This window comes from Scyliorhinus canicula, chromosome 10 (genome assembly GCF_902713615.1).
Source record: "Scyliorhinus canicula chromosome 10, sScyCan1.1, whole genome shotgun sequence".
NCBI lineage: Eukaryota > Metazoa > Chordata > Chondrichthyes > Carcharhiniformes > Scyliorhinidae > Scyliorhinus > Scyliorhinus canicula.
In genome coordinates, this window is record NC_052155.1 from 50,251,482 (window position 1) to 50,510,655 (window position 259,174).

The following is a 259,174-nucleotide window of genomic DNA, read 5'->3' on the forward strand; positions in this document are numbered from 1 at the left end:
CTTCCATCACGTAACCTCCAGTCCCCACTACCCGCAGTCAAACGGGAAGGCCGAGAAAGCGGTCCATATTGTAAAGCGGTTGCTGTGCAAAGCGGCAGACTCAGGCTCCGACTTCAACCTGGCGATGCTGGCATACAGGGCAACCCCACTGTCCACTGGGTTGTCTCCAGCACAGATGCTCTTGAATCGCACTCTGAGGACCACAGTTCCAGCCATCCATGTTCCAAACCTTGACCACCTCACGGTCTTACAGAAAATGCAGCAGTCATGGGCCCTACAGAAGGTCACATATGATGCTCATGCCACGGATCTACCCGAGCTGGCCCCAACTGATCATGTTCGTGTCCAGTTGCCTGAGGGCGGCTGGTCAGCCACAGCTGTTGTGATCAAACAAGTTGTCCGCATGGCTGATGGCTCCCTCCTATGGCGCAACAGACAGGCACTGCAAAGAGTTCCACACCCGCTACCTGACAGAAGTGCCACGCCGCCTACGATGCTTCCTCTGACGTACCCTGACACAAGACCACCGATCTACCAGCAATCCTGCCAGTCCCCGGGACCACCGCGATGGCAGCGATCCCGCCTATCCAAGTACAGGCAGCTCCTGATCCACCTCTGCGGCGATCGACAAGAATTCGTAGCCCACCGCAAAGACTGAATCTGTAGACTGAACTTTTGTACATTTTGTGACTTCATCGATTTAACCTCTGTAAATATTGTTTCGTTTGCCATGTATCTGCACTATCGACACCTTCCTATGTATATACGTTCATTTAGACACCTTTTGTATCTAGTCAGGCATTGAACATAAAAAATAGGAGCAGGAGAAGGCTACCTGGCCCCTTGAGCCTGCTCCATGATTTAATACGATCATGCCTGATCTTGCTAAAGTACATTTTCATGTCTTATCTCTGATAACCTCTAATCTGCATCTCACTTCCCCACAAAACCTATCATCATCTTCCTTTTTTTAACCAACGAAGCAACTCCACTTCCTGTTCCATCCTGGTATATATTTACGCACGTACACCTTAGTATTTATTTATCTAAAAAAAAAGGGGAGAGATGTCATAATATCCACTCATGTATATAATGAGGTGCAGACAGGCAGTGATTGACACACAGGATGACCAGTGAGCACACAACACAGTGCAGCCAATCACCAGACAGGACACTACCACTATAAAGCCAGAGGGCACTAGGTTTCCCGCTCTCTCTGGATCCAGCCACTGAGACAGTCAGAGTCCACGAGCTAGCAAGTGCAAACACCATGCAGTAGCTAGTAAATCTGGTCAGGCTACTAGGTCTCCAGTCAGTTCAGTATAATGTTTATCAGCTCTATCATTGAATAAAACAGTGTTGGATCTTCTCCAGTGTTAGACGTCTGTTTCTAGCTTCCCTGCATCGAATGCAGTCCACATCGAACCAACCTGCCCAACACATCAGTGTCCCACATATGCATATTGAGGGTTTGCATGGAGGAGCTGAACCCTCTCGACCAGGGCGTCAGACTTATGGCTCCTCACATGCTTCCTGAGGAGGACAGGCCCTGGTGTTGTCAGCCAGGACGGAAGCGAGACCCCGAAGATGGACTTCCTGGGGAAGACAAACAAACGTTCGTGAGGGGTCTTATTAGTGGCGGTGCAGAGAAACGACCGGATGGAGTGGAGCGCATCGGGAACGACCTCCTGCCAGCGAGAGACTGGGAGACTCCTAGACCATCGGGCAAGAAGAACGGCCTTCCAGACCGTCGCATTCTCCCTCTCCATCTGCCCGTTTCCCCGAGGGTTGTAGCTGATAGTCCTGCTGGAGGCGATGCCCTTACTAAACAGGAACTGACGCAGCTCATCGCTCATAAAAGAGGAGCCCCGATCACTGTAGATGAATGTGGGGAAACCGAACAAGGTGAAGATGCTGTGTAGGGCCTTGATGACAGCGGCCGAGGTCATGTCGGGGCATAGGATGGCAAAGGGAAAACGGGAGGACTCGTCAACGATGTTGTGGAAGTACATGTTACGGTCAGTGGAGGGGAGGGGCCCTTTGAAATCGATGCTGAGGTGTTCAAAGGGGCAGGAGGCCTTCACCAGGTAAGCCCTGTCTGGCCGATAGAAGTGCGGCTTGCACTCCGCGCAGACTTGGCAGTCCCTGGTTATGGTCCTTACCTCCTCAGTGGAGTAGGGCAGGTTGTGGGCCTTGATGAAATGGAGAAGCCAGGTGACCCCTGGATGTCAGAGGTCATTGTGGATGGCCCGAAGTCGGTCGTCTTGCGCGCTGGCGCACTTACCGTGGGACAGGGCATCTGGGGGCTCATTGAGCTTCCCCGGATGATACAAGTTATCGTAGTTATAGGTGGAGAGTTTGATCCTCCACCTCAAGATCTTGTCGTTCTTGATCTTGCCCCGCTGTGTGTTATTGAACATGAAGGCAACCGACCGTTGGTCAGTGAGGAGAGTGAATCACCTGCCGGCCAGGTAATGACTCCAATGTCGCACAGCTTCAACAATGGCTTGAGCTTCCTTCTCGACAGAGGAGTGTCGAATCTCGGAGGCATGGAGGGTACGGGAAAAGAAAGCCATGGGCCTTCCTGCCTGGTTGAGGGTAGCAGCCAGGACAAAGTCCTAGGCATCGCTCTCCACCTGGAACGGAATGGACTCGTCCACAGCGTGCATCGTGGCCTTGGCAATGTCTGCCTTGATGCGGTCGATGGCCAGGCGGGCCTCAGCCGTCAGGGGAAAAATGGTGGCTTTGATAAGTGGGCGGGCCTCGTCCGCATAATTGGGGACCCACTGGGCATAGTATGAAAAGAACCCCAGGCATCTCTTCATGGGCTTGGGGCAGTGGGGGAGGGGAAGTTGCAGGAGGGAGCGCATGCGATCGGGGTCGGGCCCTCGGACTCCGTTTTCCACAACATAGCTGAGGATGGCTAGTCGGGTTGTGCGGAAAACACATTTCTCCTTGTTATACGTCAAATTAAGGAGTTGGGCGGTGTGGAGGAATTTCTTCAGGTTAATGACGTTGTCCTGCTGATCATGGCCGCAGATGGTGACATTATCCAAATACAGGAACGTGGCCCGCAGCCCGTACTGGTCAAGCAGTCGGTCCATCGTTCGTTGGAAGACCGAGACCCCATTGGTGATGCCGAAGGGAACCTTGAGGAAGTGGTAGAGGCGGCCGTCTGCCTTGAAAGCAGTGTAATGGCAGTCCTCTGGGCGGATAGGGAGCTGATGGTACGCGGACTTCAAGTTTACCGTGGAGAAGACTCGGTAGTGTGCAATCTGGTTGACCATGTGGGGAAGAGGGTACACATCGAGTTACATGTACTGGTTGATCGTCTGTCTGTAGTCGACAACCATACGGTTCTTCTCCCCGGTCCTGACGATCACCACTTGGGCTCTCCAGGGTCTGTTACTGGCCTCAATGATCCCTTCCCTCAAGAGTCGCTGGACCTCCGATCTGATAAAGGCCTTATCCTGAGCACTGTATTGTCTGCTCCTGGTGGCGACGGGCTTACAGTCGGGGTGAGGTTCGCAAAGAGTGAGGGAGGGGCGACCTTAAGGGTTGCGAAGCTACAGACGGTGAGAGGGGGCAGGGGTCCACCAAACTTCAAGGTCAGGCTTTGGAGGTTACACTGGAAATCCAGTCCTAATAAGAGGGGAGCGCAGAGATGGGGGAGGACATAAAGTTTAAAGTTGGCGTACTCGACACCCTATATCACAAGATTTGTGACACAGTACCCCCGGATCTGCACGGAATGTGATCCAGAAGCAAGGGAGATTGTTTGGGACACAGGGAAAGTCCGGAGTGAGCAGCACCTTACCCTATCTGGATGGACAAAACTATTCATGCTCCCGGAGTCGAAGAGGCAGGACGTCTCATGTCCATTGACTCGGACAGCAATCATAGAGTTCTTGAGGTGATGGGGCCGGGACTGGTCGAGTGTAACAGAGCCGAGCTGCGGATGACTGGTCCGGACGGCGGTAGCGGGGTGGTCCCAAAATGGCGGTCTCCATGAGTTGCACGTGAAGGGCGTCGTCGAATATGGCAGCCAAGATGGCGGCCCCCATTGGTCGCACGTGGCGGGTGGCGTTAAGGATGGCGGACAAAATGGTGGCCCCCACGGACTGCACGAGGTGGGTGACGCGTCAGAAGGGGGCAGTACCGGCAGGCACAATGCCATATTGCGGGATCTGTGAGCTTCTGGTCGGGCCTGGTAGGCTTTCGATTTGGGAACTTTAGGTCGGGCCAAGCAGACATTGGCAAAATGCCCCTTCATACTGCACTCGTTGCTGGTCGCGTTCCGAGCTGGACAACGCTGCCTGGGGTGCTGACCCTGGCCACAGAAGTAGCAGAACGGCCCCCCAGAGTTGGCGGGCAGCCGCGCGGCATAGGCATGGGACACGCCCGGGTCGGGTGATGGCCGTGCGTCCAACGTCCACGAGGATGCCGCGTGGTCAGGCACGAAGTCATCCAAACTCTGGAATGCTACCTCTAGCGAGGTAGATAGCTGTACCGTGTCCTTGAGGTCGACGGCTACCCTTTCGAGCAGTCGTTGCCGGATATAACTGGACCGGACCCTGGCCACATAGGTGTCCCGGATCATGAGTTCCGTGTGTTGCATAGCTGTAACAGCCTGGCAGTTACAATTTCTGGTGAGTACCCTCCGGTCACGCAGGAATTCTGCCAGTGATTCACCAGGGCGCTGACGCCGCGTGGTAAGGAGATGTCGAGCGAACACCTCATTCACCGGCCTCACGAACTGTCCTTTCAACAGTGCAACCGCCTCTTCGTACGAGGCTGTGTCTCTGATTAATAGGAAAATTTTGTGGATCACCCGAGCTTGTGCGCCCCGGAGACGTCGTTGGTCGAGGAGTCGAGGTAGGCCTCGAAACAACTTAGCCAATGCTCAAAGATTGCAGTGGCTTCAGCTGCCTGTGGGTCGAGTTCAAGTCGGCCAGGCTTAAGAGCGGCGTCCATTGTGATATCTTGGCTTATTAAATTGATGGACCATCAATTCACACGAGTCGAGTTGTAGAAGAGAACAGTGGTTTTAATAAGCTAAGAAGTATGCCAGCCTGCTGCTGCTCCCGCACTGAGAGCTGGCCACAAGTCTGCCTCCGCCGAGAGGCAGAGCCACAGGTGGAGCCAACAGAAGCATCAACACAACAACAGTAACAGTGAATAAGAACAAGAGTGAACATATATACAGTGGTGGATAGCAGTAGGACGAATAACGGTGAATATATATATAGCAGCAGTACGTGGTTCACCACAAAAACCGGTGCCGCTCCCGATTTTGGCGTCAAAATGGATTCTCCGCCCCGCCGAACATGATTTTAGCGTTGGGGGGGGACTTCCGGTTGCGGCTATGACCAGCTAAGTCGCACGTTTGGCTGCTCCTGTTAGGAAGGTGTTTTTGGGCCGATTGGAGGGCCCCTAACGGCGCTGGAACGGCAATTCCCGGTGGGGGAAGGTTCCCAGAGGAGAACCCCGAAAAATTTATGGTCGTCACCCGAAGTGGGGCAGGAAAAAAAGCGGCAGCAGCTCCCCGAAAAAAGCGGGGGAAGAAATCCAAAATGGCGGCCGGCGGCGCACCCGAGGACTGGAGGAAATGGGCGGAGGAGCAGCAGGCCGTTCTCCTGCGCTTCTTCACGGAGCTGAAAGTGGAGCTGCTGGAGTCGATGAACGCGACAACCACCAGGCTGATGGGGGCACAGGCGACCCAAGAGGCGTCAATTCGGGAGCTGTAGCAGGAGATGACTGTGAGGGAGGAGGAGGCCACGGTCCTCGTGGGAAAGGTGGAGGTGCACGAGGCACTCCACCTGAGATGGCAAAACCGATTGGAGGAGATGGATACCCGCATGAGGCGGAAAAACCTGAGGATCCTGGGCCTGGCAGAAGGGCTGGAGGGGTCGGACCTCCAGGGGTATGTGGCAGAAATGCTGGGCTCACTGATGGGGGCAGGGGCCGTCCCTTCGCCCCTGGAATTGGAGGAGGCCTACAGAGTAATGGCCAGGAAGCCAAGAGCAAACGAACCCCCGAGGGCGGTGCTGGTTCGGTTCCAGCGATTCAGTGACCGGGAGAGGGTGCTGAGGTGGGCCAAGAGAGAGAGGAGCAGCAAATGGGAGAACTCGACGGTGAGGATCTTTCAGGACTGGAGTGCGGAGGTGGCAAAGTGGCGGGCCCGGTTCAACCGGACGAAGGCGGTGCTGCATGCCAAGAGAATTAGATTCGGGATGCTGCAGCCAGCGCGCTTGTGGGTGACCTATAAGGACCAGCACCACTATTTCGAGTCCCCGGAGGAGGCGTGGGCCTTTGTCCAGGAAGAAAAGCTGGACTCGAACTAGAACCAGGGGATACTTGGCGGTCGTTGCCGCTCTGGTACTTTAAGCTGGGCACGTGGCTTTTTTTTGGTTGGATTTTCACTTGGCCGTATTTTTGGACCCTTTTTGTTCTCTATACCAGTTTTTTCTCTCTTTTTCCTGTTATTTATAATGTTATGTTGGGAGGGCGGGGTGGGGGGGGAGTGCCGGGGGTATGTGTTTCTTGTGGGGTTTTTGGTTGTTTTGTATTTATCGGTGTGAGATCGGGGACGGGGGTGGAACTGAAGATGGAGGGGCGGGGAGGGGCAGGGCGAAAGCGCGGGCTTTCCTCTGGTTTCCCGCGCACGGGGCAGAGGAGGGAGGGGGGTGGGAGTAAGGGGCGTGGTCAGCAACGGCTCCCTTTCCCGCGCTGGAGCGGGGTCAAGGAGGGGTGGTAAGGGGGGGGGACGTCCCCCATGCCGGGAGGAGCCGGAGTGTGGCAGGGGCAGCCGGGTCAGCGTAAACCAGCTGACTTACGGAAGTACTATGGAGGGTGCGTCGCGGCTAGGAAGGGTCCTAGCCTGGGGGGGGAGGGGGGTGGGGGGGGGGAGGGGGAGGGGGGAAGGGGGGGGCCACCGGGTTGCTGCTGAAAAGGCCAGGGAGGAGAAGTTGAGGACTGGAGGGGTGGGGGGGGGGGGGGGGCGCCATCGCCATGGGGAGCGGGTCAGAAAGGGATGGCTGACTCGGGGCGAGCAGGTGACAGGATATGGCTAGTCGGCAGGGGAAAGGGGCGGGCTGCCCTTCGACCCGGCTGATCACTTGGAATGTGAGGGGGCTGAATGGGCCGGTCAAGAGAACGAGAGTAATCTCGCATTTGAAGGGACTGAAGGCGGATGTAGCAATGATACAAGAGACCCATTTGAAGGTGGCGGACCAGGTCCGCCTGAGAAGGGGGTGGGTGGGACAGGTGTTCCACTCAGGACTGGACGTAAAGAACCGAGGGGTGGCGATCCTGGTAGGGAAGAGGGTGTCGTTCGTGACGGCGGAGGTGGTGGCGGATAAAGAGGGTAGATATGTCATGGTGAAGGGTAGGCTGCAGGGGGAGAAAGTGGTGATGGTTAACGTGTATGCCCCGAACTGGGACGACGCTGGCTTCATGAGGCGCCTACTGGGCCTCATTCCGGACCTGGAGGCAGGGGGCCTGATCATGGGGGGGGGACTTCAACACAGTGCTGGACCCCGTGTTGGACAGATCGAGTTCAAGGACGAGTAGGAGGCCGGCAGCGGCAGAAGTGTTAAAGGGGTTTATGGAGCAGATGGGAGGGGTGGACCCCTGGAGGTTTGGGAGGCCGAGGGCGAGGGAGTATTCCTTTTTCTCCCATGTCCACAGAGTCTATTCTAGAATTGACTTTTTTGTATTGAGTAGGGGACTGATCCCGAAAGTACGGGAAGTGGAGTACTCGGCCATAGCGGTCTCAGACCACGCGCCACACTGGGTAGATTTTGAAATGGGGGAGGTGCGAGACCAGCGTCCGCTGTGGCGCCTGGATGTGGGGTTGCTGGCGGATGAGGAGGTGTATAAGAGGGTCCGGAAGAGCATTGAAAGATATCTGGACATTAATGACACGGGGGAGGTGCAGGTGGGGATGGTATGGGAGGCCCTGAAGGCGGTGATCCGGGGGGAGCTGATCTCCATACGGGCACATAGGGAAAGGAGGGAGAGACAGGAGAGGGAGAGGCTGGTGGGGGGAGCTTCTGGACGTGGATAGGAAATATGCGGAGGCACCAGAGGAGGGGCTGCTGGGGGAACGGCGTAGTTTGCAGGCTAAGTTTGACCTGTTGACCACCAGAAAGGCGGAGACACAGTGGAGAAGGGCGCAGGGCGCGATTTATGAGTATGGAGAGAAGGCGAGTAGGATGTTGGCGCATCAGCTCCGCAAGCGGGATGCGGCTAGAGAAATTGGGGGAGTGAGGGAGAGGGGTGGGAACATAGTGCAGAAGGGGCCAGAAGTAAATGGGGTTTTCAGAGACTTCTATAAGGAGCTGTATCGGTCAGAGCCGCCGACGAGGGGAGGGGGGATGGAGGGCTTCTTGAACAAACTGAGGTTCCCCAAGGTCCAAGAGGAGCTGGTAGAGGGGCTGGGGGCGCAGATAGGGTTAGAGGAGCTAGTCAAGGGGATTGGGCATATGCAGTCGGGGAAGGCGCCGGGGCCAGACGGGTTCCCGGTGGAATTTTACAAAAAATATGCGGATCTGGTGGGCCCTGTGCTGGTGCGAGCCTTCAACGAGGCATGGGAGGGGGGGGCTCTGCCCCCGACAATGTCGCAGGCACTGATCTCTCTGATCTTGAAGCGGGACAAGGACCCCGTGCAGTGTGGGTCATATAGGCCTATCTCGCTCCTGAATGTGGACGCCAAGCTGCTGGCAAAGATCCTGGCTACCAGGATAGAGGATTGTGTGCCAGGGGTGATACACGAGGACCAGACGGGTTTTGTGAAAGGGCGGCAGCTTAATACAAACGTGCGGAGACTGCTAAACGTCATCATGATGCCGGCAGTGGAGGGTGAGGCGGAGATAGTGGTGGCATTGGACGCGGAGAAAGCATTTGATAGGGTGGAGTGGAAGTACCTGTGGGAGACGCTGGAACGGTTTGGATTTGGGGAGGGATTTATTAAATGGGTGAAGCTGCTCTATTCGGCCCCGACGGCAAGTGTAGTGACGAATGGTAGGAGATCGGAGTATTTTGGGCTCCACCGGGGGACCAGACAGGGGTGCCCCTTGTCCCCCCTGCTCTTCGCACTGGCAATTGAACCGTTGGCGATGGCACTGAGGGGCTCAGGGGGGTGGAGAGGGCTGACAAGGGGCGGGGAGGAGCACCGGGTATCGCTATACGCGGACGACCTGCTGCTATACGTGGCAGACCCAGAAGGGGGAATGCCGGAGGTGATGGAACTGCTAGCAGAATTCGGGGACTTTTCGGGGTACAAGCTAAACTTGGGTAAGAGTGAGGTATTTGTGATACACCCAGGGGACCAGGAAGAGGGAATCGGGAGACTCCCGTTGAAGAGAGCAGGAAAGAGTTTTAGATATTTAGGGGTGCAGGTGGCGAGGAACTGGGCGACTCTCCACAAGTTGAACTTCTCTAGGCTGGTGGAGCAGATGGAGGAGGAATTTAAAAGGTGGGACATGGTGCCGCTGTCGCTGGCGGGCAGAGTGCAGTCCGTTAAAATGACGGTCCTCCCGAGGTTTTTGTTTTTATTTCAGTGCTTGCCCATCTTCCTCCCTAGGGCCAACTTCAAAAAGGTGACGAGCAGCATCATGAGCTACGTGTGGGCGCACGGCACTCCAAGGGTGAGGAGGGTCTTCTTGGAGCGGAGCAGGGAGAGTGGAGGGCTGGCATTACCCAACCTTTCGGGGTATTACTGGGCGGCTAATGTATCGATGGTGCGCAAGTGGATGATGGAAGGGGAGGGGGCAGCGTGGAAACGAATGGAGAGGGCGTCCTGTGGCAACATAAGCCTGGGGGCCCTAGTAACGGCGCCATGGCCGCTCCCTCCCACGAGGTACACCACGAGCCCGGTGGTGGCGGCCACCCTCAAGATCTGGGGGCAGTGGAGGCGACACAGGGGGGAAGTGGGAGGACTGATGGAGGCACCGTTAAGAGGGAACCATAGATTCATCCCGGGGAACATGGACGGGGGATTCCAGAGCTGGCACAGGGTGGGCATCAGGCAGCTGAAGGATCTGTTTGTAGATGGGAGGTTTGCGAGCCTGAGAGAGCTGGAGGAGAAATTCGGGCTCCCCCCGGGAAACGTGTTTAGACATTTGCAGGTGAAGGCATTTGCTAGACGCCAGGTGGAAGGGTTCCCCTTGCTCCCCAGCAGGGGGGCGAGCGATAGGGTGCTCTCGGGGGTCTGGGTCGGAGGGGGGAGGATATCGGACATATACAAAGTAATGCAGGAGGCTGAGGAGGCATCAGTAGAGGAGCTGAAAGCCAAGTGGGAGGGGGAGCTGGGAGAGCAGATAGAGGATGGGACATGGGCTGATGCCCTGGAGAGGGTTAATTCTTCCTCCTCGTGTGCGAGGCTTAGCCTCATTCAATTTAAGGTGCTACATAGAGCCCATATGACGGGGACAAGGATGAGTCGGTTCTTTGGGGGTGAGGACAGATGTGTCAGGTGTTCGGGAAGTCCAGCGAACCATGTCCATATGTTTTGGGCATGTCCGGCACTGGAGGAGTTCTGGAAGGGGGTGGCAAGGACGGTGTCGAGGGTGGTGGGATCCAGGGTCAAACCAGGATGGGGACTAGCGATTTTTGGGGTTGGGGTGGAGCCGGGGGTACAGGAGGCGAGAGAGGCCGGAATACTGGCCTTTGCGTCCCTAGTTGCGCGAAGAAGGATATTGATACAGTGGAAGGACGCGAGGCCTCCAAGCGTGGAAACTTGGATTAATGACATGGCAAGCTTTATCCAGTTGGAAAGGGTCAAATTCGCCCTGAGAGGGTCGGTACAAGGGTTCTTCAGGCGGTGGCAGCCTTTCCTCGACTTTTTGGCTCAAAGATAGGGTGCAGAGGTTGCAGCAGCAGCAACCCGGGGGGGGGGGGGGGGGGGGGGGGGGGTGGCAACAACGGGTGTGGTGGGTTATTTAAGGTTGTAATGCGGGCAAATTTGTTCGCAGTTCATGTTTGATGTTAATTGTTGCTTTGTTTGTTTTTGGGGGAAGGAGGGGGGGGAGGGACAGCGCGCGCGGGGGGGGTCGGGCGGGGGGGGGTTATTTGCTAAGAGGGAACATTTTGTAATAGTCTAGGGTTAGGTGGGGTAAATATTTTCATGTAAAAAATCTCTTCAATAAAAATTATTTAAAAAAAAAATTATTTTAGCGTTGGGGAGCAGAGAATTGGGATCTGTTTCAGTGGATGGATTTCCTCATCCATAGCTTTTATGTGATTTCACAATAAAACTTTACTGCACCAATTAGTTAATTTTTAACAGAACTTTTCAATAAACAAAATGCCAACATGGAGGTCTTGTGGTGCTGTGGGTAGCTCACCTGCCACTGAGCCAGAAGCTCTGGCTTTGAATCCCCCTCCAGGAATTGATGGCCAGGGGATGTGCATTCATAAGGCAGCCAAACAGTTTAAGTATCAATTTATAAATCCTTCCAAAAATGCCAGTGTGGGAAGATTCCTGATCAGTTATGAGGTTGAAAGAAATTGAAACATCTACCAGCACTAATCCATAGCTACAAGCCTGCATTTAAAAATGTATGTTTGCATGGCAACTTGGACCCTTTGCGGGCTTGACTGGAAGATGTAGCCCTGGCCATAAGCTTACTGAGAAATATGGCCAAATTATAAGGGACAGTGTAGCCTAATGGGAAATATGACCAAGTAACAAAGGTACTCAAGAAATCATAGAGGCTTTCTGGAGACTTTCTGGGAATGTAGTTTCTCCAACAGGGTGCATGACAGCACAAGGCCCCTGGCCTGAACGGAGATTGCTATCAGCTCAAAGAACCAGAAGAACAAGGTCTGGAGAAAAGGCAGAGGCAGAGGCAGGATGAGGGATAAACAAGTGCGAAGAATAGCAGGTCATAACACATTAGCAGTTTCCATAGTTTGACCAAACATTAGCTTTTGCTGGGATCTGTCTGAACAAATGGATCCTGTTTATTGGATCTGTGAAACACAACTTCAGCAACCAGCGGGTCTTAAAACTGGCATCATCGAACCTTCAAAAAGCTGGAAGAAATCGTATACAGAGGTTTCATCAGCGAAAATTCCAGGAACAACCATTGCGGAATATTACCCCGCGTCAAGGGCTCGGTGATGAATAAAACATCCTTGGAGAAGAGCGTGGCCAGCTGTTCTGCTTAGGATGACGTTTGAGTTTGATTCGTAAGTTGAGTAACAGTTATCACTTACTGAATTAAAGTCTGTGTGACACTTATCGAGATAAAGTCGGTGTGACAGTTTTATTCAGGATTAAGTATTGGTCTGTGTGGCAATGATTAACTGCATAAGAGCTTGTGTGACATATTTGATCCGAATAAAGTAAACTTGATTCAAGAATAGCTGTGTAAGTAGATTGTGTGACATGTCATTGTGACCCTTGCCCAAGATGGGCCACAAAGGCTGGTGTGGTGTGCCGACAGCACGGTTTGATTCTTGTTCCAATTCGGTGGATTCAGGACCAGCCTACGTGTCCTACCAATGCTGGAAGTGGTGACGCTATGAGTTAGACCTGCTTTTGGACAGAGAACTCAAGACGGAGAAAATACTAACAGGGATGACTTCATGAACTGCCTTATTATTAAAAAGAATTGGTTCCCACTCTAATGCTCAAACCAAATTTTCATTCGCATGGTAACACAATGGGCAGGATTCTCCAACCCCCGCCCCCTCCCGCCGGGTTGGAAAATCTCCGGGGGTGGCACGAATCCTCCCCCTTTGCCCCGATGCCAGTTGCTATATTCTCCAGCGCTGTTTTCCGGGCGGGAGCGGCATTCACACCACGCCGGTCAGGAGCCATTGGCAGTGACACTGCCCCACACCGCCCCACACTGCCCCGGCAATTCTCTGGCCCTTTTTGGCCAGTCCCACCGGCGTGGGTTACGCATGGTCCCACACGGTGGGGTCCTGGCAGGTAAGTCGGCGGGGGCAGTCCTCAGAGGGGGTCGTGGGGGGATCCGACCGGGGGGGGGGGGGGGGGGGAGCCCCGCGGTGACATGCCCTGCGATCGGGGCCCACCGATCTGCGGACGGACCTGTGCCGTGGGAGCACTCCTTCCTTCCGCGCCGGCCCCTGGAGGGCTCCGTAATGGCTGGCACGGAGAAAAGAACCCCCCACGCATGCGCCACAACGTGCCGGCAGTGCGCATGCGCGAGATCACGACGGCCCTTGAGCGCATGCGCAAACTCACGCAGTCCCTTCGGCGCCGGCTGGAGCAGCGCCAACCCCTCCGGCGTCCACCTAGAAGTCCACACTTTTGGGGGCTGTTGACGCCGGAGTGGTTGGCGCTGGTTCTCCCACCAGGGAGAAGGGAGAATTCCGCAGAATGTGTTTGGCATTTTCTAGGTCTTGAGTTCTTAACTAGGTTCTTATATTAATAAGTGAACATTTTTCTATGAAAAATGAATGGTATCCCTCCTGAAGATTATTTTTATTCTTTTGTGAGATGTGACTGTCCCTGGCTAGGCCAGTATTTGTTGTCCATCCTGTTCCAATTATCAACCTGCTGAACAACATCATGAACTTTCCTTCCATGGACAGCAAGTCCCAGCATGAGATTTAAACTTGAAGCATCTGTCCCAGAGATTGGGACACTACCACTGGAATTTATGAGTTTTGTTTTGCTTACCAGACATCCTAGATGATTGACGATCTGTTTAAACTGTTGATTGAGGGATTAAGCCATGTTCACGGTGGGGGTCATAGTCATCGAGTCATAGATGTTTACAGCATGGAACATCTTTGGCCCAGCTTGTCCATGCCGCCCAGTTTCAATCACTAAGCTAGTCCCACTTGCCCACATTTGGCCAATATCCCTCTATACCCGCCCTGCCCATGTAACTGCCCAACTTTATTAAAGGAAAAAAGTGTACCTGTCTCTACCTCTGCCTCTGGCAGCTCGTTCCAGATACTCACCACCCTCTGTGTGAAGAAATTTGGCCTCTGGTCTCCTTTGTATCTCTCCCCTCTCATCTTAAACCTATGCCCTCTTGTTCTAGACTCCTCTACCTTTGGAAAAGCTGTTGACTATCACGTGATGTGAGCACGGGAGCAGCTGCGTTTTGTATGCTGCGGTCTGCTTGTCTTTTAATCCGTCCTTTCATCTGATGCATTGTTGCCACAATTATAAAATATAATGTGCAACAATTTCTACATTCATCATACAAGGTCAATAGATTTTGGGAATTTATGAGATTTTTTTTCCTTACTTGACAAAAAAGGTGAGACCTTGAAGGCTGTCTGTGAGAAACTGTAAGAATGCCGATTTCTTTCTTCATGAGATAAGAAAGCTATAAACGCCTTGAGGTACACTGCTAAATAAAAAGACTATTACAGGATTATGTAAGATTATGTAAACTACAGAAACTATTTCTGGTTGATCAAGAAAAGCACAAACACCATGGGGTTGATGATTATTCAGGAGAGGGAGTGATTAATTGGACAAGAGTCAGGATAAAATAGGGCCTCAGATTCACGCAGTGGAGAAATTTAGAAAACAGAACAAGAACAAATGGGACAGGGAAAAGGGAGATGAAAGAGAGAAACAGAATAAGAATGCAAAGTTCAAAACTGCTCGGAGAGAGGTCATTGTCCACTCCCTTGCTATCATAATGCTGGAGGTTTATTGTCTGAGATAGACTGCAAATTACATCTTGGGTTTATTGCCATAGTTTACCTGAAAATGTAAAACAACTTAAATAAATAATTGGTTAAAAGCACATACTGGTGAAAACGTAAAGAATTCAGAGAGGATTAATCAGTACAGTTAATCCATAAATCAACAGAATACATTTTTTGTATGTTTTGTGAGGTGTGGTAGATGGAGAGAGATTGCAATTTGATTTGATTTGATTTTGATTTATTGTCACGTGCACCGAAGTACAGTGAAAAGTACTGTTCTGCGTACAGTCCAGACAGATCGTTCCATTCCTGAAAAACAGTGAACATACGTAGATACTCTATGTAAATACATAGACACGGATATCTGGTGAAGCATGTGGAGTATAGTGCTACAGAGTAGGGAGGATGGGTAGAGAGATCAGTTCAGTCCATAAGAGAATCATTCAGGAGTCTGATAACAGTGGGGAAGAAGCTGCTTTTGAATCTGTTAGTAAATTTGTTTGCTGACTTTATCTCATGAAAATAGTCTCTTAACTGAACCTTTTGCCAGGCTGTTCTCAGGTATGTTCCAGAAACATAGAAACATCAAAATAGGAGCAGGAGTAGGCCATTCGGCACATCAAGCCTGCACCACTGTTCAATGTTATCATAGCTGATCTCTATCTTACCACTATACTCCTGCTCTCTCTCCTTGCCCCTTGATGCAACTATTTACATATATCTACAACTTGTGGTCATCTTCCAGGATCGAACTGATGCAGAAACCTGCACTTGTTAAGGTGGTTCCCCATCCTGGTCCCTGGTTGGTCACCCAGGTCACACATTTTGATTTACTTTTGTAATATTTTCAGTAACTTGGCCTCCACAAACTTCTGTGGTAGAGAATTCTATGGGTTCAGCACATTCTGGGTGAAGAAATTTCTCCTCATCTCAGTCCTAAATGGCCTACCCTCAAACTGCTCCCTCTACATGATGCCTCCTCCTGCGCCCAATTCCAAACCAAAACTATGTTCACAGTGCAATACCACCCACCTCCCCCCCCCCCCCCCCCCCCCCCCCCCCCCCACTATCCTTTTCCAAAAAGACCCTATTGGTCCAGGGAACCTTACCCACCCACACAAACCCCAGTATCATCTTATTCACCCTACTGGGCATGAAAATCAGGAGATTTTGAAACACGGCCAAAATTTTCACCGGCGTGGTGGCACGGTGGTTAGCACTGCTGCCACACAGCTCCAGGGTCCCAGGTTCAATTCTGGCCTGGGTTGACTGTGTGGAGTTTGCACTTTCTCCTGTGTCTGCGTGGGTTTCCTCTGGGTGCTCCGGTTTCCTCCCACAAGTCCTGAAAGACGTGCTTGTTAGGTGAGTTGGACATTCTGAATTCTCCCTCAGTGTATCTGAAATGGCGCTGGAGTGTGATGACTAGCGGACTTCTTTGCAGTCTTAATGTAAGCCTACTTGTGACACTAATAACAATTATTACGATTGTAATGATATGTAGACTGACATGAAACTAAGGGGTTAATCAGAACTGTCTGTGCGGAGTCTGCACGTTCTCCCCGTGTTTGCGTGGGTTTCCTCCGGGTGCTCCGGTTTCCTCCCACAGTCCAAAGATGTGCAAGTTAGCTGGATTGGCCATGATAAATTGTCCTTAGTGACCAAAAAGGTTCGGCGGGGTTATTGGGTTATGGGGATCGAGTGGAAGTGAGGGCTTAAGTGGGTCGGTGCAGACTCGATGGGCCGAATGGCCTCCTCCTGCACTGTATTTTCTAAAAAAAAAGAACACCTGGCTGTGGCATGACTACTAGAGGGTACTACACAACTCATTATAAAACTAGACCCTCCCTCTCACTCCTGGCAGGGACTGTAGGATTAGCACCAGAATAGTTTAGATCTCAGGCTGGGTCTCCCTGTGTGGCCTAGATCCCAGTTGTACAGTTAGTCATTATCACTCAGTTACTAGTGTTAGATCAGCAGAGTGTCGAACTCATTTATCTAGTTGTTGTTACTGAATAAATCCTTTCAACTTACTTTAAGAACTGGAGTGTCTTTCAACGTCATCTCTGGTGGTCAGAAGCAACTTATGTTAATCAGACAGCACAGCATAACATGGTACCGGTAGCGGCTGCTGCATCTACCAAGGTAAACTCAGTAAGTTTAGGGAAGCAATCAAGACAGCTATTCGACAACAGAAGCATCCGCAACGACCCTGTCGAATCCAGGCACGATGGACAAACCACAAGCTCCTCATCACCTCAGGACCAACGGTAACCTTAGTGTTAACTGCCGCTTGTTTAAACAAAAATTCCAACTGTATGTAGAGGCGTCTGATTTAACAAACGCGGCCGTTTCTCGGAAAATAGCTCTCTTATTGACTACTGCTGCTGATCATGCATTAGAGATCTACAACTCGTTTAACTATAGAACATAGAACATAGAACAGTACAGCACAGAACAGGCCCTTCGGCCCTCAATGTTGTGCCGAGCCATGATCACCCTACTCAAACCCACGTATCCACCCTATACCCGTAACCCAACAACCCCCCCCCTTAACCTTACTTTTTTTTATTAGGACACTACGGGCAATTTAGCATGGCCAATCCACCTAACCCGCACATCTTTGGACTATGCAGATGGGCAGGACAAAACTAAGTCCAGGAAAATCAAATATTTGAGCACTTCATTTTTAAGAAAAGGATGCAAGGAACAGATGAATCCTTCAACAGTTTTTTCACGAACCTCAGACTGCTGGCCCAATCTTGTAACTTTGGTGCACTGGCTGACTCAATGATCAGAGACCAGATAGTGTTTGGAATCCACCCTGATCCTCTCAGACAGCAACTACTAAAGCTCAAACACATGACTTTAGAAATCGCCATAGAAACGTGCAGGGTGCATGAACACTAAAAAAATTGCCATCTACAGTATAAGAGCGCTGGACATGGTGAAAAAGCCTCCCTCGAAGTCGGGTGTGTCCAGGCCATCTCCCGATTGCCGCGCCGTCATGTTTCTGACGGCAGCCATCTTGCACACGCGCATTCGGGCCCTGCACATCCGCAGTACAAGAAAAAGTATGAAATGCCCGCGCACCGCTCCGCACAGGCACACCACGAGACAAGGTACGAAACGGGCGAAAACCGCACCGCGCATGCGAGAAGACGCACGGAACGTCATGATGGTGACGTGATGACATGCATAAATTGTGGAACCACCCACTTTAGAAAAAAATGTCCTGCAACCAGCAAACACTGCCTCACCTGTGGGAAACTTAATCATTATGCTGCTCAGTGCAGATCAGCACTTCAATTCAGAAATCAAAGACCACTCTTAAAGCAGAGTCCCATCAGAAGTGAGCAATTTCAAACGGGATGAGTCTGATCAAGGTAGTGCAACGGCTCCAGACGAGGAATACCTCAATAAACCATTCCAAGTGGGAATCATCACCAAGTTTGAAACCTCTGCACAGAACACTTCGAAAGTGAAGTCAATCCATGCCGTTGACGCTAAAGCTGAAGGAAACACAGTGTTAACCGTAAACAACTGCCCCATTATGTTCAAACTGGACACAGGTGCCTCCGCTAACCTGATCTCGAAGCTCGACGTTATGAAGATCAAGAACACTATGCAGATGGGCAGGACAAAACTAAGTCCAGGAAAATCAAATATTTGAGCACTACATTTTTAAGAAAAGGATGCAAGGAACAGATGAATCCTTCAACAGTTTTTTCACGAACTCAGACTGCTGGCCCAATCTTGTAACTTTGGTGCACTGGCTGACTCAATGATCAGAGACCAGATAGTGTTTGGAATCCACCCTGATCCTCTCAGAGAGCAACTACTAAAGCTCGGCACAACATTGAGGGCCGAAGGGCCTGTTCTGTGCTGTACTGTTCTATGTTCTATGTTCTAAGTGGATAGCACTGTAGCTTCACAGCACCAGAGTCCTAGGTTCGATTCCCCGCTGGGTCACTGTTTGCGCGGAGTCTGCATGTTCTCCCCGTGTCTCCGTGCGTTTCCTCCGGGTGCTCCGGTTTCCTCCCACAGTCCAAAGACTTGCAGGTTAGGTGGATTGGCCATGATAAATTGCCCTTAGTGACCAAAAAGGTTTGGAGGGGTTATTGGGTTACAGGGATAGGGTGGAAGTGAGGGCTTAAGTGGGTCGGTGCAGACTCGCTGTGCCGAATGGTCTACTTCTGCATTGTATGTTCTATGTCGATGTCTATGAAGAGGGGATTCAGACACATATATGAGCATGGCCTCAAGTTAAACAGATCCAAATGCAGCTTTGGAATGTCCATGCTCAAGTTCCTTTGTGACCAGATATCGGAACACGGTGTACACCCCGACACGGACAAGGTAAAGGCCATTGAAGCGATGAAGGTCCTCAAGGACAAGAAAGCGGTACTTCGCTTCTTGGAATGGTGAAGTTTTTAGGCAAATTTACCCCAAATTTGGCCACACACACCACGTATCTACGACAACTGATTAAGAAGTCCATCTCCTTCGAATGGAAGACAGAACATCAGAACTAGTGGTTGGAGTTAAAGGCAAAGCTCACCACTGCACCCGTTTTATCGTTCTATGACCCTGATCGTGAAACCTAGATTTTGACTGATGCCAGTCAGGATGGCATTGGAGCAGTGTTGCTACAGAAAGATGACACCTCGTCATGGGTCCCAATAGCATATGTATCACGTGCAATGACACCGACAGAGACGCGGTACGCTCAAATTGAAAAGGAGTGTCTAGGCCTTCTCATAGGCATTTTGAAATTTCATGATTACGTCTATGGCCTACCAACATTCACCATTGAAACAGACCACAGACCTCTGGTACACATCATACAGAAGCACCTCAATGACATGACTCCTCGGCTACAGAGAATTCTACTTAAACTTAGAAGGTATAACTTTAATCTTATATACACGCCTGGCAAGGCTCTCATCATTGCCGATGTGTTGTCTCACTCAGTCACTTCGCCAAGTGAACCACTAGTGATATCCGATAAATTGAAGCCCAGGTACAAATGTACGTAGACAACCTTCCTGCAACGGACAAAAAGATAATTCTCATCAGGGCAGAGACGGGTGCAGATCCCTTGCTGCAACAAGTAATTCACAACCTAAACCATGGGTGTCCGAAAGGGCAATGTCCACAATTCTACAACATCAAAGACAACCTGACAGTGATCAATGGTACACTGCTGAGAATGGACCAAATAGTGATTCCGCTGCACCTTAGGCCCATGGCACTTCGTCAGATCCACGAGGGCAACCTGGGCATAGAAAAATGCAGACGAAGGGCTCGACAAGCCGTCTACTGGCCTGGCATCAATCAGGACATCACGGACATGGTCTTGAGCTGTGATACTTGCCAGAAATTCCAACCAGCTCAGTGTAAGGAGATTTTGCAACTACACAACGTGGAAACCGCTCCGTGGTCCAAGGTAGGCAGTGACCTCTTCTACTCCAATGGTCGTGACTACATACTACTCATAGACTACTACTCGAACTTCCCTGAAGTACTGAAGCTGTCTGACCTGACCTCACAAACTGTGATCAAAGCGTGCAAAGAGACCTTCTCTCGTCATGGCATCACAAACACGGTCATGACTGACAATGGACCATGCTTTCACAGTCAAGGATGGACCGCATTTGCAAAGTGCTACAATTTCAAGCACGTCATCTCTAGTCCGCACTACCCACAGTCCAATGGCAAGGTGGAAAAGGGGTTGCACATAGTCCAATAGCTCATCAACATAGCCTTGGATTCTGCTTCCAACATTCATCTAGCAATACTCTCGTATCATGCTGCTCCCTTAGCATCTGGCATGTCAACGGCTCAACTGCTGATGAACAGGGACCTGCGAACAACGCTTACGGTCCTACAACTGCCTAATCCAGATCTCCTACTGGTGATACACAAGATGCGATGGCTTTGTAATGGTCAGAAGCATCACTATGACAAACATGCAACTGATCTGGATGCGCTATCTCCAGCAGACAACATCAGAATCAGAATATCTGATGGTGGCTGCTCTGCTCCATCTGTTGTTACTCAACAAGCTGCACCCAGATCCTACGTGATACAAGCGGCTGATGGTACCATCGTCCGCAGAAATCGAAGGGCACTTCAGAAAATACAGTCAACACTGATCGCCCCTTCACTGCCGTTTGTTGAGGCAATCCCTGAAGACATCATGACTGATGTTTCCACTGGTCGTGCGACACACATAACGATCAAGCCACCGACGTCTCCGCCGCCACCTCTCAGGAGGTCATCAAGGACGAGGCGGAAGCCTCAAAAACTGAACCTGTGAACATTTTCTCTTCTCTCTTTGCTCTGTATATAACAACATTTTACATATCACATCATTATATCTAGCTTTGTCACACAATTTCCCTAATACCACATCTGTAATGTAAAAAAAGGAGAGATGTAATGATATGTAGGCTGACATGAAACTAAGGGGTTAATCAGAACACCCAGCTGTGGCACGACCACTAGATGGCACTACCCAACTCATAAAACCAGACACCCACTAGACTCTCCCTCTCACTCCTGGCAGGGACTGTAGGATTAGCACCAGAATAGTTTAGAACTCAGGCTGGGTCTCCTCATGTGGCCTAGAGTCCAGTTGTACAGTTAGTCATTATCACTGAGTTAGTAGTTTAGATCAGCAGAGTGTCGAACTCATTTATCTAGTTGTTGTTACTGAATAAATCTTTTCAACTTACTTCAAGGACTGGAGTGTCTTTCAACGTCATCTCTGGTCAGTAGCATCTTATGTTAATCAAACAGCATAACATAACAACGATTAGACTCCCCCAGCCAGAGGGAACAAAATCCCTGCATCCAATCTGTTCAGCCCTGTCAGAATTGTATATGCTTCAATGCAATCCCCTCTCATTTTCTAAATTCCAGTGAATACAGTCCCAGTTGATCCAATCTCTCCTTTTATGGCAATTATGCTATTCCCGGAATCAGTCTGGTGAACCTTTGCTGCGCTCCCTCTATGGTAAGTACCTTTATATCTTTTCTTTTTATAGTTTTTCTTGAAGTGCACATAATGGAAAATTCAAGCCGGCCAATTGCCATCTCATCAATTTACTCTCCATCATCTGTAAAACAATAGAAGTTGTCATCGACTTACTAAGTGACACTTACTCAGTGATGTTCAATGGGCTTCACTTGAGCCCAGGGTGTCACCTTAAGAATGGGTGGAACTGGTGGAGAGAGAGAGAGAGAAAGCGAGAGAGTAGGGCAACTGCAAGAAGCAGGAGTAAGAGTTCGACACAGGTGATTCACAGTGTTGAGGAACCAAGGCCACGAATAGGGAAAACCAGATCCTCTGATAGTATCAAGAGAACCGGGAAGCTGAATGGGTGAACAGCCGCTGGAGATCTAGGCAGACCACCTGGACAGCAGCCCAGTGTTAAAGCCACAAGGAGGGGAAGCTCCACTCTGTGTCTGGGAGTCAGGGTGATCTGAGTCACGTGTTCATGGGAAATTAACAGTTGAAGATCCAGCAAGTGATCTCTACTACACGGCACATTGGAAATCTGGAGTTCAGCTCTCAATGTAACTTGGTGAATCTGGGGCTTCGGGCATGAATATCCATTGTAAAAAAATTTGCTCCTCTGAATTAAGCCCTCCTGTTAATGTTTATAAAGATGTGATGCCAGTGGAATAAAGAATCCCTGTTTTGTAATCTTCTTGCAGTCCGTATGCTTGAATCTCAGGGAGTGTTCAAGACACACAGTGCGGCAAAGACCTTTCAGCTCATCAAGCCTGCACCGACAATAACTACCCCTAACCTCACTCTAATCCCACTTACCAGCACTTTTGTTACATATCCTTGAATGTGGTGGTGTTTCATCCAAATGCTTTTTGAAGGTTGTGAAGTTTCCAGCCTCCACTACCTTCCCAGGCAGTGCATTCCAGATTTCCACCATCCTCTGAGTGAAAATCCTTTTCTCAAACCTCCTCCCTGCACCCTAAAATGATGTCACCTTGTGATTGACTCATCAACCCAGGGTAGCAGCTGTTTCTCATTTTCCCTGTCCAAACCCCTCATAATTATAAATACCTCAATCATATCCTCCGTCAGCCTTCTCTGCTCTAAAGAAAACAACCCATGCCTACCCAGCCTCTCCTCATAGCTCAGATGCTCCATCCCAGGCAATATCCTGGTGAATCTCCTCTGTACCCCCTCCTTCTTATAGTGAGGTGACCAGAACCGCACACAGTACTCTAGCTGTGGTCGAACCAACGTAACATCCTTGCTCTTATATTCTAAACCACGAATGATAAAGATGTGTCCCTTATGCCTTCTTAACTACTCTATTCACCTGCTCTGTTGCCTTCAGGGATCTGTGAACAACTACCCCAAGATCCATCTGTTCCTCTGAGAATCCTAGTGTCCTGCCATTCATTACGTACTCTCTTGTCCTGTTTCTTCTTCCAAAGTGCAGCATCTCGCACATATCAGGGTTAAATACCATTTGCCACTGCTCTGCCCATCTGACCCATGTTACATTAGCACAAAGCAGAAACCTGGAACAAAGAAAGATGATTGTGATTGTTGGAGGTCAATCATCTCAGCCCCAGGGCATTGCTACAAGGGTTCCTCAGGGTAATGTCCTACGCCAATCTTGAGTTGCTTCATCAATGAGCTTCTTTCCGTCATAAGGTAAGAAATTGTAGTGTTTGCTGTTGATTGCTTCATGTTCAGTTCCATTCACAGCTCCTCAGAAAATGAAGCCATGTGTGTCCATAGGCAGTAAAACCTGGACAACATTCAGCCTTGGGTTGATAAGCAGCACGTAACATTCATCCACACAAATGCCACACGATGTCATCTCCAACAAGAGAGAATCCAAGCATCTCACCTTGACATTCAGTGGTATTGCCATCACAGAATGCCTTTCAATCAATATTCATAGAATTAAGAACATTACAGTGCAGTACAGGCCCTTCGGCCCACGATGTTGCACCGTCCTGTGAAACCCTTCTAAAGTCCCTGTACACTATTCCCTTATCGGCCTATCCAATGACCATTTGAATGCCTTTAGTGTTGGCGAGTCCACTACTGTTGCAGGCAGGGCATTCCACGCCCTTACTACTCTCTGAGTAAAGAACCTACCTCTGACATCTGTCCTATATCTATCTCCCCTCAATTTAAAGCTATGTCCCCTCGTGCTGGACATCACCATCCGAGGAAAAAGGCTCTCGATGTCCACCCTATATAATCCTCTGATCATCTTGTATGCCTCAATTAAGTCCCCTCTTAACCTTCTTCTCTCTAACGAAAACAGCTTCAAGTCCTTCAGCCTTTCCTCAGATGATCTTCCTTCCATACCAGGCAACATTCTTGTAAATCTCCTCTGTACCCTTTCCAATGCTTCCACATCCTTCCTATAATGTGGCGACCAGAACTGTGGTGATCCTCGCCTGAGTCACCAGGGGGCAGCGCGGGGACACCCATAAAAGGAACGCCGAAGGCCCGCCTCCGCACTTGGAACCGGAGGGGTTGGAGTGGCAAGAGGTGCAAGAAGCTGGAGGGTGCTAGTCTGTTTGGGGCCTAGTTGCAGAACATTGAAGAGCAGCCTTTTATCAAGTGTAATCTGTAATTTATTGTGGGACACAATAAATCATCCTTAACCTAAAGACGACTTCGAGCATTCTTTCAAGAAGCATAACATGGTACAGGAGTGGATTCTCTGAACAGAGGGAACCAGCGCTACCAGCAAGACAAAGAAAGACAAAGACAGCAGACAAAGAAGAAGCACCAGCAACAGGCAGGCCACCAGACTTTGCAGCCTCTCAACTTCAGACGACTTTCTGCAACAATGGAACACACGGTACTTCCAGCGCCAATGAGAGCTACAGGTAATTTAAATTATAATTGGAAAATGTTCAAACAACAATTTGAAATGTACTTGATTGCTCAGGACTTACATACAGCCACCGATGGAAAGAAAATTGCACTTTTAATCACATCGTGTGGCCAGCAACTGGTAGACACATATAACTCGTTCACATATGCGGATACTGAAGACAAAACTAAGTTTCAAGTGATAATGGCAAAATTGGATGAACACTATAAGTCTCAATCCAATGAAATCATTGAAAGATTCACCCTCCGTCACAGACTCCAAAAACAAGGGGAGACTATCACCCACTTGGTCACAGAGTTACGCTTGCTGGCACAAGGCTGCAACTTTGGTGATTTAACAAACTCACTCATCAGAGATCAGCTAATCTATGGTCTTGCTGACAAAAAACTAAGAGACTCACTATTACTGCAAAACAATTTAACACTAAAAACTACCATAGAAAAATGCTTGTTACAGGAGCAGAAAATGCAGCAGGTACAGGAGCTATTTGAAAAACATTCCTTACAAAACATCCACCACGAGGACGATATAAAGATGGTGAATTCCCCTCACAGGTCGTCTCTTCCGTTTTCCAGGCCGTCTCTTCCGTTCTCTGGCCCGTCTGCGCATGCGCACCTTCCTGAAAGACGCGATCCCGGAAGTGATCGGTCCGCGCATGCGCACTACTCGCAATACCGGCCCTGGTCTGAAAACCGCAATGCGCATGCGCGAACGCAGCATACGCATGACGTCATGACGTGTCATTACTGCGGCTCCTCCCACTTAAAAGGGCAATGTCCTGCCCAAGGAAAAAGGTGCAGAAAGTGTTCAAAAATGAATCACTTTGCCTCCCAATGTCAATCCACAGCTAAATTTCACTCGTCCACTCAACGGCATGGCAACCTGAAAGTACGCACGGTTGATGTCACGAACACTCAGGCTCCCGGTGACAATTTTTCCGACCATGAAGAATTCAACTCCTGGGAGCACACATACAGCATTGGCATTATTAATGCCACAGCGGGACCACAGGAGCTGACGACACAACCTCGACACGTGCATGCCATCAACTCTGCAAGTGAATGGACTGCCACGGTGCACGTACAGGACTTCCCCATCACGTTCAAACTGGACACGGGAGCCTCAGCAAACTTGCTAACGAGCAAAGATCTCGCATCGGTCCCAGGGACGCACGAGGTGTTACCTGCAGCATGCAAGCTCACTGACTACAACGGCAACCCGATCATCTCCAAGGGATCCTGCCACCTACAAGTTGCCAACAAAACTGTCGTAACAGGCCTACGCTTTGAGATTGTGGAAGACAACAGGTCCTCGCTGCTCGGCGCTCAAGCCTGCAAGGATTTGCAGCTCATTCAGCGGATTTTCATGCACACGGCTGCATCATCACGCATTTACGAGGACATACAGCTGCTACTCACCGACTACCCCGACGTTTTCTCGGGCATGGGTACACTGCCCTACACGTACAGAATCTTGCTCAAAGAGACAGCCATACCGTTTGTTCATGCCCCACGGAGGGTCCCGGCTCCATTGCGGGACAAGCTAAAAGCCGAACTTCAGCGTCTCCAGACTCAAGGCGTCATCTCAAGAGTCACACAGCCGACCGACTGGGTCAGCTCGCTGGTGTGCGTCAAGAAGCCGTCTGGTGAACTTCGGATCTGTCTAGATCCCAAAGACCTGAATAAGAACATTCGCAGGGAACACTACCCAATCCCCAAGCGCGAGGAAATCACGAGCGAAATGGCAAACGCTCGCATCTTCACCAAGCTTGATGCCTCACAGGGTTTCTGGCAAATGCAGCTCAATGAGTCCAGCCGCCTGCTATGCACCTTCAACACGCCGTTTGGAAGGTACTGCTATAATCGGATGCCCTTCGGCATTATATCTGCATCCGAAATCTTCCACAGAATCATGGAGCAGATGGTAGAAGGCATCGAAGGCGTACGTGTCTATGTGGATGACATCATCATATGGTCGGCGACGGAGAAAGACCATATTGCGAGGGTGAAGCAAGTCTTCCAGGGGATACACCACTTTGGACTCAAGCTCAACCGGGCCAAGTGCACTTTCGCACAGTCCTCTCTGACATTCCTGGGCGACACAATCTCAGAGCACGGGGTGAAGCCGGACGCTGAGAAGATCGCTGCAATTCAGAGCATGCAGCGACCACAGGACAAGAAAGCGGTTCTAAGGTTCCTGGGATTCGTCAACTTCCTTGGCAAATTCATACCCAACCTGGCAGCACGGACAAAGGCGTTGAGGAACGTGACACGGAAGGACACGGAGTTTGCCTGGACCCAGGCTCACCAGGCTGAATGGGATGATCTAAGATACCAGCTGATGGCAGCTCCAACGCTTGCATTTTTTGACCCGGTGAAACCTACCAAGATCTCCACTGACGCCAGTCAACATGGGATTGGTGCTGTGCTACTGCAACAGGATGACCAGTTGGACTGGGTTCCAGTGGCTTACGCTTCACGGGCGATGACCGCCACAGAGTGCAGGTATGCACAGATAGAAAAGGAGTGCCTAGGGCTAATAACAGGAGTGACCAAATTCCACCACTATGTGTACGGTCTCCCCACTTTCATCGTGGAAACGGATCATAGGCCGCTGGTCAATATCATTGACAAGGACCTCAATGATATGACGCCGCGCCTACAGCGCATGATGATGAAGTTGCGCAGGTACGACTTCACGCTGGTCTACACCCCAGGCAAGGACCTTGTGATAGCTGACACGTTATCACGAGCCATGGACGCTGACAACCCGCCACTGGCGTCCATCAATGATGTGGAAGCTCATGCACAGTGGTGCAAGGAGACGCTCCCGGCAACGGATGAGAAGCTGCAGCAAATTCGTCAGGCGACACAGGAGGACGCCACCCTCCTTCAAGTCCTACACAACCTGCAGCATGGCTGGCCAAAGGGGCGGTGCCCACAGTTCCAGAATGTCAAGACTGAACTATCCGTGGTCGATGGCATTATACTGCGGAACGACAGGATCGTCATTCCAATGGCTCTCCGGGCGGACATCCTCCACAGGATTCACGAAGGGCACCTTGGTGCCGAAAAATGCAAAAGGAGAGCGCGCCAATCTGTTTACTGGCCAGGGATTAACGAGGACATCACCAACATGGTGCTCTCCTGTGACACGTGCCAAAGACATCGACCGGCACAATGCAAGGAGCCACTGCAGCAGCATGAGATGGCCACGTCACCATGGGACAAAGTGGGCATTGATTTGTTCCACTCCATGGGCCGCAACTATGTCCTGATCATTGACTACTTCTCCAACTTCCCGGAAGTCCTGCAACTCCCGGATCTCACAGCAGCAGCCGTCATCAAGGCCTGCAAAGAAACTCTCTCCAGGCATGGCATCCCACGGACGGTCATGTCCGACAATGGTCCTTGTTTTGCCAGCTGGGAGTGGACGGACTTCGCCAAGATTTACAATTTCCAGCACATAACGTCGAGTCCCCACTTTCCGCAATCGAATGGCAGGGTGGAGAAAGGTGTCCACATAGTCAAGCAACTCATCAGCAAGGCTGCGGACTCCAAATCTGACGTACACTTGGCCCTCCTATCGTACCGTTCGTCACCTTTGAGCTCGGGACTATCACCAGCTCAGATGCTTTTCAACAGGGATGTGCGGACAACTTTACCAGCGCTACACTTCACCAATCCTGATCACTCGCCTGTCCTGGATCAAATGCGTCAACAGCGCCAAGCGCAAAAGCAGCACTATGACAAGCAGGCCAAGGTACTGCCACCGTTGGCCATCGGCGACACAGTGAGGCTGCGAAACCCAGCTGGGGGTTGGTCCAAAATGGCGGTGGTCCTCCGCCTAACATCGCCATGGTCCTACGTCGTGCAGTCGGATGATGGAACAATGGTTCGACGAAATCGGCGAGACCTTCTGAAGGTCACACCTCGTCCACGGGTCCTTCCGACACTCGATCTGCAGGACACACTGGATCCACAGGACACGGTCATACATCTTCCTGACACCCCAGCAGCAGATGTCCGCACGGACACAAACGACCCTGGATCTCCAAGCCCACTCAGGAGGTCTACACGGATCAGACGTGCACCTGACCGTCTGAACCTGTGAACATGGACTGACAAATGCATCGCCCTGCCCTGTTCTGTGTATATACATATATAAACCTAACTCTTTACCTTTGTGTTTTACTACAGCTCTGCAACTACGAAAAAAAAAAAAAAAAAAGTGAAGAAGGGGGATGTGGTGATCCTCGCCTGAGTCACCAGGGGGCAGCGCGGGGACACCCATAAAAGGAACGCCGAAGGCCCGCCTCCGCACTTGGAACCGGAGGGGTTGGAGTGGCAAGAGGTGCAAGAAGCTGGAGGGTGCTAGTCTGTTTGGGGCCTAGTTGCAGAACATTGAAGAGCAGCCTTTTATCAAGTGTAATCTGTAATTTATTGTGGGACACAATAAATCATCCTTAACCTAAAGACGACTTCGAGCATTCTTTCAAGAAGCATAACAAGAACTGCACACAAAACTCCAAATGCGGCCGCACCAGAGTTTTGTACAATTGCAACATGACCTCATGGCTCCGAAACTCAATTCCTCTACCAATAAAAGCTAACACACCGTACGCCTTCTTAACAACCCTCTCAACCTGGGTGGCAACTTTCAGGGATCTATGGACATGGACACCGAGATCTCTCTGCTCGTCCACACTACCAAGAATCTTACCATTAGCCCAGTACTCTGCCTTCCTGTTATTCCTTCCAAAATGAATCACCTCACACTTTTCTGCATCAAACTCCATTTGCCACATGTCAGCCCAGCTCTGCAGCTTATCTATGTCCCTCTGTAACTTGTAATATCCTTCTGCACTGTCCACAACTCCACCGACTTTAGTGTCATCTGCAAATTTACTCACCCATCCTTCTATGCCCTCCTCCAGGTCATTTATAAAAATGACAAACAGCAACGGCCCCAAAACAGATCCTTGTGGCACACCACTAGTAACTGGACACCAGTCAGAGCATTTCCCATCAACCACCACTCTTTATCTTCTATCAGCTAGCCAATTTCTGATCCAAACTGCTAAATCACCCTGAATCCCATGCCTCTGTATTTTCTGCAATAGCCTACCGTGGGGAACCTTATCAAACGCTTTACTGAAATCCATATACACCACATTACACTCATCCACCTGTTTGGTCACCTTCTCGAAGAACTCAATGAGGTTTGTGAGGCACGACCTACCCTTCACAAAACCATGTTGACTATCTCTAATCAAATTATTCCTTTCCAGATGATTATACATCCTATCTCTTATAAACCTTTCCAAGACTTTTCCCACAACAGAAGTAAGGCTCACTGGTCTATAGTTACCGGGGTTGTCTCTACTCCCCTTCTTGAACAAGGGGACAACATTTACTATCCTCCAGTCCTCTGGCACTATTCCTGTAGACAAAGATGACTTAAAGATCAAAGCCAAAGGCTCAGCAATCTCCTCCCTAGCTTCCCAGAGAATCCTAGGATAAATCCCATCCAGCCCAGGGGACTTATCTATTTTCACACTTTCCAGAATCGCTAACACCTCCTCCTTATGAACCTCAAGCCCTTCTAGTCTAGTAGCCTGTATCTCAGTATTCTCCTCGACAACTTTGTCTTTTTCCTGTGTGAATACTGACGAAAAATACTCATTTAGCACCTCTCCTATCTCCTCGGACTCTACGCACAACTTCCCACTACTGTCCTTGACTGGCCCCACTCTTACCTTAGTCATTCTTTTATTCCTGACATACCTATAGAAAGCTTTAGGGTTATCCTTGAACCTACCTGCCAAAGACTTCTCATATCCTCGCTTGGCTCTTCTTAGCTCTCTCTTTAGAGCCTTCCTAGCTATCTTGTAACTCTCAAGCGACCCAACTGAACCATCACGTCTCATCTTCACAAAAGCCTCCTTCTTCCTCTTGACAAGTGTTTCAACTGCTTTAGTAACCCATGGTTCCCTCACTCGACCACTTCCTCCCTGCCTAAAAGGTACATACTTATCAAGGACATGCAGTAGCTGTTCCTTGAACATGCTCCACATTTCCATTGTGTCCGTCCCCTGCAGTTTTCCTCCCCAGGTGATGCATCCTAAGTCTTGCCTCATCCCATCATAATTGCCTTTCCCCCAACAATAACTCTTACCCTGCGGTTTATACCTATCCCTTTCCATCGCTAAAGTAAACGTAATCGAATTGTGGTCACTATCACCAAAATGCGCACCTACCTCCAAATCTTCTTTGTTACCATTGTTACCATTGACCAGAATCTTAATTGGATTCACGCATAAATACTGTAACTACAAGTGAAGGTCAGAGACTGGGAATTCTGCAGTGAGTAACTCATGTTCTGTCTCCTCAAAGTTTGTTTGCCATCCACAAGGCACACCTGCCTGGATGAATGAAGCTCTGACAACACTCAAGAAGCTCCACACCATCCAGGACAAAGCAGCCTGCTTGATCAGCATCCTAACCAGCGTCTGTGACTAAAATGTGTACCATCTGCAAAATGACTATGCGACAATTCACTGAGGCTCCTTCGACAGCATCTTCTAAACTCTCGACAGCTCCCACCTGGAAGGCCAAAGGCAGCAGATGCGTGGGAACACCGGCACCTACAAGTTCCCCTCCAAGTCACACACCATCCTGACCTGAAACTATATCATCAGCCTCTTGTTGTCTTTGGGTCAAAGTGCTGGAACTCCCTTCCTTCAACTTCCTTGATTCAGCATTGTGAATGTACCTACACCACACGGGTTGCAGCAGTTCAAGAAGATGGCTTGCCACCACCTTCTCAAGGCCAATTTGGAATGGACAATAAATGCTGGCCTAACCACTGGCTCCCACATCCTGCAAAATAATTTTTCAAAAGGTGGAAGCCAACCAACAATGCAATGCTACAATGGGCTCTGAGACTGAAGGAATTCATTGAACCTTCTTGACATTCAAGCCAGATTGGAGCCATGAGAGCTCAGATTGCTGCAATCAGGTGTCAGTACTAGTACTCAAAGGAGCATGCAGGACTTACAGCAGTCCAGAAATTTGTCCTCCAACAGAATACTGAGATTGCTAAAGTGCCATGCTGGGAGGACTGATAGAGATTTCATTTGTGCTCCCACCACTGCCACTCGGTCAGTACCCCTACTGATGCCACTCACCCAGCTAGCCCATCTGTTACCACCCATGCCAAAGCATGGCCCACAATGTTCAAACCTGCTCAGAGTGTGCTGTCATCTGCAGTCTCCCGCACTGAAAGTCAGCAATCTTGCCCAGCTATGCTGCAACCATTGGGATAGCGCAGCATTGAGATATTGGGAAAATACCTGCAGGACATGCACTAAGGAAATGCACATGGATGTACTGTTCAGTTTTGTGTGCATTATTTGAAGCGTTGCTGGGTAAATTGTTTTATTGAATGGTTTAATTCAGGGTTTTTACCAAGAGGATGCTGTGATGGTCCATATGAAAAGAACGGGAATTGTGGAGGAACGGTGATCGGGGAATGTTTTTAGGGTAACCAGAATATGATTAGCCACTCAGCATCAGCCCATCTGGAGTGATGCGGTTCTGGATACCGCTTTCCATTCCTCCTTTTCCTCTCCCTCCTCCCCCAGCCTCCAAGTTGCGCACTGAAGGCCTTTTGGAAAGGACTGTCCCCTCATGATATCCAAGTTGTCAACCATGCAACACACCACCATGCATTTGTAGAAACAGTCTGGCTAATATGAGGGAATACGACCTCACACTGTTTTGTTTTGTTTCGAAAGCAGATGGAGATATGCTTATTGCTATCTCTACATAATTTAAACTGGACAAAGACCTGAACTGGCTGAACGTATGTCTGCCATTAACCCCTGTGAGGGTCAGGAAACACGTACATTGTTATCCTTGAAGAGCCATGAATGACCCCTTGTCAGCTGCACAGACCACATTCTAAAAGCCCCACTTGCATTTCATTACCCAGATGGCGAACAAGAGTCTGCTAAAACAAAGGGCCCTGCAACCTTCCTTTCAATTCTTAACGGTTCTGACATTTAACCATCTCGGGACCCAGATGAGAAGAAACGTTCTTTGTCAAAGACAGTGTGAAGAGATGGGAGCCATGTGACATGGGCCTCTGGCTTGTAGAACTAGTTGGGCACCTGGCCCCATCTGCTCTGCTTTTGTTGGAAATTCTGTACCGTTACCTTGAAGACTGATTCATCTCTACATGCCTCTCTCATTGCTTGAAGTCAACGCCGCTGTAAAAAGTGAATTCTACACACCGGTTTTCAGTCCAGTTCCCTCCATGAAGGAATATTTCACTGGACTTTCATTCTGCACTCTCGCCCCATGTGAACTAATATTTATTTTCTTTGTTGTTTCTGTACTGTAGTGATGTTATAACCTGCCAGGTTATTATTGGCTGGGAAATAATGGCAATCCCACAATCCTTAGTATGAGCTCCCTGATGTACCATCAATTCGACTCAAGACACAATTAGGATCCGAACTGTGGCTTTAATCAGCTAGTTATTAGCCCGGTGGTCGACTACAGAGAAAGGCCGACCGCCGGGAACTCTGGGTACTTATACCCCGCCTCGGAAGCGGGGCCTACTTGCCTCTCGATCAATTGGAGAGCAGTCACATGACTAGTCCCAACCAATCGGACGAGAGGCACATGACCAGCCAGAGCCAATAGGAAGCCAGTGCTCTGCACCAATGGCGGTGCTCATATCCATACCACCACACTCCCCAATGAGGAGGGCGGAGAAATCATTAACAGAGTCACCTGCATAAATAGAGTTTGCCAGCACGGAACCAGCTAGAGGAGAAGCAGTGGTGGAGTATTGCTGTTGTATATATGTAATTGTAAATAAAGTTATTTCTTTTTCATTCTACAAACTCGTGCTGGATTATTTGTGGCCCTCACAAAACTCTCCTTCCATGTTTTGAGTGTGTGCAAATAAACAATCCTTTTGAGTTCATCCTATGTTAGGTTTGCTGTGGTTCTTTATAGAAAATCAGATTTGGATATATGCTTATAAAGACGGAAGTAAATTAGAATCATAGAATTTACACAGCAGAATTAGGCCATTCAGCCTATCAAGTCTGCACTGGGCCTTGGAAAGAGCACCCTACTTAAGCCCACACTTCCACCCTATCCTGTAACACGATCTAATCTTTCGGACACTAAGGGGCAATTTAGCATAGCCAATCCACCTAACCTGCACATCTTTGGACTGTGGGAGGAAACCGGAGCACCCAGAAGAAACCCACGCAGAGACGGGGAAAAAATGCAAAGTCCACACAGTCACCCGAGGCTGGAATTGAACTGGAACCCTGGAGCTGTGAGGCAGCAGAGTTAACCACTGTGCCACCATGCTGCACGGGGAATGTTTTTCATTTATTAAAACACCTTCCTGTTAGGGCAGCACGGTGGCGCAGTGGATTAACACTGCGGCCTCACGGCGCCGAGGTCCCAGGTTCAATCCCGGCTCTGGGTCACTGTCCATGTGGAGTTTGCACATTCTCCCTCCAATTTGCGTGGGTTTCACCCCCACAACCCAAAAATGTGCAAGCTAGGTGGATTGGCCACGCTAAATGCCCTTAATTGGAAAAAATGAATTGGGAACTATAAATTTAAAAAAAACACCTTCCTGTTTATGGGCAGGTGGTGAGGAGAGATCAGTGCTGTTTAAATTAATCTCCTCCTGTCTGTAACATTAGTATTGGAGGGCTACATGCAAATAGTTCAGGCAGGGGAACCATTTATGTGGAATCCCAAATGCTTTGCTCCAAGTGGTACCAGAGACAATTGAAGCATTTAAAATGAAAACCGCTAGATGTTTTGTTGCTGACGGTGTCTGGGGATATGGAGCTAAGGTGAGCAAATTGGGTTAAGTTACAGATCAAACATGGTTTAATTGAATGGTGAAGCAGTTTATGGGGAAAATGGCCTAAACCTGTTCCTCTGTTCCTGTGCTGGTTCTTTGCAAGAAAGCCCTCCTTATTCCTATTTCTATACCCTTTCTCCCTTTAACCCATTTTCTCAAATTCTTAGAAGAACTCTCCTCTTCATTCCATTTTCCTGCCCGTTTACTATTGACCCATTGTGCCATTGCTGGACTTCTAAGCTCTCCCTTTAGATCCATTCCATTGCCCTTTAACAATTTACTGACAATAGTTGTGCCAACTCTTTGAAATAACTCTGTTTAATCCCATTTCCCCACATTTTGTTCATCTTCCAAATACTTATCCAATTCCCTTTTAAACACTGTTAGTCTGATTCTGGTTCTGGTCAGATGCTCAATATTGTCCTAATTCTCTGTCCAGAAAAAATGTTCCTAATCTCCTCTTTTCATTCTTTGAACCTGGACACCAGTAGAGCATGAGAAATACATTTTGAGATTGAGGACTGGGATCAAGTGTGGGTTTCAGCAGGGAAACCTGACACCAAGGAGCATAGAGGTATCAAACAAGACCAAGAAGTTAAGCTTCCAGATAATATGAATAAATGTTTCTTTGAGAGTTGGGAAGAGAAGGAGTGCAACGTGGGCCTTACAGGAAGACCTCGTGGACGGGATTCTCCAACCCCCCGCCGGGTCGGAGAATCGCCGGGGGTCAGCACGAATCCCGCCCTCGCCGTCCTCCAAATTCTCCCGCTCCCCCCAAAAAAATTGCCCCGGCGTGAGTTGCGCCACCCGCCTCGGAGAATGGCGGGGACCGGCGCGACTCAATGGGCCCCAGGGCTCCACAAATTCTCAGGCCTGCGATGGCCCGAAGTCCCGCCCGTTCGTTGACAGTCCCGCCGGCGTAAATTAGGGTTGGTCCCTTACCGGCGGGACCTGGCGGCACGGGCGGGCTCCGGGATTCTTGGGGGGGCGCGGGGGGATCTGGACCAGGGAGGTGCCCCCACGCGGCCCACCGATCAGTGGGCGGGCCTGTGCCATGGGGGCACTCTATCCTTCCGCACCGGAGGCTGTGTTCCTGCGCAATTCCCAGTGCGGAAGCGAATCCCTCTGTGCATGTGCGGTGATGACGCCAGCACACGCTGGCGCTCCCGCGCATGGGCCGACTCATGCCGGCCGGCGGAGGCCCTTCGGTGCCGGTTGGCGTGGCGCCAAGACCCTTTCCCGCTGGACGGCGGGGCGCAAATCACTCTGGGGCGGGCCTAGCCCCTGAAGGTGCAGAGGATTCCGCACCTTTGGGGCGGCCCGACGCCGGCGTGGTTCACGCCACTCCATCCCGCGGGGATCCCCCGCCCCGCCGGGTAGCGCTGGATCCCGCCCAAGATCTCCTCAGCCGTGGACTGTTTCCACCACCGATCACAACTGCCACTAGATCCCTCACCTCCCCCATCTTCATTCCCCTATAAGCACTTAGTTGACTGCCAGGAGTCCGCTCCCTTGGGCCTTGAATGGCGGCTCCTGCTATTCAGAACCCTACTCCCCGAACTGACCAGCTTCTGACCCCTGCTGGAAACCCCTCAGGAGGTGGAAATGATACTCAGGAACTGCAAGAGTAATCCATCCTGGACATGCGTGCTGAGCGATCACCCTAGCCTCACAACAACCTCAAGCACCAAGTTAAAATCAAATTTACTCTTCTGCCCAGTTACAAAGAGGCATCATTCATCATTCCCAAGGATCCAGTTTGTATTTATGTTCCTTATTCACATATTTTAAAAATTGTCAGAATAATGGAATTAATCCCTAACAGGTATAATTAACTAGGTCAATTATTAATTCAAGCAAGTCAGCAAAACAGCTTAACGTACAGAAAAAAGAACATTTGATCTGCAGCAAAGTGTTGCTTATTAAGGTTGGAGGGCAGTTAAAAGGAAGGTTATTAGCCATAGATTCATAGATTCATAGAATTTACAGTGCAGAAGGAGGCCATTCGGCCCATCGAGTCTGCACCGGCCCTTGGAAAGAGCACTGTACTGAAGCCCACACCTCCACCCTATCCCCACACCTCCACCCTATCCCCAAAACCCCATCTAACCTTTTTTGGACACTAAGGGCAATTAAGCTTAGCCAATCCACCTAACCTGCACATCTGTGGACTGTGGGAGGAAACCGGAGAACCCGGAGGAAACCCACGCAGACACGGGGAGAACGTGAAGACTCCGCACAGACAGTGACCCAAGCTGGGACCCTGGAGCTGTGAAGCAACTGTGCTAACCACTGTGCTACCGTGCTGTCCACGTTAATAGACAGTATTTAATTTCTCACGGTCGAAGGGTCCTGATCAGAAACCGTATTCTGTGACAGAGGAGATTTAGTGTGTGAACCATCCGAAAATTCTCAAAAGACCCCCCAAGGGTCCGTGGATTGTTTGAGAATTACTGAGGTGTAGGTTCTCAGTGGAGTGAAGGGGATTGACTTTGCTATAGAGAGACAACAGTGCATTGAATGTTGGTTATTACAAGGAATATAACTATCACTTAAACATTTAAAAAGGAGATATTTAGATTCCTCCAACCACAAGACAGAGGGAAATAAGAAGCTAAATCCTAATCTATGGGATTTAGTGCTAGACTGAGCAGCTGGGCATGAACCTTTTCCTGCTCTGAAGGCCATGGCTTCCACAGGCATACTTGGAAATTTACACTGCTTCTCAGGATTGGGGCAAATATCGCTCGGCCGGCATTTCCTACCCATCCTTGTTGTGCTGAGAAGATGGTGGGATTTGTTTCGGCATCCACAATTTGCTGGATTACTTCAGAAGGCATTATTTGCCATTCACATGGAGAATGAAGGCGGGAAGCAATTACGAGTAATAGCTTCTTCCCTGATGGCTCATAGCAAACCAAGACAGTGTCAGCCACAAAGTATCAGGGGCGAGATTCTACCAAAACGGGAGAAATCGTAAAGCTGGCGTCAAACCCGGGCGGGTTTGACGCCAGCGCGCCCCTTCCCGACCGGGAACCGATTCTGGTCCCCGGTCGGGGCTAGCAGCCCGACGCCGTAGGCTCCGGCATGACGGGCTTAACGAATATCGTTAAGCCCGCTTGCCGGAGTTAGCGCCGGCTGACGCGTCATATGACGTCAGCCGCGCATGCGCGGATTGGAAGACTCCAACCCGCGCATGCGCGGATGACGTCATCGCGTATTTGTGCGAAACCCGCGCATGCGCGGGCCGGGTTGCCCCTCAGCCGCCCCGCGAATGGATACTGTGGGGCGGCGGAAGGAGAAAGAGTGCACGGGCATCAGTACTGCCGTGCCAATCGGTGCCATGGTTATGAAAAGCGAGTTTGTGACGCCGTTTTTACGAACGGCCAGACCAGGTGTGTTTGCCGTTCGTAAAAACGGCGTAAAGGGCTGGGACTTCGGCCCATCGAACAGCTGTGAATCGCTGCCGGCCGTAAAAAAACGGCGGCAGCGATTCGGGTCGGGAGTTGGGCGGGAGGTGGGGGAGAATAGCGGGAGGGCGGGAAAAATGTCGGGAAGGCCCTCCCGCTATTCTCCAACCCGTCGTGGGGGTCGGAGAATTTCGCCCTAGGTTTATTGAGTATGGTTTCATATCTTGCTATGTTGTGATTTGAATACATGACTTTTGTGTCAATATAACACAACCATATTTGAACTGTAGTTGTGGATACTGATGTAAATGCAGTGAATAATCTTTCTGGGGGACTGACTGATGTCACACTCCAGATTTCCATCCCCTGGTCTTCATTTTATAATACAAAGGATAGCAACCAAAATAGAACGCAAATTATCACTTCTTATTCAGTCACTAGATAAACAATCAACGAGTTTATTTCTTCCCACAATCACTAAAGATGCAAACGATAATCTGTATTTGTTAAAAAACATTAATAAATAATAATTTATCCTTTTTTACTCACAATTTTTAACAAAACAACATGAATATCACAAGCTCAAATGGAAACTATTAACATCCACAACATTAAGATGTTTTGAACGCATTCCAATTAGTTGCATGGATAATGAGTGGACATGAAGTCAGTTGAACCTTGATACCTAACAGTTGGAGATCAATGCCTAGCCAATGGAAAAAGTTGTGGCTTTCAGTGTTATCTCATTGTGCTCAGGGGATTCAACGTGCATTGGGATAATCATAGAATTTACAGTGCAGAAGGAGGCCATTCGGCCCATCGAGTCTGCACCGGCTCTTGTAAAGAGAAGCCTACCCAAGGTCAACACCTCCACCCTATCCCCACAACCCAGTAACCCCACCAACACTAAGGACAATTTTGGACACTAAGGGCAATTTATCATGGCCAATCCACCTAACCTGCACATCTTTGGACTGTGGGAGGAAACCGGAGCACCCGGAGGAAACCCACGCACACACGGGGAGGATGTGCAGACTCCACACAGACAGTGACCCAGCCGGGAATCGAACCTGGGACCCTGGAGCTGTGAAGCGATTGTGCTATCCACATGCTACCGTGCTGAGAAAGTTGCAGCCGCATTAACCTTACTTTTTAAAAATAGTATCTGTATGGCTTCTCTCCGGATTTCTGCTTTATGGACCTGCGCTGAATGATTGTTGGATTGTTTTAAATGTATTATTTCATGGGATGTGGGCGTCACAGGCAAGTGGCCAACATTTGTTGCCCATCCGAATTGTCCTTGAGTTAAGAGTCAACCACTTTGCTATGTGATTCTGCAGTCACATGTAGGCCAGCCGATTTCCCAGTGAACCAGATAGCTTTTTACGAAAATCGATGGTCATTATTACTGAGACCAGCTTTATATTTCACTTTTATTAATTTAATTTAAATTCCACCAGCTGCCATGGTGGGATTTGAACCTGTGACTCCATAGCATTAGCCTGGGCCTCTGGATTACCAGCCCAGTGACTACGCCACCATTCATTTCTTTATTCTGAATCATTATTTCTGAATCTTTTTTCCTACCCCTCCCCAAAATGAAAAAAGGTCCAAATTATTAACTTTCCAGCTATCAGTGCAAGATATCTGGGACATTGGCATTCCCCAGATTGGACCTTGCAGTTCTTTATGTACAGGTACAGCAACAAGAGCAATCTGTCACTTTTCATGATTCTGTTGAACCTATCTTCCAAAACCACTTTTCAGAGATCTGGTGGTCCCTCCAGCTGAAGCTATCTCCTCAGCAAAAACAAAACAGACATTGCCCGGATAAAGTTTGACATCATCAAATTCAAAGCTGAGTACTATTACCAACAAAGATGAAAGGAGGGCAATTGATTGCCCGTTCTTCCACATAAACTCAAGCAGTTGATGGTCCTCTAATATGGTCAACTGATGAGGGTGAGTGGGCCCTCAGAAGGTGAGATGTAGATGACAGAGTGAATTTACTTTGACCAATTCAGGCCATGCAGAAGCAATGAGTGTCACCAATGTTGTTTTGAGTCTATCCATTGAGTGTTGGCAATTGTGATAACATTGAGGAACAGTGCTTGACTAAAATCTAAGTAATTATTCAAAGATGCAGGCAACCCCTAGGGGCAAAACGGATTAACATGATGCAGTATCATGCCTTCCTGATTCTTTGTCCATATTTGAGATCTTTTCCGTTGACGTGGCCTGCTCTTGCCAGTGTAGTGAAACAAGTGGAGAATAGTCCATAGTTATTGTCTTATGATTGAGGAGTTCAGTTGTATGTATATCAGATGCTTCTTGTGCAAGTGCCCACCAGTCACATTACAGTCTCCCTCTCTTCCTCAACGACCAACGAGGGTTTGTGGGACCCGGTAGACCCCAAACTCCTGCCATGTTCATCGTCCTTGCCATTCTGCTCAGGGAGGGAGGAGGGGTGCGAGTTCTCAGAGACTGAACCATTCTTCACATAGCCTGGAAGGTTCCGATGCCCATTCAGCAATCCACTGCCTAGTCGGCTATTGAGGTGGAGGGCTTGTGGGGCTCGAGTGGTCAGATTGGTGCTGATACTGTTGTTGGTGTGTGACACCATTGGCCCATAGCTGTAGTTGGTGCTCCCGCTCCGGGCTTTGCGTTTGAAGTCAAGTGCCAAGGTCCACCGTGCCCATGCCTTCTTGATCTCACTCTGTACCTGAAGAAAAAGGCAGTGATACACAATGAAAAGGTGAAGGTACACACAGTCTATATCTTGGATAGTGCTTGAAAGGGGGAGTGCACAATAATAAGATCATAAGACCATAAGAAATAGGAACAGGACTGGGCAGTTCTGCCCCTCAAACATGCTCCACCATTCAATAGGATCATGGCTGATCCGACGACATTCCTCATGTCCACTTTTCCCCATAACCCTTGATTCCTTTACTAATCAAGAATCTACCTATCTCAGCCTTAAATATAAACAAAGACTCGGCCCCACAACTCTCTGTGGCAAGGATTTCAAAGACTCACAATCCTTTGAGAGAAGAAATTCCTTCTCATCTCAGTCTTAAATTGGCACCTCTTTATTCTGAGACTACAATCTTTATTATTGTCACAAGTAGGCTTACATTAACACTGCAATGAAGTTACTATGAAAAGCCCCCAGTCACCACACTTCTGGCGCCTGTTCGGATACACAGAGGGAGAATTCAGAATGTCCAAGTTACCTAACAGTACGTCTTTCGTCTTTCGGGAATTGTGGGAGGAAACCGGAGCACCCGGAGGAAACCTATGCAGACACGAGGAGAATGTGCAGACTCCACACAGACAGTGACCCAAGCCAGGAATCGAACCTGGGACACTGGTGCTGTGAAGCAACAGTGCTAACTACCGTGCTACTGTGCCGCCCATTGCGCTCTGGCCCTAGACTCTCCCATGAAGGGAAACATCCTCTCAGCATTTACCCTATCAATCCCTTTAAGAGTCCAATAGAATCCTTCTGAATTCCAATGAGTAGAGTCACAACCTGTTTAACCTTTGCTCATAAGACAGCCTTTCCAATGCCAGGGGTCATCCAAGTGAACCTTCTCTGTACCTCCTCCAATGAGATAATATCTTTCCTAAATAAGGGGACCCAAACTGCTCAAAGTACTCCAGATGTCTCACTATTACCTTATACAGTTGCAGCAAGACTCCCCTACTCTTATACTCCAACCCCCTAGAAATAAGGGCCAACATTCCATTAGCCTTTCTGATTACCTGCTGTACCTGTGTGCTAGCTTTCTGTGTTTTGTGTTTTGTGCACAAGTTCCCCCAAAACCTTTGTGTTGCAGCTTTCTGCAGTTTTTATCCATTTCAATAATACTCTGTTCTTTTGTTCTCTCTTCCAAAATGAACAACTTCACATTTTTCCACATTATACTCCATTTGCCAACTTTTTGCCCACTTAACTGATCAATACCTTGGAAGAGGATAGCAAATGTTGTCCCCTTGTTCAAGAAGGGGAGTAGAGACAACCCTGGTAATTATAGACCTGTGAGCCTTACTTTGGTTGTGGGTAAAATGTTGGAAAAGGTTATAAGAGATAGGGTTTATAATCATCTTGAAAAGAACAAGTTGATTAGCGATAGTCAACACGGTTTTGTGAAGGGTAGGTCATGCCTCACAAACCTTATTGAGTTTTTTGAGAAGGTGACCAAACAGGTGGATCAGGGTAAAGCGGTTGATGTGGTGTATATGGATTTCAGTAAGGCGTTTGATAAGGTTTCCCACGGTAGGCTATTGCAGAAAATAAGGAAGTATGGGATTGAAGGTGATTTAGCGGTTTGGATCAGTAATTGGCTAGCTGAAAAAAGACAGAGGGTGGTGGTTGATGGCAAATGTTCATCCTGGAGTTCAGTTACTAGTGGTGTACCGCAAGGATCTGGTTTGGGGCCACTGCTGTTTGTCATTTTTATAAATGACCTGGAAGAGGGTGTAGAAGGATGGGTTAGTAAATTTGCAGATGACACGAAGGTCGGTGGAGTTGTGGATAGTGCTGAAGGATGTTATAGGATACAGAGGGACATAGATAAGCTGCAGAGCTGGGCTGAGAGGTGGCAGATGGAGTTTAATGCGGAAAAGTGTGAGGTGGTTCACTTTGGAAGGGGTAACAGGAATGCAGAGTACTGGGCTAATGGCAAGATTCTTGGTAGTGTAGATGAACAGAGAGATCTCGGCATCCAGGTACATAAATCCCTGAAAGTTGCCACCCAGGTTAATAGGGCTGTTAAGAAGGCATATGGTGTGCTAGCCTTTATCAGCAGGGGGATTGAGTTTCGGAGCCACAATGTCATGCTGCAGCTGTACATAACTCTGGTGCGGCCGCACCTGGAGTACTGCGTGCAGTTCTGGTCACCACATTATAGGAAGGATGTGGAAGCTTTGGAAAGGGTTCAGAGGAGATTTACTAGGATGTTGCCTGGTATGGAGGGAAGGTCTTACGAGGAAAGGCTCAGGGACTTGAGGTTGTTTTCGTTAGAGAGGAGAAGGCTGAGAGGTGACTTAATAGAGACATATAAGATAGTCAGAGGGTTAGATAGGGTGGACAGTGAGAGTCTTTTTCCTCGGATGGTGATGACCAACACGAGGTGACATAGCTTTAAGTTGAGGGGTGATAGATATAGGACAGATGTCAGAGGCAGTTTCTTTACTCAGAGAGTAGTAGGGGTGTGGAACGCCCTGCCTGCAACAGTAGTAGACTCGCCAACTTTAAGGGCATTTAAGTGGTCACTGGATAGACATATGAATGAAAATGGAATAGTGTAGCAACATCGAGGGCCGAAGGGCCCGTACTGCGCTGTAGTGTTCTATGTTCTATGTTCTAATACCTCTTTGCAAACTATATGTATCCCTCTCACAATTTACCTTTCCACCTATTTTTGTGTCGGCTGCAAATTGTTCTACAGTACATTCACTTCCTTCCTCCAATATAAATAGTTGCAGTCCCTGCACTGATCCCTGTAGAACCTACTGATTACCGGTCACCAACCTGATAAAAGAACCCCTTATCACCACTCACTGTTTCTTGCCCATTAGCCAATACCCTGCCAATATGCTATCTCAAACACCATGGGCTCTTATCTTATGACTTAATCTTTTATAATGTACCTTGTCGAACACCTCCCGGAATGCCAAATAAAAACCATCTACTGGTTCCCCTCTATCCACTATTTTTGATACTTTCTCGAAAAACTCAAGAAATTATTCATACACGATTTCCCTTTCATGATTAGAATATGAATAATACTGGTGGCAGAATCCCTGCAAATTGGCCTACCGGCTTAATTCATTTACTAGGCTGGGTTTCCATCCTCAAAGCAGGTGTCGGATAAATTCTTGGCTTGGCCTATCCTTGGTTTGCCCCATGCCCCTCCCTCTCCATGCCAACCTATGCCCCTCTACCCACCCTTATGGTACATTCTTCAGAGAGTCGTGAACACAGCACAGTCCATCACATGAACCTGCCTCCCGTCCATTGGCTCTATCTACACCTCGCATTGCCTGGGGAAAGTGGACAGCATAATCATAGACCCCTCCCACCCGGCTTACTCACTCTTCCAACTTCTTCCACGTGGCAGGAGATACAAAAGTCTGAGAACACGCAGAACTGACTCAAAAACAGATTCTTCCCCGCTGTTACCAGACTACTAAATGACCCTCTTATGGACTGACCTGATCAATACCACACCCGTTCACCCGATGCCAGTGTCTATATATTTACATTCTGTTCCTTGTGTTGCCCTATTATGGATTTTCTTTTAATTATGTATTTTCTTTTTATTTTCTTTGAGCTGCTCGCAGAAAAATACTTTTCGCTGTACCTCGGTACATGTGACAATAAACAAATCCAATCCAATTATAGCCTCTTTTCCAACATATGGCCCTCTGTCTCTCACATGGCCCTTTATAGTCCCTATGCCAGGTTAGTGCCAACTCATGCCAACCTATGCACCCCACCCACCATCCTTTCTCCGGCACCTACTATGCCAGCTCACCCAGTATCCACCATGGGCAGATATCAGCACCCATTCTGAGATTAAATAAAATTCTTGGCCAGAAGTTTCTATCCACCCCAGATCGCCATAGATGCTGGTACAATGAGTAAATTTAAAAAGGACTTAGACAGATTTTTAATTGGGAATGGGTTGAATGGTCATGGAAAACAGGCAGGACAGTGGAGTTAACCCCAGGGTGAGATCAGCCATGATCGAATGGTGGAACAGACTTGATGGGCCAAATGGCCTAATTCTGCTCCTATATCTTATGAACTTAAAATGTTTCTATTTCACAGCGAGTGGCGCGGTAAATCTCGCCCCTTGTGTCTATTGATGAATTTAGTATTAAAAAAACACCAATTCACTATATTTAAATTCCTTTTGAACCTTTATGAAAACAAGGATTTGTATTCATAGTTCCACTTTGAAGAGCTATTAACTGCTTGGAGCTGCCAATCAAACTGTGAACTGACAGCCCACTGTGATAATGAGAGGTTATGAAATCAGTCTTGCAGCACTAATTCTATGGTGATAACCCTCAGGCTTATGTCACAGACAGAGGGAAGTAACAAACATTGATTCCTTTTAACACTACAGACAGTTGTTTTTATAATTTTTAAAGGAAAGGACTTTTGAATGTCTGACAGCTTGATAGTTCTCTTGGGAGATCCAATGAACATGACAATTCCAATGAGTATGCACATTTTTAATGCACATTCATGTGTACTTTTAAAAATCCAAAAGGGCACCTTACCTTTCCAAAAGGGCAATGTACCTCTCTAAAAGGGCTGCTGCCCCTTCTCAAATGAGTCCTAGAACAACATCCAAAGGGTGCATTACCTCTTCAAAAGAGTGTACTGCCTTCTCCAAAGAGCTCTGGCAGCTTTAGCCCTTCTTCTACCTAGTCTAAAGTGCGAACAGTGTACATTGGGTATCCTACTATCGAAAATCAGATATGATTGAGGATACTGCAATTTAACATGTACAATTGCCTCCAGGAATCATGGATGTGAATATTAGAACCTACCACAATTTCCTCCATTCAAAAATGGCAGAGGCCAGGTATGGAGGCCTGACTTCCAGATCCAGGCCTCCACTGCCATTTTTACCAAAGGGAGAGCCTCTTCATCTGCGCAAGAAATCCTAGCCATTATGATGAATGTTTAATAACCACTGATCTGACCTCAACTGAAGGATGGTTCTGTCCTGGGCACCACACTGTAAGAAAACTTTGAAGATTTTATAGAGGTTGCATAAAAGATTAACATGAATGGTTTCAGGGATGAGGGACTTCAGTTATGTGATTAGATTGGAGAAGTTGGAGTTCTACTCTTTGAGAAGAGAAGGTTGAGAGAAGATTTGATCAAGGTGTTCATGAGGGGGCTAGACAGAGTAGATAGTGAGAAACTGTTTCCATTGGTGGAAATGTCAAGAACTGGAGGACACAGATTTCCAAGGTGAATGGCAAAAGAAGCAGCGGCAACACAAGGAAAATGTTTTTTACACTACGCGTGGTTAGATTCTGGAATACACTGCCTGAGTGTGTGATGGAGGCAGATTCAATCATAGCCTTTAAACATGAATTAGATAAGTGCTAGAAGAGAGAAAGGTTGCAGAGATATGGGGAAATGGTGGGGTGTTGAGTTGCTCTTGGATAGATTCATCAAGGATATGACAGGTCAATTGGTTTCTTTTTGTATTGTAAGAAGTCTTACAACACCAGGTTAAAGTCCAACAGGTTTGTTTCAAACACGAGCTTTCGGAGCACGGCTCCTTCTTCAGGTGAATGGAAAGGCTTGTTCCAGAAATGTTTATATAGACACATGTTTATATATAAACATTTCTGGAACAAGCCTTTCCATTCACCTGAAGAAGGAGCCGTGCTCCGAAAGCTCGTGTTTGAAACAAACCTGTTAGACTTTAACCTGGTGTTGTAAGACTTCTTACTGTGCTCACCCCAGTCCAACGCCGGCATCTCCACATCTTTTTGTATTGTAACCATTCTATGATTCTGTTTACTGACAACGTACAGCTAATTTATTAACACTCATTTTGGACAATTATCCCATTGTAAAATTTCCATCATATTGTTACGACAAGGAGACTTAAGAAGATTGTATTCACTGGAACAAAAAGTACTTTCAAAAAGGACCTAATTGTGTTGTGTAATGTGTCTTATTGAATATTGGGTTGCTAATGGATTAATTCTCATCGTACAATAGTCTAATCAGGTAGTGCACGTCATCACAGGAAGTGATACAACATTGAATGATTAAATCCCTCGTATCGCCTTGTGGAAAATGTGAGTCAGAGGAGTAAGACATGCTCCAATAAAGCTCCTGGGCGGGATTCTCATTTGGCCTACGCCAAAATCGGGAAATGCGATTGGGCGGAGCATAGCCTCTGACGCCAAAATCACGGAAGGCGCCCGAAAATGGCGTAAATGCACCGCGCACCGCGTGACATTTAAACGCCGTTTGCGTATCATTAGCAGGCCTGACCCGGTATTCTCTGGGGCCTCCACGATTCTCCGCCTCCAATGGGCCGAGTTCCCGATGGCAGAGTTCACTTGTGGTTTTAAAAATTGTGAACCTGGCATGGTGGCTGCTGAGAGAGAGTGAGACGAGGTAGGACATGGAGAGGAGTGACTGCGGACTGCCGGCTCGGACACTGTCCGTGCTGGTTGGGATGGGGGGGGGGGCCTACCAGAGCTGGGGGAGGAGGGGGAATATTTTCCAGTGCTCCCCCGCCGTTAACGTCACCAGGTTTGTGACAGAAACCTCACTGACATGCAGATCTCCAACGACAGAGCAGACAAGGAAAATCACAGCACACACACACACACACACACACACACACTTACCTCTCCATTACAGAAACAGTAGATAACAGCCACAAAGCAACCCTGAAGATTCAAACAGACAATAGTTAGAGCTCTGCTATCAATTAACGGCAATTTCCTGGCTTTCTGCTATTTCAAACCCTCACTACATTCTCTACACACTGGGCTGGTACCAAGACACTTAACCAAGTCTTACAATAATCGATAGGAATGAATTCTTCCCTTTTACTCAAAATATGCCATTCATGTACAAGCGCTGACACCAAAATAACAAGAGCTAGACAGCACCAGATGGAAGAAAAGTTGAACCAAACAGAAGTTCCAACTGTGTAGCTTAGTTTGGAGATTCTTAAACATGGGGCTTGATTACAATGTATGTCAGATGTGATGTTATAACTGGACGGAAAGATCCCAAAATGGAACCTTGGCTCAAAAGACTTTGGTTAAGTTTTAAGTCCGCTAAATAGTTTAGCATGGAAAAATACTCCTTTACTCCCCCCCCCTAGTTTAATAAATACAGATTACACGGCATGCCTTAGGTTGCAATAGCCTCATTAACATAAAGTATCTTTAAGCACACAGATTCTCTATGGTCAAATACCCACACTCCACTCTAAACCCAAGGTCATGTCTGTGGATTTCTCCTCAGAATCACCCCGCCCCTTTCCCTTAGTTGTTAGCATTCTAAAAATCCAGACAAGGCTTTCAAAATTACACTTTTAAAGAAAGCTACCGCTCCATTTTTAACAGTGAATCCAGTCTAGTATTTTACAGCAACCCCTTTAGGATTTATTTGTTTTGATGGCTGTACAAATTGTTCACAATTGCTTTCACTTTCAATTCTCAGACTGTATTAAAATGGTGCCAAATGTTTCTTTTACCTCTGACATCTGCTGTCCCACTTTAAATCTAGTTACTTCAATTGTCTTTTTAACTCAGAACACTTTGTTTACTCTTCCTTGACTTCTTCTCGGTAACTCCAGTTACCTTAAACATTATTTCTGGTCTAATGCCCTGGATATCAGGATTCCATCTTGTTCATTAGGAAACTTGCATCTTTGCAACTCTCTTGTCCTGTCCAGCATCTCCGAGCAGAGTTGAGAGTTGTTCTCTCCCCAGTGTCCTGCCTCCAACTGCTCTGAATTTCTGATAAAACTGAGAACAAAGGAAAGCCCTTTTCTCTGGGGTTTCAGGATATCCTAAAAGGGGTATCCTGTAGCTAAGCACCGACATCTATTTACTCTTCACCGCGTAACCCTCTCTATGCACACGAGAATCACCGTTGGAATTGAAACCAACCTCACACATACAAACACCTTTCTCCAGCATGAATCTAACTTTTGGTTTTACCCATCCAGGAACAGAAACATTAAATTAAACCCAATTGAAATTATACCTTTTTTTAAAAAAAAAATTTTGTTGAAAAATGTTGTATTTATATAACAACGAACTGCAATAAAATACCAACAATAACAATAATGATAACAGTCATAAACATTCGCCCATCCCTAATGAACAATAAAACATATTAACAACAACTTAAGTTAACACAATATTAAGTTAAATAACCAGAGGGAAAAAAAAAGAAACAGTAAAGAACACCCTCAATCCCCTCCCATCCCACGCCATCCCCCCCCCCCCCCCCCCCCACCCCCTCCCCCCCCACCCCCCGGGTTGCTGCTGCTATTGACCAGGATATCTATCTTTGAGCCAGAAAGTCCAGAAAAGGCTGCCACCATTTATAGAACCCTTGTACTGATCCTCTCATGGCAAATTTGACCCTCTCCAATTTTATAAATCCCGCCATGTCACTGATCCAGGTCTCCACACTTGGGGGCCTCGCATCTTTCCACTGCATCAAGATCCTCCGCCGGGCTACTAGGGACGCAAAGGCCAGAACACCGGCCTCTTTCGCCTCCTGCACTCCCGGCTCCGCCGCAACTCCAAAAATCGCAAGTCCCCAACCTGGTTTGACCTTGGATCCAACCACCCTCGACACCGTCCCCGCCACCCCCTTCCAGAATTCTTCCAGTGCCGGGCATGCCCAGAACATATGGGCATGATTCGCTGGGCTCCCCGAACACCTGGTGCACCTGTCCTCACCCTCAAAGAACCTACTCATCCGAGTCACAGACATATGGGCCCGATGCAGCACCTTAAATTCGATGAGACTAAGCCTCGCACAGGAAGAGGAAGAGTTGACTCTCTCCAAGGCATCCGCCCAAGTCCCATCCTCAATCTGCTCCCCTAGTTCCCCCTCCCATTTAACTTTCAGCTCCTCCACTGACGACTCCTCCACCTCCTGCATTACCTTACAAATGTCAGACACCTTCCCCTCTCCGACCTACACCCCCGAAAGCACTCTGTCCATCGCCCCCCGCGAGGGCAGCAAAGGAAATTCCTCCACCTGCCGCCTAGCAAACGCCTTTACCTGCAAGTATCTGAACATGTTCCCTTGGGGGAGCCCAAATTTATCTTCCAGTTCCCCCAGGCCCGCAAACCTCCCGCCAATAAACAGGTCCCTCAATTTACTGATGCCCACCCTTTGCCACCCCCTAAATCCCCCATCAGTGTTCCCCGGGATGAACCAATGATTTCCACCTAATGGAGCCTCCATCGAGCCCCTTGTTTCCCCCCTATGCCGTCTCCACTGTCCCCAGATTCTTAGGGTCGCCGCCACGATATTGCTTAAAACTACATTTCTCCCCAACAGATGTGCAGTTGGTCAAAGGAAATAAAGAGTCAAGAATCTTTACTTGACTTAAATGATTTATTTTGTTCATTCACAGAATGTGGATGTCATTGGACAAGGTTGGCATATATTGTCCATCCCACATTGTTGTTCGAAGGTAGTGATTGGCCTTCATAAGCTAAATGGCTTATTGGATCAATTCAGAGGGCAGCTAAGAACCAATCACATTGGTGTGGGGCTGGAATCACATAAGGCCAGACTGGGTAAGGACAGCTAATTTCCTTCGCTAATGGTTTTTGCAATAATTCAACAGCAGCCTGGTCAGCTTTACTGATTCCAGATAATTATCCGCCACACCATAACTCCTGGTGTTGCCAATAAGATATGTTCTTCTGCAGAGGGAAAAAAGAATTACCTGTGAGGAATTAAAGAGCATTTCACAATGCATCTGGATCTGCCAGAGAGTCCCGGATACCTCGGTGTAAGGAATAGCCATGAAGACTATGTAGTGAACTCCAAACAGAGGAGTCAAGACCAGAGTTGACTTCAGTAGCTTTCTGACAACCAAACAAAATGGGCACATAATTAGACAGGAGATCAATCTTATCCCTTAATACATCTTAACGAGAGATAGCAAAAAGAGAGAGGTAGAGAGGAAAACGTTCAAATGATACTTGCGGGAGAAGAGGCAAGAAGGTAGTATGGTAGCACAATGGTAGAACACAGGTTCAATTCCGGCCTTGGATGACTGTGTCTATGGAGTTTATATGTTCTCCCCATGTCTGGTGGGTTTCCTCTGGGTGCTCCGGTTTCCTTTCACAATCCAAAAATGTGCAGATTAGAATGATTGGCCATGCTAAATTGCCCCTTCGTGTCCAATAATGTGCAGGTTAGGTGGAGCAATGGGGCTATGGCGGGGGAGTGAGCCTAGGTAGGTTGCTCTTTCAGAGGGCTGGATTAAGAAGTTAGAAAAAGAAAAAGAGAGTTCAGAGAATTGTACTAAATGTAAAATTTCAAAAGGGATGCAAGAACAGAAACGCGAGGTGTATGCACACAAATCTTAGCAGGTGGAAGGGCAAGTTGAGAACTGCTTTAAATGTGTGTGGGGTCCCTGGTTTTACAAACAAAGGCATGGAATGCAAAAGCAAGGTGTTAGGCTAAACCTTTATGAAACATTCATTAGACTCTAGCTGTATAATTGGTGGTAATTTTGAAATCCCACAGTAGGGGAGGGTCTAGTTGGTTAAAATCTGTCCACACCTCTCAGCAAACAACAAGGCCACTGTATTCCTTTCTGGACATCACACTTAGTACTCTGCAGAAGAGATTTACTGCGGAGGTATCAAGGATGAGGGACTTCAGTTATGTGAAGAGATTAGAGTGGAGTTGTTCACTGATGAGATACATTAGGAGATTTGACAGATATATTGATAGGCTGAAGCTTTTCAGTGGCATAAGGATTAGTAATCATAAAGATTTCGGATAATTAATAAAAAATAATCAGAGGAGGAGAATATCTTTAAGTTAGCAAGTTGTTGTGACCTAAAATACACTGACTGAAAGGGAAGTGAATTCAACAATCATTTCCAAAGGGACATTGATTTTGGATTGATTGGATAAATATTTAAAGGGGGAATATTTGCAGAGAGTGGGAAAAGTGCAGGGGAGTGGGGCTAATTGGATAGCACTTTCAAAGTGTACATACAAGTGTAATGGGGTGAATGACTCCTTCTGTGCTGTATTACTATATGACTCCATGAGAGGGAGATCTTTAATCCACATTTATCTTACCTGTGATTATAATAGTTAATACAGTTGCAGTTCAAGTTACCAAAGCAGATCACTGATGAGGACAGCGTAATGGGTTCAATAGGTATTCAGATACATTCTTATTTTTTATTCAATCTCTGAATGTATCACTGGCAATTACTGTCCCATCTCTAGCTGCTTTTGACAAGCTACTATGTCCTCAGTGTACTGTTAGTGGTTCAATACAACTGAGTAGTTTGCTGGAGCAGTTAACAGTCAACGACCTACGGGGCAGCACGGTGGCGTAGTGGGTTAGCCCAGGTTCGATCCTGGCTCTGGGTCACTGTCCATGTGGAGTTTGAACATTCTCCCCATGTTTCGCCTCCACAACCCAAAGATGTGCAGGCTAGGTGGATTGACCATTCTTAATTGGAAGAATGAATTGGGTACACTAAATTTATATTTAAAAAAAAGAGTCAACCACCTACTTAGGTATTTACCAATGTACCCTGGGCCTACTGAAGAAGCTAGAAGTAGTGGTATGTCTCGCAGAGAGCAGGCCTGGGATCCTTAACCCCTCCGTCCCACTGTCATTTCCATGTGATTGGTGGAAAAAGAGTAGGCAGAGGATGCAGGGACAAGATAAGTGAAATTCTAACCAATTGGCCTCACCACATAAACATGGGGGGGGGGGGGGGGGGGGGGGGCAGCATTAGAGTCAATGAAGCATCTCTTCCAGCTAGATTATATAATCTCAGGAGTTGGGCCTAACTTTCAAAGGCAAGGGGGCCAACCACTGTCAGAAGAGACTTTAAAATGGAGATTCTCTCTGACAGTTCAGGTGGAAGTACATTATTTGCTACTTCTTGAAAGGTCTCAGAATGGCAAAAGAGAATAAGGAAGCATACAAGGTTGCAGTTACAGACAATGGTGACTTTGAGGTGAAAGGGTGGGTGGAAGGATTATAAAAGAAGTGATGAGGGAGGAGTATGTGTGGTTGGGTGTCAGGATAAAACTGTCTCCTCAATGCCCCGTAAAATACTTTGAGATCAGGTAGGGCACAAGTTAGATACAGACTAAGGGCAGTATTTAATGAAAGTGAGAGGAATAGAACATGGGACATACACTGCAGAAGGAGGCCATTCAGCCCATCGAATCTGCACTGACCAATTTAAGCCCTCACTTCCACCCTATCCCTGTAACACAATAACCCTTCCGAACACTAAGGGCAATTTAGCATGTCCAATCCACCTAACCTGCACGTCTTTGGACTGTGGGAGGAAACTGGAGGAAACCCACGCAGACACGGGGAGAACGTGTAGACTCCGCACAGACAATGACCCAAGCCGGGAATCGAACCTGGGTCCCTGGTGCTGTGAAGCCATTGTGCTAACCACTATGCTACAGTACTGCCCTAAATCTTGCCTGTTGGGTGAAGAGCCAGCAAGAGCCTTATATTGCCTCTTTTTGGGAAAGCTTGCTGCAATTAATGCCAATAAAGTGCTTAACTGAGCACTGGTGGGCCATCCCCAGGATCAAATGTCCCGGGGCAGAAGCTGGCCATTGCTCGGCAGTGCCACTGGTGAAGCGGTGGCTGCTGCCGGTCCTACCAGACAAGGCCCAGACTGACCAAAGGACCCATGCCACAAGTAAGAGATGGTGGGCAACGAATTGCAGGCTGGAGGGTATGGGGGGGGGGGGGGGGGGGGGGGGGGGGGGGCAGTAAGGGCAAGGGTGGATCTCGGTCCTCCTCCTCTCCACCTCTTGATGCCAGGTCCCTCAATAAGGCACTGAGTACCTCCAAACAAGGGAACATTCCGGAAACCGACAAGCAAACCGAATAGATTTTGCTTTTCAGGTGTCCAGCATGGCGAGATCCCCACCCATTGCTGGTTGAATACCCGCAGCAGCGGGGTGAGGTTGAAGGGGCAGGAAGACAGTCCTCAAGCCTTCCTACAACTGACTGAATCGGGGCAGAGGCAAGGGCCTCAGGAGGTCCGTCCGCCATCCTCCCGCCCATTTAAATGTCCCTCGCCACCAAACACATCGTAGGTTCTTCATTAACTCCACCCTTAGTCTTCTTATAGATTCTTTTTTCAAACATTGAAATGCCAGTTGTGGTAGGTAGCAGAAGCAAGATAAAGTCCAAGAGCGATGATCTAACAAAGTTGCCTTCAGCTCAATTTCAGGACGACACATCCCCAACCATTTCTATACTGAACACCTTCTTGATCAGGCCTGATAGAAGGGCCTGCTTCATCTGAACCAATCACGTGGTCCACATCTTACCGGTACTGCTGACGAGTATCACACCTTCCGGCATTGGTCTCTCTCAGCTTTGTTGCCAAAACTCTGATAATGTTGATGAAAAGCATGAAGTTAACCTGGAAGAAAAAGAGAGATCCTGTTAAATGAATTGAGAAGGTTTTTGGATGTGATGGTACCTGACATGATGGAATCCACTTCAGCAGGGGGAAAAAGGATTTTTGTCTATTTTGCTATCTCACCAATATTGCTGCTAGAATGGGGAGTTGATAAATCAGCTTTAAATTCCCAGCACTGAGATCCCAGCACCTGGAGAAAGAGGAAGAGCATTAGTAGAAGTCTTCAGCTACATATTTAACAGTTAATTCCTGAACATATTTCTGTTATGCAACAAATAGACAACAGGCCAGAGAGAAAGGAAAGGACTTTCATTTATACAGCACCTTTCAAAATCTCAGGATGCCTGCATTGAATGGCTTAGACCATAAGACCATAAGACATAGGAGTGGAAGTAAGGCCATTCGGCCCATCGAGTCCACTCCGCCATTCAATCATGGCTGATGGGCATTTCAACTCCACCTCCCAGCATTCTCCCCATAGCCCTTAATTCCTCGCGACATCAAGAATTTATCTATCTCTGCCTTGAAGCCATTTAGCGTCCCGGCCTCCACTGCACTCTGCGGCAATGAATTCCACAGGCCCACCACTCTCTGGCTGAAGAAATGTCTCCGCATTTCTGTTTTGAATTTACCCCCTCTAATTCTAAGGCTGTGCCCACGGGTCCTCGACTCCTCGCCTAACGGAAACAGTTTCTTTGCGTCCATCCTTTCTAAGCCATGTATTATCTTGTAAGTTTCTATTAGATCTCCCCTTAACCTTCTGAACTCCAATGAATACAATCCCAGGAACGCCAGCCGTTCCTCATATGCTAGACCCGCCATTCCAGGGATCATCCGTGTGAATCTCCGCTGGACACGCTCCAGTGCCAGTATGTCCTTCCTGAGATGTGGGGCCCAAAACTGGACACAGTACTCCAAATGGGGCCTAACCAGAGCCTTATAAAGGCTCAGTAGCACATCGCTGCTTTTATATTCCAACCCTCTTGAGATAAATGACAACATAGCATTCGCTTTCTTAATCACGGATTCAACCTGCATGTTTACCTTTAGGGAATCCTCGACTAGCACTCCCAGATCCCTTTGTACTTTGGCATTATGAATTTTCTCACCGTTTAGAAAGTAGTCTATGCTTGGATTCTTTTTTCCAAAGTGCAAGACCTCACATTTTCTCACGTTGAAATGCATCAGCCATTTCCTGCACCACTCTCCCAAACTGTCTAGATCCTTCTGCAGCCTCCCCACTTCCTCAGCACTACCTGCCTGACCACCTAACTTCGTATCATCAGCAAACTTCGCTAGAATGCCCCCAGTCCCTTCATCCAGATCATTAATATATATGGTGAACAGCTGCGGCCCCAACACTGAACCCTGTGGGACACCGCTGGTCACCGGCTGCCATTCCGAAAAAGAACCTTTTATCCCAACTCTCTGCCTTCTGTCAGACAGCCAATCCTCAACCCATGCCAGTAGCTCACCTCGAACACCATGGGCCCTCACCTTACTCAGCAGCCTCCTGTGTGGCACCTTATCAAAGGCCTTTTGGAAATCCAGATAGACCACATCCACTGGGTTTCCCTGGTCTAACCTACTTGTCACCTCCTCAAAGAATTCTAACAGGTTCGTCAGGCACGACCTCCCCTTACTAAATCCATGTTGACTTGTTCTAATCCGACCCTGCTCTTCCAAGAAATTAGAAATCTCATCCTTAACGATCGATTCTAGAATTTTACCAACAACCGAGGTTAGGCTAATTGGCCTATAATTTTCCATCTTTTGTCTTGATCCTTTCTTGAACAAGGGGGTTACAACAGCGATCTTCCAATCGTCCGGGACTTTCCCTGACTCCAGTGATTTTTGAAAGATCTCAACCAACGCTTCCGCTATTTCTTCAGCCACCTCCCTCAGAACTCTAGGATGTAGCCCATCGGGGCCAGGAGATTTGTCAATTTTAAGACCTTTTAGCTTTTTTAGCACCATCTCTTTTGTAGTGGCAACCATACTCAACTCAGCCCCCTGACCCTTTATAATTTTTGGGATATTACTAACGTCTTCCACTGTGAAGACAGACGCAAAGTACTTATTAAGTTCTCCAGCCATTTCCTCATCTCCCATCACTAGCCTTCCAGAATCAGTTTGAATTGGCCCAATGTCTACTTTGGCCTGACGTTTGTTTCTTATGTATTGAAAGAAACTTTTACTATCATTTCTTATATTACTGGCTAGCCTGCCTTCATATTTGATCCTCTCCTTCCTTATTTGTCTCTTTGTTAACCTCTGTTTGTTTTTGTAGCCTTCCCAATCTTCTGATTTCCCGGTGCTTTTGGCCACTTTATAGGATCTCTCTTTTTCTTTGATACATTTCCTGACCTCCTTTGTCAGCCATGGCTGTCTAATCCCTCCCTGGATAATCTTTCTTTTCTTGGGGATGAACCTCTGTACAGTGTCCTCAATTATGCATCCAAACTCCTGCCATTTTTGCTCTACTGTCTTCCCTGCTAGGGTCTGCTTCCAGTTGATTTTCACCAGTTCCTCTCTCATGCCCTCGTAATTACCTTTATTTAACTGTAACACCATTACATCCGATTTTGCCTTCTCTCTTTCAAACTGCAGACTGAACTCAACCATATTATGATCGCTGCTTCCTAAGTGTTCCCTTACTTTAAGATCTTTAATAAAGTCTGGTTCATTACATAGCACTAGGTCCAGAATAGCCTGCTCCCTTGTGGGCTCCATGACAAGCTGTTCCAAAAAGCCATCTTGTAAGCATTCCATGAATTCCTTTTCTTTGGATCCACTGGCTACATTATTTACCCAATCCACCTGCATATTGAAGTCCCCCATGATCACTGTGACCTTGCCTTTCTGACATGCCTTTTCTATTTCCCGGTACATGTTGCGCCCCTGGTCCTGACCACTGTTAGGCGGTCTGTACATAACTCCCATTATGGTTTTTTTGCCTTTGTGGTTCCTCAATTCTACCCACACAGACTCCACATCATCCGACCCTATGTCGTTTAGTGCCATAGATTTAATTTTGTTCTTAACTAACAAGGCAACCCCACCCCCTCGGCCCACCTCCCTGTCTTTTCGATAGGTTGTATATCCTTGGATATACACAGGCTTCATTGAGACCTGTGATATTCTATGAATCTGCGATTCTTGTTAAATTACTGCCATAGCATTTCTAGTGTCAATCTAAACAAGCAAAGGGTTTTGGGGTCTAGAGCTATAAATCTGTAAAACTATTGCATACGTACAAGAAGTAAATCAAAATAATAATAAGGAATAGAATGTTCACTTCTATCACAAGGGTGGTCAAATGCAAAGTAGGGGGAGTTACGCTTCTGTCATACAGCGATTGGATTAACCTCAACTGCAATACTCTAGAATAATCTGGAATTTCAATTACTCTGCACTGCACCTCAGCAAGTTTATACTGGCTTTTGAGGGCACGCAACACAGATTCACCAGAATGATAGCAGGGCATAAAGGGTTAAAGGGATAGGCAAAAACTTCATTTGTATTCTCTTGAGTTTGAAAGGTGAGTAGTGTTCTAATCAAGGTTTATTGAATAATAAAAAGATTCAGTAGGTTAGATACAGAGGAAGCATTTTGTTTGGTGAGGGAATCCAGAACAAGTAAACACAACCTTAATACCAAAGCTGTTTTTCATACAAAGGATAATAGAGATCCGGAACATTCTCCCTCAAAAGGCTGAGGATGCCAGGTTTTCAAGACCGCGAAATAGATTTTTTGTTAGGTAAGGCAGATTGCGCTCAGGGCAGCAAAAAATTGGAGGGGGATCCGAAGGGGAGGTAGAGAGCACAGAGTCTCACTCTATGCGGATGATCTGCTCCTCTATATCTCGGACCCACAAAGCAGCATGGACGGAATCATCGCGCTCCTGAAAGAGTTTGGAGCCTTCTCGGGCTACAAACTCAACATGAGCAAAAGTGAGATCTTCCCATTACACCCGCAAGGGGGGGGGGGGGGGGGGGGGGGGGGCAGCACTAAAGGGGCTGCCGTTCAAACAAGCCCGACATAAATTCCGCTACCTGGGGATCCAAATAGCCCATGACTGGAAAGGGATCCACAAATGGAACCTCACCAGCCTGACGGAGGAAGTTAAAAAGGACCTGCAAAGATGGAACACACTCCCGCTCTCCCTCGCGGGGAGAGTTCAGACGATCAAAATGAACGTACTGCCCAGGTTCCTCTTCCTGTTTAGATCCATTCCGATCTACATCCCCAAGGCCTTTTTCAAAGCGCTGGACAAACTCATCATGGCGTTCGTATGGGGGGGTAAAAATGCTAGGATCCCAAAGAAGGTCTTACAAAAAACAAAAACCAGGGGAGGGTTAGCCCTCCCGAATCTACAATTCTACCACTGGGCAGCAACAGCCGAGCGAGTAAGGGGATGGATCCAGGAGCCAGAAGCTGAGTGGGTGCGTGCGGAGGAGGCCTCCTGCATGGGAACCTCCCTCCGGGCCCTCGCCACGGCAGCACTCCCATCCCCACCTAAAAAACACTCCAGCAGCCCAGTGGTGACAGCCACCCTCCAATCCTGGAACCAACTGCGGCAGCAACTTGGCCTGACCAAAATGTCGAACAGGGCTCCCATCTGCAACAACCATAGGTTCAAACCAGCACTGACCGACGCCACCTTCAAAAGGTGGAGGCAGGACGGGGGGACACTGACAGTCAGGGACCTATACACGGACGACAGGATCGCAACACTGGACGAACTGACAGAGAAATTTCAGCTAGCTGGGGGGAACGAGCTACGGTACCTGCAGCTCAAAAACTTCCTACGAAAGGAGACAAGGACGTACCCACAACCGCCACGACAGACACTACTGGAAGACCTACTGGACGCAAGTATCCTAGAGAAAGGGAACTGTAGTGACATGTATGACCGACTGGTAGATAGGGACGACACCGTACTGGACGCAACAAGGAGGAAATGGGAGGACGACCTGGGGATGGAGATCGGGTGGGGACTCTGGAGCGAAGCACTGCATAGGGTCAACTCCACCTCCACGTGCGCAAGGCTCAGCCTGACGCAACTAAAAGTGGTACATAGAGCCCACTTAACAAGAACCCGTATGAGTAGGTTCTTCCCGGAGGTGGAAGACAGATGTGAACGGTGCCAAAGAGGCCCGGCCAACCACGCGCACATGTTCTGGTCCTGCCCCAGACTCGTGGAGTACTGGACAGCCTTCTTCGAGGTAATGTCCAAAGTGGTGGGAGTGAGGGTGGAGCCATGCCCGATAGTGGCGGTCTTCGGGGTTTCAGAACAGCCAGATCTATTCCTGGGGAGGAGGGCGGATGCCCTTGCCTTTGCCTCCCTGATCGCCCGCCGTAGAATCCTGTTTGGCTGGCGGTCAGCAGCACCGCCCAGAGCTGCGGACTGGCTGTCCGACCTCTCGGAATCTCTCCAAATGGAGAAAATCAAATTTGCCATCCGAGGGTCGGACGACGGCTTCCACAGAACGTGGGAGCCATTCATGCAACTGTTCCGGGACCTATTTGTGGCCAATGTACAAGAGGAAGAATAGTCGGGGGAAGGTAGCGGGAGGGGGGGGGGGGGGGGCTACAGGTTCGTTACGGGGGTTCGATGGCTAGCTAAGGCCCAAAACCAAGCTAAATAAACATGTTGAGGGGGGGAGGGGGGGGGGGGGGGGGGCGCAGTTACTACTACGAAGATGCTTACCTGTAAATATGTATGTTAATTTTTGCGTGTTTGTTTTTGTTTGTTTTTTTTTTCTCTCTCCTAACAATTTGTAATTTGTTCAATATAAAATACGAAAACTGAATAAAAACATTTATAAAAAAAAAAAAGGTAAGGCAGATTACTGGAGTTGGCATACAGATTGGCCATGATCTAGTAGAGAAACAGGCTCCACAGGTTGAATAGTCTAAGTCTGATCCTCTGCTAACAGGGTGCCTCGTGGGGGAGCAAGAAATCAAGAAAGTGGACAGTTTATATCGAATAATGAGATCTGGAAACGAGGTGGAGTGGGCTGAATTTTTTGCTTTAGATTTTCAAATTTGCTTCTGCTCTCATTAAAAGGCTCCCAAATTTCCCAGAGAGGGTCTTGACCTGAGATATTAACTTGTACGTACTGTGTATCTGCCAGAGTTGCTCTCACGCTTGCCCATGCTGCCACGAACACAGCTGGAACACCTATGAAAAAGAGGCCAAAAAAAAATTCATTGACAATAGAAATTTAAATTTCTCTTAGCAGCACCTTTTCCTTCATTTTTGTTATTTCAGTGTCCGCATATGAGGAGGCCTTGTGGTGCAGTGGTAGGGCCTCTACCCCTGGACCAGAAGCTCCGGGTTCGAGTCCAGTGCCAGAATATGTTGGCCATGGAAGGAACGTTCAACGGGTTGATAATCAGCTTGGAAATCCTTCCACAATTTCCCTCACTATTCCTCAAACAGTAAACTAAACAGTATGTGGGTGTCAATATATGCCAACAACAAGCCTTGCCTTGCTGGTGGAATTCTCAACTCGGAAATTTATTGCTTCAACAAAGTCCCACTCCAGAGGCACACAACATGGTAGTTTAGTGCAGTATTGAAGAAATGCTGCACTGTTGGAGGTGCCATCTTTCAGATGTGATGCTATATACAACTTTTCATTCCTTACGATATTCCAAATCATTTCATAGTCAATTAGGTATTTTCAACTATCCTACATGTTGGAATGTAGGAAAAACAGCAATCAATATGTGCACAGCAAAGTCTCACAAATAACAAGTTTTAGTGCTGGTGGCTGGGGGAGGGGGGGCAGAATATATTGGCCTGGACGGAGAATTCCCTTGTAATTCTTCAGATAGAGTCACGAGATATTTTACATCACCAGAGAGAGAGAACAGGGCTTTTATTTAACGTCTCATCCCAAAGACAGTACCTCCAAGAGTGGAGCACTCGCTCAGTAATACTCTGGAGTGTCAGTCTGGATTGTGCCTTCAAGCGTCTGGAGTTGAGCTTCGACCAACAAGCTCCTGGCTCAGAGACGAGCATAGACCGATACCAGTGTTTTAAGGTGCCTTGAGAATGAGATTACACTCAACTGTGATGAACTTAAATATCCTGTCAACATCCGATACCAAAATCTCCAAGACTCTTTTGGTGGGAATGCCATTGCCTCTGTTGTCTTTGGCAAGAGGAGGAACATAGTTATTTAATTTATGTGTTCATATCAGGAAAGCTACACCATGGAAGCTTGCAGCTAAAAGGGAAGCAACATCCAGCAATGGCAAACAGCTCAGGATGGGGCAGGAGGGGGGCGTGAATAGGTGTGTTTAAATTTAGCAATCAGCTGCCTTTATGAGGACTTGATGATCCTAATAATGAGTGTGAGTCCGGGGCAGGTTGTTCGCAGGTCCACGTGAGGATGAGTGGAGGCCAGAAAGGTCAGCTCCACAGTGGGGCTCTTTTGTTGGGCGGGTTGTGTGAAAGCCTGAAAAGGAATCCCAATCTGCGGGTTGTTGGAAGCAGGGGGATGGCACAGGCACCAGGGCAGGTCCTGGTGCCTGTGCCATCCCCCTGCTTCCAACAAGGGAGGGTTGGGAGGCAGTCTTGGGCGTGGGGGGGGGGCATGAGTTTCAGAGGGGGATGTGGTTGGGGGGGGGGGGGGGGGCATGAGTTTCAGAGGGGGATGTGGTCTGGCCACATAAGGGGGCAAAGACATTTTCAATGAGAGGGCCACAAAGTCACAAAGAGATCTCACCCAACTTGAGGCTGGAATCCACAGTTGAAGGGCCTGTGCAATCTCAAGGGGCTCCCTTCAACCAAGGCTCCAACTTCCGCAACCCAATTTCAGACCTCTCCCGCCGAACCATATCCGATCTCCACCGCCCCATACTCTAATCTCTCCCCTCGACCCACATCAGATCTCCCCAACCTACACTCTAATCTCTCCTCTCAGTCCATCCCCCTATCTTCCCCTTGACCCACACTCTGATCTCTCCCCTTGGCCCATCCCCTGATCTTTCCCTTCACCCACACTCTGATCTCTCTCTTGACTGAAGCCTCTCCCTCCTTTTTCTATGCACCTTGGCTGTGGCCTTCAATTGCAGGTCTTCCTGCTTGATAACCTTCCAGCAGCTCAATCTGGCTGAGTAACAACCAGAGAGAGAGAAACTATATGCCAGCGAGATCCTGTCATTAAATTCATCATGACCTTCACGTTACCCACATTTAGAGGTTTACTGGATGTATTGGATGTGTTTATTGTCACGAGTACCAAGGTACAGTGAAAAGTATTTTTCTGCGAGCAGCTCAAACAGATCAATAAGTATATGAAGAAAAAATAAAATTAAAGAAAATACATAATGGAGCAACACAAGCTACACACTGTAGATACATAGACACCGGCATCGGGTGAAGCATACAGAGGTTCAGTGTTAATGAGGTCAGTCCATAAGAGGGTCGTTTAGGACTCTGGTAACAGCGGGGAAGAAGCTGTTTTTGAATCTGTTTATGCGTGTTCTCAGACTTTTGTATCCCCTGCCGAATGGAAGAAGTTGGAAGAGTGAGTAAGCCGGGTAGGAGGGGTCTTTGATTATGCTACCCGCTTTCCCTAGGCAGCGGGAAGTGCTGACCTCTCCCCAGAATCCTCATTTATATCAGGGCCATTATGTTCAATTCTGGACACTGCACATGAGAAAGGATATCAAGGCCATAGCTAGGGTGCAGAAGAGAGACTTCAATTATGTGAAGAGTCTGGAGATACTGGGGCTGTTCTCCTTAGAGCACAGAAGGGTTGAGGAGGTTCAACAGACATGTTCGAAATGATTAAAGGTTTTGATAGAATAGTTAAGGAGGATCTGTTTCCAGTGGCCAGCAGGGCAGTCAGTAACTACAGGTCACAGGTTTAAGATAATTAACAAAAGAATAAGAGCGGAGTTGAGGAGAATTTCCTTGATGCGACCAATTGATGTGCGCTGCCTGAAAGGGACCCTTTCAAATGTGAATTGGATAAATACTGTGGAATGTGGAAAATTTACACAGTGGGACTAATTTCATAGAGCTGGCACAAGCGCAATAGTTCAAGTGTCCTCCTTCTGTGCTACATGCTTCTGTGGCAAACCATGCAATTACTGAACTGTATGCCGCACAATAAAATACATCTTTAAACACTATGTTAACGAGAAAGCCTGACTTCCAAAACAGTGCCTCAAACTCATCATACATCTAAGGCTGTGAATGCCCCTGTGAGACTGTATCTAAGGGTAAGTGTGGGCTCAGAGGAAATGATTGACAATGTTGCTGGCATATTGGCACAGGGAGGGGTATAAAGAATCCCAGTCACTCTGTTGGGGGCAGTGAGTCATGCGGGGTGGGGTTCCAAATGTCCTCTAAAAATCCTGCTCGTTGAAAATACTTTGTTCTTTTCACAATTCCCCCTCTCCTTTCTATGATGAAGTAAACTATAATCCCCATACAGGGAGAAGCAATCTCTCTGTCATTCAACTCTGATAGATGACAGGGAGGATAGCACAGGCCAGCACATTTTTCTCAAGAGGGAAAATCCATCTAGAGATCTGCTCCTCCTCACAGCTTCTCATAAATGAGATGAACTGCAAATCGAGCCCCCTACCGTCTCCAGATAACCAAGTAGCTGTTGGCGTTCTATGAAACGAATGAAATGAAAATCGCTCATTGTCACGAGTAGGCTTCAATTAAGTTACTGTGAAAAGCCCCTAGTCGCCACATTCCCCGGACAGGCGCCGGAATGGGGCGAAGTTCCTCCAGGTCATAGGTCATGGAAGATCTGAAGAATCCGGGAAAAGTGGCATTAAAAAAATACGACAGAATCAGAACCTGGTTGGAAATTTGTTTAGTTTTCTGATGAACTTTAGGGGGTTTTTTGGCTATCGGACTTAGCTTGCTTGTTATAGAACTGTACTTTCTCCTTTGACAGGTAACTCCAGCACTCAGCCCTCTCCCACACACCCTCTTATCTGTATTCCTGTCCCAATGTTCACTTTGGGTTCATGGTTCATCGTTCAGTGTTGTATCATGTCCTTTGATGACTGCCCCTAATTTTAATTCCTGCCAACGGGCTGCATTTTCTGCTTAAACCCGCAATACCCCCAAATTAGCCACCATTATCAGATACTGTGAGAGAATTGTGGACAAGTAACAATTTTAACCCCAACCATTTCTGACTTGGCCTTTATCACACCATTGCCAATTTTAACCTATGAGTGAAAGATATGCCCACCTGAAGGAAGTGGGAGTGGGATTATGGACAGGGTACAATGGTTGGTGCATTAATCCACGCAAATTGAGATCCTATAATGTTCGAAGGACCCCAACGTGTCAAAAGCGCCAAAAATGTGTTCTTCTTGCTCCTGTCGAGGAACGCATCGATTTATAGAGTCATAAAGATTTTACAGCACAGATAGAGGCCCTTCGGCCCATGGTGTCTCTGCCGGCCATCATGCACCTATCTCTTCTAATCCCATTCTCCAACTCTTGGTTCTAGCCTTTTATGTTTAGGCATTCCAAATGGTTCTTGAATGTTGTGAGGGTTCCCACCTCTACCACCCTTTCAGGCAGTGAGTTCCAGATTCCCATCACCCTCTGGGTGAAAAGGTTTTTCCTGAAATCCCCCCTAACTCTCCTGCCCAGTACCTTCAGTCTATGCTCCCTGGTTGTTGACCCCTCAACAAAGGGGGAAGGTTTATTCCGATCGACCCAATCTATGTCCTTCAAAATTTTGTACAACTCAATCAGATCCCATTCTGTCTTCTCTGCTCCAAGGGAAACAGCCCCAGCCTAACCAGCCTCTCTTTTTAAAAAAATAATTTTTATTCAAATTTTCAACAAATTTTAACCAACAAAACAAAGAAAAACAGTAACCACCCCCCCCACCCCCCCCCCCCCCCCCCGCAATACAAAAGCAATAAATTAACAAAAATAATGAGCATGAAACCATGAAACCACACACCCATCCCCCATAGCGAACAAGTAACCCCCCCCCCCCCCGCCACCGCCCCGAGTTGCTGCTGAAGTTGACCACCCCCTAATGCCCCGCCAGGAAGTCTAGAAACGGCTGCCATCCCGGAAGAACCCTTGCACCGACCCCCTTAGGGCAAACTTGACCCTCTCCAGTTTAATGAACCCAGCCATGTCGTTGATCCAGGATTCCACGCTTGGGGGCTTCGCATCCTTCCACTGTAAAAGAATCCTTCACCGGGCTACCAGGGACGCAAAGGCCAGAATACCGGCCTCTTTCGCCTCCTGCACTCCCGGCTCCAATGCTACCCCGAAAATTGCGAGCCCCCAGCCCGGCTCCACCCTGGAGCCAACCACCTTTGACAAGGTCCCCGCAACACCCCTCCAAAAGCCCTCCAATGCAGGACACGCCCAGAACATGTGGGTGTGATTTGCTGGGCTCCCCGAACACCTGCCACACCTGTCCTCTCCCCCAAAGAACCGGCTCAGCCTTGTCCCAGTCATATGCGCCCTGTGCAGCACCTTTAGTTGGATTAAACTAAGCCGTGCGCAAGAGGAGGAGGAATTCACCCTCCCCAAAGCATCCGCCAACGTCCCCTCATCGATCTCCTCTCCCAGCTCCTCCTCCCACTTCGCTTTCAGCTCTTCCACCGAGGCCTCCTCCCCCTCCTGGATCACTTGTAGATTGCCGAGATCCTCCCCTCACCGACCCATGTCCCCGAAAGCACCCTGTCCTGAACCCCCCTTGGCGGCAACAGTTGAAACTCCACCACCTGCCGCCTAACAAACGCCCTAATCTGCATATACCTGAAGGTTCCCTGGGGGGAGGTCCCACCTCCCCTCCAATTCCTCTAAGGTTACAAACTTCCCATCGAGAAAGAGGTCCCCCATCCGCCTGATACCTGCCCTGTGCCAGCTCAAAATCCCTCCGTCCATACTCCCTGGTACAAACCGGTGGTTCCCCCGTATCGGGGACCAAACTGAAGTCTTCACCTCCCCCGTATGCCGCCTCCACTGCCCCCAGATTTTGAGGGTAGCCACCACTACCGGACCCGTAGAATACCTTGCTGGGGGGAGCGGCAACGGCGCCGTCACCAGCGCCTCTATGCTTGTGCCCACACAGAACGCCGCCTCCAACCTCTTCCATGCCGCCCCCTCCCCCTCCATCACCCACCTACGTATCATTGCCACGTTCGCAGCCCAGTAGTACCCACATAGGTTGGGCACGCCAACCCGCCCACTTCCCTACCCCGCTCCAGGAACACCCTCCTCACCCTCGGGGTCTTCTGCGCCCACACAAGCCCCATAATACTCCTACTGACTCTCCTGAAAAAAGCCTTCGGGATCATGATGGGTAGACACTTGATGTACCATCGATTGCACGCGAGGCGAGTGATTTACCAAAGTCTGGCTTTAATTAACTAGAACACAGCTCTGCGATCGTCTACAGTGGAAAGGGACGATCGTCAGGCGTTTGAGCATTTATACCTCGTTAATAGAGGCGTGGTTAGCTCAGCCTCTCGGCCAATCGGTCGAGAGGCACATGATCGACCAGGGCCAATGGTAAGCCGACGTTCTGGCCCAATGGCAGACGAGTATGCAGATCATATCATCACATTCAGTCCTTACGGAGAAGGAAGGCGGGGGGGGGGGGGGGGGGGGGGGGGGGGTTTGAACGAGACCCAGGGTGGGGGGGGGGGGGGGGGAGAACTGATGATAGTAGCCATCGGGAGAATAATTTTCTCTCCGTACCCTTATCGAATTTGGGGGCTTGCCACTGGCCCAGACATAACAATATTTACAAAAGAAAGTCCATGGGGCTTAGAACTCTAGAAGGATTCGATCAGTCTTTTGGTGGTCCTTGACGTCCTGGCCGAGCACCGTAGTGGAGGAGTTGTCGTCGGATCGGCTGATGGTCCTGCTGATGTCCTGGAGTCCGGGAGCGATAGACTTCGAGTAGTCTCCGTCACCTGAGCTGGCCGCGGAGACGCCATGGATGAGGGATGGGGAAGCTGAGTGGGTTGCTGGGGTGAAAAAGGGGAGGGGGTGTCTGTGGTGGGGGGGGCCGCACGCCGGCGGGTGCCAGGTCCCGGAGGGAGACCGTGTCCTGCCGACCGTCGGGGTACTCCACATACGCGTACTGCGGGTTAGCGTGGAGTAACTGGACATGCTCCACCAACGGGTCGGACTTGTGCACCCGCACATGCTTCCGGAGCAAGATGGGCCCGGGGGTCACCAGCCACGTCGGGAGAGGGGATCCGGAGGACGACGTCCTGGGGAAAACAAGAAGACGCTCATGAGGTGTCTGATTAGTTGCAGTACAGAGGAGTGAGCGGATAGAGTGCAGTGCATCGGGGAGCACCTCTTGCCATCGGGAAATAGGGAGATTTCTAGACCGGAGGGCCAGTAGTATGGTCTTCCAGATGGTACCATTCTCCCGCTCGACCTGTCCGTTACCCCGGGGGTTATAGCTGGTCGTCCTGCTAGAGGCGATGCCCCTGTCGAGCAGGAATTGACGCAGCTCGTCGCTCATAAATGAGGACCCCCGATCGCTGTGTATGTACGCGGGGTATCCGAACAGTGAGAAGATGGAGAGTAGGGCCTTAATGACTGTCGATGTGGTCATGTCAGGACAGGGAATGGCGAAGGGGAAGCGGGAGTGTTCGTCGATAACCGCCAGGAAGTAAATGTTGCGGTTGTTAGAGGGAAGGGGCCCCTTGAAGTCAATGCTAAGACGTTCGAAGGGGCGGGATGCTTTGATCAGGTGTGCGCGCTCGGGGCGGTAGAAGTGCGGTTTGCACTCGGCGCAGATGTGGCAGTCATGGGTTACTGACCTGACTTCCTCGATGGAGTAGGGCAGGTTGCGGGCCTTAATGAAGTGGTGTAGGCGGGTCACCCCTGGATGGCAGAGGTCTGCGTGGAGGGAGCGGAGGCGGTCTATCTGCGTGCTGGCGCAGGTACCGCGGGACAGGGCATCAGGAGGCTCATTGAGCTTCCCAGGACGATACAAGATATCATAGTTGTACGTGGACAACTCGATCCGCCACCGTAAAATCTTGTCATTTTTGATCTTGCCCCTTTGTGCATTATCAAACATGAAGGCTACTGACCGTTGGTCTGTGAGGAGGGTAAACCTCCTGCCGGCCAAATAGTGCCTCCAATGTCGCACGGCTTCGACTATGGCCTGGGCTTCCTTTTCCACAGAGGGGTGGCGGAGTTCGGAAGCCTGGAGAGTTCTGGAGAAGAAGGCAACGGGTCTGCCCGCTTGGTTCAGGGTGGCCGCCAGAGCTACTTCTGATGCGTCGCTCTCGACCTGGAAGGGGAGGGCCTCGTCGATGGCGCGCATCGTGGCCTTTGCGATGTCCGCTTTGATGCGGCTAAAGGCCTGGCAGGCCTCCATCGACGGCGGGAAGGTCGTGGTTTGCATGAGGGGACGGGCCTTGTCCGCGTAGTTGGGAACCCATTGAGCGTAGTATGCGAAAAACCCCAGGCAGCGTTTGAGGGATTTGGGGGTATTGGGGAGAGGGAGTTCCATCAGGGGGCGCATGCGCTCGGGGTCGGGGCCTATCACTCCGTTACGCACTACGTAGCCGAGGATGGCTAGGCGGTCGGTGCTGAACACGCATTTATCCTTATTGTACGTGAGGTTAAGGAGTTTTGCGGTTTGGAGGAATTTCTGGAGGTTGGCGTCATGGTCCTGCTAGTCGTGGCCGCAGATGGTGACATTATCAAGGTACGGGAAGGTAGCCTGTAATCCGTACTTGTCGACCATTCGGTCCATCTCCCGTTGGAAGACCGAGACCCCATTTGTGACACCAAACGGAACCCGAAGGAAGTGGTAGAGGCGCCCGTCAGCCTCGAACGCGGTGTACAGTCGGTCACTCGCGCGGATGGGGAGCTGGTGGTAAGCGGACTTAAGGTCCACAGTTGAGAAGACCTTGTATGTCGCGATCTCGTTTACCATGGTAGAAATACGGGGAAGAGGATACGCGTCCAGTTGCGTAAACCGATTGATGGTTTGGCTGTAATCGATGACCATCCGGTTTTTCTCCCCCGTCCGGACCACCAGCACTTGGGCTCGCCAGGGACTGTTGCTGGCCTCGATGACCCCTTCCGTCAGCAACCTCTGGACCTCGGACCTGATGAAGGATCGGTCCTGGGCGCTGTACCGTCTGCTCCGTGTGGCGACGGGTTTGCAATCGGGGGTGAGGTTAGCAAACAGGGAGGGAGGGTCCACTTTGAGGGACGCGAGGCTGCAGACAGTGAGGGGGGGGTATAGGGCCGCCGAATTGAAAGGTCAAGCTCTGCAGGTTGCACTGGAAGTCCAGTCCTAGGAGTGACGGTGCGCAAAGGTCAGGGAGAACAAGGAATTTATAATTTTTAAAAACCTTCCCTTGGACCGTGAGGTCCGCGATGCAGCACCCGGTGATGTGGACGGAGTGCGAACCTGAGGCTAAACCGATTTTGCGTGTTACGGGATGGACAGGGAGCGCGCAGCGTCTTACCGTGTCAGGGTGAATGAAGCTTTCCGTGCTCCCGGAGTCCAGCAGGCAGTCCGTCTCGTGGCCGTTGAGGTGGATCAGCGTAGTCGTTTTGGCGAGCATGCATGGATGAGACTGGTCGAGTTGAACGGCCGTGAGCCGTGGAGAAAATCCGTCATCGCCGTCCGAGTCGATGCTGGAGGGACCTTGCGTGGCAGATCTGGAAGTCGGTGGCCAGGATCCATATGTGAGGTGAATGGCCGCGAGCCGTGGAGAAAATCCGTCGTCGCTGTCCGATTCGATGCTGGAGGGACCTTGCGTGGCAGATCTGGAAGTCGGTGGCCAGGATCCACAGGTGAGGTCTGTTCCCCAAGATGGCGGCGCCTAGTATTCCGCACGTGGGTTCGGCACCCAAGATGGCGGCGCCCAGGAAGCCCTCGTGGCCGCTGGTGGCGGAGCTAGCGTTGCCGACGCTGTGAGCGGTGAGGCGCGCAGGCCGGCTCCAGGAGGCGAGCCGGGTGTAGCAGCTGTGGGGACGCGCAGGCCGGCTCCAGGAGGCGAGCCGGGTGTAGCAGCTGTGGGGACGCGCAGGCCGGCTCCAGGAGGTGAGTAACATGCATCAGCTGTGGGGATGCGGAAGCCGGCTCCAGGACGCCGGTTAGGTGCATCAGCTGTGGGGATGCGGAAGCCGGCTCCAGGACGCCGGTTAGGTGCATCAGCTGCGGGAGGAGGTAAGGCGCGCCGGCCGGGTGCGGGGGGCCGGGGACGGGGGGGGGGGGGCAGAGTCGCCCTGCGGGCAGGCAGGGACCGGGAGGGCCCGGAGCGGCGGGCCGGTCGGGCGCCGGGGCCCAGGGGCAGGGGGGAGAAACGTGCGCGGCGGGCAGGCAGAGGCCTGGAGGGGCCGGGGAGGTGCGCTTATTGGCCGGCGGGGCGTGAGTCGGGAGAGGCTGGAGGGGCCCTGGGGGAGAGAGAGAGGCACACAGGCCGTTTGCAGAGGCCTGGGGGAGGGGGGGGGGGGGAGAGTGCTGTGCAGCTTCCAGAAGCGCTGCAGCCAGCGTTTTGGCCTGGCAGACCATGGAGTAGTGGCCCTTCTTCCCGCAGCTCTTACAGAGGGCGGAGCGGGCTGGGCAGCGCGAGCGAGGGTGTTTAGCGTACCCACAAAAGTAGCAGCGGGGCCCCGCGGATTTATCGGGGCGCCCCGTGGCACAAGCCTGAGGGAGGCCGGGAGCGGCGGGTGGCTGGTGGGAAGCGTGCCAGGAGGCGGCCTGGCCAGGGTCATAGGTGCGAGCGCTTAGATCTGCGACCTCTAGGGAGGCGGAGAGGGTCAGCGTCTCCGTTAAACTGAGTTCGTCTCTTTCCAGCATCCGCTGGCGGATCATGGGAGACAGCATCCCAGGCACGTAAGCGTCTCTGATGAGTAGCTCCATGTGCTCTGTAGCGGACACCGCTACACAGGCGCAACCTCTCCCCAGGGCATAGAGGGCCCGGGCGTATTGGTCTAGAGACTCACCGGGGACCTGCTTTCTGGTGGCCAGCAGATGTCGAGCGAATACCCTGTTGATCGGTTTGATGAATTGTCCTTTTAGCTTTTTTATAGCGTCATCAAAATCCGTTTCCTCTTTGATTATGGCGTAAGCGTCAATACCCACGCTGGAGTGGAGGACGTGCAGCTTCTGTGCCCCGGTGGGGGGATGGTTGTAGATGCTAGGAACCCTTCAAGGCAAGTCAGCCAGAGTTGGAAAAGTTCTGCAGAGTTCGGAGTTTGCGGGCTGATGCAGAGGCATTCGGGCTTCATGCGGAACTCCATCTTCAAAGTCGTAGTTAATTAAATTGATGTACCATCGATTGCACGCGAGGCGAGTGATTTACCAAAGTCTGGCTTTAATTAACTAGAACACAGCTCTGCGATCGTCTATAGTGGAAAGAGACGATCGTCAGGCGTTTGAGCATTTATACCTCGTTAATAGAGGCGTGGTTAACTCAGCCTCTCGGCCAATCGGTCGAGAGGCACATGATCGACCAGGGCCAATGGTAAGCCGACGTTCTGGCCCAATGGCAGACAAGTATGCAGATCATATCATCACAACACTGGAATTGGAACAGAAACTTTGGGAGCACCGTCATTTTGACCAACTGGACCCTGCCCGCTAGGGAGAGTGTCAACACATCCCACCTCCTAAACTCCTCCTCCATCTGCTCCACCAGCTTTGTAAAGTTAAGCCTATGCAGGGCCCCCCAGCTCCTGGCTATCTAGACCCCCAGGTATCTGAAGCTCCTCTCTGTCCTTTTCAGCGGAAGCTCCCCTATCTCTCTCTCCTGGTCCCCCGAATGCATCACGGACAGCTCACTCTTCCCCACATTGAGCTTATACCCAGAGACGTCCCCGAACTCCCCAAGAATCCTCATCACCTCTGGCATCCTCCCTGCCGGGTCTGCAACGTACAACAATAAATCGTCTGCGTACAACGACAGCCGATGCTCCTCCCCCCCAGCACTATCCCCCTCCAGTTCCTCGATTCCCTCAGCGCCATGGCCAGGTGTTCGATCGCCAACACAAACAGCAGGGGAGACAGGGGGCACCCCTGCCTCGTTCTCTGGTACAAGCGAAAGTTCTCCGACCTCCTCCAATTCGTCACCACACTTGCCATCGGGGCATCATACAGCAGCCTCACCCACCTAATAAATCCTTCACCAAACCCGAACCTCTTCAAAACCTCCCAAAGGTATCTCCACTCCACCCTGTCAAAGGCTTTCTCCGCATCCATCAACGCCACTATCTCCGCGTCCCCGTCCACCGCCGGCATCATTATGACATTGAGAAGCCTCCGCACATTAACGTTCAACTGCCTCCCCTTCACAAAACCCGTTTGATCCTCGTGAATAACCTGCGGCACCACATCCTCCACCCTCCTGGCCAATATCTTGGCCAGCAGTTTTGCATCCACATTGAGGAACAAAATCGGCCTATATAATCCCCACTGAAGGGGGTCCTTATCCCGCTTCAGGATCAATGAGATTAACACCCTGGACATTGTCGGGGGCAAAGCCCCCCCCCCCCTGCCTTGCCTCATTCAAGGTCCTCACTAGCAGCGGGCCCAGCAGGTCAGAAAACTTCTTATAAAATTCAACCGGGAACCCATCGGGTCCCGGTGCCTGACCTGACTGCATGCTCCTCATCGCCTTAACCACCTCTTCCAGCTCAACTGGCGCCCCCAACCCCCCCCCCCCCCCCCCCCCACCTGCTCCTCCCCCACTCTCGGGAACTCCAGCTTGCCCAAAAAGCGGTCCATTCCTCCCTCCTCCACTGGGGGCACTGACCGCTATAACTCCTCATGGAAGGTCCTAAACACTCCGTTAATGCCCCTCGCACTCCGCACCAGACTCCCTCATCCATCCCTAACTCCCCCTAGCTCCCTCGCCACCTCCCGCTTCCGGAGCTGGTGCGCCAGCATCCGATTCGACTTCTCTCCGTATTCGTATACTGCCCCGTGCACCCTCCTCCATTGCGCCTCCGCTTTCCTGCTGGTCAATATATCAAACTCCGCTTGGAGACTATGACGCTTCCTCAATAGCCCTTCTTCTGGGACCTCAGCGTACCTCCTGTCCACCCTCACCATCTCTTCTACCAACCTCTCCCTTTTCTTGCCCCTCTCCGTATGTGCCCTGATGGAAATCAGCTGCCGACCAGAACTGCACACAGTACTCAAGTTGTGGCCTAATGAGCATTTTGTACAGCTCCATCCTAACCTCCCTCCTCTTATATTCTATGCTTCGGCTAATAATGCAGCGGTCTCCTGTGCCCCAGAACCTGCAAGATTCTCCCAATGTCCTTGAACCGACAACTTATCTCATTTTCAGTGAATTCTCTTCATAGATTTCATAGATTTCATAGATTTCATAGAATTTACAGTGCAGAAGGAGGCCATTCGGCCTATCGAGTCTGCACTGGCTCTTGGAAAGAGCACCCTACCCAAGGTCAACACCTCCACCCCATCCACATCCCCATAACCCAGCAACCCCACCCAACACTAAGGGCAATTTTGAACACTAAGGGCGATTTATCATGGCCAATCCACCTAACCTGCACATCTTTGGACTGTGGGAGGAAACCGGAGCACCCGGAGGAAACCCACGCACACACGGGGAGGATGTGCAGACTCCGCACAGACAGTGACCCAAGCCAGAATCCATAATGCTACCGTGCTCTTACACTCCAGACAGCAACTGCTGCCTACTCAAAAGATTAACTCTGTTTCTCTCTCCATAGATGCTGCCAGGACTGCTGAGTGTTTGCAGTATTTTCTGTTTTTATCGCAACTACTTCCTGCCTGTTTCAGACGAGCTGCTGAATGGCAAAATCAGGTGAGACACAGGATGTCCCAGGCCTCAAACCTGGACCGGATAGTAAGATTTGCACTAGTTACTCACCATCTTCCACTCCTTCCATCACACTCCTCACCCACCCAAGATCTGCTGCGGCTTAAAATCGACTCCAATGATTTAATATGTTACTTATTTCATTGTGGCCTTTGGATGGGATGGGAACTAACCTGTGTTGTTACATCCTATCGCTGATCAGTGAATGTATCTCGTGAGACCCCAAGCAAGCAGTGTACTGCAGAAATTCCAGCTCTACATTGACAACATTAAAGACATTTTTTATCCACCTTTGCTCGATACACCTTTGCTGCAGGGCATCTTGTAGATGGTACATTGTACTATGTGTCAAGTGATGGGTGAACTGAATGTTTGAGGTGTTATTTTTCCTGTCACAAATCTATGTCTTACATCTGGCAAAAAAGATATTCCAGATTTTTTTTTTAGGCAGGCCAGCGTTTCCAAACCAAATTCTGGAGAAACCAACACGGTGAGAGTTTCAATTTACCTATTGTTTCACTATGGGTCACACCTACTTCCCGAGAGAACTTAGCAGTTGGTTAGATCACAAGTCCATTCCCATCTTACAGCCACTGCTAATGACAGCTTCACTGGGAATGGATTAAGTAATATATTAAATCATTAGGATAGTACATACAAATATACCAACATATAAAATGGAAGCCAATCAGCCATGATTGAATGGCAGGGCAGACTCGATGGGCCGAGTGGCCTAATTCTGCTCTTACGTCTTATGGTCTAAGTAGGCCATTCGGCCCTTCGAGTCTGCTCCAGCATTCAATAAGGTCATGGCTGATCTGTTTGTGTTTCAAATTCAACATTCCCATCTACCCCAATGATCTATGATTCCCTTGCCTTACAAGAATTTATCTATCTCCTTCCTGCCTGGCTCTGACCAGCCAAAACCATTCAGCTAACCACAACAGAGAGAGAGAGAGAGAGAGAGAGAGAAAGAGAGAGGGACGGAGAGAGAAGGAGAAGATAGAGAGGGGAAGAGGGGGAGAGAGCATTGGCACATACAGATAGCCAGTGATTTTTAAAAATTATTTAATGGCATGTGGGCATCGCTCGCTTAGCTAGCATTTATTGCCCATCCCTAATTGCCTTTCAGAAGAGCTGCCTTCTTGAGCTACTGCAGTCCAAGCGGTGTAGGGACACCCAGAGTGCTGTTAGGGACTGAATTTAAGGATTTTGATCCAGTGACAGTGAAGGAGCAATGATATACTTCCAAGTCAGAATAGTTATGGCTAAGAGGGGAATTTGCAGGTTGTGATCTTTCCATGCATCTGCTGCCCTTGTTCTTCTAGGTTGTAGAGGTAGTGGGTTTGGAAGCTGCTGTCAAAGGCACCTTGGTGAGTTGCTGCAGGGTATCCTAAAGAAAGTACAGAAGGCTGTCGCTATGCATCAGTGGTGGATGAACTGAATGTTTGACGTGTTGGATGAGTGTAATCAAGTGGGCTGGCTTGTCCTGGATGGTGGCAAGTTTCTTGAGTGTTGTTAGAGCTGCACTCACAACGATGGAAATAGGGAAGGAGATGCAGAAACAGCTTAGCATAGAGAGAAGAAGAGGGAAAGGGACAGAGAGGGACCAACAAATAAACATAGAAATAGAAGGGCAAACAGCGAGAGAGAAAATATACATGTTTAAGATAGTTGGAAAGAAATGGATAGACAGAGAGCAAGAGATCAGGGGCGAAATTCTCCGACCCCCAGCAGGGTCGGAGAATCGCCCGGGGCCGCCGAAAATCCCGCCCCCGCCATGTCCAGAGTTCTCCCACCCGCAAAAATTCGGCCGCCGCCCGCCTCAGAGAATGGCAGGGGCTGGCGGGAGGCTACGGGTTTCTGTGCTGCCGTTATTCTCCGGCCCGCGATGGGCTGAAGTCCCGCCGCTGGGAGGCCTCTCCCGCCGCCGAGGTTTGAACCACCTCTGGTGGCGGCGGGATTGGCGGCGGGAGTGGGCCCCCGGGGTCCTGGGGGGGGCGCGGGGCGATCGGTCCCCAGGGGGTGCCCCCACGTTGGCCAGGCCCGCGATCGGGGCCCACCGATCGGCCGGCGGGCAAGTACCGTGGGGGCTCTCTTTCTCTTCCGCTGCCAACATGGCGAAAGGGAATCCCCCAGCGCGCATGCGCCGGTGGTGACGTCAGCGGCAGCTGCTGCTGACGTCACCACCGGCGCATGCACGAACCAGCGAAGGCCTTTCGGCCAGCCCCGGCGCAGGGCATCAAAGACTGTTGGTGCCGGTTTTGGCGCCAGTCGGCGTGGTGCCAACCGCTCCACCGCGGGCCTAGCCCACAAAGGTGCGGAGAATTCCGCACCTTTGGGGAGGCCCGACGCCGGAGTGGTTGGCACCACTCCGCTACGCCGGGACCCCCCGCCCCGCCGGGTAGGGGAGAATCCCGCTCTGGAGAGAGACACACAGAGAGCAGATTGAGGAAAAATTAGTTTGTTAAAAATCTTAGTCTTACCCCAGCCTATTAAGGTGAAGCCCCAGAGATACGTTTTATCAGAGAAAAAGGTCATGAAGATGAGGCTATGGAGATAGAGGCCTTCCACCAGAATCCAGTAGTAATTAGTAGCCAGGAAGTAAAGGAAAATGGTGACAGCCACCTTGCAGCCAATCTGAAAAAAAGTGAGAACAATATCAGCACTTCGATGACGGCTCGAAAACCTTGGCAGGTAGTTACAATGATCTGATAGGGTCAAAGCTTGGTGAAAATTGGATTCTCCGTCGACAGGATTCTCCATCGCACCAGCAGCATACCCACGCCCGTGGTTTTCCCAGCGGTGTGGGGTGGCCATAATGGGATGTCCCATTGGCAGGCGGCGGAAACGGAGAATCCCGCTGCTAGTGAGGGCATGCCACCCAGGAAGATGCAGCCGACGAATCGGAGAATCCCAAAACTTCAACACTGTGACGTCCTCTTTAGTTCACTCATGCTTTCCCCATGTAAACATTTCAAAACACTCCAAAATGTGAGAAGCAGTACTTAAAGGAATTTGTCCACAATCCCAATCTTTTTATCTTTGCATTCACCAACACCCAGCATTTGTTACCCACCCTTAGTCACGCTTGAGGACGGGGTGCTGAGCTGCCATCTTGAACTGCTGCACTCTCTTTGATGTAGGTGTACCCACAGTGCTGTTAGTGAGGGTGTTAGGCAGTCCTTAGGCTGGTGATATTGGTTCAACTCTGTAACGTGGGTTTAAAATGCGTCCAGTCTCCTGAGTTGAGAGTCTCCTCTATCTGTTGGAATGAGATTGGACTGTCTGACCACTCTGCCTCTCTTCAGAGTTCAAAACTCCCACTAATTATACTGGAAAATCTCACTCATAGAATCACAGAATTGTTACGATGCAAATGAGATTCTTAGTTTGTGAACATGGCTGACAAGGCTTCCTGGAAATGTTGGTGCCTCTGCTGCCCTCAATAGCAGTGAACTTCTAAATTTTTACAGCTATTGAGCTCTACATTTGCCTCTATTGGAATTGTAAGATTCAGGCCAATATCTCAGGTCACTCTCAGCTATTGGGCGGGATTCTGCCGTAATCGGTGGGGCGGGCAACTCCGGCGGGACGGAGTGGCATGAACCACTCCGGCGTCGGGCCGCCCCAAAGGTGCGGAATCCTCTGCACCTTCAGGGGCTAGGCCCGCCCCGGAGTGGTTTGCGTCCTGCCGGCCGGCGGGAAAGGGGCTTGGCGCCACGCCAACCGACGCCAAAGGGCCTCCGCCAGCCGGCACGAGTTGGCGCATGCGCAGGAGCGCCAGCGTGTGCTGGCATCATCCCCGCGCATGCGCAGAGGGCTTCGTTTCCGCACCGGCAATGCTACAGCCGCCGGTGCGGAACAATAGAGTGCCCCCACGGCACAGGCCCGCCAATGGATCAGTGGGTCCCGATCGCGGGCCAGGCCACCGTGGGGGCACCTCCCGGGGCCAGATTCCTCTGCGCCCCCCCCCCAAGAACCCCGGAGGCTGCCCGCGCCACCAGGTCCCGCCGGTAAGGGACCTACTCCAATTTACGCCGGCGGGACTGGCAAAAAACGGGCGGGACTTCAGCCCATCACAGGCCAGAGAATTCGGGCAGCCTCGGGGCCCATTGAGTCGTGCCGGTCCCCGCCATTCTCCGAGGTGGGCGGTGCGATTCACGCCGGGCCAATTTTTGGGGGGCCGGAGAATTTGGAGGACGGCGGGGGTGGGATTCACGCCGACCCCAGCGATTCTCCGACCCGGCGGGGGGTTGGAGAATCCCACCCATTGTTTTACACCCCTGATATCATTCTGGTGAGTCTACTGTGGCGCTAACAATTATACTCAAAGCCGAGAGACTAGTACAATAGAGGCTTTATTGCTGTGCGATGTTGTCCCTCCATCCGCAACTGTAGACTGAGGGTCTGAGCAGCTCTCATACATATTTATACACAAGCTCCCTGTGGGCGGAGCTAGCCGGCAGGGGCTGACCGGAGGAACCTGTATTACAGGTACAGGCATACATCCCCCTACTGCAGTACACATAACTACAGTGGTTATCTCACCACATTCACCCCCTGTAAAAAATGAGTCCGGCGGGGTGACATGTAACTCTAATACAAAGGATGCTATTTACAAGAGGGTCCAACAAGGAAAATCAAGAGTCCATCCGGTTAGCAGGTTGCAGGTTGAGCCGAATCGGTGGTCGGACGTTCCGCTGTGATCGGCGTAGCTGTGGCGGTGACGTCGGCACAGGCGGTGATGGCCCCGATGGTGCAGGTGCTGGCGGTGTTGGTGCTGGCTGCTGGCGGGATGACTCCGAGAGCAAGCCGAAATCTTCCGTGTCCTCCAGGGTGGGCAGGGGGATGAGGGATGGACCTGATGGGGACGAATAGGGGGGCGCTGGGGTTGGCGCAGGAAGGGGTGTGGGCATTGATCGGCACCTGAGGGAGCCAGGTCCCGGAGCGAGACTGTGTCCTGGCGGCCATCGGGGAACTCCACGTAGGCATACTGAGGGTTGGCGTGGAGAAGGCGTACTTTGTCCACCAGGGGTTCCGCCTTGTGGTGCCGAACATGCCTACGGAGAAGGACTGGGCACGGAGTCGTGAGCCAAGTCGGGAGCGACACTCCGGATGTGGACTTCCTAGGGAAGGCAAAAACACGTTCATGGGGTGTACTGTTAGTTGCGGTGCACAGTAGCGACCGAATGGAATGGAGCGCGTCAGGGAGGACCTGCTGCCAGCGAGCGGCTGGGAGGTTCCTGGACCGTAGGGCCAGCTGGACGGCCCTCCATACCGTCCCGTTCTCCCTCTCTACCTGCCCGTTTCCCCGGGGGTTGTAGCTGGTCGTCCTGCTGGAGGCGATACCCCTGCTGAGCAGGAACTGACGCAGGTCATCGCTCATGAATGAGGATCCCCTGTCACTGTGGATATAGTCGGGGAAACCGAACAGGGCGAAAATGGAATCCAGGGCCTTGATGACGGTGGCAGACGTCATATCTGGGCATGGGATGGCAAAGGGGAACCTAGAAAATTCATCGACCACACTAAGGATGTAGGTGTTGCGGTCGGTAGAGGGAAGGGGCCCTTTGAAGTCCACGCTGAGGCGTTCAAAGGGGCGGGATGCTTTCACCAGGCGCGCGCGATCTGGCCGGTAGAAGTGCGGCTTGCACTCCGCACAGATCTGGCAGTCTCTGGTGACTGTCCGTACTTCCTCGACGGAGTAGGGCAGATTGCGGGCTTTGATCAGATGGTACAAGCGGGTGACCCCCGGATGGCAAAGGCTGTCGTGCAAGGCACGGAGCTGGTTCACTTGTGCACTGGCACATGTACCTCGGGAGAGGGCGTCTGGGGACTCGTTGAGCTTGCCGGGGCGATACAAGATCTCGTAGTTAAAGGTGGAGAGCTCGATTCTCCACCGCAAGATTTTGTCATTCTTGATCTTGCCCCGCTGCGTGTTGTTGAACATGAAGGCTACCGACCGTTGGTCAGTGAGGAGAGTGAATCTCCTGCCGGCCAGGTAATGCCTCCAGTGCCGCACCGCTTCAACGATTGCCTGGGCTTCCTTTTCGACAGAGGAATGCCGAATTTCGGAGGCGTGGAGGGTGCGTGAAAAGAATGCCACGGGTCTGCCGGCCTGATTCAGCGTGGCGGCAAGGGCGACATCTGAAGCGTCGCTCTCTACTTGGAAAGGCAGAGTCTCGTCTACGGCGTGCATCCCCGCCCTGGCTATGTCAGATCGAATGCAGGCGAAGGCCTGTTGTGCCTTGGCCGAGAGGGGAAAATGTGTGGACTGGATAAGTGGCCGGGCCTTGTCTGCGTATTGCGGGACCCACTGGGTGTAATAAGAGAAAAACCCAAGGCAGCGTTTGAGGGCCTTGGGGCAGTGGGGAATTGGGAGCTCCATGAGGGGGCGCATGCGGTCGGGATCGGGCCCCAGTAGTCCGTTTTGGACTACGTAGCCAAGGATGGCTAAGCGGTCTGTGCGGAACACGCATTTCTCCTTGTTGTACGTGAGATTAAGGAGAGATGCGGTGTGGAGGAATTTATAAAGGTTGGCATCATGGTCCTGCTGGTCATGGCCGCAGATGGTGACATTGTCGAGGTACGGGAAGGTGGCCTGCAATCCGTACCGGTCAACCATTCGGTCCATTTCTCGCTGAAAGACCGAGACCCCATTCGTGACGCCGAAGGGAACCCTCAGAAATTGGTACAGACGACCGTCCGCCTCAAAGGCAGTGTAGGGACGGTCCGATTTACGGATGGGGAGCTGGTGGTAGGCGGATTTCAGGTCAATAGTAGAGAAGACCCGGTACTGTGCAATCTGATTGACCATATCAGAAATGCGGGGGAGGGGGTACGCGTCGAGCTGCGTGTACCCATTGATGGTCTGGCTGTAGTCCACGACCATCCTGTGCTTCTCCCCGGTCTTAACCACTACCACCTGGGCTCTCCAAGGGCTGTTGCTGGCCTCGATGATACCCTCCCGAAGCAGCCGCTGGACTTCGGACCTGATGAAGGCCTTGTCCTGGGTGCTGTACCGTCTGCTCCAGGTGGCGACGGGCTTGCAATCCACAGTCAGATTGGCAAAGAGGGAGGGGGGGCTCGACCTTGAGGGTCGCGAGGCCGCAAACGGTGAGGGGAGGTAGGGGTCCACCGAATTTGAGGGTGAGGCTCTGGAGATTGCAGTGGAAATCCAGGCCTAGTAGGAGTGAAGTGCAGAGGTCGGGGAGAATGTACAGACGGAAACGGTCGAATTCCACACCCTGTACAGTGAGTTTAACCAGGCAGAAACCCCGGATCGGGACAGAGTGGGAACCGGAGGCAAGGGAGATCTGCCGGTCGGCGGGATGGATCGCAAGGGAATAGCGCCTTACCGTGTCTGGGTGGACGAAGCTCTCGGTGCTCCCGGAGTCGATGAGGCAGGAGGTCACATGGCCGTTGACCAGCACCGATGTGGAAGAGGGTGCCAGGTTGCGAGGACGGGACTGGTCGAGCGTAACGGAGGCGAGCAGTGGTTGGTCGGCGGTTGAGTCAGATGAGTCCGACGAGGAGCGGTAGCGACCCGTGTCCCGTGATGGCGGCCCCTGGAGACGAGATGGCGGCATCCGCAGTACCTGTGGGTAAAATGGCGGCGTCCATGGAGCGCACGTTATGGGGTCGGAACAAAATGGCGGCGCCCATGGAACGCACATGGCTGTGGTGGATGAAGATGGCGGCGCCCATGGGGCGCACGTGGCGGGGGCGGCAAAAGATGGCGGCGCCCACTGATCGCACGTGGGGTCGGGGGAAGCGGACGGCGGGGCCCATGGAGGGAGCGGCTGAGGCGTGGGGACCGGCGGCGCGATAGCGGCGACCGTCCGGGACTGACACACCGCTGCAAAGTGGCCTTTCTTGCCACAAGCTTTGCAGGTCGCTGTGCGGGCCGGGCAGCGTTGGCGAGGGTGCTTCTGTTGGCCGCAGAAGTAACAGTGGGGACCCCCAGGGGGTGCGGTGCAGCGGGCAGCGCAGGCATAGTGCGCGGGGGCGGCTGCTGGGGGGGCCGTTTGCGGGGTCCACGAGGGGTGGGACGGATGGGCCTGGGGAGCCGTTTGCGGGGTCCACGAGGGGTAGGACGGGTGGGCCGAGTGGCTAGCGGAGTAAGTGTGCGCACTACGGGAGGCGGCCGTCATGGAGAGCGCCAGGGCCTTTGCGGCCGCGAGGTCGGGGGCGACCCCTTCCAGCAGTCGTTGCCGGATGGGGTCCGATGCAATGCCTGTAACGAAGGCATCGCGCATGAGTAAGTCCGAATGTTCCGCGGCTGTGAGGGCCCGGCAGTCGCAGTCTCGTACCAGAGGTATAAGGGCCCTCCAGAAGTCCTCAATCGACTCACCCGGCTGCTGGACGCGAGTAGAAAGTTGATGCCTCGCAAACAGGGTGTTCGTCGATGGTGAATAATTCTCCTTGAGCAGTTCCATAGCTGCGGTGTAGTCGGTCGCATCTCGAATGAGCGGAAAGACGCTGGAGCTAAGTCTGGAGTACAGGAGTTGCTTTTTCTGAGCCTCCGTCGGGGGAGGGTGTGCTGAAGAGATGTAGGCCTCGAAGACTGCGAGCCAGTGATCAAAGTCTTTTCTGGCGTGAGGCGAATGTGGATCCAGCTGCAGACGGTCAGGCTTGACTCTGATGTCCATGGTGACTGGGAAATCGTACAGCAATAAATTGTGGCACTAACAATTATACTCAAAGCCGAGAGACTAGTACAATAGAGGCTTTATTGCTGTGCGATGTTGTCCCTCCATCCGCAACTGTAGACTGAGGGTCTGAGCAGCTCTCATACATATTTATACACAAGCTCCCTGTGGGCGGAGCTAGCCGGCAGGGGCTGACCGGAGGAACCTGTATTACAGGTACAGGCATACATCCCCCTACTGCAGTACACATAACTACAGTGGTTATCTCACCACACCTACACAATGTAACTCGCTATAATTCTAATGTCGTTTTCTGTAACAGGATGCCCAATATTGCACACATTAATCCAACTGGGACCCAATGACTGTCTTTCAGAAATAGCCTGCAGACACTCAGGGCACAAAGTCCAGACAATGGCGTTATGGAAGTCAGAAGTGGTCCTCCATGGTCACCATCTCCATTCCCTTTACAGCAGCTCCCCAAGCTACCAGCATGGCCCTTGCAGTCCCCATGCTGGGAGAGGCAAACACCAGTACCCTGCATACATCAGAGTCTGCCAACTGGTACTGTCATAATGTCAAACCAGCTAATCTTATAGACTATTTATAAACTTGGGCCATTCAACGTATTTAAGAACATTGGGAGTAGGAGCAGGAATAGACCACACAGCCCATCAAACCTGCTCTGCCACATCATAGCAACTTGTCAGTCACCAAAGAACATGGATTCATCTTCAAGAGGAACTCAGCACTACAGTTATTTAAAGGCACAGACACCTAACCTGCAAGTAAAGTAACATAAACAATTGCTATTATTTCTCGGTAAATACTATGGAGTGTTTTTGGAGGTGTTTTAATGTATTTCTGCATTTGGCAAGGTGTATTGCTGCCAGGTGTTTTAAATGGGGTGGTATGTGGGTTTATTTACCCACACCCTCTTTTCTCAACAAACTGCAGCAAGATCTGTTTTAAGAAGGAGTATCTTAACTCCTTGAGTGCAATGTCTTTAAAGAACAGAAGTGGAACAGGCTTTTTAAATCAAAAGGAAGGATAAAAATGATTTCCCACAGCACCTGAAATGCAATTGAAAAATGAAAAATGAAAATCGCTTATTGTCACAAGTAGGCTTCAATGAAGTTACTGTGAAAAGCCCCTAGTCGCCACATTCCGGCGCCTGTCCGGGGAGGCTGGTACGGGAATTGCAACAAATAATCATGCCTCACACACAGTGGATACACTTACACAGGAAAAGGTGATTTCTAAAGATGGAACATGCACTTAAATTATTTAAAGAATAAAAGAAGCAGGTCAATTCTTTAAACAGTCCTTAAGATGGTGATTGGAATGTTGCAAGTATGATGGGTTCTCTCTTGGTTCCTTGAAGTCAGTGGTGGTTGGAAGTATCTGGATTTTTCAGTCAAAATTGTTGTTGAACTCTTGTAGTGAATAAATATAATCTTGCGAAAGAACAAATTAGCCAACTTTTCTGCCCGAGATGTCTTTTCAAGAGAGGGTCCAATTTTGTGCTGCATGAGAACTGGTGTCCCTCTGCTCTTCATGTCTTAGACTGACTCACTGGGCTGTCTTTTTGGATTGATAAGGTATTAGCTATCTTCCGTCAGTTGAAGACATGTGACAACAGTATTGCTGTATTCCATTGTCCACACAATGGGTGGAAGCTTTGGGAGTTGGGTCTGAGACTGATATCATTGCAATGTGTGCACAGTAAGAAGTCTTACAACACCAGGTTAAAGTCCAACATGTTTGTTTCAAACACTAGCTTTCCTCACCTGAAGAAGGAGCAGTGCTCTGAAAGCTAGGGTTTGAAACAAACATGTTGGACTTTAACCTGGTGTTGTTAGACTTCTTACTGTGCTCACCCCAGTCCAACGCCGGCATCTCCACATCATTGCAATGTGTGTGGGAGTAAACTGGAGTATCTGAATGTCAGATACGAACCCTGAGTGCCAGGGATTGCTGCTGGATGAGTGATAGGGGTGTGGTTCACTGGGCAGAGTGAAAGGTTGGTAGAGTGGTGAATAAGAGATGTCATGTGATGTTCAATAATGTTGACTGCCATGTCGTGTGAAATTATTAAACCTCTTTTGACACTGCTGCCATGTCCTCAATGCCAGATCCCTGCTCCATTCCCTTTGCAGAATGCTCCTCGAGGGTCTCCTGGTCCTCTACAAAAACATGGCCTCATTCAGCCTTCCTACACCACCACACAGGCCTCTAAACCTCATTATTGGAAACCTTCTGTCTTCACCAGTACTCCATCTGTGCCATTTATAACTGCACCAAATTTGTTTGCTGTACACTTCCATGACAATGGAAATGGGCAGGTTGAAAATCATTACAACCACTCCAAATCTGTGCCCATAATATCTAACCTTACATGTAATTAATGAACCTTGGATAAGGTACTGGCGAATAGTGATAGCTACTGGAGGGTAATGATAGTTGTGGAACCAGAGGGCAATAATGGCTGTGGAATAGGGGTGGGGGGGGGGGGGGGGGGGGTGGGGGGGGGGGGGGGGGGGGGGCTAATAATGGCTGTAGAAATTGAATCTAATGATGGTTGTGGAAACAGTGATGAATGATGATTATGGAACTATTGCCCCTCAATTCTCTCATCTCACAGGAGGGAAAAGTAGGGAGTGAGAATTAGTAAGAAATAACACAAACTTACAAAAAATGAAGATGAGTAGCATCAGAGTGTTTTGAATTTAACAAGTGCCTTACCAAATCAGTGGTCACTTACATACTGAAATTTGTCTTGAGACACAGGAGTGTCAGTTATGGATTTCAGATCCTCCAAGTCAATACCTTCCAGGTCTAAGAATGCTGTCTCTGAGTATAGCACTGCATCCTTCACAAAAATACTGATGGCTCGGAGCATGAAAGACACAAAGAGATGGATGTGGATGTAGTTCCTGGTACAGTGTAGGCGCCTGTGAAGGGATGGCAACACATGAATGAGAGTTAGTATGGGTAAATCCACTCAAAGGCAGCCATTTGCCTATTGTAACCCAGTGTTAAAACCCTGTCATTACTCATTCCTCAACACACTGCAGAATCAAATCAATACAGTCCAATCCCACACAGTCCAATCCCAATAAATAAGGTTCCTCATGCACAATAATGTGACCCTGTAGCACAAAATCTAAATAGAAGGACGGTTCAGTGAAGAACTGATTCTATCTTTTGTATGAGGCACCTGTCAGCCCTCTCCAGTGAATATAAAAGATCCCATGATGTGGTTTTGAAGAAGAACTGGCAATTAGGTGGAATATTTATTCCTCATGTTATTTGTGAGAATTTGCTTTGTGAAATTGGCGATTGAGTTTTCTACATTATAACAGAACAAATTAACCAATTGCAAAGTGTTTTGCCAAGTCTGGAGGTCATAGAAAGACATATTTTTATTTTTTACTCATTCATGCGACGTGGACATTGCTGGCTGGGCTAGCATGTGTTGCCTATCCCTGATTGCCCTGCTAGGCCATTTCAGAGGGCATTTAAGAGTCAACCACATTGCTGTGGGTCTGGAGTCATGTGTAGATGAGACCAGTAGATTCCAAAAGGACATTAGTGAGCCAAAAGGGTTTTTGCAACAATCAAAAATGTTTTTTAATTCTTGATTTTAATTGAACTCAAATTTCAACATCTGCTGTGGTGGTATTCAAACCCGGGTCCCGGAGCATTAACCTGGTCACTAGATTATTAGTCCAATGACTATACAACTACACCATTGCCTCCCCTACACAAGTATTTATTGTAACATCCTCTTGTCTCAAAATTAGGAAGTCGTGCCTTCATTATCCTATTCTGTGTAGAGGGGCTGGTTTAGCACAGTGGACTAAACAGCTGGCTTATAATGCAGAACAATGCCAGCAGCGCAGGTTCAATTCCCGTACCAGCCTCCCTGAACAGGTGCCGGAATGTGGCAACTAGGGGCTTTTCATAGTAACTTCATTGAAACCTACTTGTGACAATAAGCTATTATTATTATTCCAGGACACGAGCACCTGATATAGACTGATGCTTTATGAAGTATTGAAGGAATACGGAACTGTTAGTCAAGCCATCTTCACTAAACTTGTCCTGTCATTTGAATGTACAAGATTCCATGGCACTGTTCAAAGTGGAGCAAGGAATTGTGATGGCTAACACTAGTTTCCCAAAGGACATCATGAAACAAATCAAATCCAGATGAAGTAGCCATTCAACATAACTGAACATTTGGTTTAATACTAAAAAAACAATATCCCATTAAATGTCAATAAACAATTGCAGGAAGTCTTTTGGAATGCAGGGCTGTATGACAGAACACTTCCCACTCTATGTTTCATCTATGCCTTGCCACTAAAGCATTTTATTTTTGTGTGGCACAGTGGTTAGCACTGCTGCCTCACAATGCCAGGGACCCGGGTTCAATTCAAGCCTTGGGAGACTGTCTGTGTTGAGTTTGAATGTTCTCCCTGGGTGCTCCAGTTTCCTCCCACGGTCCAAAGATGTGCAGGTTAGGTGGATTGGCTGGGCTACAATTGCCTCTTAAGGATGAAAAAGTTAGGTTACGGGGATTAGCCTAGATGGGGTGCACATTCAGAGAGTTAGTGCAGACTCGATGGGCCAAATGGCCACCTTCTACACTGTAGGGATTATATGATTCTATCTAATTTACTGTTTCTGGGGCTTAAACTGTCATGTGCAATACTACTGCCAAGTTTGCCTTTGGAACTTCATGGCAGTCATTTAAACGTCAGCCAATGGTTGTAAAGTGCTCCGCAATATGATCACCATGTGATTTCCCTTTATCCAAATGCAAGTTCTTCCTTTCAAAGTAGGAATTATACCCTCACCCCCATCCCTTTACCAACCTTTTTCATACTCATGACGATGGCGCATCATAGCTCTGAAGAAGAGCCATATTGATTCAAAACAATAACTCTGTTTCTCTGTCCACCTGCTGTGTTTTTCAGGATTTTCTGTTTCTATTATGGCTGTACGCTTCCTCAACTCCCTACCCTACACCTTCATATTATCTACTGCACCCACTCACCCAACTACCTGTCAAAATCCACATCCCACCCACTCCCATTAGCTTTTTAAGCACTGAGGAGAGACAAAGAAAAACAAAAATGGCCCAGAATTTTAAAAGAGAAAATTCTGAAAATTCCTCTTTGAGCTTTCAGGTGATGAAAAGCAGGCCAGGAGATTACATTGCCCATTTGTAGATTATTTGTCAATCCATTCATTTCTTTTGCGATGTAACATCTGCTCCAGTCCAGCCAAGATTCAGCCCAGCATTCTATGAAAGGCATGAAGTTATTACGTTATTAAATGTAATTTGGTTTAGCACACGGCTAAAGAGCTAGCTTTTAAAGCAGGCCAGCAGCACGTTCAATTCCCGTACCAGCCTCGCTGGAATGTGGCGACTAGGGGCTTTTCACAGTAACTTAATTGAAGCCTACTTGTGACAATAAGCGATTTTCATTTTCATTTTCAGAATTTCCCCCTCGACAAGGTTTCCTCTAAGTCATCTCTTTATTCGAGCAGCTTCATAATTTTGAACACCTTTCCATAAGAAAACTTCAGAATGAAAACACAACGATGATAAATACTCCATTCTCCCCCGCAGTTACTCAAACCTCGATCGAGATCCAAATGCTCCTATTAATTAACATGAACCAGATGAAACTTTTTACCTGAAGTAACTCAGTATAATAACAGCCACAGTCAATGAGCCCAATGAAATGGAGTATCCCACCGTGTAGATGAGATACAGACGATCAAAGATGTCCTGCAAGAAAGTAAGGAGATGTCACAGGTTGTGGTTAACAGTAGCCACAAGACACAAGCATGTACAGAGCTGCCATTAACTCCATATCATGGCACAGTAATTGAACGAGTGATATTTCGCACTTTGAGTGGAATGTGTGTGAAGTATTTCAAATCTCTAGAATTCTCTCTGACTAACAGGAACACAGTATGAGAAATGGGGCTGTTGGTATTTTTGCAACTCAGAGAATTAATGTGCATGTTAGGAGTGTGGCGCCTAGGGGATTTTCACAGTAATTTCATTGCAGTGTAAATGTAAGCTTACTTGTGACACTAATAAAGACTATTATTATATTCAATTTCAAAGTTGGTAGATATCCCTTTCTCTGTATACAAATGGCTCCCTGATTTACAATCCCAGATTTCACCATATAGAGAGCAGAGTGTGGCCACTAATTTATTTTTTCATGGGATGTGTGCATCAGTGGAAAAGCCAGTGGGCGAGATTTGCTGTCCCGCCACACCCGTTTTCTGGTGTGGGGCGCCCCTGCCGGTAGCGGGATCCTCCATCCCAGCATCTGGCAAATGGTGTTTCCCATTGTGGGCGCCCCTATGCCATCGGGAGATCTGAAAGCATGAGTACACAGCCGGCAAAGCGAAGGATCCCGCCGATGGAGAATCCAACCCAGTGTTTTTTGCCCATCTCTAATTGACCTTGAACAGAGTGGCTACCTGCTTCTGCAGTTTCAATAGATATCATTTGTGACATTTCCCAAGGGCTTCTATTATGGCTGATCCCATTATGAATGCTTGGCTGAGTTTCAATTCCAGCCTGACTTGGGCATTTATCATCAATCTTTCATCATGGCTCGGTAAACAATCAAACACTCACTGCCGAATTATATTATCAAAGTGCCTTCATTACTTGGGCTGCAGCACCTCCAGGACAAATTCCACTGTCACCTTTTTGAGGGAAGCTAGGTAAGGATAGTGAATATCAAAACCTTGCCAGCAATGTCCATACCCCAAGAATACATTTTAAAAATGGAGAATAGGAGGGCTACATGGGAGTGTGATCAAGGGTGAATAAATAATATCAAATTATAAATAAGGATTTCTGGATATCCATAAAATGTGGACCTTGTGTAGCCCTATTATGGATTTTCTTTTTATTTTATTTTATTTTCATGTACTCAATGACTTATTTGAGCTGCTCGCATGAAAAATACTTTTCACTGTACCTTGGTGCACGTGACAATAAACAAATCCAACCAATCCAATCCAAATGTAAAAGTTTACTTAGAGGGAGTACGAGAGAGGATGAAGGAGAGAGACTAATTTTTGTGAGATGAAGGCATGATGCATCAATATTTATTAAGTAAATATTTAACATTGGTTTGTAAAAAGGGATGAGGGAAGTGAAAAAGTAGGAGTGCCGGAGGGGGAGCATGAAGAGTTTATGAAGGGGACTTTAGAAAGGAGCTGGTTGTGAAAGGAATGCAGAGTTCAGGGTAGATGTCACTCTGTCCTGCTAACCTGGACCCTAGGTTGCTAAGGGCAACAAGGAGATAGCAGAGGCTCTTATCATATTTCTTCAATTAGCCTTAAACATGTAATTTATTTAATGGGTGGGGGGGTGGCATCATTGACCATAACATTTGTTCAGGAGCGAGAGGAAGGATAAATTGGGTGGGGATAAGTCAAATTCTGTTTTGGGTAAACTATTAGAATCCATGATTTGATATAGAATTAGTGAGAAATTGAAATCAATGGGTTCATAGAATCATAGAACTTACAGTGCAGAAGACCATTCAGCCCATCAAGTCTGCACTGGCCCTTGGAAAGAGCACCCTACCCAAGCCTACACCTCCACCCTATCCCCATAACCCTGTACCCCCACCCCACCTTTTTGGACACTAAGGGCAATTTAACATGGCCAATCCACCTAACCTGCACATCTTTGGACTGCGGAAGGAAACCGGAGTGCCCGGGGGAAACCCACTCAGACCCAGGGAGAGCGTGCAGACTAAGCACAGACAGTGACCCAAGCCGGGAATCGAACCTGACACACTGGCACTGTGAAGTAACTGTGCTAACCACTGTGCTACCATGCTGCCCACAGGCAGGTTAATCAAGGACAGCTAGCACCTTAAAGCATCAAGTTGCATATTACGAATGTCACAGATTTTCTTTTTAAGAAGTGAACAAGTAAAGTGCTTGAAGTAGATGTAGGGTATGTGGATTTTCACAAAGCTTTCAAAAGGTCTCACAAGAGGTTTACGATATCAGAGAAAATGTAACGCAGTTAGAAAATTAGTTGATGCGCAGAAAACATTGAATTAGGGTAAGTGAGGAGGACTTTAAAATACCTCAGGGTGACAGACAACACAGTGAAAATATGGCAGGTGTAATTTGCTCTAGTTTAAGTGCAATGTTGCTCATTTTGGGAGAAGATTGTGTGACTATTTCCATCAGGGTGGAGAAAGATGAGATTTGAATGAGTCTAGCAAAGTGTCAGCAGAGGCATGAAAGGCCAAATGGCCTCCTTCTGTGCTGCAAGCAACTATGGTTCTGCATCACTTGCATGTGTGCATGTCTAAATAAAAAGTACCCATTGTTTGGAAAATTTGATTGGAAAAGGGTGGCTGTACAATATCTTTAAAATGCTGGTTGTGTTGGATGAACAGAGGTGGACAAGCTATTTACATGATCAAGATAAGAGGCTTGATGCAACTTTTATCCCCAACTGCCAACACTGTCATCTCCCCATGATGGCAACTAACTGGTTCTGCCTTGGTCTCAACAGCTATTCATTTCAGCTTATTTATAGCTGCTTTTCACCCAGTGCATAAAGTTCATCCAGTTGAAGATGAGATGAATGACTGAAGGTCAGGGCTGCATTGCAAATGTGGAGTCAGAGCCTGAAATGCTTCATTGCATGAAGCACTGTTAGAACATAGAACATAGAACACTACAGCGCAGTACGGGCCCTTCGGCCCTCGATGTTGCGCCGACCTGTGAAACCATCTGAAGCCTATCTGACCTACACTATTCCATTTTCAACCATATGTCTATCCAGTGACCCTTAAATGCCCTTAAAGTTGGCGAGTCTACTACTATTGCAGGCAGGGCGTTCCACACCCCTACTACTCTCTGAGTAAAGAAACTGCCTCTGACATCTGTCCTATATCTCTCACCCCTCAATTTAAAGCTATGTCCCCTCGTGTTGGTCATCACCATCCGAGGAAAAAGACTCTCACTGTCCACCCTATCTAACCCTCTGACTATCTTATATGTCTCTATTAAGTCACCTCTCAGCCTTCTCCTCTCTAACGAAAACAACCTCAATTCCCTGAGCCTTTCCTCGTAAGACCTTCCCTCCATACCAGGCAACATCCTAGTAAATCTCCTCTGAACCCTTTCCAAAGCTTCCACATCCTTCCTATAATGTGGTGACCAGAACTGCACGCAGTACTCCAGGTGTGGCCGCACCAGAGTTATGTACAGCTGCAGCATGACCTTGTGGTTCCGAAACTCAATCCCCCTGCTTATAAAGGCTAGCACACCATATGCCTTCTTAACAGCCCTATTAACCTGGGTGGCAACTTTCAGGGATTTATGTACCTGGATGCCGAGATCTCTCTGTTCATCTACACTACCAAGAATCTTGCCATTAGCCCAGTACTCTGCATTCCTGTTACTCCTTCCAAAGTGAACCACCTCACACTTTTCCGCATTAAACTCCATCTGCCACCTCTCAGCCCAGCTCTGCAGCTTATCTATGTTATCTATCTTATTCATTAAACCAAGGCTGAGGAGATGGTAAAGTCCCATTGTATTATTCAAAGAAGCACAGAATGTTCCCCGGTACACAAAAAAAAGCAGATAATCCAACTGTTTACCTCACTGCTTTCGCTGGTATAACTACAGCCACCACAGATGTTCCGAGAACCAAATAGTCATCATAAATGATCCAAGAAGCTATAGAAAGTGAATGATATTATAGTAAAAATGATTTCTGGGGTTACGTCACCTTTTCTGTGCTCTGGTTCATGTGCGCAAGGTACCTGGCACATTCTGTGTAATTTGCCCACGTTTGGTTGCTGCTTGGCACAAGCTCCCAGCTCCCATTCACGTTACACTGTCGATATGCATGGCCTGGCAACAGAACACAAAGCAAATTAATACTGAGCACTGTTATGCCCTTAATCCAGCCCACCGTCTGCTTGCTCATTAATGTAACCATAAAGGTAATTGTGGCAATTTATTTTGAAGGCCAATTGAATTCTTACAAATTATTTAAAAGTGATAGATGAAACATCTTCTGAGTGAACAATTGATGTTTATGCACCCAGAGATAGATTTGATTCTAAGCCTAATATATAATATTTTTCATATAACGGAGGTGGACAACTGGGGAGCAGAGGTAATAGATGACACCCTAATCAAAAGGAAGCATTTGAATGGGCTTTTGGGAAATGTTTCAATCCTGCTGGATTTAGGCTTCTCAGAGTTAAATGGCCCATCTCCAATTTCAAATCCCAGCATGCATCTGCGACCTGTCAGAAAATCCACAGTGGGCAAAGAATTCTGAACAACACGAATGCTAAATTTCCTGCCTGCAAATGAGGCTCCAGATTCACATCCAGAACAGGTGAGCGATAGTTCACCTTGTTCATATTGCCCAATTAAAGTTAAAATAGCCGTCGTGCTGTTTTCCTGTCAAGGAATATGTAAATATGTATGCACAGTGAATAAGTGTGTTACATCACTGTTCGGGACAGGTTGACAGCACAGTTAATAAAGCATATGCGACCCAGGGTTTTATACATAAAAGGCACGAAGAATTTGGTTTGGCCGCAACTGGGGTTTGTATGGATTTTAATTTTTTTCTTATAAATTTAGAGTACCCAATTATTTTTTTCCAATTAAGGAGCAATTTAGCGTGGCCAATCTGCCCAGCCTGCACACCTTTGGGTTGTGGCAGCGAAACCCACACTAACACGGGGATAATGTGCAAACTCCACACGGACAACGACCCAGAGCTGGGTTCGAACCTGGGACCTCGGCGCCGTGAGGCAGCAAGGCTAACCCACTGCGCCACCGTGCTCTCCTGGATGGACTTTAATGAGGTTCACTGGAATGGGCATGATGGCGGAGGGGCAGGAGTTACCACATCAGATTTCGAGTGCGAGGTAACTCTTCCCAATTAAGTTGGGGGCAGGATGGGACTAACATGGGAACCCCACCCGTCAGTGACATTTTCCAGAATGGGGGTTGTCTTCCCTCTGTAGCCGTCTCTCCCAGCATGTCAATATAAATGATCTGTCAGATGAAGGCAAAAGTCTTCCCTCTGTAGCCTTCACACCTTTGACGTTTCGCCCAGCATATCAGTATAATAATAATAATTTTAGAATAATAATTTTAGATTATTGATGATCTGTCAGATGAAGATAAAAGCCTTCTCTCTGTAGCCTTCCATACTTTGATGTGTCTCGCAGCATGTCAATTTCAGTGACCTATGAGATGATGGTAATAGTCTTCCTTTTGATGTGTTAGAGCCCTTTGAAGTGCTCACTTCACATTCAATTACATTCCCCTTTATCTTCTCCAAGCCTCTGGGCTTGATGAGAATCCTACAAACTGTGAACCGCATTGTTTATATTGAGTATCCCAGCCATTACCTTTTATAAGCCTCTTGATTGACACGTCCAGGCTACTTCAAAAGAGGAATTTGCTTTATTTGTTTTTATAGCTTTTCAAGGTCCATTACCTCTTAAGTGCTTCCCCCTTTTGAGCAGGTGTTGTTGCCAACTGCAGTTTTTTCCCAGCAGGTGTTACATGTTCTGAATTGTTTCCTAGGATGAAGGGGCGGAATTCGCTGGTTGGGAATGCCGAACTCCCATTCGGCGATTAGCCGGAGAATACTCGGTTATGGCCAAACTGGGACGGCGCTGCTTTCACAATGCTCCGCCCTCTCCAAAGCAGCGTACTCTCCGAGACGTATCGGCGGCCTCAGGCAATGTCCTGAGGCCCGCCCCCCGATGCTCCACCCCCGATCTTCCGAGTTCTCGCTGGCGTGGGACACGTGTGATATCACTCGTCGTGAACTTGGCGTAGCGACTGCGGACTCAGTCCAGAGTCGGGGGAGGGCTGATCCCGGGGGGGGGGACATGATTCAGGGCTGGGGGCACTGTGGGGGGGGGGTCAAGGGTGCTCAAACCAGCCAAAAGGGGGGGCCAGGTCTGTGAGCGGCCTCTGCCATGTAGTACGGTGCGGCCGCTGAAGTCCAGCACCGTGCGCATGCACGGCCATGGTCCCGGCAATTTGTGACAATAAGCAATTTTCATTTCAATTGTCAGGGGCTTATTGACAGCTAGAGCCGGGTGCTCTACACTGCCATCCTGCGGATCCCCAGCAAAACGGGGAATTGGTGGCCATTTTGCACCAGTTCTCTGGCACAAAAGGTCACCGCCGTTCCCACGCCGGCGTGTGGACATAGTCCTAGAATCGGAGAATCCAGCCCCAGGTATTGTTTCTAACTGCAATTTCATTATTCTGGGGTTTACTTTGATCTGATGTACTTCCTAAAAAGAGCAAGGACTCTGTTTGACAGTTTTGTTTTTATTCTGCAGGGGCTTCCTCTGATCTGAAGCCCTTCCAAGTGCTCTGAAGAGCAAGTGCTCTGTCTACCTGCTGTCCCCTGGCATCCTGGCAGGTTAGCATTGCTAAGAGATGGGGTTTGCAGGGACCTGATGGGGGTGGGCGGGGGAGGGGGGGTGCTGAAGGGACGGCCCTGAAGGGGTGTCTTTGACGGACCCATAACTGGGTGTCACTCACTAGCGGTGGGGTGGGAGGGGGTGGCTTGTTTGTGATTTGGGGAGTGGTCTTGCCAGTGATTGGAGGGCCATTGCCATCAATGGGAGGGGTTACTATCAACAGGTGGTGTGTGCAGTAGTGTTACACTGAGATTAGGGTGCTCTTTAAAGATGTTGCCCCGATCTCTGAGGATCCGGCCTTACTGTCTCCTTCGGGTTCCACAGCGCTAATCACCTCAGCTGCAAAACCATTTCTAACTGTGGATGGATTGTGATCTGGATCACATCGATCCACCCAACAGCAATCGCACCATGTTTCCCACTGGAGACCACGGGTGCGATTCAGTGTCATTGTTGCGCCCGGCACAGATCCGAATGTGTTGGGTGAATAGCAGGAGAGGGCAGCTAAGCACATCCTCCCTAATGTTCCTGGAGGAGGTCCGGGGTGCAGGGGCTCCTGACATGGCAGGGGGTGAGTGTGTAGAGCAAGGCTTGCCAGCACAACTGGCTCACTGGATGGCACTCTGAGAGAAGGTGGGTCAGTCATGGTAAGGGTGGGGCTGGCTTGGGGGATTTGAGGATCCCGAAATGGAAGCCCTAACTGATTGTCGGTCTCTCGCCTTCTCCAGTTCCCTCCAGATATAACAGACTTTGCTGGTGTTGATCCTGCGGAGGCTGTCTTCATGTTGCTTGTGACAGCCAAGACAGGCAGACGCAGTAAAATGCAGCAGCGACAACGCACACTGGAGGCAGTACCCCATGGACAAGGAGTCGCCGCACACCCTGAAGACAAGGCCACCCATGAAACTGAGGAGGGACCCAGATGGGGAGGCCAGCAACAGCTCAAGCTGTACAATTGTCATTCATCATTCAATGAGCTGACAGACACCATGTGTTGCGGAGACCGCGTCTCAGCCGAGAGACAATGCAACACCTGTGCCATGTCCTCGTAGACATGGCACCCTGAGGAGGAGGAGGACACCCACGCCCAGTGGCTATGAATGTCACCGCAGCCCTAAACCTTTCCCCACCCAGACATTTCAGGGCTCAAGCGGGGACTTGTATGGCAACGCACAGGCATCCGGCCAGAGGCATATCCGGAAGGTGATGGAAACTCTGTATGCCTGGGCATCTGACAACATCACCTTCACACTAGACCAAGCCCACCAATATGCCTGGACTGCAGGAATTGTGGCCGTCGCCGGGGTGCCCCAGGTCCAGGAGGCAATAGGTGGCTCGCATGTCACTCAGCAAGCACCAGGGCATCAAATAGTGCCCCATATTAACAGGAAGGGGTTCCATTCCCCTGAATGTTCAGATCATGTGTGACCACCACCTTCGGATCATACACGTATGTGCTTGCTAGCCTGGGACCGTACATGACAGCTACATCCTGGGACACTCGGAGATCCCATGTGTCTTCGAGGACCACCCCAGGGTCACGTGTTGGCTCATGGGACAAAAGGGATACTCACTGAGATCATGGCTTATGATGCCAGTGCAGAGGCCTGAGACCAAGGCAGAAACCTGTTGTCTTGAGGCCCACACTGCCACCCGTGCTGTCTGACATTGAGTGGTGCACGGGATGTTCTGGTGCCTTGATGCATAGGCGATGTCTTGCTGTACACCTCCCAGAGAGGCTCCCTCTCGTCTGAGGAAGAGGATGAGCAGGATGAGGCAGTCCAGGAGGGGCTGGAGAATGAACCCAAGGAGGAGCCAGAGGATGGAGGACAGGCGATGGCAAGGATGCGACCTGCCGGAAGGACCAAGAAGGTCCTCATCATCTTCCGATTCTCCTGGGACAGGGCTGTATCCATCAGCTCAACCCCACTCCCATTTCCCTCCTCCCCATATTTCTTTCCCTCCCCCACCATTCCCCATCCCTCCAGTCCCCCCTTGCCCTCAATGCCCCATCTCACACATTTCCCTTCCCCCCATTTCCCTTCACCCCCAAATTTCCGCCATTCCCTGCACCCCACCACAGCGCCCCCTCACTGACGACCCTGTTCCTCCCTCCAACGGGCTGTTCAACATCACTCCATGATGATGGACCTGTGTTGGCACTGTCAGCAGGTTACTGTACAATGCAGGAGGTTAATGATTACTCGCTGTGAGGAAAGCTCTGGTGCTTATCAGTTTTTGCTAAAGTCAGACTCCTGTCTTTCTGCTGACAGCGCGTTCACACCCATCACCTAAACGTGGTCTGCATTGGGGGCTTTTGATCTTGGACCACTGTGCCCAGCAGTTGGGGGATGGGATGAGCGGAGGGCATCAGAGGTTGCGGGTGCAGTCAGGCCCGTTGTGAAGATGAATATAGAAGGCATCGAGGAAGGTATAGACTTCCGAGACCACTTAAGTCACAAGGGAGTTTGGCAAGATTGGATGGTGTTTATTTTAATGCAAGGAGTCTGACGAACGAGGCAGATGAGTTCAGTGCACAAGTTCAAACATGGGGGTGTGATGTAATTGCTGTTAATGACACATGGTTGAGAGAGGGGCAGGAGTGGCAGCTAAATATTCCAGGATACAGGATCTTCAGGCAAGATAGGGAAAGATGTAAAAGAGAAGGTGGTTGGGGGGGGGGGGGTCACAACTTTGAACAGGAAATCAATTACAGCAGTAAGGAAGGATAACGTCTTAGAAGGCACTTCAACTGAAGCCATATGGAACAAGTATAAAAACCATAAAGGAGCAATCACATTGCCGGGAGTGTTCTGTAGGCCCCCAAGCAGTCCGAGAAAAAAATATATGTAGGCAAATTTCTGAGAAGGGTAGTAATAGTGAGGGAATTCAACTTCCCCAACATTAAATTCAGGGGCCTCACGGTAGCATGGTGGTTAGCATCAATGCTTCACAGCTCCAGGGTCCCAGGTTCGATTCCCGGCTGGGTCACTGTCTGTGTGGAGTCTGCACGTCCTCCCCGTGTGTGCGTGGGTTTCCCCCGGGTGCTCCGGTTTCCTCCCACAGTCCAAAGATGTGCGGGTTAGGTGGATTGGCCATGCTAAATTGCCCGTAGTGTAAGGTTAATGGGGGGATTGTTGGGTTACGGGTATACGGGTTGCGTGGGTTTAAGTAGGGTGATCATTGCTCGGCACAACATCGAGGGCCGAAGGGCCTGTTCTGTGCTGTACTGTTCTATGTTAACTAGGGTAGCCATAGTGTAAAAGGTTTAGAGGAAGCAGAGTTCTTAAAATGCATCCAGGAGAGGTTTTTAAGCCATTACGTAGAAGGTCCTACAGGAGCGGGGCGGTCCTGGATTTAATTATAGGTAACTAATCCGGGCAACTGTTTGAAGTATCAGTGGAGGAGCATTTTGCAGACAGTTATCATAAATCCATTAGATTTAAGATAGTTATGGAAAAGGACAGGATGGGCCTGACTGGGGGAAGGCTGATATTAATAAGATCAGATATGATTTGGCCAGAGTGGACTGAGAACAAACGGTTTTAGGTAAATCTGCGACAGAACAGTGGGATGTATTCAAGAAGGAAATAGGCGGCGGGATTCTCCGTTCCTGAGACTAACTGTTGACGCTGGGGCAGAATTCATGGACTTCCACGACAACAAAACTGAACCAATTCAGCGACTGTTAAGGGGCTAGCACCGGCGCCACGCGGAATGCAATCAATTCCAATGAGAAATGGTGTCGGATTTGCCAGATTTCCAATTAACACTCAGAAGGCCGACAAGCTGCAGCCGCATAGACACACTTCACTCCCCACACACACCATCCCAGCCAGCACGATGGCACTGGTGGCACTGGAACATGCCCATTCAGCTGATGAGTCGGCTGGGGCCAGAGGACACCTCACGGTGGTCTGGGAGGATACCCATGCAACCCGTGGCCCTATGTTCACAGTGGACATTCAGCGGCGTGTGCAGCTGCCGGAAAATACCGGGTTGGTGCCGCTAATGATATGCCAAAGGCGTTTACTGTACGTGCGATCTGAAATGCATCAAGCCACTGTTGAGGCGATGGAGAATTGTGATTTGCCATGAAATTGCCGTACCCTGCAATTTCGACGCGGAACTGATTCTCTGCCCAATCACGTATCCCGATTCTGGCGTCGACCAGCAGAGAATCCCGTCCAGCGACATTACAGGCCCAACATGTTCCAATCAAGAAAAAAGGTGGATTTTAGCAGCAAGAAGCTATGGCGTGAGTTTGGCGAATCGGATGACAAGACAGCCAGTGATGGCAAGAAGCTTGTGGGAGCTCATTTTCGGCACCTAGTGCCGTTGAATATGGCCAATCTCACCAACATGGCCATTGGGAAATAATGTGTTGGGTACTCTGGATCTGTGGAGACTGCGTTTACCTTAGCAGTAACATAGACAGGCTACCAACACTTGTAATAGTACAACTCTATTTTATTTAACTAAGAGCTGTTAAACATACTTGCACTGTGGGTCGACACTATGTTAGATTGACTGAAGATCTATGCCTAACCTGACCAGCCTATACTGCTAGCACATGGTGGATGTTTGTGCTACTGACTGCGAGCTCTGTCCGTCTCAGAGGCTGTATCCCGAATGAGCGGGAAAACTAGTGCCCTCTGGCTTTATAGTGACCCTTCCCTAACTGGTGATTGGCTGCTGTGTTGTGTGTGTTGATTGGTCTTGCAGTGTGTCAGTCAGTGTGTGTCTCTGCACCATCATATACTGATGTGTATATTATGACAGGAAACACCCCACCAAATGCGCCCAAAATTACACTTATAAATTTTACTGTTGAATTGAGCATTTTGGTTTACATAGCCAGCATTTGGGATGTGGAGTGCACTTACTGAGTTTGTGATCAAAGTAGATTCAGTCATGGCTTTCAAAAGGGGAATGATCAATTAACTCAACAGAGAAAATTGCACAACTACATGGAACAGGCGGGAGAGCAGTACTAAGTGAGCTGCTTTTGAAGAGAGCTGTCAAGAAGAGATCTAAACCCTTGCCACACAGCAGCTAATCAGACATGGAAAGAAGCTACCAGAATGTCAATTATTTATAATCAAAGAGGAAATGGCTTCCACCATTTAGCTCACTGGCAACTTAACAATCTAAAATCTCTCTTTTTAACTTGCAAGAATACACTACACTTTTAAAACTCAACAATTAAAATAATTGTTTACCTTGATCATATCCTTTCAGTGGAAAAATGGACAAAAGCTCCTGAACTTTGACGCAACCTCATGGCTCTAGCTTGAAATTTTGTGTTCTAGAATGCTGTGCTTTTAATCAGTGTGAAATGGCAACGATTGACTATACTCTCACCTTGATGGTTAAAATCGTATACATAATCTGGGCACTGCATCGGCACCAACTTCCCTGGTGCTTCTTCTGGCCAGCAAAGAATGCCATCCCATTGGGGAGCACAGTACCCTTCTGTAGAAGAAAGTATAAGATGTGGTTACTCTGATATTGGGCTTATTTACTGTACAAGAAACAAGGTATCAATCATAGAATTATGTAATTCCTACAGTGCAGAAGGAGGCCATTCAGCCCATTGAGTCTGAACCGACCCTCTGAAAGAGGACTCTAACCAGGCCCACTCCCCCGCCCTATTCCTGAAACCCCACCTTACGTGTGCACCTTTGGACACTAAGGTACAATTTAGCATGGCCAATCCAACTGAGCTGCTCATCTTTGGGCTGTGGGAGGAAACTGGAGCACCCGATGGAAACCCATGCAGAAATGGGGAGAAAGTGCAAATTCCGCACAGACAGACACCCAAGGCCGTAATTGAACCCAGGTCCCTGTCAATGCTAACCTCTGTGCCACCATGCCACCTGTAAGGAATTGGATAAACACGTTGTGTGTTCATTTACTAAGATTAGGCACATAAGAACAACTATAGAACAGTACAGCACAGAACAGGCCCTTCGGCCCTCGATGTTGTGCCGAGCAATGATCACCCCACTTAAACCCACGTAACCCGTATACCCGTATACCCGTAACCCAACAATCCCCCCATTAACCTTACACTACGGGCAATTTAGCATGGCCAATCCACCTAACCTGCACATCTTTGGACTGTGGGAGGAAACCGGAGCACCCGGAGGAAACCCACGCACACACGGGGAGGACGTGCAGACTCCACACAGACAGTGACCCAGCCGGGAATCGAACCTGGGACCCTGGAGCTGTGAAGCATTGATGCTAACCACCATGCTACCGTGAGGCCCTATAATCTTTATTGTCACAAATAAGCTTACATTAACACTGCAATGAAGTTACTGTGAAAATCCCCAAGTCGCCACGCTCCCGCGCCTGTTTGGACGGAGAATTCAGAATGTCCAATTCACCGAACAAGTACGTCTTTTGGGGCTTGTGGGAGGAAACCGGAGCACCCGGAGGAAACCCACGCAGACACAGGGAGGATGTGCAGACTCCGCGCAGACAGTGACCCAAACCGGGAATCGAACCTGGGACCCTGGTGATACAAAGCAACAGTGCTAACCACTGTGTTACCATGTTGTCCCATCACTGGCGCATCACTATGCATAGGTATAAAGCTTGAAGACAACATAGCTATGTGTATATGCTCTGATTAAAACAAAAGTGAAATTAAGATTGGATCACATCACAGATTTCCCTTCTAGTGATCTAATGCTGCTCTCCCTTGAAAGCAAATTACAATATTCCCCTTTATTTTTAAAGGTGATTCTCCCCTTTCCAAAGGAGTATACCTCTTTACAATACATGTCCATTTTAAGTTGCCATTACATAACTGCGTAGAACTGGTGAACTTATAAGTCTAAATCATAAAGATAATATGCTGATACATCCAGATTTGGATTTGAGTTTGGATTTGATTTATTGTCACATGCACCGTACATGAGGTACAGTGAAAAGTATTGTTGTGCGTACAGTGCAGATAATAATAAGAATCTTTTCTTGTCACAAGTATGAAGTTATTGTGAAAAGTCCCTAGTCGCCACATTCCGGTGCCTGTTCGGGTAAGCCTGTTCCATTCGTGGAAAAACATAGGACATACATAGGACACAATATAAATACATAGGCACAGGCTGCTACAGTGCCAAATGAGGCTACGGCAGGTGAGGACCTTGAGAGGATTGTCACCACTAAGGAGGTAGTGATGGGCAAGCTAATGGGGCTAAAGATAGACAAGTTTCCTGGCCCTGATGGAATGCATCCCAGAGTGCTAAAAGAAATGGCTAGGAAAATTGCAGATGCACTAATGATGATTTACCAAAATTCACTAGACTCTGGGGTGGTCCCGGTGGATTGGAAATTAGCAAACGTGACACCTCTGTTTAAAAAAGGAGGTAGGCAGAGAGCAGGAAATTATAGGCCAGTGAGCTTAACTTCGGTAGTAGGGAAGATGCTGGAATCTCTCATCAAGGAAGAAATAGCGAGGCATCTGGATAGAAATTGTCCCATTGGACAGACGCAGCATGGGTTCATAAAGGGCAGGTCGTGCCTAACTAATTTAGTGGAATTTTTTGAGGACATTACCAGTGCAGTAGATAACGGGGAGCCAATGGATGCGGTATATCTGGATTTCCAGAAAGCCTTTGATAAGGTGCCACACAAAAGGTTGCTGCATAAGATAAAGATGCATGGCATTAAGGGTAAAGTAGTAGCATGGATAGAGGATTGGTTAATTAATAGAAAGCAAAGAGTGGGGATTAATGGGTGTTTCTCTGGTTGGCAATCAGTAGCTAGTGGTGTCCCTCAGGGATCCGTGTTGGGCCCACAATTGTTCACAATTTACATAGATGATTTGGAGTTGGGGACCAAGGGCAATGTGTCCAAGTTTGCAGATGACACTAAGATGAGTGGTAAAGCGAAAAGTGCAGAGGATACTGGAAGTCTGCAGAGGGATTTGGGTAGGTTAAGTGAATGGGCTAGGGTCTGGCAGATGGAATGCAATGTTGACAAATGTGAGGTTATCTATTTTGGTAGGAATAACAGCAAACGGGATTATTATTTAAATGATAAAATATTAAAGCATGCCGCTGTGCAGAGAGACCTGGGTGTGCTAGTGCATGAGTCACAGAAAGTTGGTTTACAGGTGCAACAGGTGATTAAGAAGGCAAATGGAATGTTGTCCTTCATTGCTAGAGGAATGGAGTTTAAGACTAGGGAGGTTATGTTGCAATTGTATAAGGTGTTAGCGAGGCCACACCTGGAGTATTGTGTTCAGTTTTGGTCTCCTTATTTGAGAAAGGACGTACTGGCACTGGAGGGTGTGCAGAGGAGATTCACTAGGTTAATCCCAGAGCTGAAGGGGTTGGATTATGAGGAGAGGTTGAGTAGACTGGGACTGTACTCGTTGGAATTTAGAAGGATGAGGGGGGATCTTATAGAAACATTTAAAATTATGAAGGGAATAGATAGGATAGATGCGGGCAGGTTGTTTCCACTGGCGGGCGAAAGCAGAACTAAGGGACATAGCCTCAAAATAAGGGGAAGTAGATTTAGGACTGAGTTTAGGAGGAACTTCTTCACCCAAAGGGTTGTGAATCTATGGAATTCCTTGCCCAGTGAAGCAGTTGAGGCTCCTTCATTACATGTTTTTAAGGTAACGATAGATAGTTTTTTGAAGAATAAAGGGATTAAGGGTTATGGTGTTCGGGCCGGAAAGTGGAGCTCAGTCCACAAAAGATCAGCCATGATCTCATTGAATGGCGGAGCAGGCTCGAGGGGCTAGATGGCCTACTCCTGCTCCTAGTTCTTATGTTCTTAAGTACTATGCAGTAGAGAAGATGTGTGAAGAGATCAGTTCAGCCCATAAGTGAATCATTCAGGAGTCTGGTAACAACAGGGAAGCTAGTTTTTGAACCTGTTAGTGTGTGTTCTCAGACTTTTGTATCCCCTGCCCGATGGAAGGAGTTGGAAGAAAGAGTAACCTGGTGGGAAACATCTTTGATTATGCTGCCTGCTTTCCCACAGCAGTGGGCGGTGTAGACAGAGTCAATGGATGCGAGGCAATTTCATGTGGTGGACTGGGCTGTGTTCACAACTCTGTAGTTTCTTGCGGCCTTGGGCCAGCAGTTGCCATACCATGCTGAGATAAGATGCTTTCCATGGTGCATCTGTAAAAGTTGGTGAGAGTCAATGTGGACATGCCAAATTTCCTTAGTTTCCTGAGGAAGTATAGGCGCTGTTGTGCTTTCTTGATCATAATGTCAATGTGGGTGGACCAGGACAGATTGCTGGTTATGTGCACACCTAGGAATTTGAAACTGTCAACCATCTCCACCTCGTCACCTTGATGTAGACAGGGGTGTGTACAATACTTTACTTCCTGAAGTCAATGACCAGCTCTGTATTTTTGCTAACGTTGAGGGAGAGATTGTTGTCATTGCACCCCACCACTAAGCTCTCTATCTCCCTCATGTAGTCTGACTCATCATTATTCACCATCCGACCCAGTACGGATATTGTAATGGCATCTCTGTCTGGAGGTTTCTTTAATTGTTCACAGTGATCTGTGGGATTGTTATTATTGAATGGTGTTCCTAGTTGTCAAATAAACTGAAAATAGCACTTAGAGTGTGTACAACAGATGCTTTGGTGCATTGTGCAATTGCGGAATAATGAAGTACTTGGTACTCTAGTCAATGATGATGATGAAGTCAGCACCATGGACATGAAAGAGGTCGGTTTGATTTTGGACGTCTTCCCTCAGGAGAGGGACGATTCAGGCATTCTAGTTAAAGAGGAAGAGGGTGAAATATTAGATACATTAGCATTGAGAGAGACGAAGTACTGGAGGGGCTTGCATCCTTGAAGGTGGATAACTCACCAGGGCCAGTTAGATTGTATCCTAGGCTGTTGAAGGAAACCAGGGGGAAAAGTGGCTGCTCTAAGGATCATTCTTCAATCCTCACTACATACAGGTGAAGTACCAATGATGTTTATTGTACGTGCATTCTGGAATGCATTTACCCCGCTGTCGAGGCAACAGACAATTGCGATTTAGTGTGAAATCGGCACCAGCCACAATTCTGCCGTCTGAACTGATTCTCCACCCAATCACCTTTCCCGATTCTGCCATTGGCCAATGGAGCATCCTGCTCATCTTTGATGGCCCGGTTTAGACAGGGACTTAGCAGACACAGTTTATGGTCCAGGGTTTAGAGAACTCCAAAGTGTAGCATGGAGTTCAACTGACCCACAATCTTTAATAAATTGTGGTATGGGGAGCACACGGCCCACTCTACAGGTGTGGTACAGCAGAAATGGAAAAGTATTTTTTAAAGCAAAACAATGTTTACTCTATGAACTCAAGTTAACTTTTTAAAAACATACAGTGAACATCTTAGCCACTATCAATTAAAATACAACCCCCAAAGAATACAACACTAAGTAATCCTAAATAACTTGTCAAACAACACCCAGAAAAAACATCTTTTAACAGAAGCACATCAGGTTTACACTCACTATTGAAAACATTTTAAATTCTGAATTCACCAAATGATCAAGAGATAGTCTTTTCATGGCAGAGAGATCAACAGTACACCTGCTCTGTCTGGCTTCAGCTCCAACACTGAAAATGAAACTAAAACACACCCTGCAGCAAACAGGCTAAAACAAAAGTAAAAAGCTGACAGACAGCCCAGCTCCACCCACACTATGACATCACTGGTAAACACCCATTTCTTAAAGGTACATGTCTTAAACACCCATTTCTTAAAGGTACTCTCACATGACAACAGTGAGATGTGTAGAATATGTCAAGCTACAGAAAAGAAGCCACCGTCACTTCCTTTGTAACCGTGGAAATGGCCAGCTAGATTGTGCAGAGGCTGAAAATGGATTTTTCAGTATTTGAAGGACAAAACTATTCATTGTGAGGGGTTTCCAATGAATTGAACAGCAACTAGCAAAACTATTTTTAAAAATAATTTTAAAATTATTTTGTATAGTTTGTTTGCTCCTTATGGGTTCCCAGAGGAAATTGTGCCTGAAAGTGGATCTCACTCTTGTCCATAAGAGTTTGTAAAATTTAGCTGGCAAACCTCAAAATGTGATGTCCAACATTAGATTGGACAACATTGCTAAACAATCTTGCATGTGGTAAGAATTATTCTGACGACCAATTTCAGATTATCAGTCGGGTTCGCAGTGTGGGACATTTTGCATGCTGGAAGCTGCATATATTAATACACAGGACCTTCGTTTGCAGGCAGAAAGAATATGTACACGCATTACACCTACTTCAACTGAACAAAATAAGAGGCAGCCATTTCCTGGTTTATTCACCAGGGCAATGCCTTGAACAATCAGTCAACTTGCTTGGTTTGAATTTAAACTAAACCTGGCAGTTAACTGTATTCTCTGAGACAATGCCTCAGCCAATCAGAGTCTACTTGCTAACTAATCAGCACTCTCTTCTCATGAAGTATAAATTGCTGCTCCCTTTACATTTGGTATTCTGGCACATGTCCTGATGATTGCAAGACAAAATGTTTTGACATGCGTCTTTCTTCATCGATACTCAAGATGAACAGTGTAAAACATACTGGCCGAATTCTCCATTTGGAAGACCAAGGCCAGGATTCTCTGCTGCCAGTCCACTTCACTACCACTGCCAGCAAGAACAAAAGAATTTGGCACTCAGCGAAATCTCCATTCACTGCAGTGGGCCCGAAGAATCTCACCAGTGTGAAGGAACAGAGAATGGTTCCCTCATGCTGAGTCCCAGTCAGCCAGTCAGATGCTGAGCCTCTGGACAAGGTTTTCCGAGAGCTGATACAGATGCTAGGAAACAGTCATGAGGTTAAGGATGGGATGTCATGACATTCCATTGAGTGCTTAGTCTATTAGCAACGTCCCAAGGCCCACAGGAGATGATATCAACAATGCGTGGCACCGGGGCCAACGCTGCTAGAATGGCAACTGCAGGGGAAAGCGTGCTGCATGAGCTAAGTGTCTTGAGTGGTGGAGTCCAAGGCATGGCTTAGTCTGTGACGACCATGGCTGAGGGTCTTAACATCATGTCTCAGTCGCTAAGGGACATGTCCTAGATGCAGGTGGACATTGCCGAGGCACCATGGGTGGGTATGTTGCACAAAAGGGGAGGAGGAAGAATATAACTTTTCATTGCCCTTTATTTAAGTTAAACACAGTTGTTTCCAACCCACATTTCTCACCCTCAAACTGAATGTTAAATTCTATCGTGTTATGATCACCACTTCCTAGGGGATCTTTTGCTCTGACGTCATTTATGAAAGCTGCATTATTATCCATCGCCCAAGATAGCCTGCTCCCTGGTTGGATCCATCACATATTGTTCCAGGAAACTATCCCTAATGCACTGTATGAATTTGTTGTCTCAGCTACCCTTCCCAACTTCATGAACCCAAACATGAAGATTAAAGTCACTATAATGATCACACTATTCTTTTTACATGCTCCTATTATTTGTTGATTGATACCCTACAGTTGTGTGCCTACAGTTTGGGGGTCTGCACACTACTCCTGCCAATTTCTTCTTTCCCTTGCTGTTTTTTACCTCCACCCAATTGGACTCTACATCATCTGAATCTAGAGTGCCTCTCGCAGCTGTCCTTATCTCATCTCTTAATAACAGTGCTATCCCACCACCTTGTTCTTTCCTCCTGACCTTCCAAAACGTCAAATATCCCTGAATGTAGGGCGGCATGTGGCACAGTGGATAGCACTGGGACTGCGGCGCTGAGGACCCGGGTTCGAATACCGGCCCTGGGTCACTATCCGTGTGGAGTTTGCATATTCTCTCCGTGTTTGCGTGGGTTTCACCCCCACAACCCAAAGATGTGCAGGTTAGGTGGATTGGTCATGCTAAATTGGCCCTTAATTGGGAAAAAGAATAATTGGGAACTCTAAATTTATTTATTTTTTTATTCCTGAATGTTAAATTCCCAGTTTTGATCTCCTTGTAACCATGTCTCCATAATGGCTATGAGATCATATCCATTTCTGTTGCTTTACACGTCGGTTCATCGATCTTATTCCAAATGCTTTGTCCGTTAACATAAAAGCCTCTAGGCTTGCCTTTTTGCACTTTTAATTATACTAATTTTTTTCTGTGCTGTGACCCTATTTGCCTCTCACACTAGATTATTTTGTCTACTGTTTTTGCATTTTCCAGTTTATTCATTTATTACTGTCCTTGTTTCTCTTTCACTTGTCACCCTGCATGTAGAGGTCTTTTGGCAATAACTAATGTCACTGCGTCTGAGCCAAAAACTTTGGGTTCAAGTCCCACCATAGGACTGTCAGGAAAACAAAGTAGCTGTAAGGGATTTATGCATGTATAGATATATATTAGATATAAGGTATAATTTTAAGTGGGTCTAATTTAGTGTTTCTGTATAATGAAGGGTAAATCTAGACATAAGTTCATGCTGGAAAAAGGTATTTGTATGTTTGGGGGTTAGCTAAGTTCCAACTCTGCTTCTATTGTTCTTAGCCAGGTGATCGTGTGAAAAGTAAATAACATCTGGCAGAAGCAAAGAACAGTTGCTTAGCAACCCGGGGCACCTTTAACGTAAGACGGCTTAATGAGTGTAGTTTTAGCTGAATTCATTAGCAGTTGGAGAAAGGCAGTGGGAGAGGGGGCAGCTCTCAGCTCTACTAGAATCTGTTGGTTTAGAAGTCTAGAGACGGAATATCACACTCAGCTTTGCTAGAAGAAAAGCCATACCATGGAGTTATATGTTAAGAAAACAAGTGATGAGATCAAAAGAGCGTCTAGTGAATGTAACTGGAGAAATGAAGGTAAGTTTCCAAGAAATCTGGAGTGAATGGAACTAAGGGAACTGGGAGCCAGAAGAGGTTACTGTTCAGTAAAGGCACAGACAGTTGAAAAGGTATTGGATTGTGACGACCAGAAGGATAGCTGCAGCAGTGCTAAGGTTTTTGAGAAAAGGTCACAGTTTGTGAGACATAATTTTAAATTATTGTGGAAATCGGTGGCTGGACTTCAGAGTTTGAGTAAAAATCTTTAGGATTAAGGAATCCTGAAAGAAGAGGTGTAAAAACCTGGAAATGAGTCCTTGATGGAAGCGGCCGTGGGAACGCAATGGATAAAATAAAATTTGAAAGCGTGTCTTTTTGAAAGCAAAATTTGAAATCACTCATGTGGAAGCTGGAGCTCCGTAAGCCAAGGAAGATCACGGCATATAAATTATCTGGGGGGATTTTGAGGAAAAATTCATACAAATTCAGTCAGGTTCAGAACAGAGTGTATCTGACCACAGTTACTCTGTGTTTAAAGGGACTGCATGTTACTGAAAACACTATAGCTGGAGACATACTTTGTATCCCATGTTAACCTTAAAATCGGTGCATATTTGCGAAGCCAAGTGGGGCGAGTGAAGGAGTATTGAATCGTAATGAAAGTTTGCATGGTTAATATATTTTTGCTTGTTGTTAAAACTAATTAGTGGCCCTGTGACTCTGCTGCTCCACATTTTCCAAAATAAAAGTCGAAGTTGAGCCAGGGTTTCATTCTGTGATCTTCCCGTCCAGTTATAACACCAACTGGGATTGTAGCAGGACTTAATGCCAAGGAAGGTACATTCATAACGTGGCCAAATAGATTGACTATCAGCCAGCAAATCCGTCCAATACACAACAATGGCAGGTGGGAAGAATGGGGGAGATTCCTGGTCAGCATGAGGTAGAAAGAATATTGAAACCTCTACCATCACTATCCATACCTTCAGAATGCAAGATTCAGGTACCTGAGTGAACTGGGCGCACCTCATTGTGTGTTACTCGGTGTGATATTTGTGTACATATAGGGCTGGATTCTCCTGCCTCACCCATGAGGGGACCCATTGTGAGCAAGAACGGAAAATTTGGCTCTGCAAACAAAATTCCATTCACCTTCACTGGCGGCACCAGAAAATCCCAGTTACGAACGAGGGCGGAAAATTTCAGCCATAATATGTCAAAAGAATTGAAGCATGAACGAGTGAATGAAGCTCATGAGTTAAACAGGTGCAACCTTATCCTAGTACGACGCAGCAAACTGTGGGAGAGAGGGGCAAAAAAAAATCACCATTGTGACACAATTTAAAGACGATACAGATGTTACAAGGACTATAAGCTCCAACCGCAGTTCACCCAGCAACGTGTTGCCCATTTCAAATTTACTGCAAATGTTATTTTTCGGATTCTCCCAACTTGAAGAAAAACAATCTTGAATTACAAAGATTTTGGTAAACAAGAAAGTTATTTTTGGCTGCCCTGCTTCAGAGCTCCAGGTCTCTGTGATCCTGCTCTCTCAGTCAGACCCGGCGCATGCGCGTTTTGTGGAGATTTATTTGCTTTTTGAAAACAGTGCTGTGTTAAACTAGTGACACACTGTCACCCAGAAAAGGAAATAAAAGGATATTGTGGTATGTGGAGTTAACATATTCTTTAAGGCTAATTTTAGATGTGTGGATGAGAGCAGGCTGTGGTGGCATGGTACACAGAGCATACTTCTGTGCAGCAGAGAAACTTGAAACAAGGCTGGGTATGTTTGCAATAAAATTCGGTACACAACCTCTGACCACACTGCTAAAAACAACTGTCCCACAATTCCTTTGGACTATCACCCATACGTTCCAGCTATCACAGACAAGTTTTTTTAATCTATGAAGTATGTAGCAATTCTAAAAGATTTGTTTCCCTTAAGTTTGGTAAAATTATGTGCCCTCTCATGTGTGAGCTGGTACTTTTGGGGATTATAATGGTTCTCTATGTCCCCTACTAGGCCGCTCCATCCCACGTCTGGCTGGAATAGCAGTTAATTGGTCAGGAATACTGATCCAATATGAACATTCCCACATGTCAAGCGTCAATACTTCAATACTTCACATAAGTTTGGGCACGTGGTTTGGAGAAACTCCCTTGAAAAGCAATCAGGGACAATGTTACAATTAGGTGTTCAAGCCAGGATGTCTTAACCAAATAGCAGAGCTTTTAAAGTCATTCTAAATCTTTAAATATTGGTAATTTTTAAATCAATGTTACACTATAATGAGTCCAAAGCATATTCATACCTGGTAAAGTCCCTGGCACTGGTTAGCTTGCTATTGCTATCAGTGCCCATCAAAAGTCACTGAAGTTGCACATTCTGCCAAATAAACCTTTTTGCACTCAGTGCCATAACTCAGGTTGGCAGGCAGGAGGGAGAAGGCATCCTCCCAATTAGGCAACCATGGTTTTTAACCACCTGCCCATCCCCCTCCCTCCCACTCTCCGTTAGCACAAGCTAAAAGGAAAGATCACTCAGTGCCTCTTAGAAAAATAAATAATAATAAACTCTGGAATGTTTCACAGCAAGGCTTTACACATCACTGAAAGGTTGAGCTCCTTCAGCAAGCAAACAGCTCGGAGCCAATTTTATTATTTAATGACGAGTTCAATAGGCTGCCCTTGTCTCGCTGCCTCAGCTTCGTGGCTTCTTTCACACTCCTCCAATGATGTCAAAAAAGTGCTTGTTCCCAAATAAAACTGATTGCTCCAAATTCTTGCCCCTGCATTCCCAACACATACTCAGGGCTGGCTCTAAGGTAGCTCTGGCCCTCAACTCACTGCGTTTCAAGTTGGATGCTGGATGTTGAGTTTCATCAGATGAAGAAAAACCCAGCTGATATCTGGGCAGGCGAACGTCCAGTGGGTTGGCAACGCCCAAGCTATTGCTCAATTAGCAACTGAGCGGTATAAAGGACAGGTTATAACACCCTACTATTTATGTGGGTGCACATGCAACTGAGCACAAATTTCACACTTTCTGCCAACATTTAAACATCCTGTCACAGTGCACTAAGTTCATATGGTATTACAGCCAGATCTTTAGTTTCATCATTTACCGTGACAGCCATAGCTCAGTGAAAAGCATTCTTGCCTCTGAGTCAGAAAGTTCAGATCAAATTAATACAAATAAGTGTGAGTGTGTTATGCATTTTGGCAGCAGGGACAGGGACCTGCAATGCCAACTTAATGGCATGGTTCAAAACTGTGCACAGGATCCAAGGGACATCGAAGTGCATATGCATCAATCTTTGATGGTGGCAGAGCATATTGATAGAGTAGTTAGCAAAGTATACTATGGAGTAACGGGCTAACTTTAATAATACCTACTGAGCATGTGCATAGGGAACTATGGCATCCCTTCCACAAACATTCATGCCTTCCACCACCGACACATGGTTGCAGCTGTGTGTGCCATCTACAAGATGCACTGCAGGAACTCACCAAGGTTCCTTAGGCAGCACCTTCCAAACTCATGACCACTACCATCTAGAAGGACAAGAGCAGCAGATACCTGGGAACACCACCACCATCTGGAGATTTCCCTTCAAGTCATTCATCATCCTGACTTGGAATACATCGCCATTCCTTCACTGTCATTGGGTCAAAATCCAGGAACTCTCTCCCTCGCAGGACTGTGGGTGCACCTACACCACGGGAACTGCAGCAGTTCAAGAAGACACCCCACCTTCTCAACAGCAATCAGGGATGGGAAAATTAAAGCTGGCCTGATCAGCGATGCCCACATCTGGTGAATGAGTAAAACAAAATGCTGCACTGAAGCCACTCACTGAGATAAGATGCTTGAGAGTGCAGCTCCAGCTAGCTTGGTCTTACTTAACATTTATACATGTAAATAAATGTACTTCCAAAAAAAGACCAGTGTTTCCAGCAAGATCTTTTCCAGAGTCAGAAGCTAATCGAATAAAACCATGGTAATAGATGGTGGCAGCAGTGACTGCATCCAGAGAGACGGTAGAAAAGCCTCAAGTAAAGTCCAGCAACAATGCAGAGCAGCAGGTGAAGGATTTCAAGGCCAACCTAGTGACCACACCAGAGATGACAAAATAATGAAGACAGTCCAATGAAGACAGTACAAGAAAAGACAATGCCGAATATGTGTGAGAAATGGCTAGTGCTCTTCCCCTACCACAATCATTTGCCACATTTACCACATTTTGCCACCTTTACCACAACCTGCTCCAAGCAGGCAGAGCATAATTGGAAAAAACGTTTATCCAGTATTGCAATACCTCAGATCTTGCGAGTAAAAAGAGCAATGGTCAAGTTAGCAATTTTGGGAGCATAGCAGATGATGTGCTGGCCAGGCAGGGGTAAACAATGAGACTGCCTTCTATGAGAATGTCATTGGAGCCTTTGACATATACTTCCGTCTTTGTAAATTATTGTCATTGAGAGGCTGAAATTCAGTGTAGACAAAAACAGGGTGAAGGGGTTGACTCATCAATGAATTGTACAGTCTGCCTGAAAATTGTCAGCATGGATTTGTAGCGACAGCAGCAGTTTGTGTTTACACGGGCTTCAGTTCCCATCTTAGATTGTATGAGCAATATCCCTGATAAAACCTCTCATCATGCTTGTAAGAACCCAGAATATGGGCTCCTCCATGCCTTTTCTCTGCGTCAAACTCAAAGATATAACAAAACAGAACACTGCCTATAAGGATCGAGGCAAGAAAACCGAATTGCTCAACAAAAAAAAAATTGACAATCCGGTGGAGACGACATCAAGAGTGGAGGAGGGTTCTTAGGACTGGACTCATACACACATCAGGCGAAGCAAGCCACCAATGCTGAAGGTTTCACAAATGAATATTGACTACAACTGTTGATAAAGAAGAACTACAGTTCAAAAGCTTGCTTGCCATTGGATGGGTAGAGTCTAGCTTGCAGAGATCGCGTATGTGACAAGGCTAAACAGGCTATGGGAATGGGGATTCAGAAGTGTTCTGACCCTGTACAGGGCACTACTCAGGGAAAAAAAATCAAACCACTGTCAGACAAAAAATTTAAAAACTCTAAGCTGCATTGTGGATAAGGGGATGTCTTGTGCCATGCTTCCAAAAGAATTAGAGGGGAGAAGTTTGGTTCAAATATAGACCCTGATGTGTTGGGTAGGCTGGGTCGATGTGGACTGCACTTGATGCAGTGTAGCGAGAGACAGACCTCCAACACTTGGTAAGATGCAACACGATTTTATTTAACGTCTTAACTATTATACATGTTCAACTGTGGGTTGACACTATGCTGACTTGACTGGAGAACTATGCCTGACCAGACTTACTAGCTACCGCATGGTGTTTGCCCTGGCTAGCTCACGAACTCTGACTGTCTGGGTCCCGAGAGAACGGGAAACCTAGTGCCCTCTGGCTTTATAGTGGTCGTGTCCTGTCTGGTGATTGGCTGCTCTGTTCTTTGTGCTTACTTGTCATCCTGTGTGTCAATCACTGCCTGTCTGCCCTCCATTATATACATAGATGTATATTATGACAGACCCTAAGAGCCAGGATTCTGAATGCTGGGAAAAATGGGTGCCATGGGTGTATTTGATAAAGACTGTGAGTCTCGGAACTTGTATGAGGAAAGATTCCAATTATATCTCATAAAGAATCAAACACCAGCGAACATTAAGGTTGCAACATTTCTCAGTTTAGTAGGGCGTGAAACCTTTACGCTGCTGCAAAACCTGGTTCATCGAGCAAAACCGGAGGTAAGCCTCATATCTAAATAGAACATACATAGAACATACAGTGCAGAAGGAGGCCATTTGACCCATTGAGTCTGCACCGACCCCCTGAAGCCCTCACTTCCATCCTATCCCCGTAACCCAATCACCCCTCCTAACCCTTTTTTTGGACACTAAGAGCAATTTATCATGGCCAAGCCATCTAACCTGCACGTCTTTGGACTGCAGGAGGAAACCGGAGCACCCGGAGGAAACCCACGCAGACACGGGGTGAACATGCAGACTCCAGTGACCCAGCGGGGAATCGAACCTGGGACCCTGGCGCTGTGAAGCCATAGTGCTAACCACGTGTGCTGCAGTGCTGCCCAAATAATGAACATTTTAGAAGGGCATTTCTCATCTAGACTGTTGTTAATTTCAGAAAAGTTTCAGTTCCACCCCCGTGGTTCTAAGACGGTGAAAAGATTTTTCAATTTGTAGCGACTTTAAAAAGATTTGCAAAATACTGCGAATCTGGTGCAACACTTGATGACACTTTTCGTGATAGACGTGTTTGTGGACTCTGCAGTGAATCTATTCAGAGAAAGCAGCGCAGTGTAAGTGATTTAACTCTCAAAGTGATTTGGAAGTTGCCACTTCCATGGAGCCAGCAACAAAATAACTTTCACAAATAGCGGCTGAAGTGAAGATCCACAATTAGATAATACAAGGAACAAGGTGCAAGGAGACAACCTTGTCACCGATGTACACAGGATAGACACTCAGTGGGGGAACGCTGGAGTTAAAAGAATACATGCAAGAACTGTGGTACAAAGGGCCATATTGCAAAAACATGTAGGCTCAGAAAACCTCACCTACACCAAGAATGTGCAAGAAAAAAAACACATCCAAACAGACTAGTCATGTCTATAAATTAGTAGATGAAGTTCAAGACCACTCAGAAGTCAACATAGCCAAGCAATTGCAGGAGCTGAAACTAGGCCTGCCGTCAGTGCGGGACGATCAACAATGTTTCTGGACATTTCCAAAACTTGACAGGCACCAAATCAAGATGGAAATAGATACGGGCACAGCTGTATCATTAGCATCTGAGACAATTTATATATTTTTATTTAATTTTACAATTAAGGGGCAATTTAGCATAGCCAATCCGCATACGCTGCACATCTTTGGGTTGTGGGGCTGAGATCCATGTGAAAACTTTACACAGACAGTGACCTTGGGCCGGGATCCAACGCGGTCCTCAGCGCCGTGAAGCAGCAGTGCTAACAACTGCCCCACCGTGTTGCCCCTACCCGAGGCAATTTATATTCAAAAATTGAAGCATCAGTCTTTAAAACTGTCAAATTTGATCCTGAGGATGGACACAACAGAGGTTGTGCCATGAAAAGGATGCATTGTGGTGAAAGTAGAAGTAAGTGGGCAGACGGCAGAGTTGCCTCTTCATGTAGTCTGTTGAAATTTTCCTGCTTTATTTGGTAAAGCATGAGTGGCAAAGCTTAAACTCAACTAAGGAACAATAAATCAACTATTGGAGTCCAAGAACAATCTACAACACCTCCTAGAGAAGCATGAGATGATGTTTGAAGATTCACTAGGCTCCATGACCAGAGTCGAAGTACAATTAGGATGAGATTTATACTGTTGTTTGGGGGGGGGGGGGGGGGGTGACCAGAAGGTCGCGTGTCTAACCGGAAGGTGAGGTGCTGTTCCTCCAGTTTGCATTGGCTTCACTGGAACATTGCAGCAGGCCAAGGATGGACATGTGGACATGAGAACAGGATGATTAGTTAAAATGGCAAGTGACGGTAAGGTCTGGGTCCTGCTTGAGATGGACTGAAGGTGTTCTGCAAAGCGATCACTCAGTCTGTGTTTAGTCTCTCCAATGGAGAGTAGACCACATTGCGAGCAGTGAATACAATAGACAAGATTGAAGGAGGTGCACGTGAAGTGCTGTATCACCTGAAAAAAAGTGTTTAGGTCTTTGGATGGGGTGCAGATTGGAGGTAAAGCGGCAGATATTGCACCTTCTGTGACTTTATGGGAAGCTGCCGTGAGAAGAGGGTGAGGTGTTGGGGTGATGGAGGAGTGGACCAGGGTATCTCAGAGAGAATGGTCCCTGCAGAATGCTGGCAGGGGGAGTGAGGGGAACATGTGTTTGGTGCTGGCAACATGCTGGAGTTGGCAGAACTGGCAGAGGATGATTCTTTAAGCGGAGGCTGATGGGGTGAAAAGTGAGGACAAGAGGGACACTCCTGGTTCTTGGAGGGAAGGGGTGAGAGCAGAGATGTGGGAGATGGGTCACACACAATTGAGAGTCATGTGGACAGTCTATCCTCAGAAATTGAGATAGAAAGGTCCAGGAAAGGCAGGAAAATGTTGGAGATGAACCATGTGTAGGTGATAGAGCGGTGGAAATTAGAAGCAAAATTAATTAATCTTTCCAGATCCAGATGAAGCAGCACCAAAACAGTCACAATGTACTGATAAAAGAGTTATGGGAGGGTCCGGATTAGGACTGGAACAAGGAATGTTCCACATACCTCACAATGAGACAGGCATAACTGGGACACATCCGTGTACCCAAAACCATGCCTTTGGTTTGGAGGAAGTGCAACAAGTGAATGAAGAAATTGTTCAGGGAGAGAACAGGTTCAGCCAGATGGAGGAGAGTGGTGGTGGATGGGGATTGTTCCGGCTTCTGATCGAGGGAGAAACGGAGAGCCCTCAGACCATCCTGGTGGGGAATAGAGGTACAGAGGGTTTGGACATCCATGGTAAAGAAAAGGCGGTTAGGGTACTGAAAATTGTTGATATACTGTAGGGCATCAGAGGAATCATGGATATGGGTGGAAAGGGATTGGACAAGAGGAGAGAGCATGGAGTCAAGATAGGAAGATTGAGTTCAGAACTAGGAAGGCCAGTCCAAACAGGAGTAATTGAACCAGTTGTTATGAGTTATTAGGCAACACCAGTAGTTCCTGTACTGAAATGCAAAGGCTCAGTGAGGCGATATGGAAATGTATTTTATTTTATTTTTTCAATTTAGAGTACCCAATTATTTTTTTCCAATTAAGGGGCAATTTAGCATGGCCAATTCACCTACACTGCACATATTTGGGTTGTGGGGGTGAAACAAACACGGGGAGAATGTGCAAACTCCACATGGACAGTGACCCAGAGCCGGTATCGAACCTGTGACCTCGACACCATGAGACAGCAGTGCTAACCACTGTGCCACCATGCTGCCCTTATGTGGAGATTTTAAAACAACTATTAATCTAGTATTGTGTGCAGATCATCATCCACTGCCATTTTGCTGGACCATGTGGAGAACAGAAATTCAGTCAAATTAATTTGTCACAAGCGTACTTACAAATGAATGTAGATGCAAAATCACAGCCGCTACTCACTATCATGATGCACAAAGATCTGTTTCATTACAGAAGATACCCTTGTGGAATAATATCTGCTCCTGCACCTTTTCAGAAGTCCATAAATCAAGTTCTGAGTGTGCTAAATTTGGTGCATGTTATTAAGATGTCATTCTCATCATCAATTTGAGTGAACAGGAACCTTTGAAGAATTTGGAAGCCATTGTTAAATGTCTACAAAACCATAATCTCGGACTTGAAAAGGAAAGTGTGACCTTTTTCAAGACATCCATAATGTATCTGTGTCAGATCATCAATACAGATGGCTTACACAAAGGAGCCGAAGAAGATGACAGTAATCGTAGAAGCCCCACAGTTTAAGAATGTGACACAACTAAGATCATTTTTAGGATTAATAAATTGTTATGATAAATAAGTGCCAAATTTAGCAACATGATTGAACACTTTGTTATGTGTCGAATAAGTATAGAACTGGTCAGGATAATGCGAAAATGCAGACAATGAGGTAAACAAATGCCTTACAGAAGTCAGAGCTATTGGTTCACTACAATCCCAAGGTGAAGTTACAACTTGCTTACGATGCATCACCCTATGGAGCTGGTGCAGTTGTCACGCACACAATGCTTCCAGGAGAGGAACACCAATAGCATTTAGTTCACAAACTCTTACTGGCGCTGAAACAAATTGTGGTCAGCTAGAAAAAGTGGATTTGAGCATCATTTTTGGGGTAAGAAGGTTCCGCCACTACCTTTATGGATGTGATTGGAGGCACGGTAGCACAGTGGTTAGAACTGTTGCTTCAAAGCTCCAGAGTCCCAGGTTCAATTCCCAGTTTGACATAGAACATACAGTGCAGAAGGAGGCCATTTGACCCATCGAGTCTGCACCAACCCACATTAAGCCCTTACTTCCATCCTATCCACGCAACCCAATAACCCCTCCTAACCTTTTTGGACACGAAGGGCACTTTAGCATGGCCAATCCCCCTAACCTGAACATCTTTGGACTGTAGGAGGAAACCCATGCAGACACGGGGAGAATGTGCAAACTCCGCACAGACAGTGACCCAGCGGCGAATTGAACCTGGGACCCTGGCGCTTTGAAGCAACAGTTCTAACCACTGTGCTACCGTGCCTCCAATCACATCCATAAAGGTAGTGGCGGAACCTTCTTACCCCAAAAATGATGCTCAAATCCACTTTTTCTAGCTGACCACAACTTGTTTCAGCGCCAGTCTGTGTGGAATCTGCACGTTATCCCTGTGTCTGTATGGGTTTCCTCCGGGAGCTCCGGTTTCCTCCCACAAGTCCCGAAAGACATACTGTTAGGTAATTTGTACATTCTGAATTCTACCTCTGTGTACCCAAACAGATGCCGGAATGTGGCGACTATGGGCTTTTCACAGCAACTTAATTGCAGTATTAATGTGAGCCTACTTGTGACAATAAAGATTATTGTTATTATTTTACTCTTTTAACAGAACATCAACCCTTGATGACAAACTTTGGGCTGTATAGATGTATTCGTTCTTTAGCAGCCAGTAAGTTACAAAGATGGATTTTGATACTGTTGGCACACACATACAACATCCAATATCGTAAGTCAGAGCCACATGCAAATGCTGATGCTTTGTCAAGATTGCGGTTACAAATCAAACAAGAACCTGAAGAATATTTTGTCAGCATCCTGTATTTCTCACTGTGGTGAATGTGATTCACACCGGATTATAATCTGTATATACATGTGTCTATATTATAAGTGCAATTGCACTACCTGACCACCAGGGGGAGTAGCTCTGGGAATGCTCGAGAATTGTACTGGGCTTCTTCCTTGGTTCCGCCCAGGACTCCTCCCCCTGGAGCTGCTGTATAAAGATCAGTGCCATATGGTCAACCGGCCAGTTCACCGAAAGTTCAATGGCTAATAGGCTGGCTCTGTTGTGAGTATATTAAAACCACTATTCTAATCCTACAAGCACATGTCCGTAGAATTGTTGGTTCCAACACTCACTCGTGGATAATATACCTGCGACTTCATCACAAGTAAAGTATGGACATGCGCATCTAATGGCATGTCCACAAATCAGTTTACTCAGCAGATCACCAGTTCATTTTCCTTTCTAACTTGGATGTTGCAATAAGCTCTTAATTGGCAGGTTGCTTGGGATATCTATCTCACAAGCATTTTATTGACACTTTGTGAAAGTGTTAAGGTATTTTGCGAAGAGTGACAGGGTCTCAAATCATTACTGACTGTTAATGCTTCAACTCACTTTAATGGTTTGTGACAGCCAGTTTATTTTGATACATGACAATAGGTTCTTCAAAGTAAATAAACTGGATTTGTGGTGCGCATTGCTTCCTAATGATCGTGGATGCACAGGTGCCCTGCATACAACTTCACATGCATGGAATTGGTAATAAACATAGCCTATATAAATACATCTTTCACCCTTAGATTTTTTTAGCAGATGCATTTAAAACTGCCATGAGCCCCTTTTTACCCTGATCTTTTTCCATAGAATTGCTACAGTGCAGAAGGTGCCATTTGACCCAAAGAGTCTGCACCCTCCTTCTAAAAGAACACCCTACCAAGGTCCACTCTACAGCACTATCCACGCAGCCCCACATAACCTTTGGACACAAATGGGCAATTTAGCATAGCTAATCCACCTAACCTGCACATCTTTGGACTGTGGGAGGCAACCGGAGCACGCGGAGGAAACCCACGCAGACACGGGGAGAAAGTGCAAACTCTACACCGTAACCCAAGGCCGAAGTTGAACCTGGATTCCTAATGCTGTGAAGCAGCAGTGCCAACCACTGTGCCACCGTGGCATCTGCATGGCGGGCACCTGTGAAACACCTTCGAACATTTGACCATGTTGAAGGTGTTTTATAAATCAAGGCGTCATTGACAAAATTAAAGAAAGGACTCACCAGCAACTTTACCCATCTTGGACTTGACTTTCTGTTCGCACTTGCGTTTAGCATGAAGTAGCAAGTAAATCTGTTCGTCCCTGGTAATGACATCATCTGCATCAATCTGATGAGGGAAAATGGAAAACATCAAATTAGTTGGAAGAATGGGTCAGAGGAGGAGCACTGATGATTCAGAGACCATGGTTATCAATTTAAAATCAGCACTAAGAAACTACAGGCAGAAAGTTGAAAAATCTGCTTGCTCAAAGTCTGTTGAAAAATGGAAAGCTTTGCTGCAGAGACCGATGCATCTTTTCCAGGGAAATTGGATAAATAATAAGCAGAGAAGGATAGACAGCTATAGGGTGCCATTTAAAGCCACGTGGTGCCCGGCGTAGATCTGGGAGCATCAGTTAAATAGTGGGAGAGGCCAAAATTGGGATCCGCACCCGACACAAATTGGTTTGCGATCCAACCAGTCTGCTCCAGGTGGCGGATTCCAGATCCTGCCCAAACATGGTGAGACACCAATTGACACCAATTAAGGTTGATTCATTGATTCATTGATTGATATTTATTGTCACATGTACCGAAATACAGAGAAACGTATTTTTCTGCGGCCAAGGGAACGTACACAGTATGTACATAGTAGACAAAAGAATAATCGACGGAGTACATTGACAAATGATTGGTTGCAGTGTGGAACAAGGGCCAAACAAGAGCAGCACAGGGCATTGTGAATAGTGTTCTTACAGGGAACAGATCAGTCCAAGGGAGAGTCATTGAGGAGTCTAGTAGCTGTGGGGAAGAAGCTGTTCCTTTGTCTGGATGTGCGGGTCTTCAGACTTCTGTATCTTCTGCTTGATGGAAGGGTCTGGATGAAGGCAAAGACTGGGTGGGAGGGGTCTCTGATAATGCTGTCTGCCTTCCTTTTTTTTTAAAAATGTTTTTATTCTCCATTTTCACATTTTCCTTCAAGATTTACACCCCACCCACAGACAGTAAACGGAAACAAATCCAAAATCAATCCCCTTAATAAGAACGATCCCATCCTCCCACCACCCCAAACAATGGCCCACCTGTCAATATATGCATCCAATAAAACAAACCCTCCCACGGTGGAAACAAAAAACAAAGGAGAAAAAGAAAAAGGAGTCCGGAACCGGCCATGGTCACCATTAACCTTTAGAGTCCCCCCCCCCCCCCCTCCCCTACACTCAATGCCATCCAACCTCTGAAAGAGTACCGTACATGATACCCAAGAGTTGTAAACACCGCCCCCCCCCCCCCCCCCCCCCCCATCCAACTCCTCCCCTCCACTGCCTCTTGTAAAACTCCTCCCCCCAACCTCGGTTCCTTCCCCCCCAACTTTCCACCCCGGCTGGGCCCTTCGGATCCTGTTCTGCCAGGCTCTGGTGGCCGCAGCCCCTCCCCCCCATCTCACTCCCGTTCACTGGCCGGCTTAAACCGGCCAGCGTGGAGGCCCCCGGTCGGGTCCCTTTCCCCCTTGCCCGGCCCTGGGAAAGCCCTGAAATCCCCTTTTAGCTCACAAACCCCGCATATTTACCTCTGCCCCAAAGAGCCCTCATTTCAAGTGAAAGTCCCATCATTACATGAGTAGACCAGGACAGACTGTTGGTGATGGTGACCCCCAGAAACTTAAAGCTATCGACCATCTCCACTTCGGAGCCATTGATGTAGATGGGATGGTGTGTCGTACTACGCTTCCTGAAGTTGATGATCAGTTCCTTGGTCTTTCCAATATTTAGAGAGAGATTGTTTTCAGCACACCATGCAAACAAGAGATCTACCTCCCTTTTGTAGTCTGATACGTCGTTGTTTGAGGTACGTCCCACCACAGTCGTATCATCTGCAAAATTATAGATTGAATTGCAGTTGGATCTTGCCACACAGTTGTGTGTGTATAGGGAGTACAGTAGGGGACTGAGCACACATCCCTGTGGGGCACCGGTATTGAGGACTGTTGTGGAGGAGGTGCTGTTGATCCTAACAGATTGCGGTCTGTTGGTGAGGAAGTCAAGGATCCAGCTACACAGGGAGGGCTCAAGTCCAAGGTTAGAGAGTTTGGTTATTCGTCTTGTTGGGATAATGGTGTTGAAAATGGAGCTGTAGACCAATCTCCATCTGATTAAGGAGATGTAAATCCAACCTAACGGTCTCCAGGGGACGAACCGGCTCCCCAGTGAGAGATCACGTGGGCACCTTTTAGCACTGGTCCACATAAATGTGGACCGGGGGCAGCACAGTGGCACAGTGGGTTAGCTCTGCTGCCTCATGGCGCCGATGTCCCAGGTTCGATCCCGGCCCTGGTTCACTGTCCGTGTGGAGTTTGCACATTCTCCCCGTGTCTGCGTGGGTTTCGCCCCCACAACCCAAAGATGTGTAGGGTAGGTGGATTGGTCACGCTAAATTGCCCCTTCATTGGAAAAAAGTAATTGGGTACTCTAAATTTATTTATTTTTAAATAAATAAATAAATGTGGACCAGGTGTAATGGCACCAGCTTGGGTCTCCCAGGCCAGTTGGGGCCCCTGGCTCTCCCTCTGACACCTGGGCACCTTGGCATTACCACCCTGCCACTGTCAAAGTGCCAGGGTGGGTTGAAGGGGGGGGGGGGGGTGATGGGTGGGGTGTGAAGGGTGTGTATGAAGGGGCCTTCTAAAGATTGGGGGCTGAAGGGCCGGGGTCCTGAAAGCGGGGGGGCGAAAGGTGGCCCGGGAGGCCTAAAAAGGGGGCCCTCAGCGATTCCATAGCAGGTGCTGCAATTGTTGGGGTGTGGTGTGAGGTAATGCCCATTTTAATGGGGGACTGACATTGGCATTGGTGAGGGGTGTGGAAGACCCTCAAGTAAACTTAGAGGTCAGGGCACACTTTGTAAATGGCGGCCTGTTCTCTGAGGAGCTGTCCCCACTAGCGCATTAAGCTCCCCACTGCTGAAAATATTTCTGGGCACGATCTACTGGCAGCGTCCCGCCAGAATTGGAGTGGGACGCAGTCGGTAAATACCGGGAGAGGCCTTGCCCGGGATTCAAGGCTGGCAAGACCACTGCCAGGGTGGCAGTGCTGGGATGGGCCATGCCCATGAGAGGAAGGATGGAGGGGTATAAAGGTGAAGGATGAAGGGCAGGTATGAAGAGGCTTCCAGAGGTTGGGGATGGGGGGGGATGAAGGGTTGGGGTCCTGAATGGGGGGTGCCCGAAAGGGGGTGGGGAAAGCCTGAAATGGAGGGCCCTCAGCAACCCTATTGCAGGGTGCCATCACTACGGGGGTGTGGAGTAATGCCCATGTGTATGGGAGGTAACACTGCCTGTGGGTGGGGGGTATGGGGGACCCTTGAGCTCACTTAGAGAAGGGGGCAGCCTTTCATAATGCTGGTTTGATATCTGAGGAGCTGATCTGAGCAGTGAATTCAGCTCCCTCGTGATGAAACTAATTCTACGTGTGAGCTTGACCACCGGAGGGAAACACCCCAGGGCCAAAACAACTGACTAAGCATGGAATCTACCGGCCACGTTGCAGCCAAACTGGAATGCGATACAGTTGGTTGATGCCAGGAGAAGCCTCCTGTGGGCCTCCCAGCAGCAAGTACGCCTCGCGTGATCTTCCCGGACCTGGTGAGGTGGCACGATCAGGACCCCGTACACAACGGGCTTGACCCAGCCATCCTTGCCTAATTAGGTTTTTTGGGATCTACCGGCCTACCGGCACCCAACAGCCTCCCCAAAGTGTCCCCAGCTAGGTGCCACTCAGTACTGGCCCATACAAACGTGGGCCTGGCAGAACGGCACCCAGGGTTGTCCCCGGCCATCGGAAGCCCCTGGGTGGTCTTGGACAAGGCAGGATGGCCCCTTGGCCCTCCTGCTGGTACTTGGGTACCTTGGCACTGCCAAACTGGCACTTCCAAAAGGCCCAGGTGGCACTGCCAAGCTGGTAGGAGCACTGCCAAGGTGGCACTGCCAAGGTCTGATTGTGCCATGCCCATGAAATGCAGATGGAGGGGTGCAGGGCAGTTATGAAGGGGCCTCTTGAGGGTTAGGGGTGAAGGGTAGAGGTCCTGGAAGAGAGGCCTGTAAGACGGTGTGGCAGACCTGAAAGGGGGGGAGACCCAAGGGACCCCATAGCGGGGTGTCCTAACTTGCAAGGGGTGTTGGGAGTAATGCCCATACGTGTGCGCGGTGACAATGCCCATGGGTGGTGGTTTGGGACATACACAAGCTCACTTAGAGGCACCCTTTCAGAATGGCGGCTCAATCTCTGAGGAGCCAGTCTGACCACAAATTCAGCTCCCCAGTGATGGATCTACCAACCACCCTGCAGCTAAAGAGCAGTGTGCGTCAACGCAATGATGCTGGCAAATGACGGGAGATCCCGCTCCCGGGATCTACCCGGCTCATCACGCCTCGCGAGATATAACACGATCTTGCAAGACGCCAAGATGTGAAGCCGACCAATTGTGGGCAAGATCACTTTTTAGCAAATCTGCATATTAGAGTGAGACAGCTTGTTTCACTCTAATATGCAGTTCTCAGAGGTAACCAAGGCCTTGGGATCTATCCCCTTCGTTGTGGAGACCTTGGGCGGGATTTTCTTACCCCCCCCCCCCCCAATCGGGTCAGAGAACCGCCGGGAGGGGGGGGGCAGCCTAAATCCTGCCCCGCCGCTTCGACACTGGCTGCTGAATTCTCCAACGGCGGTTTTTGGGTGGAGGCGGGGATCACGCCGCGCTGGTCGGGGGCCGTTGACAGTGGCCCCCTCGGCAATTCTCCGGGCCCCGATGAGCCGAACAGCCGACAATTTTCGGCCAGTCCTGCCAGCGTGGATTAGACCAGGTCCATATCAGCAAGACTGGCTTTGAGGACAGCCTGCGGTGTCCTTGGGGGGGTGAGGGGGGATCTGGCCCTGGGGGGGGGGGCCCGACGGTGGCCTGGCCCGCAATCGGGGCCCACCAATCTGTGGGCGGGCCTGTGCCATGGGGGCACTCTTTCCCGCTGTGCCGGCCTCTTTAAAGCTCTTCTGTGGACAGCGTGGAGAAGACACCCCATGCGCAGGAACCACGCTAGTGTTTCTGCGCATGCGCCAGAACACGCTGGCGCTCCTGCGCATGCGCGAACTCTTCGCCACCAGTTGGCTCAGCGCCAACCACTCCAGTGCCGCCCTAACCCCCAAAGGTGCAGAGGATTCAGGCGGCCCAACACCGGAGTGGTTCACGCCACTCCTGGGCACCGGTACAGCCCGCCCCGCCTGTTCCCGGAGAATCCCGCCCCTTGTGTGTGCGCTGTTCAGTGCTGGCCTCCACAAACAAGGAGCATACGGAACGGCACTCATTGGGATCTCCCAGGGGAATGGAGGCCCACAGCTGCTTTCCCTCTGGTAAGGGTTGTACCCTGGCACTGTTGCTGCCAGCCTGGCTTTGCAAACCTGGCACCCTAGCAGTACCACCTAGGTACCAGTCTGGCACTGCCAAGGTTTGTATATGGTGGTGCCAGGCTGTCATATTTGGTGTGGTGGCGATCGGGCTTGGGGGTGCCTGTGAATGTGAGTTGGGGCTGTGGGGTGATTAGGGTGGTCACTCCCGGGGGTCGAGAGATTGGTCTGCCATTTAAAAATAGCGTCCCGATCCCTCCCTGCACTGAGGAGTTTCAGCAAGCCGGGCTCCTCAATGCAGGAAACAGGACTAAATGTGACCTCGGCCGCACATTCTCTGCTGGGGCCCTGTATATAACTGGAGTCACATTAGACAGCTGTGAGCGCCGGGAAACATGCGGCTAAATGCACTCGCTGTGAGACATTGTTCCCATTTAGTTTAATCACGCCCTAAGTTTTGGCTATACTGGTCCAAACTCCCCAAGGCCCAAACGAATGGCTACATGTGGTTCGATAGTGGTGGGGAACTCGCCGGCAAAGCCCGTCTGAAATGACACTTTCCGTTAAATCACACCTCTAATTGTGGGCAAAACCAGAAAGAAACTCCCCAAGGCCTAATTGTGGGTAAATACTAGCGTGAATCTCACCGAAAATGCCGAAGGGAAACACCTGGCTAAACCCGCCCAAAATGACACTTAGAAATGTTTGCGTTAAATAGCGCAGATAGAGAGAGTAGGAAAATAGGAATTCTCTAGCTAAGCGTCAGTACAAACGTGATAGACCAAATAGCTGCCATCTTTCTCTCTCCGAAATGCAATCAGGCCATTATAAAATAGACTGACTGGACTGGTCATCCTAATTTTCTCTGCCTTCCTGAAGACATTGGAGGTGTAGGTTGAGTCTGGTGAGGTCTGAGGGCCTGAAGTTGGTGGTCAGGGGCCAGGTCTGCAGGTGCCGTGTTTTCTCCTATGTACCCGTTTATGAGAGTTTTTTTTAATAAATTTAGAGTACCCAATTCATTTTTTCCAATTAAGGGGCAATTTAGCGTGTCCAATCCACCTAGCCTGCACATCTTTGGGTTGTGGGGGCGAAACCCACGCGAACACGGGGAGAATGTGCAAACTCCATACAGACAGTGACCCAGATCTGGTATCGAACCTGGGACCTCGGCGCCATGAGAAAGCGGTGCTAACCACTGCACCACCATGCTGCCCTGATTTATGAGAGTTGATGGGCAAACAAACCACAGGGTGCATTCTTTTCCTCGCCAAAAATTGATATGTGTGCATTTCTCCAGCAGGGGTCACTGAACAGCAACCAATTTCCCTTTCTATTTTGAAAGAGAGTTGGTATAGAGCTTCATCTTGTTCTTAGAGCATCATAGATTACTACACACCTAATCTCTGAAGTATTGGTAATCACGTGTACCAAGATTGGTGAAAGGGAGGTGGCACAGTGGTTAGTACTATTGCCTCACAGTACCAGGAACCTGAGTCCAATTCCAGCCTTGGGTGACTGTGCGGAGTTTGCACTTTTTCCCCATGTTTGCGTGGGTTTCCTCCGGGTGCTCCGGTTTCCTCTGACAGTTCAACGACATGCAGGTTAAGTGAATTGGTCACGCTAAATTGCCCCTCAGTATCCAAAGGTGTGCAGGTTGGGTGTGGTAACAGGGTCACATGGATAGGCCTATCAGTCCTCTTTCAGAGGGTCGGTGAAGACCCGATGGGCCGAATGGCCTCCTTCTGCAATGTAGAAATTCTTTGGTTCTATGGAGATAAAGAAGACCAATTAACCTAATTTTCCAGTGCTTTTGATTGAGGTCAAAATGTCAGCCAGGACACCAGGAGAATGTTTGCTCTTCCTCCGGTAGTGCCATGTGACCTTTAACCTCCCTTTTTTGTCTCAATGAAGGTCAACTCATTTTGATGTCCAATAAAGATATGGCCAACTGAGCAAAGTTGGTACCTCACAGCCTTGCAGGTCAATTAGACAACTTTTGCCACCTCATCACAGGCCAGTGACAGAGAAGCCGCTTCCAGGATGATGTCAGCCATGGTTCAATAGTGACACTCGTGATTCTGAGACAGAAGGTTGTGGGTTCAAGTCCCCATTCTGGAAAGTTGAAACTTGGCTGATGCTCCAGTGGAGTGCTGAGAGGGTGCTGCACTGTAGGTTACCATCTTTCAAATGGAAAGTTGAACTGAGAGTTTGCCTGCCTGCTCAGATAAATTCAAAAGCACGGCGAAGAAGGGAAGGATTGTTTAATCGAAAGGCAAGCTCTTTCATGAATCCTTTGCAAAACTAATATTAGACACGTCAGATCACTTCACATGATGGGAAATGTCGAGGTCCTGAAAAAGGTTTTCAGAAGGATTTAGTTTAAAATCCCAAAATACTGAGTGAGCTGGGTCTTTTTATTCAAGAAAAGCATAGCTGGCAGGCAGATTAGATTGAAGTATTTAAAAAAGTAAAGGGACCACACTGTGTACATGAGAACAGACCATCTGAATCTGGTAAGTTGAAGGAACAAGGGAATGTGTCCAAGTTGCATAAGCATGGAACTCGGTAGATAGAGGGAAGCTTTTCCTTTCTCCAAGGATCGTTGACCTTTGGAATTATTTGGTGGCTTGTGAAGTGACTGCACAAAAGAGAGCTAGATAAATTCCCAGAGAAAGCTGACCTTGTTATATATAACAGATCAGTGGGATGTTGGTTGATGTACCTCACTGTCACCTCCTGGTACTCATTTATTTATTTAAGTTTAGAGATGGATTTCCCAGAATGTTTTTTTTTCCCTTGAAATGGTCGAAGATTTTTCATTGATCTGTTTTGCTTGCTCCTCCCAGGTGATTTCCTGGCTGCTGGTGGGTGAAAGTGCTTTGAGGAATGTGTCGCTTGAATTGAAACATGGCTCAATGGGACTGATTGGGTAGACCGGTGTTTTTGTGCATTCACATGTAAGATTAGTGATTGGATGATCCACAATGATACCACCATTGCATTTGAAAAATGCTGCTTTACATCACCTATGTAAATCATGCCAGAAACATCAGGAAAAAAAAATAAGCAACATAACCTTAAATCCAGAGACGGACTGCTGAAAATTGAATGCAAAATGTTGAAAGGATTCCTTGTTTCAGAGTAGGATGAGCCACTGATGTAATGCTGAGGCACTGTTGCATTGTTAAGTATATTGTTTTTTGGAAGGCATGGGTAATAGCCTGAGGAGGCTTCTTGTATAACAAAGAGGTTTATTGGAAGCAACAATGAGGTCTGGGTGGACCACGTGATGCAGGCACAGAATAATTGCTTTTCCGCGGGCTCGGGCACTACTCGCTTGTAATCTGTCATGTTTCCTGATTAGCTGAGACTCATCTGCCTAATCCTTGAACTAGCAATTGATATTGTGTCCTTAGTAGCCTTTTGAATGAGTATTTGTAAGACTATGCCAAAAACTGGCAAGAAATCTGACGACAAAGGTACGCAGTATGAATTTAGTGGCGTAGAGCCGCCCTTTCAATATGGCTGCCTGATCCACGAGAGGCCTAACGACCGGACGAACGCGGAGGCAATGAAAATGATGACTGTTGGCATTGTCAGTGTTATTTATCAGAATTGTTCAATTGATCCGTTATTTAAATGAGAGGTGCCGTTTCCTTAAGTTACTGTTCCGAATTTATCCTGTCTTGCTTGTTTATATGTTTTCTATAACTCTTGTTCTATACCTGCTTTGCACTGATTAGTTTCTGTTACTTTGATGCATTTATTGTGAAAAATTTGAAAAACCTAATTAAAAAAATTAAAAGAAACAATGAAGCCTAACTATATACAGGCACAGAGATATCTCATACAGATCTTTACTCCGTGACTCCAGGGTCCACACTGCCTGGGCCCTGTTTGCAGGGTCCCATGCTTTTTCCCATAGGTTGGGGTTCGCACGCTCCCATGCGGTAGGCCCCAAATTGGTCACGTGGCCCACGAACGATCACCCCTTCCCACATCCCTCCTCTACTGAAGTCCCTCGACACATATATACAATGCAGCAGTTAGTCATGAAGGTCCCGCATTCACACATTGTCATCGCCCAAGGTGTGGTGATACTCAAGTTAAATCACCACCAGTCACTCTCCCCCTCAAATGCGAAAGCAGCCTATGGTCATCAGGGACTCTAGCGGCCTTACTTACCTTAAAATACAGATTATTTACAGTTAACTATGTACAATGAGGGCAGAAACACCATGGTATAGTACAGTACAGTACAATATAGTACAGTCCTTCAGAAAGTCAATCTGATAGGGGACTTCTTAGGCCTGGTTTTGTGACTGGTTCCTCCACTAGTGAGGTGGTGTCTTCGTCAACAGCAGGACATAGGTTCAAAGTCTCGACTGGTTCATTGGGGGTGCACCCTTCTCCGATCCCCTCAGAAGCAGTGGGAGGGACCTCCTCTGATCCCTCTGGTTCCCTTACTCCATCGAAGCCTGACGAGTCAGAATACAGAAGGGAGATAGAGAACCTAGTGGAGTGGTGCAGCAACAATAATCTGTCCCTCAATGCCAGCAAAACTAAAGAGCTGGTCATTGACTTCAAGAAGCAAAGTACTGTACACACCCCAGTCAGCATCAACAGGGCCGAGTGAAGATGGTTAACAGCTTCAAATTCCTAGGGGTACACATCACCAAAAATCTGTCCTGGTCCACCCACATCAACGCTACTACCAAGAAAGCACAACAGCGCCTATACTTCCTCAGGAAATTAAGGAAATTTAGCATGTCCACATTAACTCTTACCAGTTATTACAGATGCACCATAGAAAGCATCCTATCTGGCTGCATCATAGCCTGGTAAGGCAACTGTTCGGCCCAAGGCACAAGAAACTTCAGAGTCGTAAACACAGCCCAGTCCATCACACGAACCTGCCTCCCATCCATTGACTCCATCTACACCTCCCGCTGCCTGGGGAAAGCGGGCAGCATAATCAAAGACCCCTCCCACTCGGCTTACTCACTCTTCCAACTTCTTCCATCAGACATGAGATACAAAAGTCTGAGAACACGCACGAACAGACTCAAAAACAGCTTCTTCCCCGCTGTTACCAGACTCCTAAACAACCCTCTTATGGACTGATCTGATTAACACTACACCCCTGTATGCTTCACCTGATGCCGGTGTTTATGTAGTTACATTCTGTACCTTGTGTTGCTTTATTATGTATTTACTTTTCTTTTCTTTCGTGTACTTAATGATCTGTTGAGCTGCTCGCAGAAAAAATACTTTCAACTGTACCTCGGTACACGTGACAACAAACAAATCCAATCCAAGTGACGTTGGTATTGCCCACTGGAATCACCTGTTCAGTCGTTGGGGCTGCCTCAGCCCCTCAGCTCTTTATATGGTCTACGTGCATCCCACTCATCTTCTCTGTAAGCCCACCAGGTATCCATGATTCAGATGCATCATTCCATACAAAAACGTGGTCGCCAGTTTTAAATGAACTATTGCCTTTCATTTCATTATGATACTTCTTTTGGGAAGCTTATCTCACCTCCACCCTCCCTGCCAAATGCGAAGGGGACGACCCATTAATAGCTCTGTAGGTGTGACCCCAGTAGTGATGTGAGGGGTGGTCTTGTACAGGAGGAGGAAGGTAGCCAATTTGAGGGGCAATGGCCTATCTGTTATCTTTCTCATGGCAGATTTAAAAGTTTGGGCTTCTCATTCTGCCGAGCCATTTGAGACCAGGTGCTCAGGGCGATTCAGATGTGGTGGATGCCATTAGCCTCCATGAACGTTTTGGAACTCCTTCCCCATGAAAGCCATGCCATCATCAGAAACCAATACCTCTGGAATACCGTGAAGGGTGAAAATTTGCCTCAGGATTTCAATGGTGGCTGCTGAGGTGGTGGATCCCATCTCCGGTACATCCAACCACTTGGAGTGGGCATCTACCAATATCAGAAACATTCTTCCCAGGAAGGGACCAGTGAAATCAATGTGTAACCTTGTCCACCCGATGGCCAGGCCACTACATGGATACAGATGAGCGGCAAGCACCTAGATTTGCGAGCACTGACAGACGTCTCACTGATGATCTTGGTCAATACACAGCCACCATATGTAGCTCCTTGGAGTAGCCACACTACCACAACACATTAGGCTAAAATCTTATTCTGTCTGCTCTATGGCATATCATGTCACATCTTTCATTCATGTACATATATTTAGAACCTTCACATCTCCAAGACCAGCCTCCTTGCTCTACCCGTGGTGGAGATCATGGCGCAATAGGTCAGACCTACCTTTGAGCGAAGAAGAGGATCCCTTAGTATTTCACTCATCAATTATTTTGAAATGCAGGTATTACTGTTGTGGTGACAAGTATAGTCACCATTTTGTATGCATCAAGATGCCACAAACAGCAACCTTTTGATCTTGCAGTGCTGTAGATTGAGGGATTCCAGGACACCAGGAGAACCTTGATTATTCTTTGACTATGTGGGATTTTTAACGTCTGCCTGAATGAGCAAATGAGGCTTCAGCCTCTCATTTCATTTTGAATGAGGGCACCCCAGACAGTGCAGCACTCCCACAGCGCCGTACCAAAGTGTCAGCCAAGGATCCAGGATTGAGATTTGAAAGCATGACCTTCTGTCTTTGAGCAAAGATCAAAACTGGCACCCTGTCATCAATAACAATTGTCTCTTTTGCTGTTCATTGAGCGAGCAGGATCTTTTCCCTCTGTGTTTTCTTTCCAAACAACAGCACAATTGCCTGTCCGGTTAACTCCTAACTAAAAAAAATTCATAACTAATCAGTCGGAACAATTAATCAGAATGGCTAACCAAGGAATTGGTCACCGTTGCTGAGTTCTTAATCAAAAGAAAAAGTTGTGTTCATATAGCGCCTTTCACAGCCTCCAGATGTCACAAAGCAGTTTACCGGCACATTTGAAGGAATGACGTTCCTCTGTGACCTGGAAATGAGATTAGAATTAGGTGGTTGTTTTTGTCCGGCCAGGTGCGATCGGCCGAAGGACCATTTCTGTGCTGTAGACGTCTATGAGCATTAAAGTGATGATGGTTAAAAACATAGAAACAACATATAAAACAAAACATAAATGCTTTCATAGAATTATCCAGGACAGAATGATACCATTTGGTCCATCGTGTCTATGTTGACAGAACAATCCAATCATTCCCATTCCTTTGCTATTTATCCTTTTGCCTTTTTAAAAAGTATAATTTTTAGTGAATATCTTTCAACCTCCTATAATGATCCAGGAAACCCAAGAAGGAAGGTTCGCTTAAGTTTATTACAAACCTAAAGGTTAAAGCTGTTACTGCGGCTTGCAAAAATAGGGTCGCAGTTGAGGACTAACGAGCCTGACGATCTCTGTTTGGGCCCGTATTTAAAGGGCTCAGGAACAAGCCCCAGCTGTGTGAACCTTTGCCCACTAGCGGGAAAGCTTGTACATATTCTATGAGTCCCACAGGGGATCTGTCAGTGTATCCCCATAGGTATCATAAGGTTTATCACACTCTTGTCTGGACAATCCTGGCAGCCATGTTGAAGCTGTTGGTCTTGTTTTAATGATAGAAGTCACACAGGAACAGAGTTATGGAGGAAGGTTTCTCACTGAACCCATTTAGATTTTGTTTAAAACGGTGCTCGGAGGAAGTCTAATGTTCACCACCAAACTCGTTGAGTACCAATTTTCAGAGTCTCCTGAGTTAAATTAATCTTAAAAGGATTGGATGATGCAGTGGTTGACATATTGACCTTTCTCCTGTCCATTTGGATCTAGCTAAGGTTGGAATTACTTTTATCGTATTGTACGCAAGGTCTTAGCCAATGCCACCTTATGACAGACCGGAGGCCTCAATTTATCCTTTCATCGGAAAGAAGTCATCTTTGACAGCAGGGCAGCACGGTAGCATTGTGGATAGCACAATCGCTTCACAGCTCCAGGGTCCCAGGTTCAATTCTGGCTTGGGTCACTGTCTGTGCGGAGTCTGCACATTCTCCCCGTGTGTGCGTGGGTTTCCTCCGGGTGCTCCGGTTTCCTCCCACAGTCCAAAGATGTGCAGGTTAGGTGGATTGGCCATAATAAATTGCCCTTAGTGTCCAAAATTGCCCTTAGTGTTGGGTGGGGTTACTGAGTTATGGGGATAGGGTGGAGGTGTTGACCTTGGGTAGGGTGCTCTTTCCAAGAGCCGGTGCAGACTCGATGGGCCGAATGGCCTCCTTCTGCACTGTAAATTCTATGTAAATGACAGGGCAGTAACCTACTGAACTAAATTGCCAGAAGAGATGATGTGTTTACATCTCTGGAGCAGTATTTACAGGATCATAGAATGGTTACAACATGGAGAGAGGACATGGCCTTGTAAATGTTTATATTCGGATAATCATCCGATTCTCTTTTGAAAGCTACAATTGAAACTGCCTTGACCACACTCTCTAACAATGATGAGAATGACATCCTTCCAGCTCAGAGGCAAGAGTGCTACTATGGAAACAAGGCTGACACCATGGCAAAAACAGCAACCTAACTAGTGGAGTGAAAAAACTATGAGAATGGATGGAGCACTGCTTTTAGACTGTGTACTGGTTTCAATGGAGAGTAAAATAAGCATTACACCTGATCCCTTCAGGTTTCTGGTTATGTTAAACTGCTATTCAAAATCAGGGGAGGTCATGATCAACTTGGTCAGGCCCAAACTTAAAGTATGTGTTCATTTCTGGTCACTGAGACACAAGGGAGATAGTCAAGCATTAGAAACGGTGCAGAGAGAGAAGTTACAGACTGGTTGCCAGTCAGAAGTCTGAATTTTGAGATGAGGCGGGAAAGATTTAGGGATTTACTGTTTGGAAAACAGATCCTATTGCTATTTACAAGATAGTGAATGGAATAGAAAAGATAAATATGGATTATCACATTAAATTGATTTGTGATATTAGAATAAGCAAACCCAAGTTCAAACACATGAAGAGGGCACTCAGTGAAGCGTACCTCTGTCATGATGTGTTAACTCAACATTAATGCAATTATACAGTTCTTTCTTGAGGCTTTTCCCTGCCTGGTTGGTGCTCAATAATAAAATGTTTTTTTTAATTATTTTTATTAAGAGCTTCTATCTCACTGAGGAGGATTCAGGCCAATTCACATCCAATAGCCTGCTCTGAAAACCCTGCTCACATTTTTAAAGTGGTCATAAATTGCACTACAGCAGCTGAGACAATCCACAACATTCAAAAACAAACAATATTCCAAATCAAACAACCCAAGATATCTTAAACATTCACCCTATCTCCCAATATTAACAGTTCCTTTAAAATTATTCCAGAATTTAAATTCAGATCCATAGCATTGCCAAAAATTAATCAGTTCTTCCTTGGGCTGTATCCTATCTGTGCCTAGATGTCTTTGCATCTGTGCATAGTGTTTAAGATATTTGTTTACAGTCAAAAAGACTAAAAATGGTGCGAAAACATTACTTCTGCCCACTTTCAGTAATGGAGGTAATTTGTAAAAGCTAGACTAATGTCAAGCTATTCCTCTTCACGTGAAGGCAGGTTCTTCTCAATCAATGAATTGATTTGGGTCATGGCCTTCCTCATCTTGTGATAGTGGGCCCTTCCCCTGATGGTGAAATGCTATGCTGATGGTGAGATCTTCTCCTGATGATGATACTCTGGCCTGATGACGAGAACCTGTTCTGAGATTACCAGTCTCTCCCAATTAAGAAAATCTCTCTCTTGATAGTGACTGCTTCTCCTAAGAAGGAATCTCCCCTTGTTGGGTTGACTCGCTCTTTTTTTCATTCATTTTTGGGATGTGGGCATTACTGCCAAGGTTAGGATTTATTACACAACCCTAATTAGCCTCTAAAATGGGCTAATGAACCACATTCTTGAATCTCTGCAATTTATGTGGTATAGGTGCAGATATGGTGATGTTAGGGAGGGGGTACCAGTATTATCACCCAGTGACAATGCAGTAACAGGGGTATATTTACAAATCGGGAAAGTGTGTCACTTGTGGGGATAACAATTGAATCTGCCTCCACCACACCCTCAGCAGGTGCCAGTGTCGTAGCTGTACTGGAATAGCTGGATCAGGAGCGCAAGTCTTCAGCATGACAGCTGGGATGTTATCACGGCTCATAGCCTTTTCTGAATCCAGTGTGCTCAGCTATTCCTTGATATCACATCTAGTGAATCGAATTGTCTGAAGACCGGCATCTCTGACGGTGGGGACCTCAGGAGAAGGTTGGAGACAGATCATCTACTTGGCACTTCTGACTGAATATACTTCAGTATTTTACACTCATGCAGGGCTCCATCATCATTAAGATGTAAATGTTCATTGAGCCCCCCCCCCCCGGCCTCCTGCTAGTTGCTCAATTGTTTGTATCAATTTGTGACTGGATGAGACAGGACTGTAGGGTTTTGATCTAATCTTATGATTGTGGAATTTGTTCTCCCTGTTGGGTTTCCACTGTTCATATTGTCCGCTGTTGTAACTTCATCATGTGAGCCACTCATTAGGTATGTCTGGAACTGCTCTTGGCATGGTCTCCTACACTCCTCATTAAACCAGGGTTTGTCTTATGACTTAATGCAAATGGAGAGTAAGAGATATGCTGGGCTATGAGGTGGAATAGCTGTTAGACCTATTCAGAATCGAATCCATTTGACATGGTGGTAGAGCCACACAACACAAGGGAGAATTTCCTCAGTGTGAAGACAAATTTCATATCGATGAGGACTATGAGGTAATCGTTCACAGAATCTAAATAGTTCACAGAATTGCAGAATTGTTACGGTGCAGAAGGAGGCCATTTGGCCCATTGAGTTTGCATCGGCTCTCCAAACGAGCATGATGACTTAGTGCCATTCACCTGCCTTTTCCCTGTACCCCTACAAAAATGGAGTTGGAGCGAAATTTTACCACACAGTCGTGTTTGTGTATAGAGAGTATAGAAAGGGGATAAATACGCAGCCTTGCAGAGCCCAGGTATTAAGGACTATCATGGAGAAGGTGTTGTTGTTTATCGTTCCTGATCCAGTTGCAGAGGGAGGGGCCAAGTCCTAGGTTTTGGAGCTTTCATATGAGCTTGGCTGTGATTATGATGTTGGAGGCAGAGCTGCAGTCAATAAATAGGAGTCTGATGTAGGAGTCCTTGTTGTTAAGGTGGTCCAGGGATGAGTGTAGGATTGTCTCCTCACATTGATTCTCTTACACAACCAGAAGCCCAGTCTGGCTGCTCTGTCCTTCAGGATTTGGCCAACTCAGTTGGTAGTGGTTCAACTGAGTCACTCATGGGAGTGGATGTTGAAGTCCCCACCCAGAGTACATTCAGTGCCTCTTTCAAGTAATGTTCAACATAGAGGATCACTAGCATGTCAACTGAGGGAGAACATTTGGTGAGAACCAACAGGAAGCTTCATAGTGCCATAAAACTTCAGGAGTCTGGAGTCAATGCAGACGATTCCCAGGGCAACTCCTTCTCGACTTTATGCCACTTTGTCAACATCTTTTGTGAGTCTGTCCTGCTGGTGGGACAGGACCTACTCAGGCAAGATGATGAAGAGTCTGGGACATAGGTTGTAAGGTATGATTCAGTGAATATTACTCGATCAAACTGTTGCTTGACTAGTTCTGATAAAAGGTCACAGGTCACAGACTTGAAACGTCAACTCTATTTCTCTCTCCACAGGTGCTGCCAGACCTACTCAGCACTTCCAGCATTTTACAGCTCATCCAATTTTGGCATGACCCAAGATGTTAGCAAGGAGGATTTTGCAGTGCCAACTGGGCAGAGTGTGCCATTGTCTGGTGTCTTTCCACTTACTGCCCGCCCAAATCAATGTCAAGTGGCTGGTTCAATTTTATTCTAATTTGACTTGTGTGATACAACTGAACAGCTTGCTCGGCCATTTCAGAGGGAGGCTAAGATTCAACCACATTGCTGGGGGTCTGGAGACACTCTCGATTACTATCCAGTAGCATAATCACTGTGCTACCATACCTATTTTTGATTGTGGACCAGTTATACAGCTTCTTCCTCTCCCATTAGCATCAATCCACAATCGCCACTTTGGATGCTCTGTGAAGTTGTATCTAGTTGAAAAATCTCGGTGAAGGGTCATAAGTCCACATGACAGGCAATTGCATGAAGCCCAAACATCACACAGTGAATGCAGTCGCCTTACAGAAGAAGGTTAATGGAAGTTCATTCTTGTTACTTTGAAGGTGCCAACGGTTCTCTGAAGAGAGCAGTTGTTACCATGTGATGGTACACAGGCGATCTGTGAGTCTTCCAGGAAAAAGCGGGGCCTTCATTTCAAAGTATTGTCTTGGCTAACATCACTAAATTTCATTGAATTGAGAGATTGGACAGTGAAAGGGGTGAAAATCAGGTCACAGCAAAATGAAATTAGGCACATGTGCAAATAGCCTTTGTCAAAAACAATGATGTTATGTTCAAAAAGTCAGCTTTGTGATGTGTGCCCGGTCATATCTCTCAGAATATCTCACAACATTTTCAACTGCACTGAAATAAAGCGATTGCTGAATTTAGGTGGAGCCTGGTAGCCATTTTGCATGCAGCAAAATTTAAGGTTTTTACCAATATCCTCTTTAATCAAAAGGCAAGAGGTGTAACGGTGAGACTCACTCTTCGACTCGATGCTCTAACTGTGACACACTCTTCAATTAGTATGCTGCCCCCACCCCACTATCATACTCTAAGGACCAGGGCCTGGATTCTCTATTTCAGTGCTGACACCAGGACTGAATTGCGGGACTTCTATGATGACGATGGGGCTGCGAATGCCGGAACAATTCAGGATATGCAAATGGTCCAAGCCGTGCACCACATGGAATGAGTGCAGTTCCAACAGATTTGCTGCGGTCAGGATTGGCACTGGAGAACCCGACAAGCTGATATGAGCAGTCCACTCCCCACACACTCTCAGTCCAGCTAAGAAGATGCCATTCCGGAGAGTGGCCCCGAGATTTGTGGATGCAGAGCTGGAGACATTGCTGGATGCTGTGGAGGAGAAGTGGGACTCCCTGTACCCCGGGATGAGATGGAGGCTGCCGCTTGCCAATGTTAAACGAGCCTGGGCGCAGGTGGCAGAGGCTGTGAGCACCATGGACCCCACTACCAGGACCGGGCAGCAGTGCCGGAAGAAGCTGCATGACCTTCTCAGGGCGGCCAGGGTGAATTACCACCACAACCATACCCCTGGCAATACCGCTGTCCCACACACTCCTCAGTTGGGCACATCGGTGAAGAGAGCTCCTGGGACATTATCTGGTGCGCACCACACATATGCTCCGGTACAGTGGATGGGAGTAGGAATTCCCAGGAGAGTGGATGGTTGAAGGGCAGCCCGATCCCAGGCACCAGCTGCCGTCCAGATGCGTCCTACTCATCTGGAAAGGTCAGTCCCATCAATGTTGGAGGTGCAGGCGCAGAGCCGGGGACTATTGGTGGCATGGAGCACAGTGGTTATCACTGTTGCTTCACAGTGCCAGGGTCCCAGGTTCTATTCCCGGCTTGGGTCACTGTCTGTGCGGCGTCTGCATGTTCTCCCCGTGTGTGCATGAGTTTCCTCCGGGTGCTCCGCTTTCCTCCCACAGTGCAAAGATGTGCAGGTTAGGTGTGTTGGCCATGATAAATTGCCCGTAGTGTCCAAAAAGGTTAGGTGGGGTTACTGCGTTGCAGGATGGGGTGGAGATATGGGCTCAGGTGGGGTGCTCTTTCCAAGGGATGGGGCAGACTCGATGGGCCAAATGGTCTCCTTCTGCACTGTAAATTATATGATTCTATGACTATTTGAGGGGGTATCAGAAACCAACCAGAGTTGACAGATGCAGGTGGAGGAATCCAACCGCCTGCAGCAGCCAACCATGCATTCACCCAGGTCAACACTACACAAGTGATGTCCACGATGGAGGCCTTGGGTGCGACAGTATCGGCCATGGGTAGGATGTTCAAAGCCTTGTGTACAGTGTGTGGGCAGTGGCTAAGGCACAGGACAGCACGGTAGCATAGTGGTTAGCACAATTGCTTCACAGCTCCAGGATCCCAGGTTCGATTCCCGGCTTGGTCACTGTCTGTGCGGAGTCTGCACGTTCTCCCCGTGTGCGTGGGTTTCCTCCGGGTGCTTCGCTTTCCTCCCACAGTCCAAAGATGTGCAGGTTAGGTGGATTGGCTATGCTAAATTGCCCTTAGTCCAAAATTGCCCTTAGTGTTGGGTGGGGTTACTGGGTTATGGGGATAGAGTGGGGGTGTGGGCTTGGGTAGGGTGCTCTTTCCAAGAGCCAGTGCAGACTTGATGGGCCGAATGGCCTCCTTCTGCACTGTAAATTCTATGATTCTATGAGGACAGGGCAACCATGTCACAGGCAATCAACCGTGTACCAGGGCCTCATGGTCATTGCTGCGATGCTCCAGAGCGTGGCCCAGTCACAACAGGCCATGGCTGCTGGCGCAAGAGCATTAGCCTGGTACTGGCTGACCTGAACCAGACACAGAGATATCTGGCACAGTCACTGAGCTGAGTGGCATGGTCCCTGAGTGATGTGGCACAGTCCCAGAGAGACGTGGAGACCCTGGTCGAGATGAGAGTGGGACTCCAGGACTGGCAGTACCAGGTCACAGTGGAACCCCTACAGCTTTCTCCAGCTGTACCCCATCCCAAGGAGTAGCATCGGGACCATTGGGCACCCCGAGGGAGGAGGAGGTGATGGGGCCTGTGCCGGTGACCCCTGCAGGGGAGGTGCCAGAACACGGGAGCACCTCTGAATCCCCCACCTGTCCCTGCCGCATCCAATAGGCAGCGGGCATAACCCCGCCACCCGTGACACCCTGCCGGTCGCTCCAGAGAATGGCCGCCAAAAGGAACTCAGGTCACAGGGCCGGAATCGCAGCAAGCCGCCTCCACACCTGATGGACCGCCTGGGGAACCACCTAGACGGAGTGTAAGGGAATGTAAGGTAAGAAAGTTCGTCACCAGTAAAGTAGGCACGTATGATGCACATAAGATAGCATTAGGGGCTAGTGCACAGTTATTGTACATAGCCCTGTCATCAATAAACATCTGTTCACTGATGTTCTGGACTCCATCAGCCCTCTATCCTCAGGAACGGCTGGGCTGGGTGCAGAAGGTGTTCTGGTTGGGTGGGTGGGGGTGAATGGGGAGGGGATTGTGGGCAGGTGGGGGGGGGGCGTATGGTGGGCCTTCTCAGTGCATGACCCATCACCGTTCACCACCCCCTCCCCCAGAAGGACTGTGGGCCCGTGTGATGGGATGGCTAGCACGCATGCAGGAATCACTTGGAATGTGACACTGGGATGGAAGTCAGATGTTGTCAGACATTGAAGAGCACCAGAGCTCATTTGAAGAATAAAGGGATTAAGGGTTATGGTGTTCGGGCCGGAAAGTGGAGCTGAGTCATCAAAAGATCAGCCATGATCTCATTGAATGGCGGAGGAGGCTCGAGGGGCCAGATGTCCTACTCCAGCTCCTAGTTCTTATTACAGAGCGGGTCATCATCATCCTCCACCCCATGGGCACATGGGTACTGGTGCACATGTCATGCGACCTCCTGTGCCTGTTTGGGCGCCATGTCCTGCCCATTCTGGCCAACCTCTGCACCCCCTCATCAGAGGCATGGCGTTCTTCCACCCCGTCCTCCAGCATGTCACCCCTCTGCAATGTTGTGGAGAACACAGCAGGCCACCACAATGTGGGAGACACTCACAGAGCTATAGTGGAGGGCCCCACCAGAGCGGTCCAGGCACCTGGATCACATTTTGAGGGCCTTGATGTTCCGTTCGATGACGCCCCTGGTCGCTGCATGGCATCATTATAGCGGTTTTCCACATCGGCTTGCGGCCTCCTGATAGGCACATCAGCCATGACTGCAGCGGATAACCCCTGTCACACAAAAGCCAACCCCACACCCGTGGGTTCACCTTGAAGGTGTCCAGAACCGCCGAGTTCACTGTACGGTTATCAGATGCAGATGTACATCATGGTCACACACCAACTGTATATGAGGGAGTGGAATCCCTTACGCATTATGAAGTGTACTTCCTCATGTGCCGGTGCCTGCAGGGGGAAATGTGTCACACCTAACGCCCCTTTTGCCTGGAATATGCCAGAGATTGCGGCGAATCCCGCTGCCTGGGCAACCTGGTGGGTTTGGTCCATGCCAAAGGTAATGTATTGTGCCACCTGGGCATACAGGGCATCCGTCATGGAACACATGCACCTGTGCACGGACATCTGGGAGATCCCGGAGAGACCCTGCTCGGCGCCTGGAAGGACCCTGCGGCGAAAAAGATCAGGACGATTGTCACCTTGATGGGCACCGGGAGCGGATGTCCTCCCCATACCCCCACGGCTCCAGATACACCATGAACCAGCACAGATGTCGCATTGTCTCCCTGCTCAGCTGCAGTCGTCGGCGACATGCTCGGTCTGGCAGGTCCTCCTACGTATACACAAGGCCTGATGCCACACTTGCTCCCTCCTCCTCTGCCTGCTGGATGGCCGGTGCTCCATCCTCACCTGCTCCTCTGGGGTTGCCCTCTGTTCTGCAGGGTCCTCCCCAAGCAGCTCCTGCTCATGCAGCCTCAGTGCATCTGCCAGGACTGAGGGGCCAAGCAGATGCCAACCACACCTGGCTGTACACCGAAACCCATTGACTGCAGAAGGTAAATGACAGGTGTTAGCATGGTGAATACCCATGTGCCCATCCAGGACCAATGGGCTACACTGCAAACCATGGGCCTGCATGTCCCCCACTCCCCTCCCAATCTTGGCCTCACCCTCCCCGGCCATTCCCCAAGACACCATTCCCTGTGCACCTTGTCCAAGGCTCCGCTGGTGCCTGTCACCAAGGGGCCTCCTACCACACTGCCTGTCCCGGCCAGTGTCGCTCTCTGCGGCCCTTGTCCTGCACCCCACCCTGTGGGGGTCAACTGTGGGTGCCCTCCTTTGGTGGTCTGCCTTCTAACCTGCCAGCAGGGTGCCAGCTGGTTGTGGGGCGGGATGCCGCATGTCACCAACTGACACCATGCATGGTGGCATGCATGCAGGCAGGAACCACGGACTGGGATAGGAGAGAGGGGTAGGCACCCATTGGCAGCGCTGGCCCTAGGGTTGCTGGCGCCCCGGGCAAGCTGAACTTCAGCGCCCTTCCGGGGGGGGGGGGGGGGGGGGGGGGGCGAGGGGGGGGGTTGGGGCCGAGGCGGAGGGGGGTGGGGGCGGGGGCGGGGCCGGGGCCGGGGGGGGGGGGCGGACGGAGGGGGGGGGGCAGAGGGGGGGGGCAGAGGGGGACGCCCTGGGGGAGGGCGGCCACCGCGCATGCGCTGGTTGGCACCGGCCCAACTGCGCATGCGCGGGACCAGAGTCTCTGGCGCCCCCTAGCACCAGGTGCCCCGGGCGACTGCCCGAGTTGCCGGTACCTTGGGCCGGCCCTGACCATTGGGACCATAGCTGTAGTGTGCTGTGAGTCCTCTATGCAACACAAGGTTTACGCCTACCTGTAGAGGGCAGGGTGGATGGGAGCAGGGACGCAGTGAGCAGGCATGGCCTGGTGCCAGCCGGTGTTCCTGGGGGTTCAGCTGGCTGGTAGTGCCACTGGTGGGGCACCCACCTTGTGGGGGGGGGGGGGGGGCAGTGTGTCAGGGAGCGTGGCAGGGTCCAGGTGCACGCGACCGCTGTTTGGGGTGTGCTCTGCACCTCCATGCATCCCCTGCACTGGACCACGCATGTCCTATTGATATGGCAGCAACGGTCTGCAGTTTCTTGGGGTGTGGCCTGGGGTATCAGGGGAGGAGGCACCCATACAGCCGGTGGAGCTTTGCAGTCATGGGACACAGTGGGCTGTCAATGGGGTGCCCAGCCAGATGGCTGTCTTGCAGAGTGCGACATTGGCGGTCCATGCCCAGCCACCCCAGTCCTGGGGAGAAACCCCGACCACACGGCCCCTCTGCTGGTTCTCACCCCCCACCCTGCTACTCCCCCTGGCCCTGGCAAATGCCCCCCCCTCCCCCCTAGGGGCACAACTGGCAGTCCACGGTTATGCCTTTGAAAACTTTACTTACTCTTCTCACTCTCTCATTGGCCACGTGTGCCCGGTCCCCATTTTTAAATACCATAAGTGAAGGTCACTGTCGTCACTTCCGCCTCTAGGAGACGGAGTATCATGGGAGGCCAGAGACTACCGGGTCAGGCCTGTTAATGAGATGCTAACGGGCTCCTGCCTGTGCTGCTGTGGAACACATTCACGTGGCTTCTGAGGCGCCGGAGCGCAGCATTCCGCTGGACCCCTGGCGGCGACAGGATTTTCGGCTGATGAGTGATTCTCCGTCCGATGGTGGTTCGCGATTCCGGAGTCGGCCGACGGAGAATCCAGCCCCATGACTAAAATCACTGCCTCCCAGCATTATCCTGTCGTGAATTCTGTAATCAATAAATGCAAAGATGGAATAAATTGCAATTATACACCTGTGATCTTCTAAATCAGGGCTCTGGACGAAACAAGGTTAAGACTCCCAAACATCCCTGCCTCTTCCTCCCGAAATCTGGAGATCAGGAGAAAGAAACAAATTGCACAGACAGAAAATGGAACTTGCGATGTTTTCAAATTTAGTAGCCGATGCTAGTCACAGTTACGTGGGCTGGTGATCTCTGGACTTATGCCTCCTCTTCCAAGTGAAATACATACATATTTCAATCTGAATTTTTTGATACATTTGAGCTCAGAATTAATATTAATAAGAGGCAAAGAAGGAAGATCATTTCCATTGACAGAAAACCCATCTATGCCTATCTGATATGCTATTAACTTAACTACAGTCCAGCTCTTGGGGCTCTCCTGTCACCAACAATGTGTCAACGCTTTGTAAGTTTAATTTAGACAGATTTTTTGTCATATCTCAGCCTCACATCATCTTTGAAAAGTGGTTCTGTCTCCTGAGCTATAAATCAATTTTCACTTTGCCTTCAGCAGGCACTGTTCCCTAGTCAATTCCAAAGTTAAGGCTGATTGAACTGTTTTGCTTTAGTTTATCATCTTTTTTTGCTCATTTTTTTAATGGAGGTTGAGATGAGGGAGCAATTGCCTTCCTCTTCAATTCACTTTCAGCATGGATTAGACACAGAGGTAATCTCCTTCCACATCAAACACTCCTGGCTGAGGTACAGTGCGACCAGATTAACACTGAACCCTCAAAATTATTACACCAATCGAGCCTCAGAATTGGCATTCCCCAAATTCACCATTTTCCATCCTGCAGGCCTCTCTAAGTAAGAGGCTGACACTTAATTGTCAGTCAGTACAGTATTCAAACCGGGCTTGCATGACCGTTTCAGGACCACTTAGAACAGGGTTGAAGATAATCTAAATTACTCCACATAGAATCCTACAATCACCAGAGAGAGAGAGACCTTATTGTGCTGGGCTGGATATGAATACTGGCCGCAAGAAATACCTGAAAAATCCACAGCCTTCCCGTGTATTTCTGCCATTGCTTTGTCAGGAGCAAGCTGGAATCCCCAGGTACACCAGGAAACTGGAGAGCCAATCAAAACAGCCATGACTGTGACTCCATTTGGCTGCTTGGAATCTCAAACAAAGGTCTCTAGAGTTTCGAAACCATGTTCAACCTCCTTATACAAGTAGCCAATGGACATTATAATTTGGACAAAGATTTTCTGGCTCTTGCCGCTGTCGGGATCTCCTGGTTCCATTGTGGTCACACCCCTGAAGTGTTACTGCATGCATCCTTCAGATAATACTGCAGCCTCACTGTGCCAGTGATGGAGGAAGTGGTTGTTTAAGATAGTGGAGGAGGTGTTGGTCAAACAGACTGCTATGTTCTGATTAGTTTTGAGCTTTTTGACTATTGTTGAAGCTGCACTTATCTAGGCAATTGGATATTATTTTATCACATTCTTTCCTTGTGCAATATAGGTCATAGAGTTTACACAGTACAGAAAGAGGTGATTCGGCCCATCGTATCAGCACTGGTCATCGAGCATCTATCTATTCCAATCCCATCTTCTAGCACTTGGTCCATAGCCTTGTAGACGATATTGTTTCAAGTGTGCATCTAAATGATTCTTCAGTGTTGTGAGGGTTCCCGCCTCTATCACCCTTCCAGGCAGTGAGTTCCAGATTCCCACCACCCTCTGGGTGAAAACTCTTTTCCTTAAACTGCTTCAGAGAAGGGTCTTGAACATCAATAAAGGTAACTATGATGGTGTGAGGCATGAGTTGGCTATGATGGACTGGGAAGCATTACTAAAAGGAAGGACAGTGAACAGGCAATGACAGGCATTCAAAGAACGAATAGGGGAACTCCAAAAGTTGTTTATTCCTATTTGGCACAAGTGTGGAAAGTGAACTGTGGTCAAACCATGGCTTACAAGGGAAATAAGAGATACATTAGATTCAAAGAAGCATACAAATTAGCAAGAAAAAGCAATAGACCTGAGGATTCTGAGCAGTTTAAAATTCAGCAAAGGTGAACCAAGGGGTTGATTAAGAAGGTGAAAATACAATACAAAAGTGAGCTGGTGTGGAACTGTCTTTAAAAGTTTATATAGGTATGTAAAGAGAAACATAGGAACATAGCAATTAGGAGCAGAAGTAGGCAATTCAGCACGTCGAGCCTGCTCCGCCTTTCAATCAAGATCATGGCTGATCTCTTCCTGGTCTCAAATCCACCTCCACACCTGTTGCCCATATCCCTTTAACCCATTTGTTAAATCAAAAATGTATCAATTTCTTTCTTCAAAACATTTCATGAATCAAATTCCACCACACAATGGGGCAGCGGGTTCCACAGATTCACAACCCTCTGCAAGAAGAAGTTTCTCCTCATCTCAGTTCTAAATCTACTGCCTTTCAACTATATTCATGACCTCTCGTTCTGGATTTCTCCACAATGCGGAACATTTGGTCTCTGTTTACTTTATCAATCCCAATTAGTATTTTATACACCTCGATAAGATCTCTTCTCATCCTTCCAAACTCCAGCGACTATAAGCCCTACTGTTTAATCTCTCCTCGTATGTCAACCCCTTCATCCTCGGAATCAATCTGGTGAACCTCCTCTGAACTGCCTCTAATGCCACCACATCCTTCCTCAAATTGGCAGCATGGTAGCACAGTGGTTAGCACTGTTGCTTCACATCTCCAGAGTCCCAGGTTCGATTCCCAGCTTGGGCCACTTCTGTGCGGAGTCTGCACGTTCTCCCTGTGTGTGTGTGGGTTTCCTCCGGGTGTTCCGGTTTCCTCCCACAAGTCCCGAAAGATGTGCTGTTAGATGAATTGGACATTCTGAATTCTCCCTCTGTGTACCCGAACAGGCCCTGCAATGTGGCGATTAGGGGATTTTCACAGTAACTTCATTGCAGTGTTAATGTAAACCTATTTGTGACAATAAAGATTATAAAGGTTATAGATAAGGAGACCAAAACTGGACACCATGGGTGGCATTCTCCCACCTCCCACCGGGTCGGAGAATCCCGGGGGGTGGCAGGAATCCCACCCCGCCGCTATGACGTCGGCTGCCGAATTCTCTGGCACCGGTTTATGGGAGGGGATCGCGACGCGTCGGTTGGGGACTGCTGGCAGCTGCCCCTCGGCAATTCTCCGTGACCCGATGGGCCGAGCGTCCTCCCGTTTTCGACCAGTCCCGCCAGCGTGGATTAGATATGGTCCATAACGGCGGGACCTGGCTTGGAGGGCGGTTAGAGGGGTCCTTGGGGGGGGACACGGGCGGATCCAGCCCTAGGGTTGGCCTCACGGTGGCCTGGCCCGTGATTGGAGCCCACCAATCTGCGGGTGGGCCTGTGCCGTGGGAGCACTCTTTCCCTCTGCGCCGGCTTCTGTAAGGCTCCGCGATGGCCAGTGTGGAGAGGAAACCCCCTGCGCATGGGCAGGAACCACGCCAGCGGTTCTGCGCATGCGCCAAAACACACTGACGGTCCTGCGCATGCGCCAACTCACGGCAGCTGGCTCGGCCCTTTGGCGCCAGTTGGCGCGGCGCCAACCCCTCCGGCGCAGGCCTATCCCCGGAAGTGCGGAGTATTCCGCAACTTACAGGCGGCCCGACACCGGAGTACAAAGAACAAAGAACAAAGAAAATTACAGCACAGGAACAGGCCCTTTGGCCCTCCCAGCCTGCGCCAATCCAGATCCTTTATCTAAACCTGTCTCCAATTTTCCAAGGTCTACTTCCCTCTGTTCCCGCCCATTCATATACCTGTCCAGATGCTTCTTAAATGATGCTATCGTGCCCGCCTCTACCACCTTCGCTGGTAAAGTTTTCCAGGCACCCACCACCCTCTGCGTAAAAAACTTTCCACGCACATCTCCCTTAAACTTTCCACCTCTCACTTTGAAATCATGACCCCCTGTAACTGACACCCCCACTCTTGGGAAAAGCTTGTTGCTATCCACCCTGTCCATACCTCTCATAATTTTGTAGACCTCAATCAGGTCCCCCCTCAACCTCCGTCTTTCCAACAAAAACAATCCTAATCTACTCAACCTTTCTTCATAGCTATCACTCTCCATACCAGTCAACATCCTGGTGAACCTCCTCTGCACCCTCTCCAAGGCATCCACATCCTTCTGGTAATGTGGCGACCAGAACTGCACGCAGTATTCCAAATGTGGCCGAACCAAAGTCCTACACAACTGTAACATGACCTGCCAACTCTTGTACTCAATACCCCGTCCGATAAAGGCAAGCATGCTGTATGCCTTCTTGACCACTCTATCAACCTGCGTTGCCACCTTCAGGGTACAATTGACCTGAACTCCCAGATCTCTCTGCACATCAATTTACCCAAGACCCTTCCATTGACCATATAGTCCGCTCTTGAATTTGATCTTCCAAAATGCATCACCTCGCATTTGCCTGGATTGAACTCCATCTGCCATTTCTCTGCCCAACTCTCCAATCTATCTATATTTTGTTGTATTCTCTGACAGTCCTCCTCGCTATCTGCAACTCCACCAATCTTAGTATCATCTGCAAACTTGCTAATCAGACCACCTATACCTTCCTCCAGGTCATTTATGTAGATCATCCAAACAACAGTGGTCTGAGCACAGATCCCTGTGGAACACCACTAGTCACCCTTCTCCATTTTGAGACACTCCCTTCCACCACTACTCTCTGTCTCCTGTTGCCCAGCCAGTTCTTTATCCATCTAGCTAGTACACCCTGAATCCCATACGACCTCACTTTTTCCATCAACCTGCCATGGGAAACCTTATCAAACGCCTTACTAAAGTCCATGTATACAACATCTACAGCCCTTCCCTCATCAATTAACTTTGTCACTTCCTCAAAGAATTCTATTAGGTTTGTAAGACATGACCTTTCCTGCACAAAACCATGCTGCCTATCACTGATAAGTCTATTTTCTTCCAGATGTGAATAGATCCTATCCCTCAGTATCTTCTCCAACAGTTTTCCTACCACTGACGTCAAGTTCACAGGTCTATAATTCCCTGGATTATCCCTGCTACCCTTCTTAAACAAAGGGACAACATTAGCAATTATCCAGTCCTCCAGGACCTCACCCGTGCTCAAGGATGCTGCAAAGATATCTGTTAAGGCCCCAGCTATTTCGACCCTCGCTTCCCTCAGTAACCTGGGATAGATCCCATCCGGTCCTGGAGACTTGTCCACCTTAATGTCTTTTAGAATACGCAAAACTTCCCCCTTCCGTATGACAACTTGACCGAGAGTATTTAAACATCCATCCCTAACCTCAACATCCGTCTTGTCCCTCTCCTTTGTGAATACCGATGCAAAGTGCTCATTAAGAATCTCACCCATTTCCTCTGAGTCCACGCATAAATTTCCTCTTTTGTCTTTAAGTGGGCCAATCCTTTCTCTAGTTACCCTCTTGCTCCTTACATACGAATAAAATGCTTTGGGATTTTCCTTAACCCTGTTAACCAAAGATATTTCATGACCCCTTTTAGCCCTCTTTATTGCGCGTTTGAGATTCGTCCTACTTTCCCGATATTCCTCCAAAGCTTCATCAGTTTTGAGTTGCCTCGATCCTATGTATGCTTCCTTTTACATCTTAGCTAGTCTCACAATTTCACCCGTCATCCATGGTTCCCTAATCTTGCAATTTCTATCTTTCATTTTCACAGGAACATGTCTGTCCTGCACTCTAATCAACCTTTCCTTAAAAGACTTCCACATTTCAAATGTGGATTTACCCTTAAACAGCAGCTCCCAATCCACATTCCCTAGCTCCTGCCGAATTTTGTTACACTCTGCCTTTCCCCAATTTAGCACTCTTCCTTTCTGACCCCTCCTGTCCTTGTCCATGAGTATTCTAAAACTTACGGAATTGTGATCGCTATTCCCAAAGTAATCACCGACTGAAACATCAACCACCTGGCCGGGATCATTCCTCAATACCAGGTCCAGTATGGCCCCTTCCCGAGTTGGACTATTTACATACTGCTCTAAGAAACTCTCCTGGATGCTCCTTACAAACTCTGCTCCATCTACGCCTCCAACACTACACGAATCCCATTCAATGTTGGGGAAGTTAAAATCTCCCATCACAACCACCCTATTGCTCCTACATTTTTCTATAATCTGTCTGCATATTTGTACCTCTACTTCATGCTCGCTTTTGGGAGGCCTGTAGTAAAGTCCCAACAATGTTACTGCACCCTTCCTATTTCTCAGCTCCACCCATATTGCCTCAGTGCTCGAATCCTCCATCGTGCCCTCCTTAATCACAGCTGTGATATCATCTCTGATGAATAATGCAACTCCTCCACCCCTTCTACCTCCCTCTCTATCCCTCCTGAAGCATCTATACCCTGGGATATTCAGTTGCCAGTCCTGCCCTTCCCTCAACCAAGTCTCAGTAATACCAATAGCATCATATTCCCAGGTACTGATCCAAGCCCTAAATTCATCTGCATTACCTGCTACACTTCTCGCATTAAAACAAATGCACCTCAGACCATCTTTGCGTTCATCATCTCTTCCCTGTCTACTCTTCCCCTTAGTCACATTGAGTTTATTGTCTCGTACCTTACTGGCTTTAGTTGCTGCTTCATTACTGACCTCTAACTTCCTAATCTGGTTCCCATCCCCCTGCCACATTAGTTTAAAACCTCCCCAACAGTATTAGCAAAATCACCCCCTAGGACATTGGTTCCAGTCCTGCCCAGGTGTAGACCATCCGGTTTGTAATGGTCCCACCGCCCCAGAACTGGTTCCAATGTCTCAAAAATCTGAACCCCTCCCTCCTGCACCATCTCTCAAGCCACATATTCATTCTGACTATTCTTGAATTTCTACTCTGACTGTCCCGTGGCACTGGTAGCAATCCTGAGATTACTACCTTTGAGGTCCTACTTTTTAACTTATCTCCTAACTCCCTAAATTCTGATTGTAGGACCTCATCCCTTTTTTTACCTATATCGTTGGTGCCTATATGCACCACGACAACTGGCTGTTCACCCTCCCCCTTCAGTATGTCCTGCAGCCGATCGGAGACATCCCTGACCCGAGCACTCGGGAGGCAACATACCATTCGGGAGTCTCGTTTTCGACCACAGAAACGCCTGTCTACTCCCCTTACAATTGAATCCCCTATGACTATAGCCCTGCCAGTCTTTTTCCCGCCCTTCTGTGCAGCAGAGCTAGCCACGGTGCCATGAGCCTGGCTACTACTGCCTTCCCCTGGTGAGTCATCTCCCCCAACAGTATCCAAAACGGTATACCTGTTTTGGAGATAGATGGCCGCGTGGGACACCTGCACTGCCTTCCTGCTCTTTCTCTGCCTTTTGGTCACCCATTCCCTGTCTCCGTCACCAATCCTAATCTGCGGTGTGACCAACTCACTGAACGTGCTATCCACGACCTCCTCAGCATCGCGGATGCTCCAAAGTGAGTCCATCCGCAGCTCCAGAGCCGTCATGCGTTCTAACAGGAGCTGCAGCTGGACACACTTCCCGCACATGAAGAAGTCGGGGCATCGGCCGCGTCCCTGAACTCCCACATTGCGCACAAGGAGTAAAACACCGGTCTGGGATCTCCTGCCATTTTTACCCTTTACCTTAACTGATTATAAATATAGTATCAAATAATTAATAAGTGAAAGGAATAAAGATTTTACTTACCAATCACAATACTCACCAACACACAAAGAGTTAAATTGTCACTTGACAACAGCCCCTTCACAAACCACCTTCACATTAGTCTGACCGCACTGCACGTATGCAAATCTCCCCGGAACAGCCAATCAGTACCTCCGCTCTGCTGCCCTCTGCTGGATGTTCGCTTGCACTCGAACTCCTCGGGTCTCTTTCGCAGGTACACCTTCAAATTAGGCTGACCGCACTGCACGTATGCAAATCTCCCTGGAACAGCCAATCAGTACCTCCGCTCTGCTGCCCTCTGCTGGAGACCGTTCAAAGGTAGTTCACGACCGGTGCGGAGAAGAAACCCCTGCGCATGCGGTGGGATGACGCCAGCACATGCTGGTGCTCCTGCACATGCGCCAACTCTCGCCGGCCGGCAGAGGCCCTTCGGAGCCGGGTGGGTGGCGCCAAGCCCTTCTGCACCGGCTGGCGCGGCGCCAAACACTCCGGCGCCGGCCCAGCCCCTGAAGGTGCAGAGGATTCTGCACCTTCGGGGCAGCCCGACACCAGAGTGGTTCATGCCACTCCTCGGCATCGGAGGGGCCCGTCCCACCGGTTCGCGGAGAATCCCACCCGTGGTCTCACCAACACCCTATACAATTCCAACAACACTTCTTCCCTTTTATACTCCAGTTCTTTTGCAATAAACACTAACATTCCATTTGCCTTTTTAATTACATGCTACACCTGCATACCAAATTTCTGCTATTCATGAACAAGGACACCCAGGTCCCTCTGTCGAGGCGCATCTTGAATCTGCGCTCCATTTAGATGATAATTTGCCTTTCTATTTTTTCAGCCAAAATGGACTTCTCAACATTAAACTCCATCTGCTAAATTATGGCCCAATCTCCTAGCCTATCTATATCCGTCTGCAAAATCTTTATCTTCTCTTCACTGCCTGCTTTCCCAACTATTTCAATATCAGCCGCAAATTTTGCTATGTTACACTCTGTCCTTGCTTGCAGATCATTTACATAAATTGTAAACAGCTGAGGTCCGCGGACCCCTGCGACACTCCGCTAGTGAAAGTTTGCCAGCCAGAGAAGGACACATTTATCCCAAACCTCTGCTTCCTGTTAGTTTATCCCGATCCTCTGCATTCTATCAGTCAGAAACGGGAGAATACAAAATGGGGAAGAGAGAAATGGCTGAGGAACTAAATTCGTACTTTGTTACTGTCTTCACAAAGGAAGACATGAATAATGTACCAGAAGTTCTGAGAAATACACGTTTCAGTGAGGAGCTGAAGGAAATTAGTATTAGTAAAGAAATGGTTTTGGAGAAATTGATAAGATTTAAAGCGGACAAATCTCCATGGCCTAGATAATCTTCATCCCAGAGTACTTACGTAAGTGGCCCTAGAAATAGTAGATCCATTGGTGGTCATTTTCCAAAATGCTTTGGACTCTGGAATAGTTCCTGCAGATTGGAGGGTAGCTAGCAAAACCCTATAACCCCACTATTCAAAAAGTGAGGTAGAAAGAAAACAGGGAACTATAGGCGAGTGAGCCTAACTTCGGAAGTAGGGAAGTTGCTAGAGTCCATTATCAAGGATTTCATAGCACAACATTTGGAAAGCATTGATATAATGCAGGGGCTGGTTTAGCTCACTCAGCTAAATCGCTGGCTTTTAAAGCAGACCAAGCAGGCCAGCAGCACGGTTCGATTCCCGTACCAGCCTCCCCGGACAGGTGCCGGAATGTGGCGACTAGGGGCTTTTCACAGTATCTTCATTGAAGCCTCCGCTAGTGAATTTCATTTCATATAATCAGACAAAGTCAGCATGGATTTATGAAAGGATAATCATGCTTGGCAAACCTACTCAAAATCTTTGAAGATGTAACTAGTAGAGTTGAGCAGGGAGAACCAGTCGATGTGGTTTATTTAGACTTTCAGAAGACTTTCGACAAGGTCTTGCATAGCAGGTTAATATGTAAAGTTAAAGCACATGGGATTGTGGGTAGTGTTTCAAGATGTAGCTGGTTAGCAAACAGGAAGCAAAAAGTTGCAATAAATGGGTCTTTTTCTAATTGGCAGGCAGTGACTAGTGGGTACCGCAGGGGTCTGTACTCGGACCCCAACTGTTCATATTATATATTATATATTAATGACTTGGATGAGGGAGCTAAATGTATTATCTCCAAATGTGTAGATGATACGAAGTTGAGTGGGAGGGTGAGCTGTGAGAATGATTTGGAGCTGCTTCAGTGGAATTTGGACAGGCTGAGTGAGTGGGCACATGCATGGCAGATTCCGTATAATGTGGATAAATGTCACATTATCCACTTGGTAATAAAAATAGGACATCAAATTATTATTTCAATGGGTGTAAATTGAGAGAGGTGGATACTCAGTGAGACCTTGGTGTGCTCGGGCATCAGTCACTAAAAGTAAGCACGCAGGTACAGCAGGCAGTAAAGAAGGCAAATGTTATGTTGGCCTTCATAGCGAGAGGTTTTGAGTCTCACCATAGTGATGTTTTACTGCAATTGTATAGGGCATTGGTGAGGCCACACCTGGAGTATTGTGTGCATTTTTGGTGATCTTATCTGAGGAAGGATGTTCTTGCGATGGAGAGAGTGCAGCAAAGATTTACCAGGTTGATTCCTGCGATAGCGGGACTGTCATCAGAGGAGAGACTGAATCGGTTAGTATTATATTCATTGGAGTTGAGAAGAGTGCAAGGGAATCTCATCGAAATCTAAAAAATTCTAACAGGATTAGACAGGGTAGATTCAGAAAGAATGTTCCAGAGGGTGGGGAAGTCCAGAATTAGGGGTCATAGTTTGAGGGTAAGGGGTAAATCGTTTAGAACTGAGGTGAGGAGAAATTTTGTCACCCAGGAAGTGGTGTATCTGTGCAATTCACTGCCACAGAACGTAGTTGAGGTCAAAACATTGTGTAATTTCAAGAAGGAATTAGATATAACTCTTGGGGCTCAAGGGATCAAGGGATATGGGGGGCAAGGCGGGATCAGGGGACTGATCTTGATGATCAGTGGAGCAGGCTTGAAGGGCCGAATGGCCTTCTCCTACTTCTATTTTCCATGTTTCTATGCTAAATTTCTTGTTCCTTAATTTAAAATCTATGCCCCCTGGTTATTGACCTCTCAACAAAGTGAAACGTTTCTTCCTCTCTACATTATCTATATGCCTATTAATTTCGTACACTTCGATGAGGTGCCCCCTTCAGCCTTCTCTGCTCTATGGAAAACAATCCCAGCCTATGCAGCCTCTCTTCATAGCTGAAAAGCTCCAGCCCAGGCTACATCCTGGTGAATCTCCGCTGCACTCTTTCTAGCGCAATCACACTCTTCCTATAGTGCGGCGACCAGAACTGCACACATTACTCTAACTATGGCCTAAAGAGTATTTTATGCAGTTCCATAATTACCTCCCTGCTCTTATATTCCCTGACTGGGTGAATAAAGGCAAGTAAAGGCAAGTGGAGAGGATCTGAAAGTCAGGAGGTAAATCATTTGTTGCAGAATTCCCAACCTGTGTTGTAACGACATTATTTATATATCTGGTGCAGTTAAGATTCTGTCAATACTAACAGAGTGCTGATTGTGGTGGATTTGGTGATGGTAATGCCATTGAATGTAAGTCTTGTTGGAGGTAGTCATTGACTGGCACACGTTTGGCATAAATGCTATTTGCCCCTCATCATCCCATGCATGGGTGTATTCAGAGTCATTCTATATACTGGCAAGGACTGCTTCATTATCCAAGGAATTTTCTGAATTATTAGTCCATGTCTCGAGCACTGTAACCTCTACTTTATTACACTGACCTTACTTGGTTTGGAACGGAATGTCGCCTAGAAGCTCAGGCTTCAACAAAAAGAACTTCCCAACAAACTAAACAAACGTTAGGGCATGTTTCTTGGAAAAAGCATTTGTACCCCTTCCAGCTCAGAGATATGTTTTTTCAGTGATGATGCCCTTTTCCTGTTAGCCGCATGTAACCCTGGGATGTAATGGAGTTGGTCCCTCTGCGCCCACAGTTCCTGACTGAAAACCTTGTCATAATTATCCCTGTGGTGAGCCTCATGGAAGGGAAAAATTCACACAAGACAATTCTGCCAATGTTTCGGGAATTAACCTCATTCCTTTTTCATTAACAAATCCCCAAAATACCTTCACCACAGTTCAATTTAATCCAGCGATTCCAACCTGCCCCCCCCCCCCCCCCCCCCCCCCCAATGCCAACCACCACCACCTGGTCGTGACCAAGGTTTCTTCTTCACTCCCGTGATGTCATGAGCCTGCGTCCCCCCCCCCCTCCTCTGCTTGGGTAGATATGAAAGATCCCATAGGTGTTATTTGAAGAAGAGCAGGGTGTCCTAGCAAGTATTTATCCCTCAATCAACATCACACACTAAAAAAGGTTATCTGGTCATAATCAGATTGCTTTTTTGTGGGAGTTTGTTGAGCGCAAATTAACTGATGATTTCATACCTTGCAACTACACATCAAAAAGTAAAATTGGCTGTACAACAGTTCAGATGAGCAATGGTCGTGAAAAGCACTATAAAAATGCAAATCTATCCTTTATATTCCAATGATGAGTATTTTTAAAAGTTTCATTTATCTAGCATATTTCAAAGATGTCCCAAGTGCTGTCCAAACAATTAATTTCCTTTTTAAGAGGTTTAAAGTTAGTGTTGTGATGTAGGAACCATAATCATCAATTTGTATAGAGCAGTCAGTGTCCCACATACAGCAATGAGAATAAGTGACAAGATGCTCTGTTCGCCAGAGGTGTTGGTTAAGGGGTGAATATTGGCCAGGGCACAAGAGGAATTCTTCTGTTCTTCTTTGAATTGTGCTGTGGAATCTTTCATGTTCATCACAGCGCATAGACAGGGCCTTAGGTTAACACCTCATTTAAAAGACAGCACCATTGACAATACAGCACTCCCTCAGTAATGTCAGCCTGGATCAAGTGCTCAGGTTTCTGGAGTGAAATGTGAACCCTTCTGACTCAGAGGTAAGCATGCTGCCAATTGAGCTGAGGCAGACACTTTCAGGGGTTGGCATTTGAACCTTTTTGGAATATTTGATGAGTGGAGGTTTAAAAAAATGTGACCGAAGCCATATGTTCCAGGCCACACTGAAAATAATTTACCTATTGCCAAGGGATTAGAAAAGCAATAAATCTGAAATATTCTGGTGAAAATGTCAGGGGGATGTGTTAATTAAATATTTATAGCCTTCCTCTTCAGACCGGATCATGCTAACTCTGCTGGAGTAACGGAATTCTGGATAGATGAAATTGTACTTTGGTCAACTCTCAGATGAATGTATAGAACTGGATTCCACAGCATTGGCTGTGTTGTGTGATATAAAGTAAATACTTTGTACAGTTGATTTAGTGCCAAACTAGGCCTCTTCATCAATTGAAAGGAAAGGGATGTGAGCCAAAGCAAGGGTTTCAGATAAATAAATACAGCGTCTGTTTGAAGACTCGAGCACAAGTTTTATTGAAGACTGGATGTTTGTTGGGTGAAACTGTTTGACAGGGAAATGCCAAAAGGAGTAACTGAGATAAGGGTTAAACCAGAAACTTATGTAGCGCTCATTCTAACGTTGAGACGATTGGTATTGCACCACTTAAAGTTGCATACCCTCCAATTGTCCTGAAGTCTCCAGGAATTAAAACTTAATTTCTCAGGTACTGCAGGGAGCAATCTAGAAGGAAAAGAAAGAATTTGCATTTGCATAGCACCTTTCATAGGGCAGCATGGTAGCATAGTGGTTAGAACAGTTGCTTCATAGCTCCATGGTCCCAGGTTCAATTCCTGGCTTGGGTCACTGTCTGTGTGGAGTCTGCACTTCCGCCCCATGTCTGCGTGGGTTTCCTCTGGGTGCTCCGATTTCCTCCCACAGTCCAAAGATGTGCAGGTTAGGGAAATTGGCCATTTTAAAATGCCCAAAAAAGGTTAGGTGATGTTACTGGGTTACGGGGATAAAGGGGATAGGGTGGAGGCGAGGGCTTAAGTAGGGTGCTCTTTCCAAGGGCCAGTGCAGACTCGATGGGCTGAATGGCCTCCTTCTGCACTGTAAATTCTATGATTTTAAGATTCATAATCTCAGGCCACCCCAAAGTGCTTTATAATAAATTAAGTACTTTAAAGTGGCGTCCCTGTTATAATATACATTTAATTTGTGGACAGCAAGAACCCATAAACAACAATGAGATAACTGACAGTTTCAGTGGTGTTGGGTGAGGGACAAATATTGGCTAAGACACAAGGAGAATTCTCCTGCCCTTTTTGAAAAGTGTCATGGTATCTTTTGCATCCACCCTAAGGGGAAAATGGTGTCTTCATTTAACATCTGATCCGGAAGGCAGAACCTCCGACAATGCTCCCTCAGTAAACAACAATGTGGGATTTTTAAAAATGTACCAAATAATCTATGAACACCTTTTGTTTATTAGTGCGAAATAATATTGCTGGTGGGAGAAAATAGCTGACTGACAGTCAAGAATGATCGAATCAGGTAATTAAGAATCTGTTGGCCTTTCAATTGACAGCTGAAGATGATGTGCTGCGTGGATGGACATGTTGGGTGACCACTGGCAGGTGCGTCAGTTGGAGGCCAGAGGTCAAATGATGTAACCTCCAGGAATATGTCCAACCAGAGTTGGCAACTTGAGCCTCACATCTTGATCAGAACCTTGTGGGTCATAACCACATACGCCCCGAAATTGTGATTCCCAATATCACCTTATGTCATGGCAATGCTTTGGTCATGTGTTTGGTGGGTATTCCTGGGCTATTCAGGGCGCCACAGTGGCACAGTGGTTAGCACTGCTGTCTCACAGCTCCAAGGTCCCGGGTTCAATTCCGGCCTTGGGTGACTGTGGAGTCTGCATGGGTTTCCTCCGGGTGCTCCGGTTTCCTCCCACAGTCCCAAGATGTTCAGGTGAGGTGGACTGGCCATGCTAAATTACCCCTTAGTGTCTAAAAGGTTAGGTGGGATTATTGGATTACGGGGATAGGGTGGAGGCCTGAGCTCAAGTAGGATGCTCTTTCCAAGGGCTGATGCAGACTCGATGGACCGAATGGTCTTCTTGTGGCCATCTAAAATGGCCACCCGCAAAAGATAATGGGAATTGTGGTCAGGTTGGGACACAGATGATACACAGCCCCTGTGTATTTTGCAGAGGAAATCAGACCTACACAGAAACTCACACCTGTTAAAGGTCAATCACCGATTTCCCCAGGACAATGGGACACAGATTGAAACATAGCAGGAGTAACAGACTCGAGGGTACCTATTTACCTTATTTGGGAGTACTTACGTGCCTTGGACAATAACAACTAGGACCCGCCCAACTATCAAGGTACCCGCCCCTAATTGTCCAGAATCGTTTAGGGTGATCAAAATCCTATCGATCCATTGGATCCCGAGTTGGGACCGCCCAAAAGAGCGCGTAAGATCGGAGGATAAGAAGAACTGCGGGACCAACATTCTTTCTCTTTTGGCACCGGCCTCTGCCCCTACCAACTGCAGCACATCGACCAGCCAAGTTCAAGGACCCACGATCGCTACCTGAAGGACGAGCCGCAGCCTAGACGAACCTGACGACTTCCAGCCGCCACACGTGGAGATTCAGACAAAGGCCCTGTCTAACCTGCACAGAGCCGGTCACTTGAAAGTTAAGTAAAGGTCATTTTAGCTGTTAGGTATAGTTTAATATGTAGTCACATGTAGATTATTATACATAGAACCAAGCCTGTGTTTAATAATAAACAAGAATTGAAGTAATATAATGATTATGTGGTCATTTGTCCAATACACGGAATGTACTCACGTCTTGTGGTTCTTATTAATAAAGATTAATAAAGTGCAACATTCTGCACTGTAAATTCTATGACTCTATGGTTCTCTGATTCTGAGAATTCTGCCAAAGGCCCTTCCCACAGTAGGCCCAATGGGACTCATGCGTGCGAAGATCAATTACGAACTCCAAGATGGGCCTGTAGCAATACTTGAAATGCAAACATCAAAAATGGAATTTATTCCAGAAGGATCTCAGGACAAGATGGAGAATATAGTTTAAAATGGTAGTTTACTATCCACTGTCTAAGTGGCCTTTAGATCCCCCTCTCTGAGTGGAGGCTGGTGTTTTCATAAGCACATGCCGCTTTTTAATTCATTTTTAATTCATCTTTAATTCATTTTTAATTCATTTTATTATTAGTTCTCAGAGTTAAGGGCCTGAGTGAGACAAGGAGAAATTTGGAGATGCTACTGCATCCCCTCCTGCACCCTCTCCCCTCGCCCACTGTCAACGGATGTTAAAGAGCCCGAGGCACTATCCGATGAAGAGAGATATTTGAGATGTTTTCCTAAAGGCTTTTTTTTAAAGTAATTTTATTCGATTTTTCTATTTTTTGCAAATAATGCAACAGAAAAAATGTAAAACGTAAATCAGGCACAGTAAAGGACAAGAATTATTGCAATTATTTGACCAAACAAGACAGTTTAAATTTAGAACCAAACATTTAAGGAACAAGTGCCTCCAGTTTAAATACCAGATCAATTCAGTTAACAACGGATTACAAATCAAAGGAGAAATGAGGATAGGGCCATATAGATTCAAAAGGATACCAGTCCAGGGCACAAACTTTCCTGTATTGCGAGATCAAGATAGACAATATCATAGACCATACAATAAGGCACATAGAAAGCCTGTGGAGCTCATAAATTTAAGCTAAGGGTCCCAAACTTTACGGAATGTATCAAATTTACAACAGATCATAGATGTCAGGAATTCTAGACGAATACACTCTAAGTATTTCATGCCAGTTTTGAATTGCAGGTTAATTGTCACGAATCCATGAACAAAGGAGATTTTTACGAGCTGTAAAAGTTGGGATGTTGCACAACCTTTTTTCAGTAGTATCAGTAACCCTCGCATCTGGAAAAGCCAGAATTAGGCACAAATGATTAAACTCCAAGGGCGTAATTTTGTGCTCGCTCTCTCAGTCCGTGAGAAAATCGGTGCAGGTTCAAAATCCAGAGAAAATCAAAAAATGCAATTCTCTCTGGCGTGAATGAGATTTGCAAATTTCAGCCCCCCCCCCCCCCCCCCCCACAAACCCCTCCAGCGGAGTACTGCAAATCATGCTGTGGGAGCCCAGCAACTTAATTTTAATACATTCACATGTCATTAGCGAGCACTCTCTCCAGACCTTTCCCCCCTCACAGAATATTCATTGGCCACCAGCATGACGTGACGCCAGTGTCATTTACAAAAGCATAAATCTGGCGGCCTCACATTTGATGGGGATATCAGAGGTGAGTGCTCAGGCAGCCATAATTCACCAAGGTCTTCACTACTCGGGGTACAGTGGCGAGGAAGTGGGGGGCACAGATAAGTTCGATCCAAGGCCAGGGCTGGGTTTCAGCCACGCAATCTGGGGAGAGGGATCACTAGCAGGCCTTAATTTCCATTCATTTCAGGGTGCCCCCTGCTTTGATGAGGTCTGGCGTGGGGTGGTGAGGGAGGAGGACCTCCTTGTGAATCTACTCCTGTGCCCAGGCTCCCTCTTCTCAGCAGAGCACTAGTCCTGGACATGGGCTGCAACACATATGGGCGGCATGGTAGCATAGTGGTTAGCACTGTTGCTTCACAGCGCCAGGAACCCAGGTTCGATTCCCGGCTTGGGTCATTAACTGTGCGGAGTCTGCACGTTCTCCCTGTGTCTGCGAGGGTTTCCTCCGGGTGCTCCGGTTTCCTTCCACAAGTTCTGAAAGACTTGCTATTAGGTAAGTTGGACATTCTGAATTCTCTCTCTGTGTACCAGAACAGGCGTCAGAATGTGGCAACTAGGGGCTTTTCACAGTAATTTCATTGTCGTGTTAATGTAAGCCTACGTGTGACAATAATGAGTATTATTATTATTGTTATGATATGTCTCGGCTGCTCCAGGCAGTGGTCAACCGAGAAGGTCATCTGACCTGATTGTCTACCCCTCTACTGCGGCTACATTTGCGGTCGGGTGTCTCCGGAGAGGGAGCATGCAGTGGCCACGGGCATCATTGAGGCCTTCGGTGTATGCTGGGCCCCATAGGGACTGTGGTGCCTTACTGACCCTTTTAATCAAATTTTAGTTAGATGTTTCACATTTAATATGCACTCTGTTTTTGTTGAAGGCAGTATCCCTTCAAGGGGCTGCACCTTTTACTTTGTCCTTCAATTTATTTAATATAGTTTATTTAGTTTAATCAAAATAGTTAGAGTTCCAAGCATTGAACTCCAATGCTCATAAAATAGGTAACATCATACAGGATACATTGATGTGAACCCCAATGCAAAGCTTCATGGCGAAATCTATCATCACTCGCCCCGTTAGAAGTCATGACGGGAGGCATCTTTGAGGCACCTGTGAGGGTGCAGATGCAGGTCCTATGCATCCACTCAATAGCCATGTAACTTGTTGTAGGCAGCACGGTGGCACAGTGGTTAACACTGCTGCCTCACAGCACTGAGGACCCGTGTTCGATCCCAGCCCCGGGTCACTGTCTGTGTGGAGTTTGCACATTCTCCTCTTGTCTGTGTGGGTCTCACCCCCACAAACCAAAGATGTGCAGGGTAGGTAGATTGGCCACGCTAAATTTCCCCGACTTCTCCTTCATTGGAAAAATTGGAGCACCACCTTCCTACTCCTCACCACCTTCCCTGCCCAAACAAACAACGAGACCAGCCTCACCACCCCTTGAAAAAATGCCTTTGGCAAAAAGACCAGTAGACACTGGAACAAAAACAGAAAACGTGGTGTAGCCATCTGGGATGGCCACTTCCAGAACACAAAATGGACGCTCACAAAGAATGTAGGAAAATGTGGACAATGCTAGGCAGCAAGCAGGCACAGTGCCGGAATGTATATTTGGGAAACAGCTCCCAGATGGAATCAAAACCTTGGGCGCGATTCTCCACAAATGCGGCGAGTCGTGAAGGCTGCTGTGAAACTGGCCGTGTTTCACGGCAGCCTCCACGCCCCCTCCCGGGACCCGATTCTGCTCCCCGGTCGGGGCTAGCAGCGGGGCCCCGTGAACCTCGGCATCGCAGGCTTAGCAAACTTCGCTAAGCCCGTGCACCAAGGTTAATGGCGGCTGACGCAAATTATGACGTCAGCTGCGCATGCGTGGATTGGACGGCTCCAATCCGCGCATGCACGGATGACGTCATCACGCATATGCGTGAAACCCACGCATGCGCGGGCGTTATGCCCCTCAGCCGCCCCGCGGACTGATCCAGCGGGCCGGCTGAGGAACAAAGAGTGCGCGGGGTTCGGACCCGCTGCCCGCGATCGGTGCCCACCAATCGCGGGCCCATGTCACCCTTGGCACGGCCGTGGTGCGGCCGTGCCAATCAGTGGCATGGTTCTCCAGAACGGCACTTTGCGGCCGTTTTCACGAACTGTGATAGCAGGTGTGTTGGAGTTCCAAAAAACGGCCGTAAAGGCCTGGGAAATCGGCCCATCGGATAGGGGAGAATTGCTGCTCGCCGTAAAAAAACGGCGAGCACGATTCGTGTCGTGGGGGCGGCGTGGGGGGGGGGGGGGGGGGGGGGGGGGGGGTTGGGGGGGGGGGGGGGGGGGTGGGGGGGGGGGGACGATTAGCAGGAGGTCGGGAAAAATGGTCGGGAAGGGCCCTCTCCTGCTATTCTCCGACACACTGTCGTGGGGGGCGGGAGGAATCGCCCTCCTTGGGTCGATTAGCATATTGATGGGCCCAACTCCAGGAAACAAATGACTAAACACCTCAGATAGTTGATACTGTTGTAGACATCTCCGGCACCACAGCAAGACACACAAACAAAAGCAAGGCCCAACGCCACTGAGGACACACACCAGCCCTCAGGCACCCCACCCCTTTATTATACCAAGATCAATAACAATGATCGAGAAGCTGCCCCAATTAATTGGGACCAAGTTTAAGGCCTGCTCAAAAGCGCGCGAAGGCCCTCCAAGTATAAGAAGGAACCCCCACGAGAAATTTGCTCTCTTGGATTTGGCTCTCAGGCGGAGAGACCCATCCCCCAGCATCACCAGAAGCAAGTAAGTTCAAGGTCAACACTTGCTACCAGTCGGACAACCTTAGCTGTTCTCCTGTTACCTCTTCGAACCCAACAGCCTCAGATCCGAACAACGGCTATTGTTCCTTTGACTAAGTGGGCACCTGAAGTTAAGTATAGGCGTTAGCGTTAGAGATAGTTTAGTTTATAGTACTGTTGTGCATGAGTAGATCTTACTGTGTGTGTAAATAAATAGTATTGACTTTGAACTAACTAACTGGTGTATTGGCTCTTTGATCGATATTCGGTTTGAACCTTGTGGTGGTATCGAGAGATACCTGGCAACTCTGAAAGCAAACATAATTAGGATTAAGGAAGGAGACCATATTGACCGCCATATTTATAGCAAGTAAACAGAGCAACAGTGGAAAAATATTAATTTTGACTGCCTGTACACTTCCCCACCCAGCCAACAACAAAGGGAGATTTCCCCAGCTCCAAATCCTCTTTCCCCTTCTCTCCCAGGCTGGTGAAATTTAGCTTACAGAGCCGCACCAGTGCCGAGCTAAAGTGAGTTTGTCGTCACCCTAAATGGCAATCCCTCCAATTCCCACCCCTCCACCCGAAGGAGACAAAAACACCCCTCTTTCCCTAGATTCAATTTATACCCTGAAAATGCCCAAAATTTCCCTGGAAGAGCCCCATTACGTCCTCATCCGAAGAGTCCCGGGGTGCATGATGTACAGCGGTAAATCATCTTGTGTACAGAAACACCGAAGGCAGAGAGTGATGATAAAGGGGTCTTTTTCAGGATGGCAGCCGGTGACTAGTGGTGTACCTCAGGGGTCGGTGCTGGGACCACATCTTTTCACAATATACATTAATGATCTGGAGGAATTAATTAAAGGCACTATTGCTAAGTTTGCAGATGATACAAAGATCAGTAGAGGGGCAGGTAGTATTTAGGAAGCAGGTGTGCTTCAGAAGGACTTGGACAGGTGAGGAGAATGGGCAAAGAAATGGCAGGTAGAGTACAATGTGGAGGCATAGACTATTTTCTTAATGGGAAGATCCTTACGAAATCAGATTCCTTGTTCACGATTCTCTTAAGATTAACGTGCAGGTTCAGTCAGCAGTTAGGAAGGCAAATGCAATGTTAGCATTCATGTCACGAGGGCTAGAATACAAGACCAGAGATGTACTTCTGAGGCTATACTCTGGTCAGACCCCATTTGGAATATAGTGAGCAGTTTCGGACCCCATATCTAAGGAAAGATGTGCTGACCTTGGAAAGGGTCCAGAGCAGGTTCACAATAATGATCCCTGGAATGAAAAGCTTGTTGTGTGAGGAATGGTTGAGGATTCTGGGTCTGTGGTCGGGGTTTAGAAGGATGACGGGTATATTATTGAAACTTACAGGATACGGCATGGCCTGGATAGAGTGGACGTGGAGAGAATGTTTCCACTTGTAGGAAAAACTAGAAGCAGAGGACACAATCTCAGACTAAAGGGACGATCCTTTAAAACAGAAATGAGGAGGAATTTCTTCAGCCAGAGGGTGGTGAATCTGTGGAACTCTTCGCCGCAGAAGGCTGTGGAGGCCAAATCACTGAGTTTCTTTAAAAACAGAGATAGATAGGTTCTTGATTAGATAAGAGAATCAGGGGTTATGGGGAGAAGGCAGGAGAATGGGGATGAGGATACACATCAGCCATGATTGAATGGTGGGGAGCAGACTCGATGGGCCGAGTGGCCTAATTCTGCTTCTGTACCTTATGGTCTTATATGCTCCAACAGCCCCCCCCCCACCCTCACTATCCCCCCATAAGCTGGAACCCCTCAGTGCAATGGCCATGGACTCAATCATCAACGACGGACAAGAGGTGGGGCATGGGCACCCCTGCCTCGTTCCTGGAATAGCAGGAAGTACTCCAACTGCGACCCTCACGTCAACGTCGCACACAGACTTCTGATCATTATATGGCAATTTTCACAGCCAAGCCACAAACTGAGGCTAATCCCAAAAACCTTCTTCAGTACCGCAAACAGATTAACTCCACTCCACTCTGTCCAACGTCCGCCGTGCTACGTCTTAACTCCTCTCCGCCTTTGCCCGGAGAAAGTACCACATTCAACAGCGCGCGTCATGTTCAAACATCGCTGCCCGATCCCTTGAAGACCCCCATCTGACCTCCCCCCCCCCCCCCCCCCCCCCCCCCCCCCCCCACCCAGCACCTTGGGTAGACACCCCTTCAGCCTCACCACCAGTACTTTGAGCAGGCAACTTCTGTGGCAAGTCATTTATCACAGTACTTCACTGACCCCTCAATATTGGAATATGTGCTAGGCCACCAAACATAACTCCTGATGACCACGTCCGTTTTTGACACACCCAGGTGGGTACTATGTCATTGTGCCAAGAGCACAATTCCGTTGCTGGTACAGTGATGACTATTGTTGCTCTCCAAAGTGTGATGCCGTCTTCACAACTTAAAATTAGTCACAGCCATTGCCTGGGCCACCAGTAGAAGAGCAGTTTAGGATTTTTGTGGTACATTTAGGCACACCCCTCTTCCATCTCAGTTTACACCAAAGGCACCAAGATGTCTCCAATATGTTCCTTTCATAAATATGAGACCTGTCTGTACCTAAGCAGGATTTAGTCAACATCATAAAGACCCCAGTGTTATAAAAATAATACAAAAACATCACAACCCCAAAAGCTCTAAAGGGAAAATTGTCAACCAAGGCGAGGACCCGTGGGACCTGCCGTATGGCCATACTATTATTGCATCCTCCTAATACGAAAAGGGGAAGGCTTACTAGCACACAGCACAGCTGCCATGCATTAGGATAATAAGAGTCCCCAAAATATTGAAGGACCAAAAAAAGACAATCATTGGAATGCTCAAATATTAACATCTCCCTTTAACAGGATAAATGACAATAAAATCAGACAACAACACCATAATAGGGAGAGGGTCTGGACCGAAGTTTATGAGGCTTTGATAATATAAGTATTTGAGAATCCTGAATTGCAAATTATCAATCCAATTCTCTGCCCTTCATGGACTTGTTGAATGCCAAGGCAGTCGATAGATTATTGAAAGGCTTAACGGAGTCATTGGATATCTCAAGGGTCGCATGATAATGTATGGCATCATTCACTCCAGCTGCCTTGAGTTGCTTCGAACTTCATCGAAGTCTCTGTGCTTCAGCTGTGCCGTGCCGAAAAGTCCTGGAAAAAGGAAATCCTCTCTCACTGAGGGAGCCAGGCCTTTCCTCCCCTCACCACCTCCAGAACCCTCTAGTGCTCCTCAAAATTGTGGAAGAGAATGATTGTAGGCCTGGGACTTAGATTGTCCCTTGGCCTCAAAGACAGGATACGGTGCACCCTTTTCCAATTTGAAACGTCCAAGAAATGTGGCAGCCAGTTCTCAAAAAACTTAACAGGAGCCCTACCCTCCAGTTCTTCAGGCAGACCGACGATTCGTTCTCCGGCCTCGATTCTCCAAATCTTCCAGGATTTCTGAAGTGCCACATAGTTAGTTTTCCAAGGATTGAATATGAGCTTCAGCTGGAGAAGCAACATTTTCGAAATTCAGGAGTCATTCATCGAGTCTTTTACTGGTGTTCTGCAACTCAGAATCATGCGCACTCAAGCCCTGTGTCAGCACACCGAGTACCTGATGAATAACTCGGATAATGTTGGCAGTCATCCTTTTCAGCACCTCCAAGAGCACCTCAGCAAGTGTCAGGTTCAGAGACCTCCCAAGGATCAATTCGCCACATTGAACTGGCGACTCCACCCTCATTGAATCCGACTGCGGACTTTTATCACCAAATTTCTTCATGTTTTTCAGCATATTCTCATCAATACTAATCCAGAAGTCTTCTCGGGACAGAACATCAAACATTGGATCATGGATTAGGCAAAACCGTGTTGGACAATCAGGAGAAATGACAAATTATAAAGCGAGTGGCACCAGAACCTGCGGAAAAGCTGCTCGCACGCCTCACGTGGGCCCCCCCAAAGGCTGTTTAACGATGAATGAAAAGCAGATCAGAAGTGTAACTCGCTGTGGAATCATGTACGCAAAATTATGACAGTGTTTCAATTTACAACAAACATCCTTGAATTTTAAAGCACTTTATTTTTAATGCCTAGGATGTGGCCAGCACTGACATGGTCGGCAGCCTTTCTCGTCTTTCTAATTGCCCGTGAGAACATTGTATTAGATGTTCTTCTTGAAGCACTTTGATACAGCTGCTTGTCCTAACCGTCCATTCAGAGGCCAAAAAGGAAGCCTTATGGCACAGTGGTTGCATCCCCACCACTGGACCAGAAGCTCTGGGTTCAAATCCCAAAGCCTGGACTTGTTGGCCCAGGAAGGAGCATTGAACAGGCTGATAATCAGCCCGGGAATCCATCCAACGGTTTCCCCACTATTCCCAAAAGGATAAAGTCTAGGTGCGAAGATCCTCTTAAAAACAAGTTGGAAGCCAATTAAGGAATAAACCACATTGATGTGGGACTGGATCCAGTGTAGACCAGACTGGGTAAGGACAGCGGGTTTCCTTCCTAAGGTTTACATTTTGGTTCCAGGGATGAAAATCTTCAGTTATGAGGATAGATTGGAAAGGTTGGGACCGTTCTCCTTGGAGAGAAGAAGGCTAAAAGGTGATTTAATAGAGATGTTCAAAATTATGAGGGGGCTGGACAGAGTTGATAGGGAGAAACTGTTACTGCTCGTAAACAATTGTGTGATTCTGTAGGGTTGACACAGGCTTCAAGTATGCGTGGCCTATCTCATCTGCAAAAGCAAGAGTCTCACTCAGCTAGTTACTTTAAGCTGGTTTATTAACACTACATATGTGGTAGCATGGTCCATTTAAGGGGTGAGCCCTCGCGACAGGCTCAGGGGCTATCGTGTGGGAGCGCACAAACCCTGACCAATGAGCTATATGTTCTCTGTTGTAACCACAAAGAGAAAGAATCAGAGGTGGCATACGTTGAGTTTGTATAACATGGTGCAAGGCGTTTATTTACAAGATGCGGCTCAAACAGGGTGTAATGATGAACTCCACAAAAGCCTGCAAAATGCTCCAATTATGTAATTGCATGACACGTGATATTACACCAGTTAATGGTCTTATTCTGTCACATAACACTCATCCCACTTTACTCCTTTAGTGTCCCTGGCATTTTTACTTAATCAAACAGTAAACAGTAACATTAAGGGCCTCACGGTAGCATGGTGGTTAGCATCAATGCTTCACAGCTCCAGGGTCCCAGGTTCGATTCCCGGCTGGGTCACTGTCTGTGTGGAGTCTGCACGTCCTCCCTGTGTGTGCGTGGGTTTCCTCCGGGTGCTTCGGTTTCCTCCCACAGTCCAAAGATGTGCGGGTTAGGTGGATTGGCCATGCTAAATTGCCCGTAGTGTAAGGTTAATGGGGGGATTGTTGGGTTACGGGTATACGGGTTACGTGGGTTTAAGTAGGGTGATCATTGCTCGGCACAACATCGAGGGCCGAAGGGCCTGTTCTGTGCTGTACTGTTCTATGTAAACACTTTAACACAGATCCAACATGTTATGCCATAAGTAACATTGTTATGTTACGATACATATGTATATTAGTAAGACAGTCTCTTGGATGGATATCTGTCTCATTTTGGCATTCACCTGAGGAAGGAGCTGTGCTCCGAAAGCTAGTGATTCGAAACAAACCTGTTGGACTTTAACCTGGTGTTGTAAGACTTTTGGCAGAACACGGCTTTGAGGAACTTGGCTCTTAGGGGTACCAGGAGTGATTTCCTGTACACTGTTCCGTCTGGCAAAATCAGTTCAGGAACTGTCTCTGGTTGGGTGGTTGATTCTGTCGTAACAGATTCCGTAATTTCTGCAATTGTAGTCCTCAAGCCGTGCATGTCACTGTCCATACTCTGTGGTGTAAACATCTTGGTACGGCTTCTGTACTCTCACTAATTGCAGACAATAATTGGTCAGCATTTCAACGCCAAATTCATTCATCGTCAACTTGCACAGTATATGAAATCAGAACCGTTTTGGCCAGCACAATTGCTGGAGTCCATTTTCCGCATGAGGTGTAATTTGTCACAAGGACATGTTCCCCAAGGTCAAAGATCCCGCTTTGGAATGTTGTTCCCTTCGAGCCACTTGCATCTGATGTTGTTACCTATCTCCGAAGTTGAAGGGGGAGTCAAGAGGCTGAACTTTGTGCATCGTTTCCTTTTGAACATCAATATAGCCGGTGAGCTCCGTGTTGTGGAATACGCAGTGTTTCTGTACGTCATTAGAAAGCTATTGACACATTTAGGTGGAGAGCCTTCACTGCATGCTTGAGCGATTGTACAAAATGTTCAGCTAAGCCACTGGTAACTGGATGGTAGGGGACAGATTTGATATGATGGATGCCACATCCCTTTAAGTAGTCCTCAAATTTGGCTGATGTGAACTGAATAACATTATCACGCACAATTTGTTCAGGTCACCCAAACCTTGCAAATACCTCATCAACCCTTTCTGCGACCTGTTCCGTAGTTGTCGATTGTCGTAGTTGTGGGTGGCACGGTAGCACATTGGTTAGCACTGTTGCTTCACAGCACCAGGGTCACAGGTTCGATTCGTGGATTGTGTCACTTTCTCCCCATGCCTGTGTGGGTTTCCTCCGGGTGCTCCGGTTTCCTCCCACAAGTCTCGAAAGACGTGCTTGTTAGGTGAAGTGGACATTCTGAATTCTCCCTCAGTGTACCCGAATAGGCGCCGTAGTGTGGTGACATGGGGATTTTCACAGTAACTTTATTGTAATGTTAATGTAAGCCTACTTGTGACACTAATAAAGATTATTCTTATTATTATTTGATTATGGCAACCTCCGACCACTTCGAATGTGGGTCAACCATGATCATAAACATGTTTCCTTCGACAGGTCCCACATTGTTGATGTGGATTCGTTGCCATGGCCTTATAGGCCATTCCCATAGAGTCAAAGGTTGTAGTATAGATACACTTCTCAATGCAGCACAGGATTGCCAAAGCCTCACCTTCTCCTCTATTTGGGCATCCAACCTGAGCCACCAGAAGTAGCTACTTGCCAACACCTTCATTCTAGCTACACGGGGATGGCCCCCCTCATATTGCTGTTTCAGGATTCAACCTCATGGAGACGGCAGAATGTTTACTCCAATACCTCAAAACAATACTCAATTTTGTACTGTCAATTCAAGATGCCAGGTAAGACAGGGTTTAAGGTCTGGATTGGTCTAGATTCATAGCATCATAGAATCCTTACAGTGCAGAAGGAGGCCATTTGGCCCATCGAGCCCGCTCTCAAAGAGCATCTCACCTCAGCCCACTCCCCATAACCCAACCTAACCTGCACATTTTTGGACACAAAGGGCAATTTAGCATGGTCAATCCACCTAACCTGCACACCTTTGGGTTGTCGGTGGAAACCGGAGTACCCGGAGGAAACTCAGATAGACGCGGGGAGAATGTGCAAACTCCACATGGACACTCACCCAAGGCCAAAAATAAACCCTGTTCCCTGGTGCTGTGAGGCAGCAGTGCTAACCATTGTGCCACTGTGCCATCCCATTTGGAGCTGTTTCTCAGTGACACTGATTTCTTCTGGGTGATGGAATTCTGTTAGGATATTTAGATGAGTGCTTTCACAGATAGCCACCCAAGACCAGAATTGAACCCGGGGCTCTGGTGTTTTAAAGCAACAGTGCTAACCACTGTGCCACCGTGCTGCCCTGAGTGCCTTTTTGAATCATGTCCAACTCCTTCCCCATCACCGGATCCGTTTGGGTAAGCTTTAGCACCTGAGAAGGTGTTACCAGAAACGTTTCCACATGAGACAGATGGAATATGTTGAAGTGTCGATCAGATTTTTGCTTATCTTTTTGGTTGTGTTGACCTTACAGTGGCAGTGTAGACAAAGCTTTTGTGTTTGCAAGCTGTTCAAACCTATGATATTTGATGACGTAACCATGTGCCGACAAGGTTAACGCCCAACTTTGTACTCGAATAGCAGCGGAGGGCAACCAGCACCTCTACTGTATCATACCACCATGAGTGGTGCCTATTGTCATGTGAGAGTACCTTTAAGAAATGGGTGTTTATTGAATAGCTGCAGTGATGTCTGATTGTGGGTGGCAGACATACCTGTCTGTCTTTCACTTTCATTTTTGAGTAGGCAGCTACAGGGTATTTTTAGTTTTGTTTTGAGAGCTGGATAGCTGCAGGAAAAGCAAGCAGCTGTATAAGGATCTCTCTGCAATCTAAAGACTGGCTCCAGATCATTTGGATGATTTCAAAGTGACAACTGCTCTCAGTAGAGAATTTAAACCTGACCTCTTGTGTTAAAAAGGGTCTTTTGTCTTACGGATGTTGCAAGGAAAGATTAAGGGTTACTTATAGAAGATTGTATCTGTGGGGAAGATTTATGTTGATAGTGTTAAGATGTTTACTGTGGGTTTATAAAATGTTAACTGGTTTCATAAATAAACAGTGTTTTAATTTAAAAGTGCTATAACTCTGTTGCACCACACCTATAAAGTAGACTCGTGTGCTCCCCATAACCACAATCTATTAAAGGTTGTGGGTCAGGTGAACCCCATGATACACTTTGGGGTTCTCTAAACCCTGGCCCATACACAATTCAGGTCATGGTCTGGATCAATGGTTTTCACATCCAGGTGGAGCTCAATACAGGTGCCGAGGTCTTAGTAGTCACCCGGCGCACATACGACATTGTCTATTCGAGTTTGTTATTGCGAGACACAGACGCGAGGTTGGCGACATATGCGGGGCAGCCAATGGAATTTGCAGGTACCTCAGTGGTCCCTGCAGAGTACAGGGTGCAATCTGCCAACTTACCATTGATGGTAGTGCGAGCTTCGGGCCCCAACATGCTGGGGCGGGATTGGCTGAAGTGCCTCTGACTGGATTGGCAGAAGGTGTGCTACATGTATCCCAGTGCAGTGTTAATGTAAGCCTACTTGTGACAATAATAAAGATGATGATTATTATTATTATTATTATTATGGCCCCGATGCGGTGCTAGCGCAATTCCCAGGCATTTTTCAGGACAGATTGGGAACCAACCGAGGGTCCTCCGCCAAGACATTTGTGGACCTGAGGCCCAGCCGCGATATTTTCAGGCCAACCCCCATATCACCCATGTGTTAAAACCTAAGGTGGACAGGGAGTTGGACCACTTGTAATGATTGGGGATCATCCACTCTGTACAATTTGCGGATTGGGCTCTGCCGATTGTGCCAGTCATGAAGCCTGATGGGTCTGTATGTCAGTGCAGAGGCTATAAAATGTCAGTAAACCGGGTGTCCCGTTTGCACCATTGTCCGGTGCCCCGAATTGAAGACCTGTACGCTACACTCAGTTGCTGGTGTACTTTCATCAAGCTCATCATGCACCACGTTTATTAACAGTTAGTTTTTGACCCGGCCTCGTGGAAATACGTGACTATCAATACACAATGGGGTCTTTACGAGTATACGAAGTTGCCTTTTGGAGTCTCCTCTGCCTGTGACATTTTTCAGCCATTGATGGAGAACTGTCTCCGGGCCCTGCCCCAGGTCACAGTTTATCTCAATGACGCATTGATCACCGGGTCCACCGACCGAGACCACATGAAGAGCCTGGAGGACATACTACGTCGGTTCGAGGCCGCTGGGGTTCAGCTGCGAAGCAAAAAGTATGTCTTTCACGCCAAAGAGGTGAGCTACTTGATTTACAGAGTGGACCAACATGGCTTACACACGGTAGATGATAAAGTATGGCCTTCCGGAAGGCCCCCGTCCCAAAACCCAGAACTCCGCTCTTTCCTGGGCCTTATAAATTATTATGGGAAGTTTATCCCCAATTTGGTGACCATTCGAGCCCCATTATATCTGCTGCTGAAAAAGGGGAAGCGGTGGTTTGGGGATCCGTCGTTCCAGATGGCATTTAACAAGGTGAAACAGAGACTCTCGTCCTCGCATCTGTAAACTCATTTCCAACACATCCAAGCCTTTTGCTCCCGATCGGCGATGCTTCGTCTTGCTGCATCAAGGCTGTCTTGGCACATCGGATGGAGGACGGCACGGAATGACCTATTGTGTTTGCTTCCCGCACCTTAGTGCAACGGAATGGAACTATGAACAAATTGAAAAGGAAGGTGTGGCAGTGGTTTTGGCGGTAAAGCGTATCCACCAAAATGTGTACAGGCATACCTTTATGGTTCATGCGACCACAAGCCCCTCCTGGGTTTGTTTAAGGAGGATTATTAAATAACTCGTCGCATCTGCCCATATTCTGTGCTGGGCACTGCTCTGCGTGGTTCATGAATATGTGTTGGAGCATCAGGAGCTAAGATCACGCATGTGGACACCCTCAGCTGACTTCCGTACCCACCAGCATGATGACATCCGCACCCTCGGATGAGGTGATTGTGACGATACACTTTATGGATTCGCTGCCAGTCATGACAGCCCAGGTGAAGGCGTAGATTCAGACGGACTCACTGTTGGCCAGAGTCTTCAGCATTGTGTTTACATCTCGCCCTCCCGGATGATCTGAGTGCATTCACCACGAAGGTGACAGAGCTCAGTGTTGTGAATGGCACTCTGCTGTGGGGCTCCCGGGTGGTCGTGCCCAAAAGGGCCGGGGGCAAACCTGCAGGACCTCCATGGTGGACATTCGGGGGTCTCGCAGATGAATATGTTGAACCAGAGTTATGTATGGTGGCCCGGGATAAATACAGACATTGAAACATTGGTAAAGCAATGTTCACGGTGCCAGGAGTGCCAAAAACTTGCCTGCACAGCTTCACTCCACCCATGGGAGTAGCCAGTAGTTCCAACTCCACGTGGATTTCGTGGAACCTTTCTAGGGAGCCATGTACTTACTCATCATAGACACCCATTCAAAGTGGATGAAGGTCAACCGCATGTCCATGATGATGTCAAGGGCTACGATTGAGAAGCTCCGACAAACTTTCAGCACCCAAGGGCCTCCTGAGGTGTTAGTCCTAGACAGCGGTACAGCTCTCATGAAGGTGAATGGAGTCCTCCAATGGATTGGCCGAATGGGCGGTACAGAGAAGTTAGGAATGCGGAAGCAGGCCTTCAGTTGCTCTGATACCCAGCTGGCCCTTTTCCTCTTCTATTTCCACACCACATCTCACGCCACTATCAGGGTAGCACCATCGAAGATGCAAATTGGCCATCAGTTGCACACGTGGTTCAGCTTCGCCCTGCCAGACATTGGAAAGAAGGTCGATGACCAGCAGGAACACTCCAAAGCTCATCGGCCCATGAGGGAATTCTCCATGGGGGACACGGTCTACGTCAGAAATTCCGCTGACGGGGCATTGTGGATCCCAGGGATAGTGATGTGGTATCGAGCCAGGTCTCGTATTTGCTGAATGTACAGGCAAAGGAATCAAATAAGCACATGGACCACCTCTGCAGCCATGCCCTACAGGTCCTTGAGAGAAACCTAAGCCCCCCCCGTCCAGTGGTGGTCATTCCTCCAGTGCAGCCAGCATTGATACCCGGCGAGGCAAACAAACCCGTCAATCTTATGATGCAGGCTGCCGACTCATCGGACCCCGAATCAAACATGGAGACAAGGGTGGCTGCAATGGATCCAGAGGGGCCGCCAACCCCTGCAAAGTGGATCTACCCAAGCATGCGGCACAGAAACATCGCTCACTGGTCCATTACAACCCTCCAGGCCCAGCACTTTAGGCATTTGAGAAACAGCCCCGAGCGAAGAGGGCGAAGTATATTCTTTCACCAGCCGTCGAAATGGACAACATATGGGACTTGGTGGGTGGGGAGGGATGTTTTCACAGACAGTTTCACATAGAAGAGACTGAACTGAGAGCGAATTTTTAACCGGGTCTGGTATTCGTGAAGAAGAATGAGGAGAAACACAATTTCAGGAGGGAATTATTTAAATTTAACGATAACTATATTCAGAGTTTCACAGCGAATGAGTTAAATTCATGATAAAATTATTATTTTTTCTTTCAGCTGATCCAGGTCCTGCTCCCGGGACAGAGTAAAGGCGACCGGCCCTCAGAGTCCCCATTGCCTTACCTGAATGTGATCTCCCCAGATGAGAGGGTGGAGTCACATCCTAAAGCAAGAGTTCCATGGAACATAAATACCCCAAGCCCAAGTGTGGACCGGGCGTGGGAGACTCTTCGGGGATTAGGAGTTGTGTCTCGTAGGTTAAATAAATGTTGAGTTTTTCTAACAGTCATCGCTTCCGTGTGGTCGCTCGCCTGGAACTTTCTAGTCGCTCTTTGCCTGAAGGCATTAATTATATGCGAGACAACTGCTCCGACTCCATTGGGTGACACATCACAAGCAAGCTGCAGCTTTAGTTCTGGATTTTAACGGACCAATAACTCCGATTCCTGTAATTTGTTTTGACATTTTGTTAAGCATCCTCACAATCTTTCATCCAGACTAATTTAATAATCCTAGAAACAACCTGAACTGAGTCACGTTCTGCGGTTGTGGAGCATACTGGATCTCCGACATCTTCTTCGGATCTTTGTGAAGACCGCCTTGGTCAATGATGTGTCCAAGATAGTGAATAGAAGATTTTAAAAGTTGGTACTTCTGTTTCTTGACCCTGAGGTTACGTAGTTGCAGCCTTGTAAGAGTAGCTTCTAGGTTCTTCACAGGCTCTTCATCGTTCAAATCTGTGATCAAAGTGTAGCCCAGTTGGCATTGTACACCCGATAGCCTCCACAAGATCCTATCCATAGATCATGAAAGAGAGCCAGTGCTGATGTTATCCCAAATGAAAGCTTCCAATAACGAAACAGGCCCTTGTGTGTTACTGTGGTCAGGAACGGTTAAGACTCAACAGCTACATTCATTTGCACAAAGGCTTGGGAGAGATAGATTTTGCTAAATTCTTGGCCTCCTGAGAGATCTGCAGAAAGATCTTCGATAAGTGGTAACGGGTATTGATCAGCATATAAAACAGGGTTCATAATCGTTTTGAAATCCCTGCATATTCGTACTGAATCACCCTTCTTTAAGATAAGGATGATTGGGGTTGCCCAATCGCTGGTGGTAACAGGCTCAATCAATCCTGTCTTCAATAACCTCTCGAGTCCTTCTTCCACTTTAAGGTCGAATGGCTGGGGTAGAGTATGCATTTCAAACACTTTGGCAGGCTATCTGCCTTTACCTTGAGATTCATTTCAACCCCAGCCATGGATCCAATTGACTCCTCAAATACTTTTGCATACTTTCTCAGAAGTGGTTGAAAATCGTTTGTTGAATCCACAAGTGGGTTCACAACAGCCCAGTTTAGCTTAATCTTCCTTAACTAAGATCTCCCAAACAATGCTGGAAAGTTTCTTTAAGAGGCAACTTCACTTTCTGCTCATTAACTTCCACAGTCGCCTTGTTGAAGCCCTTCAGTGGCACAATATCCTCTGTATGCAGCCTCAAGATCACATCAGATGGTTCCAATGGCAGATCTTTCAATTTCCGATGGGACATCAATTCAGGTTTCAGTGATTTTGCAGCACCCATGTCCACTTCCACCTTAATAGTGTTCCCATGAAATTTTGGATCGACCCAAAATTGTTGCTGGTCTCCTTGTACTCCTAGAACGCTGAGCTTAAATTCCTTCAGCTGACTTGACACTTTGGTACTCAGTGAGTCAGGATCACCTAACTGGTAAACCCTCGCTGTATACTTTGCAATATTTTCCTTGATACATTTCTTTTGTGTTGATGAAGGTTAGCATGACCAACATGCCTTGGTAATGTGGCCAATTTTACCACAATTTTTGCATTTGTTCTTTCCCCAACAATCTCCAGCCGTATGTTCCACTTGGTTGCAGTGGTGACATGGTAGGTTCTTGGTGGACCTGCTTCTCACAGACCCCATTTTACGGACTTTAGCTCGAGCTCCAATCAGTGAAGCTTCTCTCAGAGCAAGTTCCATAGAAGTTGTGGTTTCTGTAGCAGATTTTAGGGTTAATGCACCTTCAGTCAACAATTTCCTTTGTATGGCTTCCTTTCTGAGGCCACAAACTAATTGGTCGCAAAGTGTTTCATCCAAAGTCTGGCCAAATTCTCAGTACTTTGATAGCTTTTGAGGTGAAGCAACAAATTATGAAATGTTTTTCCCTTCCTCCTTTGCACAAAAGTGAATGTGGAATCTTTCAGTTATTAATAGTGGATGCAGAGAGAACAATGTTCTTGCAAGGCAATAATTAACTCATCAGATGACTTGTCTCCAGGTTTAGCTGGGTGTACTATAGTAACATGAATGTTTTCCTCCCAACTCAGCTGAGAAAGGTCGCAGTGTGCAGGTCTGCTGGTGTCTGATTAGCTTTAAGGAAAGACTGGAATCCTCATAAGAGTCCCATGTCTCCTCCCCCTTGTTAAACATGTCCACAGTGCCTTTTCTTCCCACCATTTTTGGGTTGCAGCTCCCGCTCTGTTCTACTCAGTCTTCAGCCTGCCTTCCCTGCCATTTATTTCTTCTGTTTTAACAGACAAACTCGCAGCGCGCAAGCAGACTAGCTGTTTCCACTTGTAGGAAAAACTAGAACCAGGGGACACAATCTCAGGCTGAAGGGACGATCCTTTAAAACAAAGATGAGGAATTTCTTCAGCCAGAGGGTGGTGAATCTGTGGAACTCTTTGCCGCAGAAGGCTGTGGAGACCAAATCACTGAGTGGCTTTAAGGTGGAGATAGATAGGTTCTTGATTAATAAGGGGATCAGGGGTTATGTGGAGAAGGCAGGAGAATGGGGATGAGAAAAATATCAGCCATGATTGAATGGCGGAGCAGACTCGATGGGCTGAATGGCGTAATTCTGCTTATATGTCTTATGGTCTTATGTTTCAGTGCTCCACTATCGATTCCCGGGCAGGAGGTTGCAGAGTCGCAGCCGCGTAGGTTCCCACGGTCCATTTCAATGCCTCATAAGCGGTCTCCACAGCTCTACCCACTACAATGGTAACTGTACTGAAAACTTCAATCCTCTGTTTGAAGTAAGCCCCCAGAAACTCACAGTGGTCCGACAGTTAGTTTTCTTCTGAAAACCCTTTTGTCATGCACTAGCGGCTGTCACGATCGACTGGATGATTTGCCAGCTCCCCGATACAAACCGTATGGCGTCCGGTGTCCAACGTGAGGGTCGTTTTTACTTGTCACAATGACGATTTCACCTTGGAAGTCAACGATATTTTTCCCGATCTCACTCCCAATGGTGTATGGGCCTGGATCGCCGTCTATGATTCCTTCATCTGGCTCACAAAATCAATTTTGATTTTCTGATATATTTTTAACCACCCAGATCTCATCGCCTGTTTCTCTTTTCCTATGTTTTTTGTTGTAGTTGCAAAGAGAAAGGATCAGAGGTGGCACACATTGATAATGTTCAACATAGGACAAGGGCTTTATTTCTGAGATGCTGCTCAAACAGGGCACAATGGTGAACTCTACAAAAGCCCGTGAAACGCTCCAATTATGTAATTGTGTAACACGTGACATTACACCAGCCAATAGTGTTACTCTGATACATAACGATGGGGAAAAAACAGGGGGCCCTGGGAGCAGGGTCCAGGATAGAATAGGCCCTGGAGCCAGCGAGTGAAGACCTGTTTAGTGAATCTGTGCTTGTGTATAGTTTCCCTTTACTTATTACTGATAAACCCTGGAGGACTTCCGGTCAGCAAGCGGAGCGGTCGCACGGAGAGGGGCTCCCGCAAGGTAACGAAGTCGGGGCCCTTCTCTCCGTATCGGCAAAGAGCAGGGAAGGGAAGGAAAGGGAAGGAAAGGGAAGGAAAGGGACGCCCCCCCCCCCAACAAACCTGTCGGCGGAGAATCCTCGGCGGCGGCAGCAGGAGCGGGTTGGCGGCGGCGGCAGCGGCGGCAGCAGGAGCGGTTCGGCGGCAGCAGGAGTGGTGTGGCGGCAAGTCCACCCCCCCACCCCCCAACACAGGCCAGGAGCGGTGCGGCAGCGGCCAGGACCGAAGGGGGGCCCAGCCGGCGGCAGCAACCAGCAACCTAAACCCCCCCGCCCCCCCACCGGAAGAACGCGGGGTGCGAAGTGCGGCAGCAGGGACCGAGCAGCGGGGACCGGCCCAACCCCCCCCCCCCCCCCCTCCCCCCAAACCGGCAGCGACCACCACGAGGCAAGGACAAAGGGACTGGGCAAAAGCCTCTCTCTCTCTCTCTCTCCTGGGTGAGTGAGGAGAAAGGAAGGGGGGGGAGGAAAAGAAAGGACTTTTTTTTTAAAAAAACAAAAGAAAACTGTTAAAGAGAGAGGGGGGAGGGGTATATGTACTATTTTCTCTCTTTTTACACTCACTCCCATCAAAAGTAAGCCCACCTGAGAGGAGTTGCATAAAAGTGGGGGGGGGGGAGAAAATAATTAATAAATAAATAAATAAAATAAAGTGGTAAAGGGAAGAAGGGAAGAGGGGGGGGAAAAAAAGAAGAGAAATTTTTTTTTTTAAATAAATAAATAAAATTAAAATAGGGTGCGGAAAAGGGGGGCATTGGGCAGCACGGTAGCATGGTGGTTAGCATAAATGCTTCACAGCTCCAGGGTCCCAGGTTCGATTCCTGGCTGGGTCACTGTCTATGTGGAGTCTGCACGTCCTCCCCGTGTGTGCGTGGGTTTCCTCCGGGTACTCCGGTTTCCTCCCACAGTCCAAAGATGTGCAGGTTAGGTGGATTGGCCATGCTAAATTGCCCGTAGTGTCCTAAAAAGTAAAGTTAAGGGGGGGGGGTTGTTGGGTTACGGGTATAGGGTGGATACGTGGGTTTGAGTAGGGTGGTCATTGCTCAGCACAACATCGAGGGCTGAAGGGCCTGTTCTGTGCTGTACTGTTCTATTCTATAAAAACAAGGGGAGAAGAAAAGATGAAAGGGAAGGAGGAGAAAAAAACACCAGAAGGGAAACAAGGGAGAGGGGGCATCAGAAGCAGACGGGACAAAGGGCAAGCCAGCTCAGGTGAGCGAATCAGCACACGAAGCGGCGGGACGGATGTATCGCCGCATCAAAAAGAGCTGGACAGACAGGTGCCCTCTCCCCTGGGGCTAGAGGGGGGCGTGAATTGGAAGGCAGCCTTTGCCGAGGTGGTGAGGGAGCAGCTGCAGGAAATCAAGGCAGAGGTGAAAACAGATGCAGAGGCCGCAGCACAGGCAGCAGTGACCAGGGCCATGTCAGGGGTGCAGCAGGCTCTGACCAGATTGGAGGAGAAAGTGGATGCCCAAGGGGAGAAACTGGAAGCCCATGAGGCAACCATTAAAGAGCTGGAGAAAGCAGCGACCGACATGAGCGACCGGGTCACGGCCCTGGAGAGGGAAGTGGCGAGACTGGGCGCAACACAGGGGAGCCTGAAGGGCAGGGTAGATGACCAGGAAAACCGCTCGAGAAGGCAAAATGTTAGGATAGTGGGCCTGCCAGAGGGGACCGAGGGTAGAAACCCCACAGCATACGTGGCTGCGATGCTGGGCAACTTAGTGGGGAGGAACACCGGAAATGGACAGAGCACATCGATCGCTGTGCCCGAAGCCCAAGGCAGGGGAACAACCGAGAGCAGGCATAGCCAAACTGCACCGGTACCGGGATAGGGAGACAATCCTGTGCTGGGCCAAGGAAAATAGAGCCTGCAAATGGGAAGGGCACGCCATCCGAATCTATGAGGATCTTGGAGCTGACATAACTAAGAGACGGGCTGAGTTCAACAGAGCGAAAGCAGCACTCTACAGGAACAGAGTGCGTTTTGGAATGCTGTACCCAGCGAAACTCTGGGTCACATACCAAAACAAGAAATATTTATTTACAGCCCCTGCTGAGGCGAATAGGTTCGTCGAGGAGCACGGGCTGGAAAAATACCAGGGGGGGTAGGGACGAGGGGCGCCTGGCAAGGGGCAACGACACGCCGACGGGGGGGGTGGGGAGGGGCGAGGCAAAGCCAGCCCCCCCCCCCCCCCGGCAGGAACACCTAGAACAAAAAACAACCCACTGCCCAAGGGACCGCTCCAGGTGGGAGGCCAGGCCCCAGCACGAGGGAACAAGAGTATTGGAGAAGGGAGAGCAGGCGAGAGGGGTGCAGGGTAGGATGGGGGAAGAGCGGGCAGAAAACCGTAGAGGCCAGGCAGAGGAGAAGCGAGACAACAACCTCCGAGAGGGGAGCCACTGTACTAGCAGGAAAGCTAGCGACGGGGGCATGCAACAAAGCAGGGCCGCAGCGCACCCCCAACAGGGGGGAAGGCACCAGGCAGGGGAGGGGGGGGATCACCCATCAAAGACGGGAGAGCAAACGGGGACAGGAATAGGGGATAGAGGGGCAAAGGAGGGGTATACAGGGGAGGAGGGAAAAGGGAGAGACCGGGGGGATAGGGGGGGCACACAGGGAGCGAGAGACCAGGGAGGGGAAATGCAGGGACAAAGGGACAAAAGAGGCCAGAAAAGGAACAGGGCTACAAGTGCCACAACCAAGGGCTCGAAACAAGGAACCGCTGCAAGCACCCACCCAGTACGGTCTGTGGGTGAAGGGGGCCCCCAGAGTGCAGGGGACTACCCGCATGGCGGACACACAGTGGACGGCCATGGCGGGTGCCCCCAGGACAAGGGGAAACCCCGGAGCGCAGAGACCCGACCGCATGGGGAGAGCAGTGATAGCGGCCATCCTGGACGGCCCCCTAACAAAGGGAAACCCCGGAGGGCATGGGTGTGTCCACCAATAAATATGGTTAATCCCACAGGAACGAGGGGGCAGAAGCCCCCCACCAGGATAATCACCTGGAACGTAAGGGGACTTAACGGCCCAGTGAAGAGATCTAGAGTCCTCACCCACCTCAGAAACATAAGGGCCGACATAGTCTTCCTCCATGAGACGCACCTGAGGGAGCAGGACCAACTGCGGGTAAGGGCTGGGTGGGACAAACCTACCATTCCTGCTCTGGGACAAGGGCCGGGGGGTGGCGATCCTGATCGGCAAGAGGACAATGTTTAGGGCGACAAAGACGGTTACAGACCCAGGGGGGCGGTATGTCATGGTCAGCGGGACCCTGGATGGGGCGCCGGTAGTTCTAGTCAACGTGTACGCGCCCAACTGGGACGACACGAGTTTCATCAAAAAGACCATGGCAGAAATCCCGGACATAGCGACGCATCGACTAATCATGGGGGGGGGGGGACTTCAACTGTGTACAGGATCCAAAGACGGACAGAAACAAACCCCAAAACGGGGAAAACCTCAAGCATGGCAAGGGAACTCAGTCACTTTATGGAGCAGATGGGAACAGTGGACCCCTGGAGGTTCGCCCACCCGGGGGAGAAAGAATTCTCCTTCTTCTCCCCAGTACACAATGTGTACACCAGAATTGACTTCTTTGTGGTGGGGAAAACGGTGCTTTCAGGGATAGACAAAGTGGAATACTCCGCAATTGTGATATCAGACCACACTCCACACTACATGGATGTGCGGCTAGAGACGGCAAGGGCCCAGCGCCCCACATGGAGGTTGGACGGTGCCTTACTAGCTGACAAGGCCTTCAGCGAAAGGATAGCGTTGGCCATAGCAGAGTACACGGAGAACAACCAAAATGGGGAGGTCTCATCCTCCACGTTCTGGGAAGCGCTTAAGGCTGTACTTAGGGCCTCACGGTAGCATGGTGGTTAGCATCAATGCTTCACAGCTCCAGGGTCCCAGGTTCGATTCCCGGCTGGGTCACTGTCTGTGTGGAGTCTGCACGTCCTCCCCGTGTGTGCGTGGGTTTCCTCCGGGTGCTCCGGTTTCCTCCCACAGTCCAAAGATGTGCGGGTTAAGTGGATTGGCCATGCTAAATTGCCCGTAGTGTAAGGTTAATGGGTGGGATTGTTGGGTTACGGGTATACGGGTTACGTGGGTTTAAGTAGGGTGATCATTGCTCGGCACAACATCGAGGGCCGAAGGGCCTGTTCTGTGCTGTACTGTTCTATGTTCTATGTTCTAAGAGGGGAAATCATTGCCTTCAAAGCGCAAAGAGATAGGGAGGAAAGGGTGGCTAGGCAGAAGCTGGTCGACTCCATAGTGGAGGTAGACCGTAAATACTCCGAGGCCCCGACCGTAGAGCTCCTGGCGGAGAGGAAAGAACTACAAAGGAACTTTGACCTGCTCTCCACTAGGAAAGCAGTGCACCAACTCCGCCAGGCGCGCGGGACCTGTACAAACACGGAGACAAAGCCAGCCGCCTGTTGGCACACCAGCTGAGAAAGCAGGCAGCCACCAGAGAAATTGCGCAAATCAGGGGTACCAGAGGCACATTGTAAACAGAACCAGAGAGGATTAACAAAACCTTCAAGGCCTTCTACCAAGAGCTGTACACCTCAGAGCCCCCAACGGGGAAGGCTGGGATGAACCGGTTCCTTGATGGACTGGACATACCAGTCGTGGGAGAGGGCAGAAAACGGGACCTGGAAGCACCACTAGCACTGGGAGAGATCATGGACAGCATTAGCTCCATGCAGGCGGAGAAGGCGCCGGGACCGGACGGATTCCTGGCGGACTTCTACAAAAAATTCGCGACAGTGCTGGCCCCACACCTGAGGGAGATGTTCACAGACTCGCTAGCTAGGGGCACACTGCCATCCACGTTAGCACAGGCCTCAATCTCGCTGATACCTAAGAAAGACAAAGACCCAACGGAATGTGGGTCATACAGACCCATATCTCTGCTGAACGCAGACGCCAAAATACTGGCCAAAATCCTAGCCAAAAGGCTAGACGACTGTGTACCTGAGGTGGTCACAGAGGACCAGACGGGCTTCGTCAAAGGTAGTCAGCTTACCTCGAACATCAGGCGCCTGCTGAATGTGATAATGACCCCCTCCGGGGAGAGAACACAAGAGGTGATCATCTCCCTGGACGCAGAAAAGGCCTTCGACAGAGTCGAATGGAAATAACTCATAGAGGTACTGGAGCGGTTCGGGCTTGGAACAGGGTTCACCGCTTGGGTAAAGCTCCTATACAACGCTCCCATGGCGAGTGTACGGACCAACAATACCAACTCCCAATACTTCCAGCTGCACAGGGGCACCAGACAAGGATGCCCACTGTCCCCGCTGCTGTTCGCACTAGCAATCGAACCGCTAGCAATCGCGCTCAGGGCAGCAAAAAATTGGAGGGGGATCCGAAGGGGAGGCAGAGAGCACAGAGTCTCACTCTATGCAGATGATCAGCTCCTCTACATCTCGGACCCACAAAGCAGCATGGACGGAATCATCGCGCTCCTGAAAGAGTTTGGAGCCTTCTCGGGCTACAAACTCAATATGAGCAAAAGCGAGATCTTCCCAGTACACCCGCAAGGGGGGCGGGGGGGGGGGGGGGGGGGGGGGGGGGGGGGGCAGCACGAAAGGGGCTGCCGTTTCAAACAAGCCTGACACAAATTCCGCTACCTGGGGATCCAAATAGCCCATGACTGGAAAGGGATCCACAAATGGAACCTCACCAGCCTGACGGAGGAAGTAAAAAAGGACCTGCAAAGATGGAATACACTCCCACTCTCCCTCGCGGGGAGAGTCCAGACGATCAAAATGAACGTACTGCCCAGGTTCCTCTTCCTGTTTAGATCCATTCCGATCTACATCCCCAAGGCCTTTTTCAAAGTGCTGGACAAACTTATCATGGCGTTCGTTATGGTGGGGGGGGGTAAAAATGCTAGGATCCCAAAGAAGGTCCTACAAAAAACAAAATCCAGCGGAGGGCTAGCCCTCCCGGATCTACAATTCTACCACTGGGCGGCAACAGCCGAGCGAGTAAGGGATGGATCCAGGAGCCAGAAGCCGAGTGGGTGCGTGCGGAGGAGGCCTCCTGCATGGAGACCTCCCTCCGGGCCCTCGCCACGGCAGCACTCCCATCCCCACCCAAAAAACACTCCAGCAGCCCAGTGGTGACAGCCACCCTCCAATCCTGGAACCAACTGCGGCAGCAATTTGGCCTGACCAAAATGTCGGACAAGGCTCCCATCTGCAACAACCATAGGTTCACACCAGCACTGACTGACGCCACCTTCAAAAGGTGGAGGCAGGACGGGGGGACACTGACAGTCAGGGACCTATACACGGACGACAGGATCGCAACACTGGACGAACTGACAGAGAAATTTTGGCTAGCCGGGGGGAACGAGCTACGGTACCTGCAGCTCAAAAACTTCCTACGAAAGAAGACAAGGACGTACCCACAACCGCCACGACAGACACTACTGGAGGACCTGCTGGACGCAAGTATCCTAGAGAAAGGGAACTGTAGCGACATGTATGACCGACTGGTAGAAAGGGATGACACCGTTCTGGACGCAACAAGAATGAAATGGGAGGACGACCTGGGGATTGAGATAGGGTGGGGACTCTGGAGCGAAGCACTGCATAGGGTCAACTCCACCTCCACGTGCGCAAGGCTCAGCCTGACACAACTAAAAGTGGTACATAGAGCCCACTTAACAAGAAACCGTACGAGTAGGTTCTTCCCGGAGGTGGAGGACAGATGTGAACGGTGCCAAAGAGGCCCGGCCAACCACGTCCACATGTTCTGGTCTTGCCCCAGACTTGTGGAGTACTGGACAGCCTTCTTCGAGGCTATGTCCAAAGTGGTGGGGGTGAGGGTGGAGCCATGCCCGATAGTGGCGGTCTTCGGGGTTTCAGACCAGCCAGATCTATTCCTGGGGAGGAGGGCGCACGCCCTTGCCTTTGCCTCCCTGATCGCCCGCCGTAGAATCCTGTTTGGCTGGCGGTCAGCAGCACCGCCCAGAGCTGCAGACTGGCTGTCCGACCTCTCGGAATCTCTCCAAATGGAGAAAATCAAATTCGCCATCCGAGGGTCAGATGACGGCTTCCACAGAACATGGGAGCCATTCATGCAATTGTTCCGGGACCTGGTTGTGGCCAACGAACAAGAGGAAGAGTAGTGTGGTGGCCAAGAATCAGGGGAAAATGGACGGGACTCGGGGGAAGGTAGCCGGGGGGGGGGGGGGGCTACGGGTTCGTTATGGGGGTTTGATGGCTAGCTGAGGCCCAAAACCAAACTGTAAATAAATGCCTATAAACATGTGCCTCGGCCATATTGGGGAATGTAAAATATGTATGCCGGCTAAAGGGGGCGGCCACAGTGGTTATTATGAAGATGCTTACCTGTAAATATACATGTTAATTTTTGCGTGTTTTTTTTCTAATAATTTGTAATTTGTTGGATATAAAATATGAAAACTCAATAAAAAACATTTTTTAAAAAAAATTACTGATAAACCCTTGTTCAGTTATACTGGAAGTCTCCCTAGTGTTGCCTCGAATCACCACATTGGCAATGAGTGTAAACCGGATCAATCACAGATCCTCGTTAGTTCAGAATTTGAGGAGGGGATGGGAGAAGCCTCCAAAACAAACAGAGAAATCAGAAAGTCTTGATGGCACCATAAAATAGTGAGTGAAAAATGTCCACGATTGGGAAGGGTGACCCATTTGACCAGGAGGCTGAAGGCTGGAGCGAGTATATTGAGCACACTGTTACTCTTTTCCATCAAACAAAATGCAGAGGGGGCTAAATAGGTTATTCTCTGAATGGTTTGTGGGCCCCAGACCTACAACCTCATAAGGAATTTGGTTTCCTCCTTGGAGGCTCCCGAGACAAAGGCGTTCGATCAGTTGGAGACACTGGTCATTTCAACCCCAGGCCCTCATTCATACTACAGCCATATAGGTTTAATTCAGCAATTTCTGCCTTTATTGCCAAACTCTGCCAAATGGCCAAGCATTGTGAGTTCAGCACAGTGCTCAATGACATGCTGCATGATCGTTTAGTATGCGGTATTAATAACATGCGTGCAAAAGAAGTTTCTGGCTGATGCAAAGGTTGCCCTAGATACGGAGATCAAAATAGCTCAGGCAACCGAGTGCGCCGAGAGATGCTGCAGTGGATTTATTTGTTTTTGATGCAATAGGAAGGGCCATATCCAGAAATGTTGCCGCGCCAGACAGAATGTGCCAAATCAAAAAAAATTATGAATCCAGTGAACAAAGTGGAGGGGAATTCAGATGAAGAATCTGAAAAGTACAGATTAAACATGGCAAAATAGCCCCAATTGACATAGTCCTCACAATAAATGGAATACCACTAAAGAATGAGATTGACATTGGGCATCAGCCATGGTGTGGGTGAACAAACACTCAAATATCTTTGAGAGGGAGTTCAGTCTTTGAACCTAGGTAGCGCTAGATTCTGCGCGTTCTCCCCGTGTCTGCGTGGGTTTCCTCCGGGCGCTTCGGTTTCCTCCCACAAGTCCCGAAAGACATACTTGTTAGGTGAATTAGACATTCTGAATTCTCCCTCCGTGTAACCGAACAGGCACCGGAGTGTGGTAACTGGGGGATTTTCACAGTAACTTCATTGCAGTGTTAATGTAAGCCTACTTGTGACACTAATAAAGATTATTATTATATACGGGGGTAAACCCTGAAAATTCTGGTGACAACCACAACACCAGATCATATCAGCAACAGGATGCCCAGCTATCTATGATCATTGTCGAGGGAGATCAGCCAAGTCATTTGGGATAAGATTGGCTATGCCAAATCAAGTTGAACTGGTTGGAGATCTTCAAAGTCTCAGATAGTTTTCAAGGAAGTCTTATGCAAATATAAAGATGTATTCCAGAATAATTTACAGTAACCCTGATTCCACACCAAAGTTCTTCAGGATGCGATCCATCCCTTATGCCTCACGTCAAAACGTGGAAGCTGAACTTAAATGCCTGGAAGAATTGGTAATTATCAGATCCTTGCAGTTTTCTCAATTGGCAGCCCCCATTGTCTCTAATCAGACCGTTCAGTTACAATACGTAGGGATTACAAGTTTGTGAGTCCAAAAATGTGCAGGCTAGGTGGATTGGCCATGCTAAATTGCCCTTAGTGTCCAAAAAGGTTGGTGGGGTTGGGTTATTGGGATAGGGTGGGGGTGTGAGCTTAGGTAGGGTTAGTGTGCTCTTTCCAAGGGCCGGTGCAGACCCGATGGGACAAATAGCCTCCTTCTGCACTGTAAATTCTATGATAAAGCAGGCAGCCCAAGTGGACAAATACACAATTCCACGAGTTGAAGACCTTCATGTGAATTTGGTAGAGGGCCTCAAGTACACCAAACTCAACCTTAGCCATTTCTATTTGTATTTAGAACTGGATGAAGTTTCCCAAAGGTTTGTGTCAATTAACATATGTAAACGCCTGGTTCAATGCACCAGATTACCCTTTGACATCTACTCAGTCTGTACGACATTCCGACACACAATGGAGAATCTGCTCCAGGGCATCCCATAGGTTGCGTTTTACCTGGTTAACGTTCAAGTAACAGGAGCATCACGTGAAGCGCACCTAGCAAACCTAGAAGAGGTGCTGAGAAGATTTAAAGATGCGGAAATCCAACTGAAGCATGAGAAGTACACTTTTCAAACTAGTGAGGTCACTTACTTAGGGTTTAAAATTGACTCAAAAGGCCTGCACCTACTCAAAGACAAGGTGAGAGTCCTTTCTTGAGATGGTAAACTACTATGGTCATTTTATCCCGAACCTAGCAGCGACATTGGTGCCACTACACTTGCTCTGAAGACACCAGCATTTTCATTGGAAGGAAGCACAGGAGCAGGCCTTCTAGCATGTCAAGCAAGCCTTACAGTCATCAAATCTATTGGTTCACCTTGACCCAGGTAATCCAATCATCTTAACTTGTGATGCATCGCCACATGGAATAGGAGCAATCTTGCCCCATAAAATAGAAGATGGCTAAGTTTGCTTCCAGAACTCTTTCCGATGCCTAGTGGAAATACACACAGGTAGGTACAGGTTCATAGCTCCTTGAAGGTGGAGTCACAGGTGGACAGGGTGGTGAAGAAGGCATTCAGCATGCTAGGTTTCATTGGTCAGAATATTGAATACAGGAGTTGGGACATCTTGTTGAAGTTGTACAAGACATTGGTAAGACCACACATGGAATACTGTCTTCAGTTCTGGTCACCCTATTATAGGAAGGATATTGTTAAACTAGAACGAGTGCAGGAAAGATTTCCAAGGATGCTACTAGGACTTGATGGTCTGAGTTTTTTTTTATAAATTTAGATTACCCAATTATTTTTTCCAATTAAGGGGCAATTTACCGTGGCCAATCCACCTACTCTGCACATTTTTGGGTTGTGGGGGCGAAACCCACGCAGACACGGGGAGAATGTGCAAACTCCACATTCAACTCCAGTGACCCAGAGCCGGGATCGAACCTGGGACCTCAGCGCCGTGAGGCAGCTGTGCTAACCACTAGGCCACCGTGCTGCCCGATGGTCTGAGTTTTAAGGAGAGGCTGGATAGGCTGGGACTTTTTTCCCTGGAGTGTAGGAGGCTTAGGGGTGATCTTATAGAGGTCTATAAAATAAAGAGAAGCATAGATAAGGTAGATAGTCCACATCTTTTCCCAAAGGTAGAGGAGTCTGGAACTAGAGGGCATGGGTTTAAGGTGATAGAGGAGAGATACAATAGATCAGAGAGGAAATTTGTTCACACAGAGGGTGGTGAGCATCTGGAATGAGCTGCCAGAGGCAGTGGTAGAGGCGGGTACAATTTTTTCCTTAAAAAAAGTTACAAGGGCAGGGTGGCTATAGAGGGATATGAGCCGCATGCGGGCAAGTGGGAGTAGCTTAGTGACAGAAACTGGGCGGCATAGACATGCTGGGCCGAAGGGCCTGTTTCCATGCTATGTTTCATCTATGACTCTAGATCGAGAAGGCCTTGCCGTACCTCACAGCATCAAGACATTTCACCAGAATGACTATGGGCGAATCTTCACAATAATAACTGACCATCAGCTTCTGTTGGGGTTCTTCCGTGAAGACAAGCTGATACCACTGATGGCCTTTGCCAGGGTACACCGGTGAGCCTTGTTGCTGGTGACATACGATTACAGCATAGGCCAGGCATACAAATTTCAAACACTGATGCGCTGAATGGGCTCTTACTTCCAAAGAACCTGATGCCACCACCAGTGCCTCAAGGAATCACCCTGGCACTAAACTTTCTTAACACTTTGTCAGTATCATCGGGTCATAGAAAGAACTGGACGCATGGTCCAGTCCTGTCAAAAGTGAAGCGCCTGATCTTATCCGGGTGGCACCTTGAGGAATCTTGCCAATTAAGGTCTCACCTCACTCGCAAAGACAAACTTAGTTGTGAGATTGGAGTCATCCTCTGGGGTTCCCTAAGTGGTAAATTGCACAGTGCCCATCATGGCGACATGAAAGGCGGCACGGTAGCACAGTGCTTAGCACTGCTGCTTCACAGCGCCACAGACCCGGGTCCGATTCCGACCTTGGGTCACTGTCTGTGCAGAGTCTGCACATTCTCCCCGTGTCTGAATGGGTTTCCTCCGGGTTCCTCCCACAAGACCCGAATGAGTGCTTGTTAGGTGCATTGGACATTCAGTGTACCGGAACAGGCGCCGTAGTGTGGCGATTAGGGGATTTTCAGAGTAACTTCATTGCAGTGTTAATGTAAGCCGACTTGTAACAATAATAAAGATTATTATTGTTATTATTAAATTGAAAATACTAGCTAGGAGCTACATTTTGTGACCCAGCATAGATAGCATGTGCGCCAGTGTGACCCCTGCCAGAGACAGCAAACGATGCCACCCACAGCTAACCTTCACACATAGAAATGGCCTGGTCATAGCATCAAAGAGTCATACAGCACAGAAAAGGCCCTTCAGTCCATCAAGTCTACTGTGGGTAGCTAGTCAAAAACAACCACCTACCTATTCTAATCCCATTTCCCAGCAGCACTTGGCTGACGTCTGTGGATGAGAGGTCATGTGGGCTTTGCAGGCACTTTCTTGGCCAGAACGTCCTTCGTCTTGGTTGACACCCACTCAAAGTAGTTGGATGTCCAAGTGATGGGGATGATATCCTCGGCAGCCAAAACAGAGGCCCTGGGGCAAACTTTTTCTATCTCTGGGCTCCCCGAAGTAGTAGTGTCTGACGACGGCACTGTGTTCATTGAAGAAGAATTTCACCACTATATCAAAACAAATGGCATTTACCATAATAGAACAGCCCCTTTGACCTCGCCTCAAACAGTTTAGCGGAGGAAGCTGCACAGAAGTTCAAAGCTGCCATGAAGAAGCAGTCCAGCCGACCACTTGCCTTAGGTTGGCCAACTTTCTTCTACGATATAACACAACCCCACATGGCACCATGGGTGTCACACCAGCAGAATTACTCATGACCACCACCTCCAGACACGATTAAACTTAGTTTTCCTGAATTTGGCAGGGAGGGTGGAGGCACGACATGCCTTCCAGAAGAAACATCACATTTCACACAAAGGAGACAGGTCATTAAAGTGGGTGGCCTGGCCCAGGTAAGGAAGTTTGCCTCAGACCCACTTTGGCTCCCAGGCACAATTGTATCAAAGTCAGGCCCAGTCTTGTACCTGATGGATTTGAACGGCAGGATCATGCGGAAGTACATTGAACACATAAGGGACCACAACCTCAATCTCAGAACAGTTAGAGCCAGCAGTCAGTACCAGTGCTCCTGTGCTGGGGCCAAAACAGAGGGCATCTAAGAGTTCTGTGGAGGCCCCGTCAATGACTCAGAAGGGAGCCGTAGAAGGGAATGCCCTGCTGTCGTGGACAAATCTCAGAGACAATCTTCCATGAATGACAACATTGCTACCTCAGAGCTGGAGGTGTCAGTTGAGGAAATAAGGAGGTCTACGAGACTTAGAAAATCCCTCTACAGACTGACATTACGACGAACTGCCATGAACTCTCTCCCCTTGTGTTTCTCAACCTTTTATTGTATATAGTAACTGTACATAATTTGTTCTGTAAATATGTTATTGAGGGACTTAAGGGGGGAAGGTTGGGGTAGTGTGCCCCTTTAAGGTGCAAGGTCTCAGGATCCACAAGACCAGCTCAGGACCTACCCTGCGGGAGCAGGTGAACCCCAACCAATGGGGAAAAGCTCAAGGCCCTGGGGGCGGGATCCTGGACAGAATGGACCGTGGTGCCAGAGAGTGAAGATCTGTTTCGTGACTATGTGCATGTGTATAGTTCACCGTTACTTGTTACCAGTAAACCCCTGTTCAGTTATACTGGAAGTCTCCCTAGTATTGCCTCGAGTCCTCACAACATATAAAATAGGTTACCGAGCAGTTATGTCTCGCATGAGCACAGACTGTTCCATCCTCTCTCTCAAGTGTCTCGTACATGACTGCTGGTGTAACTTATACATTGTGGTTCACATCATTTATTCTCATAACTATTGTAATAAACCATTACTCCACCGTGCTCTGAAGGACATTAATTAATCAGTTGAATTTCATTGTCACTCCAACAGCTTCATGGTCACCTTTGCTGACACTTGCTTTTTATTTCCAGAAGGGTGGCACGCTGGCACAGTGGTTAGCACTGCTGCCTCACAGCGCCAGCAAACCATGTTTGATTCTGGCCTATTGTGACTGTCTGTATGGAGCTTGCACATTCTCCCTTTGTCTGTGTGGGTTTCCCCCAGGTGCTCCAGTTTCTTCCCACAATCCAAAGATGTGCTGGTTAGGTGGATCAGCCATGCTAAATTGTCCCTTAATATCAAAAACAGTTAGGTGAGGTTACAGGAATGGGGCAGGGGAGTGGGCCTGGATAGAGTGATCTTTCAGAGGGTTGGTGCAGACTTAATGGGCTGAATGGCCTACTTCTGCACTGTCAGGAATCTATGATTATTGATTTGAACATGCATCTCTGGACTACAAGCGCAGTAACATAAACATGATATTAATATGCACAGATTGTGAAGGGTTAAAAGACATGTTGAGATGCTGTATATCTTTAATCTCTGACAACGCTTTAGTCTGTTTGATACTGAGACTTTTTTTTCAAAATACCAACTGCGTTAATTCATCAAATTCACCTAGTATTTAGGAAAGTAGGAAAGGAGGAAACTGGGAACCTTGGTGTACTTAGCTTAAAATCAGGAGACGGTAAAATGCTAAAATATATCATTAGGGGCTTGGCAACATGGCACTTAGAGAATCATCATATGATTAGACACGTCAAAACACAGATTTAGGAAAGGGAAATCACGTTAGACAGATCGGTTAGAGTTTGTTAAGGGTGTAACAATCAGGATAGATAATGCAGAACCAGTGAATGTAGTGCATTGAGAATTTATAAAAGCATTCAATAAGGTGCCATACCAGAAGTTATTACACAAAATTAGGAGTCATGGAATTAGAGCTCTATATTAGCGTGGATTAAGGATTGGCTAAAGGACAGAAAACGAGAGCAGAAACAAAGGGGACATTTTCAGGTTGGCAGGCTGTAACTCGTGCGGGACCGCAAGGCTCAGTGCTTGAGTATTAGCTTTTTACAATTTATATTAATGACTTAGGTGAGTGGACTGATTGTAATGTATCCACATTTGCTGCCGATTTAAAATTTAGTTAGGAAAGTAAGCAGTGAGGTGGATGAAAAGAGGCTGCAGGGGAATACAGGCAAGTTGGGTGAATGAACACAATAGATGAAATACAATTTGGTGAAGTGTGAAATTACCCAATTAGGCAGGAAAAACAAAAAAAAATCCTCATTATATTTGGAATATTGAGGGATTGGAAATGGTTGAATTCAGAGGGACCTGGGTGTCCTTATAAATTGTTAACATGTAGGTACTGCAAGCAATTAGGAAGCCAAACTGCATGTTAGCTTTTGTTACAAAGTATTAGAGTGAAGACGTCTTACTACAATTATACAGGACATTGGTGGGCCCACATTTATAGAATCATAGAATTTACAGAACAGAAGGAGGCCATTCGGCCCATCAGGTCTGCTCCGGCTCATGGAAAGGGCACCCCATTTAAGCCCACACTTGTAACCTATCCCCATAACACAGTAATCCCACCTACCATTTTTGGACTCTAAGGGCAATTTAGCATGGCAAATCAAATATGGAGCACTGTGTGCACTTTTAATCTTTGTGCTTTTTTCAAGAAGCAGTTAGATACAGCACTTGGGGCTAAGTGGATCAAAGGATGTAGGGGAAAGCGGGATCAGGCTATTGAGTTGGATGATCAGCCATGATCACAATGAATGGTGGAGTAGGCTTGAAGGGCTGATTGGTCTCCTCCTGCTCATAAATGTTCTATGTTCCTTTGTTGCCTAAGGAATAATATACTTTCCCCAGAGGGAGTGCAGTAAAGATTCACTCAATTCACCGGTGGCACAGTGGTTAGCACTGCTGCCTCACAGCGCCAGGGACCCGGGTTCATTCTGACCTGGGGTGACTGTCTGTGTGGAGTTTGCACGTGCTCCCTGTGTCTGCGTGGATTTCCTCTGAGTGCTCCAGTTTCTTCCCACTGCCCAAAGATGTGCAGGTTAGGTAAGATGGGAGATGGCCATTCTAAATTGCCTCTTAGCAGGTTAGGTGGGATTACGGGGGGAGGGCGGGGGAGTGGGCCTGAGTTGAGTGATCTTTCAGAGGGTTAGTGCAGACTCGATGGACTGAATGTTCTCTTTCTACACTGTAGGAATTCTATTCCTGTGATGAATGATTTTCCTATGAGGAGAGATTGAATATACTAGGGTTGTATTCCCTGGAGTTGAGAAGAATGAAAAATGATCGAATTGAAACATTTATGTTCTTAAGGGCTTGACAGGGTAGGTGCTGAAAACATGTTTCCTATCTTGGGAATCGAGAACACAGGGTCGTAGACTCAGAAAAAGGGCTGGCAATTTAGCACTGGGATGAGGAAACATTTCTTCACTCAAAGGGGTTGTGAATCTTTCTAATTCTCTACCGCAGAGTGCTGTGGATGCTCAGTCTTTGAGTCGGATTAATTTAACAAAGGGTCCGCCGAACTTTAGGGTCAGGCTTCGGTGACTGCATTGGAAGTTGAGTCCAAGCACTAGGGGGGGCGCAGAGGTGAGGGAGGACATACAGTTTAAAATGGGCGTACTCAGCGCCCTGTATCGCGAGGTTTGCGACACAGTACCCCCGGATCTGTACTGAATGGGATCGCAGAGGCAAGGGAGATTGTCTGGGACATGGGGTAGATGTGGAGGGAGCAGCGCCTTACGGTGTCAGGATGGACGAAACTTCTGCGCTCCCGGAGTCGAAAAGACAGGGGATCTCGCTCCCATTGACCCGGATGGCCATCATCGAATTCTTAAGATGTCTTGGCCGCAACTGGTTGAGGGTGACTGCGCCGAGCTGCGGGTAGTCTGCATGGTCGGAGGTATCGGGGTCACAAGATGGCGGCCCCCACGAGTCGCACGTGTCGGGCTGAGTTGAAGATGTCGACCAAGGTGGCTGCCCCCATCAGTTGCATGTGTTGGTTGGTGTTGAAGGTGGTGGCCAATATGGCCGCCCCCATGGGTCGCACATGCCGGGCTGAGTTAAAGATGGCGGCCCCCACGAGCTGCATGGGGCGGATGACGCGTTTGAAGAGGGCGGTACCGGCAGACACGCAGCCACATTGTGGGGTCTGTGGGCCTGTGAGTCCGTGGATCGGGTCTGATAAGCTTTTGACTTTGGATCGAGCCAGACTCTGGCAAAAAGTCCCTTTTTGCTGCGGTCGCTGCATGGCGCGGTGCGGGCTGCGCAACTCTGCCGGGGGTGTTGGCCCTGACCGCAGAAGTAGCAAGACGGTCCCCCGGGCTGAACGGGCAGCTGCACGGCACAGGCCCGAGATGTAGTCAGGTCTGGTGAATGCCGTGTCTGTGGTGCCCTTGAGGTGTTCGCTGGGTCTGCCGGGAACGCGCTGAGGCTCTGGTAGGCCATCTCCAACGAGGTGGCTAGTTTTACCATGTCCTGTAGATCAGTGGCCCCATTTTCCAGCAGTCGCTGCCGGATGTAGTTAGACCGGACCCCAGCCACGTAGGTGTCCCGGATCATCAGCTTCATGTGCTCATTGGCCTTCACATCCCTATAGTTGCAGTTGCGGGCGAGTAGGGTCAGGTTCTCTAGATACTCATCCAGTGATTCCCCGGCGCGTTGACAGCGGGTAGTAAGGAGGTGCTGCGCAAACACTTCGTTCACGGGCTTCACGAACTGTCTCTCTAGAATCGCGACCGCCGCTTCGTTTGTGACTGCGTCCTCAATCATACCTGAGATTCGGTGGCTCACCCTGGCGTGGAGGAGGCGCAGCTTGAGGGCATCGGAGGGAGGCATTTCAGAGGAGTCGAGGTAGGCCGCAAAACAGCGGAATTAGTGGGAGAACATTTCCTTAGCTTCTGCTGCTCGTGCGTCGAGTTCCAGTTTATCAGGCTTCAGAGTGGCTTCCATCGTGATGCCTTTGGATAATAAATTGATGTACCATCAATTCACTACAAGACGATGAGAATGAGTGAACATGGGCTTTATTATCCAAGAACTTGCCTGCCTGTGACTGCTGTAACAATGAGCGTTGCCCACAGGCGGCAGGTCTATGTACTGCCCGGGGGGGGGAGCAGAGCCAGAGGCGGAGCCCACCAGGGTTCCAGTATAATACATGGAAGGAGATCATATTACCATTCCCTGGCCATAGGCCCAGTACTATACACACAACTTATATTATGGTGAATACATTCACCACAAAAATTAAGAAAAGTTTTGATAGTCAATACAACGAGAATGTTTCCTCTTGTGGGGAAGAACGTATATAAGATATTTAACAATAAAGTCAAGAAATCTCTCTCTCCAAAGAGTGGTGAGAATGTGGAACTCGCTACAACAGGAGGAAATTATATAGGTGCATTTAAGGCAAACCTAGACAAGCATACAAAGGAGAAGGGAATAGATGGTGACAGTGATAGATTTAAATGAGAAATGAGTGGAGCATAGTACCGGCATAGACTGGTTTGGTTCAATTACCTATTTCTTTCCTACGTATATCCTAACTAATCCTATGTATTCAAGACAGACGTCAATTGAATTTTGGATACTATGCAGATGAAAGGATGTGGGATAGTGTGGGAGGGTGGAGTTGAAGTTGATGATAAGCCATAATCTTATTGAATGACAAAGCATGCTCAAAGAGCCAAATGGTGGCATGGTGGCACGATGTTTATCACTGCTGCCTCACAGCACCAGGGACCCAGATTCAATTCCAGCCTTGGGTGACTGTCGTTGTGGAGTTTGCACGTTCTCCCTGTGTCTGCGTGGGTTTCCTCCGGGTGCTTGTTAGGTGGATTAGATATTCTGAGTTCTCCATCAGTGTACCCGAACAGGCACCGGAGTGTGGTGACTAGGGGATTTTCACAGTGACTTAATTGCAGTGTTAATGTAAGTCTACTTTTGACACTAATAACGATCATTATTATTAAAGTTTAAGTTATTTATAGTTAAAGACAAGGAGCAATTTTGAGTGAAAATACTTAATTGGAGGAGGGCCAATTATAAAGGGCTGAGAATGGATCTCATAGAATTTACAGTGCAGAAGGAAGCCATTTGGCCCATCGAGTCTGCACCGCTTCTTGGAACGAGCACCCTACCCAAGGTCAAAACCTCCACCCTATCCCCATAACCCAGTGACCCCACCCAACACTAAGGGCAATTTTGGACACTAAGGGCAATTTATCATGGCAAATCCACCTAACCTGCACATCTTTGGACCGTGGGAGGAAACCAGAGCACCCGGAGGAAACCCACGCAGACACGGGGAGGATGTGCAGACACCGCACAGACAGTGACCCAAGCCGGAATCGAACCTGGGACCCTGGAGCTGTGAAACAATTGTGCTCTCCACAATGCTACCGTGCTGCCCACGTGTAAATTAGAATCGAAGGTCGGCAGGCAAATTGCTGATGAGCAGGTGTTTCAGATACAAGGTACACAAGTGGGAAAGGTAGGCGCCCAAAGTCACAGCATCCTGGATGATGAAAGGGATAGAGAATAAGAAAAAGCAGAAAGAGGGGATATAAGATTGATGCCAGGTGGATAATACAAATGAGAACCAGCTGAATATAAAAAGGTTCAGAAGGAAAGTAAAGAAGAACATTAGAGAGGCAAAGACGGAGCATGAGAAGAGACAGGCAGTTATAATATAAAGGGTGTAATTGTAAAGGATATGCCGGAATAGGAAGGCTGAGGGATATGTGTGTAGAATCCATTGAAAGTGACAGGGCAGGTTGAGATGTTGGTTAAAAAGGCATTTGAAATCCTGGGCTTTGTTAATATAAGAATGCTGCAAAAGCAAGACGGTTATGATGGATATTTGTGAAACACTCAGTGACCCAAAACATCTGGGTTCCCTAGCGTCACATTTAGGAGGTATCCCTCTGATGCACTGGGAATCCTTAGAACATAGAACAGTACAGCACAGAACAGGCCCTTCAGCCCTCGATGTTGTGCCGAGCAATGATCACCCTACTCAAACCCACGTAACCCGTAGACCCATAACCCAACAATCACCCCATTAACCTTACACTACGGGCAATTTAGCATGGCCAATCCACCTAACCCGCACATCTTTGGACTGTGGGAGGAAACCGGAGCACCCGGAGGAAACCCACGCACACACGGGGAGGACGTGCAGACTCCGCACAGACAGTGACCCAGCCGGGAATCGAACCTGGGACCCTGGAGCTGTGAAGCATTGATGCTAACCACCATGCTACCGTGAGGCCCCTTCTTGCATGTTCCCACATGAAATGAATTGAAAATCGTGTATTGTCACAAGTAGGCTTCAAATGAAGTTACTGTGAAAAGCCCCTAGTCGCCACATTCTGGCGCCTGTTCAGGGAGGCTGGTACGGGAATTGAACCGTGCTGCTGGCCTGCCTTGGTCTGCTATCAAAGCCAGTGATTTAGCCCTGTGCTAAACCAGCCCCTCTCCCAGCAATTGCCCATAAATTACTGCCGCAACCACACACACAATGCCCCGGGGGTCTCACCACACCATCACCACTCCCGACTTCCTCCTGAGTGAGGGCGGCGATCAAGCCTGCAGCTAATCGTGCTCATTGGATTGCAAATTGACTGCAGGGCAGTTGGTTTTAGCGAGGTTGCATTCCCCATCGACTTTTCAGTAGCATCCGAAAAATTCAGACCATAGAATCTTAAAATTGTTACAGCACAAGAGGTAATTCAGTCCATTGTGTCTGCACTGACCCTCCAAAAGAGTAATTCATCTAATGTCACACACCTTGCCTTTTCCCCAGAACACTGCAAAGTTTGTCTTTTCAGATGATAACCCTTGCCTGATATCAGCCCAAGTAGCTAAAACTGCCAGGTTACCCACAATGCGGGGGCCTCCCCCTGCAACAGGTAAAATACCAGTGGTAGCGGGATGAGGCCCTAACATGGGCATTAATAGACATTTAGCCACCCAATACCTCCATCACCACCCCCCCCCCCCCCCCCCCCCCCTCCCCCGCCGCCATAAAGTTTCTTACAGACTGGCATCAAGTGGTTAGATGATGGGAAGGCTATCTAATGGAATTTACACGCTCCTTCAAATCCCCCAGTGGGGGAACATAAAATCTACACCAATATTTCAGCTGAGGCTGAACCAATATTTTAGACAGATTTAACAGCTTCCTTGCTTTCGTAATCTATGTTCCCATTGATAAACCCAGGGAGCCCTATGCTTTATTAACCATTCTCTCAACCCGTCCTGTCATCTTCAATAATTTATGCACATATACAGCCAGGGTCCCTCTGCTCCTGTAAACCCTTTAGAAGTTACAACCAATCCTAATGTGTGAACCTAGCTACATATTCTTGCACGCGTGCACACTTCGCACACACTTCGCACATGCTGCACTCACACACATGCATGTATACCCTCAACACGGCAACAAAATCACACACATACCTGCACATGTCATTAATCAGAAGATAATGTGTCAGATAATCTATTTTGTTCACTGTGGTTGAGTGATAAACATTGGCCAGGGCAACTGGGAGAACACCCTTCTTCTCTGAAGTATAATGTCATTGGGTCTTTTACATCAACCTGAGAGGGAAAATGGGAGCGTTGTTTGATGGTTCATCTGAGAAACAGGGCAGCACAGATGAATTACTCATTTATCTCATTGCTGTTGCCAGCTATGTGAAAACTGACTGCTGTGGTCACTGCAAGTCACTACAATTCAGAAATTACTCCAGTAGCTGTGAAGTTATTGAGGATGTCCTGAGACTGTGAGAAGTTTTAAAATACAAGATCTCTCTTTGTAGAATATTTCTTTTAAATGCCAATACATCCCTCTCCGATGGAACCTCAGGTTAATTCTAACCTAAACCAGCCGAAAGTAAAATTAAACAGTGTAAAATCGGAATCCATACCAATGCTGGAGAGAGGGTTTTGAAGGGCATAAAAGAGTGCACACCAAGTAGATCAAAAACAAATAAAGATTTATTGAGAAGAATTATTATGTAAACTACACAGCAGCTCCCTGCTGGATCTGTTTGTCGGTGCCAAAACTGGCCAACTTTATATCACAGATGATTGTTCAATAGTTGGAGTTCCCGCCTCCTTAACGGGGAGCTCATATTCTGTGAGGTTAATGGGGAGTCTGATCGTTGCTACCCCGTAAGTTCAGTTCTGGTTATGACAGAGTGGCTATGCCAAAAACATCATGGATTTCATTTACACTACATGAAAAAAATAAGTGACTCGCATTCAGACCAAAATAATAGATCCTTCGCTGTGTGTGTAGAGGCCCAACAGTTTCACACAGGTAACTCTTCACAGTACAGAAATACTTTCTGGGTGCCTTCCAAGAAGTACAGCTTAGTCTCTATAAATATTTCAATTGCAGCCACTGGTAAACAGAGCCTGCGGAGAAAATGTAGCAGATACACACAAGGGACCTACTGTGCCCAATTAGACCCGATCGCCCATCAGCCCCCTCCACTGACCTACACCAGCACTTCATGCCCCTGACACATTACACTTCAAATGTCAGACTTTACTTTTAAATCTCCCCCCAGTCTCGTTCCAGCCAATCACTGCCTGACGCCATCCCCACTTTACGGAAAGTGAGTGTTGCTGGCTGGACCAGCATTTATTGCCTGTCCCCAACTGCCCTCCTTTTCAGAGGGAATTTGGCAGTCAACCACATATTTGTGGAGCTGGAGGCACATGTGGGCCAAACCAGATAAGGACAGCAGATTTCCTTCCCTAAACGTCATGACCATCCCTGTATCAGACTCGAGGGATGGGAAGTGACATAGAGGAAAGACTTGGGGAGAACAGAAGAGAACGAAACAGGGAACTGGCCGTCAAGGAATTGTGGCTTGTCAATGGAAGATAGGCAATTTAGGAAATACTTTCGTTACCCAAAGACTCAACAATTCCAATGCTGTCCTGATTGGCCTCTCATCTCCTCCATAAACCTAAGCTCATTAAAGTGCTACTCCCCAGATCCTAACTTGCAACAAGTTCCATTCATCCATTGCCCATTAGCTCATTAATCTACACTGGCTCCAGGTGTCCAAAAGCCACAATTAAATAACATTTATCTTCATGTTCAAGTCCCTCAACGCCTTCACCTTTCCCTACCTCTGCAAAGTCCTGAGCCGCAATAATCCTCCAATGACTCTCTGTCCCTCAGCCATTCGTGGCTGTGCCTTCAGCTATCTGAGGGGAAGGGAGATGTAAGCTTTTTACATTGAAGGCTTTTAGACTATGGGAAGCTTAAACATAAATGGCTATTAAGGCATAAACTAGATTTCGCAAATCATTTCAAAGAGAATTGGTTAAGTATTTGAAAAAGAGGAATAACATTGGTTCTGGGGGAATTGGGTCACAGGGTTTAAAGCCCTCTTCCTGTATTGGATTTCCTATTACAACTCTCCATATTAAGTCTGAGCCCAGAGAGTGCTTTAGAAAACCTGGTACTGAGCTAAATTTAGGATCTGTACCCTGTTAGGAGTGTTCCAAACACAGCTGCTTGTGCGACCTCTCAGTTTGGTCAAGTGGGTCTATACCGACTGGTTTTGATGTGTGAAATCCAAGTACAGATTGGTTCATACTGAGGTTCCCTGTTCAGATTAGTCACTTTCACACAGAATCAGTTTCCAAACCAGAGTCCAAGGAAATAGGCATTAGGGTATGAGATTCTGACTGTAATTTCAAGATGATTATCAAATAGCTACATATGGGATTATTACTAGTTACAGATAGCATATTGGGGTGTTGCACCTATAACCAAATATAGACCATCAATAAGTTATTGTATTACTGTTGGTTATGAGAGGGAATTGAGTACTATAAGTAAATATTTCTGCCAGTGCGATTTCAGAAAGTTATTAGTTACCAGTGGAATCAAATTTCCTTTCAACCACTAGCTTCCCGCTTTATGAATCACTCCCCCACATACCGTTTCCCCTCTCCCCCCACCTTTACTTTCTACTATCACCCTTCTTCCCTTGTTTGAGGATGGACTCTGGCTTCTCAAAACTTCTCACACAACTGAAGCTGGTACAAATCCACAAGCAAAGATATGCAACTGCAGAGAAAACAGCCTTAACACTGTAAATGCAATGCCATTTCTTATCCACAGTAAGAAGTGTTACAACACCAGGTTAAAGTCCAACAGGTTTGTTTCAAATCACTAGCTTTCAGAGCGCAGCTCCTTCCTCAGGTCGAAACAAACCTGTTGGACTTAAACCTGATGTTGTAAGACTTCTTACTGTGCCCACTCCAGTTCAACGCTGGCATCGCCACATTATTTCTCATCCAGATCAGATACCACCAGGGAGGGTGCAGTGGAGATTAGAAGGATGTTGCCTGGGCTGGAATGTTTCAGCTATGAAGGGAGACTGGCTAGACTTGGATAGTTTTCCTCGAAGCAGAGAAGGCTGAGGGGATACATGATTAATGTGTGCAGAATTATGAGGGACACAGACAGAATAGATAAGAAGGAACTTTCCCCTTTTATAGAGGGGTCAATAACCGGGGGGGGGGGGGGGGGGGGGGGGGGGGGTGTGCATAGATTTAAGGGAAGGGGCAGGAGATTTCAAGGGGATTTGAAGAAACACTTTTTCACCCAGAGGGTGGTGGGAATCTGGAATTCAGTGCCTGAAAGGTGGCAGAGGCCGGAACCCTCACGACAGGCACCGGAATGTGGCGACTAGGGGCTTTTCACAGTAACTTCATTGAAGCCTACTCGTGACAATATGTAATTATTATTATTTCTATTAAGAAGCTTTTGGATGCCATTAATGCCATAGCATACCAGGCCAAAGACCAAGTGCTGGAAAGTGGGATTAGATTAGATAGGTGCTTGGGAGCTGGCACAGACCCAAAGAGCCTCTTTCTGTGCTGTAAAACTTTATGACTCTATGACATGTTATCAATCCCCCAGGAATATGTCCACCAGAATTAGCAATCTGTGTGCCCTTGATTTCAGCTGCCATGCAGTGTAGGTGGTGGAGAGAGGGAGAAAGGTGACAGGATGTAGAGACGTCACCAGATTGCAGATGGTTCCAAGTGAAAATCTTAGATTTTGGCCCCTTCAACCCTAGAAATGGACTTTAACAGCTTGAGATTCCCTTTGAACCAGTCTAATGAGTTTCAGAGATTTGCTGATTCCTCCCTGTCAATTGTTCCCATCCACTCATGCAGAATTTTCCAATCGCATTCACTCACGGTTGGGAACTGGAAATTTCTTGTGCATCAATATTACCACCAACTCAGATCAGTGGCGAGATTCTCCTGTTCGGGGACCAAGTCCCCACGCCGGTGGGAAAACCAGCGGAAACCCCTCCGGCGTCAACAACCCCCAACAATGTGGGATTCTCTGCACTTCCGGGGGCTAGGTGGACGGCGGAGGGGTTGGCACCGCGGCAGCAGGCGCCGAAGGGACTGCGCGAGTTAGCAAATGCGCCAAAGGACCGGCTTGATCTGGCATGTGCGCAGAACCGCCGGCGAATTTTGGTGCATGCGCAGGGGTTTGTCTTCTCCGCGCCGACCATGGTGGAGCCCTTCAGGGGCCGATGCGGAAGGATGGAGTGGCCCCACGGCACAGGCCCGCCCGCAGATCGGTGGGCCCTGATCGCGGGCCAGGCCACCGTTGGGGGCCTCCCCTCCGGGATCGGATCCCCCCCCGCGCCTCCGCCGAGGACCACTCCAGCCGACTTAGCTGCCAGGTCCCGCCATGTGGGACCATGTCTAATCCACACTGGCGGGACTGGTGAGAAACGGACGGCCGCTCGGCCCATCGGGGTCCGGAGAATTGCTGGTGGGGCCGCTGCCAATGGCCCCTGACCAGCATGGCGTAATCCCCGCCCCCATCCGAAAACCGGCGCCAGAGAATACAGCAGCCGGCGTCAGGGCGGCGGGGCGGGATTCACGCCGCCCCCCCCCCTGGGTCGGAGAATCCCACCCCTGAGCCCAGATTCAGGAATAATTTGTGTGAATGAACTCATTCTGTGCTAATATATATTAACACCTGGATTAACATCTGTTCTGAACCACTTAGAACTGGATTGCACCAATTTACAAAAATCAAGTCCAACAACTCACACCATCAAATTGCAAACATGTACAGTGCAGAATCTGCTAATTATTCATTAACAAGCTGTGCCATTATTTCCATTTGCGCCAAATTATAAGCTCCCCTTTGTCATTACACTGGTGTGTGACAGTTTGATTGTGTTCCGAACGGTTATAGACTTAATTCCAGAACAAACTGTAACAGAACCATATGTTAAACTATCCGATGTTTTGTTCATTTGAGTTGAGAGTGTATTTTATTTCTCTCAGTCACTTCCTAAGACTACTGATACAGGTTAATCTTTCCATATACATTTATCCAATCCATATTACGAAGTAAACTTGCTTGGTCTGAGTTCACGTGACAACAGCATGCATTTATATAACACCTTTCACAATTTTATCATGGTCAATCCACCTAAATTTCACACCTTTGGGCTGTGGGAGCAAACCGGAGCACCAGGAGGAAACCCACGCAGACACGGGGACAAAGTGCAAATTCCACACAATCACCCAGTGCTGGAATTGAACCCAGGTCCCTGGTGCTGTGAGGCAGCAATGCCAACCAATGTGCCACCCTAAAAATGAAGTGCAGACGTTTAGGAAATTCCAGAGCTTCGGAGCAAAAGGTTGAGGACACACCCACCAGGGTGGCATAGTGCTATTGCCACTGGACTAGTAATCCAGAGACCCAGGGTACTCTGGGGTTCCATGTTCAAATCCTGCTGCTGCTGATGGTAAAATCTTAATTCAATTAAAAAGAAATTGGGAATTAAAAGCCTAAAGATGACCATGAAACCATTGTTGATTGTTGTAAAAACCCATCTGGTTCACTATTATCCCTCAGGGAAGGAACTCGGCCGTCCTTACCTGGTCTGGCCTGCATGTGACTCCAGAACTGCAACAATGTGGTTGACTCTGAACTGTCCTTCAAGGGCAATTAGGGATGGACAATAAATGCTGGCACAGCCTGTGACACTCATGTCTCATGAAGGAATAAAAAAAACATGGCAGAGGAAGGGAGAGGGTACTTAGTACGTTGTTAGCCAGCAATGCTAGGGGCCTCCGTGATGGCTAAAATAAAAGCAGTGGGTGTTCAGGGCGGTTTCAGGGGTACGGATTTCTCAAGCATCAGGCCGAGAGAACTTCAGAAAGAAAATCCCAGCGAATTAAGCAGCTCCCAGCTCCTGGCGAACCACTTGAACAGTCAGTGGAGAGTTAAAAGGCATGTGAATTCCACAGGACATCTGGAGTTACAGAATTAAAAACCCATGGCACCAGGCTTCAAAGACGACTAACTTTGAGTTCTAAAAATATAACAGGGTTGAATCGAGAAGAAATTACAATGGGCCGTTTTTCTGAGTAATTAAACCAGCAAAGGGAAATCTGAACCAGAAACCAAAAAAGCCGACACACCACAATCATCGTCAGACAAATGCCATGGCCCTTAAAAATAATGTAAATTCCTTTCATTTCTGTCAGATTTGCTTCATCTTTGCATTGTCGGAGTTTGATTTCCCCCTCCCCTGAAGGTTCTCTCGTGGACCAAGAGTACATAACCGCAGCTCCCCCACGCAGCTTGCAGTCCCTCACCATCCTCAGTGTGTCCATTCCTCATGCTATCTCTCCTCCTTTCTTTGCCAGGGGTTTAACTCTGTGGCTTCCACCAATTCTTCAGCATCTCACAGCCTTCGGTCGACATCTGCACAATGAGTGAACTTATTCTACCACAACAGCATCACCCCCAATCTTGCTCTCTCCCATACATGTACACACAGGTCTGGATTTTTTATTCACAGGCTTTTTTTTCATCAATCATGCATGGTGGGCACCGTTGGCTAGGCCAGTACTTATTGCCCATCCCGCGTGGTCCTTGAGAAGGTGGTGGTGAGCTGCATTTTTGAATTGTTGCCGTCACTGAAGTGTAAAGTGCTGTTGGGGAGCGGGATTCCAAGATTTTGACCCAGTGACAGTGAAGGAAGGGCGATATATTTCCAAGTCGAATCACAGAATCACTACGGTGCAGAAGGAGGCCATTCAGCCCATCGAGTCTGCACCAACCCTGAACCCTACCTAGGGCCACACCCCCACTCTATCCCCATAAGCCAGTAAGCCCACCTATCCTTTTTGGACACTAAGGGGAAATTTAGCCCCTAGTCCAGTTCAGTTTCTGATCAGTGGTAACCCCCAGGATATTGATTGTGGGGGATTCAGCGATGGTAATGCCATTGAATGTCAAGGGGCGATGGTTAGATCCTCTCTTGTAGGAGATGGTCATTGCCTGGCACTTGTGTGGCATGAACCTAACATCCTACTTGTCAGCCCGAGCCTGGATATTGTCCAGGTCTTGCTGCATTTGTACATGGACGGCTTCATTATTTGAGTAGTCGTGAATGGTGCTGAACATTGTGCTGTCATCTGCAAACAATCCCACTTCTGACCTTATGACGGAAGGGAGGTCATTGGTGAAGCAGCTGAAGATGGTTGGGCCTAGGACACTACCCTGAGGAACTCCTGCAGTGATGTCCTGGAGCCCAAGCCTAGATTTTCTCCAGGTCGTGCTGCATTTGGACATCGACTGTTTTGTGGGATGATGGGGGAGCTCATAAAATGCCATGGGCACCTCATGTGCCAACATGTCAAACCTGCCCCACCAATCTGACTACTTAATTGCCACCCCACCACCATTGCAATTTATCTAGCTGCAGTACAGACCCGTGCCAATCATTCAGCTCGCCATCAGCTTTTGTTTCTTGGGGTGGTGGTGAGTAACTGGAGTAGCGTTCCCATGGGCCCATTGCAGGACATGCACCCTCCCCTTCTCCCCATTCTTTTCCCACCTAGTTCCCCTCCACCACCATAACCACTCACCCCACTTCCCACCACACCCCACTGGCCTGTCTACCACAGGCCCACCTTGACAATGCCTCCTAACCTGCCCCTGACAAAACCTTCACTCCCACTTTGAATCCAGCTCTGGCTGCCCTGGTTGGGGATTGATGCAGCGTTAGCAGTGGCCACTGCTCCCAGCAGCACTGCTGCCAGCCATTAGATTATCTGGCAGCTCTGAGGTGGGAAGGTAGGATTTCCGGAGCTGATGGAGGTCCCACCTTAAACTGTGCTGGACAAACTGCCAGATAGGCACATGCACACATAGACACACACATAGCACTGATCAATTATTGTTCCACCAGGGGATGCTTAGACCAATTGTTGGTTCAAGAAAGATTGACTAATTCTCTACGAACTAAGATTTGTAAACGGCAAACAACCCACTCGTGTGGCTCAGTTTCAGAGTGGACATTGAAATGGCCAATGGAGTATCACAAATCTAACATAGTAAAATGATGCAAGCCACTTCGCAGACAACTTACCAAAATAAAACTGAAATCAAGGGTAGCACGGGGTGGCACAGTGGTTAGCACTGCTGCCTCACGGTGCTAAGGACTCAGGTTTGAATCCAGCCTTGGGTGACCGTGTGGAGTTTGTACTTTCATCCTGTGGCTGCATGGGTTTCCTCCAGGTGCTGGGATTTCCTCCCACAGTCCAAAGATGTGCAGGTTAGGTGGGGTTATGGGGTTACAGGATTGGGCGGGGAAGTGGGCCTATGTTGGTTGTTCTTTCGGAGAGTCAACGCAGACTTGATGGGCCAAGTGGCCTCCTTCTGCATTGTAGGGATTCTATGAAGTTTAGCAAGTCAATTCCAGAGCTTTGAACCGAGACAGCAGAAGTTCACCAATGGCAGAGTGATTAAAGTCAGGAACGTGTACGAGTTGAGGATCAGGGAGGGCACATGTCTCAGCAGTTTGTGGAGCTTACAGAGATAAGGATGGGCAAGACCATGGAGGGATTCAGAAACAAAGATGTGAATCTTTAAATCAAAGGAGATAATGTAGCTCAGCGTGGACATGGATGATGGCTGAATGTCTGCTGGTGTAAGTTAGGATACAGGTAGAGAGTTTTGAATAAGCTTCAGCTTAAAGAGGGTAGTGTTTGGCCAGGAGTGTGTTGGAATCGTCAAGTAACAAGGATGGACAAGACAGTTTCAGAAAGGCTCTAACTCAATGAATTCTGACAGAAAATTAATTCCTGGGTGAGTGTTGCTGCCTGTGTGCGGTGTGAATTGATGAGGAATTTTGGTAGGGATCTCACTGCTTTAAAAGAAAAACAGAAAATGCTGGGAGTATTCAGAAGGATTGGCTGTGGAGAGAGAAACAGGGTTGACATTTCAGGTCAATGACTTTTTTGTCAGAACCGAGAGAAAGTTCATCAAGCGGAAACATTTGTTCTCACTACAGATGCTGCCAAACCTGCTGAGTATTTCCAGTGTTTTCTCTTTTATTTCAGATTTCTAACATTTGAAGTAGTTAGTGTTTATCTCACTGTTCTTTTTTCAGCAGTGTTGCGGGGTCTTCCATACTTCGAAGTGGTCAGTCAGCAGCTTAACTTCACACCTCATTAAAGAGGTGGCATTACCAACAATGCAGCATTCTCTCAGTATTGCACCAAACTATCAGTTCATAATGTGTACTAAATTCAAAATATAGCACAAGGCTTGGAGTTCCCTGGAATCAAATCCCAGTATGAGCCGGACGAAAGGTCAGCCAATATTTTATTTTGGTGTGGCAAATTCCTTTTGTAAGTTGGTGGTGACGAAGGAGTCCCTATTTCAAACACTAATCATGAGTCATGGCAAATTATTGTTTTTCAAACTAGACGTTGGTAAACAGTGGTGTTTCCAAGATAGGACCACTGATGTTTTTGTTATATATAAGTGCCTTGGATCTAGGAATACGGAGCAAATTTTCAAAATTTGCCAATTACATCAAACTTGACGACGTGGCTAACAGTGAGGATGATACAAATTGCCTGCAAAAGGACATGGATAGGTTAGCAGAATAGGCAGACAAGTGGCAGATGGTATTTAATGCAGAGAAGTGTGAAGTGATGCATTTTGGCAGAAGAGATTGGGAGAGGCAGCTTAATGGCGCAGGGAGAAACTTAATGGCACAATTCTAAAGATTGTGCAGGAACAGAGGGACCTAGGGGTTCATGTGCATCAATCTTTGATGGGTGGTTAACAAATCATATGAAATTTTGGGCTTTGTAAATAGAGGCACTGAGTACAAAAGAAAGGAAGTTATGCTGAACTTTTATAAAGTTTTGTGTATACCCAATTAAGTACTGAATCCAGTTCTGGTCACCACACTTTACGAAAGATATGAAGGTCCTTGAAAGAGTGCAAAGGAGATTTACCAGGATGATTCCAATGATGTTTTTTTTACTTACAGGATTAGAATTATAGGGTTATGGGAATCAATCGCGGGAGTGGTACTAACTGGATTGCTCCATATGGAGCCGGCATCGATTGATTTTCTGACTGCCGTATTTTTCAGTGCATAAGATGCGACTTTTTCTCCAAAGAAGAACAGCAATGTTTCTCTGATGTACAATAAACTGTGTTGAGAATGTTCATCATAGTCAGTGATTCATGGGCTAACGTCCGATTTGGCAGTTAGGGGAGTCAACTTTGTTACAAGTTTATGATTTTACTGAACCAGATTTCGAGTTGTTGAATAAGTTTGTTGTACGGTTTTTATTTTCCATTGATGAATATAATAATAAAAGAGATTTGAATTGAACCCGTTTTTCTGCTCTGGTTTGGCCTCGTACCGCCAGATACACCGTTTCGAGTTAAACATGAATTGAAACTTTAACCAATCCGAATTATACACCACATCGACTTATACACCTAAAACACGTGGTCATCTTTGTTTATAGCATTTTCTGATATGCCTGTTGGATGCTTCTAGAAGTTTCTGGTTTTTTTCAGGGTTGAGATATTGATTGTTTAAATAATTTCCTTTAAGTTAGACATAAGGCCAGATTTCGAACAATGTTCCTCACTCTGAACACTCACCGCACTGCATATCATTTCCCACAGCATCGACAATCTCAATAGCTTGTTTGCCACAGGTTTGCTGTTCAAGGGCTACCTATTTGGGTCAGCCATGGGCCAATCAGTAACTCTCACCTCCGATTCAACGCGCATCGCACTCCACACTGTTCTGAGGGAATGCTGCACTGTAGCAAGTGCTGTCTTCCAGATGACAGATTGAACCTAGACTCGCATCGACCCTCCTGAGTCAGAGTAACAAATTCTATTGCGCTATTCAAAGAAAAGTAGGGAAGTGCTCCTTCGTGCTCGGGTTTATATTTAATCCCAAACAACATCATTAAAATAGATTATCTGCGTTTTTTTTTTCAAAATCTCATTGCTGTTTGTGGGATCTGTCTGTGCACAAATTGGTTGCCGCGCTTCACACATTCAGATAGTGACAGGACTTAAAAAGCACCGTGTTGACTGCGAAGCAGCTTGGGGTCTTGACAGGCTTTTATATACATGGGTATTTGTTGATTTTCTCGTTATGAGAGACAGGGATGGGAAGATCCCACTTTAGCTGAGCTCGGGTGTGATTGCCTGGAGTGCCTCTGCGCTGGGAAGTGCAGGAGCGCAAAATCATGATCCCCCCCCCCCCCCCCCCCCCACAACACCACTGGTCAAACAGACTCAGTCTAGACTCTCAAATGAAGGATGGCCATGGAGGCAAAGTAATGGGTGGGGTTCGAGCTCCAGGGGAACTCACAGTCAGCCCCTGGAGAAGGGCATAAAGGGAGGAACGAGCTAAAAGAAAAGATTAATTGTTAAACCATTAATGCATTTCCCCTTTATTTATCAAAATATTAACGTTTACCAAGACGAATGTGTTCTTCTTGTCGGTTGGTCGATTAGATAAGGGACGTTTAGTCAAGTGCTCGAAAAGATGGATTTGATGGAGTACTTGGGGAAATTATTTTGACTGGCAAGCGTTCAGTAACCAGAACACACAGATGAAAGGTAATTGGCAAAAGAGCAAGATCTGGAATGCTTACAGAGCCGCACAGCTACACGGAAACACACACAGACACAACAACACTCATATAATATTTACATAGCTCCTGAGACATTGCATAAATCACTCGAGTTTATCCGACAAAATTTGATACTAAACCATATAAAGAGATGGGATAGGTAACTAAACGCTTGGGCAAAGGGGCAGAGGGGATTTCAGACCCCGGCGAGGTTTCAGAAGAGAATCCCAGAGCTCAGACAGCTGAAGACATGACTGCCAATGGCAGAGCCTTTAATATTGGGGATGTGCAGGAGACCAGAACTTGAGGATCTCGGAGGATTGCTGAGTCGGAGGAGGTGACACAGATCCAAATATACACACGCATATGTGGATCAAAGATGATGGAACCTGACATTAGGTTTCACTTGATGCGGGCGTGACTACAGGACTGGGTTCCTGACCTGGGGCTCTGCACTCAGGTCCTGCTCGTGAAACCGTGCATTGGCCATCTGATCTGAGGAAGGGCCATATTGGACTCTGAACGCTAACTTTGTTTTTCTCCCCACGGATGCTGTCAGACCCGTTGAGTTTTCCAGCATGTTCCTGTTTTTATTTAATATTTCCAGCTTCCACAGTATTTTGCTTTTAGTTTATAGTTCACGGGCATGTAAATATTGTACGGAGTGAATGATTATACAAATACACATGTATGTTTGTAAACAGTATAAGGAATGCATCTGTGTCTCTGTTATATAGATACACTGCATCAAAGCTTTGCAGTTTTGCCTCGGAGTATATGCTTACATAAATGTTGCATATGGCATATGTTCAAACATACGTTCTTTCTCATTTTATATCAATGCATATATGTGTATATTAAACAAATACAAATTCAGTTGGCAGCAAAGCCTATGGTACATACATATCACACTCATATATACGTGAAATACATAATTATATATATATAGAGAGAGAGAGATCGGCTGATTTTGGAAATAAGGGCGATCAATTTGTAAGATTATCCCTTGCTCATGTACACATTCATAAAATTGATCCTCTGGTATATATATCATCTATAATGCCAGAAGCTAAAATTAGAAATATCTCCGATCCGGGATAACCCAGAAAAATTAATCCGTACTGTGCACATGTCATGAAAACACCCTCTCTAAAGCTACACTCACCAGAGCGTAGACACAGCTGAGCACCGAGCAGTAAAACAGGACTCCCAGGCTGCTGGAGACGGTGCCGGCTCCCATGTCCCGATCCCGGGCGATGTCAGCCCACCTCCTCCTGCCTCTTGGTCCACTTTTCAAATTGCCTGCTTCAAACTATTTCCTCTCTTCCGTCACTTTCACCAGCATCGAATCCACGAGTCCATTCCAACGCCCCTCCCCGCCCCCCAGTCAAAAGCCCCGCCCACACAAGAAAACCAATCTAATTGAAACTCTCGCTAACTTTCCTTTCTTCAGTTGTTGAAGGATCAGAGTGTGGGCCAGCCAATGCTGATACTTGGGTTTCTGTGCATGCTGGTTACAGAGCAATAAAAAAAATCACATCCATATGACAGAATTTACTTGCTCTTTAAGCACCCACCCACCCACCCCTCCCCCCCGCCCCTCCGCTCAACTCTCTACTCCTTCCCTCCCTTGGATCTTCCCCACTGGCAAGAAACGAATTAAATCCAAGGCTCGCGGTTTCTGTGTTGTCGCATTGGGCGCCTTTCTGTCGTTTCCTCAGTTCAGTTCCAGGATTTCGGCGAAAGCAAATGAAACACCTCTCTTGTGTGTTTGTGTGTGTGTGTGTGTGAATATCGTGTCGATTTCACCGCGTGAATTTCGTGTCGATTTCAAATCAATTCTGCCCCTTTCGCGCCAGTTCATTTTCTCTTGTTTTTCCCTTTAAAGTGCTACAAATTGGAATGTTCCTTCAGCTTTGTTGCACACAGATTCAATCACACACAGATACATTTCGTTTCAACATTCCTCCTCCGCTCTTGCCACTTCAACTCCCCTTCTCAATCCGTTGGCTCAGCAAGGGGTAAGATCGTATTAAAATGATGTCGTGAAACCTCCTCAGCTCCCTCTCTCTCTCTGTGCTCACTCTGCGCGTTGGTAGGTATCAAAGATGAGGCGGTGAGAACGTGCAGAGAGCGAGCTGCCTGCCGTTTGAAAGCCTCCACCCAGCTTGTGATTGAGGTTGGGGGAGCGGAGGAGAAATATTTTAAAAATGTAATATAATGGCTCTCCAACTCAGTCCCTCCTCAAAAATGCAATGACCTCCAGTCTCTCGCCACGGGATGGTTTCCTGACTCCTGTTGAAAGCTGTTGAGCTACTTTTACTTGGCAAGCAATACCTAATCCCAAAATAAATAGCAGGAATGCAACAGGGTAGTTATATGAGGGACAAAATATTCTGGGAATTATTACAGAATGTTCCAGAATCTTATATTTTCGTTATGACCAATAGTATGATGGATTGAAAGTGGAAATGTGTATGGCACAGTACAGTTTGCCTCCCATTCTCTCCTGTGCAGATACAGTACACACTTTGCATCTCCCTGTGTTTCCTGTACAGAGACAGTACACAGGTTGTGTCTCCCTGTGTCTCATGTACTGATACAGCACACAAGTTGAGTCTCCCTGTACCTCGGTATGGATACAGTACACAGTTTGTCTCCCTATATCTCCTGTACAGAGACGCCTTTTGTCTCCCTGTGTCTCCTGTACAGACACAGTACACTGTTTGCATCTCCCTGTGTTTCCTGTACAGATACAGTACAGTTTGTGTCTCTCTATGTCTCCTGTACAGAAACAGTACACAGTTTGTGTCTCCCTGTGTTTCCTGTACAGATACAGTACAGTTTGTGTCTCCCTATGTCTCCTGTACAGATAAAGTATACAGTTTGTGTCTCCGTGTCTCCTGTACAGACGCAGTACAGAGTTTCTGTCTCCCTTGTCTCCTGTACAGATACAGTACACCACTTATGTCTCTCTGTTTTCAGATTCTCCGGCCCGCGATGGGCCGAGCGGCCGCCCGCTTTCAGCCTGTCCTGCCTGCGTAAATCAAGCCAGATCCGTACCGGCAGAACCTGGCTCTATAGGTGGACTGCAGAGTCCTCGGTAGGGACGCGGGGGGATCTGGCCCCAGGGGTGCCCCCACTGTGCCCTGGCCTGCGTTCGGGGCCCACCCATCCACGGGCGAGCCTGTGCCTTGGGGGCACTCTTTCCCTCCGAGCCGGCCATGGCAGAGGTTGACAGTAGAACCTCCCTGCGCATGCATTGGTTTGACGCCAGCACACGCTGGCGCTCCCGCGCATGTGCCAATTCGCGGCAGCCGTCGGAGGCCCTTCGGCGCCAGTTGGCATGGCGCCAAGACCTTCCGCCCAGCTGGTGCATAGCCAAACCTAGCCCTGAAGGTGTGGAGGATTCCGCACCTTTCGAGCGGCTCGACGCCAGAATGGTTCACGCTACTCCTCAGCGCTGGTACGGCCCACCCGCCGGGTAGGGGAGAATCCCGCCCCTTGTGTTTCCCAGTGTCTCCTGTACAGGTGCAGTACAGAGTTTCTGTCTCCCCTGTCTGCTGTACAGATACAGTACCCCGTTTGTCTCTCCTTGTGTTTCCTGTGCAGATACAGAATGCAGTTTGTGTCTGTGGTAGCCACCACTGATGTATATATTGTATATATAGAACATAGAACAGTACAGCACAGAACAGGCCCTTCGGCCCTCAATGTTGTGCCGAGCCATGATCACCCTACTCAAACCCACGTATCCACCCTATACCCGTAACCCAACAACCCCCCCCTCCTTAACCTTACTTTTATTAGGACACCACGGGCAATTTAGCATGGCCAATCCACCTAACCCGCACATCTTTGGACTGTGGGAGAAAACCGGAGCACCCGGAGGAAACCCACGCACACAGGGGGAGGACGTGCAGACTCCACACAGACAGTGACCCAGCCAGGAATCGAACCTGGGACCCTGGAGCTGTGAAGCATTTATGCTAACCACCATGCTACCCTGCTGCCCCCTGTTTTACGATAAGGCCCCTGTACTACAGGTACGGGGGTAGATCCCTGCCTGCTGGCTCCGCCCAGTAGGCGAAGTATAAATATGTGTGCTCCCCGTACAGCAGCCATTTCGTCAGCTGCTGTAGGAGACCACGCATCTCAGTGTAATAAAGGCTCAACTGCATTCTCCTCTTGTCTTATCGTAATTGATGGTGCATCAATTTATTACACAGAAATTTTTCAGAGATGGACCTCCGCATCAAGCCGGGTCGCCTGCAGCTGCATCCTCAAGCAGACAACGCCGAAAAGGACTTCGAACATTGGCTAGCCTGTTTTGAAGCGTACATCGGGCCTGCGCCAGATGCAATCCCAGAAGCTTCAGATTCTGTACACGCGTCTGAGCTCCAACGCCTTTCCCCTCGTCCAGGATGCACTGACCTATGCAGAGGTCAATATGCTACTGAAGGAAAACTATGCTCAGCGGACTAACAAAAACTACGCCAGGCATCTCTCCACACGGCGCCAACTTCCCGGAGAGTCTGTGGAAGATTTCTGTGTGCCCTGCTCGCCTAGGTAGAGACTGTGACTGCCAGGCCGTTTCGGCCACTGAACACTCGGATTTGCTGATGAGAGACGCATTCGTTACGGGCATAGGGTCTGACTACATCCGCCAGTGCCTCTTAGAATGAGCCATGTTCGACCTCGCGGCGACCAAAAACTAGTACTCTCGCATACGGTCGCCTCACGCAACATTCTGGCCTATGCCCACGCGGCCCACCCTCCGCCCCCCGTGCATCGTGGACCCCGCCGACGGTCACCCCATCATGGACCCCATCAGCGACCACCCCCAGCCAACCCCACGCCTGTGCCGCGCGGCAGCCAGCTAACTCCGGGGGACCCAAATGCTACTTCTGTGGGCAGTCAAAACACCCCCGACATCGCTGCCCGGCGCAGAGCGCCCTCTGCAAGGCCTGTGGCAAGAAGGGACATTTTGCTGCAGTGTGCCAGGCCCGCTCAATTGCCGCTATTGTCCCGGCACCCCCCACGTGCGGCCAGTGGGCGCCGCCATCTTCCCCTCCTCGGACCACGTGCGGCCCGTGGGCGCAACCATTGTGCTCTACTCATAACACGTGCAGCCCGTGGGTGCCGTCATCTTGCCTCTCTCAGAACCAATGGGCACCGCCATCTTGCCTTCTCCAGGACACAAGCGGCCCATGGGCGCCGCCATCTTACCCACATCAGTACCCCTGCCCGTCGTCACCACATCAGGCCACCCATCGGCTGCAACCGCCGACGACCAGCCGCGTCTCGCCTCGGTCACGATTGACCAGTCTCGACCACACAACCTCGTGACCGCTTCAACAAAGGTGAAGGTCAACAGGCACGAGATCTCCTCCTGCTGGACTCCGGGAGCACCGAAAGCTTCATCCACCCGGATAAGGTAAGGCGTTGCTCCCTCGCGGTACATCCTGCTAATCAGAGAATCTCCCTGGCCTCCGGATCCCACTCCGTGGCGATCCAGGGGTACTGCATTGCCACCCTCACCGTCCAGGGCATGGAGTTCAGCGGCTTCCGCCTCTGAGCCCTCCCCAACCTCTGCGCTGCCTTGCTACTCGGCCTGGACTTCCAGTGCAACCTCCAGAGCCTAACCCTGAAATTCGGCGGGCCTCTGCCACCCCTTACCGTTTGCAGCCTTGCGACCCTTAAGGTTGACCCACCTTCCCTTTTTGCAAACCTAACCCCGGATTGCAAACCCGTCGCCACCAGGAGCAGATGGTACAGCGCCCAGGACAGGACCTTCATCAGGTCTGAAGTCCAGCGGCTGCTTCGGGAAGGTATCATCGAAGCCAGCAACAGCCCCTGGAGAGCCCAAGTGGTAGTCATCAAAACTGGGTAGAAAAACAGGATGGTCGTTGACTACAGCCAGACCATCAATCGGTACACGCAGCTCGACGCGTACCCCCTCCCACGCATATCTGATATGGCCAATCAGATTGCACAGTACTGGGTCTTCTCGACAGTGGACCTGAAATCTGCCTACCACCAGCTCCCCATCCGTAAGGTGGACCGCCCATACATGGCGTTCGAAGCAGATGGGCTCCTTTACCACTTTCGTAGAGATCCCTTCGGCGTCACCAACGGGGTCTCGGTCTTCCAACGGGAGTTGACCATGACGGACTGCGGGCCACTTTCCTGCACATGGACAATGTCACCATCTGTGGCCATGACCAGCAGGACCATGACGCCAACCTTTCCAAATTTCTCCACACCGCCACTCTCCTCAACCTAACCTACAACAAGGAGAAGTGCGCGTTCAGCACGAACCGCTTAGCCATCCTCGGCTATGTGGTCCAGAACGGAGTTCTGGGGCCCGACCCCGATTGCATGCACCCCCTCATGGAACGGTGCTATGTCTTTTCGTCCGACGTCATTTCGTCCAACGACAATTCGTCCACGTCTTTTGGTCCAACGTCTTTTTGTCCGCTCGTCTTTTGGTCCAACGTCATTTTGTCCGGTGATTTTTTTCGTCAAAGAATTTTTGTGACTTTTTACGTGTTTTTGTCGGATGATTTTCTTGGTCAAATAATTTTTGTGACTTTTTGAGTGTTTTTGTCGAATGATTTTTTTTGTCAAAGAATGTTTGTGACTTTTTACGTGTTTTTGTCGGATGATTTTTTTTGTCAAAGACTTTTTTAGTAGCATAGTAATTTAGCATGACCAAACTTGCTTAGTAGCACTCCACTCCACTTTAACTTTTGTAAATAGAAATCTTCTCAAATGCACATAATATACAATAAAGGATCTTTATTACCAGCCTCTTTCCTTTAACGAGCCTCGTTAAAGGATAGTTATTATCGTTCTCTCCCCTTTAACGAGCCTCGTTAAAGGATAGATATTATCGGTCTCTTTCCTAATCCCGAATTCACCCATCCAGAAATGGCAAAGTTCAGGGAAGGGCTAATAATAGGCAAAAAGGCTCAAATTCTTCGGGGAGATCAGTCGACGTCATGTACGCGATACAAGAAAATAACTGAACGCCTCAAAAGATTGGTCGTTGAATATGTTCCTACAGCGAAAATTGATTTCTTGAGGCATGTTGCTCACAATTTACATCAATTTTAAGTAATTTCGGGAATTCATCCTTAGTAAACTTTTAGATCTTTTTAAATGCATTTTTAGATTTTTTAACTTTTTAACTGCATTTTTCAGCTTGCATTTTACTTGCATTTCATCAATTACTTGCATTTTAGCAATTAAATTCACTTGCTGTATTGTGCCTGCTTTCTATCAATTAAATGCTTTTATACGGAGTTGATTTGTAATTGGTTAATTGGACGAAGTGACGTTGGACCAAAAGACGGGCGGACAAAAAGACGTTGGACCAAAAGACGTGGACGAAGTGTCGTTGGACGAAATGACGTCGGACGAAAAGACGCGACACGCATGGAACTCCCCCTCCCCCACTGCCCTAAGGCCCTCAAACGATGCCTGGGGTTCATTTTGTATTACGCCCAGTGGGTCCCAAACTACGTGGACAAGTCCCGCCCACTCATTCAATCCACCATTTTTCCCCTGATGGCCGAGGCTCACCATGGCTTCAACCGTATCAAGGCCGACATCGCCAAGGCCGCGATGCACGCTGTCGACGAGACGCTCCCCTTCCACATCGGGAGCGATGCACCAGACGTCACTCTGGCCGCCACCCTCAACCAGGCAGGCAGGCCCGTGGCATTCTTTTCCCGCACCCTCTATGCCTCCGAAATTTGGCACTCCTTTGTCGAAAAGGAGGCCCAAGCCATCGTTGAAACTGTGCGGCATTGGAGGCATTACCTGGCCAGCAGGAGATTCACTCTCCTCACTGACCAATGGTCGGTTGCCTTCATGTTTAATAACACACAGCGGGGCAAGATCAAAAATGATAAAATCTTGAGGTGGAGGATCGAGCTCTCCACCTACAACTATGAGATTTTGTATCGCCCCAGTAAGCTCAATGAGCCCCCCAATGCTCTATCCCGAGGTACATGTGTCAGCGCACAAGTGGACCGACTCCTGACCCTGCACGACAACCTCTGTCACCCAGGGGTCACCCATTTTTACCATTTCATCAAGGCCCGCAATCTGCCCTACTCCATCGAGGAGGTCAGGGCTATCACCAGAGACTGCCAGGTCTGCGCGGAGTGTATACCGCACTTCTACCGGCCAGACGGTGTACGCCTGGTGAAGGCCTCCCCCCTTTTTGAATGCCTCAGCGCGGACTTCAAAGGGCCCCTCCCCTCCACCAACTGAAACACATACTTCCTCAGTATGGTCGATGAATAGTCCCAATTCCGCTTTGCCGTCCCATGCCCCGACATGACGTCTGCCACCGTCATCAAAGCCCTCAACACCATCTTTGCTCTGTTCGGCTTCCCCGCCTACGTCCACAGTGACCGGGGATCCTCATTCATGAGCAATGAGCTGCGCCAGTTCCTGCTCAACAGGGGCATTGCCTCGAGCAGGCCGACCAGCTACAACCCCAGGGGAAACGGACAGGTGGAGTGGGAGAATGGGGCGGTCTGGAGAGATGTCCAGCTGGCCCTAAGGTCCAGAAATCTCCAGGCTTCCCGCTGGCAGGAGGTCCTCCATGATGCACTTCATTCCATTCGGTCGCTCCTGTGCACAGTGACTAATGAAACTCTTCCATGAATGTCTCTTTGCCTTCCCCAGGATGTCCACCTCCGGGGTTTCGCTCCCAACGTGGCTGGCAGCTCCAGGAGCCGTTCCCCTCCGTAGACACGTGCGACTCCACAAGGCGGACCCGTTGGTTGAGAGGGTACAGCTACTCCACGCCAACCCGCAGTACGCTTACGTAGCGTACCCCGACGGCCGCCAAGACACAGTCTCCCTCAGGGGCCTGGCACCAACTAGTTCCACACACACACACGCCCCCCCCCTCTGCCCCGGCGCCACCCTCCCTTCCCCCGGCGCACCCCACCGCAGCCTCCGCTCCAGGACAATCCGTCCTCCCCTTTCTCCCAACCTTGGATGAAGAGGATTTCGACATGCTCCCGGAGTCACCGAAGACCAAGCCGCCGCCTGAGTCGCCACCAGCACTGCGGCATTCTCGACGGCAGATCAAGGCACTGGACCGCTTGAATTTGTAATATTCTCTGTGATTTTAAAACACAACTTTCTGTATATAGTTCTCCACCACCCCCGCTGGACTCATTTTTTTAACGGGGGTGAATGTGGTAGTCACCGCAGATGTATATACTGTATATATATGTGTTTTACGGTAAGGCCCCTGCACTTCAGGTACGGGGGTAGATCCCTGCCTGCTGGCACCGCCCAGTAGGTGGAGTATAAATATGTGTGCTCCCCGTACAGCAGCCATTTTGTCAGCTGCTGTTGGAGGCCACACATCTTAGTGTAATAAAGCATTGATTACATTCTGCTCTCGTCTTGTCGTAATTGATAGTGTATCAGTGTCTCCCTGTGTCTCCTGTACAGATACAGTACACAGTCTGTGTCTCCCTGTTTCTCCTCTCCAGTCACAGATCACAGTTTGTGTCTCCCTGTTTCGCCTATTCAAATGCAGTTCGCAGTTTGTGTTTCCCTGTTTCTCCTGTCTCGACACAGTACACCGTTTGTATCCCTCTGTCTCCTGCACAGATAAAATACTCAGTTTGTGTCTCCCTGTGTCTCCTATACAATACAGAGTTTGTGACTCCCTGTTTCTCCTGTACACAGTACATGGTCTGTGTCTCCTTGTGTCTCCTGTACTAATGCAGTGCACAATTTGTGCCTCCCTATGTCTCTTCTACAGATACAGTACAGGGTTTGCTTCTCCCTGTGTCTCCAGTACAGTTACAGTACACCGTTTTTGTCTCCCTGTATCTCTCGAACAATTACAGTATACGTTTTGTGTCTCCTGTACAGATACAGTACACAGTTTGTATCTCCCTGTGTCTCCTGTACAGATACAGTACACAGTTTGTATCTCCCTGTGTCTCCTGTACAGACACAGTACACAGTCTGTGCCTCCCTGTGTCTCCTGTGTGATTGCAGTACAAAGTTTGTGTCTCCTTGTGTCTCCTGTATAGATACAGTACATAGTTTGTGTCTCCCTGTGTCTCCTGTACAGTCCCAGTATGCAGTTTGTGACTCTCTGTGTCTCCTGTATGAATACAGTATACAGTTTGTATCTCCCTGTTTCTCCTGTAAAGACAGAGTACACCGCTTGTGTCACCCTGTGTCTCCTATACAGATACAGTACACAGTTTGTATCTCCCTGTGTTTCCTGTACAGACACAGTACACAGTCTGTGCCTCCCTGTGTCTCCCGTATGATTACAGTACACAGTTTGTGCCTTCCTATGTCTCCTGGACAGATACAGTTCTCAGTTTGTGTCTCCCTATTTCTCCTGCACAGACACAGTACACCGTTTGTATCTGCCTGTCTGGCCTGTGCAGATACTGTTCACAGTTTGTGTACTCCCTTGTCCCATGTACAGATACAGTACACAGTTTGTCTCTCCCTGTGTCTCCTGTACAGACACAGTACACCGTTTGTGTCTCCCTGTATCTCCTGTACAGACACAGTACACCGTTTGTGTCTCCCTGTATCTCCTGTACAGACACAGTACACAGTCTGTGTCTCCCTCCATCTCCTGTACAGACACAGTACACTGTTTGTGTCTCCCTGTTTCTCCTGTACAGACACAGTATGCTCGTTGTCTCTCCCTGTGTCTCCTGTACATATGCAGCACCGTTTGTGACTCCCTGTGTCTCCTGTACAGATACAGTTCACAGTTTGTGTCTCCCTGGTTCTCCTGTACAGATATAGATCTCAGTTTGTGTCTCCCTATTTCTCCTGCACAGCCAAAGTACACCATTTGTGTCTCCCTTATCCCATGTACATATACAGCACCGTTTGTGTCTCCCTGTTTCTCCGGTACAGACACAGTATGCTCGTTGTCTCTCCCTGTGTCTCCTGTACATATGCAGCACCGTTTGTGTCTCCATGTCTCCAGTACAAATACAGTACACCATTTACGTCTCCCTGTGTCTCCTGTATGTACAGATACAGTGCGCAGTTTGTTTCTCCCTCTGCCTCCTGTACAGGTACAGTACGCAGTTTGTGTCTCCCTCTGCCTCCTGTACAGATACAGTACCCCATTTGTTTCTTGCTGCATCTCCTGTACAGATACAGTACATTGTTTGTATCTCCCTGTGTCTCCCGTACATATACAGTACAGTTTGTGTCTCCCTGTGTCTCCAATACAGTCACAGTACACCATTTGTGACTCCCTGTGTCTCCTGTATGGATACAGTACACAGTTTGTCTCCCTGTGATCCTGTACAGATACAGTACACTGTTTGTGTCTCCCTGTTTCTCCTGCACAGAGTACACCGTTTGTGTCGCCATGTGTCTCCTATACAGATACAGTATACACTTTGTGTCTCCCTGTGTCTCCTGTACAGATAAATTATGCTATTTGTGTGTCCCTGTGTCTCGTGTACAGATATAGTACAAAGTCTGTGTCTCCCTGTGCCTCCTGCATGATTGCAGTACACAGTGTTATGGGCCAGGGTTCAGAGAACCCAAAGTGGCGCATGGAGTTCCCCTGACCCACAACTTTTAATAGATTGTGGTATGGGGAGCACACGGCCCACTCTACAGGTGTGGTACAGCAGAAATAGAAAAGTATTTTTTAAAAGCAAAACAATGTTTATTCTATAAACTCAAGTTAACCTTTTTAAAACATACAGTGAGCATCTTAGCAACCATCAATTCAAATACAACCCCCAAAGAATACAACACTAAGTAATCCTTAATAACTTCCCAAACAACTTCCAGATGACAGAAGAAATACCTTTCAACAGAAACACCTTAGGTTTACATTCACTGCTGAGAACATTTATAATTCTGAATTCACCAAATGATCAAGAGATAGTCTTTTAATGGCAGAGAAAACAGCAGTGCACCTGCTTGGTCTGGCTTCAGTTCCAACACTGAAAACAAAACTAAAATACACCCTGCAGCAAACAGCCTAAAACAAAAGTAAAAAGCTGACAGACAGCCCAGCATCACGCACACTCTGACATCACTGCAGTAGTAAACACCCATTTCCTAAAGGTACCTCACGACAGATATTTATATACACACCCATTTATAAACACCCATTTCTTTTTTTTAATATAAATTTAGAGTACCCAATTATTTTTTCCAATTAAGGGGCAATTTAACGTGGCCAATACACCTAACCTGCACATCTTTGGATTGTGGGGACACGGGGAGAATGTGCAAACTCCTCACAGACTCCTTCACAGAATCCCAGGGCCGGGATTCGAACCCAGGTCCTCAGCGCCGTAGGCAGCAATGCTAACCACTGTGCCACCGTGCTCCCCAGAAACACCCATTTCTTAAAGGTACTCTCACATGACACCTCCCCCAAAGAAAAAAAACAAACCATCAACTTCAAGATGGTTTCATTTTTCACTTTTTCACCATCCATTAAGAAATGAACACAGTAAATATACTTTTTTGTTTGAAAAAAAAAACAACACACGCAAGCAGGTACAATAATATAGTCAATTTTTCTTTCTTCCTCCAACTGAAATCCTACTTGACTGACAGTCTCTCTGAACAAAAAGGTCTCTGCACGATCCATCCATTTCTCTACGCCTCGGCATTTCTCTTTAAAGTCAGATACTTTAGTTCAATCTGATCACAGTGTCCCTTGTAATTCTCCAACACAGGAGCATTGGTTATCACAGCTTTCAGGCAGTCAAACTGTTCATTGTTGAAACTCCGCTGTCCACTAAAATCTTCGACGTTTCTTCAGCAAATCCATCAGTGGAGCAATCACGCTACAAAACTTTTGCACAAATGTTCAATCAAATCCACTCATGCCAAGAAATCGCGTCATTTTCCTTTGTCTCGAGCGTATTGGAAACTCCTCAATAACTGTTGGTTTCACATCCCGTGTGACCATTCGACCCTGTCTGATAGTATGGCCATGGAAAGTGACTTGAGCTTTTCCAAATTCACTTTTGGCTAGGTTTATCACCAGACCCACCTCCTGAAGTCGATCGAATAACTCCATCAGATGATTCAAAAGTTCTGTCCATGTCGGGTTGAAAATTACCAGATCGTCGATGGATACCGCACAATTGGGTAAACCTGAAACAAATTTGTTAGTTAACCGTTGAAATGTGGCTGGGGCATTTTTCATGCCAAATGGCATAACTTTGAATTGGTTCATACCATTTGGAGTCACAAAAGCTGAAATCTTCTTCACCCTTTCGGATAAAGGTACCTGCCACTAACTTTTAAGTAAATCCAGTTTGGAAATAAAAGCTTATTGTCCAACTTTCTCAATGCAATCTTCCAAATGTGGGATAGGATAAAAGTCCGTTCTTGTAACTGCATTAACCTTTCTGGTCCACACACAACCGTTGGGTACAGTCTGGTTTAGGTACTATCACTATGGGTGAGCTCCATTGGCTGCAACCCACTTCAATTATGCCATTTTTAAGCATACTCTCAATCTCTTTGTGAACCTGTGCCAATTTTAAAGGATTAAGTCTGTATGGATATTGTTTGTTTTTTTTTGTTTTTTAAAAAATTTTTTTTAGATTATCCAATTATTTTTTCCAATTAAGGGGGCAATTTAGCGCGGCCAATCCACCTACTCTGCACATTTTTGGGTTGTGGGGGTGAAACCCACGCAGACATGGGGAGAATGTGCAAACTCCACACGGACAGTGACCCAGAGCCGGGATCGAACCTGGGACCTCAGCGCCGTGAGGCAGCTGTGCTAACCACTAGGCCACCGTGCTGCCCTGTATGGATATTGTTTGATTGGAAAAGCATTTCCTACATTGACATAATGTATAGCCATCTTAGTACTTCCCATTTTATCTCTACAGACTTGCCCATGTGATATCAATAACTCTTTCAGGTCCGTTCGTTTTTCCTTTGGAAGGTAACTCAACAATTTATCCCAATTTTTAAGAACATCCTCGTTTTCCAATTTAATTTGAGGTGTGCCCTTTGTGTCTCCCTGTGTCTCCTGTACATATACAGTACCATTTATGTCTCCCTTTGTCTCCAGTATGGATACAGTAGACCGTTTGTCTCCCTGTGACTACTGTACAGATACAGTACATGAAAGGCACTTTCATTTCTCAATTACTTCTTAGCTGTTCTACCTTATCAAACAGTACAAAGATTTAAGAGCATGCATGAACAAGAAAATTATACCTCAGAGAATGTTCTGCCAATGTTCACAAAAGTCTCTTTTATATGCATGATAAAGTGTCTGCAATGATGTTCTCTCCCCTGGCTACATGAATTATTTTAAAATTAAATGGTTGCAACAATAGAGAACAACTCGGAATAACCTAGTGGTCAGACCTCAAAAGTTTTTCAGAAAGTTTAGGAGCTTATAGTCTATATATATAGAACATAGAACAGTACAGCACAGAACAGGCCCTTCGGCCCTCGATGTTGTGCCGAGCATTGTCCGAAACCAAGATCAAGCTATCCCACTCCCTGTCATTCTGGTGTGCTCCATGTGCCTATCCAATAACCGCTTGAAAGTTCCTAAAGTGTCCGACTCCACTGTCACAGCAGGCAGTCCTTTCCACACCCTAACCACTCTCTGAGTAAAGAACCTACCTCGGACATCTCTCCTATATCTCCCACCCTGAACCTTATAGTTATGTCCCCTTGTAACAGCTACATCCACCCGAGGAAATAGTCTCTGAACGTCCACTTTATCTATCCCCTCATCATCTTATAAACCTCTATTAAGTTGCCTCACATCCTCCTCCACTCCAAAGAGAAAAGCCCTAGCTCCCTCAACCTTTCCTCATAAGACCTATCCTGCAAACCAGGCAGCATCCTGGTAAATCTCCTTTGCACCCTTTCCAATGCTTCCACATCCTTCCTATAATGAGGTGATCAGAGCTGCACACAATACTCCAAATGTGGTCTCACCAGGGTCTTGTACAGTTGCAGCATAACCCCGCGGCTCTTAAACTCAAGCCCCCTGTTAATAAACGCTAACACACTATAGGCCTTCTTCACGGTTCTATCCACTTGAGTGGCAACCTTCAGAGATCTGTGGACATGAACCCCAAGATCTCTTTGCTCCTTCACATTCCTCAGAACCCTGCCGTTGACCCTGTAATTCGCATTCAAATTTTTTCTCCCAAAATGAATCACCCCGCACTTATCAGGGTTAAACTCCATCTGCCATTTGTCGGCCCAGCTCTGCATCCTATCAATGTCTCTTTGTAGCCTACAACAGCCCTCCACCTCATCCACTACTCCACCAATCTTGGTGTCATCAGAAATTTACTGACCCACCCTTCAACCCCCTCCTCCAAGTCATTGATAAAAATCACAAATAGCAGAGGACCCAGCACTGTTCTCTGTGGTACACCGCTGGTAACTGGTCTCCCGTCTGAAAATTTTCCATCCACCACCATCCTCTGTCTTCTATGTGATAGCCAGTTACTTATCCAATTGGCCAAATTTCCCTCTATCCCACCCCTCCTTACTTTCTTCATAAGCCGACCATGGGGAACCTTATCAAACACCTTACTAAAATCCATGTATACGACATCAACTGCTCTCCCTTCATTTACACACTTAGTTACCTCCTCAAAGAATTCAATCAAATTTGTGAGGCAAGACTTACCCTTTGCAAATCCGTGTTGACTATCCCGGATTAAGCTGCATCTTTCCAAATGGTCATTAATCCTATCCTTCAGGACCTTTTCCATTAACTTAATGACCACCGGCCTATAATTACCAGGGTCATTCCTATTCCCTTTCTTGAACAGAGGAACAACATTTGCCACTCTCCAGTCCTCTGGCACTATCCCTGTGGACAGTGAGGACCCAAAGATCAAAGCCAAAGGCTCTGTAATCTCATCCCTAGCCTCCCAAAGAATCCTTGGATATATCCCATCTGGCCCAGGGGACTTGTCGACCCTAAGGTTTTTCAAAATTGCTAATACATCCTTCCTCAGAACATCTACCTCCTCCAGCCTACCCGCTTGTATCACACTCTCATCCTCAAAAACATGGCCCCTCTCCTTGGTGAACACTGAAGGAAAGTATTCATTCAACGCCTCTCCTATTTCTTCTGACTCCATGCACAAGTTCCCACTACTGTCCTTGACCGGCCCTAGCCTCACCCTGGTTATTCTTTTATTTCTCACATAAGAGTAAAAAGCCTTGGGCTTTTATGATTGTCTCTGTGGTGTTACTGGCAATCTAAATCTCAAGTGTTGTCATGCCAATTCCAATTATAAAGTCTCTTTTTCAATGGTTCTGCATGATCTGGCAGGCTTAAAAGTAGAAAGATCTCCAGGGTCAGATGAAATGTATCCCAGGCTGTTGAGTGTGGTAAGCGTGGAAAGAATTCCTCTCTGGCCACAGGAGAGGTGCCGGAAGACTGGAGAATAGCCAATGTGGTACCATTGTTCAAGAAGGGAGGAAGGGATAAACCTGGAAACTACTGGCCAGTCAGTTTAACCTCAGTGGTGAGGAATCTATTGTAAAAAATTCTGAGAGGCAGAATTAATCTGCAATTAGAGAGGCAGGGATTAATCAAGAACAATCAGCATAGTTTTGTTACAAGGAAGACATGTCTGACCAACTCAATCAAATTTTTCAAAGAGGTGACCAAGTGTGTAGATAAGGGAAATGCATTTGAAGTAGTCTACTTGGACTTCAGGAAGGCTTTTGATAAGGTCCTACATGGGAGACAGATAGTGAAGGTAAGAGCCTGCGGGATCCAAGGTAATTTGGCAAATTGGATCCAAAATTGGCTGAGTGGCAGGAAGCAGAGGGTGATGGTCCAGGGTGTTTTTTTGACTGGACGTTTGTGTCCAGTGGGGTCCCGCAGGGATCAGTGTTGGGGTCCTTGCTGTTTGTGGTTTATATAAATGAGTTACATATGAGTGTTGGTGGGTTGATCAGTAAGTTTGCGGATAATATGAAAATTGGTGGGGTGGTAAATAGTGAGGAGAATAGCTGTAGATTACAGGAGGATATAGATTGGCTGGTCAGATGGGCTGATCAGTGGCAAATGGAATTCAATCCAGATAAGTGTGAGGTGATGCACTTAGGCAGGGCAAACATGGCAATGTAATACATGATAAACAGCAGGACCCTAGGAAGCACTGAGGATCAGAGGGACCTTGGCGTGCATGTACACCAGTCTCTTAAGATAGCAGAGTAGGTGAATCCAGTGATTAAGAATGCATATGGTGTACTTCCTTTATTAGCCGAGGCACAGAGTTTTAAGAGCAGGGAGATTATACTGGAACTGTATAAAATGTTGATCATACCACAGCTAGAGTATTGTGTGCATTTCTGGAATCCAAAGTATAGGAGGGATGTGATAGCACTGGAAAGGATGCAGAGGAGAGATTTACCAGGATGTTGCGTGAGCTGGAGAGTTTTAGTTATGAAGAGAGATTGGATTGTTTCCTTGAAGTAGAGGAGAACAAGGGGGGACATAATTGAGATGTATAAAATTATGTGGGGAATAAATAGAGTAGGCAGGAAGAAGAGTTTCCCCTTGGATTTAAGGTATGGGGCAGGAGATTTAGAGGGGATGTGAGAAAGAACCATTTTTACCCAGAGGGTGGTGGGAGTTTGGAGCTCGTTGCCTGAAAGTATGGTGGAGGCAGAGACCGTCATAATGTTTAAGACGTATTTAGATGTGCACATGCGATTCCAGGGCATACAAGGTTATGGGCCAAGTGCTGGAAAATGGGATTAGAATAGTTAGGTAATTGCTTTTGACCAGTGCAGATGCAATGGGTTGAAGGCCCTTTTCTGTATGAATCTATGACTAATATGGTGCCGACTTGATTTCTTTGAGAAATAGCCCATAGGTTTCTCAATGCCATGTACATCTTCCCATAGCAGCACGGCTCCCACAACTATGTCAATAACATCCACAGCCAGTTAAAACTGCTTGTTGTAGTTTGTTGCGTCTAATATTGGTTTTGTTGTTATCACAGTTAACAAAAGAGTAAGACACGGCTGGGTGGTCGATACTTTAAAGCTAAGAGTATAGTAGGTAAGACTGATGAGTTAGGGGTGTGGATTGACACATGGAATTGTGGCATTGTTGCCATCACAGAGACATGGTTAAGGGAAAGGTAGGACTTGCAATTTAATATTCCGGGTTTTGGGTTCTTTAGATGAGACAGAGGAGGGTGTAAAAAGGGAGGTGGTGCTGCACTATTAAATAAAGAGGCTGGTTTAGCACAGTGGACTAAACAGCTAGTTTGTAAAATAGGGGCTGGTTCAGCACAGTGGGCTAAACAGCTGGCTTGCAATGCAGAACAAGGCCAGCAGCGCGGGTTCAATTCCCGTACCAGCCTCCCCAAACAGGTGCCGGAATGTGGTGACTAGGGGCTTTTCACAGTAACTTAATTGAAGCCTACTTGTGACAATAAGCAATTATTATATTATTATTATTATGAATTACTGCAATGAGGAGAGATATCTTGGAAGGGTCTTCAAACAAGGCTTTATGGGTAGAATTTAGGAATACTAAAGGGGCAGCCACATTACTGGGTGTATTATAGGCCCCCAAAGAGTAAGTGGAAAAGAGAGGAGCAAATGCGTAGACAATTTACTGAGGTGTGTAAGAATAATAATCGGTAATTATACTAGGGGATTTCAACTTAGCCAACATAAATTAGGATAGTCATAGTGTAAAGGGTTTAGAGAGGACAAATTTCTTGAAATGTATTGAGGGAATTTTTTTGTATCAATATGTGGAAGGCCCAACAGAGATGGAGCAGTGCTTGATCTGGTTCTGGGGAATGAAGCCGGACAAGTGTTCAGTGTGGCAGTCGGGGAGCATTTTAGTGATAGAGACCACAACACGGTACGGTTCAAGTTTGTTATGGACAAGGAAAAGGATGACCTGCAAAACATGGTTTTAGATTGGGGCAAGGCAGATTTGACTAAAATGAGACAGGATCTGCCCAAAGTTGACTGGGAACAGCTTCTTGCGGGAAAATCTACAGCAGAGCAGTGGAGGGCACTCAAAAAGAAAATGGAGAGTGTACAGGTCCAACATGTTCTTTACAGGGGTAAATGTAGGAGTAAAAGGTTCAGGGAACCCTGGGTGTCTTGGACAATCCAGGGCTGGATTAGGAGGAAGAGAAATTCAACTGTGGCCTTAGAGGAATAAAGGAAGTGCAAGAGGAAACTTAAGAAAGCAATTAGAAGAGCAAAAAGAGAGCATGAAAAAGGGCTTGTGAATAAGATTGGGGAGAACGCTAAGATATTTTATAAATACATTAAGGGGAAGAAGCTAAGCAGGGAAATAGTAAGGACCACCAGAGACCAAGGGGATAATCTGTGTGAAGCCAAAGGACATTGCTTGGTGTTAAATTAATACTTCTCATCGGTCTTCACTCAGGAGAAGGAGGACACAGGTACAGAATTCAGGAGATGGGACTGTGAGGACCTTGAGCAGTTTGACATAAGAAGGGAAGAGCCATTGGAGGTTTTGACGGCTTAAAAATAGACAAATCCCCAGGCCCAGATAAATTGCATCCCAGACTGCTTGGGAGTCAAGGCAGGAAATTGCAGGGGCTCTTACACAAGTTTTAATTCCTCTCTGGCCAGGGGGGACGTGCAAATGGACTAGAGAACAGCTAATGTTGTTCCACTTTTCAAGAACGATGGTAGAGATAAACCAGGGAATTACAGACCCATGAGTCTCACGTCAGTGGTAGAGAAACTATTGGAGAAAATTCTGAAGGAGAGAATTATTTTCCACTTGGAAAGACAGGGGTTGGTTAGGGATAGTCAGCATGGCTTTGTCAGAGGGAGGTCTTGCCTAACAAATTTGATAGATTCTTTTGAAAAAGTGACCAAATGTGTGGATGAAGGAAGTGCAGTTGATGTAGTTTATATGGAATTTAGCAAAGCCTTTGATAAAATCCCACACTGGAGACTGACTGAGCAGGTTGAAGCACACGGAATGCAAGGAAACTTGTCGAGATGGATTCCCAACTGGTTTAATAATAGGACACAAAGGGTGGTGGCAGAAGGCTGTTTGAGTAACAGCGGCATATCACAGCAATCAGTGCTGGGTCCCTTATTATTTGTTATACAAATAAATTATATAGACAAAAACATGGGGTTTCGATAAGTAAGTATGCAGATGACACCAAGATTAGTAGGGTAGTTACCAGTGAAGAAGAGGGTCATGGATTACAGGAAGATATAGATGGGTTGGTCGGACGAGTAGGGCAGTGGCAAATGGTATTTAATCCTGAAAAGTATGAATTGATGGACTTTGGAAGACAAGGGAGAATGTAATGAATGACAGGACACTAGGAAGCTCAGAGAAATAGATGGATCTTGGGGTACTTGTTCACAGATCCCTGAAGGCAACAGAACAGCTGAATAGGATAGTTAAGAAGACAAATGGGATACTTGCCTTTATCAGTTGTGGTATAGAATATAAGAGCAAGAAGGTTATGTTGGAGAACGTTGGTTAGGCCATAGCTGGTATACTATGTGCAGTTCTGGTCACCTCACTATAGGAAGGAGGTGATTGCACTGGAGGGGGTAGAGAGGAGATTCACCAGGATGTTGCCTGAGATGGAGCATCTGAGCTATAAGGAGAGACTGGATAGGCTTGGATTGTTTTATTTTGAGCAGAGAAGGCTGAATGAGGATATGATTGAGGTGTATAGGATTATGAGGAGTTTGGACAGGGTAAATAGGAAGTAGCTGTTCCCCTTGGTTGAGGAGTCAATCACAAGGGAGCACAGTTTTAGGGTGGGAGGTAGGAGATTAGAGGGGATTTGAGAAAAGGATTTTCACTCAGAGGGTGGTGGGACTCTGGAATGCACTGTCTGGGAAGGTAGTGGAGGCTGGAAACTTCACAAGCTTTAAAAAGCATTTGGATGAGCTCTTGAAACACCACCACATTCAACGATATGGGACAAGTAGATCTGGAAAATTAGATGTGATTGCTGAGTTATGGGGATAGGTTGGGAGTGTGGGCCTGGGTAGAGTGCTCTTTCAAAGGGTCAGTGCAGACTCGATGTGCCGAATGGTCCCCTTCTGCACTGTAGGGATTCTATGAAGTGGATTAGCTCAAGATTAGGATCAGTGCAGACTCTGATGGGCCAAAGGGTCTTTTCTGCACTCCACAACTCTACAACCCTATCACTCCTGGAATGAGGTATCCCTTCCTCACAGTCTTACAAAATTAAAAGAAATATTGGAGTTTCTGTCCAGTATCAGCCATTGTTGGGATCTGGCCCAGAGTCATAATACAGTTAGAACATAGAACATAGAACAGAGAACATTACAGCGCAGTACGGTCCCTTCGGCCCTCGATGTTGCGCTGACCTGTGAAACCATCTGAAGCCTATCTGACCTACACTATTCCATTTTCATCCATATGTCTATCCAGTGACCACTTAAATGCCCTTAAATTTGGCGAGTCTACTACTGTTGCAGGCAGGGCGTTCCACACCCCTACTACTCTCATTATCCAAATTAATTGTAGGAAAGTCACTGTCTGAATTTAACTTTTCATCTTCCTGTTTTATTCTCATCAAGACCTTCTGATTGTTCTCCTCTCCTCTATCCCAATACCTCTTAAGGATGTTAATATGACATATTCAGTGCAATTTCCATCTGTCTGGAGTGTGTAATTTACCTCAACAACTTTCTTTTGATAGGATGCGGCCCAGTATACCTGGCTGTTAGAAGTTCGCTTGACATCGGTGATAACACACGCACTTTTCCCCCGCTACAAAACTATGGCAGGGATTCTCCGAGCTCGTGCCGGGTTGGAGAACCGCCGGGGGTGCGTGAAAATCCCACTACGCCGTTCCGACGCCGGGCCGCCGACTCTCCGGTAACCATAGAATCGGCGCCAATCACACCCGCGCAGTCGCAGCGGCGCTGGTCCGGGGCCGTTGAAAGTGGCCCCCGCCGTGATTCTCCGCGCTCGACGGGTCTAGGGGCCGCCGAGTCCCACCTGCGCGGTTTACATATGGTCCCACCTGGCAGGACATTGGCGTTCTGGCTGCGGGGGCCTTCCTGGTGGGGGAGCAGGGGGATCCGACTCCGGAAGGGGGCCTTCACGGTGGCCAGGCCCGCGATCAGTGGCTACCGATAGGCGGGTGTGCTCATTCCGGGGGGGGGGGGGGGCTATGTTTCTCCGCGCCGGGCCACTGTAGGGCTCTGCCATGTTGCGCGGGTGTGGGCGTGGATACGGCCGGCGCGCGCATGCACGGACCCGCGCCGGTCGTGCAGGGCCGGCTTTCGGTGCTGGAGCAGCGCACAGCACTCTGGCGCTGTTCTAGCCCCCGATGAAGAGGAGAAGTACTGGGCCTGGAGGCCCGGTGACTCCGGCGTCGCTCGCGCCGGGTTTGACTCCGGCGTCACCTGTCCGTGATATTGCAGAATCCCGGCCAATGAATCTGGCTTTTCCTATCAGCCATTGCTTTCATTCCCTGCTGTGCTTTCCTTAAATGTTTACTGGCCACCTCACAAGTCCCCCTGAAATTCGAGATATAGTCCAAAAGTGTAGTCTCTGATGTAAAACTTAATTATTCTTGGGCATTAAATTTGTCTCTTGATCGGATTGCATCTCTTTCGGTAAGCCATATTTCGCAAATAGCTTGGTTAATTCCTCTACTCACCTAGCTGTAAAAGCTCTTAATGATATGGCTTCAGGAAATCTAGTGGATATATCCATAGTTTTCTTTTTAAATTTAGAGGACCCAATTAATTTTTTCCAATTAAGGGGTAGTTTAGAGTGGCCAATTCACCTACCCTGCACATCTTTGGGTTGTGGGGGCAAAACCCACGCAAACACGGGGAGAATGTGCAAACTCCACATGGGCAGTGACCCAAAGCCAGGTTCGAACCTGGGACCTCGGTGCCGTGAGGCAGCAATGCTAACCACTGTGCCACCGTCCTGCCCCAATATATTCATAGTTAACGTGTATCGATTTCCCCTGGTGTTCTTGGCAACGGTGTTTACACAGTCGATTAAAACTCTTGTAAAAGGTACTTCAAAAGTTGGAATAGGGATCAAAGTTCTGGCTTGTTTTCAGCTTGTGGTTTCCCTATTACTTGACAAGTGTAACAAGTTTGACAGAAATTATCTGCATCTTTATGTCTGGGCCAGTAAAACTGTTTTTGGCTCTTTGCTTGGGTTTTCCTTATACCTAGAAGTCTCCCTAATGGAATTCAAGAGCTATTCTTAGAATCTCTTTCTGATAGCAGCAGCAGGGCAGCAGGGTAGCATGGTGGTTAGCATAAATGCTTCACAGCTCCAGGGTCCCAGGTTCGATTCCCGGCTGGGTCACTGTCTGTGTGGAGTCTGCACGTCCTCCCCCTGTGTGCGTGGGTTTCCTCCGGGTGCTCCGGTTTCCTCCCACAGTCCAAAGATGTGCGGGTTCGGTGGATTGGCCATGCTAAATTGCCCGTAGTATCCTAAAAAATAAGGTTAAGGGGGGGGTTGTTGGGTTACGGGTATAGGGTGGATACGTGGGTTTGAGTAGGGTGATCATGGCTCGGCACAACATGAAGGGCCTGTACTGTTCTATGATACTCAGGCTGTAATACAATTTGGTGTATTTCTGCCCATTTGTCCTCTGCACTAACAAACAGTGGGTGCCATTTTCTCATTAATATTTGGTCCTGGACAATAACATTCAGGAGTATACTGAGCTTTCGATGCTGAGTAAGCAATCTGACAGATTTGTTTTAATTTGGAATCAGCCTGTTGGAGTTCCATCAGTCTCTTTGAATTAAACACATCCGTCTCTTTCCCTTTGGCTGTTTCCTCTTCATTCAGCTGGCGAAAGATCGTATCAGATAACCTGATCTCACTTGTCTCATCCTGTGCTCATAACTCCTCCCTCTCTTATCTTATCATATGAACCTGTGATCTTATCAATATCCAATCACGCAACAACCCCCAGGTGGCCTGTTTGCAATTTATCTGTGTCTGGGATTTAAAGAATACTTACAGTGCAGAAGGAGGCCATTCGGCCCATCGGATCTACACCGAGCCTCTGAAAGAACATCCTCCCCTGCTCCCCCTCCCCAACCCCGCAACCTCACCTAACCTTTGGACACTAAGGGGCAATTTAGCATTTTCAATCCACCTAACCTGCTCAACTTTGGAGTGTGGGAGGAAACCAACACAGACACAAGGAGAACGTACAAACAGACAGTCATTCAAGGTTGGAATCAAACCCGAATCCCTGGCACTGTGAGGTAGCAGTACTAACCACTGTGCCGCCATGTGTCCCAGTTTATTGAGATGAAAACACCTAACTTTCCTCATGTCTCTCACTGCTCACCACTATATATTTTATTTGGAATTGTCAACCATCCTCTCTCTGCCTTGACTGTCCTTTCTTCCATTTTCCCACTTTCTATCTTTCTCTGATTTGAAAGAGTGTCGGTAGAAAGGCTTTGTTCTATGAACTAACTCATAACTCGTCAGCAAGTTCCACTGCATGTCTTGCAATTTTAGCTTTGTCCCTCCACGTGAGTCCTTGGGCGGAAATCTCCGACCCCCCCGCCGGGTCGGAGAATCGCCGGGGGTCGGCGTGAACCCCGCTCCCACCGGCTGCCGAATTCTCCGGCCCCCCAAAAATCCCGCTGACATGAATCGCACTGCCTTCCTCGGAGAATGGCAAGGACCGGCGTGACGCTATGTGCCCCGGGGCCGCCCAAATTCTCCGGCCCATGATGGGCCGAGCGGCCGCCCATTTTAGGCCAGTCCCGCCGGCGTAGATTAGAGCTGGTACTTACCGGCGGGACCTGGCTCTGCGGGCGGCATCCGGGGTCCTTGGGGGAGTGCGGGGGGATCTGGCCCCACGGTGGCCTGGCCCGCGGTCGGGGCCCACCGATCTGCCGGCGGGCCTTTGCCGCGCGGGCACTCTATTACTCAGCACCAGCTGCTGTACCGGTCCGCCATTGCCGGTGCGGAGACGAACCCCTCTGCACATGCGCTGGGATGACGCCAGCACACCCTGGCGCTCCCAGGCATGCGCCAACTCGCGCCGGCCGACGGAGGCCCTTCGGCGCGGGTTGGCATGGCGCCAAGGGCGCAGCGCAAACCACTCCGCGCCAGCCTAGCCCATGAAGGTGCGGAGGATTCCGCACCTTTGGGTCAGCCAATGCCAGAGTGGTCCACGCCACTCTTTCGCGCCGTTGTTGCCCGCCCAGCCGATTTCTGCAGAATCCCGCCCCATATCATTATAGGTAATGAGTCTTTCTATTCTTCCAACAGAATTACTTCTCCAAGGGCTTCATACATTTCTACTATATTTAATGCTCTCACCCACCTATCAGAATTGCTTCATACAACCCTTACAAAATCAATATAAGTCTGTCCAGACTGTTTTCTTACATTTCGCAATTTCTGTCAATAAGCCTCTAGTACTAACTCATAAGCACTCAGTATAGCTCTCTTCCCAGATCCTTTCTCTGACAATGACACATAGAGTTCACTAGCCCTACCCACAAGTTTACTTTGTAAGGGCAATGCCCAAAGATCTTGTGACCATTTCATCTGTTAAACCATTTTTCAAAAGCGTTAATACCTCGCAATCCCTTTCATCAAATTTTGGAAGGGCCTGTACAAATCCAAATATAATGACTCATAAGGAAGCCATAATTAATGAAGGTGAATTTATTTGCATATTTACAATACTCTGTTTAAGACAGGGGCCTGTTCTGTGCTGTACTGTTCTATGTTCTATGTTCTATCTCACTCCCAGTGCAATCCTAACTGGGAGGATTTGTTATGTCAGGCCTGAGTTGGGCCTGCTTTTATACTTTGCTCATAACGAGCTCCAGGTGGTTGGCCTCCGTCCCTTATCCATGTTGCCAATTTAATGGAATACTATAATAATGTTGCTCTTTAGAGTCACCCATATGATACTGAGGCTCTTTTTATGATATGATGTTATGTCCCAACAGCGTCGCCAATACAGTGGGTGTTCCTATTTCTCTTACTGAACCACAAGGCTTTCCCGTATATCGGTCAAATGACCACACAACCAGTTAGTCAGTTCAAGTTCAAAGATGGTTTATTTACACACAAGGGTTACTTCGACATGCAAGCACAATATACTACACGTTAAACTACACAAATCAACTATAATAACCTATACGTAACTTCAGGCAACCGGCACTGTGCAAGTGGATAAGGCCTTTATCTTGATCATGTGGCTGGTTTGAAGAAATTGCTCTGTCTGTGCTGGGCTCATCCGTCAGGTAGCGATCGTTGGTCTTGAACTTGGCTGTCTGGTTGTTACGCTGCAGTTGGGCTGGCACAGGCCGGATTCAAAAGAGGCAGAACACATGGCTGTTATCCCTTTTTATCCCTCTAGGGTTTCACGCCCTTTGGGGCGGTCCTTAATCTTGGACCCAATAATTCGACAGGCTTCGATCACTGCCTTTGATTTTGGCCAATAAAGGGGCTGGGCAGGTCCTTAGTGGTCATTGACCTTGGCAGTTGGGCTTCCTGATTAAGGGGAGTGGCGACAATCAGTCTGTGGCTGTACCTGTTTCTTGATTGGAGTCCTATTGTTCTGGGGAACGGGCCATTAAAATGCAAACGAGCGGGGGTTTCGATTAGGTCTAGCTACCTGCGTTTCAGATACACATTGGTTCTGTATCTGTCTCAGTCCTGGGTTGGCCATAATTCCCATGGTCCTTTGCAGGTGGCCACATCCCGTTCTCTTGAACCTGAAAGTGAAGCGTGGTGGATCACAGTATTGATCCCTTATCATCCTAGGTGTGCCGGTTCTACTCTATCCTATCCTATGTTTTGGGATTTTGGGATTGGCATTTACATAATTCTATTAACACATCACAAATTACTAATTTCTAACGGGTCACTACAAAACATTTCACTATTAAACATTTAACTCATCCGCACAATTGAATCTCAAACTAACACTACCTAAACTACTCTTACTAAACTAAACTACTCGGTAAATATCAAAAAGAACGCATGTACAGTACAAAAATTTTAAAACAGCAGCATTACATTTCTACTTAATCTAGCAAAGTTTACAGAGGTACATGGTTATAATTCTTACAGCAGGTAATTCAGTTTCGTTGAATGCCGAAAAAGGGACTCGAACTGTATAAATCCGGGACCGGGAGAGTTTTGCTCGTCATTTACGGAGTCTAAGTGTCTGAATGACACTGCAGATTATTGCAATTACTAGAAGGGCCTCTACTGTGTATGAAAGGGGGTACCAATTGGCAATGTTTTTGCACCAAGTGGGGGTGTCTGTGTCTATCTCTATGTATGGTGCAGTATCTGGGCTCGGGGTGTCATGTTGTGTGGTAGTATTCGGGCCTGGTGTGGTGTACATTAAAATAGTCAGTTGCGCGTGCAGCTGTAGGAGTCCAGCAAAGATCAAAACGCATGTCAGCAGTCCTTGCTTCATCTTGTCTTCTTCCATGTTCCGTGTGATCCTGGGGGTGCAAGCATAAAATCTGTTATTATCTTCGGTTAATATCTCGTTTTACATGTCTTTCTCTCCTTAATCCAATTTCCCATTAGGATCGTCACCATGAGTGACGCCCTCATTTTTTTTTTGAAATAACATTTTGTGAGACAAGAAATACAAATTTTAAGTACAGAGATTCTCGCAGCGTGTGGTCGATGCGGGGAGTGGGTGGACAATTTCTCCGTCCAGTCTTTTCTTTACTGCAACCATTGATGGTTGAGGCTCATCTTAACCAGTCGAATTTTAGGGCAGCCAGTTTTATAAAGTATATTTGTTCCAGGGTCCAAAGGTAGTTCGCGTGTAGCAGCATATGTGGCAACCAAGTGTGTCATATGTGTAAATAGCAGGTGGGAAACGACCAGAGAGTCGCAGAAGGTAAAGGGATGAGTGTACAGACTGTGGCAAAGGGCATTCTTTAAACCACAAATAAAGAGCAAAGAAGGGAAAACTAAAACCTCTAAAATCAGTTTGAGAGTGTCACCTGCCTTTTGGGCATGGGCTAGATCCTCAATATTGGTCTGGGAAACCTGGACTGAGTGTATGGGTTCGCTTTCGGGGGGCTGCCAAAAGTAACCATGGTGTGATCCTACCTTGGCTGGGGCATCTGCCTTTATATTACTGGGTGGGGATGAGCGATGATGGCTTCTCACTTTAATTATACCGTACGTGCGGTCTGATGCTGTCCTAAGAATATGCTTGAACAATGAGGCAGAGGGCAGGGGTTTTCCATCGGCTGAAATGAACCATCTAGATTCCCACAGGGGTAGCAATTCTGTTAAGCTGTTGCATACGTATAGACTGTCTGAATGTATGTCTGCGGGGGTTGGGAAATAATCTGGGTGTTGCACTACATATGCTATGGCTGTGAGTTCTGCTGCTGGTGATCCTAGGTGGGCAGGCAATTTTAAAGCGATTTCTTCTAATGCACGTCCCTACACGTCTTCTACATAAATTCCTCAACCAGTTATTCTCTTTCCATTTTCTATCGTGGAGGAACCCGCCGGCGTGAATTACTCACCTCACGTATGGAGGGACCTGGCAGGTAAGTGTGCTGGGGAGGTCCTGCGGAGGGGGCCGGGGGATCCGACCCCGGGGAAGGCCCCCCACGATGGCCTAGCCCACGATCGGGGCCTACCGATCCTGTGGGTGGGCTGTTTCCATGGGGCCTTCTTTCCTCCTCACTGGGCCCTGTAGGCCTCTGCCATATTGCCCGGGGGCTGGCGCGGAGAAGAAAACCCCCTCGCCTACGAGGAAATACACCAGCTGGTCTGCGCATGCGCAGAAATACACCGGCCGCTCCGCGCATGCACAAGATCACGCCGGCCGTTCCACACATGTGCAAACTCGCACTGGCCCTTCGGCGCCAGCTGGAGTGGCGCTAACCACCCCGGCATCAAACTAGCCCCTGGAAATTTGTAGAATTCCTCACTTTCGGGGGCTGTTGACGCCGGAGTGGCTGGTGCCAGTTTTCCCGCCGGTATGGGGACTTAGTCCCCAGAAGGGAGAATCCCCCCCCTGATATCTGCTTCTACATCCCGAGTTTAAACATCTGTACTGCTCGTTCGGCCAATACATTGGATGACAGGTGGTAAGGTGTGGTTCGAACGTGGCAGAATCCATTTTGTTCTAGAAAATTGTCGAACTCTGAACTTGTAAAGACAGTGCTATTGTCAGATATCAGAGGGAGACAGCTGAGGGCGTCCACATGCAAACTCTTCATCCCTGGGTGAGGCCATTGTTGAATGCAGGCAGACGCCACTGAGGGAATCAACCTGTCGATCTTGAATGCTAAAGGATTGCAGGAGCCGCTCAGTGGCGGCTCGTGATGTCGCCGAAGTTGTTCGGTGAACATCCATCTGTTTGGAATGTGCATCCATGATGATTAGATACATTACCCCTTGAAAAAGAGGCGGGACCATGGCCACGCAACCATTCCCATGGGTTAGGTGGAGCTGACAGAGGGAGCCTTTGGTGTTCCTGGCACTGTGCGCATTGCTGTGCTAACTTCTCGATATCAGCATCTATTTTGGGCCACCACACATAGCTTCAGGTCAACATTATCATTTAGAGACTCCGGGGTGTTCGCTATGGAGGTCTTGTAAGATTGCCCACTGGCCGTGCTGGGGAATGACCACTCAGGGGCCCCACAGTAGGATGCCATCCAACATGCTGAGCTAGGCCATCCTTGTGGTAAAAGCACGTAGATCCTCTGGGAAGAAGCAATGCTGTGCCCCTTACAACATGATGTGAGAGAGCTTGGCGAATATTGGATCCGTCTGTGTACATGCCTTTACTTGGTCCATCATCACAGGCAAAGAGTCCATAAAGTGGAGGACAGCGATCACTTCGTCTGACGCTGTCAGCACACTGGTGAGCAGAGGGAGGTGGCTGAGGGCGTCCATGTGCAGAATCTTTGTCCCTGGATGGGTGATGTTCCAAAGCATACTCATACGCTGCCGAGAGCAGAGCCCATTGTTGAATGCGGACAGACGCCACTGAGGGAATCGCCCTGTCGTCCTTGAATAACCCTAATAGGGGTTTATAGTCCGTATAAGCTGTGAATGTATGACGAAAGGCATACTGATAGAACCGTTTCACTCTGAAAACTAGCGGCAAACCTTCTTTCTCTATTTGGGCATAATTTCGCTCTGCCGCCAAAGTGCATGAAGAGAACACAACTCTGTATGTCGTCTATCCGGTATGCCAGAACGGCCCTGATATCATACCATGAGGCTTCTCATAATAGCAATAAAAGTTTTGGCGTATCGAAGTGCGTCAGCAGATGCAACGATGATAGTCGGTGTTATACTTCGTCGAAAGGTGCCTGCTGTGACGGGACCCAAATACAATGTTGGCCCTTCTTGAACAAATGGTGCAGCGGGGCCAACATTGTTGCCAAGTTTGGGATGAACTTGCCGTAATCATTTACAAGACCCAAGAAAGAATGGGATTCTGTTTGATCCTTTGGCACGGGCTCTTGTCAGATTTATCGTCCACTGGGTGTAACCCATGTTTAGTCCACCCTGCAGCCTAAGTAGATGACCTCTTTCACGTAAAATTAGCAGTTTTCACACTGTAGGTGGACCCTGATGGCCATGAATCAATACAGTACATCCTCCAGGTTTTTCATGTGTTCCTGGTCGGAAACTGGTGATCAATACATTATCCAGGTAAACAGCTACCTGTGGTAATCCTCGGAGGATATTCTCCATCACTCATTGGAATATGCAATACTGAAGAAACTCCAAATAGCAGCTTGGTGTACTCATACAAACCCCTGTGTGTGTTGATGGTTACATATTTCCAGGACTAGTTGAAGATAAGCATGGCTTATATTGAGCTTGGTGAAGGTAAGCCCTTCGCTGAGCCTTGTGTATAGATCCTCAATCTTAAGTAACGGATAACGAATCCAAATGGGATGCTCTATTGATTGGCGTCTTATAATCTCCCCAAAGGCAGACGGAACAGTCAGGCTTCATTGCCGGCACGACCAGCGCAGCCCAAATGGTGAATTTCACTGGGTGGAAGATTCCCAACTGTTCCAGGCTGTCCAATTTTGCATCAACCTTTGGTTTCAGCGCACTGGGCAGAGGGTGGACCCGGAAATACTGTTGTTGGCCCTCTGGGTCCACTGAGATCCTGGCGGAGGCCCCTCGGATGATACCGCGTTCTTCCTGGAAAACCCCCGGGAAATGTGCCAATATTGCGTCAGGGTACATACGGCACACTTGCTGCCAATCCAGCCGGAGGCGTTTCAGCTAATCATGTCCCAGTAAATGTGGGCCCAAGTCTTTCATTACCACCAATGGTAGGTTTGTCAACTTCCTATGGGGACTTCGAGGTGCCCACAATCTACAATGGTACCCCCGAGTATGTCGCCAGCCGAGCATCAGTGTCTCGCAAACCCAAAGCGCGTATGTCTGAGCGGATCTGGTCATAAGTGTGGCAGCTGATCACTGAAACTGCGGCTCCAGTGTCAAGCTCCATTTGTATTGGGAAACCATTGATCCAGATTGTCACTTGGGTGGGTGCCACCATGCCACTGAGATGCAGTAAAGGTAGTGAGCCCCCTCCAGCTGGTCATCTACAAAATATGTCCGCCCTCTGGGATTCTAAGAGTCAATGTGAACGTGTAAAATTTCCTTAGATTCCTGAGAAAGTATAGGTGCTATTGTGCTATCTTGGTCAGAGCAGCGATGTTGGTGAATCAGGACAGATTGTTGGTGATGTGCACACCAGGGAATTTGAAGCTGTCAACCATCTCCAACTCAGCACCATTGATGCAGACAGGGGTGTGTGCGATACTTCGCTTTCTGAAGTCAATGGCCAGCTCTTTTGTTTTGCTGACATTGAGGAAGATTGTTGTTGTTACACCACTCCACTAGGTTCTCTATCTCCCTCCTGTATTCTGACTCATCGTTGTTTGAGATTCAACCCACTATGGTCGTGTCATACCAAACGTGTAGATGGAGCTGGAGCCAAACTTTGGCACACGGTCATGTGTGTATGGGGAGTATAGTAGGGGGCTAAGTACACAGCCTTGTGGGGTCCCGATATTGAGGACTATGGTGGAGGAGGTGTCATTGTCTATCCTTACTGATTGTGGTCTATAGGTCAGAAAGTCAAGGATCCAGTTGAAGAGGGAGGAACCAAGTCCTAGGTTTTGGAGTTTTGATATGAGCTTGGCTAGGATTGTAGTGTTGAAGGCGGAGCTGTAGTCAATGAATAGGAGTCTGATGTCTGATGTAGGAGTCCTTGTTGTCGCGATGCTCCAGGGATGAATATAGGGCCAGAGAGATGGCGTCTGCTGTGGACCGGTTGTAGTAGTATGTGAATTGCAGTGGATCTGAGCATTCTGGGAATATGAAGTTCATGTGCCTTATGACTAATCTCTCGAATCATTTCTTGATGATATATTTCAAGGCCACAGGACAATAAGGGTAGCAGGGTAGCATGGTGGTTAGCATAAATGCTTCACAGCTCCAGGGTCCCAGGTTCGATTCCCGGCTGGGTCACTGTCTGTGTGGAGTCTGCACGTCCTCCCCCTGTGTGCGTGGGTTTCCTCCGGGTGCTCCGGTTTCCTCCCACAGTCCAAAAATGTGCGGGTTAGGTGGATTGGTCATGCTAAATTGCCCGTAGTGTCCTAATAAAAGTAAGGTTAAGGGGGGGGGGTTGTTGGGTTACGGGTATAGGGTGGATACGTGGGTTTGAGAGGGGTGATCATGGCTCGGCACAACATTGAGGGCCGAAGGGCCTGTTCTGTGCTGTACTGTTCTATGTTCTAATCATTGTGGCACGTTGCCTCGTTCTTCTTTGGCACTGGCATGATGGTAGTCTTCTTGAAGCAGATGGGGACCTCAGAACAGAATAGGGAAAGGTTGAAGATGTCTGTGAACAGAACCGGCAGTTGGTCCGCGCAGGATCTGAGTGCATGACCAGGTGCCCCGTCAGGACCCATCGCTTTCCAAGGGTTCACTTTCAAGATGGCTGATCTGACTTTGGAAGCTGTGACAGTAGAAATGGGTGTGTCCGAGGCTGCTGGGGCAATTGACAAAGTTTTGATGGTTTCCTGCTCGAACCGAGAACAGAATGCATTGAAAGAATATCCACCAGACTCAGTCCAGAGAATTTCTAAGCGAAGGGTCGCAGGGACATCGGAAAGTTTTCCTTTTCACCGCTGCTTAGTAATATAAAGCGAAGCTTCCCCAACACACAAATCTGCCTGAGCCTTGAATATATTCAATGACTCAGCCTCAACTGTTCTTTGGGGGAAGTGAATTTCACGGATTAGTGGCCCTCTGGGAGAAGAAAATTCTCCTCAGCCCAGTATTAAATGAGAGATTCCTGATTTTTAAACTGTGTTCCCTATTTCCAGATACCCCCACAAGGGGAAACATCCTCTCAGCATCCAAATATCAGCAAGACATCAAAGGTTTCCTTGCCATTTTCTCAGGAGAGCGGCTGAAAACTTCAGAAGGCAGAATCCTGGCAGTAAGTGTCTTTCCAACCAGTGGAAAAAGTTCCTCTCTATTGGCTCTATAAATTCCTTTCAAGAGTCTGAAGATCTCAAATAAATCACCCTTTAAACTCCTCTATTCCACTGAATATAAGCCTACTTCATGTAACCTCCCCTCATAATTTTACCCTTGGATTGGTCATTTATCTTAATGCTGTTTGTGTGGCTGCTTCATTGGGATAATATAGAAGGAGATTTGCTCTGCATCTGACCCATGTTGTATTTGTCCTAGAAGTATTTAATGTTTGACAGAGCCATGATTTTCGCTCCCAGGTCGGGTGTGCTTAGAAGGGAGAATTCCCGTCTCTGAAAACGCAACCTTTATAAATGGCAGGCCGCAGTTTCAATTTTCGTTCCAGGTGCATAGGCCGGATTGGAGGTTTAGTTGCCACCTCCAGAACGAGTGCGGAAGGGGCTGGGTGCAGAGCCAGGCTGGGTGGAAGGCCTGCCTCTGTGCACTGGAATATTGTTACATTCAATAAAAAAATGATTAAAACAAAAAACATTCACTCCAACTCTCAACCTTCACACCCCCCCCACACAGACACACACATTCCCCATGCCCTACTCATGCCAACAGATACCACCCCTATCCACCCCCATAGACTCCCATGTCTCCTATGCCAACATATGCCCCTCTAGCCAATCCCATGGCTCCTCAAAACCCCTATAGGGTAGTTTATCTAGTCCAAAGAGCACCTTACAGCTCCCACAAGTTGGCTTACTTCTCCCAAAGAGTGTCTTTTCTATCCAAAAGAGAGTCTTACCTCTCCCAAAGGGTGTCTTACCTCTCCCAAAGGTGACCCGGGATGATATCCAAAGGAGTACCTTACTTCTCTAAAGGTTATCAAAATGAATCCGCCATGTTCAGATAGCCACTTACCTGGTCTAATCTGCCCATTCTTTGTTTTGCACACCTGGCCGACCAAAATTTCACTTCAGTGGAGGCAGCTGAGATTTTAATGGCCAACCGCCACTGAAAACATACAGCCATAAACTCCAGCCTGACTCCAGTCTTAGCGCCACAAAAATAAAAAATACCATGTTCAGGGAAGGGTCTTAGGATCTTTGGCCATGTCTGTTATTTATACCTCGTTAGAAAGCTTCAAGGCTTGGCTGAAATCTGGGCCTAGGTGCCAGAAATGAAAAGTTTATCCATATCCCAAATCTGACATCTCTTATATTGAAGGGTAAAAAAAGTTGTCTTTTAAATGAACAAAATCCCTTGGGCTGATTTCTCCCATCCGAGTCAGCAAGCTATCTTCAGGTCATAAACCTCGATGTTTTCTTAACAGTCCTGTGGCCTAATTATACGTCAGGTGGCCAAGTGACAGGCTGCCTCCACATTCACCATCTAATTAGGGACAGCAGGCATCGCACAAACCAGGAGAGTCAATCGGGTTGGCCAAAAAGAGAGTCGGCCAACAGCCCCAATGGGAAAGAGAAGCACTCTCATGGAAATGGAGACGCAGAGGATGCTACAATATGAAAGCACTCATCTAAATATCCTAACAGAATCCTTTGACTAACACCCAGAAGAAATCAGTGTCAATGAGAAACAGCTCCAAATGGGGTGGCACGGTGGCATAGCAGTTAGCACTGCTACCTCACAGTGCCAGGGACCTGGGTTCAATTCTGGCCTTGGGTGAACGGCCGTGTGGAGTTTGCACATTCTCCCCATGTCTGCGTGTGCTTCCTCCGGGTGCTCCGGTTTCCTCCCACAGTCCAAAGATCTGCAGGTTGAGTGGATTGGCCATGATAAATTGTCCCTTAGAGTCCAAAGATTAGGTGGGGTTACTGGGTCACGGGGATAGGGCGGGTGAGTGGGTCGAGGAAGGGTGGTTTTTCCAAGGGTCGGTGCATACATGATGAGCCAAATGGCCTCATTCTGCACTGTAGGGATTCTATGTCTAATGTCTGTGGATATGCTGCCTACAGCCTTTGGGCTCATGAGTCTGAAAGACGTTCTCAGCTTCGGCTGTGAGGCATTCTGTTTCACTTTAAACTAAAAGGCTCATTTTAAAACTGTCAGGCAAAGTTCTGCATTCATAACAAAGCCTACAAAAATAGAATTGAGCTAACAGGTGTGGAACACCCTGGAGCTTATTTTGGTCGGAAGTGAAAATGGTCCAGAGCTGCTTTGAATTACTTTGCAATAAATGTTTTACTAACATTACATCTGGTAGGAATTTAAATGGTTGCACAATTTTGTCAGTCTCCATAGACCTATTTTCATGCATCTACCATTTTGAATCTCTAATAATGTAACTTCCAAAGTTGCAAAACGTTATAACCACAATGTGCTTTCCATTCTTTATATGTCAACTTCATCGAGACACTTTCTCATTATCTCCCTCAATCCATTCCTGCTGCTGAAACTATTCAAATTGTGTCTACATCTTGTTTATAATGTGCACATCAACCTCATCTCGGGTCCCTCAGTTCAACACCCCAGGGTCACTCTGACCTTCTTCTCACTCCCAATTTTCTGGTTTATAACAATTGCCCTTTGCTACAGGGAATAAGTTGCCTGGTTAATTTTATTCCTTTTGAAATTCTATTACTTCCAGGTTCATGTTCGTAACATTAAAAAAAAATGATTGTCTAGTTTAATTATAGAATGCAAGGAAACAAGGGTTGGAATTTTGCCAGCCCTGTGGAGGTGGCTTTGGGTATTGGAGCATTGGGCCAGGCCTGTAATGTGTCCCCTTTTCCAGGCACGTTTCCTGGAAGAAGGCAGTTGGCAGCAATGGCTCCCGGTCAACAGCTGTTGTGTCACAGGCCCTCTGTTGTGTCAGGAGCCTAGTACCACATAGAAGTCAGATCTGAGAAACAGAGAGAGCGTGGATCGACTTTCAAACGAGACTTCAAATTGCAACCTGGCATGGCTGGGAATAACGGGGGACTTGATCTTATAATGCTTTTAACATCTGCCAGATGTGCAGCGTACAGCGTAAAGAGTTGTAAGACGTATCTCGATTGGATTAATTAGTTAATGCGAATGATCCTTTTCTTTAGTTCGATGTATCAGTTGCCTGTTGAGTCATGTTTGATTTATGTTGATTTTCGTTTGTTTGTTACAGGAAACTATTTAAAATCTGAAATCTTCAATGGGGCGGACATTTCCGCACAGCCCGTGTTTTACTGCGATGGAGGGGACACCCATTGGCTGGCAGTGGGATCTTCTGGTCCCCAATATTGTCAATGGGGTTTCCTATTGAATGCAGCCCTCACCACCATGAAAGCCGCAGTCGGGATCCACCATTGGTTGGACAGAAAGATCCCGCCAGCGTGAACAGCCATAAAGCCCCGGCCCTTGTCCTTTGGTTATTTTCTTCCTTGTTTGGAAAATACATCTCTTTTTAAAAGTTACAGGGGCCGGATTCTCCAAACATGGGGCTCTGTCCCCACACCAGTGTAAAAACGCTGGTGTTTCACTCTGGACTTTCCTTCAGGAAGTCCTGAGTGATTCTCCTACCTGCAGGGGGCTGGCTGGGCCCCGGAGTGCTCCTCGTAGCTCTGGCTGTGGATACGGGGCCCTGCACTTCCGGTCGGGAGTCCACGCATGCGCACAGTGCCGACCTGCAGTGGCTGCCCCATGCGACATGGCGGACACGCACTGCGGAACGTGATAGAAGACATAGGCCCGCCTGAGATCGCGGGCGCACGTGCATCGGGGCCGCCCGATCGCTTGCCTGGCCATCCATGAGGCCCACCCCGGTGAATGATCCCCCCGCCCCCCCCACCAGGGCAGCCACGGACCGAGTCCGCAGACGCCACCCGAGGGTCCCGACGGCCGATAGGTGGTTAGAACCACGCCATCGGGAACTCGGCCAGTTACCCTCGGTGAATCACGGGGGGTGGGGCCTCTGTCAATGGCCCCCTACCCACGGCGAGTAGACCACGCGTGATTGGCTCCGGAGAATCGTTTCAGCGCCGCCAGCCATGATTCCCGCGCGAACGTCCATTCTCCGCCCCCCCCCCCCCCCCAGCAAATGCGATTTCGGCTCAGAGGATCCAGCCCACAGTGCCTTCAGGATGCACCCATGTTTTGTGGTGATGCAAGCCATTTCACCAAAATCACACTTAGATGTAGGCTGGCAGAATCAAAGTCTAGAGCTGACAGAGTGAATGGAGACTCTGTGAGGGTCACATAAATATGCAAGGTCCTCGAGTCAGTCCCCGTAATCAGCACCAACCAATGCAGATGAACTCCACTCTCGTTCTATTGTAATCTATTTCTACATCCCTGGTCTGTATGATGTTGTTCTATCATTGTCAACGAAGCTTCTGGAACGAGGTGAAAATCTGTGGAACAAGTTATTTTTATTTAGCGGACAGATTATTTGCATTTTTTTTGCTGTGTTATCTCAGGCAGGTAAAGCGGGGTGTAACTCCGGCTTTCCCACCATATATTTTGACACTGAGGCAAAAAAATCAAGGAGGCAGGTCCCACGATGTTACGCTTGTGGGGTGGGCTCTGACTGAACCCTCCCTGCCAGCAAACCCAGCTCTTGAGAGAGGGAACCCCCTCCCACCCCTCCCCAACCAGGGAACCCCCAGCATCTCCCCCACAGACACCTCAGCACTTGCCCGTCATTGCATGGCAGGAACCCTGTTACATCACAGGCGGGTTGCGGGCACAATGGAGCAGATAAATCCCGTTGGCGTGGGGGCCTTTTTGGTGCTCCCCCTTGATTCTCCGCACCCCCACCATTCCCACCTGCTGAAAATGGGGGTGGAAATTCTGTCCCCCCCCCTCTCCCCAAGCCCCTTTAATTTAATGAATCATTCCAAGGTGCTTCACAGGAACATCATAAAACAGAGCATGATACCAAGCCACATAAGATTATATTAAGTCAGATGACCAAAATACAAGGTCAGGTGACCAAAGTTTGCTCAAAAGAAGTAGGTTTTAGAAAGTGGAAGAAAGTGAGGAAGAGAGGTGTAGGGAGGGAATTCCAGGTGTCTGGAAGTACGGCCACCAATAGTGCAGCAAATTAGATTGGGAAAAGGGCAGCACGGTGGCGCAGTGGTTAGCATTGCTGCCTCACTGCACCGAGGTCCCAGGTTCGATCCCGGCTCTGGGTCACTGTCCGTGCGGAGTTTGCACATTCTACCCGTGTTTGCGTGGGTTCCGCCCCCACAACCCCAAAAAAAAAGATGTGCAGGCTAGGTGGATTGGCCGTGCACAATTGTTCCTTAATTGGAAAAAATGAATTGGGTACTCTAAAGTTTTAATTTAAAAAAATAAAAAATTTGATTGGGAATGCACAAGAGGCCAGAGTTAGAGGAGCACAGACCCCTCAGAGGGTTGTGGGACTGGAGGCAATTACAGAGATAGGGAGGGGCGAGCCCATGGAGGAATTTGAAAACAAAGGGTGAGAATTTTAGAATCAAGACATTGTTTGGATGGAAGCCAAAGTAGGTCAGAGAGCAGAAGGGAACGGAAAATGCTGCAAGCTTAGCCACGAGCAGCATTGTTTGAATGACCTCAAGTTTATGGAGGGTAGAATGTGGTACCCCAGCCAGGAGTGTGTTGGACTCGTTGAGTCTGGAGTCTAATATCTGGTTGAGTGAGCTTTATATCTGGCTTGCAATAACCACGGTCACTTGTATAAATATTTGTCCTGACCTTTAATTAGATGGAACTATGCAGTGTCAGCCATGGCTCAGTGGTAGCATTCCCCTCTCTGAGTCACACTGTCAGGACTATAGCCCATATTCCAGTCTGACGGGTCAGTGCAATACTGAGGGAGGGCTGCACTGTCGTAGCCCATTGTACACTGTCTGTGGATGAGATGTTAAGATGAGCCCCTGTCTGACCTCTCAGATGAATGTAGTGTCCCAAGGCACCTTTTGAATAAGGCTAGGGGAATTGTCCCATTGTCCTGGCCAACATTTATCACTCAACCGATACTATCGCTGAAGGTGTGCATGCAGATGCAGCAGGCGGTAAAGAAGGCAAATGTTAAGTTGGCCTTCACATGGAGAGGATTCAAGTACAGGAGCAGGGATGTCTTGCTGCAATGATACAGGGCCTTGCTGAGGCCACACCTGGAACAGTGTGTGCAGTTTTGGTCTCCTTATCTGAGGAAGAATGTTCTTGCTATAGAGGAAGTGCAGAGTAGGTTTACCAGAACAATTCCTGGGATGTCAGAACTGACATATGAGGAGAGATTGAGTTGTATAGGATTGTATTCGCTCGAGATCAGAAGAATGATGCGGGATCTCATGGAAACTTGCAAGAAGGATGTTCCCGAAGGTGGGACTGTCCAGAGACAGGGGTCACAGTCTGATGATATGGGGTAGACCATTTAGGACTGAGATGAGGAGAAATTATTTCACCTAGAGAGTGGTCAACCTATGGAATTCACTATCACAGGAAGTAGTTGAGGCCAAAACATCACGGGCACAATCTACCCGAATGGGGACAGGGTCTTGTAGCGTGTGATTAGCCAGATGTTTCCCAGCACTCGGATGCCGAGAAACCCTCCCACTATTTAATGCCCATTCAAGTAGATCGGGAGCCTCACTTTGCTATGCTCACCTGAGCTCCTCAATGCAGTGAGAGATCGGGGCACCATTTATAAATGACGTCCCAATACTTCGAGCCCCAATGCGACCCCCGAACCCCAACTCACTATAAGGAGGTACCCCCCCCCCACCCCCACCCCCACCAAACCTACATAGGGTACACTCCAGCCCAATCACCACCGCACAATAAATGCCAACTTGGCACCTTGGCAGTGCCAGGTTAGCATCCAGATGCCCTGCCAGGGTGCCATGTTGGCCTGCCTGGTTGCTAGACTGGCAGTGCCAGGGTACCACTCCGCCCAGAGGGCAAGCATTTGGGTGCTTCCAATCCCCTGGGAGACCCCCCTCAAGTGCCGTGCCATTCCGTCTTGTCCCCGTTGTGTAGACCAGTACTTAATGGCGCTCACCTGAAGTGTCCAAGCTGAGGGAGTTATATCCCCGCCTTGGTTAGATCTCAGGAATATATATTAGAGTTAGACTAGCCGTCTCACTCTAATATGCAGATTTGCCAAATCGTGATCCTTCCCACAATGGCTGCGATTCACATCGCAACATTTTGTGAGATCACGCTAGATCACACGAGGCACGGCAAGAACCTGGGACAAAGGCAATGAAAGGATATGGGGGAAAGGCAGTATTAGGCTTTAGAAGAGAATGTCCAATTATTTATTTCATTGGTATTAGTGAGGCCTGAAGGTGGACAAATACTGCATTAACCTATATTCTAACACTGATTACACTTCAAATAAAGCATTAAATTGGCTTTGAAGTGCTTTATGACATTTTAAGGTTGTGAGAAGTGCTACTTAAATGCAAGTGCTTTCCTTCTTTCTACCTTTCGTTCTATCTTTCTGTTAATTTCTTTTCATACTTCACTCTTTGTAAGTATATTCAGGAGAAAGAGTGGAAGCAACTGAATATTCTCCCAAACTCCAAAAAAGAAGCCAAACTTTAATTGGGAAGCCACAATAAATTTATTTGGAATCTGTACCAGAGAAAATGCTTGGGAATCTTGTCAGAGATGTTATCAATGTTTGTCCAAAGGGTGCAGAGGCCATAAGGAGTACTTGGCATAGATTTAGAAACAATTTGTCATGCGTCACGAATCTAATGGAATTCTTTGAGGAGGTAATTAAGTTAGTGGGGGAGAGATATTTAGTCGATGTTATGTATGTGGATTTGCAGAAGGCACTCGATGGAGTTTTGCATCTTTTAAAGATGAACCATACTCCACATGACACTCAACAAGTCCAACCACCGCAATGCAACAGGCAACAAAGCAAAAAGGCTGTTGAACCAGGCAACCAGGACACGAGTACAGGTTCTGCCGTAATGCGCAGTGACCTGATCATTGGAAGGGAACTTTGTGGAAGTATATTCACCAAGACATACTTTGGATTTTCAGGCTGTAGTCAATGCAGAGTCATAGGCCGGAATGCTGAGGGCAGACTGAAGAAATTTCAGCCTTAAAATGAGGCATCTAAGAGATGACCTTTTTGCCCTGGATGTGTGTAAGCTACAGAAAAGGATGGGGTAAATTTTTAACTTCGCAGCTTGGTCAGTAATCAAGTGGAATAGATCTCCCACCATTTATAGACGCCAATTCGCATTCCAAGTATTTTACAACACCCAAGAACCTTGTTCCCACCCAGGACAAAGCAGTTTGCCTGAGCAGCGATTCATCCATCAACGTAAACAACCACTCCTTCCACAATTGGTGAACATAGCAGACATTTGTTCTATCTATAGAAAAATGGGTCAATAGAATCATTGTTCATGTATACCATGATGTAACAGCAACATCAGCAGTCATGTGCTCGAGACTCTGTACGGCAGATGGGACCGTTTGTGACCAAGAGAGATGTGTCGACCAAGTCGTGTACAACGTGTAACTAAACCAATTTGAAGTAACTACCTGAGTCAGATGCCAGCTACTCAAGATAAGATAGGCCATGAAACCAGCAAACAAAAGGTTAAATACAGGATTCACTGCATGGAGCCACCAAGGTTTCTTCAATGACACTGCCAAAAACTACGATCTCCATCATTTAGAAAGGGCAGCAGTGCATGGCAATATCTCACTTCCAGTGTCTCCTCCAAGTCACACACATTCCCAACATGGAAATAAATTACTGTTCCTTCGTGGTCACTGGGTCAAAGTTCTGGAACTACCCCTCCCAAAAATAATATGGGATGGCATTGGTTCAAAAAATATGCCTACCACCACCTTGGCAGCACGGTAGCATTGTGGATAGCACAATCGCTCCACAGCTCCAGGGTCCCAGGTTCGATTCCGGCTTGGGTCGCTGTCTGTGTGGAGTCTGCACATCCACCCCGTGTGTGCGTGGGTTTCCTCCGGGTGCTCCAGTTTCCTCCCATAGTCCAAAGATGTGCAGGTTAGGTGGATTGGCCATGATAAATTGCCCTTAGTGTCCAAAATTGCCCTTAGTGTTGGGTGGGTACTGGGTTATGGGGATAGGGTGGAGGTGTTGACCATGGGTAGGATGCTCTTTCCAAGAGCCGGTGCAGACTCGATGGGCCGAATGGCCTCCTTCTGCACTGTAAATTCTATGTAATTCTATGTAATATGTTCACATTGTAACTTTGATCTATTTTCTACGAAGCTGAATTACTTCCTAACCTTCCCAGGGAGAACTAGAGACAGACAATAAAAAGAGATGGCAGACCAGTTGAACAATTACTTTGGATCTGTCTTCACTAAGGAGGACACAAAAAATCTTCCGGACAGCACGGTAGCATTGTGGATAGCACAATCGCTTCACAGCTCCAGGGTCCCAGGTTCGATTCCGGCTTGGGTCACTGTCTGTGCGGAGTCTGCACATCCTCCCCGTGTGTGCGTGGGTTTCCTCCGGGTACTCCGGTTTCCTCCCACAGTCCAAAGATGTGCAGGTTAGGTGGATTGGCCATGCTAAAATTGCCCTTAGTGTCCAAAGATTGCCCTTAGTGTTGGGTGGGGTTACTGGGTTATGGGGATAGGGTGGAGGTGTTGACCTTGGGTAGGACGCTCTTTCCAATAGCCGGTACAGACTCGATGGGCCGAATGGCCCCCTTCTGCACTGTAAATTCTATGTAAATATTAGGGGGGCAGAGGATCAAGATGAAAGAGCAGCTGAAGGAAATCCTTATTAGTCAGGAAATTGTATTGGGGAAATTGATGGAATTAAATCCTGATAAGTCCCCAGGGCCTGATGCTCTGCATCCCAGAGTACTGAAGGAAGTGGCCCAAGAAATAGTGGATGCATTGGTGATCATTTTCCAGCAGTCTACAGATTCTGGAAGAGTTCCAATGGATTGGAGGGTGGCTAATGTAACCCCACTTTTTAAACAATGAAGGAGAGAGAAAACAGGGAATTATAGACCAGTTAGCCTGACATCGGTGGTGGGGGAAATGCTGGTCAATTATTAAGGATGAAATAACTGAGCATTTGGAAAGCAGGGACAGGATCGGTCCAAGTCAGTATGGATTCACTAAAGGTAAATAATACTTGACAAATCTTATGGAATGTTTTGAGGATGTGACCAGTAGAGTGGTCAAGGATGAACCAGTGGATGTTGTGCACCTGGACTTTCAAAAGGCTTTTGAAAAGGCCCCACACAAGCGATAAATGAGCAAAATTAAAGCGCATGGTATTGTGGGTAGTGTATTGACATGGATAGAGAACTGGTTGGCAGACGGGAAGCTGAGTGTCAGAATAAAGAGTGGCAGGCAATGACTAGTAGGGTACTGCAGGGTTCAGTGCTGGGGCCCCAGCTGTTCACAATATACATTAATGTATATTGAAGGAGCTGGTTTAAACAGTGGGCTAAACAGCTGAGTTGTAATGCAGAACAATGCCAGCAGCGCGGGTTCAATTCCCGTACCGGCCTCCCCGAACAGGCACCAAAATGTTGCGACTAGGGGCTTTTCACAGTAACTTCAATGAAGCCTACTTGTGACAATAAGCGATTATTATTATTATTATTATTATTATTAATGATTTGTACGAACGAATTGCATGCAACATCTCCAAATTTGCAGACAACACTTAGCTGGGTGGCAGTGTGTGCTGTGAGGAGGATGCAAAGAGGCTGTAGGGTGACATGGACATGCTGGCTGAGTGGGCAAATACTTGGCAAATGCAATATAATGTGAGTAAATGTGAGGTTTTCCACAGGTGGCAAAAACAGGAAGGCAGGTTATTATCTGAATTGTGGCAGTTTAGGAAAAGGGGAAGAGCAACAAGACCTGGGTGTCATGGTGGAACAGTCGCTGAAGGTTAGCATGCAGGTAGAGCAGGTGGTGAGGAAAGCTAATGGCATGCTGGCTTTCATAACCAGAGGATTTGGGGCCTTGGTGAAGCCACACCTTGAGTATTGTGTGCAGTTTTGGTCACCTAGTTTGAGGAAGGACATCCTTACTATTGAGGGTGTCCAGCGAAGGTTCATCAGACTAATTCCCGGGATGGCAGGACGGACATATGAAGAAAGACTGGATCGCTGGGCTTGTACTCACAGGAGTTTAGAAGACTGAGAGGGGATCTCATGAAAACATATAAAATCCTGATGGGATTGGACAGACTAGATGCGAGAAGAAATATTCCAGATGTTGAGAACATCCAGAACTAGGGGGTCACAGCCTAAGAATAAGGGGTAAGACTGAGATGTGGAAGAACTTCTTCTCTCAGAGAGTTGTGAAATTGTGGAATTCTCTACCACAGAAAGCTGTTGGGGCCAGCTTGTTGGATATATTCAAGAGGGAGTTAGACGTGGCCTTTGGGGCTAAAGGGATCAAGGGGTATGGAGAGAAAGCAGGTGTGGGATACTGAATTTGCATGATCAGCCAGGATCATATTGAATGGTGGTACAGGCTCAAAGGGCTGAATGGACTACTCCTGCCCCTATTTTGTATGTTTCTACGTTTCATAGTTTTACAAATTGCAAATTGTTTCTTGTCCGGTTTCTTACAGAAATTGGGGTCTGTTCCAGAATCCTAACAGGAGGGAGTGGCCCAGGGAGTGCTCAAAATTGACACTGTACCCCAACATCTCATGGCATCAAGTAAAACAGGCACAAGGAAAATTCCTACTAATTACCACCTCCAACCCTCCCTCAGCTGATGATGTGTTTCTCCATCTTGAACATAAGTTGGTAGAAGCACCAAAAGTGGCAAAGTTATAGAATGTACTCTGAGTGGGAGACTTCAATGTCCAGCACAAGAGGGTTGCCAACTCTGGCTGGACATATTCAGGGAGACATTGGCAGAAGTGATGCCTTGGAAAGTCGGCAGTATGAGTGGGTTCTCGGGGGGGAATGAGAGAGGAAAACACACCAACTTAAACAAATGGGACGAATTTGTAGTGAGGGTGAATAATGATTAAAGTTCAGAGGAAAATAAAACCCTACTCACTCTTAAGGGGCTCAATGCAAGGTCTGATGCCATCGTTTTGAACAGGGATATTAAGGGATGCCAAAACGGAGGGGAAAATTACAATTCTATCTCTCCATCCCTGTTCTTAATGAAATGAAGTGGTCTGAAACATCGGCCATGCCTAACACATGGACTAATTATTACTACTCGCATCCAATCCCTCAATGAAATTCAAACCACACCAATCCCATCGTAGCCAATCGGTGTCCTTTTAGTTTTTTCTTTCAGTTCGAAATTGACTGGAAGGCACTGCGCCCAATATGATGTCACTGCACCCAATGTGATGTCACTGTGGCCAATGTGATGTCACTGTACCCAATGTGATGTCACTGCACCCAATTTGATGTCACTGCATCCAATGTGATGTCACTGCGACCAATGTGACGTCATTGTGACCAATGTGATGTCACTGCGCCCAACGTAATGTCACTGCATGGCAATGCCCCATGATGAGAAATTTCATTTCTTCCCTTTCTTGGTGGTTGTGGATGATGAATTATGGAACTGATTTGTTTGAAATATTGTTTTAAATCTCCCGGAATGCTTTCTTTGGCCACTGGATTAATGCTGATTCCGGTTGACTCCCAACCATTCGGAGAGGGTAGGCAA

The 259,174-nt window shown here is 48.1% G+C and overlaps 1 protein-coding gene across 1 annotated transcript; it reads right to left on the reverse strand.

Moving 5' to 3' along the window:
• Window positions 1-39,582: 39,582 nt before the first annotated feature.
• pth1r (parathyroid hormone 1 receptor) lies at window positions 39,583-214,379 on the reverse strand. The gene is made up of 13 exons (XM_038808890.1): window positions 214,196-214,379; window positions 120,964-121,069; window positions 100,434-100,544; window positions 92,384-92,508; window positions 88,278-88,372; window positions 85,331-85,520; window positions 76,399-76,552; window positions 60,203-60,263; window positions 54,200-54,266; window positions 53,982-54,076; window positions 50,359-50,500; window positions 47,273-47,314; window positions 39,583-40,586 (listed from the first exon to the last, which is right to left on the reverse strand). The coding sequence occupies exons 1-13, from the start codon at window positions 214,268-214,270 to the stop codon at window positions 40,215-40,217; spliced, it is 1,635 nt and encodes a 544-aa protein (XP_038664818.1). The 5' UTR covers window positions 214,271-214,379; the 3' UTR covers window positions 39,583-40,214.
• Between the last annotated feature and the right edge of the window lie 44,795 nt (window positions 214,380-259,174).

What these genes read in the sequence shown, in the direction of transcription:
- pth1r (XM_038808890.1), bottom strand. Translation starts at nt 214,270, where the DNA reads ATGGGAGCCGGCACCGTCTCCAGCAGCCTGGGAGTCCTGTTTTACTGC. An exon ending in ATACGATTTTAACCATCAAG is followed by an intron (nt 92,509 to 100,433) that starts GTGAGAGTATAG and finishes TTCTGTTGCCAG; the next exon opens with GCCATGCATATCGACAGTGT. An exon ending in ATTATACTGAGTTACTTCAG is followed by an intron (nt 85,521 to 88,277) that starts GTAAAAAGTTTC and finishes ATCCCTTCACAG; the next exon opens with GCGCCTACACTGTACCAGGA.